The sequence below is a fragment of the Erithacus rubecula genome (genome assembly GCF_903797595.1).
Source record: "Erithacus rubecula genome assembly, chromosome: 11".
NCBI classification, from domain to species: Eukaryota; Metazoa; Chordata; class Aves; order Passeriformes; family Muscicapidae; genus Erithacus; species Erithacus rubecula.
This window is the reverse complement of record NC_136663.1, coordinates 21,104,405-21,392,762: the sequence shown is the minus strand read 5'-3', so window position 1 is coordinate 21,392,762 and position 288,358 is coordinate 21,104,405. Positions and strand designations below refer to the sequence as shown.

The window sequence follows — 288,358 nt, the reverse complement described above, 5'->3', positions numbered from 1 at the left end:
TGGTGTTCTGTCTATTTCTCTCAATTGCTTCAGGAGCTATTACTTGTCCATTAGGGGTGACTGCCCATCCAAAGGGATGAAATCTCCCTTCTAATGCTTCAATTAAATTTTGCACTATATTCTGATTTAATATCTAGCAGGCTCCTTGTGGAAGCATGTGGATGCCTTTTTCTGCAGCCTCTTGGCCAAGTCATTTTCTCATTTTGGCCCTGTTCTGTCTGGTGAGCTCCACAGTGCATAACTGCAACTTCAGCTGGTTTTTGCACTGCTCCCAGTAAATGAAATATTTGTATCCCATGTTTGATTGACATATTGCTAACAAACATCCCCCCTTCCAAATTGCCCCACGGGATGGATGCCCACTGCACCAAAAGCAAATTTAGAATCCATCCAGATGTGGATTTTCTTCCTTTCACTCTATTCCAATTTTCATGTGAGAGCAACCAGTTTGGGTTTCTGTGCTGAAACATCTGACTTATAAAATTTAGATTCAATTATCTGGCTCTGGGTAGCCAGCACATATCCTGACATGTGTTTTCCACTGCAAACAAAGCTGCTTCTGTCTGTACATAGCTCCCAGACTGGGTTCTCTGTCAGGCTGTCTCTTAAATGCAGTAAGTTGGAATAAACTCCTTCCAGAGTTTGTAAAGATCTGGAGTACTTCCCACTTTGGTGGCCAACAGAAACACAGCAGGATCAGCAACAGGGGTGGTTTTGAGGGCAGTGTCATCAAGCTGTTAAAGGCATGCTCTGCTCATCCCTGCTCCCCTGGAACTCCCAAGGCAGTATTTTGTCTCTCATAAGTGAATAATTCAAAAGATCTCCTGCAATCTGAAGCTGGAGTCCTCATTAGTGCTTTCTTAAGTTGTTAGAGCACAGCCTGAGTATGATCAATCCATTTAATAAAATCTTTCTGGGCAGTTTTTAAAAGCCCATATGAACTGGCAGCCCATAATTACCAATCCACCACCCAACCATTCCAAGAAAGACACACAATTCTCTTACAGTTTGTTCTTTGGGATTTGGCAGACAGCTTTTTAATCTTTCTGTGCTCAGTTTCATTTGACCTCAGAGAATTTCAAAACCCAAAAGGTCACAGTTTTCTTCATCACTTGGGCGTTCTTCCTTGATGCCCTGTACCCATTTAATCCCAAATTTAACAATTCAAGGGTTAGGTCTCAGCACTGCTCTTCAGTTTTGGTGGCTATCAAGATATAATCAATCTAGTGTGACTGAGCCCCTTGCAGATTAAAGAACTTCCATTCCTCTAATTCCTTTCCCAGTTGATTCCCAAAAATTGTGAGGCTATTTTTAAATCCTTCTGATAGTACAGTCCAAGTCAGTTGAGTCTTTATTCCTGTCTGTGGCTTTTCCCACTTAAATACAAACCATTCCTGACTGTTACTGCATAGAGGCATGCGGAAAAAAAAAAAAAAAAAAAAGACATATGATCTTTCCATTGAACTTCTTATGCAAAATTTACATTCAAAAACACAATCTCTCAGATCAGAGAGAGCCAGAAATTAAATGCTCTGGTTGAGAAGTGACATATAATCTAATTTGCCCAATTTTCTTGAGCAATTCCTGATGCAACCAGTAGTTAATTGTGGTTTGAGTTTAGCTAAGTGTGTAACATCACATCATCTTGCTGATTTTCACTGCACTGTCCATCTCAAACCTGGTCTAGTTTTCAGAAATTTAATTGGTTGCCTGCACAAGTGATAATCACTGAATTAACTTTATTTTTTTGTGATCAAGGCAAACCTGCACAATCCAGGTCCTCTGCTCTGGAAGTCTTTCTTGTTTTACAGGTGATCATTCCTTCTACTACTGAAAATATTTTCATGAATTTATGTATGTATGTTTATACAAATATAAAATCTCCCCACAGTCAAGCAGTTGTATTAAGCTGACATCCAAGTTTTAAGCATCCTACATCTCAGAAGTAAATTTACTCTGGCGATGTCAGCTTAACTACTTTGGATATTCTATATGTTTTAGACCTCTTTGGCTGCACAATTCTTTTGAGAGAAAACCAACAGCTTTCTTTTAGTCTGAAATAAGTGAGGGAAAAGTAAAGTTTTCTGTCCTTCTGTAAGATTAAGATCGAATTTCCTGCCCAGATCTGGCTTACCATTGTGCCTTTCTACTCAAAATTCAATGTTGTTTATAATAAAGTGATGCCATGAAAGAAAACTGATCCCTTTTAACCATGACTTGCATCTAGATTCATACCCCAAAGTTTTCCTTAACCAGGGGATGGAAGAGGTTGCCTGGAAAATTCTGGTTTCCTCCTGATGATCACTTTACACTGTTTTGAATGCAGCATTTCCTGGCTGCAAAGCTGGAGATGATTGTCTCCAAAATTGCTTGGGGACCTCATCTCTGGTATTTTGCAGCTGATGTTTGAATTTGCATCTGCACTGTACAGCCAATGGTGAAATTCAGAATCCTTCTGGGAAGAAGAGGTTTTGGGGCAAAGAAGGGTTCAAAGCAACTCTGAAGAAAATGTTTCAATTTTCCAAACATTAAAAAGGAAACACAGGAAGATTATCTTATCTTCTTAAACCTGAACTCTGATTTAGCACCAAAGAGCTTAAGATCACTCTTTCAGAATCCCTTCTTCATTAAAGGGTGTATTTGGTATACTTATTATTTTGGTAAATTGTTAATTTCCTTCTCACCCCTTCCTAATCAAAGTCAGCATCCAGTTGAGGAAATAATCAAGAGTTTCTGTAAGTCAGGAATAGTTGGGCCCCTTCTTCTACAGCAACCAGAACTTTTGCTGTATTTTTTGTCACTGTCTTGATACAGAATTTCATATTCTGATGGTATTTTTCTCTATCTATTGCTGTACTTCCATGCCTCAGGTGCACCTAAAAGAAGGAAAAATGAAAACCCTGACAGTGAGGACAGAAGTGTAAGCCTCCAAGAAGTGAATGCCAATGCATTCTGTACAAAATAGTAAATGTGCTTTATTTGGGATTTCAGAAAGGCAGCATGGTGGGGCCATAGCAGGGATTCCACTGGGAGAATTAGAGTTTTATGCCTCACCCAGAATGTTTCCCCAAAGCCATGCAAGTGAGGGTGGAAGGCTGTATGCAGTGGTCCTACTACAAGAAAGAGTTTTGATGTGTTCTACCCCAATGCTTCTTTTTCCAAAGTTTAGATTTCCTACTGTTTTGCTGATGAATGAAGTGATTCATAGGTCTGTGGGGGAAAAAAAAACAAAAAACCACAAAACAGCAAACAACAGTAAAAAAACCTGCTCTCATCTTTTGATTGGTAGATCCATCTTGAAAATTCATTGCTATTGAAACATTAGCTGAAATTACATCACTTTAAAATGAGCAAGTCTTTCTTAAGTAAATGCTTTGCCTGGTTAAGGTTAATTTTCAAAAGGAATTCTCTAGCACTTTTAAAAGAAGCTAAAACTGAGTTTGGTCAATCTATACTTAGCTGCATCTCATCTGGTTTTAAAACATTTGTCTCAGCTAAAGAACATTTTACTGTGCTAACAGATTATATGAGTATTTTAAACCCAGACAGAAACTATTAGGAATAGGAGCCTGATTTCTTATCCCTAATGGGATTTGAATTTCTCAATCACTTGTCTTCAGATTCCAGTTCTATTGGTGAGTAACCTCAGTGAGTATTTCATCTTCCTTTTATAACTCTATATAATGTAAAACACACCTCTTGTTTAATTTTTCTTGGTAAGAACCTTACATGCTTGAAAAGATGTGTAAGGATTTGTTTTTAACCATTTACATGGGAAAGTTCAAGAAAAATACTTAGAAGTAGCATGATAGTGATTTTCAATAATAGATTCATGGGAGATTTTAATACAGCATTCAAAAATGGAAAAACTTGTACTAAAAATAAAGGAAATTGTTGGTAGTTGACATTTATCAATAATCAAGGCACATTTTTACTTGAACTCCTGTCCAAATCAAATGAGCTTCAAAGCCAAATGTTATCTGTGGCAAAAAAAATTCAAACTGATGCTGAAGCAGCTTTGTGGGTGGATGCTGCCTTCTCTGGGCTTTGCCTTACAGAAATCTTGGCCAAATTTTAAGCCTTTTAATAGAGATTGTTTGGAGGTTGGGATGTGGCAGAGCTAAGTTCAGTGCTCCCAAACTGAGTCCCTTTTAAATATAGTTTTAACTGCTCATTAAATATTGGGCAAGGGTGCTTGTACTCAGTATAAATACAATCTAACTTGACTGGCACCTTTATTTGCAACTATTGTATAAGTATTATTTTCTGGCCCAAAAGTAAAAATTAAAAAATGAATTTTTAAAAATATGCAAAAAGCTGACATCTTAAAGAATGGTAAATCTGAAAAATAGGTGAATGGGATTGTTTTGAGCTGTGGAATAGAAAATTAAATATTGGCTACCTTTAATCTGAGAACTGCATCAAAACCTGGTCTGCTCTTGCATCCAATCCACCTCAGCTGCTGCACTCCTGGAATTTCTCAGAGACCAGAATTTTCAAGTTGTCTTATATTCCTTGCATGCCTTTGTTATGTTGGTGAGAAAAGAAAATCATTCTCAAGAAAGGAGAGTTCAGGAGGTTCATTTGCAAGAGTATTAGCTAAGCCTTTGCCAGAGCACAAATTACAAATAACAAATTCTGTTAAACTTGCTTGTATTATAAAATTCATACATTTACTCTAAGTGTAAAAGCAAATGTTTTGTTCAGACAGATGTTTCTATAAGGAAAGCTTTTCTGAAAAACAAGGGATAGAGTGTTTTGGGGGAAAAAAGTCAGCTAAAAAGAGTTCTTAATGCCAGGAATGGGATATTGATTTTTTTTTTTTTCCTGTGTAAAATCATTCCTAATGTGTTTTTTCCAACCACTGACAAGGCTTATTCTAATCACTGTCTGAAGAAAATGAATGAGAGGCTACCAAAAATCTGTATTATGGGAAAAAAAAATTCTTCCTTCAGGGAAGAAAAGGTTTTGATTGTGATTAAAGCTGCTTTTACTGACTGACTGTTCAAGTAGGTGTAATTTCTAATTACTTTAATTATCTCATCAGTATTATAAAGCTGGAGCTACTTTAATCATGTGTATAACTGATAAAATTATTTTTAAGATTCATTATTAAGCTGATAGCCAGAAATACAAAGCTGTATTTCCTAGTTACTGTATTTAGTTATCTTTTTGACATTTAACTTCATTGACTTCATAAAGAACACTGATAACACAAACTTATCAGATGAAGAAGTATTTTGGGGTTTTCTCTTTTTTTATTTTTCCTTAATATTTGTGATTTATGGTGTTTGAAGATCCTAATGAGGCCATTCTTATTTTGCAAACACTGTGATGCCATTCACCCAATGGCTCCTGACCCAAATAAACACTATTTGGCCTTGGACTTTGCAGATATTTGGTTTAATTATTAAAAAAAAGCTGCAGCCATGATCAAACCTTTATATAATTGAGAATAATATTCATACTGAATGTTCTGTAGCAGAACATGGACCATTTATGTGGATAATTAAAGGATTCCTCATGATTAATAACACTTCCATGAAGAGCAGCCAGTTTCTTTTTTTTTTTTTTTTTTTTTTTCCAAATATTTCTTTAAATTATTTTTCATGAATACCTGCATCTTTGAGAGGGAACTCAAATTACTACATAAAGCAAATGCAAATAACTAAATATACACAGTAAAATGATGTTTTGGAATGACCACAAAACTTGAAAAATCAATGCTTCTCTACATTTCTGTAGCCACACTGAAATATCTGTGGCTTCTGGAAACAATCAGATAGAGCCTTATAATCTTAAAAACAGATATAAAAAAAGTATATTCAAAAAATGTGCAAGTGACTGATGGAATAGATATTGGTAGACATCCCTTGTATGATCTTAGAGACTATGGAATTTTTCAACATCATTCTTTCTTATTAATTAAACAGAGGTAGAACCATTCATTGGTTTCTTACCTTTCATCCCTAGAGGTGAAATATCAAGAGATGCAGAATTTTGCTACTGACAGAGTCATGGGCTTTGCACCTGAGTCACCTCTGTAATGCAATATGAATATTAAAGGTTTAGGTGAACCAACATGAAGATGCCAATAAGACCCAAAAAACATTTATTTCTAAGGATTGCAGAGCAGAGCCTTCTGTGCCTTTCTAAATATACATTTTTCTGTATCCTATTATGATACTAGATAACATTTATTCCAGTAAATATAAATACTATGCTTAATAGTGGGCATTCTGCTAACTATAATGTCAGAGAGTTACTCATTTTTTAAATCTGCTAATTTCCTCTTTCTCCTTTGTCACTCTTTTACAACAGAATCCCTCTAACTGTCTGTAGACTGGGTATTTTAGTCAATAAACGTTTTTAGTGAGTTCAATATTTGTTCAATTAAAATGACTGTGGTAGAGAGGCTGTTGAGCTCTGAGAAGTGACTGAAGCCTGTAAAATGAGCAGATAAATGTTTACAAACTCAGAGATGTTGAGAGAACAGCACAATGAGAAGTTTGTTCTGCTGTGCCCTGATGTAAGACATCTCTCCACCCTGCTCCTTTATCAAATGGATAAGGGTTTTCAATCCAGGATTTTTCTGTCATTAACTCTTCCAGAATGACTTCGGGTGTGACAGTTTGTGGTAGTTCAAGCATTAAGTTGTAAAGATATTAATCTGGGTTGCTTTGGGAACCTGCAATATAAACTCTCTCAAATAAGAGTGATCTCTAGAAACAGCAATGGTCTTGGATTTAAGCATGGATTTAAGATTTTAAGCTTGAGTTTAAACTACTGAAGCAACTTTTCCATGTGACAGCAGTGAAACTATTGTTAGGTCCTTTCTGCACAGCATGGTACTTTCAGAAATAACAAGAAATTAAACTAGAATTTCTAGTGTCATAATAATAAGCTTAAACTTAGGAAGATAACTGACTGTATAAAAAACAGTTTAGGAAAATGAATAGCAGAGTTGGAAAATAAAATCTTAATTTTTTTTTTTCCTACTTTCGCTTCTTTTGTTCAGTATGGTGGCATGGTCAAAAATATCCTGTTAAATATTTGGAACCCATAAAGAACAAATACTACTTCATGGAATTCATGCCATGGAATCCTTGAGCTGGCCTGCAACTTAAAAATTTTCTTTGAACCTAATAGATCAGGTATATTCTTTGTCTTTCTGTAAAATCCCCAATGAATTTGGTAAAGTGACCATTAATAGACCAAATTCAGCATTTACCATTAAAATATTGAAGTACAACTAATGTGAAAGCCTTGTGTATCATTCTGAATATTCTTAATAGGATATTTTTCCTCATGGGATCTGCAGTGTGTTTATGAAATAGTTTTATTTGTGAGTCATGAGTTGTTGTTCTGAATTCTCTGTTAAGGTGTTTTTTTTTTTTTTTTTTTTTTTTTTTTCTGAATCTTTGGAACAAAATAGCTGAAGAAAATTACTTCATTTACCAGCAGGAGAAATCAACTCCCCACAAATAACTTGAGAGAACAAAGTCAATTGTGCTAAACTTCTGTAACCAGGATATGGCTAAAAGCTTGCAATTACAATATTTTCCAGACATTATTCTAATTAGTTGTTTCATGTTTAGGTGGAGTGGAAGGTTTCCTACCTGGCTGCTTTACATTTGTACTCCTCAGCTAGTAAAAATGGGGATTTGGACAAGGCTGAGCTCTGCTCTCAACAAATCTCCTTCCTGGTTAGGGAAGGAGTGTCTTTAGGAATTATAAATTAAAGAAGCTGCTGGTGGTTCTTGCAGAATCACTACTCAAAAAAAAAAAAAAGGAAGATTGTTTATAAACATCATGGAATTCTCCCAGTTCCCAAAGAATAAACTTGGTCTAGCTAAGAATCTTTCCTGCTTCTCTTACCATCACCCAACAGAGGAGCTGCCTGAGTCTGGGCAGAAAATGTTATTTTATAGGTAGCTGGGGTGGTGCCACAGACCAGGGAATGTGAGAATAGAAAAGAAAATCACCATGTAACAAACCACTGTACCAATAGTGGTCACACTGTGTTTGAAATAAGGATTTAATTTAAACTTAATGAGTTTTCTGCATGCTGGTTACAACTAAATTGATTGGAAATATATGTTTTGGTTTAACAACTGTGCTGCAGGAGAAACATTTATTACATAGCTGTTGAAGTGGCTGTTTTCTTGATCATTTGATATTTCATGTCCAATAATAAAAATGGATGTAATCTAAATGCAGAATCCATCCTACTTAGGGCTCATAATTAAATGGTTTCCAAAAATGTTTATCATAACTTCCCACTGTGGCTTGTGGCTAATTCAATCAAATGGTAAGATCCTTCTCCTCTCACCTGTGTCTGCAGCAGATAAAATTGTGGAAGGGATATGTTGCTTAATTAACCCTGTAATTCTTACATTTGGGTTAATTAGCATCTAAATTAAGGTTTCTTGTGTATCATATGTTTGGGGCTGTATTCTATTCTACACAATTTATTCCTCTGCAGCCAAGATAGTTCTGCTTGCTTACATGGTTGATTGCTTTCATATGATAGTTTTAATTTTTTCTGCTGCCTCATGGGCACCTCCATGGATACCTGTTAAAAAACACATCACCTGATAAATAAATAACTGACTGAATGAAGAAAATCCTGACTGCCTTGAATATGTGGAAAATGTTGGAATCCTGATTTGGTCACCATACACATTTTGGTGAATGTGACCACATTCAGTTGCAGTTGGTAGGATATAAATGTGTCCAAATATTGTATTAATTTGGATACCTGTTCTGAATATATTCAGCTGTTCAAACTTACTCATGAGGTATCAGTTTATTTAGGATTTACTGACTGGAAAATGGCCAAATTATTCAGGAACATCTGTATTCATAACAGAGATGGCAAGAAATGAAGACAATAAAAAACTAAGCTGCAGCTTTCCCATCATATTGGAGTAGGAAAGCTACAGATTGCATTTTCTTATTCTGAGACCATCATAAAGAGGTAGAGCCTCTGTCCTTCTATATTCATTTAGTGTGAGCTTCCTATCACCCTTCTGATGGACAGTCTGGGGGTGTCCAAGCTAAAATAAAATCGGAGTGAGGTAAAATTGCTTTTTGTGGTTTGAATTTCCAGGAAGGAATTTTGCTCTGAATGAAAACACTACTTTGCAAGGCTCTGCATTGTGGATGTACAGCCCAAGCACCTTAGACTCTGTTGTTAGTGGGATGGCTGCAAAGAATTCTGTTGTTCATTGTAACACAGAAAGTCTCAGCTGATCTAGAGCCAGTCTGGATAAACTTCTTTATTCAAATAACTTGAAAATCAAATGCTCATTACATCCCCAAGGACTGCCTTTAAAAATGGCCAGCCCACACACCTTGCAATCCCTAGCTCTCCATAAATAGATAGGAAAAAGAGTAGGAATTAAAATATTAAGCCTAAGCTGAGAAAGCTGAAGAATGTGTCAGTTGCAGGTCAAACCTAAATGTGATGAACAGTTTCCCTGTAAAGGAAAAACCCTTATCAGGAAGGCTCCTTAAAACATCTTATGAATTATTTCATGAGGAAAACAGCTCTTTTCAGAGCATTCCTCAGAAACAGGAAGGCCAAATATGTGCTGGGTTTGCAGCAATAACCAGGCACAGCCCTGCTTTGCATAAGCAGAATGATTTTATGAGTGTCAGGATTCCATGCACAGAGTCCATGACTAGAACCCTCTTCAGTCAGTCCTTAGGAATTACCAGGAGTGTGCACAGTTCTGAATTCACAAACTTTTAGACTGATTAAATTGTGCTAAGTGTATTGTCATCTTGCCACAGTGATTTTTTTGGCTTGTTCATGCTGTAATAGTGCCAAAAAAAAAAAAAAAATCCCAGACAACCAACACTATAAAAACTTGACTCTGAATCTGAAACAGTGCTGATACGGAGTTAAAATTACTTAATTATTTTATCTGTGAAAAATACACTTTGTTAATGTGTTATTCACTGTGGACACAAATACTCTGGATGACATCAGACCAGTTGAGAAGCAATTTGAGGAAAATGTTTTCTAGGCAACTGCATGCTATTCCCCTTAACAACTAGAATGAAATAAGCCAGCAAATAAATATTCAACACTGGTATTTTATCCACATTTCCTTAACCAATCAAAACCAAGCTGTGAAGCATGGGAAAACTGATATTAGCCTATTGTGCAGGAAATCTGTGCACAGCATGAAAATAGATGTGAATGTGTGCATTTGCACAGTACTGTTACTGAGGTTGACAGAATTGCTTATTACTGCTGAAATTTCCTATTGTGAGCAATTAAAGATAAGGTCTTTGCCAAATGTGACTAAGCTGGATTTTCCATACCTGACAACCTGCTGGGGTCTGTGGGTTTGGTTTCTTTGGAGTTAATGTGGTTTTGAGGGGGTTTTTTTTGTTTGTTTTGTTGTTTTGGGTTTGTTGTTGTTGTTTCTGAGGCTAAAGTTGGTAACCTTGCTGTTCTTGCAACATGGTGCTGAGAAGGGAGGAGAGATCCAAGTAATTTCCTGTTGTGAGCAATTAAAGATAAGGTCTTTGCCAAATGTAACTGAGCTGGATTTTCCATACCTGAGAATCTGCTGTAATCTGTGGGTTTGGTTCATTTGGGGGTTTTGGGGGTTGTTTTGGGTTGGGGATTTTGTTTTGGTTTTGGGGTGTTTTTGTTTTTGTTTTGCTTTGGGTTTTGTTGTTTCTGAGGCTAAAGTTGGTAACCTTGCTGTTCTTGTGACATGATGCTGAGAAGGAGGCAGAGATGAAGGTGGAGAAGGATATAAGAGGAAAGGAGAATTAATTGAGTCGTGTCCAGATGAAGTCATTGATCTCATCCAGACTTGGAGGAGCAAGCTGTGGATCCAAACCACACCAGATCTATCCTGATTTCTGCCACTTAGCTCTGTCTTAGCATCTGTTCAAAGGGTTACAAAGCCACCTGAAACAGAGCTCAGAGCTCCTGCCAGTGTGAGGGGAGTCCCAAATGGTGAACAGCTGGTTAAGATGATGCCCCAGGTTTCACTTCCTTTTCAGAGAGGAAAAGAGTTCAAGGATTGTTACCAGCTGTTGTTACTGGGAGCAGCTGACAGTGGTTTTTCACTGCATATTTTTAGTTTTGCCCTGAATACAGCTTGGATGCAAGAATCAGGCTAAACACCTCTCTCAGCACTTTTCTCATAGCTGTGAATCATAGCACATTGTATTTATTACAGGATGAGAAAACACACATTGTGGGCTCCTGATGCAGAAGTTACTGTGTCAGAGCCTTAGCAGGGATTAATTTCCGTGGTGCCAGTGAACCAGGATCACTGCACAGAACTGCTGGAGTCAGATGAATTATCCCAATTGAAGGGCAGTGGGATGCAGAGAGCACGTTAAATATTTCAGCACAAAGCCAGCTTTTCCACACTGTGCTCCACCACATTTTGGTAGCCAAGGCTGTTGTAAGTTCCCAGCATAATTGGTTCATCTGTCTTATGCACCTGGAAATCAGAGTGTGGTGATAAATGATTCCCTTAAGCAGATTGAACCTACAGTCGATAATGATGAGCCAAAAAAATTATCTTGTGCCTGAAGCTTGAATTAGAAAAGCAGGTTTTTCTGCAGGGGAGCTCCTGTGAGGCTGAACCACAGGCACTGCTACTGTACTTGGTATTGAATGTTTGGAAAGATAAGAAGTATAATGCTTTTTAAGGTTGATTCTAGGCACTGTGGTTTCTAGGAACAGAGGATTTTCTGAAGAGTCAAGGGCAATAACTCAAAGAGGCTAAAAAATGGTGTTAAAATGTTCAACAAACTCTCTCATCCTGCAGTATTTGGTAGCCTTTATGCTTATAATATTATTGCAAAGTTGAAGTAAATATGAAAATTACATTGCATATTATAAAAAGCATGGACCAATACAGTGTTGAAACAGAATAAGACAGCATAGCTGGAATGAAAATGATCACAAAACCTGACACTGTGCAAAGCTTGCCCAGGAGGTAATAAAAAACTGAAATCACTATTACTATGCAGAGTGTTGCCTTATCACATAAAGCAGCAGGTAAAATTGACTGTCAGGCTTTACATATCTTGTTTCCAATACGAGATTGGTCATTCAGACCAGGCAGCATTAAATGATGAGTGAGGATATTCCCTCAGAGCATCAGTTTACACCTAGAACTTTCACAGAGTGTGTAATCAAAGGTGATGTGCCAGGAACTGGCTTATTTTCCAAGAATATCAACAGATCTGGCCAAAGAAAATGCAAGATTGTAAAACATTTGCCACTCGTGTCTCTTTGCTGTGTAATTGCTGTGATTTGCAGTGTGTTCTGCATGTTTGGAGGAATCAGATAAAATCACTGTGATTTGCAGTGTATTCTGCATGTTTGGAGGAATCAGATAAGGTGGTTTAGTGCTGGGGTTTAGGTGTTTAAATATTACCCAAGGAAAGCTTTGATCTACTGAAAATTCTTTTGTGCTGACTTGGTAGCTGTAGATTCCAAGGTGAAGCTAAATATGCCTTTCCCTTGCATTAATTAAGGTATTAATTAAACTGATTCAGTGTCCTCACTCCAGACTGGTAGCTTGGAACACTTGAAAATGTTGGTCAGAGAGGATCCAGCAATGGCAATGAGGTGTTCAGGAATGCCAAAGTATTTCCTAATGGATATCAGCAGGATGGTTTAATCCCTGGGGTTTTGCCTCCTCTTGCTTTTACTCCATTGCTTTCTTGACATAATGGAGAAAAGATGCAGAGATTTTAACAGGACAACATCACTCTCATTTTAAACAGCTGTGGGGGACTCCAAATGATGCAGAACTCATGAACTGGCCAAGCTTTGTTTATCAATCCAGTAACACAAGCTTGATTACTGAAGCTGAAGCCATTATATTGGTATAGATTTGAAAATTACCACTCTTTAAATAATCCCTGTCAAGAAATGAGTGTCAATGGTTTAAATTTTAATTTCAGAACTAAACATTGTTATCTTGCAGTGAGAGTATTGAGAAAATGACAATACTGGTGTTTTGTGAAGGGATTCATGATATGTGTTCTTGACAAAACATAAACAGTCCTATTTACTAGAGAGGTGTTTTTATTTTGTCTTTATACTCAAGGTAGAATAATTTAAAAGCTTTAATATTATTTGGAATAGATGCATATTCCTCTATCTGATAGGAAAACTTCAAAACAAAGGAGATTCCTTGATTTTAATTTTGGCAAGTCAAGTATGTATCATTTGCTCAAAGCCATTTTATTTGCTTGCTTTTCTTATAGACTAGTTAAATTCTGATGATTGTTAAACATTGTAGATATTGAAGATTATTTCTGAAGCTTGTTAAAGCAGTTTAAAATATTCCATATATCTAGGTAATACCAGTAGGCTCTCATTTAATTTAAACTTTAAATGTAAAGTATTCCAATAGGCTTTAATTATAAAAACAAAAGTATTAGAAGTTATCTGCATAAACAAATTGGCTCTTTTTTATTCAAGTTCAGATGACAGGATGTGCTTTTTGGGGTGAGATTCTGGGATGAGCTCTAATGACTGGTACCTAGGAAACACAAATTCTGAATATACTTAAATAAATAGATGCATGACCTGATGTCAAGTTCTGATACAGCTTCACTGCACTACTTAGGTAGCTAAAAGGGATGATAAAACACCCTAACTAGATACATACAGGAACTACCTCTCCAGCAAATCTCTTTACCTAACACTGTGCAAAGTTAGGAGAAGGGGTAAGAAAGGAAGCAGAGTTTCAAAAGGAAGGTGCTGGAAGTATTGCTGGAAATCTGCTTTACCTTGGTAAGAAATTTGGCAGAAATGTTCCAATTTGAAGGGAGACATTTACCAGTCTTAGCTACTTTAGTGTTAAAAGCAATCCTGGGTGGTGCACACAAATCAGAAGTTGGCCTCTGATGAGGACTGGGGCAGTGTCTAGCCCCAGACAGGCTTCATGACAAAAAAAAAAACAAACAAAAAAAAAACCCAAAAAAAAAACCAAACCAAGATGGACAGGGCAGTGAAAGTACACAAAAGTAACTTGTCCCCCACACCATTCAATACTGTACTATACTCACATTCTGAAAAACATCTCCTTTTGCACAAAAAACTTATTTTAGTGTTGTTTTGTTTACCTTAGATGGAGAGGATAATATAAAAGGGATGCCATCCAGTACTTGGAGACAGGAAAGAAATGTAAATCACCTAGTAGGGACTGTCTCACTGCAGCAGTAGGCATTACAAATAGCCAGCCCCATTTTAACTATGGCCTTGTGCTGTCAGATTCATCAGAATTCACCTGTGTCTTAGGTTGCAGTACAGGATGTGACTAAAAGTGTGTATTCTATCACCATCTGTTAAAAACCAGCTGGGGCAATCATCTTTATCTTTTCCACAACCCATCTTCCCTCCAGGAGACATCTCCTGTTCATGGCTATTGAGTTCCTGTGCATGACTGATAAAATTACATCATCCCATGGGAGATGCTCCAGCCAGGGCAGGAGCCAAGCCTTCCCTACCTAGATAAAAACTGAGATTTGTAACACCAAAGCAGCCTTTACCCACTGGTTTCCAGAGGAAAGCCAGACCTTTCTACATCATCCCTGGACCTTCAGAGGAAACTGCACCTTCTCCAGGAGCACTGCTCCAGCTGAACCACATCTGCCACTGCAGGAGGATGCAGCCACCATTGAATGGGACTGTGCCACCACCCTGACTGACTGATGGGTGTCAGCTTGGATTCTGACTCTGGCAGGGTTGGGATTGTTCTTTGTAATACTGCATTTCTATTTTAATTTTCCTAGTAAAGAACTGTTATTCCTAATTCCCATATCTTTGCCTGAGAGCCCCTTACCATCAAAATTATAATAATTTGGAGGGAGGGGGTTTACATTCTCCATTTCAAAGAGAAGCTCCTGCCTTTCTTAGCAGACACCTGTACTCCAAAGCAGGAATCCTGTTAGCAGCATTATGTTCACAGCTATTTTCCACTTGCCCTTTAGCAGCAGCAGAAGAGCCAACACTTAGCCTCATGCTGGTATCACCACAAGATACTTGAGTGAGATGTGGCACATCCCTTGCAGGATTTGCCCTCTGTTGCTTTTTCTGTAGTGGCAGAAGCAGATCTCTGCTCAGAAATGTGTCCAGCCAGCTCTCAGAGTTAAGAGGGATACTAGAAACCATGTCTGAAATACCCTCCTGAATTAGGACATTAAACAACCCTGCCTAGGATGCCTAGGATGCAAAAGGTAAATTTAGGGAACAGTGGTAAAGGCAGCTGGACACCTGTTTGCTTTTGAGGGAAGTTAAAGTGAATTATTTCAGTAGTGTGTTGGTGATGTAGCCAGTTCTGCTGCCCAAACTTCCATCGTGGCACTGAAACAAAATTCAACATATTCTACCTAAACATTTGCAAAATATTATGTACACAGCTAGGCAATACAAAGACAATACATAATTGTCACAGTGTGTTTGGGCTTTTTCTTAACAAGCACAGATATACTTTTAAATGCCAGGTGGGCACTATGTGCAAATACTGCAGTGATACTTCATCCTTATGAGCAATAACAGAGCCAGGGGATAAACTAAGTGAAGTCACAGCATTAAGATTAATTTTATGTATTTATTTTAGAGAATAATGGAATTTTAAGAAAGTGATTAAGTTTCCTACCTACTGAATAGTCTTAGGGGACAGACAACAAAAAATCAAAGTATCAGCTGTTTTGGTATTTGTGCTGGCACAAAGTCCCAATTAATTAGATCTAGTGTTACAGTTATGACTCAATAGCATTCCCTTAAAGGAAATAGTGGAAATGGATTTTAAGACAATTGAGATTTCATTCTTGCAATGGGATATCTAAATGGAAAGCAATGAATTTGAGAGTTAATAAAGAGATATATTAGTATTCTCCATTTGTTCAGGGCCTTTGAACAGAAACACACCAAATCTATTGCACTGTTTACTATATCAGTTTAGCTGCTTAGTTTTCAAAAATATTGCAACAAAACAAATATGGCTGAGCAATTTTCATGTTGTTTGGATTTAACTTGTGTTATCCATTCTTGATTCTGACATACTGCAACAAGTTTGAGTTTCACTCCACCCTCCAAAAAAAAAAAGAAAATAAAAGGGGAAAAAAAAAAAGAAAAGAGCAGTGGGTATTGAACATACTCAGAATTACTGAATGAATAGCCATTACCAGGTGTCTGAGCTTTCTGTAGCTCATTAAGACATTACTTTGTTGTGCTGCTTCAGGGAAATTTTGCATGGCAGTGAATGTCTCCCACAAGGAATGCCTTCCACTTGAGCTCTTTCAGTGTCCCAGTGAAACATTTCCACCATATTTTCCAGCCACCCAGGACCTGAGACCCTTCTGACCATTTTGAAAATGCAGTTGTGTTGTCTCTAGTCACTAAGTAAATAGCTGGAGGGCACAAAGATGATTTTAAACCCTTTTCTGATGCTGCCAGTAGTGGAAGAGAACTGCTCTGCACTGGCCCTTGGTCACTGACCTCAGGCTGCTGGGCTCTGATCTGCCAAAGCCTTGGATGGAGATTTCCTATTTTCCCAAATTTAATAGGGATTACATAGCTTAACTACCCACTAGCTTTGAAATCATTAACTATTTTTTCCAGGATTTAGGTGGTTCTTGAACTATACAAATCAAATAAAGCAAATATTCCTTTCTCCACCTCCTCCAAATCAGCTTGAAGTGTACTGGCATCCACAGTTTAAGAAGCAGGCTACAGCTCTGTCTTGGGATTTGCAAAACACATTTTTGTAGTAAACTGCTGATTGAGAAGAATAATGGATTTTCTCATTTCAATGTCTTCATAGCATTGTGTTTTAAACAATTATTGTTATCCAGGAATGGGCTACAGTAGTTTCCTGGAAGGAGCAGGGAATTCTTGAGCACCACAAGCACAGCCTTTCCCCATGGTGTGAACTCTTGAGTGCATTTTTAAGTGATGAAGTTTTCTGTAATAGTGAAATACCCAAAACCCTTCATTTCTGGAGCTGACAGGGCTGCTGGACACCAATTCAACACAATGTGTTTTGTTTAGATTGTCTGGTTATTGTTATAGATTAATCAAATGGACACAGACTTTCTCCCCATATATTCTTTATTACTATTTCTACAGGATTAGAGTCTTTGGCAGCTTGGCAAATGTTCATTAATGTGTTAAGCATTTTCAGGTAGCAGTCTGGAAAATCTGGCTACCATATATATAGGATACATTTCCACTCTAAGTGGGCACGGGGAATTTCTCAATCACCAACTGAATGGTACAAAAGACACAGATTTGGCACTGGGGTTCTCATTTTGAAATATTTTTGTGAATCCTCATCCAGTGAACAAACTTTAAGGTTTGTGTTAGTTCAAGTTTCTAAATCCAGCTGTCAGTATTTACAGTAACTCAGTAAGAATGATGAACAGTGGTATTTTCTTTCTTGTAAAAACAAAGCTTTCTGAATACATTTAGTCCAATTCTTGTCCAAGAGCCAGATTTGCCCTTAGTGCAAAAGCAAATTAGTCTTGTCATTCTTAGGATTTGATTATTTGAGGTTTTTCTGGTTTTGTAGATTTTTTTGTGTGTGTGTGGTTTTGTGGTTTTGGGGATTCTTTTCTGTCTGTCTCAGTTTACAAGACCATAGAACTGATTCTTTTATCTTATGAATGGCTTTGGTCTCCTAGACTGTTCTAGATCATGCTGTGAGCAGCACTCACAACTCTTTTCTCTGCATCTAAAGTGTAACCTGAAGAAGATTGAAGAGGATTAAAATGTTTTTACCAAGACTTGGAAGGAAGAGAACAGGGCTGCCCTGTTTATCTGAAATCTTCTCTGCTTGGAAAACAAACAAACTAGCGGGTTACACATATTCCTGCTGTAAAATGAAAATATTTTCTGAATTAGATGATTATAAAATGGGTCACCTGGGAGTAATTCAACTGTATATATGCCATCAGAGTATGTACCAAAAATCCCCTGACCAGTTTCTCCTGTTGCTCTAAGTCCTCTAAAAATAATCACTTCCTCCATGAGCTGCAAACCAAGGTTGCAGAAACACTGAACCTGTTTGGCATTTAATTAATAGATAGTCTTAGAATTGCTTAAATAATAACTAAAACCTAAAAGGCTTAAATTTTTATTTGTTCTGCTGAATACAAACCTCTGGAATTTGCTATTTTATTAATAACTTCAGCTTTCACTTATTTCTGCACTATAGTACATAGCCTGGATAGAAATAAACATTCATTTTAACTCCCATCGAGTAATTACTGTTTGAAATTGATAGAGATCTGCCATGTAACCCCAAAATCTGTATTTTTCCTAATTGTTGGCCTAAAATCTCTGACAGAGAAAATGCACTCTACCAAATTGACTGGCCAGCATTAGTGTCTTCTCAAGCTGTGCATACCCTGAAATGCTGCTGCCCCTTGGGACCTGTAACAATATTCTTGGTGTGCTGTGCTCCAATATCCAATTCCTATGGATTTCCAGGCTCTGTGCTGAAGGGCTGAGCAGCAGAGGTCGTGCAGCTGTGACAGGGACAGCAGCCAACCTTCACTCAGTGCTCGTTTATTAACTAATTGTAATTAAACACTGCAAGCTAACCAATTGTTGGAGTGAGCTCCTTTGGTGCTGGCATTTCTCCTCCACAACCAAAGCAAGAAGCTGCTCCTTGCTGATCTCCAGTGAGGGCCACCACTGGAGACATCCTTCATATAACTTTATCTTTAGGACATGAAAAATAAAAATGGCAAACAAGCTTCTAGTTCTTTGCAAATTCCTCATTCTTCTGGAATTGAAGAGAAACACAAATGTAAAGGTGTTGTTTGCACCACTTAATTAGTGGCTTGTCTTCATTTTCTTCTGTCTTCACTCAGAGTCAGGATTAAAAACACAAAGGAGATGAATTTTCTCATGTTTGGGCTTGGTTGTTTATTAAATCTTATCTAAAGAACAGAGAGTTCTGCAGCACCTCTAGCTACCAGCTAAAAGTGAGCAAAATGGAGCTGAATCCAGCTAGTTACAAGGTGTACCGAACTCCTGTGACCCACAGTGCAGCACCAACTGTCTAACCAGAAACTACTCCCTGAAATCATGAAGGAGGAAGAACACAGAAAGAGACAACACCCAAAATCCTCCATCTTGTCCCATACCTATTACTATATTATAAACTCCCCAATTGTAAAACCCTTCACCATGTGAAATTACACACTTCCAATTCACTACACACCCATGTTTCTAAACTCCATCACTCAAATTTGGAAGCTTCTCAAAGGCCTCAAGTCAAAAGCAGTGTTCTCCAGGGGCTGAGGGTCAGAAAGCACAGAAAGCTCAAAACTCCCAAGTTTCTGGGATCCAACACACCATGTTTCTTGATCTGAGATCACATGCCCAACGTGGCAGTTTCTGTATGCAAACACCTTTCTCCATTTTTACTAAACATCAAGAAGTCTCTCTACCTGGCCTGCAAATATAGTTGTTATATTTCAACAACATTCCTAAGTAGAAACCTTGGGAGAGATATAATCAAGAGAAGAACTTACTTTTTGCATCTCTTCATTTGAAACACTTTGGAGAATCTGCTTCCCTTTTCATGGATGCATAAAAGATTTTTGCCCTAACTTCATGAAAATGGTTCAGTGAGGTATATGGTCTTTTGGAAACCATTGAATGCAGACAAAATTAAGATTCAGGAGATTCACTGAGAGAATAATCAGTTTTCTGTGCACATTGTTGTTATTGAATGTAGACTTGCTAACAGATAGGTGAGGACAACAGTTGGCAGAGCAAAAATTTTTTTTCCATGTTTTCTTACAGAGTGCCTGCCTGGTAATTTTGGCTGAATTATTAAGTGATCAGAAACTGGGCACCCAACCTTTAGACACCTTCAAATGAAACATTTCAGCAGCATGGTTCAACTAGCATGTTTTTCCTTCATAATTGATAAATTCAGCTGTCTCTTTACTATCTGTACTTTCCTGTAAAATATGGTTTCCTTTAATTTTCTTTAATTTCCCTGGAGACCATTGTGGACTGCTGTTATGGTCTCAGAGGAAAACAGAGCTAGAATATAGCTCTTGGTGCAAAAAAATACAGCAAGGCTGCTTAATAGCCTACATGAGAGAACCAAGTTTTCTTCTAATCCAAGGGCTGGAGTAGATTGCCTTGGATATAATCCTGAATAAGTGTGTACAGTAAAAGATCTATAAACAGAGACCTGCATCATACTCATTAGTCTTGCTTATGTGCCTGCCTGGTACATCTTCATCATTCTTTAAGATCATGCCTTTAATTCTACATGCCATCAGAAGCAGGTTTTTTTCCTGGTTTAAGGTGTCACCTTTCTTAAGGAACTGTTCACTCTGCAAAAAGAGAAATTTAAATTTACACTTAAATCAGAGCAGTAGGTATTTTTGACCAACAGTTATGTCAGAGTAGCAGGTAGGACTCCCCAAATTCATCACATCCCTGTGGATTTGTGTTCATTTTGAAATGGTTGACAAGAAACAATAAACTGCACTAACTTTTGTGTAATGTAGAGAGCCTACAAATGCAGTGAGTGTGGTAATGGTGTATATTGTGAATTCTTTCAACTTGGTTATGCACATGTTACCAAGAAAGTTTTCTCTTTTTCTCTGGTGACATTTGGGATTTTGGCAGGTACAGGAAAAATAATCAGAACCACAAGGACCTAGTTTATCCAACTGGATTTCTGTTTTGGGGAGCTGTCTGAAGGTTTCACAGAGAGAGGGGCAGTCTAGCAAATAACCTGATGAAGAAGCATCAGGTCCCACAACCATCCCAATGTTTTCTTTCATGATATCCAGCTGTGCTGGAAAACCTTCCTCCATACAAAAAAAAACAAAAAAATAAAAAAAAAAAAAAATAAAATAAAAAGATGCTAGTTATGTTTTCAGAAATTAAAAATGTAGCTTATTTGAGGCAGAGAGAATGAACATTTCTGTGCTGTCTGACTCTTGTTTGGCTCAAAAATATGGCACATTTCTCTAAAGATGGCTGCAGACTAAGAACTAAGATTGCACTGGTTTCTTCTGCACATCAAGCATACAGATATTATCTAAAATAGATTGATGTTCAGCTGTGATGGGAAGCTGTGTGTAAAAACAGTAAGATAACTCATTGCTGAGCTTTTTTCCCTACTGAGATGAACACCCTAAAAAGAGGGGAAGAAAAACCTGGTATTTGGCACTCCAGGTGACCTGGAGCAGGAACCCATTCAGACCCCACCACCAGTGGGATCAAATCTCTGAAATGCAACAGGCAGCTTTGTGTAGGGTCTCAAACATGCTGAATGTGTGCAGGGGGACAGCTTTTAAACCTCTTTTTAAACCTCCTTTCTAAGCCTCTGCTGATTGGAGACCTCAATTGCAGTTGTGGGCTGATTTGGCCACATAAACCAAGTTGTGCATGCAGTCTGCAATCATGTGCACAGCTGTGTTTATCTGACACTTTGCAAATCAGGGTTTTATTTCTAAATAGCATGCTGACAAGAACAAGGTCATGGAAATCTTCCTGCTAGCACTCAGAAATAAATATATATTTTTAGAATGTTACCTTAAGAGCTTGGAAGTTATAATTCCTAACTTCTCACAAAACATGGTGGGGTTTTTTAGTGTTTTAACCTTCACTTAAATATACCCAACCACAAGAGCTCTAAAATATAGAAGGGAAAAACCTCATTTAGTTAATGAACTGGCTTTTAGTAAATAAAAACTTGCCTATCACTCCCCTTATACTTTCAAAGAAAAATGTTCCCAGCAAAATATATGGGATAAACAATGATGTGTCCAATTTGTTGAGGTGGATTTCTATTCCCCTCTGACTTGGCTGGAATGGAAAAGCTGCAATCTACTGAAGCTGAAAACCTTGAACTCTGGATTTCATTCTTAGCAATACAGGACATGTAAGGGTGTCTTAGGCTCTGTTGAGAAGTCAGTTTTTAATTGACTTTTCTGAATGTACTTTGGAATGAAAGACAGACTGTGAATTTTCAGAAGTTGGTTTTAAAAAATGCAGCTCCTCTTGCTGACAGCATCTCAGCAGTGCAGCTGCTGGGTGGCAGGTATCAGCACTTCTGACTGCCTGAAAAATTGGGGGATTCCTGACTGCAAAGTTGCCTCCAAAACTGTTACACACAGGACACACCCGTGAATTTTTCAGGGAACTGGAAAAGCTGTGTTGATGTACCATATGCTAAATACTATAAATAAATTAAATTTATTTATTTTTAAAATAAATTTATTTATTAAATTAATTTATTAATTTAATAAATTAATAAATAAATTAAATGCTTTTTCACAGAATCCCAGAATATTTGGGGATTTGCAAGGCAGGATCACCTAGAGCACCTTGCACAGGAACATATCCAGGTGAGTGTTGGTTGTCTCCAAGGAGGGAGACTCCATGAACACCCTGGGCAGCCTATGGGAATTATTATAAATTATACTAACTGCAGAAGTTGTTTGTAAAGCATCTAGGAAATGCCTAAATATTTATTATTAACTTGTGGTTTTGGGGAGCTTGGCTGGGGAGACCACCCAGAAGAATGAGAACCAGGCAGGCTGATCCTCTGATCAGACCAAAAGCAAGACACTGGATAATCATAACTGCTTTATATGGAACCTAAAAGGAAAAATATGGACTCTTAAAACAAAAACAAATTATCTGTATGGCTCTTGCATTCTTCTCCCTCCCTTTCACATATTAGTCATATTGTAGCTTCATATCTGTGCTATAAAAAGTTCCATTTCTGCTCTTTTAGGTGGTCACATATAGGACAGGGAAGGTCCTTGGGACTGAAGGGGATGAAAACCATATGGAATGGCTGGTTGCCACTTCCACTACATAGCACAATTCCCAACAGAATGAAAGATTACCCAAGCTCAGTGAGTTGCAGAGAAATGAGTTACCAAGCAGGAAGAAAGGAGGTGATTTTATTGAGAAAACACAGCCCATGAATATTCATTTCTTAAAATGGGATTCCATTAGCATGGAGGTATTGAAAATTATGCATTATCTAAAGATTCCAATGTAATAAACAAATCTTTGCATCTGTCTCTCCTAGGCAGCTAACTGTGAAATGTTTTTTCTTCTATCAAGCAGATATTTTTTCACAAAGGACTATCCCAGGTAACTACATTTACCTTATACTTAAGAAAAGGTGAACGTTTGTTTCCTATTTCAATGTACTGTTGTGCTACACATGATTTTTCCAGTCTCTTCCTTTCTCCAAAATACCTTCTCACTGAATTAGAATTAAAGAAAAATGCTAAGGAAAGGTATTTACTGCTTTTAATCACAACTGTAAGTCCCCAGCTCAATCCTGGCTGGGCAGCAGCTGCTTTAGTACATTCCCAAAAAATCAGTGATCACATCATTCAAGAGGCCTTCCTGTGCTGGGAAAGTTTGTGCTGAAATTAAGGTTCTATTCTTTCTCCCAATTCCTGCCCCAGTCAGTAGAACCCAATGAAATTTCAAAGGGTGGAATACTGAGCCAAGTCTGTCTAGGGAGCATTTTATGGAAGTTGCAGCTGGTCTTTGTTGAGAATGTTTTAACCACTATTAAATTTAAAGGATGTAACCCCACAAAGAAAACTTAATACTGCAAGGCCCCATACTTTAAAAGCAGTACCTTTATGCAGCTTCCAGTGTTTGTGTTCAGTGCAAGGAGTTTGCTAAATATTTGAGAAGTTAGAGGATTTGAGAACAAGCTGAAAAATATCCTGAATTAAACTGTTGTTAGGTTCCCCCATGAAATGGGTATACAGATGTTTTAGAGTACTTCTACAGCTCATTTCTGCCTTTGTGTTTGTAGTTTTTTGATGTAGGTTGGAGCCTGAGATGGTGTAACTTACCCTGCTTCAGAACGATGGTCTGAGTACATATAAAATGAACATTTACCTCCATCTGTCCTAGGCTTACAGGAAGAAAAGTATATTAATGATTGCCCTTGCCCTTGTGAGGGGAACTATTTCAGGTTACTTTTTAGAAGCTCAATTTCTCATTCCCTGCAGGCTGAGTGCAGTCTGCCTTTTGATGGGGAATCTTCCCACTTTTTGATAGTGAAGTATGTAGCTCCACAGGTTGCCAACTACTGACAATTAAATTGAATTTTAAAATATCTGTCCCACATGCATATTTTTCAGCTTGATTATATATTTCAACTTAAAATAGTAATACTCTCAGTAACTTCATGAGAGGGCTACTCACTGTGTCAGACTGGATTCCTGTGAGTGAAGTTGGCCCTGAAATGTCAGAGTGGTGCCAAATGGAGAACTGAAACCCCTGGCTTTTGGAAAATATGCTGAGCTATTTCTATGAAGCACAATGATATTGTTTTACACTGAATAAAAACTTTCTGGAAGACAGGAATCCGTTGTGGGACCTCTAGCTCTAAGCTGAGAAAGCTCCTGTGATCTTTGCACCTCTTATTTCCACGTGCTTTGCCAAAGTTTTATTATTGGGATCCATCCTCTCTGCTATTCCCCCTCCCACCCCTTTTGCAGTCACAACAGAGGCCAGGCACAGCAGAGGCTTCTGCAAAGGAGCAGCAGCTCAGCCTTTCTTTGAAGATTTACAGAATCCCACCTCTCCCACTCACAGCAAGCTCCCATCACATAGGGAACACCATGTTGTGTCTGCTGCTGTGGCTGTGGGGTTTAACCCTGTCATGAAGACACTACTGGGAACCAAGAGAGCAGCTCTTTCTCAAGCTGCTCAAGGACAAAAAATTATAACAATGACTAAACACCTGCTGAAGACTTATACTATGTGATATTTTACAAAAAGCATGATTTCAAAGACGTGTTGCCTTCTTGGACCAATGAGCCTTTTCCATTCTGTTTTGCACAAACTACCCTATAAATAATTGTAATATTTCTTTAAATAAAACTCTCTTCTGCTTCTCCATTACACAAGAAATTATGTTGTATTATCATTTCCCCCACTCCTTTAGCCAAAATGCAACATAACCTCTCTGTGTCCTCACACTGACCAAGAGTGAAGGGCCCCACTTCCACTGCTGACCTTAAAAAGGGGAATTCTGACATGCCTGCTTTGTCTGGATAAGAGTTTAGCAATCTCAGGACTACAAAGGAGGCCCTTCAGACTGTGGGGTGTGTGGAAAAAGAGTGGAAAGATCCCCTTTGGTTCAGAGCCCTATTGCCTTCTTGGGAAGGATAGTTAAGTATTTAATAGATAAACATACAACCACCTTAGTCTTGAAAATGCTCAACCCCATTTTAAAAATAATACAATAATAATAATTGAGGAGGCTACGGGGGAAAACAGCAAGAAAAATCCAGTTGTGCTGTTTGAAATCCTGTTAAATGTTATAAGGAAGGTGATTGCTCTTCTGTGCAAACTGAAGCAAAAACATTTTTGAAGTAAAATCATTTTAAGTGTCTTTTACATAGCACAGAAATCCCTATTATGTCACCTGGAAACTTAAAATTCTGTGGTTTGTACCTTCTCTACTTCACAGCTGTGCACTGGACCTGTCAGAACTCTAATTGCAGATACTTAATTAATGTCTGAGCTGCTTTTGGGGGTTAATACACTATAGCAGGAGGCAAAGAAATGTTTGGATCAGGTTTTTGGAAGATTAATGCCCACTGACCACACAGACAGGGTGAACCAGGCTGCTCCAGAGGGCACCTTAGTTGTAGGAACACAGGGAAGTGGTTTTGTGCAAAACTGTTGCTGGAAAACCATATTCCTTTAAGATAGCTATGTCACACTGGGTAAATGCTCCAGAGATTAAATATCTGCAGCCCCTGCTTTGGATGAGGATTCATGCAATTTTCATCCCTCTCCAATGAAGTTTGTGCCTTCTTGCCTGACCCTATATTGCCAACTGTATGAGAAATGCCAGAGTGAACTTTGAAGGCACATAGTTAATAGAAAAGAGGATTACTGTAGTCCACAAAGGCCTTTCTAACATATACTGTAAAAACACAGAAAATATCACAAGCTGCCCTTATTCAATATTAAAAAAAAAAAAAAAAAAAAAAAAAATCAAAGCTTAAATGCTTTGAGTAGCCTGGTCTGTTCCCTTACAGCTAATTAAGAATGCTGAATCTTAGTAAATCAAGTGTTTTTGGCAAACATGTAGAAATACAGGCCAGATATAGCTAAAATATCAGCTACAAGAAAAAAAATAATGTTTTTAAATACCGTTTTCCTCTTATATTTATTCTGCAGCTGTGCCTATATTTAACAGTAATCCAGTGCATCTTGCATATGGTGAATGGTATTTTGATCCAGGATATTTCTGATTTAGAGACCAACAAGCCATCCCAGTGTACCCCCTTGTGATGCTTCCAGCACCTGGATTACACGTGTTGTTTTATGGCAAAGTAATTAACCTTTCAATTGAGAACTATTTGCATTTCTTATGAGGAGCAGCAAGTAGAAAAATACACCTGATAGTTTAATAAGAACTTAATATTTGTGCCTTTCCAAATATGTTTTGAGAAACAAAGTCAGGAAATTCAATGGAACTGAATTACAGGTAAACCACATCTGGCTTTTTCAGAACCTCACACCTTCATACTGCAAAAACACAACAGAAAATATTATACCAAAAAAATAAAACAAAATTCAAAGTCTGTGTCTTTAAAGCAAATGATTTTTAAACAATACCCAAGAAATCCAGGAACTTAGGCATAATTGTCAAGTGAATGTAGCTGCATTTTTGTGTCCATGGTCTCTTGTGTAGCTTTAGAGGCTGAACTACTTATGAGAAACTAATTTGGGGACATATAAAAACAAAGAGGACAATTCAGGGAAGTTCAAAGGAGGAGCCTGAAAGTTTGGGCAGATAATATATGTGTGTTCTGTAATTTCTGTATGAAAGAACAGAAAGGCAAATATCAGAGCATCATTGGGGGAGTTCCCCTAAAAGGGTAGAGGGGAATAAACAATTGGAGCCATGAGCTCAGCAAGAGGAGCAGGAGTTTGAGTAGCCAAAGGTTTAGATGACCAGAGAATCTTCTGCAGAAATTACTTTAGCATTGTCTTCAGCTTTTCCTCTTACTTTCAGAGAAAGGATTTTGTATAAAATTTAAATAAAACACAATAAAGATTGCACAGGTTAGTGGAAGTGAATCATCATGCACAACACTTGGATTGACAAAGAGCTTTTGAAAGGTGTTTCAATTCAGTTTTTCTTCCAGTTCAGCTCACCTGGGGCTCTCCATGCTCTCAAGAACACATTAAAATCCAGGTGACCAGAAGAACCCTGTAAAATTTTCCAGGTTGTTTGTAGTGCAAGCAAAAACAATGAAAAATAAATGACTCACTGAGGCAGATTTTAAAATAATTTGCAAACAATTTGCAAGAAGCATTTGGACAATGTTCTCAGGCCCCTGGTGGGGTTCTGGGGGTTGTCCCATGCCAGGGTAGAATTGGATTAGATGATGCCTTCCAACCTGGGATATTCTGAATTTTCAGGCATTTCCTTATGTCCTACTCATGTCAGTGAATGCACACACGTGTGTGGGGCTGAACCTTGATGGAAAAGCAGAATTGTGATACTGATCACTGTTTATCTCTGTGTCAATAATGACACATCAGCTTAGCCCAGCACATGAGGAATTCAAGTCAGCAAGGGTCCAAAATGGGTTAAAGCATGCTGAACACAAAAATTAAAAAAAAAAAAAAAACAACTATAAAAAATGCCCAATTTTCCTATCTATAAATCCCAGAATATAATAAAAAGTGACTCCCATATGAATTAAAATCAGAAATCCCCATGAAAATCAGACAGATGGGAGAGAAAAGATTATTCCAAACTATCATGGGGAACTGGAAGATGTCTGGGACAGCAGCAATATTTACCAGCTAATTCCTAACTCCATATTCTCTAATAAACCATGAACAGTAGTTTATTACATAAATACAGAAATATATATGCTGCTATAAACCATAGAAGCTGCTGGAACAAGAAATACTGATAAGTAAAACGTATCAGGAAGAAATAAATTAAACTTTAATTCAAATTTCTAGTCTAACATTAACTTTCTTGCTATTAACTTTCTTAGTACTAGGCCTTGTTAAAAAAAAAAAAAATAAAATAACAAAAGGAGAATGTTCTTCAGGAAGATTTCTTGAAGAAGAGCAGTGAAGAGAAGGAATTACATAGGAGTTGGGTACTTGAATTCTTGAATTCTTCTTCCCAAAGCCTCAGGTGCCACAGAGAATTAACAAGAAGTTGCACAATTAATCAAAGTTTGGCTGTTTTGTGCCACCATTTGCCAGTCCCTGCATGACTGCATGTTCTCATCTTGCAGCCAATGCAAAATAATCTCCTATTAAAATATTAAGGCAGTAGGTGCATGAGGGTAATTAAGCACTGTGTGGGTTTATGGGTTTTCTTTTTTTTGATCTAGAACACAGATATTTAAAAAGGAAGGCAGTTTCTTGAGTATTGAGAGGGTTTCTTAGATGCACATTGATTGTCCTTTCCCTTGTAGGACAAAGCTAAACACACCACTCTTCCCATCAAGGTAGGAAAACATCTCAGAAGAACAGCACTTTTCATAATAATGCCCCATAATGGACAGAGTATTTTATTCATCCCTTTCTGCTGGGTATTGAATAATTGTTCTCTGTCTTTTGCAATTTATTATGTTAATACTGCTTAGAAATACTTGGTTTTGTTTTAATTTAATTTATGATTCAAGCAGAAGGGGCATCTTTGTGTTCTGCCATGGGCATCAGTGCCTTAATGTGTATCTAATGCAGGAACTTCTCAAATAACAGGGTTAGAAAATGCATTTATTTGGCTGATGAAATCTGAAGGATGCTGAATATTGTTTTTTGCTGAAAGCTTCTCTTCCAGCAGCTCCTATAGCCCAGGTGCTTGAGAAAATGGCCTGAACTTGTTTTCCTGGTTACTGTCAGAGAACAAGGGAAGGCTTTTAATTAAAAATCCTGTTTTTAATAATGCTAGTGGTCTAAATAAAAAGAGCATCCATGGAGAGTTTTGTTTCTTACAAATTGGGGAAGGGAAAAACAATGCTGCTGATTAAATTAAACACTTTTCTGGCCATAGACAGCACTGATCCTTTTCCCTGCTCTTCTTCAGCCTGTCATTTATTCCGTGTCTGATCAGTGGAAGTGCCAAACACCAGCAGGGATTTGTGGACTGTGAAATGGCTTTTGAAGCCTGAGGATAAGGAAGATACCAGCTTGAGCCTGTTTCCATGATCAGCACCCATGTCAGTGCTGTCCTGTGCTGACTCTTTCCATTTTATGTGCAACTTCCATCTCCTAATAAGAAAGATAATGACAGCAATGCAAGTGTTCTCTCCATCCCTTGTTCAGCACCATTCTTCAGCATGTCATAGATACTTTCTGCTCTGGAGCCAACTTGTCAGCACCCCTCTGCAGCCAGCCAAAGATTTTGGTGCTGGAAATAAGTTTTTATCTGGCACAGTCTAAGCAGGCAGTGCACCACCACTCAAATAAGCAGAATTTAGCACAACCCAGCCCCACAGCATTAGAGCAGTGGTTTAATTTCCCCTTCCAGTGGTACATTTTCACAGTAGGAGCTGTGCCTAAATTACAATTTAACTCAAAGCACTGATTGTGCCAGACACCTTCTGTCTCCTCTGGGCCAGTGAAATCATCCTGGGTTTTGCTCTGAGAGATGCACTTTGCTTTTTCTCAGGTAAAGCACCCAGGCAGACCTCTAACTTTTTGGCAGGAAGGAATGCACAGTAGGTAAAGCTGCTCAGATATCAGTAAGCTGCAATTTTTGGGGGTTTTCTTCCCTCCCGGTACTTTCTGCCCCTGCACAATGGAAAGTGATTTTGGTATAATGCTGTTGTCTTATTTGGCCAGATGCTGGCATTTCCTCATGAGTAAAATCAGTTTTTGTGAGTCCAGGAATCCAAGGGCTTCATCCTGTTTGCTTAGAGAGCTGGAATTATCATGGATCAGTGTGGGATTAGGGAGGAGCATGCAGGCTCCTGGGAATTTGACCACCCTGTTGTTATTAATGGGTGGGACAGGGGTCAAAGACTTGGTTATTTAGAGACAGAGCAACAGAAAATGCCTCACTCACAGTAATTTCTGTGAGAAATTCTGCTTTGGATTTTCTTGGAGCTGTTTCTCATTCTGGAAGACACTTTATTACAACAAAATATGGGTTTTGGGCACATATGTAGCTGAGTGAATCAGAGGTGAGCAACAAGAAAAGTCCAAAGATGGGAAGTCTCAGCTTGTGGAAGTGATGCTGGACAATGCAAGAAACACAATTCTCCATTCCCACAGTCACTCTGCTGGGAAAAAGCAGGATCCTGATCCTGGGGAAGCTGAGACTCAGTCAAATTGGGTGGGTTAAGGAATCTCAAGTCACACAACACACCTACAGAGGAAATAGAAATGTGCTAATTCACAGTTTTAGGTTTTGGGTAGAGAACTTCTTATGTTTTACTCTTGTTTTGACATTAGAAAAACATCTTAACAGAAGGAAAAGCTTCCAGTGAGCTTTATTCTTTATAAGGACCACAGTAGTAGAAAAACCCACCCTGCAGTGCTTATTCTTCTGCCAAAATTTCCTCTGAAATATGGTAAGTTCTTGGAAGAGTGATTCTTTACATGGAGGCTCTGCATGCTAGTGATGTGATTAAGAAGAGTATTTTAGATGGGTGGAATTTGCTAACAAGGCCCAACATGTCAAACTTAAAATCCATTAACATCATCTTTGTATTTCTACCAAATGGCAGATAGAATCCAATTTAGCCACTTTTATGTAATTTTTTTAAGATTCATAAAAACTGGAGTCCTGCCATTATTCATAAACAAGGCTGGAAAAATCAGAGTAAACTGCTGAATACCATCAAATAGTTGGCTCAAATTCCTTTTTTGGAGAATAAACAGCTCCAACTCAACTGTCAGCACTAACTAAAATTCTTCTTTGTTCCTAGCTGAAAACATGAAGTTGATCCATCTGAACTAGTAGTCAGCCTTGTTTCACACAATTTCTCACATCATGGTCTGTACACACCTACTAACAGACAAGCCTGTGTCATTTAATTTTTCTCTGAGGAGGAGTGATGCCAGAACCAGAGTTTAGCAAATTTTCTTGGTTTCTCTGTTTCTCAAATTTTCCTGTTTTTCCAGTGGGAAGTTGAAAATGTGAAGGTGATTTTATTGCATCTGCACTGAATGGGTCACCCTTAAGTACAAATGTGATAAACTGATAAAGATTAAATGGTTTAATTAATTACATTTTGCTAGATTCTGCAGGTGCTGTCTCAGGCACTTCAGATAAGTTCTGATATCATTAAATATTTTCACAGGTTTTATCATTGTGGGATCAGACTGTTTGTACACTTGCTTGGATAGAAATAACATGCTGGGTAGGATTTCTCTTTCCAGGTTTAATCAGGCTTTCCCAAGGTTTTTATAAATTCAATATTGGGGAGTGGAATTGTTGTTTGTGTGCACATTGGCAGGTGACTCTGAGCAATGCTCAGCTGGGATGTGGTGTCCACACTGTGTGCAAGGTAAAATACCCGAAACAAATTAAAATGTCAATAAAGAATGAGCTTCTCCAAAGAACCAACCAGCAGCATGTTAAAGCTAAGTGTTCCAGGGTTACTCAGAGTAGTGCCATTAACAGATCAGTTTTGGGAAGGGGAAAAGGTTTTGTAATAACCCACAGGCAGTGCTGTAACATCCCTTGTGCATTTAATTATTTCCTGTTAACCATCAAGCTGTTTGCTTTTTTGATTCTGCAAAGTGCCTCCAGCATTCCAAAAACAGCTTTGAAGATTTCTCCCTGGCTAATAACCCATTGGTTTAATTAGTACACAGGATAGCTGATGAGATGAGCAAATACCTTCCCAAAGTAGTGATGTGCCAGTTTGGCAGCAATAAAATTGTCACAGTGATTCTCCTCCTCACTATTTACTGTAAATCAGAAAATCTGGAATTTGTTTCTCAACCTAAAGAAAGAGGGGAAAGCAAACAAAAAATAATAATAAGTTATTTTACTACAAGAATCAGGATATTAAAATAGTAATGAAACAAAATATAGTAATTTAGAACTTGATAGAATGTTGATCCTGGCCATATATGACCAATTTACTATCTAAATATCTCCAGAAATCCTGGCCTCAACTTTAAGTGCTCTGGTCATTTTTCATGTCTTGTATTTTCAACAGCCATTTTTTATTTTCCTTCCCTTAAAATGTAATCTTGCACATGCACACCACTGATTGCAACTTAGTTGTGTGGCTTTCAGCACCCCTCCTGCCAACCAACTGCAGAGTAATTAAATCACTTTGCAAACTGCACACATATTGCCTTTGCCTTTGGTGAAATTTCAACATCTTTCATGCCTGGAGGAGAGCTCAACTGCAACATCTGAAGTGTAAACAAAGCAGGATGGGTAACTGTAATTCAGCAGTGTAAATGATTCTTCAGGTATTTGGGCTGCCTCTTAGAAAATGCTCCTGGCAATAAACTTTTCACATGTAGGACACCATATTCCCATGTTAAAATTGCTTTTTTTGTGTTCAATTTGACATTACTTTGCCTCAGAATTGATCTTAGCTGTAGAACATTCCAGATCTCTTACTACTCCACTTAGTGATGAACTGAAGAACTAAGCACAGAGAAGATTTATAGTATCTTTATCAAAAGTGACAGATTTTGATAATACACTTTAAAGTAATATTTGTTAGACATGCAAATATAATTATATAATAAAATATATAGAATAGAATAGAATAGAATAGAATAGAATAGAATAGAATAGAATAGAATAGAATAGAATAGAATAGAATAGAATAGAATAGAATAGAATAGAATAGAATAGAATAGATAAAATATAATATTTATATATATAAATATAATAATGATAACTTTCTGGACAGAGTGTGAATGATAGTATTAGAAGATCAGATAAATGTTATGATGAGGCAAACTTCCCTCCTAGTCCTTTATAAACTCCTGTGCATTTAAATCAGAAAAATCTAATGACTTCTAGTGGTTTAAGAATTCCAATATTTGTTGGTGCAAATTAGGTGTTGCAACTGTGCAGCCTGGAAGAACCAGAGGTGAACATTTTCCTTTGTGCCCTTCTTCTCTGTGCTTCTCTCAGAGGCACTGGCAGCCTTTCTGGTTTTAACCATGCTCATGTGTGAAACTGCAAAATTTCTGCTTGTAGGAAATCACTGGTCTAAGGTAGATTTGCTAGTTTAAGGAATTGATGCAAAAGAGCAATTTTAAAAGGAAAAAAATGCTGTAGTCATGTCACAGCCTCAGTTACTGTAAACTGCACTTTAGGGTGCTCACCACTTTGTCAGATTAAGCCTTTCTTGAGGTACCCTAATCCAGGAGCTGGTTTTTATCACAGTTTTTAACTGCTCTGGAGGATAAAAATGGAATACCAGCACAAAATAGCATCAAGGACATTTTCAACTACTTCCTGAAATTGTTTTGTAAGGCAAACATCCCTTGTCCATGACTTATCTTCAGTCATTGCTCAATTTCTAAAGAGTTTGTGGAGATTTTTACCACTGAGGATCCTGTTTCAGGTGCCTGGAACAGAAATCTCTTTCTGATTCAGGTTTTCTCTGATTCAGGCACTGCATCAGCCTGAAAGAGATTGCCACAGAATCCAACTTATTGGCCACTTGTCCTTCTCTGGATCCTCTGCTCACTGATTCCTCACCTCCCTTCCAACCCAACAGAACATTTGGATATGGGAGGTGAAGTCCCCCTGCCATTCCCTGGGTAGGGATGATAAATCTCCAGATGTTAAAAAAAAGAATAAAATTGTGGCACAGCAGTAACAAAAGAAAAGAGCACACAATGGAATTGCTTGCAAGTCCATAAGCAGGAAAAAAAAATGAGGAATCCCCAAAGGCAAGGGGAAGTTTCCTTGCCTCAGGGTGCCAGGAGCAGCAGCATCAGAGCTGTCAGAGAAAAGCTGGGCAAACCAGGAGATCACTCAGTGTCAGAGGTGGGATTCTGGATTTGACAGCAGAGCAACCAGGAGAATAAGGATGAGCTGATAATGGAGCCACATCAGCAGCACTTGTGGTGCTGGGGGAAGAAAATGACAAAGAGCTGCTGTCAGCACCTCTCCCTGTGCTGATGGGAGGGACTGGGACTCCAGGTTTTATAATGACAGGCTGGGAAATGTTCCAGGCTGGAAATACAACACCATTAAATCACCTTCATGGGACCTGCATATCCAAAAAAATATTTGGAACAGTTTCTGCAAGAAGAAGGAATGCATGAAGCACAGGCCATAAGCAGAATCATGGACTTTCATGTGCAGCTAAATTTTTAATTCCTTTTAAATTCCAGAAACAAACTCACCAACTTTTACAGGTTCTACCTTTAATATTGATCTTACCTGGCCAACAAATACATGAATAATGTAATAAACTCGTTTTAGCATCAGAAAATTTCATTAAAGTGAAGAGAAATCAATTTAAAGGTCTGCAGTTCAGTGCAATACATTCAGCTAAACAAATACAGCAGTGGTGATGCTGTCCCATCAAAATGAAAACTTTCTCCACTGAATATTTTTTAAAGAAATCGTGGCAGTATTTTTATGATTTGAAGAGCCTATATAAAACCCCTAGATTTAAGAGCTGCTTCAACCACAACCTGATATACAGCAAACTCCAGTCCTGAGCAGGGACTCAAATCTTTTTTCTTCTGTTTCTTTTTTTTTTTTTTTTTTTTTTTAATATGGATAAAGCTAGTTCCCACAAAACTATTCTCCCCTATGTGTAAACAACACAACAACAAGATTCATGTTTCAATCTGTAAGATCAGAGCACTCAGAATGAACAAGTTCATTACAAGCCAGGAGTCTATAGGGAAAAATTGATTTACTGATGGATTACAAATAGTTGCTGTCAACGTGTTTTTCATCAGTTTGTGGAAAAATCATTTTGGAATGCAAGGCCACACCCTGTGAATAAATTTTTCTGTAGGCTCAAGACTCCTGTATCTTCTTTATTTTGTTACTCAGACTGGAAGAGGCATGGCTCAACTTGTTAGAGATCTTTATATTCCTTGCCATGGTGATATCTTAATACCATTTAATTGGGAGTTGTATTACATGAGGCACTGTGAGATTTTTGGCAATGTGTCTGTCCAGTGTCCTAGAGGGAAGTGCCAGTATTCATGACTTTATCTTTGAAGCTACATCTTAATTCCAGAAATAACCTTCAGCTAAAGATGTGTCTTATGAGAAAGTGTTGCTGCATGTAGACTAACAAGCAAATATCCCTGAGAGCTGAGTGACAGGAGGAGCTGATGCTGCTGGGAAATGCTCAAGGACAAGGGACAAAACCCCACACTAATTCTTGCATTTAATTTGGAGGTCAGGTGAGTTTGTATAACTTCTGAGCCTTTTGCGTTCTTAAATGTTGAGTTTTGCATGGGACAGGGCAGATGAGATCTTTGGCATATCAATTCCAGGTCTAAAAGAAGTTGGGATGAGGATCAAGACTGATGCAGGATTATTAAATCCACTCCTGGCAGATTACCCAGCTACTGTTGTGCTGCTGCCATGAGACTTGGTCAGAAGAACACTTATTGCTAAGAAGATAATTGCATATTTTGCATAATTATAAAGTAGAGTTAGGTTAAGGATTGTGTTATCATATGACCCTTTCCAACTGTGAATTGTTTCAAGGCTTCTGGTTATAGGTAAGCATCTTGACTTCTTGTATCCATGATATTTTTACTGTACTGATAGTAAAATAGTAAAATATTTTTACTATAGTGATGCTGCCTTTGGCTTTAGTCCTCAAAGTCACCACTGGTGTTTGCTGCAGTTTGAAATCCACACAGTTCTGGATTGTTTGATGGTCTGGAGCAATGACTGAGCTGACTGACTTTGCCTTGTTCTGATGGGCACCACGACTGTCCCAAAAGACAAAACTTTATTATAATGTTATTATTTAAAATTTTATGTATATTATCTCATAATGAGTCACCTCCTGGTGACTCCTGGTTCCATCTCTTTTGGAACAAGACAAGGTGCTTGAATCCCTCCAGTGTGTCTGCCAGCTGAGCTCTGGTGCTCAGAGAAAGTTTTAAGGAAAGAGTAGAAAAAGTTCCATTAAAGATGATGATGTCAGAAGACAGCATGGCTCTGTAGACATAAAATAAGAGAAAAAAGTGACAATTTGTCTTAATGGCAGTTTTACCAGAGAGTGATAAAGGACCTTGCCAAGTTGAGGCATTTGAAAAAAGAAGCTGCTAAGAAGCCAGAAACTCTGCCTTTGAAGTCTCAGCTGCATTTATTTTGGGTGATTTAGATGTCGTGGGTGATACTCTGTAGTAAATTAGAAATAAGGGAATTGCATCTATCTCTTGTGGACTAATGATGTTCCTGGAGAGCTGCCAGAGGCTCCCTGCAGTGATAGGTAAGACCTGGACATGCTGATAATGACAATCTCAAAAGATTAAAATGAAGAAGTGAGTGCCTTCCTACAGGCTATTGGAAGGGAAGGTGGAATTTTCATGAATCTTTCCAAGGTGCCAGAAAGTGCCATACCTGTGGTGTGTTTGTACTAGAACTGAGTCTGAGCTCAGCTTAATGACAAAGCTGCCACTAGTCCAATCTGTAGGTAGGAAGGAAATGTCAGGGAAATGTGAGTATTGTGTGGCCAATGCAATCCAAGAGCAAGATGGGTGAACTCAGAACATTTGCCATAGTTTATTCCCATTCCCTCTTCTCTCAGTGTAGTTATGAAACACCTGCTGTGTTTTCAGTGCCCACAATGGAAAACTTGTCATCTCCAGGTTTTGTGTGCATTATTAGTGTGTCTTGTTTCTCCCTTGGACTCTAATTAAAAATCTGAGCTCACAACTGCAGAGAGCTTTGCTGGTAACAACTCTGTGATTGACAGGAGCTGCACCCCTGTGTGTGCATGGAACAGGAGCTCTCCTGCAGATACCTGAGCATCTCTGCTACCTCCCCCAGCTCCCAAATCCTGGCTGGAGTGGCTGCTGCTTTGACAATGAGATCACCTTTTGTGTTTCTCAGCTTCTGGTGCCTTGCTGGTTCCTCAGTTCAATTTTCAGAAGTTAGTCCTTGTGCTGTTTCCTGAGTTTTATTTCATTTCCTGGGTCTTCTGTTTCCTGCTTTCCAAAGTGGAAATGTGCATTTCTTTATTGGAAGTAACTCATTAAGCTCTTCTGCAAAAGATAGGAGTTGGTGTACAAAGTTTAAAAATGGTGTAATGAGAAGAATTATCTTATTCTGTTTCATGAATGGACTAGGAATATTCTTGTCATTGATGTTTCTGAGCAGCAGCTGTCCTGGGTGTGATGCAGAAGATGCAGGCTGCACCCAGCCCATGGTGGGTGCCAGCACTGCAGGCAGCACAGGAAGGTTCTTTTTTGGCACAGGTCTTCTGTTGACACCTGGAGTTTTGTTAAAGACTGCAGCTCCAGCTAGAGGTGTGTAATTTCATGTTAGGCCAGCCCTGTTAGACTGGCCCAACTTTTTACTACTGACCTGTGGCACTGCAGTGCTGTTACTGATGGGGTAATTAGTCCATTTATAGTAATTAGTTACTTTCCCAAAGTAGAACATTTGCTCAGTCAGTGGATCTGGAAACCCTCTGGCCACTTCCAACCTTCTGTCCTCTATAAATATTTGAGGTATAGTTATCAAAAAGCACCATGGCTTGCCACTGCTGGAAAAGAAAGTTTCTGAGAGTAAGTAAATGAACAACACATAAATTTAAATATAACCCATTTTTTCACCATAGCTTTGTTTCAGAAGGCACATTAAGTTACTGTCAAGGGAATAACACACAGAGATCCAGTTTTATTTAGTTAGATTAATTCCATTTTAGTATTTCCATTAGCCATTTTAAACTTGGCACTGCAAAGTAATAAAATCCTCCAAATATTGACAGATAGAAAAGCAAATGCCACCCAACCATGACAAGCCATTTTTCAGCCAACCTCCTGGAGACAGAAAGGCTGCTATCATAATTTATTTATATATTAATAAGGCACATGATTTTTATCACTGGTTATTCCCTTCTAGCAATTAAGGCAAAGCTGATAAAATCTATGCTAAGTCAACATTTTTTACAACTTCAAAAGATTTGTAGCTAAGAATCTTTCTGGGCTGCACACTGGGAAGAAAAGGATAAAGTTTCTCTCTTGGAGTGTGCCACTGACTCAGCCATGAAGGGAAGAGTCAAAGGTGTTTGTAGCACAAGGACTGGCACTGCAGCCCCCTGTTCCATTGCTGCAGTTTGCAGAATTAAAATATTTAAATATTTAAATATTTAAATATTTATGGGCTTTATACACACTAAGGAAATATTTGTAAATATTGGAAAAGAAGTGTATAAAAGTCACTCCCTGTTTTTCCATGTCTGTCCCTCTTTTGATTCCAGACCAGAACTTAATCTGATGAAAACAAAGCTCCAAGGTGTCCACATCACCTGAGAATTTATTCCCTTTAATTCTAGTGTTCACCCCAGCATCATAATAAGCAGCATTTATTGTGAAGTCTAAGTGATTTCTACTATATAACTGCAAGGAGAAAACTAATCCTTGGAGAAATCAAGACTGGGAAAAGGATCTATTCAGCATAAATGGGGAAAACACAGCTCCTGGTCTTTGGACAGTGGCAATCACTTCTTCAGCAATGTTGGGGAAGTAGCTAATAATCCAAATTTTTTGTGTAAAGTGTGCACAGAGGTTTGCCTCAGTGAGCCACATTTCCTAGAAATACTTGTCATTCTGCTTAATGAGATTACCCAGGCAAAAAACCAAAAATACCTGTGTATTAACAAAATATTTTATAAAATAGATTTTCTGCTTTCTCATTAACCAAAGGACATAAACCCATATATTGGAGAGCCTGTAAAGTTAAGCCTTTGTCCCTTGACAAAAAAATCTTGTGACTCAAATAAGGTGTCTAAATATAAATTAAAATCTTGGGGTAAACCTTGCAGTAGGTTACATTATATATCTGGAAATATATATATATGATATAGATAGATAATTAGATGATATAGATATTGATATTGATAATATATTTTAAACTATAAATATATTAAAATACTATATTTTGCACTATATAAATATGAGTATATATATTTATGTATATAAAGTACTTACAGCTAAGCAAGGCCCCCAGCAGCAGCTGAAAGTGCTTTGGTGTGATAGGGACAAAATTCTTTAATTCTGCCTTCACTACAAGGCCATGAATTTCACAGCAGAACTGAGATACACTACTAAAACCAGTTGTTTTAGCTGAATTTTACAGCTTTTCTTGGTTTTAACCTATTAATTCAGCCTTTCCAGCTACAAATCTTAGTGAAAAAAACAGCAGTTTTGTTAATGGGTTTAGCAATCTTTGGTTTCTTAATGGTTATTATCATTCCTAATTTTAATGAGTTTTTTAGAATTTTGCATTTGATTCTGCTACCCACTGTATTTTTAGTTTTTAATTAATTTTTGGGTGTTAATCTATTTTAAGGTTTGCTGTAAAGGATCCAATGTAGAAAAAGGAAAGAAAAGCATAAGAATGGCACCTCACTGCCTTAGAAACAATTTTTTTTTAGTTCTCTACACTGAATCCTTAAATTATCTCAACAACCATGCTGACTTTGTACACTGAGCTAATGAAACTCTGTTTAACCTGCAAATCTTATAATTGGCAAAACCAGGTTATATTTTCTTAGCTAACACAGAATTTCATTAAACTTCTGTGATTTACTCTTGAGCTCAAGACCTGTAGAGCTGTAAAACACGGTGTGACTTAGGTTCAATAAAACAAAGTGAATGAAGTGTTAATTTGGTAATTGTGTGGTTGATCTGAGCACTGAAAGCCTATAAAGCTAAAGGAAGAGTTTCTGCCACCTGCTTTCATTCTCAAGAGATGGGCCATGCTTTGAAAAGTATTTTCAGCAGGCAGAAATCTAGTTTAATATAGCTGTGTGTAAGAGCAGGGTGCACCTGATCAAAGAGAAATTACCCTTGGTTTTTGTTGGTTTTTGTTTAACATTCTTTCTAAAGGCTCTGACTTGGTTCTGATACAAAGAAAAATGGCAAGAGGGCTTCAGGAATCAGACCATATTCCACCTGTGACTGGGGGAAAGGTGGATGGTGTAGGGATGATAGCATTTCTTCTTTTTTTTTTTTTTATGCCAGTGTCCTCATTAGGATCAGGAGATACACACCAGGTTCAATATCATCTTGTGGTGCTTTTGCTGTGCAGAGAAAGAGTGAGAAAGGTGTACCCAAGAGAACCTGCAACTATTTGGAACCCAGCCATATACACCTTCTGCTGTAAATGAGTTTTTGCCCTCAAAACCAGCCTGGAGGCTGAAAAATGCAGCAGCACCTCTTGTTCCAAGACCTCTGTCTTCTTCCCCCACCCTAATTCCTGCCAGCTGACCAAATTCTTAAATTGTTTTAATAATTGTGAAGCCTGGTCTATCATGTTCTAACACCATGAGCACTCAGCCATAATTACACCACAGTCACCATCAGCCTTGTTTCTCAGTGTTTGGAGTGGCATCTTCTGACTGAACAGCAAGGCTGAACATGGCAAGGTATGTGTTGGCAAACTGGGAAAGCTCTGGTCTCATCATTGCTACAACCCCAAGGGGAATGGATGAATCTCTTCTCTGAGATTGCTGTGATGCTGCTGTTGAAGTGAAAACCATGAGAAATCTGGCAAGACGAATTTAGTTTGTGTTGCTAAGCAATGAAGTCAACCTTCAGGTGACAAATTTAGACTCCTGAATGAGTTTTTTGCCTCACAATATTTTGTGGAGGCTACTAGTGTCTTTTGTAAGGCAGATTACTTGTCCTAAGGCTCCCATCAGTCAGAGAACTGCTCCAAAATCCAGAGTAATAGCTCCATTTTCAGAAGATTGTTAATCCCAGTATGTGATGTCTTCACTGTACTTTTGGCAGAATTGGAATCTGATTTTGCAGCTGCTTTTATACTAATGGATCTCTCCTGCTCCTGAAATTGCATTGACTCTAACATTTATTTGACTGCAATATCTAGAATCATCCCTGTGGACAAGCCTATTGTGACAGACACTTTGCAGACAGAATAAAAGGATTGTTTGGGCTCCCAATGGTTCATTTTGACTCCTATACAATCAAACTGTTTGGAAAGATCCACAGACCCAACTCTGTGGCCATTTTAAACAACTCAAGTAGTTTTAATGCTTCATTGCTGCAAAGGGCTGGAAGGGCTGTGAAAAAGGTGAAGAAAACTCAGGCTGAATAATTTGATCAGGAAATAATTGTTTTTGCATACCCAACAGAAGGCAGTGCTAACACAAATACTTTGTGTAGTTTCCAGCACTTACAGGAGGCTGTGCACTACACAAAAAATTATTTATTTCCTTAGTGATGAGACCCTTGCAAGCCAAGTGCCACCTTACAGAGTATTGTATTAAACTGACTGGCATGAAACTGTATTTGCAGAGCAAGGAAGTGATTTGCTTGTCACATATCCATCTCTTCACCTAGAGGTTTCCTGGTGCACTGAATTGCCCCCAGGGCTGCAACTGTCACCAGGAATTCTAGCTGCAAGTAATTCTGGAAACAAGTGTTTGAGCTTTAAAATCCCAAGAGGCAGCAAAACCTAAGGTTTAGTCATTAGAGCTTCTACCAGCCACTGAGGCACCCAAGCCATCTGTATTATGATATACAGCACAATATCCATGGCCATCAGCTAATGCCTGTGACAAATTTTGTGTCAAAATCGGTCTGAGGCAACGACCAGATTGAGGGCAATGGGGGGAGAAACGAAGAAAACACCAGTTTGATTTAAAAAGGAAACAACCTGGTTCCTTAGGATGCTGCACAAAGAGACCTGAATGAACTGGGAATTATTTCCAGCTCATCTGCACGATGCCTAAGCTGTTCCTGCTGTCATTTTTCACCCCTCTGTGCTAGCCTGAAGTAGGATTTCTTTCCAGGGACACTTCCAGGACCCTGGCAGAGCCAGGCAGGGTGGCAGTCACAGCACACCCCCAGTGCCCACCAGCTGTGTCTGAGATTTGTGCCTGTTCTGGGAGGGTGTGAGTTGAACCCTGACCTTTTTTATTATTGTTGGAAGCTTGTTTACTGGTATTTTCTTGAGAGGTGACACACATCTGTGGCAGATGTTGTTAGGGAACAGTGCTGAGGAGTGTTTTGGAATGTGTGCATATACACATTGAGCCTTTCAGAATGGGGGAAAAATTGTATTTAAATTGTACTTCAAACACATGGAAAATAGCAGGAATGAGTTGGATGTTAGCCAGCCTATTTCCTATTACCAATGTCCACTTTCCAGTCTTCTGCAAGAGGTGAGACACAGGCATAAACACTCCTACTTTTGTTCTTTAAGGCAATTTTTCTCAGGCTTTGCCAGCAAACAAGGTCAGCTTGCTCAGGGTCTTTAACATCTGAATTATGTCAGCAGATAAAATAATTCATAACAGAAATTCTCAAATGAGAAAGCCTTTGTCCAAAGTCTATTCCAATGTGAAGTGTGTGGATTTGGTGTTGGGAACTTGTTGGTTTTCTTTAAAAGCTGCTGGAACAAACAGGAACCCATGGCACTAGTGCAACACTAGAATTTTTAAATCAGCTAAAAATTACTTGACATTTAACTAAAAAAATAGAGCAAAACCATTAGTTCTCTAATTGCTTCCTCAACATGATGTATTTGATATAAAGCTCATTGACATCAGTGTGACTTTCTCATAAAAGATTTGTTTCTGATTGGGTGTTAGAAGTATTTAAGCATAACTAAAATGGAACTAAATGGCAAAAGAAAGTCAGGAAATATATTTATTCTAGTGTTTTATCACTTATAATATGGGATGGAGGTATTAAAAAAAATCAGCACAGCAACTAAAAACAGGAATAAAGAATCAGCCAAAACAGAATTATGAAAGTAGTCCTTTCTGTCATTTCCTTTTTATATTTTGATAGCAAAAATGTTCTGTAGATTCTAATTATAAGGAACAAAAAGGATACTACGGAGTTAGGATATTGCTACAAGTATTGCAAACTTGTAACAAATTTTATTAAACTATTGTGAACCTCATTTTTAAATGTTGAAGGCAGCCAGCAGAGGTAGCACTTAATTTGTTGGCCTCTCTGTGGCCAATGGGAGTTACAGCACATAAGGGCTGAAAAGTAATCCACACCTTTGGACACTTATCTCTCCTTTTCCAAAACAGATTGAGGAGAAATTGCTGTGGTTATAAAAGTTATAAAACCTTTTAGAATTAGTAGATCAATTATTTCATTAGAAAAGCTGAGTGATACTTGTTTGCAATTTGCCTTTTTTTGCCACAAATCTCTAACAACATTCAGTAATCTTCATTGAGATAGAAACATGGGAAAGAAATTTTTGCATAGATGTAATATCTTGTTTCACACTTTGCTTTATTGCAACTGAAGATGTTGTTAAGATGCCAATGACAAATTCCATTGCACAGAGAACTCAGTTTCTGCTCAGTTTCATTAACCTTTTAATACCTTATAAGAAATCCTTTTTGAAGGAGATCAAAGTAGGTGCATCTTGGATTCTCTCTAGTTTCCCTGTGAATATCTGCTGTGCAATCTCATGAGTCACTCCAGGTGCTGTGGTCATTTCTCCTGCTGGGTATTTGTGCTGCTGATTCACACACATTCTTTATGTCTCTATATCTGCACTGTTTCTGGTATTTTTCCTGGCCTATCTCATGTTGAAATGGTCTAGTATTCATCCCAATTTCTACAAAATTCAAGTGTAAGATGGTGAAAAACAAAAATCCTGTTCAATGTACAAACTGTTTGTTCACCAGAGCATTGATTTATGTAGCCTTAAGCTGGTCTGAGGTACTAGTCTATAATTAAATATTCTGTTTTCTTGGTAAGAAGTGCTGCTTGTAATGAATTCCATTTAGAGGCAAACTTTTCAAAACCTAAATTATTTGTAACAGAACTAATTTACACCTTTACTCTGATATTCTACTATCTTTCCTAAGGAGCACCTGAGATGGACACAACCTGAAAATGCATCCACAATAAATTTTGAGCACATGTAGAGCACAGTTATACCACAGGATTTTTCTCTGTGTTGCTTTCCTGTTCATCATGAAGAGTCACAGCTCCAGCTCTGATGCTTTAGTTTGGATGGAATAACTGGATGAAGGAGTGCAAGAATCATTTGCTCATCAAAGGAGACAATATCAGCTTTAGACAGGACAGCAACTGGAGACAAAATTCACCTTCCAACACTGACATGTACTGACATGCTCTGGAAAAGCATTTCCTGGGGTTTTTTTTTTACTTCTTGTGTCATTTCCCCTCACATGAGCTTGAGCTTGATTAAACATGTAGAACTAGCATTAAAAGAACCAAACTCCACTAATTCCTCAGTCTTTAAAAGGGCCAGCTTTTTTTTTTATGTCCAAATCAGTAAAAGCTAAATATTTTGTGGTGAACCTGGATGAAATTAAGCAGCTTTTCCTCATTTCATCACTTTTTTTCAAGCATTATTCTATATGAGTGAATTGCTCATAGTGTTTCAACTGACAAATAGATAAGGGTGTTGATTATTCAAATTATGAAAATTATCTTTACAGCCTGTAGTATAAAATCTCATGATAGTATTTCAAGGCTTTGCTTTAAGGCTGTTTCACTAAAGAGCTGAAGAAAAAAATTTTGAAAACAAAACACAGGCAGACAGGACTTAATTCATGCAGAAGGGTGAATTACTGTCATATCAAAAAATAAATGTAAGTGCTGTGAGATATGTAAATTTACTTTTAATTAGTATCACAAACTGCTGATATAACAAAAATTAGAATAGATGGTGAAGTGAATGATAGGTGTACCTGTGGTGAAAGCTGAGCTTCAAGGTGTGCAGAACAGCCACTGAAAAAAAATTGAAAGAGGCCTTTTTACGGCAGAAAATGATGAAATAAGTGTAATTTTTGTGTATCATATGTTGACTTGGGAATTATTTCGGGAAAGTCCTATAATTTTTCCAAAGGGCATCTTTCACCTAAGGCCTTGTTGTGTTCCTTGGAAAGTTCTTGGAAAAATCTTGGGATGGTTTTAGAAACTCAGAATTTCAAATAAGTGATTTATTTGCCTGACTTTTAAATTATTCTGCATGTAAACTTCAACCTCTTTTCCAAAACTACAAATGCTGGAAATGTACATTTGAAAAAAAAAAAAAAAAAAAAAAAAAAACAAAAACAAACAAACAAAAAAAAAAGTAATGTAATTATGCCCTAACTCCTGGCATCAAGGAATATCTCCCAAATAATTCAAGAATCATTCCAGAACTGGGAAGTTACTGTTAATCTGATTAATTTTCTATCTCTATAATAATAGAAAATCTAGACAAAAATGCTAGGAAGAGTGTGGTATAGACATAGGAAGAGCTTTGTGAGGATTTCTGCTGTTTTGGGCCACAATCCTGATTTGTCAGGCACAGGTGAGTGATGCTCCATGGACAGCTCAGGTGTGATTTTCAATAACATGATTTTCCTCTGTGATGGCAAAAGCCTAAAAAGATCCAGATGCAATTGAAATAATTTTGAAATAGTTATTCACTAAATAGTGAAATCAGTGTAATTTTTTGTTGGGGTTCTGGCTGCCCACAAATCCTTTGTTCTGGGTCAGAGCTTTGTACAGTCTGCAGGCTGTGCACGAGGAGCTGAATGCCTACACTAAATAGATGGGACACCCTGGTAAGTAAAAAACTGAAATTAAACCACAAACAGCAGGTATTGTGTGTTCATCTTAATGGCTGCACATTATCCTGTGAATCTCAAGCTATTTAATCCAGGGAAAAATAACAATAATTCTAAGCAAGCCTGGAAAGAACTTCTAGAAACCAAAGCTTGAACATAGATCAAGCTCTTTGGAGAAACACAAGTGAAGTTTGTGACCTGGTGCTGAAACCACCTGAATACAGTTCAGCTCTTCTGTGTAATCCCTTTGAAAGTCACTTTGAAATCACTGAGCTGGAATACAGCTTATTAGGCTATTAAACCCCTCTTTTCAAGAGGATTAGAACATGCAAACTAGAAATTGTGTTCTAGGCTGGTAACTGGATTTTAGGTAGGTTGTCCAAGTTTTGATTGAAACACAGGGCAAAGAATTGGGACCAGCTTAGAAAGAGACCAAATATATTTCAGAGTGCCTGGAAAGCTCTGAGTGCTAAAGAATAGCTGGAGCCTTGAGAACTTTTAGCTTTATCAAAGGTGGGACAATATGAACATTAATCTGAAAAACTCTCCAGAACTGAAAGTCCCACCCTCTGAATCTCTACTGATTTCCTCTACTTGTCAGAACTTTGGTATTCAAGGCTGTTTCTTCTCTGGAAGAAACAAAACATTTCCACTGCATTAGTCTTCAATCCTGAAGTGAGTAAGGTAAGGTGAAAATCACTATTTATCCCTGCATGATGTAGGTGTATATTTTCTCTCCAGAGCTGAACTTCTACAGGACAATGGAAAACAAAAAAGAAAATTGGTGTTTTGTTTCCAGTCCACTTAACTGTTTTTTCATTTTGATTCCATTTTATGAGCCTACACCCCCTCACACACATGCATGGGCACCATCTCTCTCCTTTTATCCAGCTGTCACCATCCAGTGTTGCAAGACACTGACTTTTGATTGCAGCTGAGGTCTGCTCTCTCAGGTTTACTGTCTTTATTGATATGGTGTCACAGTCAACATAAATTGTCTCTTCTTTTGAGCAGATCCAGCATCAGAGGTTAATTCTGTAAAGAATAATTCCTGTGAATTGGTAAGAGGGCAGCCTGTGCATGACAGGTTCCAGAGGTTTCTGTAAGATGCAGATGAGGTGAATATTCCAGTTTAGATAGTGCCTCATAAATTCTTTTTTAACAAGTATCCCCTTGGGAACTGCAACTCTATTTAGTCTAGTACAGTCTAGTCATCAAGTATGAGATTCTGAAATATAGCAAAAAATTAGCCTAGAAATAATACCTCAAAGTCACATGTGCAAAGTAATAGAAGGTAAACAGATGCAGACTTTGTAGAAATCAGCCTATTATAAAGCCAGGATAAATATCAATCCTTTCTGCAAGTCTTTAATCAAGCACAGCTGGTTTTTTTCCTTTCTTTTTCCCCTCCTTTTTTTTTTTTTTTTAATTACTATTTTCAGTGATACTTTAATATCCTTGAATTGCTATTATGTATCACATAAATCACTGTGTGATTTATGAGATATATAAAATTTTATTAATGGTATTGTAGGGGTTTCCCAATAAATGTAACAGCATGGTGCCTGGAATGAAAAAACAAACCTCATTCACACTCCTGGGGGAGAGTTACCAGTATCTTTAACCATCAGATTGGGCAAAAGTGATGAATTCCTTTATTGAACAGGTGACTTGGGGGTCAAACCAATTAGCAGATAAGCTTTTATTTAAAGGGAGGGTTAAAGGTTCTTGTGAGAGAGAGGATATACAGCTTTTTCTGCCAGTTACTGCAGTCTGTTTGAGAGCAGTCTCATCATTAGGAACTGCCCTGGGGCTGGGCAGTGTGTGCTTCCAGTTCTGCTCCTGGCACCAGAAAAAAGGATTTGTTTCTTCATGGGGCCCCACAAGGCCAGTCACCACAGCCCTAAAAGGGACTGAGTGTCTTCATTTTTGTGCTTTGGGAATGAAATGGTTCATTTCTCCAAGTTCTCCTTTTTCCAAGTTCTCCGTTTTCCAAGGTCTCCAATCAAGTAGTCAGCATCAGAGCAGGTGGAAGACTGGACAAGTGACCTTCCCTAGTGTTCCAGCTGCAAAGGTATGGACACAAGCCCTTTGTGAGTTGAGATGTGGATGAGAACTTCACCTGCAGTCTCCTGTGTGCTTCCAGAATCATCTGACTTCCTCACCAGAGCAGGGCAATGACCTGTTTCCATCAGCAGAAATGCCATTAAGGACCCAGAGCAGGGAAATGTGGAAGCTGCCCCAGAGCTCAGAGTGTGCCCTGGAGCTGACAGTGGGGTCACAAACCTGCAGGGTGGCTCTTGCCAAGTTCAAGGAGCTTTTTTTAGTCCCATTCCCTGCACAGCTCCAGCTTGTGCCAGGACTTTTCACCTGCTGAAGGAACCACTCCTGTCATTCCTACAGCTCCTCTCTTGGCTGATGAGAATAAAGTGAGCAGAGAGAAGAGCCTTGGGATCCATCCAGGGGTGGCTGCTGGTGTGTTCATGAGCCATTTACTGAGGTGAGACTGTTTTCTGATTACTCTGGTATAAATACAAATTATGGTATTGGTTTTTCACAAATATTGTGGTGGATACTCCATATGTGGAGTTGAAATGGTTTTTAAGATAGAGTTTTCTTTAGGAGTGACACAGGCTGATAAAGTGTCTTTGTAGTAAGCGAACTGCCTGCTTGGTTGGATAACACCCAGTAAAGACACCTATTGCTGATACACCAGCTACCAGCACTGACTGTAGAAATTGAAGACCACAGCCCAAATTAAGACTGATAAGAAAAATAAATTAAAACCACAGCCAAAAAACATGTATGCTCTAAAAAGGCAAACTCAAACAGTTCTTGGAATAAGGAAAATAGTTTCTATAAAGTTTGTAAATGTATGATGGGTCTATGAATATGCAACTGATAATTTAAGGGGTGTTTCCAAAACAGCAGGTGTGCTGTTGGCTGAATGCCAAGCACCCAGCCATGATAACCTTTTTGCTCTATTATTTCTCTCTTATTATCTTTTATTAAACAGGAAAATTAACCTCATTTTTCTCAGCTCTAAGCTTGTTTCCCCATCAGGTTTAAATCCCAAAGGCACCAAACCCTGGTGGAGGTGCCAGGGCTCTCTGCTGCCATCTCCTGCCCCTGCCTCTGGATGTCTGGCACCAGCATCAGCCCAGTCCAAGGAACATTCAGCATCCCAGGGAAGGATTTCAGCCACCAGTATCCTCACTCAGGACAAAAACCAACAAAGGTGATTTGATGTTGCTGAGCCTGAAGGGGAATTTAAATTATTTTTCCAATGTGTTCTTAAGTTACTCTGCTGGAAGAGTAATTGCCAGCCACACTTGTAGCTGTGTGTAAAAGCACAAGGAGGTGATGCAGTGGCAGATAAGGGAAATGCTACTGTGTTTCCACAGCCTGGTTCCTATGCCCTGGGCTAAGGGATGCAGCTGAACACACAGAGCACATGGAAAGTGTGGCACTACATGTGAAAAAACAGGCAAAAAAAGGACTTTTCCAAGGGTATTGCAGGGTTGTATAAACATACAATATAAATATTTTGTTATCATATTTACCCAGGTTACCCAGTAATACCCCTACTGTAACTCTGTAAATTGTGTTTATTTACCCTTGAGGGCTGAACCAGCAGCAGAGGTTTGCAGCACTGCTGTGGTTACTGAAGGAGGATATTATGTTTCCTATGTTATTGGGAAAAAAGCCAGAATCTTTGCCATCCCTTCTCCCTCCACACAGAATTTCAAGAGACTTGAGACCTCTCTGTTGTTTACATTGACCAAATTGGTTATATTCAGGAAAAAATTTTGTGTTTCAGCCCCACAGGTGTGGGGCAAGAAGAAAGAGAGCAGATGGGAGAAAAGATCAGACAGTGTACCTGGAAAGGCACCCTGCCCTGAGTTCCTCTTCTCTTTACTGAGTCTGGGTTTAGGATTAGGATTTCTTCCTCTTGGTTACAAAGATACCACAGTTCTTGTTTCCTGGGTGAAGGATACTTTAACAATGGGAACTAGTTGGCTAAAAAAGAGTGAGTGGGGCTAGTACAAAGGACCTATACGGCAATATTTATCCTTTTACCATCTGGGATAATTTATCATTATAAACAACTTTGGTTGGGTGTTTGTGAGTCTTGAGCACAGCTGTTCCTTTTACCCAGGAAGAGCAAATTTGGGAGTTTTGCTGCACTTGAACACACATTTCGCTTCCTTTGTGCCGTTAGTTTGTGACATTGGTCACTGAAGGGGGTCTGGACATAGCATGATGTGGTGAAGTTAACTGGAAGTTCTTTGAGAAGTGTTTTATGCCATCCCAGTTTTAAATCTCAGTTGTAGTGGACAATTGTACTCAAAACGTCCTGTTAGGGCTTAAGCTCTTACTGCCAAACTTGGGACATGGAAATTTTAGGACCTCAAATAACTGCCCTGTAAATCAGGAACACAAAACCAGGGAGAGGAGAGGAGAGGAGAGGAGAGGAGAGGAGAGGAGAGGAGAGGAGAGGAGAGGAGAGGAGAGGAGAGGAGAGGAGGAGGAGAGGAGAGGAGAGGAGAGGAGAGGAGAGGAGGAGGAGAGGAGAGGAGAGGAGAGGAGAGGAGAGGAGAGGAGAGGAGAGGAGAGGAGGGAGAGGAGAGGAGAGGAGAGAGAGGAAGGAGAGGAGAGGAGAGGAGGAGGAGAGGGAGAGGAGAGGAGAGGAGAGGAGAGGAGAGGAGAGGAGAGGAGAGGAGAGGAGAGGAGAGGAGAGGAGAGGAGAGGAGAGGAGAGGAGAGGAGAGGAGAGGAGAGGAGAGGAGAGGAGAGGAGAGGAGAGGAGAGGAGAGGAGAGGAGAGGAGAGGAGGAGAGGAGAGGAGAGGAGAGGAGAGGAGAGGAGAGGAGAGGAGAGGAGAGGAGAGGAGAGGAGAGGAGAGGAGAGGAGAGGAGAGGAGATTTCCAGCATGGAAACTGCTAATAGGTGTTGTGTCTGGACTGTGCTGGAGATACTTGCACCCCAAACTCATCAGTGAACAAAATGGCACCTCAGTCTAAAGTATAAAATATAGGTAACTAATAACTGAGACACAGAAAGCTGCTGATACCTGGAGTGGCTTTAGTAACATGTACCACAACTAATACCTTGTGTTTCTGCTGCAAAGGCCTGAGATTTTTGTAAGCTCAGTTTTCAATGTCTCAAGGATGTTTTTCTCATGATATAAAGTCTCAGAAGAGCATCAGATCTATTCTGGTGAAAGGTCTAAAGAAAAAAACTGATGAGGAGCAGCTGGGGAAGCTGAGGAAGTAGCTTGAAGGTGTTTAGCCTTATTAAAAAGTTGGGAAAACCTTCTCATTCTCTTACCTGAAATGAAGTTGTAGTGAGGGGACAGTCAGTATCTTTTCCCAAGTAAGTGATAAGCCAAGGGGAAACAACTTCAGGGGAAGTTTAGATTGGACATTAGGAAGAATTTCTTCACTGAAAGGGTGGCCAGGCATGGAAACAGGCTGCCCTGGGCAGTGGGGGAGTCAGCATCCCCTGGGGCATTTAAAAGATGTCCAGATTCCCATTGTGGGAATGGTTTGGTGACAGACATGGCACTGCTGGGGTACCTGTTGGACTCAACAATCTGAGAGTTCTTCATCAACCTAAAGAATTCTATGATTCTTTTCAACAGCAATTGAATAGTTTTAAGCAAGTAAAGCCACTCTGAAATTTGCAGAATTAAGCAGGGCAGAAAATGTTGTGTCTGGGAGAAATTCAGCTTAGTGGTGCAAAGAATACAAAGGATTACCTGGTTGTATTTTGAAATTAGTTTCAGGTTCCCCAAAATCACCACATTTTGTCAAGACAAGAAGAAAGAAAAATCACTAGCATGAGAAATGAATAGGATTGATATTTTCTCTCTTCTTTTCTTGCTGTACTGATTGCTGAGGATAGAGCTGGGCTTTTTGATAGAAGCCAACTTTGCATTTGAAGCTCAAGCAAATTTTGCCTAGCTAGTAACTAAATTTAAAGCTCTGTAGGCACATGATTTGGACTTAGAAAATGTTGTACCAGAAAATCTTCCAAACATGTTGTAACACTTGGCAAAGCTTAGAGGGCTAACTGGAAGATAATCCTGTAATATTTAAGAAATTGCATTTTGTTTGTGCTTTTGGATCATTGCTGCTGAGAGGTTTTAGCCCTGAAGATAGATTGGACAATCTAATTTATTCAAGCACTGAACTTGGGGGGTTGGTGGTCACTGGATTATTATGAATCAACCCTGTAAAGAATGTCATCCACAGGAGGTGCATCCCACGTGTGCTGCACCACCTCAGAGAACCTGAAATGAGGATGCAATTAGTACAATTAGGTTTGATGATCATCATGTTTGATAGTCAAGTTCTTCTACTTGCATTTTCTCTCTTCTCACCTTCTTTAGTCACCAGGCTATTGACTTGGAATTTAAACTTGTATTTTTAGCAAAACATAGTCTGTATATGGAGAAGGCAACAATTTTACTCTTGTCTAGTGTAATTTTCTCTCTTATTTTTCACTTTTTCCGTCCTTCCTATTTCTTTTAATTGCAATTTTTTTTCTTGTTGGCACAGAAAATGCCCCCAGTGACTTAAAGAAGCAATTCCAGGTCAAGCCAACCCCTCTGCCAGGACACCAATCAGTGGCATCCTCTGAGTCAGACAACCTTTCAAGGTCTGGGCAGATGTTTTCAAAATTAAATGGAAACTTTCTTTCACAAAAAAAGACACTATTAGAAATGCAGTAGTAGGTACCCTTTAATGCCTGCAGTAATGGACTTACAAATGGAAATTAGGTTTGTGATGATTTATTGACAGAAGAAATAGTGAAATAAAAGCTGGCAAGAGCCTCAGGAAATACTCTGATGTAAAGTATAAAATGGGCACAGTTAGAAGGATATTTACATTTTCTTGGGAAAAAAAAAAAGCCTACTCCAGCATATGTTCAGCCACTTTTTACTGGGAGAATATAGAAGTTTTTCCAAGGGCATTGCATCATTACTGTGATTTCAGCAAAGCTGATGGTGAGTTGCAACTTCCCTTCTCTCAAAAAATAAGATCCAGGGAGCTATTCCCTTACTGAGGCTAGGGCTTTGTACAGAAAGGCCAAGCAGGATTATGAACCTATGCAGGAAAACAGGAAAGAGGTAAAGAAAGATCTGAATGAAAAAATTCCAGCCTTTTCCCCACCTTATTGGTGCCACTGCAACCCCTGGCCAGTGCTGCCAGTTCCCTTTTCCTTTTTGGAGGCATTTGGATGGAGATAACACAAATCTGCAAGTCAGGCTTGTAATGGAGAATCCATTTATCATGAATCACAGTAAAAATGTCCTTCTGTCTCTTTCTTACTTGCCTCCCCTCACTCCTTTTCTCCTTCATTTTCTTTCTCCCTCCAGTCTTAACCTAGCAAGAAGAAAGGTGGGATGTTGAAAGCATCCTTAGCAGCCTTAGTGGGATGTTGAAATAAGCATTTCTAACTAAAGGGATTGTTTCTTTGAAGTGCTGAAACACCAACAGCTCCAGCAAAGCTGCCCTCACACTCTAGGAAATAATTCATCCATGCCCTAGAATTCAAGGCAGAAGGAAAAAGCAGTTCAGTTTCCCTTGACTGCACAGACCAGGGATGAAGACAAGGCTGGCTCCCTGTACATGCTGTCATATGGATTTAGTGCTGATGCACTTCTTGCCCCTCCTCAGTTGTGGGATAAAACATTTGCAAACAGGGCATGATGAGCTAACAGGAATCTTTCCCAATTCTTGTAAAGAAAACCTTTTTTCCTCTCATAAACTTTACAACCCCACTCTAAGGTATCCTATATGAGAACTTGATGGCATCAATTCCTAACAAATTCAGATGCTGGGTAAGGCAGGTCAAGGCAAAAGTAGATGGTACCCTGGTGTTATTTGTACTGCAGCTGAGGCTGCCAGTGACTTTGGATCAGAACTTGAGAAAGATCTCAGAACCATCATCTCTAAGAGGGTTTTTTATTGCTAGTTGCAAGGTCCCCTTCAGCCTCTGAGACTGATACTGCAAGGCTCTGAGTGGGGCTGAGAATTTTCATGGTTTGTGCTGGGAGTCCCACAGAGAAGGTGGTGGATGCTTTTCAGCTTTTGGCTGCTAAAACCATTAGCCTGGATGGAAGGCTTGTTTTTGTTGGGCACCTGCCAAATGTGGCAGCCAAGAGAAGTCAAAGGACACTAAGTCTGGGAATATCTTTAACCACACATCCATCACTGGTCTTTAATTGGATTATTGTTTTTTCATCAAAAAAACCTCTCAGAAATCACCCACCTCTTCCATGCAGTTGTGGTTTCACTTTTGTACTGCAGCAGCATGAGGCTGAATGGTTGGCAGAAACACTGCACTTTGTGGAGATGGAAAGGATGATTTTATATAGGAAAAATGTGTGGGGCACAGTGTGGTCACTTCATTGCTGCAAAATTTGCTGGCTGCGAAGATTCTGCCTGTGGTGGAAGGATTTTCTGTCAGCAGACTTCCCAAATAAATATTCACTGCTTTGGTGGAGGGAACCTTTCCTGTACATCTAGGCATCTGAAAATGGAAGAGCTGTATTGCAAGTGCAGTTCCAGCACAGCTGCTTCCAATTTGGCACTCCTTGGGCAGCACACCATCAGTTTGAGATGCTGTCAGAAAAATTCAGAAGAGTAGATTTGATGGTGCTCTCCTCACTGGAAGTTGCACTGTGCTCTTCTTCCCTTTCACCAGGGTAGGGGATGCTCTGTGTGTGCAGAGTAAAGGAAACTTCCCTGCATGTGCACTTTCCTCTTGCACCACTCCTTTGGTACAGCAGGGGAAGATCCCCCTTCCAGCTCAAGGATCAGTGTTTGAATAGCACAATGGATTGGATTAGGTGCCATGCAACAGCCAGAAACCAAGCTACTCCAAGCAGTATGGAAATGGCAGAGATGTCAAAGCCATCCAAAAGCAAAATTTTGCCTCCAGTCAAGAGGTAAATGCATGACCAGGCATCCAGCCTGATCAGATGCCTCAGGCAGTGTTCCTGCCCACCTGGCAGGCACACCTGCTCCCTGTACAGGAGTAGGGAGCCAAAATGTTGAGACTTTTCCCAAAATGTCATGGCTCAATTGTCTTCTCAGCTGAGGGCAGTGAAGAGTTTCTAAAGCTACAAGTTTCAAGAGCAAAGCAAGGTTTGAAGAGTGTGGTAGACATGGAGTCTTCCCTCTCAAGGCAGTGATGGGCATGCCTGTGCTGTGTTAAATCACTCCAGTAATTCTTCCTAACCTGCCTCTTTTTAAGTTTGCAGAATTGTTTCTGTGCAGCATGAATGAAATACATGGTGACTTTGATCTTTGGCTCAGGGCACAGATGACAAACACTGTGCAGCCCCTCCAAAGCTGTCTGGGGATGAGGCATCACCTGCTCCTCACTTCAGCATCTCATGGATCAGGGGAAGGAACACAGACACCTCCAGCTGTGGGGAGAAAAGTGGAAGAGTGCCAAGTGCATATTCCTGAGCTAGAATTTGCTTATGATATTGCAGTGTCTTTTTGCCTGTCTGTCTGCCCTGATTTATGGAAAGATTTTCAGGCTGCACAGAGCAGCTGCTGCCCAGGAGCAGTATGAATTTATGCTGCAGCTTTGAAAGGTGGAACAGTTCATGAATTTCCACCTCTAGTTAGGCACTGAGAAGAAGTTTAGCAGGACATTTCACACATTCTGTGTCATGTATGGTCAGCTAATGGAGTGACATGATCTGGTGAGCACCTCTCAAGCAAATACAAGAGCTGTTGGAGTGAAGCAAAAGCATGGAGGCAATTTGAATATTTTCCATCTCATATGCTGAATTTGGGACTTGTAGCTAATCATTTAAACTGCAGAGCCTCCCAAGTCCTTGAAAGTCTTTAAGATAAGGAGGAGAGGAAGAATAGGTGGCCATGAAGCATTTATTTTCTTGGCTTCTTACATATTGCCTGCTGCCAATTTTCACTGCTCTGCACACAAAAAGCTATTTGTCTCTTAATGCTAAATCCCTTCCTGGGACTCACACACAGTTCTTCCATGTGTCTGCAGGGATCATGCAGATATACAGAATTGCCATCAAAGAGACTGAGTGCTTTGGAAGGAGAGAGAAGGGGACCAAATGTTTAATGTTGCTGTTCTGTGCTCAGCTATGGAAGCAATCCCAGTATTAGGACAGAAGCAGATCTGCAAATGGAATCTGCAGTTCAGTGCTGTCTGCCCAAGAAAGCTTCAAAATTCAGCAGTGAGGCAATCTCATGGATGAGAACACCCTGAAGAGCTTGAAAACCCAAATCACCTCCATAAGAATGCAAGTACTGATCCACAGTGACTGTCACTGGAGGTTCAAGGCTACTGAACTGGGCCAAGATAATTTTTTTTCATCTATTGATCTAATTTTTCCAATGTGGTATCTTAACAGCAGCCCTTTGTAGTAGGGCTCATCCCATATCTCATAGAGCTGATCCCTTTGACAAACCAAAGGCATTTTCTCAATAATAATACAGGCAGAGTTGTAAACATCATCCAGGAATTCCTTGACACCTGTAGTTTGCTGTCCCTGGGAGGATTTGGGATCATGACTTTTGGTTCTGTTTGCACTAACTGATGTTTTCTATTTGGGTTTCATTGTTCATTTTGTTTTCCATAAAGGAGTTGTATATTCCACTGCTACACACATGAAAAATGACCATATATTAAAGATTACCAATCAGTATGATTTTTGTGAAAATTGAATATTCACAAAGTGAAAGGAGATGTAGATACACCAAAGCAAGTCTTAGTTTCTCATATATTGAGAAGTTCCTTGTAAATGGTTCCCATTTGAAGTCCTCTCTAAGTATTGCTAATAAATAAAATCTAAGAAACAAGCTAAATTTAGAAAAATTGCAGGACACATTTCACATACCCAATCATTCGAAAGGAGAGACATCAGTTTTTGAAACTTATAGCACTCCTTGTTCCCTCACACACTTATGAAAATGTGACCACTTCTGTATTCTGCTGCTGCTCCTCCACCTCCAATAAATATCCAAAGTATGAACATGGAAATCTACCAGCAAATAAGGGTGACAATGTGCTTTTATACAAATCCATCAGAGCTTCACAGGTTCCATATGCTCCATGAAGTCCTTCCTGCAGAGGTGGAAGTTACTTAAAAGCTTCTCCAGGTAGAGCAGCAAACCCAGAATGCTCAAATATTCACTGTGCTCACTTCAGGCTGTGTGTTCAGTTCTGGTTAAAATCCTCCCAACAGACACCATGTCTTAAATTCTGGAATCCAGGATGGGCAGATGGCAGCATGACCAATGGATGTATCACAAATACACATCACACCATTCTGAGAAGTGACCTAAAGGAAAAATCATTTCATTTCAGAAATAATGAAAGCTTGATTTTTCATCTAACTAGCAATGAAAAAGTATCTCATAAGTGTGTTTATTCTAGTTTACTTTTTGACACTTCAGTGACATTTCTGGCAAAAAGTAAATTCTGGATAAACACTAGAACCACACTAATTGAACAGGACCTGCACCGCAATTAAATGAATTTGGAAAAAGGTGCCTGCCTGCCTGAGCTTCCTTTAGAACTAAAAGTTATGATAGTGAGATTTTTCTATTTTTCCCCTATGCTTTTATTCCTAAATATTCACAGTCACCAAACCAATGGACTTGCAATTGAGGAACAAACTGCATGACCCAGGCAGAACACTTCCATACAGGTTTAAACCCAGTTAAACAAACAGGTATTTGTTATAAAGGAAAGAATGTGTCATCTGTTGCCTTTAAATTTGGATATTTTAAATAACCAAGAGAAGTTTTTCATGCCAGTGTTCTGATTGCATTATATTGATTTAGGGGTTTAGGTTACTTATACACTTTAGTTCTAAGTCTAGGTTAGAAGAGAACAAGTGATCTTTTATTTCTGTTCAGTGTTTGGTGGAAGGAGGAATGAAATGTCTCGGTTTAATAGGAGAATACTTTATTTATGGAATGCACTGCAGTACTACCATTACACTTAAGTAGAAATTCGTTATGTGACTGTGTTTTCTTTCAGTCAAAATGGCTTCCATTTTTCTCTGTGATCAGTGGAAAATTTAAATCTTCCAAGGAATAGTCTAATCCACCTAAATTGCAAAAATGTTAATGTTTCCTGTCTCTTCCTTTTCCCACTGTGCCTCTTCCCCCTCATTTTCTGTGAGCTTCCATCCTAAGTTATTGGCTACACCAGGAATGCTGCTTTTTCTTGTCCATGTTCTGTCCCTTTCTTCATGGCTGCATGCCCTGGGAGAATTACAGCAGCATTAGTCCAAAATAATGTTTGCCAACAGTGGCTTGGAGCACTGTAACTTCAACAATCTTGGCCTTTCTTGTCCACATACTGTTTAATATAATTTGAGTTCAATGCTCTCTCACTTTTCTGCAACATAAGGAAAGAAGTGGTTTAGGAAATTTTAGGAATTGTGTTAGTCAAAAGTGGTAAAGGGAATACAGACCCTTGTCTGCATCAGAAAAAATGCTCTGTCTTAAGAACTGTTCAAGTTTACTAAGTGGCAGTTTTATATTTATATCCCTCACAAAGCTTAGGAACGTGGCAGTAAAGAAACAACCAAGGATATCACAAGTCTAAGCTTCACATGCAACAAATGCTTCTTCAGTCAAATAGGAAGAAATGTGTTTCATGACAGCATAAATACTAGTGGTATATAACAAATAAAGTGTTTAGGCTTTAAATCTGTAAGATATAGGATGGTGGTTTTTCCCATAATCAAGGAATAAGCAGTGGACTCTTTAAAACCTTCAGATCCTTGTGTCTAGTGAAGAAGTATGGCAATTTTTTTTTCAATTCTTCTGGACAACAAAGACAGGATTACCCACTTTATTGGCCTTCTGAAGTTGTCCTTTGGTCCTTGACATTATGAGAAGCATCCAGCTCTCCTTGCAAGATGCCTCTAATGAAATAACATGGGAATTTTAGCAAAGGAAGAGGAAGGGTGGTGAGCTGGTTGCTATCAGCTCTTTCATTTTAGGATTTCAGCTGCTTCTCCTCATCCAAGTGGCAGCACTGTAACTTATTTCAGGCAAAGGAAATACCAGTGCCAAATATCCAGGTAATGGCACAGAGCATTTATGGCCCAGTGCTAAGCTGCAGCATCCTCTTGTACCAGATAAGTCTGTGCAGATTTGTGTCTGTTTTGAGGCACAGCTCAGAATAAACCACCTATTTACAAAAGCACCTCAAGCAGGGTTGTAACACTGGGCTGTTTCTCCTTGCCTCTGTTGCTGTCCTGTTAACTTTTAGGAATGAGCAATGTTCCCAAAGGCATGAAATTCCCACACTTTTTTTGAAAAATCCTCATGTGTAATAGGAAAGAAATAAGCTACCAACTTCTGTGAGAAACCTTGGTGGGCTGAATTTTACTCTCCCAATATAATATATGAAGATTCTTAAATAGGGTACTAAATATTCTGATATATACAGTTATATATAGATATATGCACACTTATTCTTATCTATTCTGATATATTTAGTATCTAGAGATGATGAGTCACCCCTGGAATAGTTTGAGTGTTGTATAACTTGCAGATCCAGGATGTGGGGGAGGTAGTGAGCATTGGGAGCATGGTAAAAACATGAAGAGCAAGGGGGGGAATTCAGGAACACAGTGTACAAATGTGTACAGACCCAGACTTTGGTAGTTCTGCTACTCACAGTACAAAAAAAAAAAATGTTATTCCTCCAGGAAAATTTTCCTGTGGCATGCAAAGGAGTACATGCAAACTGTGAGGGGAGCAGCACTAACCATTAGCTCCTGGTGACAGATTTGAAAGCAAAACCTCTTTTATTATTGGACTCTTTTTCAGGTCAGGCAGTTACTGTGAATCCATGGCAACTTTTCCTTCAGACTGTTTCATTAGCATTTAAGTGAGCAACCAAAGGCACCAACTGGAGACTTTATTTTCAGTGCAGCTTCAACAGGACTGTACAAAGGTCATAGGTGGTGAGGGAGTATTTCCTTAAGAAGCCATACCACAGTTTTTTTTCTTATTCCTTTTTAAAACCACTAAACATGGCAGAGCTTCTCACCCTTGAGGAACAGAATGAATAAAGCCTTTTATTTTCACAGTGGAATCAGCAATGATAATTTATTGTCTTGTTCCTGCCTTTGAACAGTCAGTGGCAAAGGAACAAATTCATGCAGGTCACAGCAAGCTAGCTGGCCAAGAAGAAGAGGAAAATCCTGTTCATATTGATTCTCTCCTAATTGCTTTCTAATCAGTTTACATTCCATTTGTAATCAGAGAAGCCAAATCAATATTCAGCTAGGCAGGTGTGCTATGGGGGCAAATATGAAAATAATGCCAGCTTGCAGTGTTGTGACCCCTCTAATCTCACTGCATTAACAGTGCTGAATCTTCAATTTCACAATTGAAGCTTATCACAGCACCCCTCACTGTGAGGATGGTTTTCTATAAACTGACAAGACCTTACCTACCTCAGTAATTCTGATAACATTTCTTCTTCATAATGCTTGCAACGTGTTTTTGGAATAAGCAATTCCTGCTTTACTAATAGGAAAACCAAGAAGTGAGAGAGAAAGGTAAAATTAGTTGCTCATGGCAAAATTGTAACCAAGCTGCAGAATTCCAATGTCCTTGCTGTGCTCAGAATTACAGTATGCTCTTTTTATTATTATTATTATTTTTACATTTATTTATTGATTTTTTCAGGGACAGTTTAAATATTTTTCAGACAATTTACTTTTCCATAAATGTGCTCATCTCAAGAAAAGCTCCTAGAAATCTTTGTTAATATTTTGGTTTTAATTATTTTTATCATAATCTTTATTAATATGTCTTAAGCCGAAACACTTATAATCACAGTATTGATATATGTATATATTCATGATATACAACTTGTAATTCTTTTAGATTTATGATGTGCTAAAATATCCAAATTCTCCTAAGTTTTCCTAGTATAAGTCTGTCCAAAGTCCCAGAATTTATGAGCCCCAGGTGCAAAAATGTGTGTCCTTCAATTGCATTTTTGGTTTAACAAATTCCTGTGTTACATCTTTGGGCCCAGAATCTCTATTATTTCAGGCAGTTTTGATCAGCAGTGTAATATTTACTTGCAAACCTACACCAAAGGGAAGTAAAACTTATCTGATGCATATTTACAACCAATACCATGGCCATGATGTCCAGAAACAACTGGAAGATATTTGGGATAGGAGGCTGACAGTTGTAAACAACTGCATGAACCTACTCAGCCATAGTGTGATTTAATTTCATTTTTCTGCTTAGGCCCTTGGGGCTGGAATTGTTCCCTTTTAAAGTAAAAAATACATGTGTAAAGTAAAAAATACATGTAAAGTAAAAAATACATGAATGTGATGTAATTCAATATTGTATCCTCCGCAGCAAAAAAAAGTGGGAAATTGAGATTATTTCTCAATTTATTTCTGGTATTTTTAAGTTTCAGTTTTTTGACAGGGAAGGGAAGGGAAGGGAAGGGAAGGGAAGGGAAGGGAAGGGAAGGGAAGGGAAGGGAAGGGAAGGGAAGGGAAGGGAAGGGAAGGGAAGGGAAGGGAAGGGAAGGGAAGGGAAGGGAAGGGAAGGGAAGGGAAGGGAAGGGAAGGGAAGGGAAGGGAAGGGAAGGGAAGGGAAGGGAAGGGAAGGGAAGGGAAGGGAAGGGAAGGGAAGGGAAGGGAAGGGAAGGGAAGGGAAGGGAAGGGAAGGGAAGGGAAGGGAAGGGAAGGGAAGGGAAGGGAAGGGAAGGGAAGGGAAGGGAAGGGAAGGGAAGGGAAGGGAAGGCTCTCAGACACTTCTGTCTCCAGGCTCCAGCTTGTGCTGCTGTGCTGCTTTGCTGCTCCTCACTCTCAGTCTCCTGTGAGGGTGGCTCTCCAGGAAATCAATACAGAGAGCTGAGAGTGGTTTGTGCATGACCAAGGAGGAAGAAATCACCAAGACCCTTACCTGGTACCTGGTGCTGTGACCTTCACACTTTTCTGTGTTTTCCTTCCTTCTCCAGCACAAATGTGTCAGTTTTAGAGCACAGGCTTTTTCTTTATAAGCCAGCAAGCACAAGGATGTAATCATCACAACTAAGAAATGAGTTTTGATAGATTGCAGTGCCTTTGAATAGCTGAAGTTAGCACAGGAACAGACTCTTCTCTAAAGAAAATTACAAAACCACAATCTAGTGTGAACTCTGATAAATGTAAAGATAACCTAGCTGTCTGCTTGCTGCAAAGATACAGTTACAAATCAAAAGCATTACCTTTTTAATGAAGCTTTTTCCATGCATTAGGAAAGGCACTTCCCAAAACTCCAGAGCACTCCTATTCAAGATTTATTAAACAACCATGACAAAACCTGTATTTTCTCCTGCATCATACCAAACTAACAAGAATGCCATACTGGCTTCTTTCTTGTCTTCCACCAAACCTTCAACATAAAAAAATATTTTTTTAATTGCCTGCCATTACTCATTAGGTAACTCTTAATCCCAATCACTGAAATGCAGTAACAAAAAAAGTGTAACAAACTACAGTGCTGTGAGCTGCTCCTGGTGACCCAAACATTCACAGGACCACAATAAAGTTCCTCTGTCCATGTAAAACACTTCCAGAACTCTGGCTTATGAAGACAAAAAAGCCTTTAATTGAAACCAAAAATAAGCTGGTGAGGCTGAGTTAGGAGTGAGGAAGAAACCATGGATTATGCATAAGGAAATTCTATGCTTTTAAAACTGCCATTAAATCAACAAAATTCCCATAAATGAAGACTGTTACTCCTTTCTTTATGGCAGCAATAGTTAATATTAGAGGCTGTGCCAGGTGTGAAGGAGAGGTTCATTCCTCAAAAAAAAGAAAAAAAGAAAATAAAAAGAGGTTCTATGTTGTCATTTTAATTTTTCAGCAGGAGTGTCTTTTGCGACAAGGAAATGGGGGAAAAAAAAGCATTGGAGAAAATAGGAGGGAATCCAAAAAATGGCTAATAGCAGCAAGGACATCTCTGTGCATGCCATGTAAAGGGGCTTGGTACAGGTGCACTTCAGGCAGTTAAAGCATGAGGGAAAATTCTAAACTGCTGGAGTTAGGGTGCAGTCTAAAATACAACTGTTTAATGTGTGGGAAAGGTAATTTCTTTATCTGTTTTATGTTGTTGATGTATCTCAGCAGCAGTTGGCAGCATCTCTCTTCAGACACCTAAGTTTACAATATAGTCAAAATAGAAATTGCAGAGCAGTGTGCCTACACTGGATGTCTAGTCAGAGAGACTAAATCTCTCCTACCTAAACTATTTTATTTGAAAATGTTTTTAAAAGATAAATCAAAAAATCAATCAATCAATCAATAACATAAATTATTATTATATATATTTTTAAAAATTCCTCAGATGGGTTTGTGTTATTTTAACAATAGAATAATATAATTTATTCTGGAGGGGACCTTGTGTTCAGCCTTGTGCCCAAAGCAGGGCCAACCTCACAGGTAGAGCTGCTTGTTCAATGTCAGCCCAGTCAGGTTTGCTGTAGCTCCAAGGATGGAGAGTCCACAATCACCAGCCTGCTCCAGTATTTCACTGTACTTATTTCCATTTTTATACAATATCCAGTTGGAAACTTTATCATCAAAAGCTGCACCTCAGTTTTATTCACAGCTGTTGTGATACAGTATAGATATATCAGAGCCTGCTTTAAATGAGCTGGGCTTGGTATCAGAGCAGCTGGTCACAGCAGTGAGGAGCCAAGAAGAGCCTGTAAAAAAACATGGAATGAACAAGGAAGCAAAGGACTGAGTAATCTCTTTATCAGTAGAGCATAATGGGACTAAATGGATAAAATTCAATAACAAGGAATAGTAGGAGAACACTGGGTATTTCAAACACTGTGTTAATAGTCTGTGTTAAGTCACACCTAACTGGCATTTTATTGCCAAGTTTTTTAGTATCTCAAACTGCTGCCTCCCAAATTGCATTAAGTGTGAAATACAAGTCATATTCCATCCATCAAAGCACTGCTAAAAGGCCAGCCTGGAACTGATTGCCTTTCCAAGAGAGCAAGGGCTGGCTGAGGCTGAGCTGCAGCAGTCAGATGTGAGAATGCAGGGAGTGCAGCATGGAGGAGGGAATTTGGGAAATCAACAACACCAAAGCAAGGCTGGAATGTTGTCTGGGCACTGTAACCTGTCTTGGGCTGCAATACAAGATGTGACCAGGGCTGTGTGGTCTATCACCATCTGTTAAAACCAGGTGGGGCAGTGATCCTTGTCTTTCCTACAGCCCATCCTCCCTCCAGGAGATATCTCCTGTTAATGGGCCATTGAGTCCCACTGCATGACTGATAAAATTCCATCATCCCATGGGAGATGCTCCAGCCAGGGGAGGAGCCAAGCCTTTCCTACCCAGATAAAAACTGAGATTTGGAACACCAGAGCAGTCTTTACCCACTGGATTCCAGGGGAAAACCAGAACTTTTCACATCATCCCTGGACCTTCAGAAGAAACTGCACCTTCTCCAGGAGCACTGCTCCAGCTGAACCTGAGAGGCTCCTGCCTTTCTTTACAAACATCTCTCTTTCAAACCAAGACATGACCATAGAGAATTGGAACTGAAAGAATCAGGTACAGATACAGCAAATCCATGTGGAAGGAAGGGATGGAAGGGTTGCATGTTTGTGATAAAGAAATACAATTTGATTAGCAAAAACTCCAAAACTTTGGTGGCACAGGGAAAAAGAGGAGTTTCCATTATTGAAAAAAGAAAGATGAAATGCACTTTTCCAGCAGGACCCTGACTGCTCAAAGCTGGGAATACTGAAGAGCAGGAAGTAGCTGTGTGTAAATAAATGCAAGCACCAAGTCACAAGCAGGAGCACAGATTTAAATAAGTGAATGTGCAAGTGAAGACACCCCCTAAGTCTAAAGCAGAAAAAAGAACTTTTCTCTCTTAAGTAAACTGAAATGATTATTTGAGTGGATAACTGACTGATGTGTTCTCTGTATGTGGTTGATAAGAAATGTGGAATGAAGGGAGGAGGGAATAATCTAGGAATCTTATTCTGATTTTTTTTGTGTGTTATTAATAAATTTCTTCTTGTACCTTTTTAAGTTTTAAGCCTGCATTGTCTTTACTCCTAAATCCTATCTCTAAAGGAAATTAAATATTTAAAATTGGCAAACCCAAGTCACACCATGACAAGTCCCAAAAAACAGCTTAAGAGCTCAGCTTTCTCAACAACACATAATATTTTGAGACAATTCAGTTGACTTCTAGTACCAGCATGACATCTTTGTCTGAGGTCTGTGACAGGAGGACCTATAGCTTTAGTGAAACACAAGGCAGAACATTAAAAGTGAGTAACATATAAAAACATGCTTCAGTGACTCAGACCAGTGTCCAAAATCACATGAGCCTCTGAAAAAATGAGAATATTCAGATATCAACTGATTCATGAGATCAGCTAATTATCAACACGATGCACTGCTTAAAAATTAGTTGTGACACATAATTCTAGATAACAAAAAAAACCCCTGTGGTTTTAAGAGATAGAATTGAAAAGAGTTTAGAACAAGACCAAAGGATGATGAGGTTTTAAGGAGTGAAGCATTATTACTTCTAGAGAAATAATAATAAAAACTCAGTTAATAAATTTGCTGAAGCTATATGATTGAAGCTTTTTTTTTTTTTTTTTTTTTTTGTGGCAGTTGTAGTTACACTGATCTTTAATTTCAGATCGCTTCAGTTTCTTTTTTAGGAAAACAATAAAAGATGGTGTTATGATAATCTTAAGAACTGAAAGGGGACAGAGCCTTCTGCACTTCAAGTTAGACACAGGAAAAATAAGTTTGCCTTCAAGAGCACCAGGTCAGAGTGCATTTGCCTCTAATGGTTTAGCTTAGCATTCTGTAAAGATCAGGGCAATTTATAGAACACTGATCTGTCTTGTAATAGTCTAAATTTCATGTGTGTTCAGTTTAGGTTCTGGCACATTTTGACCAGAGTTAATTCACTTCAAAAGATGCCTGGGACTCCTCTACTGCCTCCATCTTCAGTGAATTACATTGTTGTCAACTCAGAAGACGGGATGAACTCAAATTTGAATGTTTTACATATTTTTACTACAGTAACAGATTTGTCTTTTACAGGGAAACAATAAATACCAATTAACCTTTCCCCTTTTCTCTCCCATTATAGTCTCTGTGTAAGAAGACAAAAGCAAATTTGAGTAGAACACAGTCAGATTTGATATTCAAGTGTCTAAAGCTAAGCCACATTTGTGGATTTTTTCTTCTACATGGTGCAAGGAGCACAGGACTGTGCTTTGTGCAGAACTAGGGCAGGATGGCACAAATTCTGGGATTTGGGAAGTTGTTTGGACTAAATACTGTAGGTAAAGTTCATGGCTCATAAAATTTGCCAAGCTATTAAACTTAAGAGAACAAAGTCCAGTGATTATCAAACATTCAAAGAAGTCATACAGGGGTTGGCAGTAGTTATAGCTTTAGTTCAAATGTTTTTCTGACTATGCTGCTGTCACTGTGATCATTCTTTATGCAAAGTCATAAGGCACTGATAAATAGATCTGTGTGTTCAGGAACTCAGATTTTTGATCTGGGAGATCAAAAGAACTTAGAGAGAGTGGTTGCACACTCTTCTATCAACAACATCACCATGTTCCTGTATCCACATGACTCAAGCTGTAGGTTTGGGGTTTTTTAAAAGCACACAATGCAGTTTACTGCTGAGAATTGTCTTCAGTGTGAATCTACAGCAGGATCTTTTTCATGGTTTAATGTACAGCTATCTCCCTCAGCAGGACTGGGCAAAGGGAAATGTGCTGTAGAGCATCAAAACACTCATTCTGGTCTGGGGAAAGATAAAGTGCCACACAACAGGCAGAATTTGTTCTTCTCACAGAGGTTAATGTCCAGAACCAAGACCCTGTTTCTTCTTCTCTCCAGATTATCTGGAGTGGGAGGACAGTTCTCATTTTTCCTTCCACCCCTTTTCTCCTGCATGCCACAAAAGTTGTCTCCGAATTCTTTTTCCCAGAGACAAATCACTGCACATTTTAGGCTTGTTTTGGGGTTGTAATTCTTAGGGGTGGCCTACACAGAAAGAGGTTTGATAATTTCTACTCTCAGCTTGCCCACATTATCTTTCCTACTGAAGTGCCTGCTCCACTCCAGTGCAGGAAGGCCCAGTTATCTGAAGAGCTCCCAAATCATTGTAAACTATAGCTGACATAATAGGGAAAGCTAAAATCAATGCCAGTTTACCATTCTGTAAGTTCTTACAGCTCAGCTCACACCCTTTAAAATCTCAGGGAGCAGTGAGCCAGCTGAGCATGGAAACCATAAATGTTGTTCCTCCCACTCAGGTGTGGGTGTTCCTTGCACCAGACCCTTGCCCAAAATCAGTCATTTGTGACAAGTAATCCTGAGGAACCTAAGCAGGGAGATAATGAAAGAGTATTTTGCTTTTCCTACTTTGCCCTCCAGAGCATTGTGCAGCTCAGCAGTGCAAGGGCACCAAAGAACAGCAAATCTTCCCTGCCATAAAACCCACCCTGAGCTCAAGCCAGACACCCCAATTCTCAGGCTGCCATTGTGTAGAGGTGGCATTTTTGTGCTGATTTCCAGCAATAGGTGCACTTTTAGCTACTTTTTCTAGAGCTGAGCATCTTTGTCAGAGGTTGTGTTGGCAAAGCCACGAGGCACTGACAGTCCAGGGCTTTCAGCTGCTGTGTTAACAACAACCAGGAAAAGCTGTGGGAACAAAGATTTTCCTTCTCTGCAGATCAGAATATCCAAACAAACTCAGTCTGTATTGTTTCTACAATTTTACAGGTGGAATTTTTTACTCTCTTGGAGTTTTTTAAAGGAATTCTTGCCAGTCCAGTGGCAACAAATGCTAGATAGAGGCTTGACCTTATCAGTTGTTTGCTCCTTGAAGCTGTGTGCTAACCCAATTTTACTTGAGTTTATGCAAAAATCAACACCAAACCTTCTCCAGGATTTATCTCCAGGAATGGTGTGGAATTTTTTCTAGTATATTTGGCTGGGTTGTCTGAAGAACAATAATGAAATGCTCATAGCTTCTTTTGGTTTCTGCTCCACTTGGGACACTCAGATCCTTTTCAGAGGTGGAAGAAAGGGATGCTGTGGTTACCAGCAAGGTTTGTGCATTCCTGCAAGGGATGCCGTGGACTTGTACTGCCTTGTTCTAGCTTTTGTTTCAGTATAACATGCATTTTTCCAACTTCCATTTCTCTATCAGGGACAAAGTTTAAACATCTTCCTTCCTACAACCTTCTTCTCTGAAGAAAATGCCCCCTCTTAACCTAGCAGCAGGAGCAGAGGAAACTGAATTAAAATTCTCCAATGCATTACAATTGCTCAACTTGGCTTTTGCTTTTCAGCAATAATTCTCCTGTTGTTTAATAATGCAAATATCTACATAACTGACCCATCTGTCCTGAAATGATGCATTATTTTAACATTAATGCAAAGCCCCAAATTCTGGGCTCTGTTTCTCACAGCAGAAGTCATGTACTACTCATACAGTGAGGTTCTCCCTCAAAAGAAAGCACTTCCATAATCCCTTCCACAAGCTTACTGCATGACTCTATCAGGGAGTGAATGACCACAGCAAGAATTCCAGAATAGTTCTCTGTATGTAATCAGCTCCCTGTGTGTATTATACTAAAAGAACCTACAATACATTTGAAACAAACTTATTATTCCAAAATAAATAATTTTCATTATAGAACAGTGTCCACCCTGGGAACTATTATAATGCATTTCACAATATTGGGAAGCACAAACTAGAAAGAATAATAGCTTTATTTTAAACAATATCCAGCCTGTGTGAACTCATTTTTCTCAGGCTATTTCCATTGTAAAAATAGTATTAAACAGTCTGTTTCTGTTCAGAGATTCTTATCTTAGTGTTCTCAAAAGCTGCTTTTCAAAAGGTTACCAGCATGACAGATATGTGGATTTGTTTAATATTCTGGCTGGAGAGAGAAATTTTTCTTCCATTTCTTAGACAGTAGAGCTCTCCCTTGAGTTTGTTCTGTGAAACAAACACTCGTGTCTGAGCCAGGGAAAATGATGTCTCACCTCTGTCTTCAGTAAGCAGCCTTGTCATGAAACTTCTCATCAAATCTAGGAAACTGAGATAATCATTATTCTTAAAAACAATGTCCCATGCACCCACCAATTCAGCCTTTTCCATTTTTAACTACAAATATTCCTCTAACAGTTTTCCAAGCAAGAAGAAATCCCAAATTAATACTTTTCAATTAGGAATAGCAGCATTAGAGCCAGGTTTCATCACATTACAGGCACTGATGTGCCACCTGAGGAGGGGGCACAGACAAGGATTTTGCATTCCAGCAGCATGTGGAATTCTGTACCATTGGTACAGACCCATTTCTGTCTGTGACAAAGCCTCAGCAAGGTGCCCTCTGTTATATTTCAATCCTCTCTGCAATGTAAGTAAGCTAGCTAATTGGTGATAAACAAAACTTTGCTAACTTGGAGGGGAAAAAAAGACAAATAAAATGGCTAATTAAAAGAGAAGGCCCCATTGATATTAAAACTTCAGGTGTTTTTAGCTGTGTAATAAAATTCAAACTTCTGAAAGTAAGGGAAAGTTGCTGTCTATACATTCAGGTATTTTTTTTCCTTTTCTGTGATATATATTTTAAGGCAAATAGGTTGCTGGGCTTCCTACAGCAGTGCTCTGTGTTTCTCTGTAGAACATGCAAATTCTGTCAGGGCCAGCTGGTCCTATTTTAGTATCAGTGATAAAGAATTCTTGGAATTCCTACTGTTTCCACTCAGCATCATCCAGTGGTTAGAATGTGGCACAATAAAGAAGGTGACACTGCATCCTCCCAGGGAATGATGTGGAATTCTCTCTTGGAATTCTGGCTGTGAGCAGTTGCTGGCCATAACCTCTCTCTCCCCTGACAGAGCAGAACAAGGCAGAGTTGTTTTGTTTTTGGCTTTTTTTTTTTTTTATTGCAGCAGACATAAATGGAAGTAGGAGCTGGATGAAGTGTAGTGACAGAGAGAAGGAATCAGTTAACTGAAATTGCCACTGCCTAGGAATGAAATGTAGGAAAAAGTCAGCACAATATCAGTGTGACTCTGTTGTTCTTTAACAATAGAGAGTTCTATGCTTACCTGGCTTGTGACATTTGGTGACAGAGTAGTTGGAACTTCTGTGTTTATATTAAAATTAAATAATACATTTTAATGTTTTGGTTTTGTTTTTTAAGTTTAATTCTCTAGTTCTGCTATGTATGGACTAGTAAGCTCAAATTTATTTGTTTTCTCCTCTTATTGTTCTTATGAGTCCTTAATCCCAACTGACTGTAATACCAGTGTACTTCATCTGCACATATTAAGGCAATTTCTAGGACTTTATATCAAAATTGAAGAGGCAGGAAAGTCTGTGCCACCAGCTACTACTGATGCTCAGTGTAGAAATCAAGAAAAAGAATTAAGAGATTCACATACTATGGATAATGCCTTAAGTAGATCAAGCTTAAAATACATAAGCTCTCAGAGCAGAAACTGCTGGGTCTACATTTATTTTCCCTGTGCCCCCATATCAGGCTTAGCTGATGATCCCCTCCTTCATCTGGTGCAATTTTAAGTCACCACAAGGTATTGTTTGGGTCTTATCTCTCTGCCAAGTCACCCTGTGGCAAGGGTCAAAAAGGGGCTGATGTGCCACCTCTGAGAGAACAGCCCAGAAAAGAAGGTGAAATTCAGTGTGGGCAAGCAGCCCAAATGCTCTACAGCCCAAATGCTCTACACAGGCCCCTCTGCTTTCACTGTGATCAAGATTATGTTCCCCTTTTGCAGTAATTATAAATGTGGATTTCATTTCAGTCTTGCCATTTCCACCAGATTCCTTTTCCTTGTGCTCTCAAGTGTTGGTTTGGTGTCGCTGTTTTGATAAGGTGCTGATAATCTCAATGCCTGTGATAAAACCAGCTGTGGAAAATCCCTTGTGCTCACATCATCAGCAGGTCTGGGAGACCCCTGGATGGTGGGTGGGCAGCACTGCAGGAAAATCTTCCCTCCTTTGGTTCTTCTCCTCCTGCACAGAGGCAGCTGCAGTGTCAACTTCTTCCTCTTGCTCTGCCCCTGAAATAATTTTACACTGCTTCAAATATTGCAAAAAAAAAAATGAAGGGGGAAGAGAGAAGAGGGCAGTATTTCCACAGTTTGGGGGTTTTTTTCACTCTAAGGGATTTTTAAACCAGTGGCTTTTATTTGGTGAGAAAGTATTCAAACTTTCACTGGTCAGCTCTACAGCTCCTCTGCTCCACTGCTTGTAGAAGCAACATAATTGAAGGAGCTGATGCTGTCAACAAAAGGCAGAGGCTGTGATTATTCACAGTTTGGCTTTGCCAGCCAATTTCTTTTCTAAAAAGCACATTAAGCATTGCACTTCAAATTCCCTGCAATTTTCAGGTGGTTGACTTCTGTCTAAAAGCCTCCTAAGAACTGAATTGTGCTCATTTCCAGTTTAACTGCACATTTTTAGGCCCAATTGCTATATAGCCAGTTTATTTTATAGCTTTCAGCTTATTCACTTTGTTACATAACTTCTTAATTTGAGGATTAAATAGGGAAGTGATTAGTCCTTTTTTTTTGCATGTAACTCCCTTCTCATGAACTTTAGCTTTTTCTGTTCACTATTTATCAGCAAGGAAGGATGAATGCATGTTCTAAATTTTTTTCCTCCAGAGAATCACAGAGATATGGACAGCCAAAATTTTGTAAGATCTCTATATGCTTTAGAATTAAATTTCCAAACTGGGTTTTTTTACAAAAGGTTATTTTACAAAAAGGTTTAAAAAAATATATAAAGGAAATGATGGTATAAAACATTAAAACACAGTGCATGTGCTAACAGGACATCTACATGTTTATATAAGTCCCAATGGCAAAGAGACAAGGAGCTTCCTCGTGCATTGCAGCATTTGCTGAAGAGCATAAAGATAAAACAATTGCATTTCCAATAATATTTAGATTCATATGTATGATACAAAAAAAAAAAAAAACCAAAAAGGGACAGCCAGCTTAGGCCCAAGCCAGTCTTAAGCTGCAAGTCACTGCAGAAAATTACCAAACTGGTGTACAGAAACTATTCCAGCACCATTTTCTGACTGTAGAGATCCATGTTTGGAGAGAGATAAAAACTTTTCTGCCTGCTTTAAAGGAGGAGTATCTTGGTGTTTCTGAGCACATCACATTGATGGGGCCAAGGATTTGTGCTCTGAAAGGGCTGCACTTGTTCCTTGCTAACAGGCATGTCCCAGTGGACAGCTGCTGCATGAGAGAGACTTGGGGGAAGTGAAATCTTGTAGAAGCCAAGCTCCCTTTACATTTATTTAATACCCATGAACGAATGGGGAATCATGCTAATAATATGCCACTGCCAAATAGGCCTGTCCTTTCCATCAAGCCCAGACAGCATCATCTTGCAGCTGTTGTAGTACAAATAGGAAAAACAAAAAGAGTTTGAATGGGGAACAGCTGGCACCTTGTGCCTTCTCTGTGGACCCACAAACTCCTTCCTTACAAGGATTAATACCTTAGAAAGTGGATATGCTTCAGCTGTAGCCCCAGCTTCCTGCTCAAACTTGCAGGCATTTGTATATTTGAGAGACAGTTAAGGTCTTTCCCACGTCAGGCATTCAGGTCTGGCATCTGCAGTCACTGTGGCTTTGGGAAGCTCCACTGGTGCTTATCACAGGAGGGTCTCAGAGCACTGAGCTGCACGTGAAGGCTTTTGCAGTGGGTCTCTTTCAATCACCTTCCCTTTGCAAGAGGGAAAATACAATTATTAAGTAACTGGCTCTGTCCTACCAGTCATAAGCTGACATCCTACTGAGCCACATGTGTGTAGATCCATGGCATCAGGGTTATATCAGGGTTATATATATCATTATATATCATAAATACACAGTCTGTGAAAACACAATTTCATCTCTGCAGCTGATGAAGTTGCATTTTCCTTTGTTTAGAGCAGCTTCACTGTTTTGGTTTCTAAGACTGCCTTTGGTACTTTTCAAACAGCAGAGCTTCCCCAAAAGCAGTGCAAGAGCCTGAAATCAGGACCAGGTTTGCTGAGTCTAACAGATTTTGGCATCATTCAATACCTGCTTCCTTAATTAAGTGGAGTCATGCTGCACTCAGGGATCACCCTGCTGGCTGTGAGAGCTCTGTGGGGTTGTGACCAACCTACAGCATTGGTAGTGGAGCCACAGAGTATTTAAACTGGAGTTTACAAACTGCTACAGGCTTCCAACAAGGAGTACAAGTACCACAGGAAAATGATGTGTGAGTGCTGCCACTCTGTGCAAATGTGCAGGGCTGGTAGCTGCCTCTGATGCTGCAACAGCAGTGGACAAGCAAAACCAGATTATATCAGAAAAACAAGAGTTCTGCACTTTGCTGTAGGTGTGAATGTCAATAACACAGGTGAAGGGCTACAGTGATTCATGACTCCTCACCATTCACTCAGTGTGTTGTGTACATACATCAGCAAAGCAAATGGGCATCACCTGCCCACTGTTCCTAAAGGAGCTGGGTTATAAACCCAAATAGCTAAATTGGGGTAACAACTGGTTTGTTTCAACCTATTTGAGTTAACAGGGAGTTTATCCTCCAAACACAAAGTGAACACATGCTTTTTTTCTCAATGGTGAGTAGCAAAATTTTATTTCTCAAGGTATTTCTCAGGGTTTGCAAGTGTTTAGAAAGGATTTTTTTGGTAACGTTTTGGTTAACTAAGTTATACTAGCTCACAGGAAACTTCTGTATCTTCTGAGCCAAGAATCCTTTAGACTTCCCTTGCCTAGTACAGCCACTACTTATTAAGCTTTGAGATGAGTATTTGGTTGAGGTTTTGGTGGCAGAGATGGTGTGTGGTTTTCTTTACTACTGTTTTCTCATGGGAGGTTTCCTGTAATAAGCCATAACCTGATGATACCCGAGTTTGTCCTCACCCCAATGCTAATTTACATGTTAATGTTTTATTGGATTAGATTGGAATATTTGAGTAGTTTTTGCATAAATATTTAGGCATCTTATAGCCAGCAGCAAGCAACGATAAAATATTTTTCAATTGCTTGTTCAAAATTTGTGTCTATTGTTATCTTTAAATCTCTGATCCTTGTACCTGACTCCTAGCAAGGTCTTACCATGAATAAATCAGAAGTGCTGGCTTACCTAGCTAGGAAAGCTGAGTGTAGACCAAGTTTAGGTAACTTAGCTAGTAAAAGCCTGACCTCAGTCTGAATTATTTTGTAGTGAGAATTCAAAGTTAGTTCCTTCACAAACACAGGTTAGTGTTGGGGGGTGTACAAAAACACCTTTCAAATGTACCTGAAGGAACTTAGTTGTGTGAAAATCACTGAAAATCGATGCAGCTCATCCTCCAAGATCAACTGGATTCCTACAAAAGTGTCAAACATAATATTTCAGTTTGTTGGTCAGTCTGACAGTTCTGGAGTGGAAAGATGCAAAGGATTAGATGGACACTAAAATGTCAGAGAACTTTTTCAGTGGGCTATGGTGGTGGGGCTATTTGTATTTGTGTAGGGAAAATCTGAAATGCAGTTCCTCTAGCCAACAGGCTAGAGATAAAAATACAACTTCTCCCCCCCCCCCCCTCCAAATGCTTTTTTGCATAAATATTTTGATTTTTGCCATCTTGATGATTGCAGACTGTCAGCCTCACTGCTTCACAGGAAACAGAGCTTTGCTTCTGGAGATAGTCAGACCTAGGGTGTGAATTCCAGATAAAATGCAAGAAAGCCTAGGGAGGTCTGGCCTGAGAGTGGAAGATTCAGCTTGGAATAATGGCTAAATTCATGGTGGAGAGAATAAACAGGCAGGAGGTAACAGGAGGTAGCAGGAAATCTTGCATTTGTAGATTTCTCATCTCTTTACATTGTTGTTTTCAATGCAGGAGCCAGGGAAAGTGTCAGTTTTGTTTTTGTAACTCTACTTGGATCTTCTCCTGCCCAAGAAATGTGCTGATCTAAATTAGCACAGATCTAGACTAGTACCTGATGTTTAATTCCCAGTGCAGTGAAAAACTATTCTGTCATTGTCTTCAGTGGAATTTTGAGTATAAGCAGAGATTGATTTAGGTGTTTGCTTAAGAGATTATTTTAGGTGAGTCACACCTGTGATAACCTTTAAAATACCAGCATTTCAGAGCAGCATATAGAATTATCAGGGGAGGATTCCAAAGCACTCCATAAAAATACGAGCCCAGATCCCAGAGCTTTGGTTTTGCAGTGTCTCTAAGGTAATTGTGTAAGTGTAAATCAGAAGGGTTGAGGCCTTCCCTATGCTTCCAGCATGTTCCTCAACCCCCAATTTCAGATTAAAGTGCTGCAGTAAAGAAAACAGCACATTTTCAACCATAACTCCGTATTTTACTTTGTGGTCCATTTATCTTACATGGATTGAATTTTAGTGTGTTCTTTCACAAACTAACAGGCACTATATTTACCACAAATACAAATCTGTAACAAAATATCTCCATCTGTGTAACTAGTGAAAAGGGCAAAGTATTTTGTAAGTTAAGAGCTCAAAACAATTCATTAACAATTGCCCATGTAACTGGAAATAATTTAATGGCTGATTTGTCCACAGTTCTGGCATTTCTAAGTACTTTCATGTTTATATCTGTAGGCAAAAATATTGCCATCAAAAAATCTGCTGCAATGTATAGTGCAACCATGTATGTAAACATCATGTATATCCCCATATTTCCCAAATTATAATAGAAATTCCAAACCAGAAAATTAGGTTTGTGCTGTGCTTCTCAGTGTAGCTGAACTCTGTGCATAAGAATGACATCATTGTTTCTGGAGTAACTAACCTACATGAGAAGGGGAGAATCAGGAGCAGACTTTTAAGAGGAAAATATCAAACAGAATGAATGGTTTGAACACAACATATGATGCTTTTGGGTGCTATAAACATTTTATTGTTACTTGTTTGGGAAGAACTGCATAACTCACTTGGGCTCCATAACTTGTGAGTAATGCAGCCATCTCAAAATGTAGCAGATTTATCTGTCAGGGTGTTCAAATGAAAATCCAGGATCTCATTTCCTCCATGGCCGTTGTAAATTTGACCCAGTGTTTAACAATGAACCATCGGCATGAATTCCTTTACATTTACATAAGGCATTTGGATTAAAATGTAACCTGATTTGGATTAAAATGTAACCTAAAACCTGGATTTTAAAAAAACGTAGCCTGACAGAATATTTGAGCGCTGAAGCACTAAAATCTAGTTGCAACTTCTATTTTTAAAAAGCACCAGAAATTTAAGGAAACTTTCTCCAACAGCAGTACAACAGGAGAACAGGGCACTTGAGTTAAACTTTTTTTTGCTAGAAATTAACAGTTACCCATATAATTAATTCTGCACAGGCTCGACGCGGTGGCAGCATGACTGCCACTACACTTTATCCTCACTCTTTGGCATGGGGCCGTGTTTCATCCCCGGTTCACAGCCAGAGAGGCACCAAATGGCGCTTCCCAGGGGGTCCCGGGGTGCTTGGTGGCAGTGCCCCCACCTGCCCTTCGGTCCCGGGCTGACAGGGGGGCTGTCCTGCCTGCCCCTCGCTCCGGGGAGGGGATGCTCCGAGCATCCCGGCCGGGCTCTGCAGCATCACCCTCCCCTGCCAAGCGCTGCCCTGCACAGGAGATCGCGGTGAGCCGCCTCCAGGCATTTCGCTGGGAAAGTTTGCCATAACCTCTGCCGATTTTTGCCTCAGCTTCACCTATTATTATTATTATTACAATCGTTCTTCTTGTTGTTGCTATTTACACATTATGTGGCTGATGAGCTTCTTCCAGCTCACAGCCACCATCACCCTCTGTGTGGCCGGAGCATTCTCCTCTTCCATCCTGCTGCCACACCGCATCCAGAGGCTGGCGGTGGCCCACGTGCGGCCGCAGACACACGAGTGAACCCACTCGTATCCCCACGCCAACCTTCTCGTTACTAACAACGAGAGAGCAGGAGCAGGAACCCAGCCCCCGAAAGCAGCGCCGAGCCCCGCTGTTCGGGATTCATTTCAAGGCGGCACATAAAGGAGCTGCTAGAGCCGAGTGATTCGGGGAGGCGCAGCAGTGGGGGCGATTTCGGCGGGGGAGCGGGGCCCGGGCAGCAGAGCCGGGACCGGGCAGTGGAGCCGGGCTCGGGGAGCGGGGCTGGGAGCGGGGCTGGGCTCGGGCAGTGGAGCCGGGATCGGGGAGCGGGGCCCGGAGCGGAGCCCGGAGCGGCGCAGGGCTCGGGGAGCGGTGCTCCGGGAGTGGAGCTCGGGCGGTGCTCGGGGAGCGGGGCTCAGGCTGTGCTCGGGGCTCGGGGAGCGGGGCTCAGGCTGTGCTCGGGGCTCGGTGCTCGGTGTCGGGCGGGGCCGGCGGTGCGAGCGTGGCCGCGGCCGCGGGCGCGGGGCGGCGCGGGCGGCGCTGTGCATGCCGGGCGGGGCGGCGCGGCCAGGAAGCGCTCGCTGCCGGCCCGGCCCCGGCGAGCCCCGCCGAGCCCAGCCCAGCCCAGCCGAGCCCGGGCGCAGCCGGCGGCGGGGGCGGGCACAGCCGCGCCGGTGCCGCGGGGGCTGGGGCACGGCGGAGGCAGCGCCGGAATGGGGGTGGCTTCCTGAAGCGCGGGAGGAGGCTGGTTCTTGCCTTTCGGTGCCTCTCCGCCCCCCTCCTGCCCCTCTCCCTCCCTCTCTCCCCTCTCTCTCTAAGTTTGCCGCTGTGCCGCGGCGCCTCCGGAGCGGGTGGCTGCGGGCTGGCGCTCCCCGCTGCCGGCACTGCCCGGGACGGCGGCGAGCCGAGCGCAGGGCCCGCCGCCGCCGGGGAGGGCTGTGCTCCGGGGAGCAGCGCGGCTGGCGGCTGGCACGGACGCCGGAGCTCCGCCGCCCACCCCCGGCACCGCCGCAGTCTGCCCAGCGCCGGCAGCCCCGGGAGATGGTGACACATGAAGCGTGCGGGAAGGACCATGGTTGAGAGGACCAGCAAGTTCTTGCTGATCGTGGCCGTCTCGGTGTGCTTCATGCTTATCCTGTACCAGTACGTGGGGCCGGGGCTGAGCCTGGGTTCTCCCAGCGGCCGCTCCTACTCGGAGGAGCTGGACCTGTTTCCCACGCCGGACCCGCACTACGTGAAGAAGTATTACTTCCCCGTGCGGGAGCTGGAGCGGGAGCTCGCGTTCGACATGAAGGGCGAGGACGTGATCGTGTTTCTGCACATCCAGAAGACCGGCGGCACCACCTTCGGCCGCCACCTGGTGCAGAACGTGCGGCTGGAGGTGCCGTGCGACTGCCGGCCCGGGCAGAAGAAGTGCACCTGCTACCGGCCCAACCGCAGGGAGACCTGGCTCTTCTCGCGCTTCTCCACGGGCTGGAGCTGCGGGCTGCACGCCGACTGGACCGAGCTCACCAACTGCGTGCCCGGCGTGCTGGACCGCCGGGAGAGCGCCGCAGCCAAGACTCCCCGGTACGTCCCGCTGCTCGGCCGTGTCCCGGCTCTTCGCCTGCCCTGTCCCTCTGCTGTCCCCCTGCCCTCTGCTGCATCCCTGCCCTTTGCCATACCCGTCCCTCTGTCCCTCTCCCCTGTCTGGTCCATGCCATGCCATGCCATGCTGCGGCACGCTGCCGGTGTGTGCTGTGCCTCAACCTGCCCCAGCCTTCCCTCGGGTGGCTCGGCTGTCCTCCCTCCCGTCCTCCAGGCTGTGCCCTGCACCTTCCTGCTGTGAATTTCCTGCTCTTTCCCTCCCACGCACCCGGTACGCTGCACCCTCAAGCCCCTGGTCTAGCAGCCTCCGTGCACCTTCCACCGAGAGCATCTTTGTGCTGCTGACGCTCTCTTTTAGACATTTAGCCTTTACCTCAGACATCACTTGGCACCTTTTAAGAACCCTTTCTGCCCTACCCCTAGTCTCGAGCTTTGTAGCCAGCTTTGCCCAGCCCTGCACGCCTTTTCCTCCAGCTGAGATCGTTCTGCGGTGCAGCCGAGGAGAGGCACACGAGCCCAGCGGTGCTCACGCTTCCCTCCTTGGTTCACTCCCCCCAGTCTGCACGGTTCTTTGCACATTGCAGAAAACACTCCTTCAACACCCTTTTTATGTTCCTTGCTGCTGATCCCGGTGGGAGACCTGAGGTGGACTCTTTTTTGGGAAAGCAGTAGCCTGTGTTCCCGAGTGTCCATTCTATGCGCACCGGGATAGAGGGAGAGCCGTCCTGAACACCCTCGGGGCATCCATGTGGAACACTCCGTGTATTTCTGCCCATCATTTCTCTGCCTTGCTCTCTTCATGAATTACAAGCTTCAGACGAGTTTTCTCTTTGAAGCGCTGTAGTGAAGACAGTGGCATATATTAAGATCTCCAAAAGATTGTATTCTTCTAGGTCAATGTACTGCTGTCTTTTATTTCACGAGACAGTTCTTTTAATTATCACTATTTTTTAACACTATGTGCACTCCTTTGACATATTAGTCGTTCTATTACACTTTGTAATCTGTTTGCCTTCAACTTTCATTCTTTAAGGTGCCCAAGATCTTATGCTAATATTTGCTTATGCCATATCCTTTATTTATACGTTGTTAATATCATACATAATCTCTTTAATGAAAAGTGGATTAAGAAAGTATGTTTGGACGTCATAACTGTGTTTTCCCTATGTTTTTTAAAAGCCATTCCTCGTGATTTTTCTTTCCTTGGAGCTGTGTGTGATTTCTGGGGTTCTTTATTGTTTCTGTCATGCTTGTTGCTGTTTTCAGCCCGTTTCAGTGTTTGTCATCCGAGTATGCTCAGCCTGCTGATGACCCAGCATCGGCAAACTGAAGTGTTTAACTGAAGGGTTGAGGCTTCCCTGTGCTCTCTTATTAATAAGGTGTTTGAGTAAAATATCCAACAATAAGAACCTTGAGTGAAACATCCTCTGCCCATCTAGGCTGCTGCTTTTAGTGAAGTGTTGCTAGGAAAAAATGTGTGTTTTCTGATTTTAAAAAAGAAGGAAAAATTTCCCGTTTCGTGAACCTTGGCACTTGGCTAGCAAACCATTAGTCTTATATAAAGACCTATGTGGGTTTATGAATTGTATATGAGCCTTGTGTGCTTCCCTTGACAATTTTGTATTCAAATTTCTTCAGTATTCAACTTTCTTTTGTTCAGCAGCTGGGTTTTTTTGTACAGGTACCTAAGAAAGAGGCACATCAGGTTGTGAGGTAGCAATTAAATTCCTTACAGCAACTCATAGGAAGTTCAGAATCAGAAGTCTATTGCTTCTTCTCACATGCTTGTAAATAAGATTTTCCTTGCCATTTGTTTTGGAACATCAGGAACTGTACCCTTCTGCATGCTTCTTAGTTGTCTTGGTTTTTGGATGTGCAGGAAAAATCATTAATCCTGTCTCATTCCCTCATGTCTCTGCATATCCTGAAATAGTTGTGCCCAGTGTTGTCTCTTGACTTCCTTTAAATCTAAGTTAGAATTTCTTTTCTGGGAGTTCCAGGACTATGATGTGGAAGCTGGTGATAATCTATGTTTTATCACCTTGGTCTGTTAAACAAAACCCAGAATTTACTGGTCACTGTATCCTGGGGATGATTTTAGCTGCTGACTATTTTAGTAATACTGTCCTAGGATCCAGCTCTGTTGTACTGCAGTCCAGTTCAGATGGCACCTTACCCAAAATGTGTTTTATTTCATGCCTAACAAAAAAGAGACAGGCAATGCTTGTTTAAAATAAAAAATTCATGCATTTCCTTTCTTAAAATGCATGTAGTCTTCTATTATGTCAATTACATTAAGAGCAATAGCACTTTACTTGTCCGTTGTGAGTGTTGGATCTCTTAGTTTGAAACAGGACATCTTTTTAGGTGAGGTATATCCTAGGCAGGATCCTGTTTTATAATGGAACTGAACTATGAATATCTCTCTCAAAGGAAACAGAAAAAGGAGCAGCAAACAACCATTCTGTCAGACTCTGATATTATCCAATCTGGATTTTGGAGGGTGGTCTTCAAATTGAGCTTTTAAAGCTAATGTATTGGCTTCTGCATTTGCTGCTTAGTACAATTTAAAACTTTGCTCTTCCAAATATATGTTTGTCCCCAAAAACAAAACAGCTGACTTGTGATGACAAATAAATCTGCCTTCTAGTGAATGCTGGAAAGCATGAAGGTCACTCAGTATTGCCCACATGCACAAATCATGAGGTTCAAGCTGTTCCCTTTGTAAGGAATGCAGCTCTGCTGCTGCCCAGTGCCCTATTGCTCTGCATTCCATAACCTGGGCATGGGACATAAATTTGCAATGCAATTCAACTTTCTTCATTGTTCAGTTGTTCTGTGTTAGACTCAACGATTAGGAGCCCTGGATTGCCAAAGGCTGCAATTTTTTTTTTCTCTCTTTCTTTCTTTTTTCTGCATTGATGCAGTGTTAGGGATGGGTGTGTTAACTCTAATGGGTCAGCACTCTGCTTCCCACCCCCTCCTGGTGACTTTCCTGTTTTGTATTCAAAAGGCTCCTGGACTTCTTGAAGCAAATGTTATGTTTTATGCACAGCCAGTAAAAGAAAGATTGATTTGTTTGGGGGTTGTAAAACTTGGGACTCCAAGGAACTCTGAAGTTGGCTGTGTTTAAGTCACTTAGCTGCAGCTCTCTTCATGGCTTTAGTAGAGGGCAAATTCCAAGAGCTGGAGAATGGAGTTCTAATTTATTCCTTGTGCTGTTGGGCATAAATAAGACTTTTTTTAAAAAGAAGTAATATCAGGATGCATGCCTAGAGTCACCATGCTGATATTTCAGCAAGCAGAAACTAAGCAGAAACTGTGAACTGCTCCCTCCAATTTGTTTCACTTAAAACTTCAGAAATCAAATCTCTTCAGTTGATTCTGGGGAAAAAAAAAAAAAAAAAAAAAAAAGCCAAACTTATTTCAACTCTCTTAATTGACTTCCAGAATTAGAAAAATCTGTGAACTGACCCACTAGTGACATGTTTGTCAAGGGAGTGAATGGGAATTGGAGGGGTTGGGAGCCCCTGGAGGAAATGTGTTCAGTACCCTTGTGCTGCTGTGCTCCCAAATCAGGAGCTCAGCCCTGGCTGTTCTGAGCTTGTACTTGGAGGACACTTCATGCATGAACTCTAATGTTCTGCAGAAGCAATAAAACAAATATGTTATACCAGAGGAATTCTGTGTGTCTCCCCTCCTCAAAAAACCCCAAATAAACCCCAGACAACCAGGCTTTGTTGCTGTCCTGCTGTTTTCTGCTGCTTCATGAGAACAAGAGCCTTGAGCTGGCATTTTCCTGGAGCTGCATTATTCACCTGGAAAGGACTCAAGGTGCACAGCTCCTTTAAAACTGCATTTCTGGAAGCTCCCTGTTGGCTGGGAGAGCCCATGGAGCTGGGAGAGTGTTGGTTGGGCATTGCTGGCTCCCCCAGCTCTACCTTCTGTTAGGCTGTTGCAAGCCTGTAGATTTTTAATTTTTTAATTTTTTAAAAATTTATTTAAATTTTTTAATTAATTTTTTTAGTTTATTTTTTAAAATTTATTTTGTTTAATGGTCTGCCTCAAGCCACAAGCTTAGCCTTGGCTTTCTGTATGGGTTTCTGTCATAGAAGTTTGGGTTCTGAGTTTATCTGTGGACAAAAATGACAAAAGTATGTGCATGCTTCTGGTTTCAGTATTTTGTTCTCAAGGTTTCATATGTGTAGGAAGAAAAAAAATAATGCACATACTTTTATGTAAGAAATCCATGGCAGGTCAGTAAAACCTGCTGTTATGCAGATCAGTCAGGAATCTCTCTGATTAGCTATTTACAGCTTGTGTTTTGGATTGGGTTTTTTTTAAAAAGAAACAATTAACAGGGCTCAGCAGTTTGTTAGTTTGATTTTTCTGAAGTGTGAACTTTCACAGCTTCTAACTACATATCTGTCCCATTGCAGGGATCTGTTCTTGGTGGGGTTTTTGTTTTATGTGTGCTTAGGAGATGCAGAGACACATTGTCAAGAAACCAACTGTTTGAGAACGAAGAGCTTTACCAAATCGTTTTTATAATATTAGCACTTTTTAAAAGCTTGGGCTTGTCATTCTTTTTGGGTCTGTGTGTGTTGGGGGCTGAGTAATACCTGTCTGCAGGGAGCAGGGGCATTTTTTTTTCCACTCACCAGTTCAACTCAGACTTATTTGAAGTAAAGACCAGTGGAGAAATATCAATATAAAGCTATTTTCAGTAGCCTGGTTCATTTCTCAAACTTCTAGCATGTGGAGTATTTAAAATCCTACTAGTCTGATAAGAAACTTACTGCTCCTACAAAGACAGGCTGATATTTCACAGCCAAACAATTCTAAAGGGCCAGGTAGTTTTGTAGTGAAAATCTTTAAATTTCAGTTACCAAAAGTAGCTGAAAATTGGAACTCTCCAAATAGCTGCCTTAGGTTTGAGGTACTGTATTTATCTAAGTTTAGACTTTTGCCTGGTATGCCAGGTTTGATTACACTTACTGGTTTTTGTTGCTATTGTTGACAAAGCAAAAGGATGTGTGTGTATTTGTACTGACCTGATTTTTCAAAATGAGACATTTGGCTGATTTTCATTAATCTTTAAACAAAAGTTGCATCATAGCATAGTAATTTTGTTTTTCTTGCTTGGAAGTTTGCAAACACTGTGTAGACGTCATATTTTGTCTTTTCCTGGTTATCATTTCCTGCTCTACAAATAAAAGTACAGTTTGGGGAGAAAACCCTTGGATAATCACCTCCTCCTTTTTTTATGTTGTTTTTCTTTTTTTTTCCCCTCATTTGTTTATTCATTTTTTGGTGGGTTTGTTTTTTTTTTTTAACAATTTTGAAATTATTACTTAGAAGAGGAGGCTTAAATTTTGTTAATAACTGAGCTGGTTGATTTGCTAGATACTCCCATTATAAGGACAATCATTAAGAACTAGTCATCTAATAGATGCACCGCTGATGGGTTCCACCATCAGGCAAACATTTTGGGGGTTAATCACTTATCTCTTAGAGTTTGTAGCATTTTCTTGGCCAGAGCAATGCCCAGCCCAGTTTTTAGGGCTCTGCTGGAGTGTCTTGGTTTGTCAGTGTGAGATGGAGAACACTCACAGAGAAATAAAAACCAATAAATAAATAAAAGCCACTGTGCCAGCTTCATTCTGCACCCCAGAGGAAACCTGTGCTGAAGGGAATTTGGGTTTCATTAGTGCTGTGAGGGCTTTAGGTGGAAAACATCTGACATGTGAATTTGATGTTGCCTGATGGAACAGCTGCAGAATTATTACCTGGTGTACCTGAGAAGAGTGTGGTGAGGACTCTTCCCCACAAAAGGTCTTCAGTTGGATATTGGATATTAGAAGGTGATACTAGAATGTGATATCGGATATTAGAATGTGATATGTGATATTAGATATTTGAAGGTGAACTGGATGAGTTCTGGTGTTACCCCTTGAGAAGATTTAATTACAGATGGAGATCCTTGCAGTGCTGCCCTCTCCCTCTGCTCTTCTAGGAAGGAGATCAGCTCTCATTTCCTCACTGATTTGAGGGGTCAGGCTTAATGGGCTTGCCCAGCAGGCAAGCAGAAGCTTTTGGCTGCCTGCTGTAGAAACTGGAGGAGTGTAACCTGGACCTGTGTACTAGAAAGTGATTCAGGACATGCAGGCTGGAGTTATGTAAGAAAACTTCCTGGTGAGTTCATTTTATTGGTGGGACTGGGGTGCCAGAGCCCAGAAAATGAAGATAAAGCTAATTAAGAGAGGATGTGGCTGGGCTGTTCCAGGAACTTTGACCCAGAAGCAAAGAGTGCAATGAGAGAACACACCTGATTTTAAATTTGCTTAGCTCATCAGAAGTATGAAATCCATTTAGAGCCTTCCTACTGTGCATCCTGCTGTCTTTGACAGATTATGGCTTTTGCAAATCTTAGAAAGTGGGAAAGCAGTGTGGACAATTCAGCCAGTCAGAGAACCAAAATCTCTGGTCTATGTCTCTTTATTTTAAACTTCCAATTACGTGTAAGCAACTTTACCAAATTTGTAGCAGTAATGCTTTAAATAGGTAATATTTTGTCAGTGAACACTTGGGGTTGTGCTTGCTTTAGGAAGCCAGAGTGGTATAGTCTAACTCCACAGAACTTTGTTTATGCTTCTATTTCCACAAAGCACTAGAACACAGGAATTTTCTGCTATTGGCTGAAATTGTGCTTTGTCAAGCAAAGATGGAGCTTGGTCTCTAAGTCCTAATACTCACAATTGTGATAGCTGCAAAGTCAAGATTCTTTGATGAAATTTTCCTTGATGTGGACAGAAGGGAATGACACTTAGACATCAGAAGCAAAGACCTGCATTAAACTGAGATGTAGAATAAAGTACAGAAGCTGAAGTAGCCCATTAGAAATTTACTTGTTTTGCCAATGATGGTTGCCCATAAAAGCAAACAAGTGAGTGAAAAACAAACAGAAAAACCCCACCCTCTGCTTTTTCTAAAGGAATTGAAGTGGAACAATGGGGAAAATAAATACAGCCACCAGCACACACTTGAGGTGAGACACAGCTTATGTAATCACTGTTGGATGCAGTTCTGTTCCCCCTTCTATAGCAGAGCACTCTGCAGGAAATGCAGACTGGAGGATCCCTCTGAAGAGTCCTTTGGAGGTGATTGTCACAAAGATTGAGCTCCCCTGGGCTGTGTCAGGGCTGAGATCTGAGGAGGATGCTTCAGACACTGTGTTTGTGCCAGGGAGGAGGAGCTGTTTGCTCCCTGCTGCAGCCTGGCAGCTCCTGAGTGTGGGAAAAGGATTTGCAGGAAAGGTGAAAAACACAATGTGTGCTTAACAGGGTTTAGCTGTTTCTGCATTTATTAAATTGTTTAAATTCTGGCAATGTATCTGAACAGTCTAAACCATAATCTGGATCAAGTGCACCAGCCAAACTGTGTTTAGTTTTACTACTAAAAAGTAGAAAGTGTAGTTTTCCAAAATATATTCTGTTTTTCTACATTTTTAGTTTAAACCATTATTTATAATAAATACACTCAATAAGCCATTTTAAAGTGTTTTCCTGCAGTCTACCAAACTTTCTAAAACTTTTCAACACTACTAAAACTTAAATTAAAAAAAAAAACCCAACTAAATACCAAAATCAAAAAACCCAAAACAAAAAATAAACAGTAATGCTTTAAACTACAACCAGTCATTTTACCTACAACACTCGTACAAAACACGTAAACAAAATAAAAACACCAATCAAAAAATATGTGATCACATAAACAATTGTTTGTATAAGTAAAATTAAAAATAAACAATAAATCATCTCCTACAGAATCATATTAATTTGCTATCCAAAAATCCTTCATTCCCACAGTAAATCTGTGTCATTTCTGTGCTTAGCCTCAGAAGGACAATACACTATTCTGGATGTGTTTCATCCCTACAAACTGCTGAATAAGGCTAAGGATATGAGATATTTTTTATCTCTTTTTCAGTGGTGCATCCACAAAGGGTTAAGAAGCTCCTGTTGTCCACCTTTAGCTGCAACCTGAACTTTTTAGCAGTTTGAATGATATCATTCTCTCACCTGTCTATCTCAAAGCCTCTTAAAATTCATAGGAAATAGCACCTGGTGTTATAATAATTTCAGACCTCAGGTCTGTGCCTTCATCTCAATCTAAAGACTCTTCAGGGGTTTGTCTTAAAGCTGGCTTTGACCATAAATCTCAGATTTTCATATCAGTGTAAAGACTTTCCTGCCCCATGTTTTTTAGAAGCAACTGGTTTCTTCACTCATTGTCACTGCTTGGCTCTGTTTTTCCCTCCCTTCCAGCCTTTTAGTGGTAAATTCTACATTGTAGCTCACCTGTGTTTTTATAAAGGAAATATTTCAGAGTTTCCTGCCAATTTAAACAAGAAAACAGTTATTTGCAATTAACTTTTTATGGTCTAACTCTGTGTTTTATTTCATAACTAATCTCTATCCTATTAAGCAGAGATTCTTTGATTACACCTCACTGCAGATTGAAATACTGTGATCACTTTCATGGAGCTGTTCTACATGGGGGGAAAACCTCAGAGCTTCCTGAGCAGCTTTGCTTTTTTGTTTTTAAAATAGACCAAATTTCCTTTTGCTTGATGTTAATCTGCAAGTACTGACAAGATAATTTGAGATTTTTCTGCCAAATGGCATTGCTAAGAGTTTGAAAATGCATGGTGGCTTTGGACTAATTTCAGATGTATTGAAAGGGACCTTATTTCTGGACATGGGCTAAAGATTTAAAAGTGCTGCTTTTTCCATATATTTGAGTTACTCTGTATTTTAGCCTTAGTTCTTCTGTTAAATATACATACTTACAAGATACCTGATTACAGTAAAATACTCAGCAACTTTTGAAAGATCCTGTGATTTTTGTCACTTTTTTTAATCTTAAACAGCTTAAATAGAAAAGTGGGGTTTGTATTTTTTCCTCTGAACTCTCTCAGAAGATTCAAACATCCAAGCAAATACTGTACAAACAGAATTGACTTTCTTTTGTTTAAACTAACAGCTCTTGCTGCCATGACCCCCTTGCTCTCAGTAAAGATTTTAGCTGGGATACCTGTGACCCTATATCAAAGCATCAGGAAAAAAAATCAATGCCTCTCAGCTAAGGCAAACAGCAGCAGCCTGCTGACTCACCACTTTGCTGACAGGTTTTGCTTTCCTGGTGGAGATGGACAAAATACAGGCAGAGCAGGAGGCACTGGGTAGAACCATAATCAGTAAACCATCCCTTCTGCTAACATGGCTTAAATCACAAAAGGCAGGATTACCTTCTTCTGTTCTCTGCCTCTTTCTCCTCTCTTCTCCTGCCACCTGTGCCTGTTTTCAGAAAGAGAAAAGACAGATGTGCTGTGGGTGGTTGTGCAGGGAAGGAGATTGAGCAGATTTATTCTGGCTGCTGAAGGCAGTACAGCAGGGGTCATTTAGATCAAACCCCCATTAAGGGCAATACTTCATCCGTGCTGTGCTGCTCAGAAAAGAGAGGTACAAATGCACAGGAGCCCTTCCAGGTGAGGAAATGCCTTGGCATTTCTTCCAGGGGGGGCAAAACTGGAACTTCTTGTTCTCAGCACCTGAGTGACGTTTTCCCTCATTATACTCCTCTGGCTGCTGGTGTTGTTTGCACTATATCCAAAATAAATAATCTGAAGGGTTTTTTTCCCCACTGAAGTTTTCCTTGATTTATTTATCTGTATTCACAAGTGTGTTTAAAACTGACACCATCTTTCTGTGTGTTCTTAGCCTGACTCCAGTGGAGCCCTGGCCAAAGGCTGTCCTGTATTTTTAACAACCATATTGTGTTACACATATCATGTCTCTGGCTGCTGCTACCAGTGGCTCTGATTTTGAAATGTAATATTGCACTGAATGCTAATGACTCAGTATTGCCCTTCATCATTAAAGCCATTATTTGGGCCCAGCATTTAATTCTGCTCTTTTTCTTGTACTTTGCAAATAGTAGCTTTTTCCTGAGCAATGTGCTATTTTTTTATAATATCTGAGCAATTTTATTTTCCATTCCCTGAACTGATACTTTTTTCCAGGTTATCATCTTGTACCTTGATTGCTTCAATCTGTGTTTCTGAGCTTGATAAATTAAGTCTTCTTTCCCATCTCTTACTACCTAACCTTTCTCACTCTCCTAAGTGACCAGATTTTTACTGGGAGGGGCTCATTTTGTTCTTGTTTGATTTTTGAGGAGCCCCTTTTCTAATAGGTCAGAAAGTTTTTGCCATAAAAAATGTAACTTTGCCAACACCAGAAACAACTGTTAATCTGAACAGTCAAATTTAATGCATTCAATACATTTAAATATTTTTGGTGAGATACTACTGTTTTCTAAAATTGCTCAGAAAGGGTTGTTTTCATGACTTTGAGTAAATTGGATGAAGCTGACACCTGTTTATGGAGCCAGTCATGCATAGCAAGCACATACCTTGGAGAAGCTCAGAAGTAGCCAATTGCTATTTTCAGCAGTTCCACTTCACAGTTCCCAGTTTTCCACCCTGACTATTCAGAATTCAGTCAGGCTCCAGGCAGACAGCATGCCAGCAGTTTATATGAGCTTCATTTTCTGTTTTTAAGAAAATGTGACACTCCAAATATTGAAATGGTGAAGCAGAAATCACTGAATGATGCATGAGTTGGAATTTTAAAAATAACCCTGTTGTTGACTGTTTCTATTAACACAGGGCTGACTGCAGGTGATGTCCTGTGTGTGACTTGGGTGTGTCAAGAAGGGACTGGAAAACAGCTGCCACAGTTGTATGAGTATGAACACTTTGTTGTTTGGTTGTATGTCATGAGGACAAAAAGGGAGTTTCAGGGAGTTATTCAATGACAGGAGGAGCTGTACTTAACTTTTTGATGTAAAAGGATCATCTGAGGTTTTGGGATACAACAAAAAAAAAGAGATAAGAAGGTAATAAGAAGAAATCATACATAACTTGTGTTGACTAGGATTTTCAGCATTAGATGGTTTGTTAGGTACCAATAAAGCTTTTTTAAAATTTTTAAATAACCATAAAGTCTTTGATCTTATTGAAGACATAGTTTCAATTTCCTGCCTTTCTCTGCACCTAATTTCTTTGCCTTGGGATTTGCTGCCAAAACTGTGTGCAGTTCTTTAAAGAAATAATATTGGACTGCAGCATGCAAAAAGAATACTTGAAAAGTCTGGTGTGAATCAATACAGTTTGTGAGACAGCTAGCTTAGAGAATTTTAAAGACATTTTTCACTTCTAAAACATATTTAAATCTTTTAGCTGCTATCTGCAAAAAATGAATTTTTTAAATATGATTTAGTCAACTCCTCAGAAGGATAATTTGGCAAGTTCTGTGTAACTTTCCAACTTTTTTTCTTAGTGTTATCTGCCTGGAGATGACTGAAGAGGTTGTGGATTTGCTCTCAGCTAGGGCTGAGGTCTCTGAAGGTTTCCCATGCTGTGACATGCTGCAAGGGAGGTCTCAAACATCAGGATTAGTGCCTGGAAATGGATGAACTTGTGCTGGCTGTGATACAGAAGTCGTTCACATTCCTTTGAGTGTTTTGGGAAGCTGATCCTGTGTGATCAGCAGTGTTGGGGGCATAGGTTTTCCTTGGACATCCCTGTCTCAGAAACATTAGTGCAGGTTTTTCTGGACTGTGCTCATGCCAGCAGTTCTTACCTAGGTGTTAACCTGCCTAAGACAGCAGTTCCTGGGAATAAATACTCCTGTTTGGCTGAGATGTTTCTGCAGTGTGTGTAGCAGTGGCTGCTAGAAGGAGTGACACAATTCTGTCTGCAATGGGCTGGTGGAAACAGTTGTGCTTAACGGGATTCCAGAAGCAAACAGGAGCTCATCCATCCCATTCCCATCCCAGCAGCAGCCCCAGCCAGGGTGTGGAAGTTGGGCATTACAAGAGCTGGATTGCTGCCCGCGTTGTGATGTTCTTCAGGGAAGTGAGCAGAGGCTGTTCTTAGCCAGGCTGGCTGTCCCAGCTTGCCCAGGCAGGTTCCACCTTGGTTTGACAATCCCAAAACTGGCTTATGCACATGTTTTGCACAGCCAGCTTTTATGGGGTTCAGCTGTGAGGTGATCCCTGCATGTGAGGGGCTGCTGGGCACTGCTCTGCACAGGTTTTGTGTTCCTCCCAGACAGGTGAGCTCACAAGTGCAGGGCTTGCTCCTCTCTGGTGTCTGCTCACAGTGTGAAGGATGCAGCAGCACCAGCAAACTCATTTGTGACACAGGAAGGGAAGATTCCTGCTCACTGTGAGTTTGTGAATAGCCCAGGTATCCTCTCTGAAAGGCAGCAGAGAGCTCTGCCTGATTTTCATGCTCAAGGAAAGTGCTCCTTGCCATCTGACCTGAAGTATTTTAGCAATAGTTATTCTTTATTGTCTGTTAGGTGGTGTCACCTTGGAGCTCTTTTAAAATATGTTGCCTGCACAAGAAATGGGGAAATGTTTGTATCTCAAATGTTTGCCAGCTTGAAACCACAGGTGAAAAGCAAACCACACCTGTGTGTAAGAGCTGCTGGTCCTGAGGACCAATATTCACAGGGTGTGAATGTGTATATACTGTGTTTCTTCAAATTCCTCTGCAGTGTGACTGGTAATCCACGTGCCATTCTGAGAGGGGGTATTATTTGTCCTTTTTATAAATGCAGAAACACAGGCAAAGGCTCCATTTCTCACCATGGGATGTGCCAGGACACCAAATCTATGAAAATATGTGTTTGCTGAGTGCTCATCCATGTGCTTACACCAGTGGGTTGTGGACAGCATGATGGACTTCTCCTGTCTTGGGGTGTGTTAAGGGGTGAGCTTGCATGGGGCTGTGCAACTGTGAGATTCCTGTTATTCAGTCAGACACTAGGAGTAAAGATCTTCCAAACCAGTTCTCTAAATACCTGGAAACAAATGCAGAAGTCAGTCTTTCTGCTTTCTACAGACTGCTTCCATTTGGAAATAGCTTTCCCCTTAGGCTTTCTGTCAGAAGGATTTCTTGGGGAGAGCAAATCCTTCCTTGTGCTCTAGCTGGTGTTGGAGGGGGACAACTTAACACTTGAGGTGTAGCTGGACTGTGATGCCAATATAAATCACAGCAGGAGGGGTGCAGCTGCAATTTCTGGAATGTGCTGGGTGATCAGCAGTGTGTCCTGGCTGCTGCATGGATGGTGCTTAGCCATGATGAAGCACTGCTTGTCAGGGCATCACTCAGCTGGAAACCTCACAGAAATTGAAGGATGGATTCTTTGAGCATTCTGGAGACGTGGGATGCTTAGTCTGCCAAATACTTCAGGCAGGATGAATTGACTCCTTTCCTAATTAGGATATTTCCTGATTCTTCTGAAGGTCTGAAGTTATTTGGGGGTTGTCATGAAAATCTGTTTTCTGGATTGAAGCCCAGCCAATCCCAAATCTGGAAATAACTGCTCATGAGAGCAAAAAGTACAGTTATATTTGTCAACTCTACTACTGAGGATAAGCAAGATTTAGAGACTCTTGCCTAGTGCAGAAAGGATCTGAGAACAGTTTTCTCTTATGGAAATAAGTAGAATTACTTGCACACCAAGGAATTTATGTGGCATTTTACCCCTTTTCGTGGGAATCTGCACTCCTGTTGGGATGTTTGTGAAATTTAAACTAAACCAAGTTAAAATAGATGCATTAAACTCAATGCTATGTGATCCATAACATGTTGAATTTTTCTGAAAATCATGAATTGTATAGATAGTAACCAGTATTAGCAAATTCCAGAGGTGTCAGTTATAAAGTTCTTGGATGCTTCAGGATTTACTCTGTTGTGCACACTGCTGTAATATTCCTGTTTTGAGAAAAACTCTTTTTCATGTGAAGTGGTCTGTCTGGGGTCAGTGAATGCGAGGGGGAAACCACTGGGCGTTAACAACTTCCCACAGGATAAAGCACAAATTGTCCTTCCTTAAACAAATCCAGCCCTGGGTGTGAGCAGGAACTCAGAATCCTGGTGTACTGCTGCAATTAAGAACACAGGCCTCTTGCTCCAGAAAATAGTTCAGCAGCTGTTCATGGCAGTGAGGGAGCTCACAAGAGGAGCTGGTTACACTGATTCATTCTGGTTATTGGCTTTTCTTCCTCCTGCCTAGTTATAAGGAATTTAACTGTGACTAAAGCTGGGACTATTCTGCATGTCACATAATCCCTTTTTTATTTTCCACTCTGCTTGATGATGCAAGTTGAAACAAAGGGCTGGTTGTTTGAGCTCCCTCTAAGCTCTATAAAAAAGTTCACGTGCTTTTAAGCCATGCTTTTAAATCACACCTCCAAGGCTGTGTGGAAAAGCCACAGGCAAGTTTTGAGCAATGCATTCTTCACTCTGTTCAGCACACAGCTGATGGCATCACTGGAGGGGCAGGAGCAGGATTAGCATGCAGAAGGTTCTTTCAGTGCTCTGCCTGGTTAGGGATGGAGGTGGGACCAGTCAGGTAAGGAGACACCTGGAGCTTTCATCCCCAGTCACAGCATCAATGCTTAATGTACTAAAAGCTCACATTCCCCTGGTCAGTATTTTCATTGCTGCCCTTGGGAGAAGATGTTCTCTCTAAACTGTGACCATCCACATGGCACCAAGCAGACCTCTATTTCTTTTGGAGCCTGACTTGAGCAAAGTAGGATAGAATGAAGTGGAGGAGCTGAGCTATGAAAATGGCCAGGTCATTTGTGATGTTCTAACACTTGCACTGATGGTTTCTGCCTTCTCCAGGGGCCCTCTCTGGCATGCCAGAGTGCTCCTCTGCTCTTTGGGAATAGAAGAGTGCTGGTACAATGGGACATAGGTACAGACCATGTCTCTTGAAGTGCTGCTCTACAGCAGTGTCAAAACTGCCATCCTGACATCATGAATCATCTCACTTGAGTTCTGTGATTCAAGGACTATCCAAACTTACATCCTTGGATGTGCTCCTTGGACACAAGGACCAAAAATGTTCCACTTATTCAGGTTAGAAAAGTTGTTTCAAAGGCACACAACATGGAATGTAGGAGAAATCTGGCCTTTAAAATGAGACTTTTGGACATAGTCACAGTGGCCATCACTTCAGTACCTTGGGCAGGTACTGGGTGTTCCTGTTCTTCCTTTCCTTTTTACTGTCACTCTACAGCTCTGAAGAAGTTTTTATAAAGACAGTGAGTTGTAAGCTAGCCCAGGAGACAGGAGCAATTTTCCCCCAAGTGTTTGAAGGCAGGTAGGCAGAAAGAAACACAGTGTTGGTACCAGAAATAAAAATGGATATGGGCTTTAAATGTGGAGTTCAGCTTTCTCAACGTTTGTATAGTTTTGTAGTTTTGATTCCTCCTATGGCTTTTCAGAGTTCTCTTTCCTTGGGAGAAGGGGTTGTCCCAAGAATGAGCTGTTTGGGGTATGGCTCCATCCTCTCTGCATTAACTCTCCTTTTCACACACAAGGAGCAATTGCAATTTTTCTTTTTTTTTTTTTAAACCTTTTGGTGTCACCATCCCTTACCTCTTTATGTCTGTTCCTCTACATGAGGAAAAAAGGAATTGTAGATGCCAGCACACATTAACTCTCAATCTGAGAAAGATGGAATTCATTCTGAAAGCCACAGAATTAGGTGAACCTGTCATAGGATTCTGAGCCATTTCTGGAAAAAGGCTGGATTTAGTTTCAACACTTTAGTAATGAAATTCAGTCATGAGTAACAGTCTCAGGAGAGGTGCACTGACTAAAGATCTTGGTTTGCAGCTCTCTCCTGAGAGCTCTCGTGGCAGTGGGAGAGCTCAGAGCTGAAATGGGGATAAGGTGTCACATTGGAGATGTTTTGTGTTATTTATCTGACCTGGAGTGGACAAGGAAAGGCTCCTGTCTGACAGAAAGAAAGATTGGGCTGTCCATGCAGACATGTAGCTCAGCAATGTTGGTTTCAGTGGCAACAAGACAGAGTTTTTGGTGCTATTAATCCTTTTCTGGCCTTGGATGGCAACACAGCTTGGGTTTATGTGCTGAATCCTTGCATCTTGCTAGAAAGGGAAGGCATAAAGAGGACCCTGGAAGGTGCCTTAGCTCCCTGGCCAAGAACTTCCATTTGCCTTCAAGCCTTTCCTGCCTTCAGGTTTTCTGGGATGCCTCCAGTGAGAGTGCACAGTTGTTCAGTTGGGCTGGACTAGTCCACATCCAACTTTTGGTTTCCATGAACAGGGGGAGGAGGGAGGTTTAGGTGTTGGGAAGCTTTGTCAGGTACCACACACGTGCCAGAGGCTCTGAAAAAGCAGGATTGGATCAAAGGCTTTGGGGACAAGCATTGCACTGCTTGATCTCTGAGACTTGCTTTGCCCAATTTCTGAGTTTTTCAGCCCTGTGATTTTTATGGCACAGGCAAAAGGTGTAATGTGATCAGGTTCAGCAGCTCCTACACCTCTATACTTAGGCATTAAGCCTAAGAAACAACAAAGGGTCCATCAGACTTCAGGAGTTTGGTTTCCTATAGATTGGAATTTTGACTAAAGGAAGAGATAGTGATACCCTCAATAGCAAGAAGGATTCCTGCTTTTTATTAATTTGAGAAATATAAAAGAATGGAATACAAGAGCATGGTTTATTCTTTTGTTTTGTTTTCCCCTTCCTTCAGAGAACAGATGTTGGAGTTATGCTTGGTCATTCCAGTGCTAAACACTTGCCCTGAGCAGCAGCATCACTAAAAAAAAAAAAAAAAGTAAGAGAATGAGAAGTTGTATGCTGTGCCACAAAGTATTGTATGAACATGGACTTGCATTGAAATGAAGTGGGAAATGCTTTATTAGCAACCTTGTCCAAACAATCTGCAATGGCACAATTTAATTATGTTGGCAAGGAGCTCTGGCAAGGTGCTTGAGCTTCCATCACGTGTCACCAGCAAATCTCTGGGTTTTGCCTATTGCTGTCTCTTGCCCTGCACACTGGTGTTTTAAGAGAACAGTGTTTGCTGAATGGGAGCATGGAGGTGGAAACCAAACATTTTCAACTCCAGTGTCTGCTCTGGCATTCAGCATGCTGCCTTCTCCACAGGGATTTGTGTGTTCTGCAGAGTGCACCACACTGAAATTAAGCATTTGCAACATTAATGATAGTGTCCACTCTTGAGTCCTGTTACCTGTATAGATGTGTGTGTAGTGATATTGTTCTGAAGATTTTCCACATGCTCTCCTGTAAGCCCAGTCCAAACTCCATGCAGAAGGCATCACCAGTGCTGTGAGGATGCTCTTGATCTCCTGCTGGGCTCCCTCCCCATGCCAGCTGTCCTTTGGAGCCCAAGGGCTGAACTGCTTCAGGGCTCTCTCAAATTAAGTTGGCAGCAACCTCGTAATTTCTGACTACTCTCAGTGTCCTGGGTTACAATGTAAAGCTGTGCCCAAAAGTGTGTGTTCTATCACCATCTGCTGAAACCAGGTGGGACAGTGATTCTTATCTCTGTGGAGATATCCTCTGCTAATGGGCCAGCTGTTAAGTATCAGATGGGACAGTGTTCTTTATCTTTCCCACAACCCATCCTTCCTCCAGGGAGATATCTCCTGTTAATGGCCATTGAGTCCCAGTGCATGACTGATAAAATTACATCAGCCCACTGGGAGATGCTCCAGCCAGGGGGCGGGGACCCAAACATTCCTACCTAGATAAAAACTGAGATTTGGAACACCAAGGCAGCCTTTTTCCACTGGATTCCAGAGGACAAGAGCTGCCAGACCTTTCTACAGGATCACTGCTTCAACAAAACCCCTTATCTGGATTGATACCACCACCTGATCTAGCAGGGTGTCAGTTTGTATTCTGACTCTGCCAGTGTTTTTGGTTTTTTTTTCTTTTGTACTACTGCATGTATTTTACTTTTTCTCTTTTTTCCTATTATGTTGCATTCCTGACTTGGAGTCTCTCACTGGTTTTTCTTTCAAACAATTACACTCAATTATAAGCATTTCTGTCTGGTTAACAGGCAATGCAGAGCTGGGATTGAGTTTGGGTAAGGGCCATTTGAACCCTGCCTGCAAACACCACAGATACACCCCAAGCTCAGCAGAAACCACTCATAGAGTTCCTCCCACAGTGTCCAGATCCCTTGGAGTCACAGCTGAGAGCTGAGTCCTTGCTCCTGTCTTCTCTTGAAGGTTGTTTCTCTCTTTACCTGTGCTACCAATGCCATTTTTCAGCACTGCTTTCCTCCTCTCACACATTTCTCTTGCTTCTGGTTGTAACTTCACTCTCAAAAATGTCATTCTGCAAGACTCTTGGGGGGCACCAGGAAGAATAATTCCTGGTTTTTCTCGCTATTTCAGTACCAGTGTTTTTATAATCATTTTGAAAATAACTTTCATTTCATGCAAACTTGGGCAACCAGCATTAGTGGCTGAAGAGCTGCTTCTCTCACAAGTAGTTTCCTGAGATGGAATTTGTGCCAAGCCACTAATTCTTCCAAAGCTGTGCCTAACAAAGTGTTTTATGCCATCCAGCAGTCAGTGCAAGTAGAGAGTAAAAATCTACTATGTTTATTTTTTTTTAGCAATAAAAGTAGGCACATTATATACTATACATACATACAACATATATAAAATAATTTTTAATGGGATATTCATTTTTAAAGGGAAATTAGCAGCTTCCTTATCTTTTGTAGTGTGTTAGAGATGTTCACTGACTGAGGCTCAGATCTGTAATCTTAGAGGGATTAAGTTTGGTCCTGTCTCTTTCTGAAATTTTGCATGTAATATTAAAATTTGGTGTGTTTTATCTTGCTTTCTTAAAAAGTACACAAATCAAAGGTATAAAAAGAAACTGGTAGAGCTAAGAAGTACTATTTTATAATGGTAATAAAGCAAAAATTCCTTGAAAAGAAGCCTATGAGGGACTATTACTTACTGGCCCTTTTTTCAAGATAATAATTGGGAACAGTGGGTTAAAATTCTCTTGAACTTTTCATTTGCTTACTTTTCTGAGCATGCTGAACTATATGCAATTTGGAAACAGATACATTAATAATGTGTTGCAAGGAACAATTTAATTTGTATTTTTCCTACATTTTCCTTGCTGTTCATAGAATATAATTAAATATGCTCTTTAACTGGTGGTGGTGTTTTTCAGCAATATTACTACTGAGAATGGGCTTAGGTTTATGCCACTAAAATTACCCTAAACTCATATTTTTTTCTTGCCTTGAAAAATGTGCTGAGTATCTCAAAGGGCCATGCCCTTAATAATTGAATATTTCAGATAATACATCAGTGGGTTTTTTTCCCCTTCTTTTACCTTGCCTTAATTTCCTCTTCATTTTTGCAATCTGAAGTTGCCATTTCTTATTGTCTGGCATCTTTTGTCATTTAACTTTGCATATGAAAGCATAAATCATTTGTTTTTATGTAGAATGCTCAGAAGGGAACAGGACCAGTGTCTTGCCTGTTTCAATCCCTGCCTAACCCTTGAGGTTTTGGGTGCTCCTCTCAGCAGTGAGTGATGCTAATAGGAAAGATTGGGAGCTCATCTGTGAAATGCCAGGGGAAGGAGCTCACAGGTGATTCTTTTTTGCCTGCTGCATCTTCCCTACAGGCCTTTGTTCTTAAGATATTTGATTTTCTGTAGCAAAAGCTTAAAGGAGGAAAGTGCTTTCTGGCTTTTTTTGTCTGAGTTCCCAGACTGCTGGGGAAGATGGGAAGAAGAGAGGTAGGCATTATTTCTGCTTTATAATTAGGTCAGTGATTTCAGTTTGTACCTAAAGTGTTTGAGCTGTAGCTGAGTCAGTGGTGGATCTGCAAAGGCTAATTTTATTTTACTTTGCTTAATTTTGTTGTCCTGACAGATACATTAGCTGTTAAAAGGAGAAATGCACTTTGAAATGAAGCTGCTGTGCATTTCAGTGATCTTGGCCCTGTATGTCCCCATCAAAGTCTTTATGCTTGACACTGTTGAATATATATTTATTTTTTTTTTAAGTTCTATGTTTTGGGTGGATTCTTCCAGTTCAGTGATGGTCAGTGTAAGGCAGTGAGTACAGACTGTGAACTATGACTGTCCTCCTTTTGGAATAAGAGTCTTGAGAATTAAATATGGAATGAGTTGGGGTAAGAAGTGGAAGATGCCCAGAGAAAGGGGCTGGCAGAGAAAATAGAACCTTTGGAAGCAAGTGCTTTACAGATTACGCCCAAAAATTGGCATTTCTTTCTCTGCCCTTTTACCCTCTGTGCCTGTACTGAAGAGAAGTCACCCAGGAACTCTAAAGCAAAGCATTTTAGAGAAATAGATGAAGAGTGTGTACTGATCTGGTGAGAGCATTTCCATCCATGGTTATTTCACAGGGAGGTGGGGAGGAGCTGGGAGGTGAGAGAAGAGGAAGTTTACAGGGGAGACATTCTTTATTTCCCACTGATTCACCACCTAAAAAAAATGCAAAATGTGAGTGCACAACAGCTGCATTGGGAAGGAAAGGCTCAGTGATTCATTTTGTTTGTTTTAATTGAAGAGTGATTGGAAAAACAACTTATTATTTTATTAAGCCAGTTCAATGTAGTATAGTAAAACCCTTTACAACTACCATCATGTTTCCTCACCCCAGAGGTATAAAATGTGAAACATTGGCAATCACCATTTCATGGATTTTCAGGTTGGTATGTGAAAAATCAGAAGCATTTAACAGTTCTTGTTAAATGTATTTTTGAGCTAAAAGTTTGAAAGTTTGAAGTTTGAGTTGCATTAGCAGTGGTGTGTCCAAGGTGACCAGTGTCACCTCAGGTGTGCAGGGTGGTTTGAGGGTTTTGGGGGTCTCTTTTATTTCATCAGAGCCCATTTCAGAAGCTAAAGGTGGGCAGAGCTTGTTATTTTGTTGGCTGTGTCCTTTTCTATGCTGAAAGCATGTGTAGAGGAAGTGGAAATTCCATGTTTGGTGCTCCTCACTCTTCAGTCCCTGGCTGTTGAATCAGCTTCCTTTCAAAGCCTCTGGTAGCATGAAAATAATATACAATATATTTATTTTATTGTGATATAATTGCTGCTGTTTGGCTGGGTGTTCTAAAGCCATTCTGCTGTAGGTTATTGCTCCACTCTTGTGTGGTTCCTAATTTGTTACATTTTTGAAGTGATTTTATTTTTTTAGTGGATTGCTGGGTTGCTGCATGTAAGGTATGAGCAGCAGTAAATGATGATATATTTGGGGTTGGGACTGAAGTGGGGGATAGAGCTCTGTGTTAGATGTGGATTCTTTATTGAAAAAGGAGCTCTAAAATTAAATCACCTGACAAGAAACACGAAGTTGAAGCAATGTGCAGACAGCTGAAAAGCACAAGAAGATCTTTTCTTTTTGGCAGTTACTTTGAAACAAAATGAAAGAGTTGGTGTGATTTAGTGGCAGGTCAGCACAGAAAATAAGTGTTATTGCAATTGTCAATACCTTTTCAAAGGTGTTGGTGTTTTTCAAAACTCCTGCCTGTGAAGGGCTGGATTTTAGGTGGTTGTATTAGCCTGCCATGAGATCTATTACTGCAGCACAGTAATTTCCAGTTGCTCTTGCAGCAACAGATGTTCTATATAAAGGTTTCAGATTAAATGGGTGGGGGGATAGAATAGTTATATAAATATACTCTGCTTCTGTTCCTGCAGAAAAAAACAAATATAGTGGAGACTCATAAATCAAAGGGAAAGGGAGCATGCCTTGTGTATGTTAAGTCAGTTTTGTGGCCTGAGCTTGTCAGTCAAACATAATGAAATTCATATTTCTGCTGAAATTACTGTTTTCCGCTTCAGAGAGAAACACAGAAGATTTCACGAGTTCATGAAATGCCATGAGTCACAAATATATGGGAATTCTGTGCCTGCAGAAAAATTCACTGAGGCAGTACAAAGTGAAGTTTGTAATATTCTTTTAATGCAAGGAGAATAGCATCATGGAACCTAACCATGGTGCTTTTCTAATGTTTGATGTGCCATGCAGTAATAATCCAGTGAGAGAGAAAAACAGTGGTCATGGCAGGAGATATGTTGTTTTGGCACATGATGATGATAAAAAAGGATTGTTGCCAATTTTGCTGAAAGGAAGGGAAAATTCTTTTTAGTCTCTTTGTTGTCTTGGGGGTGAAAAAGGAAAAGCAGAGCTTGGTGGGATGTGGAGGTGATGAAGCACAGTAAAAATGGTTGAGGCTTCTTACTAAAAACACCTCTTTGTGAAGTTATTAATACTGACAGCTTCTCTAATAAAAAAAAAAGGTTCTGTGATTCCAGAGGTGGTGAAAGATCCCTTTGTTGGCTTAGCCAAACTGCTAACAAAACACTATTGGTGTGTTACTCTTCTTGTTACCTTCAGCAGATGATATTAAGCCAGTTTGTAGACATGAGCTGGTAGACATGCCTGAGCAAGAAAAGACACATTTTTACTGTGTTACTCAGCATTACAGCAGTTTGCCAAGGCTCAGTCAGACTTATATTCATTTTTCATTTGTGCAATTTTCTTTTTGACTGACCAAAAATAGGTGCACATAAGGGTCTTTGTGGCCTTACAATTTCTTATAACAAATGTTGGCACTTAACATAGATGAGGTTCCTCCTTCAGGACCCATTGGAGAGTGAATTCTGGTTTGAGATGTGCATCATCCATTTGATAACCATCACCTTCCTCTGGGCACACAATGGTGTTTTCCAGCTCTGCAGGAGCAGTTACACCCTCACAGAGCTACAGAGAAAATGATAAAATAATAACCAGCCAATAGCCACTCCACTGTTCTTGTGGCCTCCCAAACGTGTGATTTGTGCTCAATAACCATGCCATAGTGAACTCAGATGCCTTAAGTGGATGCCTTAAGTTTTAGCTTTCATATTTTCCAGATTCTGTACTGCATTCTGAACTTCATATAAAGTCTTACAAGTTCTCCTCACAGCTCAGTCACACAAAACAATCTTTTTCCAGCCCCAGAACCAAGAACACTGCTGCAGCTTCAGGCCCAAAAAGTGCAAACAGCAGCAAATTGAGGAGAGAATCTGGGAGGATGGGACTGCAGAACCTGGAGCTGGATTTGGACAATGAACCCCAATGTGTAAATGGACCAAAACCTATAAAAGTGTGAAAAATCATGACCTAGGGTCCATCTTGGGTGTAGCTTTGGCTGGTCTCTGGTACTGCCCAAGGTGAATCCTTTGAAGGCTTTTAATAAATACCCACTTTATTTCTTTAATTCTATCTAGCCTCTGTTCCAGGGAGCCTCTCAAGGCATCATGGTCATGACACCTGGCTCCTGGTTGTTTTCACAGCAGTAAATTCATTGTGTTGCTTAATTGTTGGGATGTGCATGAATTTATTGACAAGCCATATCTCTGGCATAACATGAGCATTATTTTTTAGGTTTATTGTTGCTGTGGCTGTTCTCCCCTGCAAACATCAGGGACCTCATTTCCATGAAGCTGTGCTTTCTCTCTGCCTGCCTCTGTGCTGCTGGAGTGCCTGTGTGACCACACAGGAGCTGCCAGCAGGACTGGAAGGGATTCTTCTCAAAAGTACCCAGCAGCTGCTTTGTCAGTCAGGCAAAACCCATGGCACTTTCCAGGCTGGGGTTGACAGGGATCTGAATCAAAACATGATTTCTCATTTCAGTCTAACTAGTGTTTCTGAAGACTTCAGGTTTTTAAGCCTAGACAGAGAAGAAATTACAACTTTTTTGTAGTTACAGCAAAGCCCAGTGGGCAGTGCTGAAAGCCCCAGCAGATACAGAGTGTTCATTCTCTGTGCTGGGCATGGGGCAGCAGTGCTATAGGGCAGCATCCTGCTTTTGGGAATGAGCACTGGACCCTCAGACCTGTCACCTGCAGGCTGAAGTTGGAGGAAGGGCAGAAGATAACCAGCCTAAGCAGAAAAAAAAAAAAAAAATCACTTTTAATCACAGGGACAGTAAATCAGGGCAAGGGCTAATGGAGTGCTTGCAGGAAGCACAGGTGATTGGGAAAGGTTAGACTTTTCTTTCAAGGTACTTCAGCTGCTCACTGACCCTGCACAAACTAAATTTTTGCAGAGTAGATATGATAAATAGAAAACAGGATTATACAGGAAGAAATCAACATTATGTAGATTTTCTCATGCACCCCTTTAATTGCATTTTCTGTGCTCTGTAATATGTGTGTTTCTCTTAAGCACATATGGTAGCAAAACACTGCACCCTTCTGATAGCACGTACAACAGAGTCATAGAGTGTTCCTCTATTCCTGTTTCTTACCTCATGAGGTTGTTTTTTTTTTTCCATTGATATTTTTTTTCCTTTTTTTTTTTTTAAGCCCTGTATAATATGATGTGGTTCTTTTTATAGAAAAGAAAAACAGTGAAGTTTGAAGAGACACAAGAACATTGTAAAGTAGCTTTTCTGTTCATGTAGATCTTATTTTTGTACTGGGGCCAGCAAGGACAAAACTGGGAAACCTGTGGTTGTATTTCTTTATTTATTGTCTTAGGCACAGCTTTGAGCCTGGAAACACAGCCATGAGGATTTTGTAGCCAACGAATGTATCACAACAATATTTAAATTTCAGAGAATTTTTGTGCTCTCTATGCTTTATCAGTTATTTTAATCACAGATATTTTATCTTCTCTCCTTTGCTTTAATGACCCTTTGTCAAGGCTTACAGTGATCTTTAACTTTCCTTCTTGTACAGTTGTACAAAATTGGCCTATTGCTATAATAGCACCTGGCAATTAAAGGTTTCTAGGACCTCTTTTCTGTTTTTAGTTTTGCAAAGCCTTGGACTTCTGAAACAAATATTTATCTTCATAAATGTCCTTATTGTTAGTATATTTATAATAATCCCTGACTATAGACACCTTTGGCCTGATTTTGAGAAGTTCCCAAGAAGAAGTAGATGCATAGCAAGATTTCAGTTTCTTCATTTTGTTGTAGTGAATTTCCTGAATGTTTTTCTTGGTTTTTCTCTCACTTGCCAGTCTTGCAAAAGGTTTTGGTGACACCACTGCTGTCTTGCATGTCATGGTTCTTGGCATAAGCTTTTTATGTGAGCTTTTTTATACAAATGATACCATGGTAACATTTTTTTAACCTTTCTGATGTGCAAAAATACTGTAACCAAGTTTAATTTTTTTGCAGATTATTTGGTTGTGTCATTTGTTAAACATAACCAGGAGTCTGTGCAGGATCTGCCTTCAAGTTTACATTTTTCAAATTAAGAATTGGTTTGAGATCAATCAGTACCATTGAAGTTTTGCACATTGCGTGTCTCTCCTTTCCAAAAAGTGCTGCCTCCTCTGCCTGTGTCTTATTTCACAGGTGTTTCTATCAAATCTACTGCTAGATTTCTCTGTATCAGGCAATTTCATTCAACATCTTCTGGTCTTGCAACACCCTGAAGTTCTAGGGGTCTTGTAGAGTTAGGGAGAGAATGCAAAGCTCTTTCAATGATGGATGGATGGATGGATGGATGGATGGATGGATGGATGGATGGATGGATGGATGGATGGATGGATGGATGGATGGATGGATGGATGGATGGATGGATGGATGGATGGATGGAATAATGTTCTTTGGACAGTAGGAGATTCCAGGCAGTGTGAGAGCTGCAGGCACTCATCCTGTGTACCAGGTTTGTGTCTCATCCTTGGTCCAGCACAGCTGAGGAGCTCAGGCAGCAAGAGAGATATGCTCTGCTCATCTGTGCAAAAACAGTCTAGGAGAGCCAAAGACAGGTGTAGGTAAGAATGAATTATGGGCTGGGTCAGTGTGGACCCTGCTGAAGGATCAAGGAAAAATTCAACTCTGATCTTCCCCAGGCTGGGGGCTTTTCTCAGAGACAAACAAGAGAAGGAAGAATGAATAACATAAATGAACACCTGTTGTTGATCACAGAGCTGTGTGAGTGTCTCATAATGTTTTGCAGAAAGCATGTTTTCAAAGTGGTGTTACCTTCTTGGGCCAGTGACCCTTTTCTGTTCTGCTTTGCATGATCTATCCTATATAAGTGTGGTGGCCTTTCAATAAACCACTTCTTCTTGCTGCCTTGAGGCAGTCGTGTGTGTAGCTGTATTCAAACAGTGACAGGTCAGCCCTGAAGGCCAAGAGTGAGTCAAGAGCATCTCTGTGAGTCCCTGGAGCTAAAGAGTAAATTGCACCAGGTGACAACATTTTTGGAGAATGGGATCCCAGCCCTGAAAGCATTCCAGCATCTTCTTTAACAGTGTGACTTGCCCTGGGATACAGTCCCTTGGCTGAAGGCTCTGCATTTAACTTTTGGGGAGCTGACCAATGCTGTGGAAGCTTCTTGATTAGCAGATCCAGCATGAGATTATTGGTGAAAACAGAGTTGCTGTTTCAAAGTCCCTTAGGGTTTCTATTCTCATTCTGTTTGCTGGGTTAGTGATCTGCAGGTGATACTTGGATGAAGGACTTTCTTTTCTTCCTGTTCAGTTTGAGGGCTCTGCCTTTCAGCTGCTGGGTGATCAGCTAATGTCCTGCAAAGTGGTGAGCTTTTTTTAAAAAAAAGGGATTGATGCCTTCAACATTAAGAAAAAAATTCCTTTGCATTAGTCCATTTTAACAGCCAAGGCAATTTTCCACATGGTGGCTTTATGGAAATGGGTTGCAGCTCTTGCCAACCATGACCAGAACATTACAGGAAATGTATTTTCATGGAAGATTTGCTGCAATTGCCAACTGGAGGAAAGGAGGGAGGCAGGGGTTTGTTCTGTTAATGGACAACTGCGTGCCCTGGTAGGAATCCCTCCTGTTAAATTAAATTGGTTTGCACTTTCCACTATTGCTTGTTCCATGCTGAGAGAAATAGTGACTGACAAACCATTTCCCCCTGTAAGAACTGATGTGTTGTTGTAGCATGACACCTCATGCTGCAGTGGGGTGTATAACAAACACATTTAGGTGTCTGACTGGGATAATTTAAGTGGTACAAACAATTGGAATATTTCCATGGAGTGGCTTGGTCAGAACCAGAACTAATGGAAATTGGCTTTGCAGCCTTAGTGCTTATAGCTGGTAATATCTTACATGATTCACACAAGTACTGAAAGATATTTTAAGCATGCCTTGTAAGTATGTGGATAGTATTTTTAAATTAAAAATTCAGCATGGAAGTCTGAAGGTTTGGTTGCATTCCACTGCACTATATTTTCTTTTTTTTTTTTTTTTCCATAGATGTTAAAGTTCAATACTTTCCAAGCAGAAGCAGGAATGATATGTGGCTTTATTTATATGTGGAAGTGTTATCCATGCTGGGAATATATGATTGCTGGCAGGAAAAATCACTGCTTGACTGATTCCCCTTTGATAAATATTTGAATTCCAGTAGATCCATTATCAATTCCATATGAGATATTTTCCAGTTCTTCCTGCATACACAGGAGATGAGAATAAAAGAGAAACAGAGGAGAGAGAATAGGTACAACCTCTAAGCTAAACTCCTTGTTTTTGTCAAAGTAGTTTGGAGCTGTGGGACAGGGAGAGCTCTCATATATTCATGTAGGGTCTTATTGGCTTGTGTTCTCATTTAATTTTTCTGCTGCTTGATTTCAGTCCTTTCTTGTAAGGAATTTAGACCTGAGTTCTCTAAGTTTGTGTTGACCCTGGATAGGTAAACTTGTTGAAACAGGGTTTAACAGAAATTTTACTTGAAATCAGCAAATATCATTACAAAGAAGCACGAGGTAGGTTTTGATCTAAAAGAGGAGAGTCATGCCAGACTAGGGTGGGAGTGGTAAGACCATCCAGACAGTAAAAATAGTGTTTGTAAAAATAGTTTTGGACTGGTTGAGGTTTTTATAGTGACATGTGGAATTTTCAGCAGTTGTGTTGGTTTTGCTTTGAATTTACTTTAGAAAGTTTTAGTGCCTACTGTGTGATGTTTGTATTATATCAGTAGGGAAAGAGAAAACAGTGAAGACCAGTTTTATAAGGCTACCCTGCACATACAATAGATGTATTTCTTGCCAATCTGTTATAAAATTTTCATTATTAGTCCTTTAATTTCCCATTCCCAACAAGAAGGGGTTGGTTTAGCTATGTTTGCAGGAAAGCTGGAATAACCAACTGAAGTTCACTCTTTTGAGGAAGAGTAGGTCCTGGATGGATATAGCTGATATAGTTCATGTGGCATATGAAATATTTGAAGTCTGGTTTTAATTTTGATCCCATCAGCAGCATTATAATAACACTGCACAGCTTATCCTGCTGTAGTTGTGCTTTAGTGTGTGTTACACAGAGGGAAAGAGCAGAGTAAATTGGAAAAAAATTGGGATTGGAGCATGGTGGAAAGGCTGGGACCTTAAAGGAGGTGGCACTGTCCTGCTTCCTCTTGGTGGAACTTTGGAAATTCTTCTTTATTTCTTTGTAAAATTTGGTGGTCACAGTGAGAGAACCATAAGGGTGGATGGTCTCCAACCATTTCTCTACTGTCTTGAGTGTGAGATGTGGAAGATGCACATGAAACTTCAGAAGTATTTAATGCAGAGCTGAGGGGAATCAGCTGTGCAGTGCCTTTTTGTGCTGCCCCTGATTGCTGCTGATCTCCTGAACAAAGAAATGTGCCATGAACCACCTCCCCCAAATGTGATACAGCACCAGGGGAAGTGAAGGGGTAGAGGAAACTAAAAACAGACCCATAAGTCCTGTCTGTACAGTAAATACAAACAGAAAATGAAGCTCACTGTATGATTCCAGCTTTTTCTCTTCCTTTTTTAATTTTGTTGGTGGATAGCCATTCTTCCTTAGCCTGAACTTCAGTTCTTATCTGTACTCCTTGGGGGAAATCCTGGAGTTTGATAAAGAAGTCCAATGAAAAATACTTGAATAAAAAAATGAATAAATGATTATTTTTAAAATAAATTTTAAAAAATAGAAAATTATTTGTACAAATCAGCATTTTCCCAGCTGACTGGAGTGGCTTTGTGGTAGATTGTGACATGCCATCTCCTATCCCAAAGATATCATTAAACCAACATACCATTCATGATTTCTTAACACAGAGTATTGTTCAGTATTCACCAGGAGAGGAAGAAATGCAGGCTTTTGAAGAAAATCAAGCTTGCATGTGCCAACTGGCCATTGAAAAAATATGGTTCCTCACATCTGTGCCACATGGTGCTCTTGGAGAACTCTGAAAAGGGGGCTGTGCTGGATGAAGGAAAAAGAGTTCTTTGCTCATTAGTAGATGTGTATGGTGCTCAGAAAAAAGGGGCTTAATGGTTTGTGTGGTGGGTGCTCAGCTTTAAGGAAGGGATTTAAATGGGACACATTGACAGAAACAGAAATGAACAATTTGTGCCAGTGATTTTCCTGGTGTGTGTTAGCAGGTACACAGTGGCAGGGGTGAAAATAGAAATGTTTTTTGGGGGAGGAAACAATATATTTTGCAATGTCTGTTTCAGAAACAAGCATTAGATGTTTGCACCAGAAGTGATGTTAAAAGCTTGATGTTCAGCTCATAAAAGCTGAGAAATGCAGAGTTACAACTTTAATGTGCAAAGCAAAATGGACCCTTAAAATAAAATGTTTTAATTCTGTATCACCTGCTTATCAGTAAGGTGGGTGCACACAGCAGAAGCTGTACAAGTGGGGGTAAATTCCAGGGTCCATCCTTGATTTCTTTGTTCATTTGCAGCATGTTACATGATGGAGCAGTGTGATTTTTGCTTAGGCAGGAAGTTTTCTCTTCAGCACCTGATTATTCCACTGACCTTTCTTGGGTTTTTTTCTCTTTTGTGTGTTTCATAGTTGTGCTGGACTTGTGACTCGAGATTTTCTGTGTTTTGTTGTTGTGGCTTTTTCCTGTGGCCAGTTTTCCCCCTGGGCTGGGTACCTGGCTGTGAGCACTGCATTAACCTGTTCTGGAAGTGCACTGGCTGCTGCAATTCTGTGATGAGTCTTCCTGGCTGGGCTGGAAACAGATTTCCTTGGAAGTGAAAAATAATAGGCTGGAGGCAGTTTTAGACATTGCTTCCTGGTTTTTTTTTTTAGCAATGCTTTGCAAAGAGACTCAAGTTTATAAGAGATTTTTAAAATTGCATTGATTTTTAAAATCCCAGGTGGCTCCTTACCACTTTAATTAATTAGAACTAGCTCCACAAGTGGATGTTTTAGTTGTGAGACAGCCAGACATTATGATCAGTGAGTTTCTGCTTTGAAAAAATTGTGGCCTCAGACACCTGAAGTGGCTGAAAGAAGGAGCAATGCTCCTTGTGCCTTGGACCCTGTGGTGGCATCACCACCACACCTGGCTGCTTCATTTCAAGCATCTCCTTTTGTCACATTATGCAATTGCATTTATTGGGAAGGAGTCTTGCTAAGGGAGGGTCTCAAGATCAGAAAATGTGTGATGGTGATCTTGAGCTGGTGAGCCATAAAAGCCTGGTGTTTTATCAGTGTTGTGTTAGTGCCATTGGTTCTCTTTGCAGGTTACAGAACACCTGTAAGGAAGCAGGGGTCAGATCTTGCAGTCTAAACCAAATCCTTCCCTTATCTTGGGTGTAGGGGAAGGTCCTGGAGGTCACAGTGGAGTGGCACTAGGAAAATGAGAGTCAGCCTCATCACATACTAAATAGAATTGAAGGCACAAAAGAATTCAAACCCTTCATTCCAATCTGAGTCATTGCCTGACCACAGATTGTCTCCTGTTGTTAATGTAAATAGAAAAGTCTGCTTTTATGGAACAGCTGAGTGGAAGCTGGATTTGCACAGGGCTATTTTATAGATGGGTTGGTTTTCTGCTTTCTCTTAACCACTCTGCTTACTGGATGTTTCTATCTGCAGCTGAACAGCTGACACTTCAAAAAAAGAAAATGGATAAGAAAGAGAGGAGAAAAACAGCTATTTCCTGAGCTGCTGTAAATTGATGTCAATACCCCATCGTTAACCAAAGTTCCCCTGAGGGCTGAGCTGAGCAGTCACAGCTGAAGATGGGGCAGAGGGTCCTGTAGCAGCCAAGAGCTCTGCAGCATCACTGGTGGGGTCAGCCAGGGGCTCCCCAAGTACCTCTCAATAAATTCACAGGCAGTAACACTGCCAGGGCTGTCTCCTCTTCCCATTTTCCTAAAGAAATAAGCTTTTATTGTTACCCAGCAAAATACTGTATAACTTTGCTGTGTGCTAATTGTAGAGGCCATTTAAATCTATTTCTTTTGCCCTTGATGTCTGTGTTGCTTGGGTGGGATCTGGGGCAGTGTAGTTCACAGTAAATGAGTTTCATAGATGTCCAACCAGAGCTGGGCACTTCTTCAAAATGGAGTAGGAAGACACCAAGGGATCATTCATTCTCTCTGCAAACAGCAAATGTAATAAAAAGCTTCATTGGGTTTTGTTTTCTTTCCTTCACACAGCAGTGGAATTGCAATTATACTTAGATTTTTTTTTTTTCTCCACTGTTACTAGAAGGAGAAGAAAGCTGTTATTTCAGCATTTACCAATTCATACATGAAAATGAAAATGTTTATTTACTTTTGTTACAGAGGTTGAGTGCATGATCCTACTTGCATTGCACTCCTGTTAATTTCAATGAGAACTGGGTTGTCCTCTGTCCTCCTTTTGAAAACAATAAGTTTGAAACAAATACAGCAGACTTGTTCAAGTTAAGATTTGTGAAGCATAAAATGGTAGGTGTGTGGATTTGATTTAGCCCAGTTGAATTTGTCCCCAGATCAGCTTTGTGGGTGTCCCAGCTGTGTGCTGTGCCTGTTCCCAGGGTGGGGAAGGATGGGAGGATGAGAAGATGAGAGGATGCTCCTGCTGTTTTTTGCAGGTGTGGAGGTGCCCCAGACAGAGCAACCCACCCAGTGTGCCCAAATCTTCCTGCTCTACATGGGTTGGGCAGCTGAGATCTGCCTGTGTGGACACAGAGAGTAAATAATGCATTTTAAACCTGTCTCTGCTTCTTCTGCTGGCAGGCAGGAAGTAGAGCTAATTCTGTTTGAGTTTTACAGTATCTGAGCCAAAGTCTATGTAGTCCCATCTCTTCTTTTTGGGGTACAATCACCAAAATAAAAGTAATCAGTGTGTGTCCTTCTTAAAAAGTCATTATGGGAACACTTGAAACCGAATATGTGTTGAGAAAGGAACAGTTTTTTGTTTTTTTGGTTTTTTTTTTTTTTGTAATTGTTAATGCCTTGCTCAAAGTAGAAAGCTTTTAAGTAACAGCTTTAAAGTGATGAGAAAGGAGTTAAATGTGTCCTTCACCCTACAGCTTTTGCTGCATTTGCCTTCTCTTGGGAATAAAATTGAGCAGAGAACTGGTAATTCCTCAGTGGATTCCACTTTTATTTCTTGTCTTGTATTGATATTTACTAACCCAACCTTCAGTACTTACCTGAGCCTGGGCTATGGGTTAATGCATTTTGTCTCTCCTTATTGTGAGCAGTTTGGTAGCTGTTCATTTTGCCTTCTCCATGCTCACCCTGTGCAGGTAGAAATGCAATTACTGCCTGGCTGTTGCACTTTAGGAGGTGTTGGGAAAGAGCCTGAAGATGATGGTACCAGAATGAGCAGAACTAGTTAATTTTGGGTAGAACTGGTTAATTTTGGGTAGGTTTTTTTTGTTTTGCTTTGTTGAGGTTTATTTTGGTTGTCTGTCATTTCCCCTGCACACCCCCTACACCCAACACTGTGTGCATGTTCTGAAGAAATAGCATCTCACAGAGGGAAAATGTCATTATTGCTGATTTCAGCCTGGATAGCTTATTTGATTGCTAACCAGATGGCAAATCCCTGTCTTAAATAAATAAAGTATCCAGCTAGGATAAACACCATGTAATTTAAACTGGGTTTTGGGGGAAAGGGGAAAGGGGGAATTGGTTAGCAAACATTAAAATTATGCTGTTCCCACTCTTCCTTATCTCTGGTTGCTGTGGGAATCTGAGTGCTGCAATTTCAGATTCCTGCTCAGCTTCTTGGGTTTGGCAGCTTAAGTAGATTTGTACAGCTGCACACAGCCTACAGGATTGGGGTCTTAAAGATTTGCTTCTGAAACTGTGTTTCACATTTTTTAATTAATTATTGAGCTTCTGGTGACTGAACTTCCCTTCCAGTGCTGTAAGGGTTGTCTCAGACACTGTGTTTTATCAACTCTTCTTTTTATTTGATTTTTGTTTTGGCCATGCCTGTCTCACTATGAAGTTCTGCCAGGTTTGATTCTCTCCCTGATCATTTTTCCCCCACCCAGGGGGAGGTGTAAGACAGGAATGTGCATCATCCCATGCAGTCTGAGTCTCAAAAAGTGGAGCCAGAAAATGAGGCAGTGAAATTCTGGCTGCTTGAGTGTATCACCATGAGCTTTCCCCACACTGCAAACTCTTTTGTGCCTGGCTTCAGAATAAAACACACCACAACAAGGTGGACCAAACCTGGGCTGAATCTTTTTTTTTTTTTTCTTTTTTTATTATTTTATCAACCCATCCATTTGTGGCATGCTGCTAGTAATCACTTTCTATTCTGAAGAAGATATGATTTGAGGGATTTGGAATAAACCCTTTTTGACAGGGAGGTTCTTTTGGAAGGTCTTGTTTTTCCAACTGATTTAAAGTGTGATTAAGTGATTTTAAGTGATTTAAAGAAGAGGAGCAGCCCTATGGCCTTCATCTTAAAAAAAAAAAAAAAGAAAGCAAAACCAGTTCTCTAAAGATCTCAGAGTTCCTGAGACATCAGAAAGAAGCCATGACATCTGTCACTGTCACCACAGAGCTGGAGAGATTTCAGGTCCTGGAGGTAATGTTGATGTGGTTTTAAAATATGTGTTGTCCATTTTAGTCCACTGAAATCATGGCACTACCTGTAACCAGTATTGGATTATTTTCTTGATTTGTTTTCTTTTTCTCTCTAATTATGTCCTGACATCACTGTCAGGTGGGATGAGTTAGTACCAGGGTGTGTTAATCTGTGTGATAAGCAATTTCCTCTGTGATAGAGGTGAGACAGCAAAAGCTGCACAATATGAATGAAGGATGAAATACAGATTTTGGGGTTTTTTCTCATCCTGTACCCATATTTTCAGGTGCTGTAGAGTTGGTGTGTCCCAACACCACTAACTCAGCTAATTATTCAAAAGCAGTATAAAGGAGTTAGTGCAAGGCCAGACAAATCCTTGGGTGTGCTCTCTGCTGTTGTTACCACCCAGAAAATCTACAGCCTTTAAAGTTTGCTTTGCCTTTTTCACCTGCACTCAGTTATTTTATATAGCAAAACTGTGCTGGCAGACCCAGCAGTGTCTGTAAAGCCTGGGCTTTGTCACACTTGGCTTTATTTTATATCCAAAGCACTGACACCACGTTGATTGCTGTGTTCCACACTTCAAATTCTGCAATTTTAAGTTGATAAATTGTCTTTTAAAAAACCTTTTTTTGAGGTAAGGTAATTTTTCTGCTAACTGTCATCTTTTTGGTCTTCCACAGAGATTGTGTAGCATGAGAGCCATTTGTTTGTAGTTTAGTATTTAAAATCCTGTGAATTTTTGGCATGTGGAATTTTTCTTTTGGTGCTTTTATTTGTGTTATTTCCAGATTATCTTTGTTAATCTATATATAAATAGTCTATTAGAATGCTTAATCTGTTGTTAAAGAAGACCTGGAAGGATTTACTGTGCTGTAAAAGAATAATTAGCTGGTTTTTTTCTTTGTTACCCTGAATTGAATTTTCACTCCGTGCCACATTGACTTTGAACAGTTTATTGAAATCCAGATTTGAGAAAGTCTGACTCCCACCCAACAGGCTAATCAGTCAATCTCTAATGGACCTGTGATGCTCCACAGCCACCAGCTAATAGATTTTCCATTGCTGTCCCTTCCCTGTTGATCAGATAATCTGTTGCAGTAGCTGAGCTATGGCAGGCACAAATGGCACTTTCAAGACCCTAAAATTCCATTATACAAAGTTTTCATTCATTCTGGCTTCTTAATTTGCCAGTTTCCACCTGCCTGTTTTTTTTTCCCCCATTCCTCTTCTGTTAAAATTGCTGCTTGTTGGATCTGGACATCCTGGGAGGTAGGAGATGGATGGTTCTGCATCTTTTTTTTTTTTTTCTTTTTTTCTTTTTTTTTTTTTTTTTTTTTTTTTTTTTTTTTTTTTTTTTTCTGCTGATCTCCATGGAGCTGCTGTCCCAGAGAAATCAGGACCTGTTTTGTTTTTTTTTTTTTCCCCTTTGTTTTAGCTGTGGAGTGTCAGATTTAAAACAATTCCACCTGCTGCAGCTTTCACAGGGCTCAGGGAATGGTGGGGAGTGGGTGAAGCTTCTCTCTGGGAGGGAGCTGATGTTTGGGGAGCTCTCTAAAAGCCTGTAATCTGCCATGAAATTTATGAATATCAAAATGGACCATCACAGATGGGCATTATTAACAAATGAGTTCATGCCAGCGAAGCGTGAAAGGAAAGTGAAAACTTAGCCAATGATGTTGTTTCTCCCTAAGAATTAGACTCTAAAAATAAGATTTTGAGTTAATCTTGCATAGTGCTGTGGGTCCAGGTGGGAAGAAAGGTTTCCTTTCTTCTGCTAGAACTGCTCTTGGAATTACATCAGTGTGAAAGATAAAGCCAAAGTACTGCTTAGAAAAATAGTTGGACTGTAAAAATCATATCTGGGGTCTGTAGGTCTAATGAGAGCAAGTGAAGATGTTTGGAGTTCTGTCAGTAGCTCTGCAGTGAGCTTTGTTTCTGCACAGAACTTTGAGAGCTGTTTTTTAACCAGGAAAAGTTAGCAGCTCCTCCTTTATTTATACAGAGGCTTAATGGGCCACTAAATTGAATTATTCATCCTCAGGGCAGGGGAAGAAGAGTAATTAGGAAAATAATTGTATTTGTGACTGTGAACTGTGTGTTGTTTTGTGTCTGCACATCCCCACCCACCCTCCTGACCTGAGGATGATAATTTTCAGAAATTTTAGCTCGGTGAATGGTAAATTGTGAGGATGGGGATGGACACACACAGCCCTTCCTTCCCCCCACCGCCCACCTGCAGGGAATGCAGTTCTTCAGAGTAATTGGTGCATGCATAGAAAAATTACTTGTTCTTAGAAACAGCAAATATCTTTAAGGATAATTCCCAAGGAATTTATTTAGAAAAGGAAAAATACCACCTTTTTCTAGAAAAACTCTTGGTTCTAAACTTTCCTTGACTTTAGATTGTTATTTTGGTGCTTTGCTTTAACCCTTGAGCTCTTGCCCAGCTACACTCCATGGATGTGAGGTGTGGTCCTCTACTTCCCTAGCCAGAAGTGTTCCCTGTGTGCTTAAAGACATTTTGGGAAAACAGAGTTCATTATCTTGTGCAGGCATTGTCAGCAGCTTTCTGGAGAGGAACTTAGTCCTACATGTGATTTCAGGCTGCAGTAGAGCAGTGAAGAACTTTGAAGAACTCAGAATGACAGGGGAGCCTTTATCCTCTGGTGTTTGCTGCTAAGAATAATTTCATTATTCTTAACTGTGACTAAGAATTGGGGTTTTTTTAATGTCTAAGATTCCATTCACATTAAAAGAGGAAAAAGAAGAGTTTGTAAATTCATCTGTGCCTCTACCCAACTATTTGGCCACTGATAGCTGAGCCCTTCCCTCTGCCTGTCTGAGATGAACTCCAGCACTTGCACCTGGTAGGCAGTTAAAGGGAAAAAAAAATCAAACCCCTGATTGGATTGCAATTATCTGCACTCTGTCTTGGTGGGAAAGTGGATATATGTGTGGAATAAAAAGGGATTAGTGGTAACACTCTACAGGAAGAGATCATGGAGTTAAAACTCCCTGAGCTGCATGTGAGTCCCTCCAAAGCTCCCCCACCCCTCTGGGGGCCCAGGTGCAATCTGCCCTTCTTGCTTTGAGCTGGGAACAGGTGGAAGTTGGTAATAGTGAGTTCTGAGAGGATAATTCCAGGTTTTGTTGGTGTTGTATGGCCTGGGTTTTGGTAGCCAGGGGGAGATGGAGGTGGCTTCTGTGAGAAGCTGCTGGAAGCTTCCACCAGGTCTGGCAGAGCCAAATTCTGATGGTTCTGAAGATGGACATGCTGCTGCCAAAATTGGGCTAATAGGAGATGTTGGTAGCACCTCTGTCTTAACAGGTTTATGAAGAAATCAAAGAGGAATTGCTGTTGTCAAAATCTATCTGTGGTAAACTTCCGTGAGAAACAAGGTCAAGTGTGGAGGGATTATTCTTGGATCTCATTGGAGATCTCCATATCTAACAGTGAAATGGGAAAGATTTATGTTCTCTAAACCACATTTGTGCCTATGAGGTATTTAAAATAGGTTAGCCAGGCTTTCTGATGGTTGGTCAGAGAGGGGCTGGTGCTCCTGTAGTCCAGCTGAGAAGGGACTGGCTCTGGGGAGCCCTGGGTTTATTTCATTAATGATCTATCCAAACACACCTACTTATTATATGGACTCCTTTGTTTATAAAAGGAAATTATCTATTTAATGAGTAATAGCAAAAGGAAGGGAGAAGGGAGAGAAACCCACTCCTACATCCACTGGGACAGATTTCCTTGCAGAGAAAAGCCTTCTGTTTCCCATAATGAATTCCCCTGCAAATGGAAACATATCTTAAGTGCTCCTGCTGTGCTAGTGTATACATTATGTATATTAACATAATTGTGCACTAGGTGTAGAATATGAGTAGATGCCACTTGGATTTAAATGCACAGGCTTTGCAAAAACGTAGGGGGCAAGTTTGCCATTAAATATGTTAGCTGGAATTTCTTCAGCTTCATTAATTACGTGAAAGACTCCACGATTCCTCAGGAGTACCCTTATCCCTGTGACATTCTTCCTCCTGTTTCTGCTGCCTCTCTCTTTCATGTAATTATTTCTGAAATCTGTTAATGCAGATCTATTTGTGAGCAAGGTGGGAAAACCCAAATAATTTGAAAGGTTTTGTGGCAGCTTTCAGGGAAGAGAGGGTGTCAGGCTGTTTATGGGAACAGTGCCTGCTCATGACAGCAGATTTCCTGATTACTGTAATAGGAAAGGACAGCAGTGCTAAATGGATGGGCAAAAAGAAATCTGAGAGCAGAACACTTCAGACAAATGAAGTGTAGAAAAGGGAGGCCACCTTTCCTAGACACAAGGTCACCAATTCAAACAGGAGTGAAACCACTGCAGGGACTCCTGTACATGATTTGAAAATGCAAAGAGAAAACACCCAATTAATGCATCAGGCTGATGTTGATCAGCAAAATGCACTGTTTGCTTGCAGTCTGCATCTGGTACAGCTCCCTTGGAAAATGCTGAGAGCAAGATCCAAAATCCTTCCAGGAGAAAGAAGGGACAGAGGGATAAAATGAGAAAAGCAGGAGAGGTGGGGCTGGTGTGAACAGCTCCATTTGTATCTGTGCATGATTTATCATCTTTCTAAACCTGTTCCCTTGCATTTCCCTGTTTGCAGGGTACAAACTGTTTCCTTCCCAAGCCTCCCTGTGCAGAAGCCAAATATTGAATATTTCCAAAACGGATTTTTGCATAGCTGGGGAATTCATTTTCAAGGGATGCAATTTGTTTTTTTACTTTTATACTTTATTCTTTCATTTGAATGACTTTGGGAAACTTCATTGTTAGATGGAGTTACACTCACAGTTTTTATCTTAAAATTTGGTGGAGGGACAAGATAAATAGCAAATCCAGGTGTCATCTTTAAATCTGTGCTAAAATGTAGTGTGCTGCTTTTTCCACAGTGATTTTTTTCTTAAGCAGCCACAGTTAGCTGTGGCAATGGAGAGTAAAAAAAGTAACTGAGGAGGAGGAGAATGTGACCACTGTGCACTCACAGGCACTTGGAAACCTCTGGACCACCATTCTTGGTTAAGATTTAACAGGTCTCAAATAACATTTGGTAAATTCTCCTAAGTTTCTATCAATTTCTACAAAAATATTACAGAAAAGCATAGTTTTATTTAGGAGAGAAATAAGATACTGGAAACATTTTTGCATTGAAACTGTGAGAGTTTAACTTTTTTAACTTTAGGCAGAAGAGATGACAATTTGCAAACAAACATCACCATGGAAATGATCAAACAAGCATTTTTCTGCCTGCTTTACCCTTTTCTAAGTATTTATTGCAGTTGCTTTCATTGCACTTAGCTCAGTGTTTGCTGTAACTTAACTTGTGCAGTTCATTGTCCAACAGCAATCATTGCAAACACAACCCAAACATTCTGACTTTCAAAAGGAAAATAAAAATACAATGTCTTTTATAATTAATGCATGCATTTTCTGAATAGTGGAAAAGCATCTGGAAGGCAGCATTCTCTTCTCTTTCCTCAAGAAATTCTTTTGAGTCTAAATTGAGTTAAGTTTTCCAAATACTTTTTTACCCAAAAATCCAGAAGTATTGAAATTATTAAACACTGCAAAAATCTGCTGCAGTTGATCTGTGGGTAGTTGCAAGTATAAAAAATCTTCACCCTTTTCCTGTGTTTTTCTTGTGTCTCTTCACTCTCACTCTTTGTTTCTTTTGGGATTTTTACAAGTATTGTAGGTGCCTTGAGCCAGGATGAGCCTTGGCTTTATGTATGTCCTAACATGTTAGAATGGCAGATTTAGTTTAAAAACTTCTAGGTTCTACTGTAATAGTAATGAAAATCCAAAATAGCAAATAACAACCCCATAAGCACTTCCTAGTTAACTGCAAACAGCTTTTGTTCATAATATATACACCTTCCTTTTTTTCTTGTTTAATTAATTAGAACATGTGGAGTCTAGATAAAAATCCCAGAGCATTCAGGTACAATTGAAAAATAAATTTCAGAAAGAAACACTGTGCACTTGAGTCACTTGAAAGAAACTGGTTAGAAATGCTGTGTTGCTGTCTAGATGGAAAACATGTCAAATATGCATGAAACTCTTGGCCCAGGGGGTGGGGAGGTTGAGAAATGGAATAATGGAATGCTTTTTTTTTTTTTTTACTAGCTAAGAGAGACCATTTGCTTTCAGCCTCACCTCTAATCCTGATAAAAAAGTTTCTTGAACTCAGATGCTTTCCAAAGAGAATTGAAGGGCACATTCTAATTTTATTTCCCAGAGGAAGCTGAAATGACAACGTTCCCTTCATATTCTCAGGGCTGCTTCAGAGCTGGAAAAAAAACAAGAACAAAGCAGAAAAAAAAACCACTCTGTCTGCTCCCTCTGCCCAGGGCTGCTAACAGGGTGTTTTATGAATATTTTTTGTACTTCCTTGCCCTCTGGTAAAGCCACACAGAGCTCAGCACCAGGAATGAACCGTAGGGAGCAAGTTCTGGAGCTGCCACAGAAAACCTGGAAATTGAGGGGAGGAACCACACTGGGGACTCTGCAATTTCCCCTTGCACCTGCAGTCCTGAATCTCTGGAAAATTTTGCCCTAAGTGCTCTTCCAGCCTTTGCTTTCTTAGCTCCTTTAATGTTTTCTTACTTACTGAAATTTAAAAAAAAAAAAAAACAAACGGCATTGCTTTTATAGCTTCTCATTATAAGACTGGAGTTGTGCTGATAAAGAATGAACAAGAATGAGCAAACAGCCATTTAGGGAAGGGAAAGAATGGTGTGAACACCTTTGTTTTGGCTTTTTGGCAAAAAATATCATTAATAATCCAATAATTTATCATGAGCTGTTTCTTAGGGGGCTGTCAAAGACCCAGGCCAAGTGAGTTTGAACAAGCTTGCCTCTAGCTTAAGGACTTTTTACTTTTTTTTTTTTTATATCCACTAGCAGCTGCTTAAGGAAATTGTGCAAACTGGGAAAGGTGAAATGCCACACCTGCTTCTTTACCTAGGTTATCTAGAAAACCTTCCCCATAAAACCCTGGAAAAGCTGAAAACTACTTGGGAAAAGACTGTAATGGTTGTTTTAAGGCAATGTTGAAGGACATCAGACTGTATTCACACAGTGAAGAGGGTTTTTTTGCATATATTATGGTCGTGTGGGGATTTATGTCATTGGAAGTCCTTAGTTCCTTCATTTTGGACCTCCACAATCAGCAGACAAAAGGAGTTTGGGTTGTGAAGGAGGTGGGAGCAGGTTTTCCTTCTCTGCTTTTATACTCTGTCTGCAGGACACACTCCTGATGTCTGCAACACCCCCAGTTCTGTTTGAAATTTATCATTTTCTTATTTTCTGCAGTTAAAAAAATAACAAAAAACAAAAAAAATAACATTGCTTTTATACCTTCTTATAATAAGACTGGAATTGTGCTGATACAGAATGAGCAAACAGCCACTCAGGGAGATGGAAGAATGGTGTGAGCACCTTTTTTTTTGCTTTTTGGCAGTCACTGGATCAGGCTCTGTATCATTCATTACTCAGAGGCAGAGAGCAATGCCTAGTGACTGATCTGTTTTATGTTATATGCAATACTGAAGAGTTGAGGGCTCTCCCATTGTATAAATTACTTGTAATTATTTTTTAGTTCCTCCTAATCTCCTTGTAATTAACAAGGGAGGGAACTTTTCAGTTAACTACTGGTGGGAAAAGGTTAATTCAATTTGCTTAATCATTTATCAGCTAATAAATTGTATTAGGAAATGTCATTACTCTGTCCAGTGTATGCTGGTTGCTAGTTCTGGTATTTGGTTCTTGTCCACTATTCATAACCTGTGAGCCATATTTTTGGGGGTTTTTTTCCAATGGGTTTTATGCCTCTTAGTTAATTTTGTCAGTGTGGTAAATGTGTCCTTTCATACAGCAAGTCCTGTCCCTGTATTATGCATGAATTTTCCTTCTTTTCAAGGCTCCCAGGTCTCCAGGTCCATAAATATTCCATGATTAGAAAGCCCCTTATGTTTCCCCTCTGGACTGGAAGTGGTTTAAAAAGAGGAGAGGTTACAGAAATAAGGGGGTGGGGCAAATGTTGAACAATAATTCAATTTTTTTTTTTTTAATCTAAAAATCTTTGTGACTTTCTCCTTTTCACCTCTACTTACAGCAAGTTTGGGTTACTTTTTACACTGGAGTGGGGCAAGAAAACTATTTTATTGTGTAGTTCCTGATGTTTCAAATGTCCTTGGGACAATTTCAGTGTCAAATATCAGAGAATGGCAGGAGAGATAACAATGGTTTGAAGTCAGTATGTTGCTAATAAGATGTTATTTGTGAAATTAGCCAGTGAGGATGTAATGATACAGAACAGAATGTAGCTGTGGCATGTAGCATCAATAATAATAGGGCTGAAATATTTATGATTTTCTTCTCCATGTAGCAGTTGTAGTTTTAATTGTTCATCTTTCTGCATCCATATGATGTTTCTTTGTCCTCATGTGGTGCAGTTGTTTTTATGAAGTTTTTTGTAACTCTTAACTTCCTATTGCCAGAGCAGCACCTGCTGGCTAGAATTGATAGAAATGTCATCCGAAATTCTTTGCTAATCTTTCTTTCCTATTTATTCAGCCATAACTATTTCCTTCCTTAGGTTTGAAGAGCTGTGCCAATTGGCAATGCAGAGAAATCACCATCAGTATCTTAAAAAGAGTCTAATTTTCCTGCAGGAATTAGAAGCAGGGTGCACAGATGGGGTTAACAGCATTTTTCTACTCTCTTTTCCCTAATACATTAATTTTTGCACCTGGACATGCTACTTCAGTTCCTGTCACAGTTCTCATTGCAAAACAGAGTATCTTTGAGCTCTGTCTCTTAAAATGTGTGAGCCAACTTTCAAAGTGACCCCATGATCTGATATTTCAGTCTGTTCAGTAGCTGGGAGAACACTGGTGCAGCTACTGGGATGGAAAACAATGGCTAAGTCTGTGTAGGGAATTTCTGACCTTGTTGAAACAAGGTCAATATTGTGTTACCAGGGAAATGAATATGAATCCCTTAATACATGATAAGAGAGGGAACAAGACCATGATATGCTTCCCCTGCAGTTCTCCCACTGCACATCTGCTTTTTCATATTCTGAGTCTCTGAGAAAATTAGTTTTAACTTTCAAAGTTATAAATAAATAGAAGGAAATGTGTGGAGCCATCCCATGTCCGGCTGGGATTTACATGAGGCACAGAGTGGACATTTGTGTCGGAATTGGGCCTGCCTGAGGACTTGTGAAATGCTGGTAAAAGAGATTCTTGGAAAGTGAAACATTCTGGTACATGGCAAAGAGAGGAAATGTGTCTGAGGAGCATTTTTACAAGGCTATGAGGTTTTGCTTTAGCAGGTGACCTCTGTTAGAGACTGGGAACCCTCTCTGACAGCCTCAGGCCAAGAAACAAAATCTTAATGGGGGAAAAACATGAATTTGCCCAAGAATCCTGCAGCACTCCCTGAGCTGGCTCAGGCAGTGGGTATTTATTGGGAAGCAGAGAGTCACAAGCTGCATTTCTGAGGAGGTTGCTTACACAGGTTGATGGGGAGTGCAGCAGGGTCTTGCTGGATGCTCTATAAATGGTGAGCTGTGGCACAATCCCTGCAGAATTCCCAGATTCCCAATCACTTCCCACAGCTTGGACAGTGCTGGTGGTCCAAGCCATGGTTTAGATCTGCATTTCCTGCACTTGCCTGTGCTGTTTAAATCATGTGAAGACAAGGTAGTGCTCTATACAGCCATGGTAAACAAATAAATGATCACTAGACCCACAGGAGCTGAATGCTCACAGCTGTAAGTATTGCTCATTGTCTGCATTTTTATATCTTTTGTAGAGTTACAGAAACTACTGGTCTGAAAGAGACTCTTTACATTTAGAAACTCAAACTTCTCACCTTGTGGATTGCTGCTGGCTTCAGCTGTAGGCAACCACATCCTGTTTTCTCATTAGTGTGAAACCTCAGATGTGAAAAATGAACTTTGTGTGTCTCTGCAGTGTGCACATCTCAACACAGCCACCTGCCACCCTCTGCTGTAGAAATGCATTTAGCATTTCATAGCAGAGTTTGGTGATATATTTGAATATCTGAAATAAAAGCAAGCAGGGTGAACAGGTAATTTGTTATGTTCTTCATGCTTGCATTAAAAAAGAGAAGCAAAAACTTCCTCTTTATGCACTTGACATATTTCTGTAGCTTTGTTTGCATATGAGGTGGTTTAACTGTGCAGAAAATCCTGGGAGCTCTGCTGCCTGGTGTTCCTGCTCACTGTCCTTTGGCACCTTCTGTTCCTGCTTCCAAAATAAGCAGGAAGGGCCAGACTGGATTCTCAAAGCACAGTTCTCATCCCTGTCCAACTTCTAATTATTGTGCTACCTCAGCTCCTGAAATACAGGGATTTTTCAGTGCTGGGGGCTGGAAGGAGGAAGAGTATTCTTAGCCAGGAATGTGTAAACCTTTTTCTTCCCTGCTTTAACTGGTGCTGCCCTGACCTCTCATAAACTCGAGGGAATTTCAGGACTGATGTGGAATTAACTCACATTTTTCTTTGAAAGCTTAGTATTTTGAGCTGAGAATAATTTACTGAGCCAACTTCTGCCTGCCAGTGAACGACTATAGTGCAGAAATTAAATGGGGGAAAAGGAGTTGTAGAGAGAATTAATGGGAGAGGAGGGGAGAATTTTAAAACAGTTCTGACACCCCCATTTACTTGGGCAATCCTGTGCCTGGCAGCTGTGTACAAAGCTCAGTCCTGATGTAGGTCTTGTGAAGAGAACAGAACAACCTGACCCCAGTAACCAAACTGTTAATTAAGTTGTCACAGGGGGCTTGTGAGTGGAAGCCCTGGCATTACAGGAGTGGTTTTACTATAATCCTCAGTTGTTCTTTGAGCCATTGCACAAACAGATTGCAGTTTGCAAAGATGTGAGCACGCCTGTGAGAATTCATTTCTCTGTTTGTATAAATCCCAGTTCCACAGCCTGCAGACCATCTGATCAGAGGAGTGCTCACACCTGGGCAGCTCAGGTGTTATTGGAATTTCCTGGTGTCTGCAGGAACAGGTTTTGAGGACAAAGCAGAGATGTGTTGTGAGATCCTGATCTCACCCATCCCATCCCCATGGGAGAGGTGGGCAGGAGCCCAGGGCAGGGTTTGTCCTCCAGGGAATTCTGAGATGGGCATGAGTGTGGAGCAATCCTTTAACATTCACCCCATGTTTCCAATTTTGGCAAAGATATATATATTATATATATATATATATATATTTTTTTTTTTTTTTTTTTAACTTTAGATCCTGGCCCCAGCAGCAGCAGTGTTACTCTGGTTGAGGGAAAGGAGAATAGGAAGTGTCAGTAAGGATTTCACAGTGTATTTGACATGAGGCTCTCTGGTAGGAGAAGAGGGTGAAGAAAAGGGGGAGTCCAAAGGCAACACAACTTGAAGTAGACCCAGACAACATTTTTGTATGGAAATAAGTGGGTTACTTTACTGTGCACCATGAATCAGGTAAAAAAAAATTCCAAGCAAATCTTTAACAAAAAAAAACAAGTCCTTGTGAACCAAAAGGGGTTTTATTCACACACACACACACACATATATATATATATGTTTTAAAATGTCTTGTATCACAGTCTTTTCATAAATTCTTTTTCTTCTGAAGAAGATTCAGAAGATTTGTGAATTTATAGGTATTGGCTTCCCTCTATTTTGGAAAAAAGGTCAGTTGGTTCCATAAGCTGCTGCAATTCCTCATCTCACTTTTTGGGTGAGCTCAAACACTTTGAAGACAACTAGAGAATTTTTCAGTCATTTATATGAGCAGAAACTGAAATTCATAGCTTTATCTATAGTATTTTCTCAAAGAGTCCAAGATAGAGCTGCAGGTGTTGTTGAAGTAAACAACAAATCAGTCAGCTAGTGGTTTCATTTTAATGTGGTTTTTACAGGGAATTTACTTGAGCCAGGTCAGGTAAATGCAGGTTAACAAGCCCTTTCTGTGCCCTGCTCTGTTCTTCCTGGTTGAGCTCAGCTCAGGTGCTGCCAGTTGTGCCAAAAGCTGGAGTGATTTTGCAGCAACCAAGGAGCAGGATGGGACTTGCCAAATTCTTGTGTGCTTGCAGCTGATGCCAGAACTAAAAAAACCCCCCTGTGGCTTTGTCTGCTTTATTGAAAATGTTGCTTTTTATTTTCTCTTCCTTCTTGTCCTGCTTTCTAACAACATTGCACAGTTGCAGCTTCCCAAATACCTGTAGGCTTTTTTAGGTGTGTGCGTGTGACTTAGAGCAGGAGAAAAATAAAACAACTGTGCAGAAATTCTATCCTTTCCCTTTTTTGGGAAAGGCAACCTAGGTGGAATATTTAGCAGTGTTTATGTGGGTGATTTTTAAGCTGCAAGTGGAAGGAACCTACCTAAATTAGTGCTCTGGTCTCCTGTGTGTTTGCCCTTTTTCTATTCCTGGTTTGGCTGCATCCTTTCCCACCGGATCCCTGTCAGGGTCTCACTGCCTGCAGCCTGCACACCCATAAATCACACCCACTGCCCTGAGCACTGGCAGGAAGGATGCTGTCAGGCAGCTGGTGCTGCAGATGAAGGGCTCAGCCTCTCTGGGGATGCTGGGGAGAGCAGGAGAGGCACAGGGGCAGAGCTGCATCTCCACTCAGGAGCTGTTTGTGCCTTCCTTTGTTGAGCCCTGCTCAGGGCTCCCTCGGGTCACACATTTGCACTTGTTTGGAATGAGGCAGGAGAGCCCTTGAGAGGCTGCATTGGCAGGGAATGCACTGGGGGCTTGGGAAAGCAAAGGGGGAACAACTGAAGCTCCTTCAGCACAGCAGATGAAGGTCAGAGGTCTCCTACGACCTTGCACTGCCTTTGAGACCTTTTCAGGGCTGCTGGCTGGGATGATTCCCTGCCTGAGGGATTGCTGGCATCTGCAGGAATTCCAGCAGCAGTTAAACACCTGTGTGTTTGCTGCTGACATTTCATTAGGACGAGTAATGAGCCTGGATATTAAATGTCTGCCTTTTCTGGCTGGTCAGGAAGGGAAAGGGGAGGGAAGCTGTGCTGTGTCTGGGGGCTTCTAAGGGAAATCCTCATTTCACCTAGAGCCAAGCTCTGTCCCCTCACCCTGCTGCTGAGCAGAGCTTGGAGAGCACACCCAGCATCCCTGTGCCCTTCACCTTCGGCCCTGTGGCCAGGAAACTTCTCCCATTTTTACAGCCGTGGCACAGCTCCCCTGTATCCATCTCAGCTCCTTCCTAAGAGGACAAAAAAATTAAATCAAGATTCCCTAGAAAAAATGCCCACACCTGGGAGAAAGTCTGTTCTGTAGCCTCCAGCTGCAGATCATTTCGCTGTGGTGATGATTGGGATATGGGGATGGTGTGCAGGAATTCCTGCAGCTGCCTGGGCTGGGGAAGCATTGCATCCCTCTGACAGCAGCCTGAACATGGGAGCTTCCTCCAGCTAAATTCAGCAAGTGAGACCCCAGGGGGTGAAATGCCTCTGTGCTCATTGCAGTTGTCAGAGAATTGTGTGTGTTTTGAGGTTGCTTGTACCACTGGTACACCTACACCACAAACACACACTTTTTCAAACCTAATAAATGTCAGGCTTAAACAAACAAACAAAACCCCAAGAGTGGGTTAATGAAAATTTATTCTTTGCACAAAGATTTCTCTGCCTACAGCCTGATCCTGCAGCAAACTGCACCTCCAACTCTAAATTATTTTTGCTTGTACAGGGAGAGTGCTCAGACTTATCCTAACAGCACATGAAAGGGCTGGAATGCTGAGAAGGAAGTGGGTGCTGTGTACACCTACAGTGCCTGGAACCAAGGCATAATTTTCCTCTTGGAGTGCTTTTTCACAACAGAGATGGCAGCTGTCATTTTGCTGCTGCTTTGAGCCCTGCTGGAATAAGATCTAGTGACTTGTACTGATGCTCAGAAAAATTGATGTCTCTTTGTTTATGCAGTAACATAAAGATGTGCTGCTTTTACAGACAGTTGGCAAGCTTCTGTGCTGAACAGCTGGGTTTGGGATGGTTTAGACAGCCTGCTGGAAGTGCCTTTGTAAATTTTAGGAGGTGTTAAAATTATACTCCAACAGGCAAAGATGGGTTTCCATAACCATTGCTGTCTTCTGATAAAAGCTTGCTGAAATAAGTGGGCTGAGATATAGATGTGGAGACCTCTAAGTATCCTATTTGTCATTGTTGGCCCAAGGATATGAGAGGTGTCCCTTAAGCTTGTAATGAGCTTAAACAGAGGCATGTTATGTTTCACTCTATCAATATGAATCAAAATGAGTTTACCATGGTGCAGAGAACAGTTAGCTGTTTGTTTGTTGGTTTGTTTTTTTTTTTCCCAGCCCTAGGGAAATGACTGTAAGATTGTTTTATTCCTTTTGTTGCTGAGGCATAGGACATTACCTTCATGAGCAGCATTTTCATTTCTGTCAGTAGCTGGCCTATATATCACTTTGGCATAAAAGTATTGTTTGGAATCTGCAAACCACATGCACCTTACATAACTGTGCTGCTCTGCCACCCAGGCAGGAGTGTGCTCACAGAAAGTCTGAGGGCTGCTAAGCCTTCTTTATAGACACATGAAAGAAGCAGTGGGGTTTTTTCTTATTCCCAGGTGCCCATGTGATGGTTTGGTATTGGTGTCTCTGTGGATTATTCATGGAAGGCTGTGTGTTTCCCTTTTCCCCATAACCTCACCCCACCAGGGCTCTGTTATCAATACTTTCTTTTATTTCTGAATATTTTGCTTTCTTATAGTTTTCCCCCCTTTTAAGATGAAGAATTTCAATTTATTTCCAAGATTTGACATACTATTTGTTCACCTTTTTCACCTTTGCTTGAACATTCCTGTCCCTGCTGCTCTTCTGTCCCTTTGCTGTCCTCCTCCCTTGGCAAAGCTGATAGACATTAGAGCTGATAGAACATTTATTTTTTTACTACAAGTGATAAAACTCCTGGTTCTCCCTCTGGTAAGATCCCAGAGAACTTGTGACTGTCTGGTATTTCTCAAATTCCTAAGCACAAATGAGAGTGCAGCCTGGGAGAACCTGGGGAAGAAGTTGTGTACTGACATTGTAAAGTCTCTTCCCCCTCTCTGAGTTTTAGACTCAGTGCAAGTACCAGGAGATGGAAATTTAGATTTCTACACCCACTTGATCTCTAAACCTTCTGTGCTTCTTTATCTGATTGCCTGTGTCTGAATACAGGTTTCATAACCAAAAGAGTTTGTACTGTGAGGACTGAGGCCAGGGAGGAAAACTCAGACTTTTTTGAAAGGCTCTAGAAATGGAAGACTTTATAAATGTTTTTGTAATCACAGGGAAAAGATTTTTCAGGAGCTTTGTTAATTAAGACCTTTCTTTTGAAGTTAAATAGAAAAAAAGAAAAGCTTTATTTTAATGTAGTTTATAGAGTTGGGGGAAAAAACCAAGCTGGGGTTCAGCTCCTTGCCACCACAAGGAGAGTGAGAGCTGCAAGAAACTGGACAAGCCATCAGTGGGGAAGGCTCGGATTTCTGGAAAAGAGCATGTGTAACACACATCTTTACTTGTCCCTGAGCTGAGATTATCATTTCATGGACAGTGACAAATTCTCTGAAGCAAGGCAGCATTTTGGTTTCTTAAGTGTGTGCTCACTCTGTGCCAAATCAGAGAGATTCTGGGAAGAAAAAATTAAAAACACCCAAACAAAAACAAAAACAAAAAAATAAAAAAACCAAACAAAAAAAAATAAAAAAAGAACAAAACTAAAAAACACGCCCAACCTATTATTTCCCTAATACAAATATACACCTGAAAGGAAGAAAAACACATTACAGGAAAAGGAAAAGTTGGTAAAAACAGTGCAAATATTTTTTTGTTTGTAAAGGAAACATCTCTGTAATGAAGTAACCCTTTCAGAACCATGCTCTGTCCTGCTTCTCAAAAGCAGTGCTGCACTGAATGCAGGTGGGATCCCAAAAAGTGCAGGATGTTGATCTAATTCTGCTGTCACTGAAGTGAGAGCTACTGATTTCAGGAAGAGCAGGTTTATATCCATGCTTGCTTTGTTTGAGGAAAACAAATTAAATTCCAATGCCCCAAAACTGTCTGTTGGTTTCAAAGACTGTATGGAATGGCTGATGTGTCACTTAGTTGTGATGAATCCTTAGATTTTCATCTCAGTTCTGAAAAATGCTATTCAGTGTTTAGTAAAACAAATATTCCAGTATAAAGGTATCACTTTTACTGCCTGAAAGATAACTTGTTTGGAGACATCACTGTTTTTCAGCTCACTAAATAGGGAGCTCCTAAAGTGGAATACTGAATGCTTTTTAAATGTGTAAGGGAAAAAAACTGTAGTTTCATCAATGTCCAATATAAAATCAGCCCACTTCATACAGGAATAGAAAAATCTTTAGTGACAATTAAGAGGAATCAGTCTAATTTCATTCCACACAAACCTTTATATGACTAATCTGGGGGAAAAAAAACCAAACCTCATAGCATTTACCATGTGGTTTTATTTCAATGAAATTCTGGCTTGTTCTAGAGAGCAGTAAGAGCCATCAAGGCTTTTGAAAAACGTGTTTTGAGTGGAACTGGTTTTCATCTTCTTTTCAGCTTGCACCAGGGCTGCTGGGATAAAGTCTCAGCAGGTCCCTCTGCCAGCTGGCCTTGCACTGAGCTGTGCATGTGAGATCCCACCCAGAGCATTTCCCATTCTGCTCTGTTCATCCCTGCCCCTGGAGCTTTTTGGAAAGAAGGGGACACTTAGTAGAAAAGCCAAGTGATGGTATCATTTGAGTCTGAGCTACAAAATTATTTGAGCTGCTTTTCTCTGTCACTCTGTGCCCAAGGCTTTGAACTAAAATCCTGCTTAAATGTTGAAACAAGGAATTCTGCTGTCCTGCCAGAGCCAGCCATGGCCCAGCTATGCAGAAACATTGCCTTTTTATTCATTTTCCATTGGAAATTCCTTGTAGTGGAGGATGCTAACTGGGCTTTGTTCCCTTATTGTGTAGTGGCTGATACCTGATCTGTGTGTGAGAACTCATTTTTCCTCATGGAAGTGGGAATTATGATTTTAAAAACTAAAAAAGGAGAGGGCTTTAAATGGAGTTAAAATCATGTTAATGATTTTTCATGTTAAATGGAGTTAAAATCATTGTGTTAGTTTGTGCTATGCTGTATTAGTCTGATTCTAAGCTAGGGAGAAGTTCACATTGCAGATGTTTAATTCTGCTATCTCTTCATCTTACCAACAGCTTTGTCTCCTTTTTGCTCCCCTGCTGCTCCTGCTGCATCTGTCAGCCTTGGAGAGAGAGCTGGCATGATTTCCCTGGCAGTGCCACACGAGTCCAACCCTAATTCCTTTTACTGTCTGGCTGTGTGTGGGTGTCCCCAGCACCCTGCAGAAGGCAGCCAGAAACAGCTCCTCTTCTTATCTCTGCAGCTCCAATCCTGCAGAAACCCTTGCTTGTGAAGATAAAGGTGCATTTATCCTCATTAGCAGGTCTGGAGCCCTGAACTGGGGCTGAGTTATGTCAGCAGAGCCATGCAGTGACTCAAATGTTATTGCTGATAAAGACCAGGCAGTGCTGAAGGAGCATCTGCACTTTGCCTGTCAGGAAGAGCTGCTAGTGCTCATTTGTAAATTGTTTTCAAATGAGGAAAAATGTGAAGAAAATGCTGTTTTGGCCAGCACAGTGACACAGAAAGATGTTTGCTGGGGATGAGGGAAGGAAGCCCTTCAGACTGGGACTAGAGGGTCATCATTTGTTTGGTTGGTTTTAAACCTCAGGCCCCAGAGGACACAGTCTGTGTCATGCAGAAAGGCAGTTTTGGGAGGGCAGTGCTGTTCCCTGGCCAGTGTGGGGCTGTGGATGGAGCCTGAGGTTTGATTCCTGCCCCTGCCATTGAGAAAGGATGAGCTCAGCCTCACCCATGGCTCCAGTCCTTGTGGTGGTTACATAGAGGAGCCTGCCTGCTTTGGGTTCTGCATCATCTCTCCTTCAAAATTCAAATATTACTGATTAAGCCAAATGTGCAGAGAGTTTATTTAATTGCTTTTGGATTGGTTGGTTGGTTGCACTTTTTTTCCTGATTAATCTCATGGAGTAAGAGAAGCTGTTCTGCTCTCTTCCCTAATCTTTTTTTTCTTTCCCATTTTCTTTTCCTTAGCACCTTTTGTCCTTATGAGCCCCTGCCCTGATTTCTTGCCACATAGAGCCTGGAGAAGATCCAGGTTTCAGCCTTGGCATGCCAGGATATCATTGTCCAGGATCAGATGAACACACTGTCTTCAGTTCTGCTCAGCAATAGCTACAGATAACTCAAACAAGGCAACTTAAACTCCTTCCCCTGAGTAAAGACAAGAAATTTCCTGACCTAGGTGCAGTCCCTGCTGTATTTAGTAATTCTCATTGGATTTTCTCTGCATTTGCTCAGTCTGCCATCAGTGTTCCTGTCCAGGCAGAGCTTTCTGTAGGTGACTGTGTTTCTATAAAGGATTTACTTACTGTTGTTTGTTTTGGATTTTGCTCACACTTCCATCAGTTGCTGCCCCAGCTCTGAGAATAGACAAAATATAAAACTGATGGTTCTCCTCTGCTCACAGAAGGGCTGGAGGAATGCCCTGAGAGGTGGTGGCTATTTTTTAATGAAGGTAAATTAGTTTGATCTAACAGAGAGGTTACAAGGAAGTTTTGTACAAAAGCAATGGCAAGCCTCAAGATTAAATCATAGTAAGCTTTGGCAGGAATCAGAAGACAAAAATTAAAGACTCTGGGAAAGAAGACACTAGGGAACAATGGTATGGTTATTTGTTGTTAGAAATGTCCATCCATGATTTAAGGAAAGAAAGCAGAAACTGAAGTTTGTTGTTCAATGTTTGTAGTCAGGGTTAATAAAGCATATCCTATTATCTGTTGATGTCATTTGCAACAGAAAGCAGGTTGTGAATTACTGCAACTAGGGGAAGTGAGAGCTGACTGCTCTCATACAAATTCTTTGCTAAGAATTCTGTCATGCAATGCAGTGAATAAAGTTATATTGTGTCAAATAAATATAATTGTAACAGGAGCCTCAATAAGTAAAAAAACCCCACCAATGCAAAAGAAAATTTTATTTGAAAATTGCTCATATTCCTGTTCTTATTTTCCATTTCTCCTAAAGCAATTTTTCCCCTGATGATTGTCTGCTCTTGCAATTTGCTCCAGGCTTAACACAGCTAAGACTTAATGGACTCAAATGCAATCAAGTTCCTAAAACTGCTCAACCAAAGTCAGATTTGAAGGGAAAGTCAGGACTCTGTGTGCCCAGGCCCCTGTGTTGAGTCACAAGCAGCTGTGGGTGGGAGGCCTCAGAGAGCCTTGCAGATGGAGCTGTGTTCCATCCATAATTCACCAAGGATTTGGTTTTAATTCTCTTTTTTCATCTGTATGCATCATGCTACAGCTAAACTGACACACAGCAAAAAGGCAGCACTGGAGTAGAAGTATTTTGTTAAACTTTGCTCACTCTAATCCAAGTTGAGTCTGATTTTGTGGGGTATTCTTAGTCCTGTCATCAAGCCAGTGGGAATTGCAACTAATTTTTTCCTTTTGTTTTTCTTTTTTTCATGTTTCCCTGATGTCTTCTGACCTGCACGTGTTTCCTGCTTTGACATGGTTTAGGTAAGTGTGTGTGCTCTAAAGAGTGTTGTTTCTTTGTGGGATTTTTTTTCCTCTCCCCTTCAGTACACAGTGGCATTTGTGACTGTTTGTCCTGCACTGGGACAGCATTTTTTGCTGTCACATCTGTCAAAGATGCAGTTCTTTCATAGGGCACCTTCATATAGTCCAGAGTCCACAGCACTTGCAAGCTCAGTGGGACCTGGAGATTTTCACTTCTCCAAGAATTTCAGTGTTAAAAACAAACAGTGGATCATGAAGCATTCTTTGAAGGGCTACTTGAAAAATCTCACCCTTTTAGGAAATGTATTCATATACTTTTGAAGTGATAAATCCACATCACCATAAATGCAGACAGAAGTCATTTACCTATTGGCAGCAGAGCTGCTGCCATGTGATATTGACTCTAAAACATCATTAGACATAGCCATTCTTTTTAAAATTCAAAATGAAGTGGGTTTTTTTTATATTTTCAGCCCATCTAGACATAGTAACTGTGCTGGCATCTATTGATTGTTAGTATAGCCATGTGACTGAGACAAGTGAGGCACTTTGCATGGCTGGGGAGCTGACTTGTGTCCTTGTAATCTGCTGGTGAGAGAAGCTTTAATTGTCATCACTGTGTGACTTTTTAATGGATTCCTTTTGTTAGAAAAATACAGAATGTAGAGATTCTGATATTTCAGGGCAGCATTTTACTCTTGCATGATGTAATAGAGTAGCTGCTGCCTTCACTGAACCACAGTGGATTTCCACTGATAAAAATGAGGCATAATTTGAATTGCAGAATAAAGATGCATGGATTGTCTCTCCTTCATGAGTATTTATGTGTGAGAAACATGCAGCTATACAAAGTCTGCATGCATAATGTGGGAGCCCATATGCTTGAAAAAAGAGAAAATATAGAGGGCAGCCTACTTGTTAGATTTTCTGTGTAGGTGTCTTGGTTTGGAGGACAGGTGTCTGCCAATAAAGGCAGAAGCTTCTTTTTGAAATGGAGAATGTAAACCCCCTCCCTCCAAATTATTATTATAATTTTGAAATTAAGGGGCTTTCAGGCAAAGATATGGGAATTAGGAATAACAGTTCTTTACTAGGAAAATTAAAATAGAAATGCAGTATTATAAAGAACAAACCCAAAGCCCTGCCAGAGTCAGAATCCAAGCTGACACCCGTCAGTCAGTCAGGGTGTTGGCAGCAGCCCCATTCAATGGTGGCTGCATCCTCCTGCAGTGGCAGATGTGGTTCAGCTGGAGCAGTGCTCCTGGAGAAGGTGCAGTTTCCTCTGAAGGTCCAGGGATGATGTGGAAAGGTCTGGCTTTCCTCTGGAATCCAGTGGAAAAAGGCTGCTCTGATGTCCAAAATCTCAGTTTTTCTCTGGGTAGGAAAGGCTTGGCTCCTCCCTCTGGCTGGAGCATCTCCCATGGGATGATGTAATTTTATCAGTCATGCACTGGGACTCAGTGGCCATTAACAGGAGATATCTCCTGGAGGGAAGATGGGCTGTGGGAAGATAAAGATGATTGCCCAGCTGGTTTAAAGATGGCCCATTAGCAGATAATATGTGCCAGGAGATCAGGGGCACTGCCCCACCTGGGTCAACAGATGGGGACAGAATACACATTGCTGGCCACAGCCTGTATTGCAACCCAAAGACAGCAGGAAGCAGATACTTTGTGGATTTAACATTCAGAGCTTTTTGTGCACAGCAGAGCTAGTTAGTTATCCTGCTAACTTCTGTCAGGCTGCAAGGTGGGGAGACAAGGACTGAAACTGGAAATATTCCCCAGGTGCTGGGCTCCTGAGTGTGAGCATTGTCTCCATGGACAAACCAGTTTAGAATTCCCCTTGCACTGAGTGTGGAGGGGAGGGGGATCCAGCACAGCCCACCCTCTGTCATTTGGCACACCTTGCCCTCTGCATCAAATATCCAGGTCTAGGAGTCATTGCCAGGGAGAAAGATCTGTCACTCCTGTGAACAGGGGAGCTAGGAAGAGCAGAAGCTACTCCAGTTTATTGAAGATACTCCCTTTTAGAAGAACTGGACTAGCACATTGCTGCCTGTCCCTTGTGTGGATCAGTTCTGAGGAGTTGGGCACCAGTCTGGTGAGGGAGGTCATCAAACTCTTTATCCATCATCCACACTGCCCAGTGCACTTGTGCCCCAACCTGTCCTGGACCCTCCTAACCCTGCTTGGGTTGCAGGGACAAAGAGCAGAAATATTTGTGCAGGAGACAGTTCTCAAGGGGGCTGTGCATCATTTGTGCTGTAGCAGTGCTGAAAAGTCTTGATTATTTTAGCTCCTGTGTTGAGCTAGCTTCAAACCATGTAATTAATGACTGCCTCTGTTTAAACTTGTCATCTCATTCAAAGAGGAGACAAGCAGGCAGGGGCTGGCATTAAGGAGGGGAGGTAGCACAAGACCATCCCCTGCCAGCAGCAGCTGGCAGCCCAGTCATTGCAGCTTGTGCTGCTGCTCTCAGGGGCTGCTGATGCATGTTCTATGTAATGGTCCTAAATTTCAGCCAAGGAGCTTCTGCTTATATTAGAAAAGTGGTGAACTTAGGCGGGGTGGGGGAAATGGGAACATTTGCTCAGAGTTTTTAGACTGGGAAAATGTGTAGTTCAATAAAGTTTTACTTGCAGCTGAGTCTTGTCAGGAAGGTCTCTTTAGAGTCTTAAAATACAGTTCTGGTGAACTTAATCAGTTGTGATTTGAATCCATCTCTTATTTTACTCTTAATTTTCACAGGTCAGGGGAAATGTCAAATACTTGCTTAGCACAGAACACCTTTCCAGGGGCTCCAAAATCCATCTTACCTGACAGAATAGAAGCAGGATTATGCTGTTAGTGTGTTACCTTGTCTTTAAAACCTTCTCACTGAATTTCCCCACTGTTGAATGACTCCTCCTGTGGATTATCATGACACTTTACCAAGCTGGTAAGAGATGCAGAGAAAACCAAGATTTCAGGACACGTATTTCCCTTCAACTGCCACAGAGTGTGACAGATACTTTGCTTTGCAATTAGGCAGCATGCTTATGTACTCTAATCTGCAGCAATTTTTGCTCTATTAATAACCTATTAGTAGCCTGGAGCATGTTCCCTATATTCACAAATTATCAAATTTCCCCTCACAAGTTCATATGAACTGAAAAAAAACAAAATATAGCAAAAAGAGTGAAAAAGATTGCTTTCATAGAAAAGGTAAAGTCTAACCTCAAGATCACAAATAATGACTCTTGAAAAATGCAGATGCTGACTGTGACCTGTTTCAGACCTTTTCTCTTCCCACCTGCCTGTGCAGTGAAGCAAAGTGCACACACTCCAGTTTGGGTCACTTGCCCAGTGCCAGCAGCAGTCAGGTAAATCCCAGCCCCAGGCAGCAGTGCTTGTCATCACAGTTTCACTGCAAATCTTATGGTCCTTTGAGCCCAGGAGTTGTTACATACCTTGTCCTGGATTTTAGGAAGAAGAGAGGCAGAGATGATGATGTCTGTGTGCTGATTGCACTGTCATTGTGGGAATTCATCTCTCCTGCCTCTGAGCCTTCCCAGGAATTCTGTCAGTGCTCTGCATCCCTGGGATCCAGGCTGGGGGAGCCAGGGGGGATGCAGGGCTGCTGGCAGTCATGGATGGGCAGATCCATGAGTGTGTGTGCCCATTCAGCTGCCTGGTGATGTGATGGGTGGGCACACAGTGCCTCTCCATGATGAGCTGTCGTGTTTTTCAGCAATCACCACTGATTTTTGTGCTGTGCAAGAGACTCTTAGACTGACAGTCTGGGACTTGAGTGCTCAGGCTGGAGCCTGGTTTGGATGCACAGGAAATTCTGCTTTGCTTGAGGCTGTGTGGTTCCATCAGATCTGCCTGTGGGCAGCAGCTTGGTCCTGGCAGCCCCTGGTCCCTGCATTCTGCTGCTGACAGGCTCCAAGGATGGGTTATTCCACACTCTGGGACACTGCAACAGAATATTGGAGGCTGACACAGATTCCATTAGCATTGCTTGCAGTCTGTTATAAATACATATTGTGGTGTTGGCTTTTCACAAATATTATGGTGGATACTCTATGTATGAAGTTGAAATGGTTTTTAAAGCACAGTTTTCTTTAGGAGTGACACAGGCTGATAAAGTGTCTTTGTAGTAAGTGAACTGCCTGCTTGGTTGGATAACCCCCAGTAAAGACACCTATTGCTGATACACCAGCTATCAGCACTGACTGACTGTAGAAATTGAAGATCCCAGCCCAAATTAAGACTAATATAAAAAAAATAAATTAATACCACAGCCAAAAAACATGTATGCTCTAAAAAGGCAAACTCAAGGAGTAGCCATGTAAAACAGTTCTTGGAATATGGAAAATAGTTTATATAAAGTTTGAAAATGTATGATGGGTCTATGAATATGCAACGGGCTGATGAATTTAAGGGGTGTCTCCAAAACATCAGGTGTGTCTGAATGCCAAGCACCCAGCCATGGTAACCTTTTGCTTTATTATTTATCTCTTATTGTCTTTTATTAAACCTTTTAAAATCTATCAGGAAAATAACCTAGTTTTTCACAGTGTATGGGCTGTTCCTTGGGCAGTGTGACCACAGTGATTTTTGGCAGTGATGCTCCCAGGTCTCTGGAGGATGTGAGCTGCCAGGGAAGGAGTGAGGCTTTCCCTGCAGCCTGTGTTTGGAGACACTCACAGGGGAGGGCTGCAGATCCCCCAGGACCCTTGGAGAGCCCTTGGTGGCTGTGCCTGGGATGCTCACAGCATGGATTGGGCTGAGCTGGGCAGTCCCATGTGAAACATCCAGGGCATACCCAGAGCCCAGCAGAGCTGACTGGCTACAGACAGTGATCAGAGATTGTTTCTTGGAACAGATTCAACTGAAAATTTGACCCAGTGTCTTTTCAGTAGTTATTTCTCTGTTTCAGTATTGATACTTTCTTTTAGTTCTGAATATTTTGCTTTCTTATAGTTTTTTTTTTCCTTTTTAAGATAAAGAATTTCGGTTTATTTTGAAGATTTGAAATACTATTTGTTCAGTAGCTGTTACATCTAGTGCCAGGTTTGTCCTTCCTATATTCCTACCTTTTTTTTTTTTTTTTTTTTCCTGTAGAGAGATGGCCTGAGTGTTTGAGGCAGGTCCAAATGCAAAATCAATAAAAGCTCATTGCTGTACATGTCATGGTATTAGAGCTCAGCCAGTGGAACTCTGCTGGGCCAGGAGCTTCCCTTACCTCCAGCCCCTTATCAGACACTCACCATGCTCTGGGCTTTGCAGCCACAGCAAAAAAGGGAGGAGTGATGCTCTGCTGATCCTAAGCAGCAATAAAATTAACACTGCTCTGTAATTTAGGTGTTTTACCAGCAAGTCACAACACCAATCTTCCTCTTTTCCTTCAGAAAATTAAACAAAACAGACTTTGGAAACCTTTTCCTTAAGGATTTTGCTCATTGTCTATGAGATAAGATACCTAACAAGATTGCTCATTAATTATTATTATTAATGCACATGTATGTTGCCTCTTGACAGTTTCCCAGTACTGAGTGCCTGAGATTTGTGGAATTTTTTCCCTCTCTTTAGCTTTCCAGCTTCTCTTGGAAAAATAATGTAAAAAAGAGACTTCCTTATGTTTTGATTGTTTTTCTCCATTCCTTACGTCTGCAGGCTTTATTTTTGAGTCATTTTTGAGTATAAGATGGATTTTGAAGGTTGTGAACTTTGCAGCTTAGTAGGAAATCCTCTTCTGTAGCCAACAGAGTCATGATTCATTATCTTTCCTGCAGTTCTTTCCAGAAGGGGAAGATAAATACATTGGGTGGGGAAACTGGATCTAGGCAATGAGAATAGGAAGCTTAAAAAAATAAAGCAGACACGTAGTATCAAGATAAAATACTTTGTCTTAATTCATTTCTAATTTCCCAAATATTAGTGGAGTATTTATGTATTCAAAGAGGTGTCTGCATTTGGAGTGTGGGTTTGGACATTTGGGACATTCTCCCCAAGAAATGGGCCAGGAGCAGCAGCTTCAAACCCACACAGTGACCAAGGCACTGCCCAAGCCCAGCATTTCTGATCCCACTGCCCCAGCTCTGTGTGCCCAGAAAATGGTGCATGAAGAATGAATTAGAGAGGAGAAGTTGGATAAATAGGGCAGGGGGATGTGGGTTTGGTTTTTATGGCACCATCTGCCTCTGTGATGTGGAGCCTGAGTGCAAAACCATGGCTGGAGCTCTGCACTGAAGGTTAACAAAGCCTTTAAATGGGGTGGCTAATGGGTCAAACATATCTTCACTTGCTAGGTTAAGACCCACAAGCCATCATTTGTAAGGAGGTGGGGGGTGGATTGGTCACTGGAGAGGAAAGACATTAAATTAAATGTGCTGAAGCAGCCACATGGGACCCCTTAATAGTTTCTGAGTATTTTCTTAATGAAATGTAGCTTAATGCAATCCCACCCTCCCAGCCTGATAAACATCAACTCTGGCCTGCTGAAGGTGCTGTCACTTCTGCTTTTTAAATTATTCTGTGCACTCTCCACTCTCTGCTGCTTTCTTGTCACTTACAGCCCCTGATTTTTGACAGAAACAAGGGAATATGTTAGTGGGAAGCTGGGACTGTCAGGTCTTTCAGTTTTGCTTTTCACCTCGTTGCTTGCTTACAACAAAAAGTAAGATATATTTAAGTGGGGGTTGCACAGAAACCAGTGGTGCATTAAAACCAGGCAGCAGAAGTGTGGAGGGAAACATCTGCAGAATATGAAATATGAATGGGATGTGAGACTCTGGAGGTCATGCTTGAATAGACAGCATTTTACAAGGTGGATCCGTGGGTTCATCTCCTGGTCAGGACTCAGAGACAACATTTGCCTTTTGGGAGCAGTGGGTAGAACTGGGTCAAACACAGGCACCTGCATTTTAAGAGTCATTTTAGGAAAAAACACAGATCTTAAGCGTGGCTTTTTAGCAAGATCAAAGACCACAAACCCTCCTAATAATTTTTATGAGTGTGTGTTAAAACATGGCTAAAGCAACATTGCAAGTGACCATTCCTCATCAGATGAAAAGCTGGAATCTTCTCCAACAGCTCAGACCTGGTTTCCCTTGGGAAAGAGCTTTAGTGGGTTATTCTGAAACTCCACTAGAAGAGTTTGTCCTTCAGCCCTTCTCACTTTCTGTGTCATTTTTCCTGCTTTCTGTTTGGTGAGGAAGGAGCAATCCTCCTCCTCTTCACACCTACAGATGGATTGGACTGGGGTTTCCTGCACACAGCTCATCCCAGGACCTGCATGGATTTGGGGAACACTTATAAGTTAGTTTTAATGCTTCTGAATCTCATGGACATTGTAAAATGTTTTTCTGCAAGTTGGCTCTTTCTGCAGGCATTTGGGTATCACAGAGTGAGCCCTGTTTAACAGCTGAGCAGGCAAGGAGCAGGAGAGAGGCTGTATAATCACCATGCTTTCCTTCTGGCAGCTGAGGTGCAGAATTTAAATGGCTTGTCAAATGTCTGCAGCATTCAGGTAGGAGGTTTTCTTCCTCTCTCTCTAGTTAGTCTTTTCTTCCACTGAATTATAACTTTTGAGGTAAGGATGCTTTTAGTTCTGACCAACAGGTTTTTAGGAATGAGAAGATTTTGACTTTCTCAAAGCTGTTTGGAAAGGAGACAGAGTCTGATAGTGTAGGAGCTGAGCTCAATAGGAATGCAAGGGAAGCTGGTTGGAATTGAGATGCAACAGGAAAAGTGGAGGGGACAAACACAGTCTGAAGTATTTCTCATTATCACATAAGTATGTGTTGAAGAAGGTAAAAAAAAATCTGTTGCCTCAAACTAAATGTGCCTGGAAGTGAATCTAACAGATGTGTCCCACTGCATCAGCCTCCATAGTTCCCCCCATGCCTTCCTGATGTACTTTGATTTTATGTTAATTGTGCATGTGCAAAATGAATGTATTTACCTAGGCAAGTTCCCTTCTGTAGCTAATCCTTACTAACACTAATAAGGATTGTCCAACAAAGCCCCTAACAATAACAGAGAGCATTTGCAAACCTATGGAATGGATGGGGAGGTTTAAAATAACTCCCCTGCCCTGCTGTGTGCTTCAGCCATTGTCTGAGTTGAATTCTGGAGAGAACTGATCAAAACCATCCCTTCACTAAGGGCTCTGCTAATCAACATAATCTGCTTTATGCAACAGCACTGGCAGTCTAATAGATGTGTCTGTAGAAAAGAAAACTCTGATAGTGGAACAGAATTCCCTACCCTAGCTGGCACCTCAGCAGAGAGGTGTGAGAGTGACTTGGTCTGGAATCAAAGGTTTCCTTTCACATCCTGGGGTGGTGGCTCTGTCCAGGCAGGGCCATCCATGGTGGGGATGCTCCAAGCTGGCACCACTCCAGAGTACAACCAGTCTGTGGAGACACAGATGATGCTGTGGTCCAGCAGAATTCCTGTGAATACTTCTCAGAAAGCTAAATGCCACTTGGTTGGATCCCAGAAATCTGGGGGTTTGAGTTTTCTGTGCCTTCTGGCACTGACCCCCTGGAGAACACTGCTTTTGACCTGAAGCCTTGGAGAAAGATTCCAAATTTGAGTGGTGAAGTTAAAAGCACAGGTGTGCAGTTAAATAGAAGTGTAAGTATGGTAAAAGGTTTTGAAATTGAAGTTTTTACAATATAGTAATAGGTATGGGACAAGATGGAAGATTTTGGGTAAATCTTGAGTAGTGTCTCTTTTGGTGTTCATCTTCTTCATGGATTTCAGGCAGTAGTTTCTGGTTGGACAGTTAGTGTCACATTGAGGATCATGAGAAGTTAGTTATTGGGTTAAAAGTATAAATAATATAGATGTTAATTCTTTGTTGGACTGTTTAGCTTTAAGAGACCTTGTTGCAGCTGAATCTGTCTCCATTTTGCTCACTTCTAGCAGGTGGCTTTCTGTACTTTTGATAAGATTTAATAAACAACCAAGCCTGCATGCTAGAAAATTTACTATCTTCATGTATCCTGGATCTGAGTAAAGGCAAAAAAACCTAAACCAAACCACTAATTAGGTGGTGCAAGCTCCCACCGCTGTTACACCACTTGTTGAAAGACTTGGAGTCTACTGCAGTGGAAGAAATGTGTGTCAGTGGCTGGGCACTGTGACACCTCAGTGTGTGTGTGCAGCACACAGGGAGCCTCAGGAGCTGGCAGAGAGGAGCAGAATTGGTTCAGGTTGAAATTGGAATGGCATTCCCAAGGTGGAGCTTCCCCCTGTACTGCTGCTTTCAGGATCTGTCTCTTCTCCCACCTGTGGGAGCCTTTGCTGCAGAATGTGGATTTCCATTCCCCACCATCAGACTCAGCTGTGTCCTGCAAAGATCCATCTCTGAATTTTCCCTCGGGGGAAGCTGATTCTTGGATTGCTGTCCCAGCCAGGGCTGGCTCTAGCTAGGGACATTAATAATAAATAATGTCTCTAGAGGGGCCCCTCAAGCTGGGACCCCTCTGCCTGCTCCTGTTCTGGTAATGGAAAGGTGAAAGGGCAGGGAATTCATCCATTTAAGGATTATCTTAAGGAAGATAATATATCAAGTAATTAAATAACTGCCCCCAGAAGGTTTTCACAGGTAACAAGCGGTGCTGAAAGCTGATTTTTCAGTAAAAATTACAGGCAGGTGACAGCCCTTGAGGTTATGGTGAGGGAAGGATATTGTAATTTTGACCCTAGTGCTGTCATAACTGGGTACATGTGCAAACCCCTTCTTAAACCCTTGAGCTTGTTTTAGAGCTAATCCATTTGTGCTTAATTTACAAACAGCTGGTTGATTTAAAGGGATTTTCGTCCTGGAGTAAACAAGAAGAACATTTACACAGGGAGTAAACTATCATACTGGAAATTCCCTTTGCAATTGTTGTAGCTATTTGTTTGTATTAGATCTTAACTTGCTCAGTGCAGAGCTAATCCTCCTTGATCCTGCAGTGAAGTCATGATCCTGTGTTTGATGTCACCATCTGTTGCCATAGAAGCAACTGTGATGTTGCAAATTAAACCTTGTGACTTCATGGCAAGATAAAAGCACGTCTTCAGCTGCTTGCAGGAGTGATTAGGAATATTTCCATGAAGTGTATGGAAAATATGCCAGTTTATATTTTGTCTAAATACAGTTCTTGTACAGTTTATGAACAGGCAGAGGTTGGGATTATATACTGTGTGAAGGCAGGAGGAAAAGAATGTAGGGCTTCTATCAGATTTGAGCTTTTAAAAGAAGAAAAAATAGAATTTCTGGCGAGTAATTCATCCTTGGCAGGAGCCCTGCTGTTAAAAGGTTAGTATGGTTACAAACAGGATCAAAATAGAAACCGTTTAAAACTCAAAGCACTGTGCAAATATCTCCTGTCTGTAGAGAAAAGCTCTCAGGATCTCACCTGGCTGTGTGTGACATTGAAATTGGCAGTTGAAAGTCATTGTCACATAAATACCCAGTCAAGGGTTACAAAGGCTTGAATGAGAATATGATTTTTTATTTTTTTTTAAGTTGCTTAGGAGGTTAAGCCTTGATTACTTTTAGGTATCTGGCCCAATTTGAGAAAAATTTTCCTTTTTTTTCTTTTTCTTTTTTTTCCCCCTGACTTTCTGCTAAGGGAACTTTCTGCCAAGTCCTGAATTAGGAATTTACTTGTTTTTAATTGGAGCTTTCTCTATCCTGTCACCAGTCATTTTCTTTAAATTTCCTAGCTATTTCTCTCTCAACAACGGACAGCCAGCTTCAGTATCTTTCAGTTCTATAGCTTTGAGCAATGAAGACTAAATATGACTTGAATAATTTCTTTAAGGGAAGGCACTAATTTTGGGTTCTCCTGCTGTGTCTCTCTCCATCTCTGAATATCTCCAAGGGACATGAAAGTAAAAAGTAACATCCAGAGACCCCTAGAAGAATTAGATTCATTTAAATAAAACACATGCTCTGTATCCCTGGGGCAGGCACTTCATTTTGTAGTGTTTCAGACTTTTATGACATGATGATTGATTTTGTAGAGGTGAAGTTGCTTAAGTCATTAGTTAAAAAGCCTGATAAAGCTGCATACAGATATTAAGGTGCTATCAATCATCAGTGTCTCTTTGTTCTCCCCCAGCCCTTTCCCCACGTTTCAGAGGCAGGGAGGGGAGCAGGCAGGAGGAGGCTGTCAGGGTTTTATGGGATCCTGGCTCTCCTGTCAGGGGCTCTGCTGAAGCCAGGTTTGCACCAGATGATGGATGGGGAGCAGCGAGCTCCAGCTGACACTCCTGCTCTGCAGCTGCCCCTGACCCTGCCCAGGCAGCCCTGCTGGAGCCTCCCTGTCCCTGCCCTGTCCCCATTCCCTGTCCTGGCCCCTTTTCCCTTCCCTGTCCCCTTTCTTTGCCCTGTCCCTATTCCCTTCCCTGTCCCCTTTCCCTCTCCCTATTCCCTGCCCTGTCCCCTCTGCCTTCCCCATCCCCTTTTCCCTTCCCTGTCCCCATTCCCTTCCCCTCTGCCTTCCCTGCCCCCTTTCCTTGCCCTTTCCCCATTCCCTGTCCTTTCCCTGTCCCTTTTCCCTTTCCTGTCCCCTTTCCTTGCCCTTTCCCTGCCCTGTCCCTTCCCTGTCCCCATTCCTTTCACTGTCCCTATTCCCTGCCCTTCCCCTTTCCCAGCTCCCACTGTGCAGGTGGGTGACATTCTGCAGTTGGAACCTGGAAGAGTTTCAGGGTAATTGTTTCCTTTTCTCCCTCTCTGTGTCCCTCTGGTGTGTTTTAACTAGTTCTGGGAAATCCCTTCAGGGTATGAATGGCAGCTCAAATCCTGTGGGGAATTTGGAGCTACCCAGTGCACACACAATTGATTCATGCCCTTCATAGTATGGGGTTCTCCCAAATTTTTAAAATTATATCTTTTCCCTGAGTCACTGAGGTATTTTTCCTGATTTCTAGGACTTGATTTCCTTTGCCATTTTTACCACCAGATTGGCCTTTTCATTCTCAATTCCCTTTCCACCATTGCCATTTGCACTTGCAGGCTGAGGGAAATCCTTTATTACAAGCTTTGTGTTGGATTGTGGTTGGGAGAATTGTTCAGGTTATCACCACAAGAACAGAAGGATGTTGTGTGGGTAGGATTTTCCAGCCTGAATAAGCTTGTACCTGATGGTATGACTAAGCAAGGGATAGTGCAAGGTGCAGGTGGTGACAGCTTATGGAAAATTATCCTCAGGTCACAGAGTTGAGAACAGTAAAACTGTGCTGAGTGTCTCCTACATGCATTAAGAATCCTGATTTTCAGCCAGACAGCTTACTCTGGCAATACTACTGTATCTATTAAGTAGACTTCATTTAGAGTGTGGGGGAATATAGATTTTTATTTTTTTCTTCTGAGTTTATGTTGTGATTTTTCTTACTTTTCATAATGTAAGAGCATTCTGACAGTAAGGTCCTTTCTGTATACAAAAGCTACAGAGCAGATATATAAGAATGTTGGAAGGACCTGTCATATTTTTATTTTTTTCTTCTAAAGGCCTTTTCCTAAATCAGCTCCACTGATGTAATATTTTTCTGCCTGGGTTTCATCTGCCTTTTTATTCCTCACAGGTGTAGCAAGGTCTTTCTTCAACTCTTTGAAATATGCTGTCTTTCTTGTCTTGATGCACTGGTACCTTTGGACTTGGTGTTTACTAATCACATATTTGCCTGGGAATGTCTTGCCTGGGAGACACCCCAGCCCAGCTCTGTGTGCAGTTTTCTTTGTGCTCCTAAGAAAAGCAACCATTTGTTATCTGTGTGTAAAGCTGTTGTCCTTCCTCTTCTCCACCCACTGAAACCTCTTCTGTTGAGACAGATTTTCTTCTGGATCTGCACTTTTTGCTTAGGAAACAGAGTTGCCCAACAACACAAGTGAGACTCAGAATTTATTGGATGGTTTGGGCAGGAAGGGACCTTAAAACCCATCCAGTTCCACCCCTGCCATGGGCAGGGACACCTTCCACTATCCCAGGTTGCTCCAAGCCCTGTCCAGCCTGGCCTTGGGCACTGCCAGGGATCCAGGAGCAGCCACAGCTTCTCTGGATACCCTGTGCAGAGCCCCACCACCCTCACAGTGCAGAATTTCTTCCCTATCTTCCTCTTTTCAGCTCCAGAATGAGTTGTAAGATTATTTTCCAGGCACGGAGGCAGAGAAAGGATTAACTTTGTTGCTCAAATGCTATTTTCAAATAGGGAAGTTTTTAGTTTATCAAGCATGAAAGCAAATCTAAAGAAGAGGTGAAAAGTATCTGTTTCTCCTGCTGATGCTTCACAGGTTGCCTGTGCTTTATCTGCTGTTTGTACATCACATAAATCCATTTGCCACATAAGTAGATTGGAGAATGCCAACTTGGATCAGAATACTCCACGAAATTTAAACTCCCTAAGATGGATAATGTTCACTAAAGGTGTAGTAACAAAGCAAATACTTCAAGCTGAAAGTGTTGAGATTTTTTCAAGCTTCTCAAGGAGTTTGTGATCCTCTTGATTTCACCCCCAGTACCCACACACAAACTGGCTGGCTGTGCAGAGCTGTTCAGAAATAAAGCTGATCAGTAGCTTATGGCTAAATAATAATGCCAGTGTTCACTGTGGACAGAGTTGTTTTCCAAGCCATTTTACTTCTGATTTCAGCAAACATGACATTGATTCACAGAGTAGTTTGGATAAATAGTTTTTTTAAAAATAGCCTATTTGAATTATTTTCTCTTCAGAATTGAGAGTGAGTGTCTTACAAGTCAGGTGGTGGTGGTGCACTGTTCTGATAGCATGATTTAAATTTCTAAAGGGAGGAAATGAACAACTGAGAATAATGACCATCAAGGTAATAATGGGGATTCTTGTTCTTACACAAACACCCTTTCAGCTCTGGAGAAAGGAGCCATTTCCCTAACATTTGTGGAAACAAAAAAAAATTGTTCAGTTGAACATTCATGAATAATAATAAGGCATGAATATTGTCTGTAACAGCTGTTGGGTGAGCACTGACATGTAAAGCAGCATTTTGAAGGGTTCACTTCTTTGTTCAAGAGCATGAAGTTTTTGAAAAAATACAGCCATTGAAATCATAAAGCTGTGGTGTCCAGCAGCAAAGACCAAAACTCCTATTTCCTTCATTTCTGCACTGTCTGGGACACCCTGCACACATGCATGGCTTCTGTCAGCAGCACCCAGAGCTCTGCATGCATTGCTGTCAGTGAGGCTCTGAAAGAAAGGAGGAAGCTTTGTCAAGTGTTTGCAGTTCTGGCTGGTGGGTTGGTTCTCAGAGAACAGCTGCCAGCTGCCCAAAATCCTGTGTGAGTGTTGGTAGAAGTGGTGACTGGCTCTGCTTGAAATGCTGGGAAAGCCACGTGGTCAAGAAATGCTTAAGCACCTCTGGGTGGAGTGGAAGGAATGATACGAATCTCTGAATCACCAGTGGTCTTTCCCCTGCTGGATTTTGGTTCAGTTTCTCATGAGTTTCAAAGGAGTGAGTATCACAAGGGCAAACAAATGGGGCTTAGTGCCAGTTTCATCTAAGAGCACCTGGTGTAGGAAAGCTCAGTTTGTTTGCATGTGCATTTCAGTGCCCATCCTCCCTTCAAATGCTGTTTTCTGGATGGCCCAAGTGAGAGCCCAGAGGATGCTCAAGAGCCTCTTGGTCAGGGAAAACAGCAGAACCTGCAGTACAGTACAGACCCCAGCAAACCTGCTTTTGGGTGGCTATTGAGTGGGTTATAAATGCATATTATGGTATGGGCTTTTCACAAATATTAGGGTGGATACTCTATGTGTGGAGTTGAAATGGTTTTTAAAATATAGTTTTCTTTAGGAGTGACACAGGCTGATAAAGTGTCTGTGTAGTAAGTGAACACCCAATAAAGACACCTATTGCTGATACACCAGCTATCAGCACTGACTGACTGTAGAAATTGAAGACCACAGCCGAAATGAAGACTGATAAAAAAATAAATTAATACCACAGCCAAAAAACATGTGTGCTCTAAAAAGCCAAGGCAAGGAGTGGCCATGTAAAACAACTCTTAGAATATGGAAAATAGTTTCTAGAAAAGTTTGAAAATGTATGATTGGTCTATGAATATGCAACGAACTAATAAATTTAAGGGGTGTCTCCAAAACATCAGGTGTACTCTTGGCTGAATGCCAAGCACCTGGACATTATAACATTTTGCCTTATTATTTGTCTTTTATTAAACTTTTAAAAATCTACCAGAAAAGTGAACCTCATTTTTCACAAGTGCATAGCTCAGGCTGCTTTTGGGAAGTGGAGGGAAGCTGAGAACTTGCCAATGGCTTATTTTCTGTTGGACAAGGCAAAAGTGTTTACCTCTTAGAGCCACTGCCTTACTTTCAGAGTAAGGCTGTAGTAATGTGTGTAGGAATAACTTCTCTTGCCAGAATATTTACCCAAAGGATTGGTACAAAACAAATCATTTTGTACAAAGGGAGGCTGATTTCTCCCCTCCACCCCACTATTCATGACATGGTGCAGCTCAAGCTTGTTACCTCCCCATGTAATCTGCTCATTTTCCCTTGTCACAGGCGCTTGCAGCTCTGTATTTACAGCAGAGGATTAGGCTGGCAGCTCTCCAGTAATGCTGGAAACTGCCTCCATGAGCCCTGATTCAGCTGAGGTTGTCAGCACTGATTGATTTTCATGCTTGACAGCCTTTGAAATGCTTTCAGACTGTGATTTCTCACCGGGTCTGATGTGGGGGAGGTATTTTTATTATCATCATTAATAGCAGAAATAGTATTATCTGGATATTTATGCAAGTAGAGATTAGGGACAGACTGGCATGAGCAGTTGGTCAAGCTTTGTGTTGGCAAGGAATAACCTTGTCAGGACTTGCAGAATGGAGCTAGCTCATGGTCTTTCCAAGGTAAATGAAAATTTACCATAAATTTTCATAATTTTACTATTTTTGCCATTGTGGCTTGTTAATAAGCATGCTGGGATTTGAGTTCTCTGGAAAAATCCTCTGGGTTTTGTAACTTTTAAAATTGTGTCTTCTTAGTTGGATATGTCACCAGACAGGAAAAGCAAAAACTCTCCAACATCTTTTCAGTGTTAGGGAATTAAGGCATTGCTTCATTCTGGCCAGGATGTTGTTCTGGCCAGGATGTGCAATAGAAATCATTTAATCCACACATTGCCCAGACTGTGCAGTGAAAATCATTTCACCACACATGGCTCTTTACTGGAATTTTCACGTATTTATACAGACTAAGCCCAAAGAAATGTTCAAGTTCATTGGTCTTAAATTACACAAGTCTCATTATTCATCTCTTCTATTGGCTATTGTTTCCTTCACCTTAGATGTTTATTTAGTCCTCATTCTTCAGGTCTCTTATACATCTTTTCTCAGACCTCGCAAGCCAGGGGATGATGTTTGGGGTTGATGTTCATTAATGTTTATTAATGGTCATTTATCTGCTCTGTTTCCTCTGGCTACTCTCAACCTCTTGATGTTAAGGTCATCAGGCTTTGGCTGGTAAAACAGAGTTTTTTTGAAAGAAACTTCAATTTCTTTCCCCCTGGGCAAACACGAACAAACCCCTGACCAAAGTTAGTTAAAAAAACATTTTAGACGTTGTATCATTCCCAATAGATGGAACAAAATTCCATAGGTTTCAAAGGTGAGTGTTCTAGTGAGGTTTTGGAAGAGCAGTTTTTGAACTGCTTTTGCTAAACAAAGGATTTGCAGGCTAACAAAAACTGCAGAGTGAGTGTTGTTGGAAGGCACAGCATCTTTGTGGTTGTTTTCTGCCTGTGAGCATCACAGAACCACAGAATGGCTTGGGTTGGAATCTTGGAGACCACCTCATTCCCACCCTCCTGCCAGGGACTGGACACCTTCCATCATCACCCATCACATCTTCAGGCTCACAGGTTTTTCATTTGCCTTAGTTTTGTTCAGTTTTCAGAGCCAGCAGGTGTTTATCCCTTTGGATGTCACATCATGTGTCTGTCCAGCTCCTTTTTGCTGATTCCCAGCAATCCCAACAGAGGAGCAGACAGATAAATCTTGTAGAGACTGCAGAACATAAACAACTGTGCTCGATCCTCCAAACCTGCACCTCAACCCTATATTTTCCCCTGCTATGAAAAATAAAAGCCAACACTAATTGAAAGCAGCACAGGAATATCATTGAGGTTTATTTCTAACATATGAAACATCTGTCAGTTTTGTGCTGTGAAGACAACATACCCTAATGCTGTGAAATTAGCTTTTTTACTGTTAAGGATAGAAAAAAAAAAAGCACACACATAAACAAAAGCTAAGCAAAAGGATGTCTGTTAATGGCATTGCTCTGAAAAACAGTCTCATCTTCTTGGGAAATAGATTACTCATGAAAATAGGAAATCACAGTGGCAAGTGAGAGGAAGTTTCAGAGTTGGATCAATCTGCTCATTTTAGTTTGAAGGGATACCCCTATAGGCAGAGAAAAAGGTCTTTTCAAGTTCAGGCCTGAAATATGCTACTGTTCATGCAATGTTTCTTTTTTTCCTACAGTAAAAACATTAAGGAAAAATAATTCCATATGAACATTGTCGTTTAGGGCTGTAGTCTTGAGGATTTACATGTAATGTGTGCCCTGTATCACCCCCTGAGGCACACTAGTGCTAAACCTATGACCTTACTTCAATAGATGTTTCCCAAAGAGCCTGTGGACCAAAAATCCCCTCTGTAAATCACTGTAAATATGTTCCAAAGACCAGCAGCCCCCTCCTGCAAGCTTTTACTGCTGTCTGGGTACTGAACTTGGCAGCAAGATCCTACCCATGGCTCTCTGAAGTGGTGAAAAATCTTTGACAGGCCAAGGTAGGCAGAGTCCTTGGCAGCTACTGACTTCTTTTAAACCAAGGAGATGAGCTGTGGCATGGGATCTCTTCATTTTCCCATGCTGTCAGGAAGCATATTTAGTAAAAATTTGGTGTTTTTATAAGAGATTTCTTATTTGTAGAGAATCACATTTTGGCTGCAGGTAGTTTCTCAATTTATATACTAATAAATATCAAGTGAACTATTCCATCTTCCTCCACATGATGGTTTTGAGTGGCAACCCAGTGGTAGAGCATTATCAGTGTTTGTCTGCCAGGGACCAGTAGAAGCTGCTTTTTGAGATTATATTTCTTTAAAAAAGAAAAGTGCTTGTCTGTAGTGTGACATATGGTTAGAATCTGGCCAGTTCTTCCAAATATTGTCGGTGAAAACACACTTGTCTTCTTTGGGAGTCACAAAGTATTACTTGCAGGAAGTTGGATTGTTCTTTTTCAAAGGTTATATGAAGGGATTCTCATTGTTCTCTATTGGATTTCTCCAGCTCCCTGTGGGACTTAGTCAAGGTGTCTTGGAATTTTTGCACTGGAACAGCCAGTCCCAACTCAGTCAAATGAGGTGGGCCAGGTTCTACTTTTGCACACTGAGAAACTTTCCTATACCAGGTACAAAATTTGGTAAAAATACTGTTTTGACAAATTATGGTCATGTCTGTGAAGGTGTCATACATTTACTGACCTGTGATTCTGTGGGATAGTTCATTTCATGAGAAAGTTCAGAGAAGATGCCTGTTCACTTCTCTGAACTGGATTTTTCTTCTTTGTAGAAGTAGTGCTGCTTAAATAGTCAAATCCTTCCAGTGTCCTCGTATTCTGAGACAGTAAATTGATTATTACTCTTTGTGTCTTTTATTAATTGAAATAAATGCTTCCTTCAAAAAAAAAAAAAAAAACTTCTTAGCACACAATTTTTGTAATAACTTCACACACATAACTAAACCCTTTACCCTGCTTGTGCAATAGATAACAGAGAGGGTTTGGGTGTGGTAAACCCTTCTTAATCTCAGTTGTTCCTGTGACATTTCACATATTTTTCCCTGACCTGTATGACTGTACATGAAAAGGCACGGCCTGCTCTGCTTTGCTGCTGCAGAATCACAGAATCAGTAGGTTGGAAAAGATTGCCAAGATCATCAAGTCCAGCCATTAACCCAGCACTGCCAAGGCCACCTCTAAACCATGTCCCCAAGTGCCTCATCCACACAGCTTTTAAATCCCTCCAGAGATGGTGTGATGGTTTTGAAAGCAAAACTAGTGAGAACTTCAAGTCAGAAATACAATTTAATAGGAAAAAAAGAAAAAATAAAATACATTCCATAGTGCAAATGTAAAACCACTGACAGAGTCAGAATACAACCTGACACCTGCTATTAGGGTGGTGGCAGCAATCCAGATGAAGGGGTTTTGTTGAAGCAGTGATCCTGTAGAAAGGTCTGGTAGTTCTTGTCCTCTGGAAAACAGTGGAAAAAGGCTGCTTTGGTGTTTCAAATATCAGTTTTTATCTGGGTAAGAAAGGCTTGACTCCTCCCCTGGCTGGAGCATCTCCCATGGGATGATGTAATTTTATCAGTCATGCAGTGGGACTCAATGGCCCATTAACAGGAGATATCTCCTGAAAGGAGGATGGGTTGTGGAAGAGATAAAGATCCCTGCCCCACCTGGATTTAAGAGATGGCCCATTAGCAGAGGATATCTCCACAGAGATAAAAATCACTGTCCCACCTGCTTTCAGGAGATGGTGATAGAACACATGGTCACATCTTTACATTGTAACCTAGGACAGATGGGGACTCCACTGCTGTCCTGGGTGGCTGAGCCAGTGCTGGGACAGCCCTCTTGGGGAAGGAATTTTGTACTGTATTGTTGACAGCATTTTTATATAGATTGCAGGTCTTCAGCAAAAATAATTTAGTCCTTCTCATTGGTCTTTTCTAGATGTTTTGGGTTTGTAGATGATAAGATGTCACCAATAATCATCCAGAGGACTGACTTAGTGCAACACTGGTTTTCATTGCTATCACTTTTAGTTGTGTTCACTCTGACTGTGCAAACTGAGCCCAGTGCTGCCCATGATGTTGTCCAGACCTTGTTTCTGGAAGGCTGATCCATCACAGCATAGCTCAGGATGTGTTATGTGCACTCCACAGGTCCTTGTGGGCATCTCAGTGCTTGTCTGCCACTCATGTGGTTTTGAGATGTCAGGCCAGTTTTGTTTAGCCAGCTCTTTTCCTGAAGATCCCTGTTTAATTTTTCAGTTGGAAGGATTTCTGTGTTGGTTGAAAGTAAAGATATGCTGCTGTATTCCCCCACTTCTAAATGCTCAAATGCCAGGCAGAGTGCTGCTGAGTACCATGGGAGTTGTGGCACTTACCAGGAGAATACAGGGCTTGAGCCCAGTATTATTTCTGTGCTGTGGAAAGATCATTCATGGTTTTTTTTCTCTTCTGTTTATGCTTTTCATTGCTTACTTGAGGACAGTATCTTCTCATTTGTAGTTCTGTGCTGTTTTGATGGCCTCATAGCAAAGACTTCATAAACCTTTCACTGAAAATGTAGATAATTTGTCTCTTCTTGTGTTTATTTATCTGCCATACAACTAATACTATTTAAAGTAAAATACTGTGGGTTTAAACCCAAAAAATATGTATGAATTGCAGCTGTAAAACAGAAGCAGATGATGACACACACATTTATATTTTCTTACTGTCTAAAGTCTGTTATATAGTTTGTTAAGATTATCACAAAGATACTCTGTACTTACCAGTCTTAAGTATCATAGGAACAGGAAGCAGGAAACCAAAGAGAGAATTTTATCTTTGGACTCCACCTAAACTCCATTACAAATATCCAAGTGTCAAGGTCAGTTGGACCAACATGAAGAAAAGTGCTTGAAATCTAAGGCTTCAAATGAAAACCAAATGAAATTCAGTTTGTCTGCTTTGTCCCTGTGTGAGGGGCTAATAAAGCATATGTGTGCATTTCTGATTCCTCCAAAGAACAGTTCTGGCAGCAGTTATGCCTATCATTTGTGTTTCCCAGCTTGCTAAAGGGATATAAAGGGGAATAGTGAGAAATAAGCTCCTGTAGTGATCTTCACTGTCAGACCACTCTGTGTTTCAGGGGCAGTGCCAAATCTTTTGCAGGAGAGTTTTCTCCCAGGTGTATCTGCCCAGTCAGGGAGCATGTCCTGAGCTGTGAGCACAGGGGGAGGTAGAGTAGAGTTTGAATTTACCTGGAACCAGATCTGCTGTCTGCTTGCCTTCCTGGAATATCTGTTATTGATTAAATCAGCTCTTACCTTCTGCAGAGAATCCTCTCTAATAAACTTCACAGGTTGCCACAGAGCTCAAATGGTTCTTCATGTAAGGAGTGTCTATCCCATAGTGAACTGAAATTTGGCTAATTTATTCAACAATCAAAAAACTATTTCACCTGCATGGTGAAGGCATTGCAGAATTTCTTTGTGCAGGTTGATGGATCTCCACAGGTTTGGCCTTTTGTCACACAAAAGATGTATTTTTTGGTTTGACTTGGCTTGAGGAACCTGGAAGATGACACTGCTCTGGTTTTGTGGGAAAGAACACGTAGAGCTGGATGTGGTGCATGTACTGCCAGCAGTTTGGTCCTGAATGAGCAGAACAACCACAGTCAACAGCCAGAGTTTACACAAAATAACTCTTGCCAGAGAAATCCTATGGTTTTACTTGCTAATTTAAGAATTAGTGGCTGAGAGGAATGCAGTTTCAAGGCAGACATAGATATACAAGAAGGAGAGTGATTTATGGAGCTGGAACAGGAAATGAAGGAAGATGTGAGCTGGAGAGGATGGGAGGAAGAAGGAAGTGAAACAGCCTGACAATTAAATCAATTAATTTCTTAATAGTTCTCCCACTGGATACATAAAGCCCAACTGATCCAAATAATACTTACTGTACTGTAGGGACAGATGTGTAATGGGAGAGACACAATACAAACTCATTTAGCCTGTTTAACATGTAACCTTGTTTTAGAGTATTTTTTCCCAAAAACCTTTTGCCAGATACTGATCAAAAATTGGGAGCTGTTTTAATTTATTTTTTATCATAGCCTGTTCAATACCAAAACAAGCACCCACTTAACTTGATGGGGGGACAATTTTCACGTTACATTCTGCATTACTCTGTCTGTCCAACTGCAGAAGAACATGAACAACTCAGGATGGTTACCCAGACCAGTAAGGACATTTTTAATCCAGGATGATGCTCTGGTCATGGCCGGAACATGTTTCACTCCTGATTGAATCTTAGAAGGAACTGCTACAAAGCTTACAGAAGGAACAAAACCAGCAGCTGCCTGGCCTATATTTGAACTTTAAAAGTCCAAATCTTAGATTCCCAACAGACTTCAGCCAGGTGCACTGCTCACCTGCCTGAGGGTGCTCTGTGTTACAACATGAACATAGGGCTGCAAGGGCTCTGTGAGAAGTGCATCCCTCTTTGGTTCCTGCCCTTTGAGCACTTGCATTATTGGATAGGCAAGATGGATGTTGTCTTTTAAAAGTCTGGGAGAAACTTGCTGATGTGCCCTTTTCTTCTGAAAATGCAGCTCTTCAGATTCTAAGTAGATAGATATGCTAAACCACACTGCTTCACTGCTCTGCTGCTCTGTTGGGCTTTTTTTGCTTCATGTTTTCCAAAAATCTTTCTGGAAACTTTTCAAAATCATAAGCTTTGTTATATTAGCTTTTGCTACTTATTTTTGTCAGAATAACTAATGTCAGCTGTAACAGTAAGTTAATAATCAAGTGCAAGTTTGAGTTCTGTATGAAAACCATGACTATATAAAGGATGATGTAATGAACTTCTCATAATAAATTGGCATACTACTTTTGGGGTAAAGGTTCATTTCAAATGTCAGGGAGAGGACAAAAAAGATGATCAGAAGCAGAGTATATTAAAGCCACACTTGGATTTAGTTAGAAAAACAAAATTTCATCTTTTAGAACTGCAAAAGAGCTTTTGGCTGCTGTCTTGTTTTGACGACTTAGTCCAGAGGGGTTCTGTTTTGGTTTGGTTTTTTTTTTAAATCACCCATTTCCTATATTCCAAGTAGTTAAATGTTACCTCTTTTCTGAGAGTTAGATGCACTGGTGTTTGTGAGGAGGCTGCAGCATATACTCCATTCCTGCTCTTTGGTCAGGGCACAATAAATGGCCATACTGCAGACTTGGTCACTCTACTTTTAAGCTAATGAATTTTGCAGTGAGTTTTTTTTTTACAACTGAGAAGCAGAGAGATGATGTATTAGATTAGCCTGCCTTCACTCAAATGCCTTTTTTAGGCAACTGGAAGACAATATGTTGAAATAGCAGCAGTGATGAAAGTCTAGGGGTATCATAGTTTCCCAGACAGATGATACCTTTTGTTGTCCTGACTGATCTGCATGGGAAAGCAGGACAAGCTTTTGATGACAGTCATTTAATCAGCTGAAATATCAAAGCTCATTCCCTTATCTGTACATGGTGGAGATCATGTTTTCTAAGATTTTCATGATGATTCAGTAGTTCTTTAAATACTCAATGTGTTTCAATCAGCCAGTGGGAACAAAGAATTACCTTTTCTGCTACAGAAAGGTGAGTGCTGAGAACAGACTCACCAAGTCTGCCTGGGAGATGTCTGAAAGGTTTCTTTGGTGTGTGTTTTTTGAGCATTTCCAGAGGAACTAGTTGAAATTCATACTAGTTGAATTCATATGCTGGGCACTGCAGTGAGGTGCTCATTTTAAGCTGATGAATGAACTCAGTGAGAGCAATGTAATTCTGGGATCATGAACAGGGGAGAGAAATTGCTCCCTCCAGGAAGAGCTCTCCTGCCTGCTCTCAGATGTTTGGCCTTTCTTTTAATGGCAAGCTGCAGGAGCCAGCTGCCAAATGCATTTCCCTGGTGTGGCAAGGGGATGTATGGTGTGTTCCCATCTCAGAAATGCAGTCAGGCTGTATTTTTGTATTATTACAAGAGCTCCCTGCTGCTAGACCTATGGCAAAAAAAGAGGCAGTGTCTCAGGCAGGAATGTTTAGCATTTGATAAAATGATGGCACAATTATCAGCAATTCATAATGTGTCTTTTCTTATTTTCAAATTTAGCTACTCCTAGGAACAAACACTGAATGTTTAAGATCTCTGAAGTGTGTATATATATAAAACATAATATTTGAGCAGTCGTATATTTCACTGCATGCATTCATTTTTTCTTCTAGTTCCTATGTTTGAAGGGCATATAAACACTGGATCCCATAAAGTGCTGTTCAGGCTAAGAAATTGAGTTGACTTACTGTCACTGAGATGAAAACTGCAATAGGAAATTTGTTATTAGCTCAATGCAGGACAGTCTAACTTAGTTCAAATCCCAAAGCTCCTTATCCTTCCCACTAATATTTCAAAGGAACTTGGAGCAGGTCTGTCTCAAATATCTTGTACACCTTCTGCTTGTTAGTGTTTATACCTTCTGCTTGTTAGTGTTTATAGTTTTGTACCTAATTTCCCACCTTAAAACCTGTTTCCCTGGTGCATAAAGCCCTGTACAAACAGCAAAGTGGATAGGCTATAAAAACCAGAAGCTGCTCAATGCACAATACCCAGAATTAACAGGTGTGCAATGAGCCAGTTTCTGTGTAAACTCCTTTTGCAGTCTGACTGGTGCTGCACTGGCTTTGCTGATTCTCAACTAGATCTCTGCATTTTTACTTGATTTACTGAGTAGGGGAAGAATATATGAGTTCTGTCCCTGATCTTTCATTCACAATAATCCAAGGGAGCTGGGGTGACCTTTTTAATAAATGAAAAGACCATAATTCTATCCAAATTAACACATACTTTCATCTACATGCTGTTTCACCAGATGTTGCATTGTTGTGGTTCCCCTTTGTCCTTTCTCCTCAGTGTTATTTTACATCCTCCCCCTCCAAAAAAAATATGTGTAGAATCTGTGTCCATCCCTGCTTGCTTGCCTGTAGTAGGGACAGAAAGGTGGGAATGAAAAACAGAGGCTGGAGAGAACTGCTGAGCTGCTCCCAGCCTGTGCTGACAGTGATGGTCAAGGTAAGGTCCATGCCAAACAAAACCTAAAATGCTCCAGTGAACACTTTTTATCTCACTAAAGTCACTTTGGCCTGGTGAAGTGGATTTTTCCAAAGGGTTTTTCTCAAGATCTTTCTCTCATGATTCTGGCAGGTGAAGCCTTGGAGGGGACTTTATTTAAAGCCTTTGGCTTTGAGACTGAACTGTAACAGGAGCTCTTGTAGCACCTGTGCACATCAGACAGCTTTGAAACAGGGGATCTTAGGGGATGTCAAGAAAAACATCAGGAAAAATATCAGCAACTCTCATCTAGACAGAGCTGCATTTCCTAAATCAAACTAGCATATGCAAAATGGATTGCATCAGATAAAATTCCTTGGGTTAGGATGCCTGAGCCAGACTTACCATAAGCTGATGTAGTGTGATTTCCTGGACAGAATCCATCTTCTCCAGCCTGGTGTCACAGTAGTTCCTCTTCTTCCTCAGTTCTCTTAAATCTTGTACATTCTCTTAAATCTTGTCTCCTTCAAAATGGGCTCTTCCAGTTAAATTGCTTCATTTGATTCCTGGTGTGCAGCTCAGGAAGCTTTCTGCAAATACCATTTGTTTCTTAGTCTTCCAACATGGAAAAGGAGTTTCATAAAGCTTAGAAGAATGAGGCATGTAAAGAGATCACAAAAAAACAGGCAAATCAAATATTCTCTGCATTTCCTATCAGCATTAATCATGCTTAAAGACTTTCCTCATATTGTCACAGCAAGCAGAACTGATATAATTGGATTTTTGTCATACAAGTAGAAGGAAATTAGTTGGAGTAGTTGGGTGAGAGAACCAAAATCAATTCTTTGTAGTCACCTTTGTGGCCAGATGCTGCATTGTTCTGTCTGTGCAGTGCTCTGAGCTGAGCTCCATCCTGGTTCATTGGAGAATTTTGTCCAAGTCAGTCATCTCAGCCAAATATCTAAAAGTTGCATGGGGTAATTCTGGACTCTTTTCTCTCTCTGTGAGAAATGCTCTTTTATATATTTGTTTTGGTTTGCTCATACAGGGAGTGTAATTGCATACTTTGTTTTCTTTTCAGTAAAAAAAAATAAATGTAGAAATAAGAAAGCATTAAAAGGGCACAGTTCTGATGTAAACAAACTTTTAGATTAGGAAACTAATCTAAAAGTCCCAGATTCATTTCATTTTCCAAAAAGTGGACCTACTTTATGGAAAAACTCCCCATTTTGCCTTCCCCTTGCCCTTCTGTTTTGTTATTCTTTTCCCATTTGTTCTATGCTTTCCTGGAATAAGAGTAATAATTTTGATGTCAGCAAAAAAGATATTATTTTCCTTTTTTAATGCTATGAATGACCCTATCTATCACATTCACAGTTTCCATAAAAAAGAATATGGAATTGGAACCAGTTTGTGTTACGGAGTGAGGAGGAAGATTTTCCCTTGGGCAGCTCCTATGCTTTTTCTAAATTTAATTTAATCTTATCAAATTAATTAAGGGCAGTTTCTCTTAAACATGATCTGACACAGCTGCTTAACAGAAAGGCAAGTTAGTTTTGTCAGACTAAAGGAAAGCAAACTGTTCTTTGCTGGCTCTGTGCCATGAAATGAACACCAGTGCTGGCCCGGGTTGTAAGACATGAAAAGGGGGACACTGGACTTTCTGTGCTCAGAAATAAAATTGGTGAGATTTTGTAGGTTTTAGATCCTCAGGGCTATGAAAATGTAGGCTAAGCTGTCAGATATTGCCATTTATTGCCAGGTACAGCAGAGTGTAGGGGACAGTAACTGGTGGGTGGGCAGAGGTGAGTGCTTAGAAATCTCAGTAAAAGAAAAAATGTATTCATCACAAAATTCATCACAAAATGCATCATGGCACTTGGGGCAGACAGAAGCATTAAATATGGCTGGGTTTCAGGATTGCTTTGTAAAATGGAATGTAGGGCACTGCAGTTCAAAGTGTGGATTTTGTGCTTCTGTGCTATGGCATTCTATTCCTCCTTACTTACCAGGGGTAAGGAAAAGGCTTTTCCCCTTACCTTACTTACAGGTAGGGAGCAAAGCAGGAGTAGGACAGCTCTCAGGCTGTTCCATGAAATCATCCTTTAATCTCAGGGTGATTAGCCATGGAGGTTTAAAAGGAAGTTTTAACTGATAGACTCGAGGCAGGATTTTACATTTTAACAGGATTCCATGCCTCTGGAACACCCTCCTGCCCAGGCCTGCCAGAAAATTGTTATCAGATGGATTTGAAGCCTCCTTGCAGTCCCCCCATGGCTGGACAGAGTGTTGTCATCCTGAGCTGGAAGTGATTCCCCCAGTGCTGTTTCTAAATAAGTTTCCAAGGAAGCAAGATTTATGTCAGTGTGCTGTATTTCTGTTGAATCCATGACCAAAGTGTCTGGAGCAGAAAAATCTGGCAAATTCTAACCAAAGAGAAGCAGTCATTTAAAGTGAGGAAAGTCTACAAAGTTTAATGAAAGCAGGTGACAGTGTTAAAACAGAGGCAGTAACCTTAATGGGGTAAAGGCTTGGACATGTTACTATATATAATAAAAAAACCAACACCACATTTAATTAGGAATTTACAGTTTTCAGTTGGAGGAGTAACTTATGATCAGTGCAACTTATGATCAATACAACTTGTGATCAATGAAATAGTGCAAGAAAGTTGAAGTGTGTGAATTATTTTATCAGGAAAAATTAACTGCAGTCTTTTTGTAGCCTTACCATTGGACTCAATAGAAGTCACACCAGAAGGTTAGTCCTAGACTGTCATGGCTTGAACTGTTATTTAATTCATCATTCTCCTTTTTGCTCAGCATTTTTCACCTGCTTTAAAATGTAGAGAAGATAGAAGATTACTGTGGGTTTTCTTATGGAATTATTTGGGTTTTTTACAACTATTCTCAGTTTTAGAAGCAGTATCTGAATTAGCTGTCTCTTTAAAATCATTGTTGATATTTTAAAATCGGGGTGGGATGCTTGCTGGAGAGGGGACAAAGGAAGACACTGGCATCTGCTGCCTGTTAAGTCCATTAATTGAAAAGAAAATACTGGTGGTGCCAGAATGTAAGCCCTGCTTCTAATTAAGCCTAGGGAAGCAATGGGCTGGTTTTAATTGAGAACAGCATCTCCCCTAATGGTGCCAGCAGCTAAAAAACACAAATGGATTCCAAGCATGAAGCACATGCAAGGCAGTGGTGACTCTTTATTTGTAGGGTCAGCCCTGGTGCCACACTTGGAAACCTGCAGCACAGCATAAGACCTGGAGGAATAATTGGGTCCCAGTTAGGAGCAGAGTCATGTAGACTTTCCTAGGTCTGAGAAAAGCTGTTTACAATCCAAATTAGCACTAGTCATTAGTAGTGTCCTTTTAGAGACAGCCAAGGAAGCAAGAATTTCCTGGTGGCTTTGGTGGCAGGGGGAAGAGCTGCCATGCCTTGCTTTGCTCGTGGCAGTGTGGGTCCAATTAGTGTGGTCTTCATAGTGGAAATGTTTTGTGCCTGGGTCACCCACAGGCCCAGGCATCCACTGTCTTCAGTCTCTGGTCCTTTAGTTAGTGCTATTTAGCATCACAGTACAGAAAAACATAATAAAACCCTTCATTCTGCAGTGGTCAGCCATTAGGAGTTCTGTGCTGAAAAGCATCCTGAATGCCTTTTAACCTGCTTTCTGAAGGGAATGAGGTGTGTATGGCTGTATCATCTAATTTCATGCTTGTCACTCCTGTTGTAAAAGCTTTTGAATTCACTAGGCAATTTCAGTGGGAAGTTCAGTGAAAATAGGTGGCCAGGCAAAGCAGAGAGACACACACAAATTAATTCCCTGCTCCAGGGCAGGTTTAGGGTAAGCTCAGCTGCATTATTAGACATTAATGAACCCACATGGGACACACGCCTCTGCTTCTGGAGAAGCTCTGAGCAGAGCTCCTACTTCTGTTAGACATGGGATAATCAAACCCCAAGCCCTGGGAAATCAACCTTTGCAAGTTCCAGTGCTCACCTGCTTTCTTTGATAGATGGATGTTTCCTGATCAGCTCTGGAAAACACCTCTTCCTTTCTCCAGAGCAGGATGGTCATCCTTTCCCCAGCTCTCTGATGAGAATAAAATCATCTTTAAGGTCCCTTCCAACCCAAACTATTTGATGGTTCTTTGACTTAAAATATTTTGTGTAGCTCAGTGTTTAAGTGCTCTTTGAGTTCTAAGTGCTCTTTGAGTTCAGCCTATACTCTGCAGATTAGGGATACTCTCCACAGCCTGGGATGCCTCAGGGTTTCTGTATTTCTCAAGGTCCAGGCTGCAGTGTTCTCTCACCCTTTGACTTCTCCAGCAGTGGCTCTGGAGATTCTGTGGTTTATGTGGTTGTGCTGTTGCAATTTGTGCTTGGGCAATGACCTCTGAGCACAGTTTCAGTTCTTGAAGTAATGTCTTTGACCTTCCAGGCAGAACAGCAGATTGAACTTTATAAACTGACCTGTGCTCATGACTCAGTAATTTTTAACTCTTCTGGGACCTCCACCTGGGAGGCTGGAATTTTAATTGTAGTAAAACTGAACAAGTTTAGGCCACAGTGACATGTCTGAACAAATCTAGGCCTGTATTGTGTGCACTAGCCAAACTATATTTGGCTTCTTTTCTCCATGTTTTTCTGCATATTTTGCTGTTTCTTCACAGGCTTGGCTGTTTTTCTGTATATTTCTTAGTTTAAACCAATGTTTATAACAGGTGCACCAAACTGAGCCATTTTTAAGTGTTTTCCGACAACTCGTTGAGACCCTTCAAAGCCACTAAAACATAAATTGTTCTAAATCAGGAGAGAAAGAGCTGAAAAACAAAATACCAAAATTAAAAAACCCGAAATAAAAGTAGGCAGTGACGTTTTAGACAACCACCAATGATTGCACCTAAAAAACTCTTGAACATAGAAACACCAATCAAGAAATGCATAATGGCATAGACAGTAGTCTTAAAATGTATAACTAAAAAGTAAACCATAAATCAGATTCTGCATAATCGTATTAGTTTGCTGTCCAGAAGTCCTGTTTCTCCTGCATTTAAAGAAACACTACACTTACATAGGGTAGTTGGTGCAAAACAGAATAGAAAAGGCTCATTGGTCCAAAAAGGCAACACCTCATTGAAAACATGCTTTTTGTAAAATATCATCACACAGCTCTCACACACCCTGCAGGTGTTTAATCATTGTTATAATTTCTTGTCCTTGTGCAGCCTGAGAAACCCAAGGCTTCAAGGCAGCTTTTCCCTGTTCCCAGCAGCATCCAGTGACAGAATGGAAGTTACCTGGCGTGTGACACTTGATGGGCTGCCTGCCCCTCAGTGGTCAGACACTGAGCCTGAGGTCAGGACATCTTGGGGCTTTCACAACACTTGTCCCTGCCCTGCTTTTGAGCTTTTGGGCAGCCCCTGTGGCTCAGTTTTCCATTCATCCTTTGTCTCAGCTGCTGGAATTGTGAGCTCTCAAAGGCACTGCCTGTCTCTGTGAGCGTGTCCTACCTGCCTGCACCAAGCTCTGTTTGTAGCCTGGCTGCTGCTGTCACGCACAGTGACAGGCTGGAACTGATGGTTTCTTCTTTTTTTTTTGTTCCTTTTGTTCCTCTTGAGTGAGGTTTGGCCCCATCCCATGTGCCTGAGGGCCCCTAGCACTGTTCCTGGCAGCAGTTGGGACTTCCCTGTGCTCTGTGATTCTGGGTGCAACAACAATCTGGTGGTTTGAAGGGTCATTCTTGAATAAAAACGCTGACATAATTTTTTTTTTTTTTTTTCACTGATGTGGAGAACAGAAATATTCTTAGCAAGCAATTTGGAATTTCTAGTAAAATTGTATTGACGTTAAAAAATAAAACGTGGGGGGAATTGCAAGTTTCTCTAAGAATCCAAGTAATTGGTTAAATAGTTTAAAAATTGAAAATTAAATTCATACCTCCAGTAACACTGAATTTTCATTTCCACTGTTGTTCCCTAAACACACACATTCAGTCTTTACAGGGTGAAAACAAGTGGGGTCAGCAATAGGTGGAGAAACTTTTTCTTACTGATGTTTCTTTAGAAGTGAAAGAAATTTGAAAGTGGCTGAGCAAGTCAGCAGCACTGAGGTGTCTGTATTAATTCTTTCCAAGTTACCTGCCAGGCTTGTTTCTAATTGGTGTTTTCTCCTTCCTGTTTCTTCTCTTTGTCTTTTGGGGGGCTCTCACCTTTGTTGTGGGTTATAAATACATATTATGGTACTGGCTTTTCACAAATATTAGGATGGATACTATATGTGTGGAGTTGAAATGGTTTTTAAAGCACAGTTTTCTTTAGGAGTGACACAGGCTGATAAAGTGTTTTTGTAGTAAGTGAACTGCCTGCTTGGTTGGATAACACCCAATAAAGACACCTATTGCTGATACACCAGCTATCAGCACTGACTGACTGTAGAAATTGAAGACCACAGCCCAAATTAAATCTGATAAGAAAAATACATTTAAACCATGCCAAAAAACATGTATGCTCTAAAAAGGCAAACTCAAGGAGTAGCCATGTAAAACAGTTCCTGGAATATGGAAAATAGTTTATATAAAGTTTGAAAACTTATGATGGGTCTATGAATATGCAACTGATTAATTTAAGGGGTGTCTCCAAAACAGCAGGTGTGCTGTTGGCTGAATGCCAAACACCCAGCCATGATAACCTTTTGTTTTATTATTTGTCTCTTATTGTCTATAATTAAATTTTTTTAAACTTTATCAGGAAAGTGAACCTCATTTTTCACAATGAACTGAAAATGTGCCTCCCTGAATTCAGAGTGTATTGCAGGGAGGGTGAGGCAGCACCTTCCTCACCTGCTCTCCTTTCCCTCCTCTTACCCAGGGCTGAACCACACCCCTGCTCCTTATTCCCCTCTCCAGTGAACTCACCTGAGCCTCCCTGGCTGCAGTGGCTCTTAGCCCATTAAATGAATGCCAAATCTCCCAGGCCTCCACTGGGCTTTTTAATGGAGCCTTCTGAAAGCCAGGGCTTTATTCTGGGGGCTCTGCTGGACAATGGTCTCTCTGGATTCTCCTCCAGGGGACAAGCTTGTCAATCAAATTGTCACAGACAATAATTACCCCCTGCTTTATTTGCTCTGTCTGTCTTCAGAGCAGTCAATTAGAGCCATTGATACAGACAAGCCATTCTCACCGAGTTGGTTTTCAGGCTAATTAAAAGGAACCTGTCAGTGCCTTTGCCTGTAACCCTGGGGCTTCTCTTTGTGCAGGGCAGAGCTGAGGCTCAGCCTCTCCCCTGCACACACAGGCTTGGTTAAGGTGCAGCCTTTCATCCCAGCTTCTCCTGGCTTGTGCTGAGAGGCTGGGATGGAGGGAGGGAGGGAAAGGAGGATTTTCTAGAAAAGACGCTCCTGTCTACCAGGTTTGGTTCAGTGTCTTTAAAATTCATCATGTGGAAGAGAATAGACCACTGAACTTGAGAATCCTTGAAAGAGCTCTGTTGGTAAATAAGTGTTAATTCTCTCTGAGCATAGAGACCTTTACACAGAGAAGTGAGGGCCCTCTTCAAGGATGAAAAACACTGCTGTTCCTGCCAAACTGTTTTGTTCTGCCTTTTTTTTTTCCTCTTAAAATGACTAGAACACGCAAAAAGAGATGCCAGAAATCTCATCATCTTCAGGATACTGCATGTTCTGAAATGTATTCAGGAAAGTAAATACTTTGACATGGCTTTTACTGTGCTGTAAGAAAGAAGCTGCCACGCTCCACAATTTAAGCTCATTTCAACAAATTGGGTCCTCAGCCATAAAATAAACTCTCTGTCCCAGCCTTGAAGGGGGATTCTGCCATGAGTTTAAACCTTCTGAGATCCAGTGTGTGTGATCTGGTTTGGAGAGAGACAGTGGCAAAGATCTTCAGGTCTCTGCTCTTAACAGCACCAAGCTGTGTTGTATAAATCGCCTTTTCTGAATTAATGGATTAATTTTCATCTCTTTTTTTTTTTCTCTTCCATATTTTCACTGTCCTTGGATCTTCTGTTCTTCATCTCTTCATTTATGAACTGAAAAATACAGGTAAGTGTAAAATCTTTGTTTTATAAAAAGGATTAATATGTCTTTCTTCTTTGCCTTTCTCCCCCAGCTATATGCTCTATTATAAGTGACTTTGTGTTGCACAGAGGAGAAATAGTTGTGGTATGACCCCCAATGTTCTATAAATACATGTCCCAAAAAATGAGCCATTTCACAAAAAGAATAGCCAAACCCAAGTTTCCCATTTAACCCAGAAACAGTACAAAGTGAGGCAACACAAAAAGAAAAAGAATATCCAAACCCAAGGTTTTCATTTAACCCAGAAACAGTACAAAGTGAGGCAACACAAGACTCTTGCCAGTGAAATTGCTGTCTTCCCACTCTGTGCCAGTGTTGCAATGAAAAGCACTGGAATTCAGAGCTCTGTATGAGGAAACTCTTTGCTTTCCCTCAGTGAGGCAGATCTCCATAGGAAGTCACAAAATCATTTCACAGTGTAATTCAAAATGGGAGTAGGATTTTAAATGTGTTGAAACCATTCAATACATTTAATCTGTATATCTTTGAGCTCAAAATCTCTCTGTCCACTCCCACAAAGTGTTTGCTCAGCACTTTGCTGTACTGTGTTAAGTCTGTTGAAACACAAAACCTGTTCCAAATCCTTCCCCCAGCTCTCCTCTAATTATCAACTGCAGGGAATACGAAATATTTAATTTCTGGAGTCTTGGAAAACTTCTTTGAAGATGTGTGGGGGAGTCAGAAGGGTTTGTGGATCTGCAGAAGGAGCTTTCAGAGAGGAGCCTGCAGCCTGGAGTGCTGCCCTGAGTTGAGCAGCACAGGACAGCCTCAACCTCTCCCAGCCTCTGTGTGCCCTGAGCTCCCTCCTGGAGCTTTGGAATTGATGATTGCATTACCTGCAGGGTGTTGCAGGTGTCTCCCACACACTGCTCATGCCAGTGCTGCAGTTTATTTTCATAGCAAGTTGTGAGCAGCTGCTGAAAATTCAGTCCTGCTGGCAGCCTGGTGTCCCCTGGCTCTTCCCTCCCCTCCATATCTGTGACTCTGCTGATGCTGAGTAGCTTTTTGTGCTGCTCCACATTCACCATCTTTTTTTTTTTTTAATGGGATTAAATCTTGTTTTCAACGTGTTTGGTTAATGCAGTACTGCATTAATTGCAATTGTAAAAGCAGTCGTGTAAACTGTAGGCTTTAAAAGCTGTGTGTTAGAGCTTTTAAAATTTGAAATGTAGCAAAATGCCATCAATATTGCATGTTCCACAGTATGGAGCTGTAGGTCTGAACTGGATCTGTCCAAGCAGAGTTTGAAGCCATCCAGCTTTGGAAGCTCATGTGCATATCTTGATACAATTCCACAAGTGTATATTGACCTTGAATTGTGTTCATGTGGGATGTTACCCTTTCTGTAAGAAAAAAGAGCCAGCTGTACTGGAGCAGGAGAAAAATCCATCCAGTCTGATAGCTCCAGGATGATTAAAACAGGGCAAGCAAATGTGATACTTCCCCTTAATAGTTCTCCAGCTTCCAATTATTTTTCAGTTTAATGATTTCCTGAGCGTTGCAGAAGTAGGACAAGGAGGGTGAAAATTAAACTTACCAGACAAATGTGAGACAGAATATGTTTCTGACCTAAGTATTTAAACACTGCTTACAGCAATGTATTACTTCCTTCCCCAAGTCCCAGATTCCTTAAAGTTCCCAGCACTGCACTCCCTGTGCTCACCTACCCATGCTGGCTTTCTCCCAGAGGGCAAATAAATACTGTGCACTGCTGTGCAGGTTCCTTTGATGTAGCTCTCTCAAAACCATTTCAGTGTAAGTGATAGTTACCCAGTGAAATTGCAGTTGGTGCTGGAAGATTCAAAGGGGAAGAGGGAGATTTGTCTCCTCCTCCTCCCAGAGGGCTGTGTGAGATATCCTTCCTTTCCTTCTCCATGGTTTTCAAGCTCTTTTCCAGGCTTGCCAGCAAGGAATGCTCTTTCTGGGTTTGTTTAGTTACATAGAACAGTTGGAATCTGTGTCTGTGCCAAAGTCTTTGTAAATGTGAGTGGCTTATGCAGCATTAGAATTAAATCTCTTAGGAGTATCTACCTGCTGTCCTTCCCAGTGCTAAGGGATATTGTGGGCCCTTGAGTTTAATCCTCCAGTGCCAGGCATGTTCTTGAGCACAAATAGCTGGCCTTTACTTTCTTTGCAGAAAAACAATCACTGGTCATCATTTTGAAATGGCTTCTTTCAAAAATAATGTCTGTCCTTTACTGAGAATGTTCAGTTTGGTTGCAGAAAGTGGTATTTTGAAATGTAGCTGGAGACAGGTTACATGCACACGTTGGAGGACTGGTTCTGGATGTATTTTTGTGATATTACAGAAAAACTGGGAAATGAAGCCACTGGATTTGCACTCAAAGGGAGGCTCCTTTCACATGCAGCTTTGCCAGCTGTGTACCAAGTCACAATGGCAAATGGTAGGGTTTTTGTGTTGGGTTTTGGGTTTTTTTCCAAATTCTTCTTGCAAACACAAGACCAGGCTTTGAATACTGTAGTTGAGAGGTGCATCCTTGAAAAGACTGTGTTCAGTAAAGGCTTCTGCAGAGAAATGGTAAAGATAAGACTTATTTAAGTGCAGGAAAGAGAAAGTAGCAGAATTATTATTATTACAGCGGAATCATTATTAATGGTATTATTAATGCCATTATTCTTTTTACAAAATGTGTATTTGTATGCACAGGAATTTGGGAAGGTAGCATGTTTGAAAAAAACAGCACTTGTACTTTTGGTTGATGTCAGAGTAAGAATTCACTGCTGGGGGTTGAATGAGACATGAAGCCAATTTGCCAGCTGTACATGTGGAAGAGTTCCAGACATTTTGTCAACCATTTTTGGCAAACTGTGCCCTTGGGGTATAGTCAACAAATACTTATAAGTTCCATTTAGAAGCAACAGTTCCTATTCACAACAAACTCTTCCATTAAAAAAAAAAATCCAAGAGGGTTCTATTTTTGCCTCACTAGGAATTTACTGACTCTCAAATAGTTTAATGGCCTTGAAATGTTCCCTTTCCTCCTTTTCCTCAGTTCCTGAACACTCCTCTGGTGTTGTGACACACCTCATATTGAGACATGGCAAACCAAAGCAAGCTTTTCCCAACTTAGCAGTGAGAAAGGAGCTGGAGATCCTGAGATAAGCAGAAATCTCATGGTGGACAAAATCAAGTCAGATTTTAGGAGGATGCAAACAGTATATGTGAACCCTGCAGATTTGAGTGAAATTTAGCATAAAAGAACAAAAATGTGTCAAAAGAGTTCTCTACCTCATAAATTCCAGGTTCAAATTTTATTTTTATTTTTTTTTCTGAGCATCCCAGCTTTCCCAGCCTGGTCACCTTGCTGGGGCTCATCCTGCAGTGCCCACAGTGACAGAGCAGTGTCACCAGCTGGGGTTAAAGCCCTGTCAAAGGTACCAACACCTCTTAGAAGTAAAATACTGGCCTTGCTGGTTTGGATACTAAACTCTGATATACTCATGTAACTGTTATGGGGGCTCACATAAATGTTAAATAGTCCTGCAGAGCTAATTTCATAGGAGAATTCAGCCAGAATTTGTGTTTTACTAAACCTGGATATGTCTGAAAGCTCAGCTGAAGGTGGATTTATTCTCAAATGAATTAAGTGTAGTTGGAATTATGTGAAGAGTGAAGAGAAAGCAAATATCCAGCACAGAGAATCCTGGGTTTTCTTGTGTGTGCTTCAAAGTGCCATGTGAATCCCTGCCTTCACTGCAGCTGTGATACAGCTGGATCAGGGGCAAGTCCTCTTGGTGAAAGTTGTTTTGTAGTTGCATTATTTTGCTTTTTTTTTTTTTTTCTTTTTCTTTCTGTTGCTTGTAGTATTCTGAAAATGTCCCTCAGGTTAAGGCATTCCTTCTCAAAGCTGTGTGGGAGGGAGGACTGCCATGGTTCATCAGTCTGGGTGCAAGTCTGAGCTGGAAGGGAATTGACATTCTGTTGTGATAACTGGAAAACAATTCTTGCAATTTCTTTTGATGTATTATCATGTTGTTCAGCCCAATAATACACATGCATCATGTCTAGCAGAAGATGGGTTGTAATAGATGTTTGAGAAATGCAAGCATATAATTAAATATTGTATCATAACATACTCAAGGGGGAATGCAGTTAGCATCATCCCTTAGCATAAATATTTTTCTTCTTTGGAACATTAATTACACAACAGTAACTCTTTCTTAATATGTTTTGGTTTATAGCTTTGCACTCAAAATACCAACATAACTAAAAAGATTTACTTCTGTAAATTGAATTGCCTTATCCTTAACATGAAATTGTCTGAAGATGTATTGGCAGAGTTACTCCTGGTTTTGTTCATGTCTTATGGCATTGTTGCAAGCAGATACAGAGCTATGATTTTGATCACAAGGAGATAAGAATGACTAAACTGGCTTCATGCTGTTGTATCACCTCTGTAGTTACTGTTCCCTGCTTTTATTGTGGCATTTACCCTGACTGCACACAGCAGAAATAAAAGAACTCTTAGGAGGTAGAAGCGTGGGGGCTTTTGAGGCTTGTGCTGATACAGGGTAAAGGCACAAAGAAATGGGATGTTAAGAAGGTGCCTGAAAGTCAGAGCAGGTTTTTTTTGCTTCCCTGGAGACCCCTGTAAGGCCAGGAGTGGGCACAGCCTGTGGAGCAATATGCCTTGCTCCCAGTTTGCTTTGGTCCTTTTATCCTGCTGGTGATGCTGGGAGGAAAACCAGCTGCCAACACATCTGTCCTGGGGGAGTGACCAGTGCCTGTGCATTGCTCAGGTACAGCCTGCAAATGCCAGTCCCAGCCCACTGTGGGACCCTTGGCATGCAGCTGATATCCCATGAGGAAGGACACAGATGTCACAGTTGCTTTATTTAAAGGTATTTCCTTATATAGATAGACAGCCCAAAAGCCAAAATGAGTCTCAGTGAAGCTGAGCCTGCATGATGAAGTTTTGCCACATCTTATCCCATTGTTTCTCATTTCTTCTGAATTAAAAATAGGTGGAGATACAGTTTCACTTCTTTTTCCCCTGTCATTTCTGTTTTGCCACCAAAATGATTTATGGTTTTAATTATATTTTGGAAAGACTTGAGCTGGCCTTGGGCCTGGAGGAACAGAAGATTTTAAGAGAAGAAAGCAAGAACTCTTCAGATTTGCATCAATGAATGGGACCCAGACATTGGTTTGCATACGTGTCTCTCAGAAATGCAGAATTAAATTTTTCCTTCATCCTGTGGGTTTTTTTGTCCTGAAGATAGTTCTGAGCTTGAGAAGTGCTTGGCAGTTCATTGGCTGAAAAAAGGCATTCACATCTGGCATTGTTTAATTCTCTACATCCCTCTTGAGTGCATTTTTGCAAGTTGTTATTTCCCAAGCAAAACCATGGCAATTACTCTGATTGAAACTTTAAAAAAAAAAAATAATAATTTCATTAACTAGACTCAGAAAAGTATTTGTGGCTTTCCCCTCCAAATATCAGTGGCTGACAGCATCATACTGAGAACAGGCTAAACAAATTCAGCTGGGTCCCATGGAAAATTATTACATGAATATAGATAGTTTATTAATACCAACACATGTCCTTCTGCAATATCAGCAGATGGTCCAGTCAGACAAGCAAAAAAAAAAGTAATCCATCTTTCCAAAGATCAAAGAAAAAGAAGAAAATAACAACTCAAAATCTAGAGTTTCTAGTAGATGTATTGGGAATTCAAATGTCCAGAGAGAACAGGTGGGCAATGTAAGAATAAAACAGAGAACTCAGCATCTCACCCTTTTCCACCAGGGTGACTCCCCTGACATCAGCTGAGATAAACTGTGCTAACTTAGAGAAAATAACACCCTAAAATTCTCCTAAGAGACTTAAATAATTCTGATGGTGCACCTGCAGCCCTTGTGTTCCTGCCCTGGAGAGTCTCTGGGGACAAGGCAGGAGGTGAAGGACCCCTCTGCTCCTGGGGTGTTGGAGGGGTGGAAATCTGTCAAAAGCTTTCAGAATGGCCATGCCAAACACTGACCCCTCTCAAAATTCCTGAGTGGAGCTGATTTTACCAATCCACACCTACACCTCATTTTATTTCCCAGCTGCTTGTAAAAATCTCTCTTTTTTTCCTTGTTACAGCCATCACTATCAGGAAAATTGTCCCCAGCTACAGTCCTGCAATTTTCCCAGGCTCTTTCAGCCAGAGGTTGACAGCAATGTCACTGGTTTGTCTTCCTCCAGTCCCAAATACATTTTATTCTCCTTTTCCTCCTTCTCCCTTATAGCATCTTACAAGTATTTTCCTGCCTTGGGGAGTTATTTTGTCTTTCCAACCTAATACAAGTAAGTAATTTGATGAAGAAAGGAACTTGATTAGCAAATATAAACTAGCAAACATTTTTTGTGTTTAAGGATGGTGAAACAGATCTCACTGGGATTCTTAGAAGGAAATGTGACTCTCAGTGCAGCTGAGTCTCTATTACTTAGCTTAATTGCTTTTATAATGTCTGAATCCATAGATAAAGAATGAAAATTATTTTTGAAAAAATTGTAAAGTCACTCAGTGAGTTGCCTTGTTGAATTTTGCTGTATGGTTGTTCTGTAAAGGCTGGTAATTATACATTTTTCAAAATGAAAAAATAAAGATCCAGCACGTCTGGGAACTACAAAAATCTCTTTGGTTCCCATAATGATTCACAGGTGCCATTGAGCAACATGAAAATTAATTGTTGGATTTTCTGATTTTCAGTCTCATTTCTTTCCTGAGAAGTATCTTAATTGGTAAAAAAACATGGGGATCTGAGTTCATATTTTTTTTAAGTTTTTAAGAGAGGTGGAATTTGGTGGTCCTACTCAACAAGGAGTTTTTTGCATCAGAATTTGTCTGGTTTGATCATGGGTACAGAAGCCTTTGCCTGAACCTATTAGACTGTTGTTTTCTTGTAATCTTTCAGTGAATCCTTGACCTCATTGATAAGGTCAAATGCTTTCTTGTGTGAGCCAGTTCAGTTCTTTAAGGAACTCCTGACTTAAGCTTCTTACAGAAATGTTCTGACCAAGCATAAGCTGCATCTGTTTCTCTCAGCATTTACCTGCTGGAGGGCAATAGCAAAGGCAGCTCACGGAATATTTAGTTTGTTTTTTGTTGCAAAGGCTAAATAAAATTGCTTTCATGAAGTATTTGCAGCAGAATTGTAATTAACTCGAGTAACTTTCAGGAAGATGTTGACATTGCTGCTGGCAGCAGGAGGAAGTCCCATGGAAGGTTCTGCATGTCCAACAATATCAAGGAGAAAGTGTGATACAAAATCAGATTAATGGCAAACAGTGTAAGACATCCTGCACAGGGAATTATCTGTAACTTTTAAAGCTGAGTGTGAAATCACAGTTTAATTTCATTTTACATTGTCTGATTTGACATTAATAATACTAATTACAAGGCACCAGCATTCCACAACCTTTATTGCTATCAGGAGGGGACACAACCTAACAGCCAGTTTCATGTATAGTAAGGAAATACAAGTTTCTAGTCACAGGTTTTAATTAATGGGATGAAAATCCACTTAGGTAGGGGGAAAAGTGAACTTGAGAATAAACACTTCACTTTGGGGTTTCTTAGCCATACCCTTAGCCTTATCTTTGAGCTATGCTGGATTGTGAGCTCTGCTTGCAAGTTGCTCTGGCTGTGGGATGTATCTGGTCTTTTGGGGCTTTGTCCTGTGGATTCCATATTTATTGCTGGGACTAAAAGGATTAACAAACTGGGGTTTGAAAATACCACAGCATTTCCCCTGTGGCCATCATAAAAGAGTTGGCAGCCTTGTTTTTAACAATGTGTGCTTGATTGGGGAAGAGTACATGGAATAGCTTCTGGTCCCTTGATTTATTTATTTTTTAATCATACTGGCCTTATCTCAGCAGCCATCTCTGAGAGGGGCTCTGTGCCAGCTTTACAGCCTTGTCAGCTGCATCAATCACACAGCTCATCCCAGGTCACAGCACTCAGCTACTCAGCCAGCATCAAAATGAAGAGCTTCCCACAGCCAGCACACTCACCTTTTGTGGGAGCAGTGGCAGGATTGCCCCAGGGGAGCTGGTGGCAGGGGCTGTGCTCTCTGTGCCCTGCAGCACAGTCCCAGCTGCTGCCAGGGACACAGCCTGGCATTCCTGGGGGGAGATCAGGAGCCACTCCAGTGAAAGAGCAGATTCCTCAATGGATGCTTGAGCTTTTTGCCCAGTTTTCCCTCCCTCTGAAGTCAAACAGTGCATTAAAGGCAGAGGATAAATATGGTGCTGTGGTGGGAGGGAAAATGGTGTATTGATCTGCTTGTAAGCTGCACAGCAAAGTCAAGTTTCTGTGCTAATAACATTGGGAGAAACTGTCTGGAAGGAAGCAAAAGGTACAGTGGGAAGAGCCCTATTATGGAGCAGTAGCTTTAGGGGGTTTGGGGTGCACGCCCCAAAACTGTTGTGATTATTGTGGACTCAGTGCACCTGCTGAGCTGGGAAATCAACACAGGGGTGAGACACTGCTTGGCAATCTTAGGTATTGTAGGCAAGATGTTCAGACTGAAGAGCTGCTGCATGTTAAACACCAGATATCAAATTAACTCCAGTATATAATTCACTCCTTTCCCCACTGCTAAGCTGCAAGTTGTGCAAAGGAAGATATTTCAGAGTGCTTTGTCCTGCTACCTTGTGAAGTTTTTAATAATTTTCCATTAGTCAGCTGGTGCCTACATTACTGTCTAAGGTAGCTGATTGAATTTGCTCCATGATGCTGCACCATGGTTTTCCTGCTGTCACACTGAGACTGGCTAAAGCAAACACACATAAATGCACCAGGAGACTTCCCTGCAGAACCAACCTCCAGTGAAAACCAAAAAAAAAATTAATAAAATAGGCCAGAGGGAGAAGGAGAAATACAGAGCTGGAGAGGGAGTGTGCTTTACATGTAGCAGGTCAATAAAGTGTTTTGGAAAATCAGATTTTCTGACTCCAGCTTCCAGGAAGGCAGTAAACCATTAGAGCTCCTGACTGACTGCTGGGACTTGTATCACACATCTTCATTTTGAGTCCAGCAGGCAGATCTCTGGATTTTTTACAGGTTTTGAAGCAAAGGAGACTGCTGGAACATGCAATTATTTGCTCAAGGTGTCAGACATGCCTGGGTCCTGAAGGACAGTAGTAGATGAAAACTGGCAACCACAGACCTGTTCTGTTAGGTAGAGGAATCTCCCTGGGGTGATGAAACCAGGAAAAGCTGTGTGAGAGTTTGGAATTGTGCCTGTCCTCTCTGCCAACCCCTCTCTCCACTTTGCTGCTCATGTGGCATCTCATGGCTGCTCCAACCAGAAACACTGATGGGTGGTCTTGAGACTTTATTGCAGAAATGGTGGAGGCAGACATGCTTTGGTCTCCTCTCTAGCAGTTAAAAACATTGAGGACAGGATTGCTGAATTTTTATCCACATCTGCTTAGGCAGAAGTTCAGTGGTTCTAGTTCTTCTTGGCCAGGGACACTTCTGGAGCTGGTGTCTGAGACAGCTTTTCTCTTCACAGGATGTTTTCTCTTCAGAATTACAAGTGGTCATAGGTAATATTCTGCAGGAGCACAGGCAGTGCCATATGTGAAGGAAGCTACTGAACTCCTGATAACCTTGCAGTCTGATTTGATTACTCAGTTCACCTTTAGAATAAAGTGTGATTCAGAGATAGGAACTGATCTAGTTTTTCATAAACTGGATTCATTTTTACAGTATTTTCTTGTATCTTTACGAGCTAAACTATCTCTTTTATATCTTTTTCATGTAGGCTCTTTTAAGTTATCACAAGGTGCTGTAGCTGCCCTTCTGTTTTTCTGTTTCTCTAAGCCAAATGTGCTGCTCTGCTGATCCTTCCAATTTCCTAAACACAGTCAAAAATCTAAAATCTAACAGATTTAAATTTTTTGGAGGAATGGAAGCCTCTGTACGTTTTCCCTCCTCCCTCTTCTGCTCCATCTCTGTCTTTTACTCTGCTTTGCCCACTGTTAAGCCCTTTCCCTTTGGATCGCCAGATAGTAAATTCAGCATGAGGAGTGTCTGGGGTGTGCAGAATTCACCCCTCTTGGCATGGGAGGGTCTGTTGGGGTGAGCAGACAGCTCTTGACCCCCTTGCAGCATCCTCCAGGTAGCTGAGAGGGCAGAAGGGATGGAAATTATGCACAGTGAAACTGCAGCACCTTCTCCTGCACAACTCTGAGCCCTTGATGCACTTAGGGAGGGTGTTTATTGTGCCAATGCCCCAGGCAAAATGTTTACCTGTCTTCTCTTCAGGAAGATGCTGATTTCTAAACAAACACTCCAGTCTGCTTTCCCTGTGCTGTGCATCTTACTCCTGCTTTGGCATTTAGGTGTCTACAGGTAGGGAAAGTGATCCTGGGGTAGAGGAAGAGTGATGTGTGGTGGGTACAGCCCTGGGCTGATAGTTCTGAGTAAATGCCTCTTGTTAATAATGTTTTGTGAGAATGACGGGGGGGGAAAATGTAGGGAAGCTTGCATGCAATTTGGGTTGTAAATGATTTGGCTGTGACTCTCAAGTCCTTAAAAGAGTCTGTAAGAACAAGATAAAGAAGGTGCCAGAGGTTTATAAAGTCTTGTTGGATGCACTGCCACTTGGAAATGCAGCATGCCATCTCATTCCTCTCTTGGTGGATACAGCCATGAAGTGGGACCACTCCAAGACTGAAATCATGCATTTTTTATACACGTGCTTTCCTAAGTGTCACTTATTTGGGATGCTGTGTAAAACATTTTGATTTAACTTAATTTCATCTGATTTTTATTGGGATTGTGAAGAGCTGTTAGTTTCTCATTCAAACTGCCACATAGCATTTAAATTCATTAATTGACAATTATCTAACAAGCAACAGGAATAGCTCTCTTGCTGGGCTGAAGCCTGAAAAGCCCATTTGAACCTTTACAAATGCTAGCACATTTAATGAGCTAACAGTGAATTTGAGTTTCTGCAGGTTCAGTGGGAACTCTTCCTAATTGATGGCCAATTGGATTTTTCCCTTCAATCTGGGAGAGGTAATGAGACAGGGACAGTGCTCAGAGCAGTGCACAGAGAGTCTGTCTGCAGAAGTTGTTCCTTCTGTCTCCATCCTGAGACTGAAGACTGCCTCCCATTTCAAAGCTGATATACATTATTTAGAGCTCCTGTAATTTTATTTACAAGGAAATTAGGGGGTTAATATATTGAGTGTCAACTGTAATGCATTCTGTGCCTAAACTACCTTCTTTTAAGGTGGGGAACTGGAAGTATGATTATAATTAGCACTGGCCAAGGCAGCACAGTGGTGTGATTCTGTGCTTGCCCAGATCCTCTCATCTGGAGAGGAGGTTTGATGTCTTGACAGCAGCCCATCCTTACAGGTACTCATGGTTTTGGTTTTAGTTTGTCACTTTGTGTGTCTGAACCCTGAGTACCAATTACATCACACAGCTGCTGAGCATCAGTCAAAGATACAGAGCTCGACCTGAAGGCAGAATTGGCTGAGGTGGTTTGTTTTAAAGGAGCTTTTTCTACCTTGGCAAATTCAGGTTCAAAGTGCTGGGTGAAAGCTGGAGTCACTGCTGAGGTTAACCTGTGATTTGCTAGGAGAGCTACACTGGAAGTGTTTTTTCAAAGGGAAAAGCCACCATACAGATGAAGTGCTCTTGCTGTGGAATCAGCTGCACTGGCAGAGCAGCATTGTGCTGTTTCAGTAACATTTCTCCCTGGAGCAGAGCTCTCACCTGGAATGAGCTTTCCAGCCAAAAGCTGCCAGGATAACCATGCCTGCACAGAGGGGCTTCAGCTGGCACAGCCCCACCTTTCCCACCTTCACACAGGCCAGCAGACACCTGCCACGTGTGCATGGCCTGAATTGAGGCTGAACTGCTTATTCATGCACCCCTCTGGAGGTCCTTGTGACATTGAGTGTAGGATGGCACAGGGCTGTTCACAAACCCCAGCCTCTCAATGTCAGTCTGGCTATTAATCCTTGCTAAACCTATTAATTCCTGCCTCTTAGTGCACTTCCCACCTGCTTCACTCCACAGCACACGTTCTTGTGGACACTGTGAGCACATAGATGTCAGTAGATGAAATTTTCACAAATGTCTGAAGTGAACTTTGTGACTTAGGCTGTTGAGAGCCTTATTTTTTGTAGCTTTTAGCCTCATTTAAGGTCTGCAGTCTTGTATTTATATTGACTGATCACTTGTACAGGTAGGTAATCCTGTAATCCTCATTAGAGTGCAGACAGAATAAAGCCAGATCACTGCTGATGTGAATCACCATCACTCCTTAAATTCTGATGAAACAAACTCATTTACACCACAGTGATGATTTGGTGCTTAATGACTGTGCTCATCATGGGAAAGGTTAGTGTGGGGCATCTGAGCCCCTAAATGCTGTTCAGAGAACTGTCACACTGCCCCATAGCAGAAACTGCAGCCTCAGGCAGCTTTCCCTCTTACAGCTTCAGTGAATGTCATATATTTGTAATACCTAATATGTGTGGACTGTGAAAAACAGGTAATTGCATGTATTTTCGAAGCAGCTGTAACACTGCTGGTAATTTGTTATTCGTTACTTGCTTTTCAGTCAGCTCCAAAGTGTGAGACAGAAAACAGATCATTGTTTTTGCATGTTCTGACAGGGGGTATGCAGACTCTCACACAGGTTCCCTCTTTCACCTCCATAACAGCATAAAATAAATTTCCCCAATTCTCTCAAAGTAGTTATGGATCTTCCCATTTTTTGTCAGGCTTGTTCTGTATGAAAGAAGCATTACAAATGGTTGTATTTTCAGAATAATATCCTTTTGCTCATATCTGTCCTGAATTCAAAGAGGTTTTAGAACTTAAGAATGAGGTCTGTTGAGCAAATCCAGTGCATTTCCAGCAGGGTTTCTCCCGTGCAGCATTGTCAGTGAATCCAGAGAAAGCTGTGCTGTTCTGTGCCAGTGCAGAGTCATTCCCTCTGATCTGCATGTTACATTTTTCATTTGTGTCGAGGAATATGCTGTGCTGGGGTTTTTGGAAATGTGTCATGGGAACTTTGTCAAAACCACAGTGCTGAGGAAGTAGAGAAATCCAGTCTGGGATTTGCTTAGGATTTGTCAGAGTTGCTGGTGCTTTGTATCAGTGTCAGGCAGGCAGCTGGGCAGCAGGAGGGACAAATGACTTAGTTTATTTTCCTACTTGTTAGGAGTGACTTGTTAGCTAAAGTGAATTCTGAGGTTAGGAATGAGCATCTTTTCTGCTCTGCTGTATTCTCCAACTTTGGAATGGACCCTGTAATGTGCAATTAGGAAATCTATTACTATCTGTACTGGGTTACAATGTAAAGATGTGCCCATGTATTATATCACTATCTGCTGAAACCAGGTGGGGCACTGATTGTTATCTCTGTGGGAGATATCCTCTGCTAATGGGTCATCTGTTAAAAACCAGGTGGAGCAGTGTCTTTTATGTTTTTCACAACCCATCCTCCCTCCAGGAGATATCTCCTGTTAATGGGCCATTAACTGCATGACTGATAAAATTACATCATCCCATTGGGAGATGCTCCACCCAGGGGGAGGAGCCAGGCCTTTTTTACCTAGCAAAAAACTGAGATTTGGGACACCAGAGCAGCCCTTAGTCACTAGTTTCCAGAGGACAAGTGCTACCAGACCTTTCTATAGGATCACTGTTTCAACAAAACTCCTTCATCTGATCTGCTACCAGCACCCTAATAGCAGGTGTCAGGTTGTATTCTGACTCTGTCAGTGGTTTTTCTTTTGTACTATTGCATGTATTTTATTTTTCTCTTTTTTTATTCCTATTAAATTGTATTTCTGACTTGGAATCTATCACTGGTTTTGCTTTCAAAACCATTACACTATCCTTAATTCCATGCTCAAGGCAACTGTCACCTAAGAGGTCATGAAATCAGAGGTCTGACCCCACGTGAGAGAGGGAAGATCAGGAGTAGTGCTCAGGTGTTGGCTCTCCAGCATTCAGAATTACATGGATCTGCCATTCAATTAACAGCTCAAATGATTTTCATGCCTTCACAGATTTCTGATGTGAAGAAATAAGGCTTTTTCACATAGCATGGAGCTTTTGCCCTTGAAGGATCTGATGTCTTTGTGCTTGAGCCCTCCCAGTCTCCCTCCATTGACACTGAGGAAAGAAAATCTTCAAAAACAGGACTGGGGCTTTCCTTCATTGCCCTACCCCTGCTTTGCCATGACTTTCAGGAAGACTCTGCATCCTTAATGTGTTTTTCTTCCTGTCCTCTTCCTGCCTTGTCTGTTGAGGAGCCTAGAGCTGAAAGCTCTCTATTCAGCTGTAGGTGCAGTCTGCATACCCTGCTGTGGCACACCTGCCCCAGGTGCAGAGATATCTACAGACTGTCCCAGTGCCTTCCAGCTCCCTGAGGAACTGAGCCCGAAATGCTGGGGATCACTGATGGTTTAGGTCCTTGAACAAGCACAGGTTTGTCCAGTAAAACCTGAGCTCACTGTGAAAGGACACCCTGCCCCCATCAGGGACCACTGGGATGGGCATAATGTATTCCATTTGTGGCAGGGTTTTGTCTGCCTTGGTGCTAGCCTGCTACAAATAAATGCTCATAGCTCCAGACAAATGGAATGCAGGACTTTTCTTCATTAGAACTTGGACCTGCTCTTCAGAGGTGCTGAGCCCAGACAGCAGCTCTCACTAATTCTATGTGTTTGATGTTTTTAAAAATGATTGAACCTTCAATATTCGCTAGCCACCACTGGGGCAAAAAAAAAAAAAAAAAAAAGTAAAGTAAGTTAACAATCCTCAAGAAAATGTACTTTTTCATCTTCCTTACCATTCTGTGCAGCACGAGGTGAGAGAATAAAAGTAGAAGAATTGAATTTTGAAGATGTTTAAATGCATTGATGATGTTAAGGTGTTGGTTTTGTGAGCATTGCCATGCTGTCCCAAGGCACACTGAGGGCTCCATGTGAAATATAAGGGAGAGCTTTTAAACAAATAATGGGTGAAAAAAGCTCCTCCAGCCCAGTTTTTGTTCAGCAGGAGGATGGATGGGAAGGAGAGAGGGGAGGGCCTGTTTCTGAGCTGACTGATGAAAATACAGTCATTCAAATGTGAAGGACTTTTAATTGGGGGAAAGGGAGGCTGAGAGCAGGCAGGGCTGGAACAGGGATGGAGCACAGGGGCAGCTGAGCAAGGGAGTGATAGAATGGCAATTCTTAAAGATGCATTAAACTGCAGGGAGCCTAAAGCAGGCTTAGAGATGAGCCTAAGTAACTGGGACAAAGTCTGCTCAGAAGCCACAGATGGGCTGTGGTTTTCACTGTTATCTGCTTGAACTCTCAAGGGAAGGACAGGTAGAGGAGGGGTGAGGGTAAGGTGCTTTCTCTCCTCCCTCTCCCTGGCATTTGCATGGAGAGAGAATTATTGTTCATCTCCACTTGTAGGGAGATGGAGAGGAGAACCAGAGGGTGGGAGAGAGCAGCAGCTCTGGGCTGCTCAGGGGATCAGACAGCCCTGGATTCTCCCATCCTGCTCCTGCCAGGCAGGCTGTTAATGTGATGTGAAAGCAGTTTTAAAAAGCAGTTTAAAGCCAGGGGCTCTCTCAGCCAGCAGGGTGTCCCAGGCAAGCCAAAGTCCCCAGTGGGTGGCTGCCAGTGGCAGCTCACACTGCTAGGCAGAAATTTATTACTATTAGATTTTCCCCCATTTTTTTTATTAGAGCAGCGAGGAGAAAGTGACAGCTGTATTAGGGGCTGAAATATCTCCAAAGAGATCAGAAGACATCTGCAGGGAGGGCTTCTGACAAAAACCCTTTCCTCTGTGCCTTAGCAGCAGCTTCCAAAATACCACAGCAAAGAAAAGAAGGGAAGGTTTACTGCTTCTGGAGGGCTGAGGCTCCTGCTTTGTCATTTCTCTGTTTCTTGATTCCCATCTAGCCTTTCCCAAAGCAGACATCCTTCCCTTAGCAGCCTGGCAGAATAACTGCTCAGTGCCCTCCTCTGGCACACTCCTCTCCTGCTCTCCTGTCTCATTTCCAAATAATGAAAAGTTAGAGGAAGAAGCTTGTCTGGGAGTCACATCTGAAGCAGGTGCTCCCTCCTGAAGGCAGGTCCTCCCACAACCACTGCTATCAGGCTTGCCAGAAATATTTTTAAGCCGTCAAAATGGCTTTGTACTTTTTAATCTCCCTGCCCCTAACCATCCTTCCCCCCTCACATCCCATCCTGCTCAGCTGTGGAGCTTGGAGGGGAGGAAAAAAATAAATAAAAAGCCAGTGATGGCTTTTATCATTAACCCATTCATCTGCAAATCCCCCTCCCCAAAGAAAATGCACATGCTGATTTGCCTATGCAATCAGCTGCATTCTTCATTTCTATAGCTCCTTTCTCATTAGCCACCTCTCTCAAAGGAGCTCTTCAGGAAATAAAATCGGCTGGAGATTAAACACAAAGAGCCTTCCATGCTAAAATAGTGCCATTTTTGTGAGGGAGGCAGCATTAGCTGGTCTTATCATTCCAGTTTCCCATCTGCTGCCCCTTGGAGATGGGCACTGACAGCAGAGTGGGGCAGTGCCAAGGAGCTGGGGGCACCCTGCCTGTATCACTGGGCTAAATCCTTCATTACCTTAACAGGTTTTACTGCCTGGGACTCTGATTTATTTTTATTTTCTTACCCAGGCTTTGAAACACTCTAGAGATTAACATACAGCCCTGGTTTTTTTGTTGGTTTTTTTTGGTTTTTTGTTTTTTTTTTTTTAAATTGATGTTTCAGAAGGTTTGTTTTAGCTTTTCTCACCTTTCCTGGGAGTGGAGAGAGCTGCAGCAGGAGGAGCAGTGCCTGCTGGGGGTCAGGAACCTGCCACAGGTACTGGGGCTGCCAGGTTTGGCAGCTCTCCTGACTTGTATCCTGCCAGCTTTGGCTAAATAGCTTGTTACAGTGATTGCTGGCAGTACAAATGTGACTTCTGCTTCCCCACCTTTAAAATAACCCAAAAGCTTTTGGGGGATTAAAGAACTAAATTAAATAATAGTAGCTTGAAATTAAAAAAAAAGGTTAATATTACTTTCTAACATAGAAAGTGTATATATATAGAAAGTTTTCTGTATAGAAAATAGAGATATAATACATAGAAGAAGGTGTAACATCATCTGTAGCACCTTTCTGATTACAAATAAGCTGCTGCTGAGCATCAAAAGACATTCAACAAGGAAGCATTTTCATGTTCATTAATCCTGTATGGTGCTGTTTCGAGTATGTTTCTTCATTTTCTGAGTTCCTGTTTTAAATCTGTGCTTATTAAAGCAGTGTTTAAAGCTGTAAATGAAAATTTGTATTATAGGATTTCCCAGCTGGAGGCTTCTGTGTCAGTTACAGCTGGACTGATGCTGAGTGCTTTACTGAGCACAAGCACAAAAGGCCAATTTTCCCATAAGGAGTCAAGAAAGTGGAAGAAATCACTTTTCAGATTCTATCATCTATAAGGAGTAGTATCAAATACTGCCATTTGGTTAAAAAAAAACCAAACAGGTAATTTTGAGTGGTCTCACTTACTGTAAAAAAGATAAGAAATTCCAAAGAGCTTTGCCAGGGGGTTACTGAAAAACATCAGTATTGTTTAACAATTTTGCATTCAAACTCCAAAACAAAACTCAAATGGATGTCATTGTGTGCATGATCAGTATCCAGGGACATCTCATCCTTCCTGATAGTTTGTTTTCTGTTAACTGTCATGACAAGAAGAAATTCTGCACTAGGATTGTTCAGTCTTGTTTATAAATGGAGAACAAATTCCCCATTACAGTAACAGCAGTGCTCCCCAAGGCAAAGTGTTCACACTCCAGAAGGTGCTGGAGTTTCATTGGGAATCTGGCCTGCCTGTCTCTGTGCTTTCTTTAGTTAGGATTTAATAATTGAAAACTCTTAAAAACACCAAAGTTTTCGGTAATTTACAAATCTGAGGTAAAACAACGCTGAAGGTGGATGGAAAAGATAAATATAATAAAATATCTTGGCTTAGTTTAGGTTGCCAATTCTGATATACTCAATTTCTGTTGTGAGATAGGATTAGGAGCAAAAACAAGGCAGGCCTAAAACTTTAAAGGGTATAAAGAAGAAATTTATTAACAACACAGAGAAAATAAGAAATTGAAAATAAGATTTTTAGATCACTCCCTCTTTCCCCCCACCTCCCACATTTCTTAACAACAACATACAGAGACACTTTAGTCAGTCCTTCACTTAAATAATGGTTTCAGTTTATTTTAGGGAGAAGAGTAATTTCTTGTTTGGCTATTGGGATTTTCTCAAGAGAAAACAAGAGCTGGTCTACTGGGCATTTTGCAAGTTTCCTTTTAATAATGAATAAGTCACCTGGCAGGTCTGTGTAATCCCTGTCCTAAGAACAAGCTGGAGCCCATGTGGAAAGTGCCCACCACCTCATTTCTGCTGTTTACAGTGGAACTTGGTGTTCCTGGATTTGGGTAACTCAACAAAAGCACCAGACTGAAAGTGCAGCTTTAAGACAAAAGCAGATGCCTGCCTGTATCAGAGGAAGTTGAAACATCATGTGTTTCAAATATTTGTAAGGGGTGTTGTGTGCATTTCAGTTAATGCAGAACATGATGAAAATACCAATTGAGTTGGAATAGAACAGTGAAAATTGAATGAGGAGGGATACATAGGCAGTGAAGCTGTTCCCTTGTTTATCCCAATGTCCTGGTGCTTCACATATCTTTAAAACCCCTCATTCATTCACTGTTCTCACAAAACCTTGTGGTTCTTGGGCTGCCTTTTGGCTCCTGCTCCCTCACTGCTCTGTTGGGTTTGTTTTGCCCTGGGCTTGTGATGCTGTTTGTGATGATTTCTGAGGTCTCTGGGTGCACTGGGGAGCAGGGGGACAGCACTCATCCAGGATGGAATGATGAAACAGAAAGCTTAGCAACCTGTGTGTGTCAGCAGAATCTTTGTTCAGGAGTGTAAATTCCCAGAGCAAAATAATGAGTATTCTGCTTCCACTTTCCAGCAACTGAATAACCCATGCCTAAGGGTCAGAGCACAACACTGTCCCTGCCCTGCTTTTCTCTGTAATCCTCAAATGCAGGCACAGAAACTCAATCCACACGTGGAGAATATGACAGCAAGGAAGAATGTTTGATTTAGAAAACAGGAGAATAAGGAGAGGAAAGGCAGAGGATCCCAGTGCACACACACAGCCTCACTGCTGGATGATTCACTGCTCATTAAAAAGACACTGAAGAAGAAGTTCTCCATTTTGTAACAAATGGGGGGATCACATGCAGCTCCCCTCCACCTGCCACCCTCCCCTTCAGAGATCAAGGAGTGAGCAAATGCAGAACACAAACCACTTTTGCCTTGGTGAGACAGGAGCTCTAATGCTGCAGGATCAGCTGTAGAGTGAGAATATTACAGCCACAATGATCAAAAGGTTTAAAAGCAAAAAGGATTGTGGGGATGGTTGGTGGTTTTGTTGGACTAATACAGCTGCAAAGAGCTCAGGTGAAGTTGGGGGGATGATCCTGTGATGCTGTTTGTGCTGCACAGACATGAAAAAGTCACTCAGGGGTGTGGGATGGGTCCCTCTGCCTTAAAATACACCTGAGCACACACTCATGGCACCTGCCTGTGTTCTCCCCAGAGCATCACATGGGGCTGGTTCTGCTCCAGGAGGGATGTAATCACAAGGGGAGAGAGGGGCAAAACCAAAAAAATAATGCACATGAACTGACTTGACACAAATTAACCATGGATATCACTGGTTCAGTATGTTTTAGTTGGTCCTTCTGTGTAATAAACACCATTTTTAAAGCAAGCTTCACCTTTGTTTTAACATCATCCAAGAGAGATAATGATTGTGATTGTTGACAAGGGTAGGAAGGAGGAGAAGCAGGGAATTGCCACAAGGATTTCTATAAATAGAACTTTGCTGTAGCAGTGCTTTTAGTGTAGAGTGTTCTTGCAGACAGGCTTGTAATGAAGAGGGAGCAGATTTATTGTGCAGGACTGTCAGGCTTGCTCTGAAAGATTTGTTGATGCTGTGCCAGTATGTTCAGTTTAATTCTGTTCTTCTGTCTAAGAATTCCCTCTCTATGCTTTTTGCATAGGATTTTCTTTATTTTGTTCTCTAGTCTGAACAAAGAAACAAAATATTCTGTTTTTATAGAGTTTTGATTGTTCCTATTATTTTAATTATTTATGTTGTTTATTTTTGATTATTTATTTATAGAGTTTTTGATTATTTATATTTTTAAATGTTTCATTATATAATGTAGCTAAGACAGGAATTGTGTGTAATTTCAGTCATTTCTGAGAGATTTCTTTTCATCTCCTTCCCCACAAACACTCATTTATAATTTCTATGGATATGTTCTTTCCCTGGGAGGCAGCTGGACAATGCTCTTTGCTGCCAGAGTCAGTGGAAATGTTCATGCAAGTCAACCTCATTGGCTTTTGGCACTCACTCAAAATCAGATATCAAACAGAAGCAGAGAATTTAATTTTATTTGGCTTTCCTAAATTGTATCTGCATCAATCCCTGAATCTTTCTGAATTGAACGATCATGTTTTAATGTTCTTTTGTCAGAAAGAACTCAAGCCTAGACATACTCATGCTCCTTTCCTTTCCTTTCCTTTCCTTTCCTTTCCTTTCCTTTCCTTTCCTTTCCTTTCCTTTCCTTTCCTTTCCTTTCCTTTCCTTTCCTTTCCTTTCCTTTCCTTTCCTTTCCTTTCTTTTCCTTTCCTTTCTTTTCCTTTCCTTTCCTTTCCTTCCTTTCCTTTCCTTTCCTTTCCTTTCCTTTCCCTTTCCTTTCCCTTCCTTTCCCTTTCCCTTTCCCTTTCCCTTTCCCTTTCCCTTCCCTTCCCTTTCCCTTTCCCTTTCCCTTTCCCTTTCCCTTTCCCTTTCCCTTTCCCTTTCCCTTTCCCTTTCCCTTTCCCTTTCCCTTTCCCTTTCCCTTTCCCTTTCCCTTTCCTTGCTGTCACCTGACAGATTCATCCCAGAATCATCCCTGAGGATCAACTCCTTTCCCCATTTTAATCACAAAATGGTTCATTACTGTGTCCACTCTGTTAGTGGCAATTGGTGAGGCCATTTGTGTTCAGGAGAGTTTCCAATCACAAGCTGTCTCAAGTCACCAGGCATATCAAGAAAATTAGAAATCAGGATGGATGGCAGCTGTTCAAATATTCCTTGAAAAGATGTTATTTTATGGCTCAACTATAAATCTCCCAAACATCATGTTGAGGAGATGGAGATATCCTGCACTGGATGGCTGGAAATTGCAGGTAACTGTTGCTGCCTTTCCTTTAGTGGAAGAAAAACCTGATAGAATGGGCAGGTTTGGTGGTGCTGGTGATTCTTCATGGCCAGGCTCTCTTGGGTTGCTGAGAGTAATAAGAAAATGGATGCACTACCCTTTTTAGGAAAATATTTTTATAAGTTTAGGAGTAGCAACTTAATTTTTTTTTTTTTTTTCATCTAGCTTGTTTCTAAATGCAAAAGCCTGAAGAGAAGTGAGTGGCTGCAGTGCTGGCTGCATTGTGGTGGGAGGAGGCAGTTGTGTGCTGGGATATAGGGAAGAAATCCAAAGCTCATGAAGCTTCCCTCCTCCCTCCTGCTGGCACACACCAGAGAGGGGCCCATTGTTACAAGAGCTGTGATCAGAGCAGACAAGCCACAGTGGCATGTTTAACCCACAGGAACTGCATGGATTGATCACAGCAGCTCTGTGGAAGAGGAGCTGCTGGGTGAACACATGGGGAACACCTAAAAGGAGGCTGCTGGCTGGAACTGGAAATGGATTTGGATTTTGTAGGGCTCATTACAGTTCCTCAAGCCTATGGTAAGATAAATATAATTGTATTTGACAGATCATCAGAAGGGACAGGGGCTGCTCCTTGCCCTAATGTTGACTTGCCTTGACAGTGCAGTGGCCCAGAACATCTGACCTGTAATCTCCAGAATTACAGCACTAAGTGGGATCAAATCCAGTCCAACCTTCTCAAGGCTGCTCCAGGAGTGTCTCAGGAGAGGACAGTCTGTCTGTCCTTGAGTGTCCACTGCAGGAAGATGCTGACAGCAGCACTGTGTAGTGCTCTGCAGTTAGAAACTCCTTTAGTCAGAGCTCTAAGCACTTCTGACTTTGAGAGACTTTGACTTTTCTACTGCAGTCTGTCAAAAACAAAGGGTGGGTGTATGTAAATAGAAAATATAGTTATAACAGCATTTTTGCCTGCCTTTTGGGGGCTCTAGTAGGAGACTTTTAAAATAAAATCATCTTCGACCTGCTGGAAGGAGGGATGAGGTGCCTTAATCCAGGTAAGCTTCCTTTTTCAGGTTGTGTATTGCAGCTGAGGCAAAGAGCACTCCTTTTTCTCAGAGCTTTCAGTGCTCTGCAAGAGGCAGCATTAGAGCTGCCATCTACACTACAGCAGGTCCATTATCACAGCTATATTTCCTCTCCTTCATCTTTTTTTAGGAATACCATCTGTTTAGTCATTAGCCCCATCAGCTCTCATTAATTGAGTCATGTCTCATTTAGGTTTCTCTATTAGCTTCTCATTGTTCCCCAGACAAGGCTTTTTTTCCATATGCCTTGCTTCCTGTTGAGCTGTGTCCAAAGTCAGGTGTCAGCTGGAGAGCAAGGATGGCATCCAAACCCAGGCTGTCTTTCAAACCCTCATGCCAAATTGCCAGCCTGTTTCTTCAGGGCACCAAGTGCCAGCTTGTCTGTGCTGGCCCAGCTTTGGGGAATAAGGAGCAGCCCTGAGTAAAGAGAGAAAGCCTTCTGTCTCCTTTCCCCTTTGATTTCTCTGCTTTTCATCATCTCTGCTACAGCTAAGAGGGTTTTTTTTCCTTCCTTCCCAATGGCACAGTGGGTGCATCTAAGTATCAAAACCCTGATGCAGAGCAGATATTAAGAACAAATCACCTAGAAGGAAATGATGGGTTGCATTTCAATTAGCACACTCAGGCTACACAGAATTAGTCCTGTCACAGAACTTTATCAAGAAAGCCTTGAGAAAAGCAAGGAGGAAAAAGGAGCCCTCCTGTGTAGTTGGATTTCAGTGCTGGAGGGCTGAGGGTTTGTTCTAAAATCTTCTGTTTAACTCAGTTGTTCCAGGCTTATGGTTTTTTACCATTAGATTTATTGAGCTTGCTGATTTTTATTGTTTGAAGGGTAGAAGGATTAGTTACAGCAAAGCCCTTTGAATGATTCCTTATCTTTAAAAGAGCCCAGCTGGAGTGGGAGAATGTGTTAGAAACTACCCAGTTCACTGTGGAATGGATTATTGTTGAGACTGCAAAATGTAGGTGTGAGTTTGCAAAAGATGTCAGAGAACATGATTTAGGAAGGTTTTAAAGTAATCAAGGCCTCTTAGAGAGATGTACAAAGAAATAAATTAGAAAAAATTGTGAGATTATGGTTTGGGGTTTTTTTAATGACTTGCCTAGCTTGTATGCTCTGGGACTTTCAGACCATGTACAATCCATCCCTAAACATTTTAAGAACTTTGCCAAAAGAGCAAGAACAGAACTGAAGCTGCTGAAAGAAAAGTGTTGATTTTTGCAGACATTTAGATGAAGACCTGTTATGTCTGTGATGCTTTCCCAACCTTCTTAGCTATCAGATAATTAAACATCATCAATAAATTCCTCTCCTGCTCCCATCATTCCCATGTACATCCACTTTCATTTTCATTTTGCTGCAATCAGGTCCCTGCAGTTCCTTCCTGGGGCTTCTCTTTAATTTCTCCATCAAATGCAGGACACAACTTCCTCCAAAGTTGTCAAATGTGCCAAATCTCCTAAAAACAGTGTCATGGTGAACCTCCCTCAGTGGGCAGAAATCTAGAAAATTCTTGACTCTGGAACAAAATTACTGAGTTACCTGTGCCCTTTAATTTCACCTTCCCTCCCAGAAATGCAGGGTTTGCTTTGACCTGTTTTACCATGCATTTGAAGCCAAAGCTGGAGGAAGATTTGCTAAGATTTAAGAGGACATAACTCCTTGGCCATCTGTTCTATCTGTACAGCCTTGGGGCCTGGTGAGTGCATGGCAGGGCTGGACAAGTTATTTCTCCTTTCTGCATGACTATTTGTGTTTTCCACTGCCATCTCTTTTATATTGCTGATCTAATTAAACTCTTCTTAATCATAACTACCACAATCTGTGCATTGCATATATTTTATAGCCTGTCTTGTCTTTCTCCAGCCCTTTTGATTCCAAGGGAAAATAAAATACTGAAAGACAATTTTCTTCCACCAGAAATTGTGTATATTAGCCACATATGAAAAAATGTATGGTTTACTAGCTCCCTGTAACAGATTGAATATTTTATTATAAAGACATAAAAAAATAAGTTTCATCATTCAAATGGCTTGAACTGTAAAATAAGAATGAAAAAGTTGAAGTTTGTAGAATAAAGCATAATTGCCTCAAAATGGAGAATTAAAAGGAAGAAAAAAAGAAAAAGCTGGTAGCCAGTTCTTTCTTAAATGCTGTGACTGGGATGTTTCATTTCTTTATTCACTCCTTTTCTTATCCTTGCAAAGACTAAACAAAATACTCTTTCTAAACTAAGGAGTGGCAAGATAAAGCTTCAAAGGTATTGATTTCTTTATAGGGGAAGCTTGAGCTGGTTCCTAGCAAGCCATCAACTTCAGACTTAATGGTAAATATGGATTCTGGCTCACCAAGGTGCCAAGATGTCCATAAACTCTCCATATCTGCTTGTCATTTTGCAAATCAGAGGAATGCATTAAAGGGATGGAAACACTGGGGGCAAGTGGAGCAGCACCTGTGGTTATTGTGGCTGGGAGCAGGAAAGAGCTGAGTGATCCCCAGCCCTTTCAGGGAGGTCCCTGCCATGCTGGGATGTGCAGTGATCAGGGTTTGTGTCACCAGCTCGTTTAACCCTTTCATAGACCACAGGAACAGAGCTGGTGAGGTTGGGGAAGGTTGGAAGGTTCTTTCCCAGGCTGAAGCACAGGGACAAACAGGGTTATCCCAGAGCCAACAAGCTTGTGCTCCTTAGGAGGTTTCAAATCAGCTTGTCACAGTGAGCCAAATACTGACATTTTTCTGATTATCATCTGAGTGAGAGAATGAGTGGGGATAGTTGTTTGCCTGTAAGTATCATTTCTAGGAGCTGAGAGGCTTAGTGGATTAATCTTGCTTCTGGGATGTGGATCAGGCTGAAGTGCAGGGCAGGATGATTATTAAGACTGAAATTCTCTGTCAATTTACTGGCAGAGATAGTTTCTCTGCATCAGGGTGATGGTGGCACAAGTGTCTCATCTCAGAGGCAGCACAGGGAAGGCATATCTGAGCTGAGCCTGGGAACAGCAGCAGCTTTCTGCAGGGGAGGGAGACTGGGTTTGCCACACTGCATTTCTGGGAGTCTTTGTGCTGTAAGAATTGCTGTCTTTTTCCTGCAGTTTTTTTGTGAGAGCTGTGAGCATTGCAGTGAGCAGCTCTCCTCAGTGCCCTGCTCCTGCTGTTGTTTTGGAGGTGTTCCTTTGCTTTTCCCAGACCAGAAGGTTTTTTTCTGTCCCATTCAGAGTCAGAGTGGTGGCTGCACTCAAGCTGTGCTGGATGCTGCCTTGGTGCCATGCAGTTTCCAGCAAGGAGTTCTGCTTTGGAGGCTTCCTTCTTTCCCAGTCATTGCCTCCAGCTCCTCCTTCCCACTGAGGAACAATGGTTTGGTGTGGAGCATTCCTTGTACATCCCTAATGTCACAAATGCAGAGAGCACATGATTCCATGACTCTTTTCTTTTTCTTTTTTTTTCTTTTTTGCTGCCAGTGCTGCACAGGAGCCCAGGGAGCAGAAGACTCTCCCTGTGCCACATCAGAAAGACAAAAGTATTTTTGGTCTGTCAGACTTTCTGTTGTAAGTTCAGCAGCTGCAGCTGGAGGCTGGAATGAAGGGACTCAAGGAGCCAAGAGCAGTCACTGCTATATTCTTGTAGTGATTTTTCAGTCTGAAGCCTGGTAAAAATAGAAGACAGGTAAAACTGGTACCTCTTTTGTTCTGTAGCATTTAAACAGCTCCCTTTTGATTGTGTTTATTTTGTATTGTAGTATATATTCATTTAGTTTTGAAGTTAGTGGTATGTTGCTCATATTTAGAAATGAGCCTGTATCTGAAATACTCTTCAGAAATATGAATTTGCACTGGGCTCTGCAGTAGGAAGAGTGGCAGGTTCCAGCTTTGATAGCCACAGGAGCTTGTAGGCAGGTGTGTTAGCAGCCTGAGGCAGAAAATAGCTTTGTGGATGCAAGTTTTTATCATTTTATTTGTGTTAAAGGTAGCCCTAGGAAGTAGTTTCTGGAAAGATCTCCAAATGGTGCCTGTCTGAGCATGCTTGTCTTCTCTCTTAGGGTGTTTTGTACTCAGGCTTCTCCTTTGAGCCAGGCTGGGTTTAGATGTTGAAGCACATGGTCAATTGATTCCAAATGTCTGGAGAAATTTCTTTCCTGCTTGCATGCTTTATTTTCGTGCAAGTTTTGTTTTTAAAAGGTTGAAAAAAAATAACAACAGCCCTGTTGCTGGCCATTCTCTTAATCTGCAGTTCATTTTTTTTTTCCATTGGGCATTGTGGGAAAGAGATGTGTGTGCCTGACCTTGGATCAGTCCTTCCTACAAAGCTTTCGAGTCAGGAGGTTTAATCCTCCTTTTCATGCCTCACCTCTGCACAATCAGGGCCAACCTTTGAGCAGAGCATAATTGTGCAGAGTGGTGGGCTGGGCAGATGGCAGGGGAAATGCACTGAGGTATTCTGGTGCTTCTGGGGAACACCCCCAGCAGTTAAAAGATGATTGTTATAATTTGAGCCATGCCTTCAGAGCTTAGAAGGGACACTGGCTGGGTATGTGTCCATGCCTCAAGGCTTTCCTTTTAAAAGACACTTTTTGTAAAGTCTCTGGCATCAGAGCTTGGAAATGGCCAGATGGCACTGAAAGGGTCAAGTCAGCAGCTCTAGGGCATCCTGCTCAGGCTGTGGCTTGTGTTTCTGTGTGAGCTGACAGGTTTTTAATCCAAAATACTTTTGTTTTAATGTCTCATTAAATACTGGAGGCACGTGCAGAGTCACCTGAGGGAGGAACTCTCAGGAAAGCTCATCCCTCTGCCAGAGCTGTGTGCCTCATTCCCCATCACCCCTCTGCTGCCCCCAGCACAAGGAGACTGCAGAGCTCACACCCTGCTCAGGGACAGCCTCATCCCTGCCAACCCAGCTGCAGGCAGATCACAAAATACACTTTAATAGGCAGTGCTGGCAATGGGAGCCAGCTCCTCAGCTACTGCTCACTCAGGTGTGTTACCTGTTTCCATGCAGAAAAAGCCAACTGCAAGCCAGGGATGAGGATGCAGATCAAAGTGCAAGGATCCTGCCTGCTCATGCCCTTGAACAGAATTCACTGCCCCACTGTAAATTTTGATTAAGCCCTCCTGAGGCAAAGAGTTGTTGAAACATATATCAGTGTGCTGTAACCTGACAGTCCCCTGAGGGCAAAGTGTTGTACCTGAAGCACAGCATGATTAAAATATTAGGCTGACACATGTGTAATACCTGAAAAGTTTTCTGCCACAGCCATTAAAGCCCCTTAACACTGTTCTTTGGAATGTGGCCACAAGCCATAAAAGTGTCTGAGCAGACAAGAGGGTTGGTAGTGTCATAAATAACAGTAGCACAGCTCTCCAAACAGGCAGGGAGAAAAGGGGATAAGGAGCAGAACAGGATGACACAGTGAGATTTATTAACTTTAGCAGATGTAAGATTTAGGATTGAAAATTTTCTGACAAAAAGCAAGCAAAATACTGTAAGTTCTCCTGAAGTAAAAAAGGGTGGACTCTGATTAGTGCTTGATATGTCAGTAGCTGACATTTATTTTTAGCTGAAAGCATTGTAAAAGACACAAAAAAGTGAGCTGTGCTGGTTTCGTTTGCTTTAGTTTGGTACACCATAGTGTCACTGCCTCATCTACAGTGTGTGCTAGGCAGAGGAAATTCAGATTCCAGGAACAGTCACTTCAGTGGAAGTTAGTGTTTTTTCCTGTGTGATGAAGGAGATGCAATGAAGCATTGCCATTTTCATTAGAAGTTTCCAGGAAAAAGCCTTGTCCCAGACTATTGCCTTTGCACAGAAATCACTTTGTGAGCAGCAGAACTGATGAGCCACAGTTTCTTTGAGAGTTTGGCCTGTGGATTGATTTTTTCAGTGTGGCAAGGCTTGGAAAAGTGATCTTTCCCAAGAGCTGAGATGAAATCATCAGCTCTCCTGCTCTGGGCACTCTCTGTGCTGCACCTGGGGCTGTGGCCATCTTCCCACGGTAGATCCTTCATGGCTGCTTCAGTTTGCAGGGCTGTAAATAGCCATCCACAGACACAGAGAGGTTTGGACTTTGTGCTTATTCTTGTTTATTCAGTGTGTTCTCAATCTCTCTGTATCTTCCTGTGCTCTGTTGCACATATGGATGCAGCTTGGAGACCAATATCTCACTGACAGAGTCAGCTTGCACTAATTTAATCCATTTATATAAAGCAATGTGACAGGATAGTTCATGAAATCCCTTGCCCCAATACTGCTACTTCACATCCTTGAAACTACTCTGACTGCCCTGAATGGTATGAAAAATAATGTTGACATTTAGCAACTTTTTTTTTTTCTCTTCTGCACACAGGGATGGAGCCAGAACCAATCCAGAGAGATTTTAGCAATGCCAGTAAAGGTCCTAGACCCTTTAGTAGGTTGTGGGATGCTTTATAAGGAAGTCACTTTTCTACATTATAAATTAAAACCTTTAGGAGAAGTAGGTCAGAGAGAGTTGGAAGTGGTCACAAGAGAGAAGTTTTAGAAATGGTGAACTCTTCTAAATAAACTGGTTTAAACACAAGGTGCACAATCACGGGGGTGAACTAAGCCACAGAACCTCACCAGCAGGCTAAAGGGAGGTCTGGTCCTCCAGAGGACAAGGTGATAACAGTGGAATGTCCCTTTGTTGCACTTCATGCAGCACTACTTCAGTCTTTCACATGGCAAGAGAGGATGTTTCTCTGATACAGAAATCTTTTGGGGGAAGGCAGTTCTCTCTATTACAGCTGCAACTGTAATAATGAGACTCTTTCTGCCTAAGTAGCTTATTTCCTTAAACTTGGGTTTTAGTTATTTGTAACAGGCAAACCAATGGTTAATGTCACTTCAGTTTTGAGAACTTCAGCATTTTTGCTCTTAAGTTTTCCTTTCTCTGAAAAGTTTATGTATACTTGATGCAGAGTTCCAAATACATTATTAATGATTCCATTGCTGTATTTTCTGCACAGATAATTCTGTTCTTCTTTGAAATATTCGCTTTCGCTGTGCCTGGCTCCTTGCGGTTCCCTTGGCTCCCGTCAAGGTGCAGCTTGAGAGGCTGAATTGCAGGAGTGCAGTGCCGGATTAAAGTGCACACCATTTTGGAGTTTGTAGATTTGAAACACCAGCAGACAAAGGCCAGGGGACAAAGAGAAGGAAGGCTGGGCTTTGGGGAGATTAGGAACTTTTTTGCATGGCAGCGCTGATGAAAGGCGCCTCCCGCATCCCCGATTGGGAGGGGCGGCAAACAAAGCCGAGCTTTTAGCTCTGTCTGCGGTGGAAACAGGACATCAGAAGCTGCATGTAAAATAACCAAACCGATACACAATTGCAAACTCGGATAATCTCTTTAGGCTGCTTTGCCCCAGCTCCCCGAGTCCCCATTGAGAGGCTCAGAAAGCGCCCCCGGAGCTGTGCTGCGGGAAACTCGCTGCTCCTGACTTCCAGCCTGCATCGCTTTTTTTGTTTCCATTCTTCTCTCCCCATGCCTCCCGCCTTTGCCTCTTTCTCTATTTTTGTCCATGCAAACATTATAAAAGGCCTAAAAGTGGATAAGTGTCTGCTTCTAGTGTATTTAAGAGGGAGTACCATGCAGAGAATCCCCCAAGACAGCTGCTTTGGTTCCAGGCCAAGCAGGCATTAGTGCTACAGGGATTTAATTATCATATATTAATATACAAACACGGAATGTTTGATTCATTTATCTGCCAAAACTGACTTTCACTTTGTTCAAAATTACTATTCTTCGCATTTTTACACACTTTCACCTAAGAATCTCAGTGTGCTGTGTGAGGACAGGGACCTTTAGAAAGCCTCGGCTATATTTTTAAAACTTGGGGAACAGACTGGTTGGTGTATGCACAGTGTACAGCTGTGAGCTTGGGACACAGTTCTGGGCTATGGAATTACATTGCTGCGTGAGAACAGCAAGGGAGGCTCTGCTGGTATGCAGAAACAGCATCTTTTAATTTCAAGAGATACTAAACTGTCATCAGAGAAACAGTTAATGGAATGTCCTCATTCTTAATTGCAGATTTCCTCTTGGATTTATTACATTATTTGGGTGCTTCCCTAGCATGCACTCAGAGAGTTCCTGCCTCTGTTTTCTCCTCTCTGTTATCTAATTATGAAAATTGATTTTAATGCAGCAACTTGACCCTCGGTGTATTTAGTGGAACAGTTTCTTACTCCCAGTACAAACTACCAGTGACCAGTTCTCTGAACTAAAAGTAGTTAGAAGAATCCTTGTTTTCTGCTGAGAATTTGTGTGATTTTATTCCATACAACAGCAGTGTGTCAGACCTGACCCAGCCCCAGGGTGTATTACAGGCCCATGGATCTGTTCATATCAAGTGCTCTGCTGTCACCTCAACACGTGGCTCATTCCCTGGGCTGTCAGCAGCCTCTCTACAGCGCTGCCCTAAAGCCATGAAGGGGCAAGAAGGGGAAGGTTCCCTCAAGCCCTCCCTCCTCAAGAACTGTTCCTCTGCTGCACCATTTCCACACAGATCCTTAGGGAAAACTGAAGTTTACAACCACAGATTGAAAATAATTTATTGGGGCAATGTGTGGGTGAGGTGGGCTGCCCCCCTTCCAGCAGGGCTAGTAACCACCTCCTTCTTCTTTTTCTTCTTTTTCTTCTTCTTCTCTTCCTCTTCCTTCTCCTTCCTTCTTCTCCTTCCTCCTTTCCTTCCTCTCCTCCTTCCTCTCCTCTCCTCTCCTCTTCCCTCTCCTTCTCCTCCTTCTTCTTCTCCTCCTTCTTCTTCTGGGAAAGAGATTGTGTGGGCATTCAGCAATAGCTGACCCTTCTCAAACTTCCTTATGTGAAGTTTGTGTCAAACTTCAAAAGTGTGTTTGCTGTCAGCCGTGCCTGTATTTGAGCAAGAGTGACTTTTTGGAAGGTTTTGGTGTTTGCAAAACCCAGCTTCAGCATAAGGGAAGTTCCATCTCCTGAATGCTGTATTTTTGCAGTGCTGGGGGAACAAAAGCCAAAGTAGTTGAGAATTCAGCACTGTGTTTTTCCCAGCTCCCACTGGGAGGAAAACAGTTGTCCACACAGTATCTTCTAGGGGGTCATGGTTGCAAATGGATGGCATTATTATGGGATTCTTTTCATTAAAAGCCAAAAGGATGGGATCTCTCCCCATCACCACCCCAAAGCTCTGCTTTCCCTAAAGAAAACCCAAGACCCCAGGCAAGTCAATTAAGCATTGTATAGACCTGTCACACAGATAAGAAAGGGACTCTTTGGCCACAGTGGGGCCAGAAGAGGGGAATGGATTCCAGAAAGTCTCTTGAGCAGATAATAAATAGCCTTTATCTGGGAGGTGTGTCTGTGTGTGTTTTTTGAGGAGATGAGATGTCAGCCTCCCAGACTCGCCTTCTTTGTTGGGCAGACATTGGCTTTAATTAAAAACCTCCAAGGGAATGTTAATTGGCCTGGGTTGAGGGTGGGAATCATGACTTCATCCTGCCTCTCTGTCCAAGCCCATGCACTCACACATGCAGGAACACACATGCTTTCTTTACAGCACAGAGCTGGTTCCTGGCCAGGCTCCCCTTCCCCACTGTGCCTATTTGCGTGTCAGGGACTGGGAAAGCAGCAACAAATTCATGTGGGGCTTTGATTCCTCCTTCCTGAGAAGGGAGGGGAAGATCTGCCAGCTCCCTGTGAGAGCCCTGTGCAGCTCCAACTCTGCTGGCCAGGGCAGCAGCTGGTTTCCCCAGGATATGTGTGGCACTGTATAAAGTGGAGCTGGACACACTTGGCTAATGAACATTCCTTGGCTTTGTACCTTTGGGCATTATTTTTCCACTGTTTTTTGTTGGTTTGGTTTTTTTTAATTAGCTCATTTTGTCCCATAGTTCAGAGTGAAAAGCCTCAAGTGGGCTTGCAGAGACATGACAGGGTTGTCTGTCCCATAAGAGCTTTGCTAAGTTTTCATTCTTTTCAGCATTTCCAAGGTGAGTAAAAACAGCTTTACCCATCTTATGGGCTGGATCTACACATCACCACAGCATAGACTAACCTGTCCCCATCTCTGGTTTTTCTTTCCTGTTGTTACTCAGGCAGTTTCCTGGGAGTTTCCTTTGGAAACAGAAGTGGTTGATGGTCCTGCTGTCTGAAGTCTTGGACTAATGTCAATCACAGCTTCAGTCCTGTGCTTTTTTCTATCCAAGCTGTCATCTTGCTAGTACCCGTTATCCTTGTGACTAAAGCTTTTCCTAAAGCTGTTTAATGTCCAAATAGTGTGATTTTTTTCCCCTCTGTGTCTCAAATGCTATCTATTGTGACAGTTTGTAGAAATGAACTCCAAAATACAGATAATAACTGAAATGGGAAAAAAAAAATACAGCTCCTCCCAAACTCACTGTCATCTGCTTCTAACAAAAGATGTGGTTTTCTTTCCTTGCCATAAGTGTAGATCCAGAGGAGTAAAAAGTGAAGCAATGAGTTGATCCCTCCCCATGCAACTCCCTGCCCTGTTGTGCCTTTGGTTACACTCAGGAGCAAATGAAAGGGTGAAAACTTCCAAACACACACAGGGGCTGTACCTATGCATATGTGAGCATAATTTGCAAATAATTTTATCTATCATTTTCCAGAGTTTGAAGGTGCTTAAGCACAGGGATATATATTCCTACTAATTCACTCTAAATCAGAGCTAATGTGCAACTCCAGACCATCACAGCTCAGTACTGAACTTGAGCTTTTTATATTGTTAGCAGAGAGAGAGGCTTCTGTTTGATGTGCTTTTATCACCTCCCAGGGGAGTTTTTCTCTCCTTTGACTGGCCAGGGAGGCTGTACCTGTAGTCCCAGCACAGATAATTAGAATAAATGTCAAAATTTGGATGCTGTAAAACAGCAGCACCTGTGTTCCAAGGGCTAAGGTCTTTGCAAAGCCAAGGAGAAAAATGAAGCCTGTTCATTTCCCCAGAATTATGTTTAAAAGGGCTGAAAACATGTCAGGCTCTTGGGGGAGGTAACACAGCTGCCTTGTATTGCAGTGTCTTTTAAAAGTGACCTTTTCAAAGGATGTTCTTGTGCTCGTGGCTTGTACCCATTCTTGCTCCTAGGTATTCAAGCATGAGTGTGATTTTACTTGATAATGGAAAGAGTGGAGCTATTGAATTGCTGACAAGGACATCCCTTCTCAAAAATTGCTCATTAACTGTTGGAATTTTAAACTAAATACTAGAGCTCTTAAGGAGCCTAAATTGAAATGTCTTCTCTGTTACACAGCTTTCATTCTCTTGATTCACATGATGTGGTAATTTTTGGCATTAGCACGACCTTTCAAAGCAAGCAAGGCATAAATCTGTATTATACATAAGAAGCAAGGGGAAAAAGTTAGCAAAATAAGAAAATCTGAGAACTCTGTAGCATTTAAGCTTTGTTTATTTATCCTACAAAGCACAATGCAAGATTCCTTCATGTTATTGACTGGAAACCCTTTCAGTTCCTGGAAGAGTTGCAGGTTTGAGCCTCCAGCAGTGTAGCAGATTGCACAGATGTGCAATTCCTCAGCTGATTGCTGCTGAGTGCCTCACTGCCAAATCTCCTCTTTGTGGGCCACCTTTTATCCCACCCCTTATTTTAGTTCTGCATTAGTCACTGCTAGCACCTGGTGTAAATCATAAAACAAGGAGAAGTGTCAGCATACTTAATTTTCACAAAACACTGGAATTAAACGTCCACGTGGCTATGGCTAACACTGCTCATGACAAATCCATTTTATTTGGCACAGGTTTATAGCCAGTTCTCTTTTAGTTCTCTTTTAGATCTGCAATAAACAGTGCAGTGATAATGCAGCAGAGATGGGCTGGGCTAACACCAGAGGAGTTCCCAACTTTCTGTTTGCAGGAGAACTTCAAAATCTGTGATGTCTTTCACCTTCATCTGGAATGTTTCATGTGAAACATTCAGGTTCTTTTACAAAATTTGGGAAAAAATGGTAAATCCTTTAAGTGGGCACAACAACCATTAAAACCATTTTTCAGTCTGACCAACAGATTAATTAGGAAAAGAAAAAACACTGTGAGAAGCTGGAGTTGGGACCACTTTCCTGGGAAAATCAGTGACCCCAGTCTCAGAGTCAGTCCCATGCATGCTGAAGTCAAGCAGGTGGCTCAAAATCAGCTTTTGCAGGATGAGACACTTGGATTCTGGTTATTTCTCAAGTTGCATTTGTCAGGATATTCTAGTGCAGAAGCAGCACTGAAGGCAAGTTAAAGGACATTTTTAAAGTATAAAACATAGGAGGTCTGCATAAATGTAATTTTGAAAGCTAATTACCTCAAAAACCACAAACTACTGCTTTGTCTTCTCTATCTTTTTGTTGTAGAACTGCCTTAGAAATTGCTGGTTTTCTTGTTTTTTGGACTACAAGGTCAACATAAGCATTTCTTTCCACAAACCTCACAAATCACTTCAGTCAATCAGCAAATTGGGCTTGCTGATGCACAGTTAATGAAATGGGCCAGGGTGCTAATCTCTCACCCAATAAAAACCTGAGATCAGCTCCTGCCTTGTAAATCACATTGCTGGAGTGTTGGTGGTTTTTTCCTAGAAGTGGGAAGGAGGGATGTCTGGGGTGAGGAGAGCAGGGAAGATTTGCTGAAGTTTTTGGGGCTGTGCTGACAGATGCTCACAGGGAAGGTTTGCAGGCATCCTGACTGAAGTCAGCTTGGTGGTCTAAAATTCTTATTTGCAGCTGTGGAGGAGTTGCTGAGTGTTCATGTGGCAGGACAAAGCAAATCTGTCTGTAAAATGGATCTTTCAGCCTATGGGATGTATCAGCAGGAGTAGGGAGGAACACTTGTGGAGTGCAGGTGGTCTGCCTGGAGAAATGTACTCACAGAGAGTGCAGATGGCCAGGAATCATGCTAGGTGATAGGCAATTTATCATCTATTTATGCTTTTTGAAGTGTATTTTTGTAAAATACAGGAGTTAGCAGAAGATGATCCTAATGAATCCAGTCTGCGATTTTCTCCCTCTGTTCCTTTTAGGAGAGCCCATCAAACACCAATAATTCTAATCTTTTACAAGTACCTAATGGCTCCCTGCCAGGAAAGGTTTTAAGAAATAAATAGGAGCTCTTAATGCAGTGAATTTCAGTTTTGCTTAATCTGTGCAAATTGATGAATTAAATCCCGTTGCATCTCAAACCCACTTTGGTGATTTGCACGGTGATTATTTCAGTTTTCATAAATTTTCCCCAGTCGTTTCCTGTCATTTCTCAAGAGCAGACATCTAATCTGTGCAGAAATGTGCTTGAGCAGTGTGTGCTGTTTGTCTGTATTCAGCTCTTGCATGGCTAATATATGTGATATATGCAAGCTAATGTATGGAGATGCTCAGCTGGCCCCCATGAATGTGCTGCACTGTCTGTGTGTGCATCCTCTGCAAAGAGCAGAGGCAGATTTCAAGCTGCAATCACTGTGATTCAACAAGCAGCAGCTAGCTTTGCCTGCCCTGTGTCTGTAGAAGTGGAGGCTGGTTGTTACGTGTGAATCCTGTAGAATGTATTTAGCAAACTGCATTTTCTGTGTAAGATGCAAGGCTGTGTAGTATAGTCCAGCTGCTGGCACGCTGAAGTGACAGCTGAACAGATGAGGCAAGAAAGATTCTTCTGTGCTCTCTGTTCCTGTTCCTTGGAGTGCTCTAATGAAGTTTAAATGCCTGCTCTGCTCAGGCATTAATTGAAAAGAGTCCCTTAAAATGCAGCTCCTTTGCATTCTGGGGCCTTGACACAGAAGTTTTGTCACTTAGGTCTGTCCCTCTTATGCAGCCTCTCAGTATGGCTTGAGCTGCAAAATATTCCTTTATCTTAGAGCTGGTCCTGTCCTCATTTTGGCACAAAGGGGAATATTCCTGATAGGTGTGATGCTTTGGAATGCACAGGTTCCAGTGTACCATGGCAGTGGGTTATGTGTTCTGTGTCAGAAGTTCTAATAACTCATTTGTGTCATTAGGAAAGTTTTGCTAGTCTGAGGTGGAGTCTCTCTGCTGCAAAAATAGCAGCTCTAAGTACAGGCTATGGAATTATTGTTATCCTTAGCCTTAATGCTTTTCCATTTTCTTTCTCATCTGCTATTTTTGTGCTTCTCTGGAATGGCATTGTAGAAGAAATGCATGTATGTTGTGCAGATAAATGGTTATAGATAATTGAGCTAGAGATGCACATCATGTGTGTGTTTCTGTCTGTGTGCCCATGCACTTTACATATTCATAGGAATTAGGAAGTTCATTAATCACACTTTTATGGCAAGGACAGCATTCTGAGGAGCTAATGGTATAGCTGCAAGGATGAATGAAAAGCCAGAGACAGGATCAGAACCCACTCTCTCTGCTTTCATCAGAATTCCAGAAGATCAGCCTAGGAAGGACAGGAGGTCTGCTCCATTCTGATGCCCTCAGGAAGGATTCATTCAAAACAAACTGCTCATGACAGACCTTCAGCTAACTTCTTCTTAAAGCCCCTGACACTGGGGGCTCCCAGGCTCCTGCCAGTGGTCACTCTGGCTGCTGGCTGGACATTTGCTCACAGCAGACTGTCCTGTCACTGGGTCTTGCCTTTCCCTGCACAGGATTGCACAGCAGAAATGCAGGATGGGTGGATGACTGCCTTTGGTGTGTGGGAGTTATACAGACCCTTTCTACACTGTGCTACTCTATGCTGTGCCATTTCTGAGCTTTCTCTGTTCAACACAGTCTCTTGGGTGTCTATTTAAGGATTCTGAGCCTGTTTCTCAATCTAGAAAAGGGACTGTAATACTGTACCAGGTCAAGAGTGGTCTTGCTGTAAATTCTGCATTTTCTTGGTAAATACTTAGAATGTGATTGTCCATATATTTTGGTTGGAAAAACCATGTGTAAGCAAGGTACAGCTGAATTGTAAGGAGGAGAGACACAGTTTTTCTGACTCTGAAAACCCCAAAACCTAGTAGTAAGGAGGCTGTAGTTTCATATTATGTTTTTGGAGTTCTCTTCTGGTTAGCAACTAACCCATTATTTTCTTAATGTATAAAATGAGGCCAAAAAATAGCGTGATCCCACAAGGCTGGAGGATGTGAAGATCAAATTAGGGCATGGTTTGAAAATCTAATTATTGGTGGCTTCAGGGGCCAGCAGCTCCTTTGCTGCCCTCTCTGCCTGCCACAGCTGCTGGCTGCAGGGCTGCATGCCCTGGGCTGGGAGAGCAGGGCTCCCTTCCTTGCTGGATTATTTTTAACTAGTCTCAGCTGCTTGATCAAGCCCAAGTTTCATCCCTGGGAAGCAGTTGCTCTGACACTGCTGGAGTGAATGCTTTGGGGGGGGAGGAGAGCTGTGCAGGGCTGGGATGGATGGCAGGAGCTGCTTCAGTTGACCTTGCTGCCAAAATTAATGTGGATCATTCTTGCACTGGCATGCAGCACAGCAGAGAAGTGCTAGTGCTCCCTCTTCACCATTCAGACTCATGATGGAGAAAATAAGTTTCCCCTTTAGAAGTGCAGAAACCCTTTTGAGAACATCAGCTGAGCTGTTGCAGTGATGAGGATGCATGTAGGTCAAAGTGGTTGTTAATTCTCCTGTCCTCATTCCTCTGCCTCTGTGCCCACCAAGTTGTCAGGGTTTGTTTTTTAACAGAGGTATCTGTTGCCTAGGCACTGGATTAGGGGTGCCCCAGTTTCTGGCAGGCCCTGATCAATCTCTAGGTAGGAAGATGTGTGGAGGCTGAATGTGGGGCTGTGACCTTGGCAGGAGAGTGTGGCTGTTCATTATCTGAGTCTCTCTCCCCACGTGTGTAATCCTAGAGTTTGAGTATTTTCCACAGCAGAGATTCCAGCTGGCCTTTGATGTCACCTCAAAAATATTTACAGAGGACAAGCCAACTCTTTTATACAGTGAGTGTTGCATGTACTCAGAATCAAAGTGTAAATTATATCTTTCTAAATCCGTGCACCTACTCTTGAGTATCAGAGCTGCTCTTGAAATACATACTGCTAGTGGAGCTCTTTATTGCCATTATGAAGGAGCTAAATGTCAATTTAGAGTGAGATCTTGGTAAGCCTTATATATGAGAGGGCTTTTTCCACCTGTGATGTCCTTGCCAGTGTTTATAGTACCACAGTATCCAGCAATTACACTGGCTGATTGGAGTCTAGCCATTATTCATTTGCAATGCTGAGTGCTGTCACACCAGTTGGTGAATATTCCTGGGAAGGAGAATATTATGTACAGGAACATTTTAAACTGGACTTCTCAATTTGCAAAAAAGAAATGCAGTTACTGTAGCATAGTTAACTATGACTAAGTCAACTATACCTTTCCACTGCAAATCTTTGCAGTATTTTAAAGCTCACCCTTCCCCATGGCTGCAACCCACCAGTCCAAGGCAAAGATGAAAGGAGGTACAAAAATGTGATTTTGGCAGTCTTGGTGAAGAATTTTGTGTGTGTGTGTGTATGAGATCCATCAGAGTGTTGTGCATCCACCACGTGCTGTGTATTCCCAGCAAAGCATGAAACCTGTGGAGTGGGCATGAGTGCTTACATCTCACAGGCAATTATGTAATGTGGCTTTTGAGCTGGGAGCTCTTGGGCTTTTATTGGGACAGGCTGAATTCCCACTCCCATCTTGGTTTTGGAGATGAAAGCTTGTACCCCCACAAGTCAGGGGTGAGCAGGAGCCCCAGAGGAATGAGCTCCTGTGCAGGTCTGTGTGCTTGCAGAACTGTGCAGGATAAATGCATTTTACAACTACAGGGAACATTCTCTCCCACTTTCTCTTATGATTTTTATCTGGATTCATAATTAGCACAGCTTTAACTCGATAGCAGAGTGGATTTTCTTGTGGCTGAAACAGCACTCTCTCCTCCTGTCAGCACATCCTGACTGCAAGCTATTGCTTAGTTTCATCTCAGAGATTTCCCCAGTTTAGCTGCTTAAAAGCACTTCTTAGGAGGCTGCAGGATTTCACAGAGCCATTTGTCTGGCATTTCTCAAACAGTTTGCTTCCTGTTGATAGTAAACTGATGTAAAAATGCCAGACTTGTAATAAATTGTGTCCACTCCTGCACTGCAGCTCTAGATTTGCTCAAAAAGTCACTGGAGCTGTGCACCAAGTACATATTTTTTCTTACTCTTTATTATTTTACAGAGCAAAGGGCAAAGCCAGGCTGAAGGTCAGTTTACTTCTTCCTGCAGAAGGATGGTGTGTCCTTTTTGTGTTTGCCAGTGTTTAGTTAAGGGATAAACAGACAAGAGAACTGGCTTGCCCCAGAGCACTGTGGAGCTGACCCAAAGGCATTCAGATCCTGCAAAACTGTTTTGGCAAGGATTTGGCCAGCAGGGACTGAAGCAGAGGCACACTCCTCCTGCTGGCATTTGCCTGGGACATAAACATGGGCAGTAATAAACCTGCCACAAAGAAAGGTCCGTGTGCAAGTGCACAGTGCTGGAAAATGCAGAAGTGACACAGATGGGCATAGATCAGAACTGCTCCTGACTTCTTGGGCCAGCAAGACAGAAAAAATTGGCCTCAGAGAGCAGGCAGCACAGCCAGTCCTGAAGGTGAGGGAGGGAATGATGCTCCTCATATAAAAGTTTATCTCCACCCATAACAGTTTCCTATAAATTTAACAGATAGGGATGCAAAGAGAAGGAGAATATAGAATTAAAGCAGGGCTGTTCTAAGGGTATATAATCACAGGTCCTTCCATGAAGGAGAGAGGATGGAATATCAGTAGTGAATAGACAGGTGAATAATTAGGCCCTTCTGGCAAAGTTTTGGTCACTAGAATTGTGCACCTTGAGTATTCACAGGAACTGTGAGGTGGAAGCTGCCCATTAAGCCAGGAGTAACATAAAGCACACTGATGAAGGAATCAGCTGCTCTGGGGACAGAAACTTCTTTCTGACAAGTTCCAAAATGCTCTTGCTGTGCTGTGCTGTGTGCTAAGATGAGATATTCCTCAAACAGAAACACCTGGGTGTGGGGGAAGCCATGCAGGGTTTGCCAAGCAGTAAAATATCCCACAGGGACATGGCTGCACTGCTGCATTCCCTTTTTCCTGGGGAAATAACATATATTGCAGTGGTGGGAGATAAAATTAGCCCTCAGTCACAGGCCTGGCAAGCATCTACATGTATGGTAAGCATTCTGTGTTGAGGGTAAATAGTGAAGCCATTTAAATGCTCTTTTCTTGGTAATGATTTAATACCAGAAGGTGCTGCCAGCATTGCAGTCTGGCAAGTCCCAAATTTTGCTGTGGATGTTCCTTATGGCAGGTGTGTAGGATACCTGCCCCTAACACCCTCCCAGCCTCCAAGAGTAGTTTTAGTCCTTCTTTTTACCCCTTGTGTCTTCAGAGGGGGGAAAAAACTACTTGTTGTAGATTCTTGTGCAGTCCTCCCTTATTTACAAAAAGAATATTGGAGCCATACCAATTTTTTCATGGAAATGAGACAGGAAGGCTTTGAATTTTGCACACTGGCTGGGCTAAAAGGGCAGCAACATGATGCATTTTAATTTTGAGTTTCTTTTAACAAAAAAATATCAAGTAAGCAAGATAAAAGGATGCCAGGGCTACTTCTGAAACTTGCAAGATAGTTAAAAGCAAATAAATTAAACCATTTCATTAAAAATGAACTCAGGAATTTTTTGAAGCTCAACTTTTGTTCTGCAAACTCAGCACATTCATTAACCTCCCAGTGAAGACTGCTGAACAGCTGGATCCAATTTTTGGAAAGATAATCATAAAGAAATTAGATTAATGGTCTGCAAGTGAAGCAGTTGGTGATCAGCTCTTTCATATGTAGCATGTTGTTAGCTGGTTTCCATGTGAAGATGGTTCCTGCAGTCCCAAAAGGAGTGAGGCTGTGCCTTGATGGCTCAGATATCACCCAGCAAGACACAGATAATCAAGATTGCTGCTGTCTCCCTTTTCTCCTTTCCTATCTCCCTGTTCTGGACACATGAACTCCATGGAATATTTGCAGATTTGCTGCAAGGGAATCACTGCCCTTCCAGCATCAAAGACAGGACATTTCTGACATAGCACTTGATGCAAAAAGGCAGCAAGTGAAGATGAAGTGATTTATTGTAATACAGAGAGGTAAATGTAAAGGATGGCCTGTCCCTCCAAAAGCACAGCCACAAATGAAGTCCCATTTAGTTATGGCTTTGCTCTCCCTTGATTTTCCTGATCAAGCTCCAAGTTCTGCAGTAGCTGAACTGGCCCAAGGCAGGGCAGATCCAGAACCCATCAGGCTGTGCTGTCACCACACTCATTTTTCACTTGCTTTCACTTCTCCACAAGAAAAGCTGCAAATTTCCTTGTGTTCTCTCTGTCAGTGCCAGCCACCTTTGTGGAAACCCAAAAACCTGTGTGACCCCAGCTCCCAGAGCATGTCCTTCCAACAGGCTGCTCCAGCAGGGATATTCCTGCACTATTTCCACTGCTGCCCTCACTTCCCTGAGTCTCCAAATATTCCATCCTCACTGAGAAGTGATTGGCTCTGCTTGCATGCAGCAGCTTCATCCAAAGGAAACAAATAACTGGCTTGAAAGCAAATGTGGAGCTGACTTGGGAGTTTACTCCCATTAGAACAACCTGGCAAACCTTAAAGCTTGATTTTCCTGACTAGGTGACCAGAAGCAGTTTGCAGTGTGATTCCCAGCCAGTTTACCAAATGCCTTTTTTTTTTTTTTTTAAAGTCCATCATCACCAGCATTCACTCATCTTTCTGTGTTCTGCCATCCCCAGAATGATACACTAGTTCTCACCCACTGACATTCTCTTTTTTTGTTGTGTCCCCCACTGGTGCCATTCCAGGAGATCCCTCATTTTAAAGGAAATGTGGAACAGAATAGGCTGTGTCTGACTTCTGTCATGCTGGAAGCCAGCCAGATCTCTGAAAGTGTTGGTCTTTTTCTTTATGGCCTGAAAGGAGTATTTGAATTAAGTGACAGAGCTAGGTAAAGGGGCAGAAGGGTTTTTTTTGTTTCCCTTTTCACTCAGACTTTCAGTACATGCTTAAAATGTGACATTCTTGTCTGGTATTTTCAGTTTAGACAGAAAGTGGTTGTTTCTGGGGTTGAAAAACTGAATTCCAGAAAGAAATAATGCTTCTGGCAGAGCAGCCTGCATTCCAGGGCATGATTTCCTCTGGTAGCCAGTCCAAGTGAGTCAATACTGGCTGATAGGACCATGACTGCATGTATTTCTCATTATTTTTCATCAAAGCTTGCCAGAAAATTCATGTTTTGGTGCCAACAGATCACTCTTCCTTTCCATATATTTTTACTGTCATCATTCCCTAACCCCAAAAGTGTCTCTAAGGAAAAGAAAAAGATGTAATGCAGCACATTCTTCTCTCTCTGCCCACTGCAGAGGGACAGAAAGTGGAAGGAAGACCTAAAGCAAGAAAATAGGAAGTTCTTCAGGAATGTGGGTTTGGGAGTCCCTTGCAGGATCAATATGTTCTGGTGCATGAGAAAACATGATTCTAAATGAGGTCATAAAGCTTTTTTTTTTTTTTTTGGGTAGCTTTGACTTCTTTTTTCTGTTATTTCTGTGGACAATTTCTGTGTCCTCTGTCTCTAAAAATTATTTATCTTTCTGCATGAACCAGTTAGTGATGAAACTGCCAAAAAATTGACCCCATAAGGGTTTTTCTGAGATTCCACCTGGGTGTTTTTCATTTCATCAGGGATCATTGCTGATCACATTGTCAGGACACACCCCAAACTTTGCTTTGTAGCCTCAACAGGCCAATCTATTCCCTGTCTTTTGGATTTATCTGAAATCTTCAGCACACAGATTTTTCATTCTGAGGAAACTCTTGCTTTCTTTATGGAAAAGAGAAAAAGCCCTGGGAGTGTAGATTGAGGCTGGGTTGGAGCTCTGGAAATGGGCAAGTGTTTCAGCACTGGCAGCTGAGCTGACTAAAGAAAGAATGTGAAGAAACTCTGTGCAGGTCACAGCTCTGTCACCTTGTTCTGACAGAGTGTTTCTTCTGTCTCCTTTCTTTTTCTGTGAATAAAACAGCTGTGAGTGATCCATGAACCAAAATTACATTCACAAGTATTTTACAAATGAAGGATGGGAGATAAAGATATAAATATAAAAATGTGTTATACCTATATATCTATATAAATATATATCTATATGTGTATATATGTATATATGTATGTATATATAATATCTATATAAATATATATATGTATAATATATATAAAAATACATAAAATTAAAATATAGAAAGGTATATATTTGTTTCATTATTGACTACACTGAATTCACCTGTAAGAAGTAGTGCTTATATCATTCTGTAGAGGAGACTTACACTGAATTTCAGCAAACTGAGTTGGATTAGTCAAAACACACACAAAAATCAGCAACTAGTATGTGTGTTTATAGCAGCATTTCTAATTGGAGGATTTTTAAACAGAACCAACCACTGTAGGGTTTTTCCTTATATCTCAGCTGCTGAAATTGCACTTTCACCTTGGACTTTCACCCTTATGGAGTGAAAGTCCATAAATTTTTTTTTTTTTTTTTTTTAATTTGGGCCTTTCTGTGCACAGTTGTGTGCAGGTGTGTCTGTAGGTGGAGGCTCCTGACTCATTCCACACTTGGCCTGGCCCTGTTGTGCATGAATGTGCAAGAAGAACACAGTGGGGGAATCTGATCTGCTTAAATCCTCAATGAAATTGATACAGCTGAGTAATCTGAGAGGAAAAGCTCCAGACCCTGCTCATGCACTGCTGGTATGGATAGACCCATCCAGCTGGTCAGATTTTATCTATTCCCTGATCTGTTCAATTAAGAGGTTTTGAGAGCTAAGTGACAAAGCTCCTTAATCCCAAATCTGTTACCAGCAGCAGTGCTCTCATCACCTGCACTGAGAGCTCAGCTCTCAGCAGGGCAGGCAATGTGGGGGATGCTCTTCTGCCCCTCTCCCCTCCAGCTGCACACTGTTTGCTCTGCCTTTGGTAGGTTCCTGTCCTCTAAATAGGGTTTCAGAGGCAGGGCCATAGAAGGGGGCTGATGCATTTGGGAATCATGGAGCTGCAAGTGTTTAAGAATGTTAGAACCCAGAAATCTGGGATTTTTGAGTTTTCTGTGGTTTCTAACACTGACCCCCTGGAGAACTCTGCTTTTGACCTGAGGTCTTGGAGAAGCTTCCAGATTTGAGTGATGGAGTTAGAGTGATGGGTGTGCAGTTAAAATAGAGGGGTGTGATTTCATATGGTGAAGGGTTTTGAATTTGGGGTTTTTGGAATATAGTAATAGGTATGGGATGAGATGGAAGTTCTTGGGAATTGACTCTTTCTGTCTTCTTCCTTCTTTATGATTTCAGGTAGTAGTTTTTAGTTTGACAGTTAGACCTACACTGCAGGTCACAGGAGTTTGATTATTGGGTCACAAGTATAAATAATATGGGTGTTAATTCTCTATTGGACTGTTTAGCTTTAAAACACCTTGTAACTAGCTGGATTCAGCTCCATTTTGCTCACTTTTAGCTGGTAGCTAGAGGTGCTGCAGAACTCTCTGTACTTTAGATAAAATTTAATAAACAACCAAGCCCAAACACAAGAAAATTCATCTCCTTTGTGTTTTAACCCTGACTAAGGACAGAAGAAAATTAAGACAAGCCACTAATTAGATGGTTCAGCTAACCCATTTACAAGTGGTACCCCCTGTAAGGACCAAGCTCATGACCTTCAGTCTCATAAGAAGACAGACTCCCAAAAAGAAAGCTACATGCCACCCTGCAGACCCAGGCAACCTGGACAGTGTTTAAAAACCAGCCTTACTTCTCCCCCATTTTCTCCCTAACATTTCCCCTTAGCAAAAAAAGACCAAGTTGCATCAAGTGATTGTTTTGATTTAGATGGCACCCTGGATGGACAAGGTGCTTGCTTTACAAGGTATGTAAACACCAATTTCAGCTGCTGCCAGCCTAGGGAGGTGCTTGAGATGTGACAAGCTCTGCTAGCCCAGAGGATGTGCTGCAGAATTATTCCAGGAAGGGAAAGGAGGATAGCTGGGAAGTAGCTGAGTGCTGCCTGCCAGAAATTAATCCCTTGAGTGGTGCTCACTGCAGGAGCTTAAGCTTGCAGGTGAAAAGAACAAAAGCAGGTGGATGCCAGCTTCTTTTTCTCTCACTCAGGTGGGATGCAGAAGGGTTTGGCCTGACTCTCAGTGATGGTGCTGAACCCAGAAGAACATTACACAGCTCTCTTTGAAGAGAGCTCAGTATTTTCAAAACGAAGTTTCTTGCTCTACATCGTGTTGGCAAAGCCACATCAATCCCACCAGCTCCAGCCTCAAATTCTTGTCAGAAACCTACTTATTTATTTTAGCTTTTCTTGAAAATGTGTTTTATGGCAGAGCTCCCTGTGGTGGTGGCTGTTGTCAGAGCCCTGACAAAAGGCAAAGGTCAGACACTGCAGTGAGTTTTGTGTTTGATCTTTGCTGCACTGGTGCTACCTTGGGCTGAAAGCTGCAGAATTCTCTTAAAGACAATGTCTGTCTTTCTGTTTCTCAGAATACAAGGGCTTTGTAGTGTCAAGTTTGCTATGTGTAGATTGCTTCAGCATTCATTTATATAATGATGTATATATAATTCATTTATATAATGGTGTGCTCTAATGAAACACCAAAACTCCATGAGATCCCAAGTGAACAGTGCCAGAATCAGTGCACACAAAGCTCAAACTGAGCATTAGCCCTTTTTTTTTTCCATTTATTTATCATCATTCTGGAACTAATTTGGAAGGTAATGATTTAATACTGTCAGAAAGAATACAGAAGGGGAGGAAAGTCCTCCCTTAATTGTGTTTTGACATTTTTTGACACCAGCGATTCTTTTGAAGGAAAGAGGAAAAAAGAAACAAAACAAAATCTGTTCAGTCAAGATTTTTCTGCTTTTTGTTTTCTTTGGCTGAGAAAAATGAGGTTGCAGTGAAGCTGGTGCTGCAGAACCAAAGCTTGCCTCACAAGCAGTAGTTTTTTAGAACTGTTTTCATCTAAAGGCAATTTTACAGAAATTTATAAAATGAGAGTTCACTTTGTAAGTGATATAGCTTTGCACTGTCTCAGTGACTTCAAGGATTTACTAAGGTTTGTTTAATACATGAGTCTGTCTAAAACAGCAGGATGTCAGTTCTGTGCCCAGGATAAATAACTTGTCACTGGAATAGCACAGTTTGTGGGGCTAAAACCCTGCCTGGAAGAGGCTGCTGGAGAGGAACTGCACCAAAACTCACATGGCATCATCAGCATGGAAGGCTTGTTATGGAGTTGTCTCTTTTATTAGCATATAAGACAGGTTCCATCAATACTTTCTGGCCAAACTGTGACAATAAGATCCCCAATTGGTGACAAATTTATCAAGTGTGTGTGGTCTCCCATGCTTTACAAGCATTCCCTGGAGTTTAACAGTGACAGGAGACATGGAAGGCCAACACCTAAAGCAGGATTCATTTTTAAATACCCCTTTCTCGGTCTTTCTGTTGTTCCTTTTTTAATTTTGAAATGAAAATAGAGCATTTCCAACCATTTTTTTATAGTTAAGTACCAAACCTTAGGACTGATACTGTATTCATGCCCTGCAACAGAGGAAATCATGTTTTGCTAGCATGAGACAAAAAGTGACAGAAACTGTTAAATCCCAAATCTTTATGAGGAAAACAGTTTGTTCTTCTTCCTGCTGCCCTGCTGGAGTTGGTGCAAGGATCCAAAGCCACAATCTCTCCTCTCTCTGCATCAGTAGAGCTCCTTACAGGGAAGCATTACAGAAACTCTGAGTCTGCCACAGGGTCTCTTGGTAGATCCACTACAAAGCCCATTCTCATCTCCCTGCAGCCTAAAAGGCTCTCATCACTGATTTCTCTCCTACAGATGTTCAGGATATTTTTTTTTCACCTGCCTGCTAAGCTTTAGCACTACTTCTTTGTTGGGTTTGACAGGTAAATGAGAGCACGAGCATCCAAAGTGGTTTTTTATTAATTACAATTTTCAAAAGATCAGTAAAACCTGAAATCTCCCAAGAGACTTAGGGCTTTTCCCTAGGGTTAGCCTCAAATGAAAAGGCCATTACTGTTTGAATATTTTTAAAATATGTTCTAGATGTCTTTTAAAATTTTGGTTGAAAGTTAAGTGTACAAGTTGTCTTGAAGGGCCTTTCTGATCAGTTGTCAGGAAAGTAAGTTCAAAGGAATGAGTGACTGAATTTGAGCAAAATTAAAGACTTGTGGGATTTCCCACAAGTGGGCTCTGAAAGGAATCTGAACTCCTCCTCACCTGGTACTTGTGGGATGTGGTTATGGAAGCAACTCACAAAAGGATGTTACAGACAGCACTGCTTCTGTGCTGTGCATGGCAAACAACATCTGGAGTCAAGCATCATTCCAAAGGGGAACGAGGAGAAAAGCACAGAGTTTTGTAATCAGCTGTCAGTAGTTTTCTGAACCCCAGGAAATGCAGTCACACCCCCCTTGTCTATGGCAAGGCACCCCAATGCAGACAGTCAAAATGAACATTTTGAAACATGAACTTGCCAGTGAATCACATCATATGAATGAAGTTATTCAAACACATGGCTGTTCACAGAGCACTGTCTGCATCTGTAAACTCCTGAGGTTCCAAATGTCCACAAAATGAAATGCTTAAATTATTCAAGTGGCTTGAATTTGTCCCAATGACTGAGTTAAGAGTCCCTCATCTGAAGAACTGGATTAATATGCAACATGACACCATTTCTTAATAATTTTGTGGTCGCTTAAAACAAAAGCATAAAGTACAGACAGTACACTCTCAAGTCATTGTTTTGCTCTGGTTAAGGCAGAACTTTAAAGCTGTATCCTGTATTATTGTCATGAAACATACTGAGAGCTCTGTCACTCATGGGAAAACTTATTTGTTGTTTGTTTTTTGGGAGTTGCTTTGTTGTTGTTTTTTTTCAGTGGCAGGCATTCCATTTCCTTTATGTTTAAGAATTTAACCAGGTACATCCCTGGCACCTTGCTGGCAGTCCCACCAATCTTGCTCCTTGCTGAATACAAACAGTGCTTTGGTGCATTGAGGATGGAGGGGTGTTCCAGGAAAAGGGGCTGGGGTACCAAAATCAAGCAGGGAGCTCCTCTTGCTTTACTCTCCTGTTCAGACCTTAAAAACAGTTTGCCATTTGTAAGATTCCAGCAATTACAGTCCTGGGAGAGAGACAGAACTCTGGCTTGTTCAGCTGGCGTGCCAGGGCACATGGGAGCAGTTCTGTCCTGCAGGCACATTCTTGAGCATTCCTGCCCAAAGCCAAGACCCAGGATCCATCCTGCTGTAATTTCCAGCACCACTCTTTGATGCTCTGACTCCAGCCCTGAAGGAGATGCCTCATGGAGCAATCCAGCCTTTGTAAGCTGGCACACAGCAGCTTAGGAAGTTGTTCAGTTCTGCTTCCGTGCATGTCTTCACAAAAATTAGGGACTGCAAAAGGCATTGTGACTCAGAGCTGTATTAACAGCCAGATGTAGGAACTTTAAAGAAAGGAATTCTGCAGATTGATCACAGCAATGCTATTACCATCAGTGGTGTGTAAAGTGTCGACTGCAGCTGTGTTGAATTATTCATTGTTTCATAAATACAGTCAGGCTTCCAAGGGCAAGGTTTTTAAGATCTGTTTGAAAAGTGAAATGAAAGCCCCTGTAATTAAAAATCATTATTAAACTTCATTTATTTAACTTCAACTGTTTCCTATGTGATTATTATTAAAGTTGTTATATTTATTGATTTTCCTACTCCCTTCCCTTTCTCTGCTAGCTAATGAGAAAAAAGTGGTTTTGAATTAAGCAAATAATTTTGCTCTCCCTAGACAATTGTTCTGTGCTCTCATGTTGACCTCTGGAAAGAGATTTAGTGGGTGATGCTCTTATTTTTGCTGATAGGAGACACTGTGCCCATCAGCACGAGATAAAAGGAAATAAATTAAAAGGAAAACTGAGTTTTGATGTGCTTGCATCTTAGCCCCTTAAAACTGTCTGGAGCTTTGGAATGACTGGAATCTGCCCTGGGCTCAGCAGGGAGTGAAGTGCAGCAGACAGAGAGCAATGCTTTCTTGTTTAAGAGCAAGCACTGGAGACAGAGTGCATGTCCAATTCCATACAAACCACATTATCTTCAGCTCATCTCCAGTAACAGAACATATTTCCATCAGTACCATGCCATTTGAGATAAAATAAAGTTACAAATCCCTTTGATACCTCAGCAGTCTTTATGGCCATGCTGCAGTGCTCTTGGGATCAAGGCTGGGGTATAAATAGCTGTGCTGGCTTGTGTGGCAGCACCACAGGAACAGTGATGATGCTTAAAATACAGCCTGAACTGAGCTCCATCATGGCAAGGATTATTGTTTCCTACTCCTTTACTGGTAGGGGGTGATCCAGGCAGCAGCAGGGATTCATTGAGAGCAGCATGCCTGTCCCAAGGGCTCCTGGCTCCCCAGCCTCTGCTGGCCATGGTCACAAAGGTGACCATTGCTGGCACTGGAGCTGGACATGGATGTGCATCCACCCCCTTCCTGGGCATCTTTAATTACAGTTCTCTCAGGCTTCAGCATTTCTGCCTGCCTTTTGGAATTATTGGTCCTTGCCAGTGTCTCAAGGATCCTGCAGGGTGTTTTTGTGGATGATGTATCAAGGCTCCTCTGACCCTGCAGTTGGAGATGCTCTGAAATGTCAAGGTGTTCTCACTTAGGTTGTTGCCTTTATAAGCATCCATGTTCACAGAGCTCATTTAGTGCTTGGCCTGGGAATAAGGACTAGTAATTCCATTTTGCCTTTATGTGTAATCTTTCAGTAGTACAGTGTTTCCCACAGTTGGAAGCAAAACTGGAGAGACACAAAACAGTACATATTCACCAGAAAATGGGATCTTTTTGTGGAGTTAGTTGTGTAGGGCTCTTGTGCTGTTGATTCTGTAGTGCAGCCTCAATATTGTACCTTCAGATCTTTGAGAGAGTGAATTTCCTTGATTCCTGTGCTCCATTCCAGGCTCCACAGAAGAGGAGATGTGTCCCAGAGTTCATTCCAGCTTTTCATGGGGAAGCTGAGCCACAGGGCTCTGCTGAGACAGAAGGAAAGATAAATAATCTTGTGAAATAATTTTGTGAAAGAAGTTCTTACAAAACTCCCCATCCCTTTCAGACACCAGCCCAGAGAGAAGAAACCACCTGGGGACAGATCTCAGTGAGAGGGAGGAGCTCTCAGGCCAACTCTCTGCTCAAACTCCAGACCCTTTGGGTTCTCCTGCCTTGCTCTGGCAGTTGCTGTGGGTTTTTTGAACCCCTTTCCTCCATTCTCACTGCATCCTTGTCAAAGATTGAATTCTCTGAGTGAATCCAGTACGTGGATGAGTGTCAAGGCAATTACAGACAGCCTGTGAAGGTTTTGGGGTGAAAGTCAGACACAGTTCATGTTCCCACTTACTTCTGTGACCCTGTGAGATGTATGTCTCATTTCTCGTGCCCTTGCTCATTTCTCATTTATCTTTGCTCAGTGGTTACTGAGGGGTGAGATCATAACTGGAATTCATTTGGAGCTCTGTTCTCTCCGCCCTGTTGGGTCCTTCAGCACAGTGACTTTATCCAAGATTTCATTTCCTCCTGTCTTTTTTCATAAACAGAAAAAAGGTGGATGGAAGAATGCTCTGGCAGAAATGCTTTGGCAGAAGGCCCTGGTTTTCCTCCCAGCCTCACACAGAGTGAGAGTGAGCATCATCTCTGAAACCCTGCTGCTTCCCACACGTGTGGGATGACCAGGGAGTGCGTGCCTGCCCGCAGCCACCATGGCACACACATTTGCAGCACATTTACACTTGTTTTCTCTATTTGTCTGTAATATTTTTTTCTTACATTGGTTGTTGGATGCTGCTGGGAGCCAGGGAAAAAGCAGCTTTGAAGCCTTGGGTTTCTCAGGCTGCACAAAGACAAGAAATTACAACAATGATTAAACACCTGCAGGGTGTGTGAGAGCTGTGTGAGTGTCTCATGATGTTTTGCAGAAAGCGTGTTTTCAATGAGGTGTTGCCTTCTTGGACCAATGACTCTTTTCTATCCTGTTTCATACCAACTACCCTATATATGTGTAGTGTTTCTTTAAATAAAGTTCTCTTTTACTTCTCCATTACACAAGAAATATGTTGCATTATCCTTTCCAGCACTCCTATAGCCTAAAATGCAGCACCTTAATTTCTCTGGAAGAGTAACTCTTTAGTTGTGTCCTACTTAGGGTCAAGCATTGCAGCTCAAGTAGAAAAAATAGAAACACTGGAAGTTTTTTTAATATTCAAGCCAGCTTGATTTTGCTTTCCCAGAAAAGATTCCTTGTAGAATTTTTTAAAAAAGCTTCTAATTGCTATCAATGGAAAAAAATATAAAAATAATTCAAACTTGCCATGCCAAATTCATTACATTTATATGCAGGCATTGTGGGGTGGACACAGGGGTTGTGAGAAAGAATATCCCATTTGCTTGGGTTTTTTCCTTTATTCACAGACATTCATGTCAAATCTTTTAGCACAGTGTTGGTGCACTGATGATGAGGCAGTTAAAGGACTTGAGCTTGTTTCCTGCTTGCTTCCTTTAGTACTACTGGAAACCTTTCAGCCTGATGAATTCCCCAGGAAATTCACAGATTTTCTGGCTTTAGAAGGTCTTTGCTTCTTTTCTTGCAAGTAATCCTTCCCCTCCCTTTTCTGTGCCTTCATTGCACCAAACTTGTGTTGTTTGATGGATTTTTGCTTTAGTGTTAACAGGTCTCCAAAGCCTTTTCCACAGTTTATGCTGGAATCAGGCTGTGATAGAGGGAAGAGGGGCTGGGTGTTGTAGCTGTGCCTTGGGCTCTGGGATAACTGGGCAATGCAGTGCCCTGCACTGGAACCACTGGGAGCTGGAGCTCTGCCAAGGGCTGAGTGCTGCTGAGTGTGTGCAGACACATCTACTGATGGACACCCTTCCTTTTCCCCCTCTCTCTGCACCCAGGACTTCTGCTGGAATGGTGTGTGGCTGTGTTAAATTCCACAGTGCAGAAAATACCTTCCTGTTACTCCTTTGATGACATGTCAGTGTCATGAAGGAATGCTGGTAAAAGATCATTTGCATAAATCTTTGAAATATTTATCCACTGACAAAGGCATTTTTTGTCACCCTGTTTCATTTGCCCCATTGTTTCTACCTTATCAGAGAAAGCAAACTAAATGGAATTAAAATGTCTTTTTTTTTTTTTTTTTTTTTTTTTTTTTTGAGCTGGTGTGCTCACAGTGAAATACAAATCTAACTGTGTATTTTCTCTCTTTCTTTTCCTTTTCCCATTTGACCTGGATTTGTCTTTTGGTGGCTTTGATATCTCTCTGTGATCCTGTCTGCTTCATCACTTTAAAGGTAAGATTATTATTTCCTCAGTCAGTATTATACATGTGTCAGAGGTACAGAAATAAAACTTGAAAGCCCTTTGGAGAGGAGGTTGGTGAGGAGGCCATTTGGAGTGCAGGAACTCCAATTAAGAAGAACATTTTTTATTTTGTCTTCACTACCCACTGTCTGCAAGGAGGGATGCTCCCAACAGAGGAGGCTGGGTTTTCCTGGGCAGCCTTTTTATCTTTTTATGCCTTTTCAGTTCCTCCTGTTCCTCCAGAGCCAGGACACTTAGGAAAAAAAATGTTTTGCAGGAGAAATTTAGAAATGTGCAGATGTTGGGAGGCAGGACCATGTATTTTCTGGCAATTTCTGAGCACAGAGTTCCACTGAAGGCAAGCAACAGAAATTGCAGTAAGAAATTTTACTTTAATGAGCACTTTTATATATAACCAGCAAGTGGCAAATAGTGAAGTCCTGATGCTTCCCAGCTTGTGCAGAGACATCCTGGTCTATGACAGAGCTGGAAAAGACCATTATTTTTCCAAAGTTTATACTTCCCCACTTCCCAGAAGAGCATGCTGCTGTGTCTGGGTCGTCTCCTCAGCCCTGCAAAGGTTTGGCTGTGTTCCAGAGCCTGACTGACAGAGGGTTGGACCCAGCAGCCTTGTGCCTCTCTCTGCAATGTTCATTTACATAGTGACAGTGGAGTCACAGAAGATTCAATGAATTTAATTAGTAGGAACTGGAAAATGTGTGTACTCATTATGTAAAACATGTAAATTTAACCCTTGAAATGGAATTTTTAGTGACTCACCACTGTGGCTGGCTGCCAGCGCCAGAGGCAGAATGACAGAAACTGAAAGTGTGTCACAAGAAATTAAATTAACTATATGAAGGTTCCTGGGTTTTGTTGGGGAGATGGTTGTTCAAGCACAGTAGAGACTAAAAACCTGTTAGGAATATTGGGGTTTCTTCACTAAAATGGGTTTTGAGGTGGAATATGTTTTTATAAGAAAGCTAATTGATAGAAGAGCAGAAAAGTGTGGTAGGAGTAGAGGAATCATATGCTGGATCTTTACCAAAGTGTGTGCACAGAATAAAAGGCCATAATCAACATCACACCATGGTGGCTACTGTAGGTATGCTCAAGGCTCTGATGAGTGTTGCAGTGCCAAAAAATGGCTGTGAGGAAAGTTTTTACTTACCCAGCCACTGCAAATGTTAATTCCCAGACCCTCAGACAAGTTACATGTGGCTGGATTATCTCTGTGGGATGCCTTGGCTCCATTGCAGAGGATATGGAACAAAGAATTTCCTGGGGAGCTTTGGACTATTGTTGTCAGTGAGAAGGGAAGGGACCTAACCCTGGGACTGACACTTGCAGATGCCCTCCAGGAGTGGGTGTGCATTGCTGCAGCTCTCAGGACACTGCACAAAAAACGGTTTGTAGGGTCTCCCTGAACTATTGCCACTGCTGAAAAGCAAAAGGAAGGTCTGTGAATATTACACCTGTCACATGGTAAATCACCCTCAAAGGCTCTGGTTTTTCTGTGCTGTCCTGGGCTCAGCATGAGGGTGAAGCAGGATGGGAGCACAAAGGGCTGTCCTGCAGTCTCACTCCCCAGGCTCCCTGTGCCCTGTGTCTGGTCCTGCCCAGCTTTCCCACTCAGCAAGTCCCTGTCTGAGAGTGAGGCACAGCCTAACCACCCCTGGCAGCTGCTCTCAGAGGGTGTTTGTGTTTTCATCTGCTCGTGGTGTGTTTTAAAGAGGAAGAGTGTGATCAGGGAACCATGCTCGCCACCAGTGGGAAGCAGGGCCAGTTGTCATGAATTCTTTTCTGTCCTTGAGGGTGGCCTCAGTTTATTTATTAATTTACTCCAAATTCCTCATTTTTCACTGTTTGTTTCCAAGCTGCTGCTCTGAAGTTTTCCTGTGCTGTCCAGGGACCATTTGATGTCATGCATCACTCTGCTTTGAAGGCTCTTGCTTACCTTACAATTCTCTCCAGGAGCATGCTGGCTTCCAGGAAGGGCTGTGTGCTCCAAGACCTGCAGAGAACAGCCTTTCCTGAGCCCATTTCCAAATGTCACCATCCAGGGGTTTCCTGTGTGTACTCCAGGAAAGAATCCTGTACATTTTTCTCAGAAGCAGGCTGTCAGTGTAGAGGTGAGACCCAAGGCAGAGCTGGACTCCCACCTCCAGCCAAGCCCACTTCACTGAGGAGGGGAGCACAGCTTACAGAGCAGGTGTGACATACTGAAACAAAAGTGCTGAGAGCAGGAATTGTTTTTATTCAGAAACCAACTGCACTCTGATTTGTGTTGCTGGCATAGCTGCCCAAACCCCCAGCTCTTTGTACCTGCCTGTTTGACCTAGCAGCTCAAGGTGAGTGTCATTGGATGCTGATGGGAGCCAGCCTTGAGGCCTTAGGTTTCTTAGACTGCTCAAGGACAAGAAATTATAACAATGATTATGCATCTGTAGGGCATGTGAGAGCTGTGTGAGTGTCTCATGATATTTTGCAGAAAGCATGTTTTCAAAGAGGTGTTGCTTTCTTGGACCAATGAGTCTTTTCTGTTTTGTTCAAACTACCCTGTATAAGTGCAGTGTTTCTTTAAATAAAGCTCTTTCTCTCTTTTGCTTCTCCATTGCACAAGGAACTATGTTGCATTATCCTTTTCTCCGCTCACCTATAGCCTGAAATGCAGCAGGTGAGCTGGGCTCTTAGCCAGGAATGACACAAGTAAGATTTTTCTGTATTGTGGTGCTGCTTTATTTTCCCAGGTTTTCAGCCTGACAGCCTGAGGCAGTTATTAGACAAGGATGCTTGATTAGATCAGAGTCCAAGATTATTCCGGTCTGGGGTTACAAGCGCTGCTGTTTGCAACAGTGGTTTGAAGGATTTAACTTCTTAATATCCCCAGCTACCTAGGGAGAGAGCTGTACTTGTTGTGGAAATGCTTGCTCATGCAGAACTCTATGTGATTTTATGTCTGTGATTTACACCATGCTTCAGAGGGAGTGGAGAAGGTCATCAAGGAAAGTTTAACTAACTGGTACAGAGAAAAGGTTGTGAGGCGGTTCTTAAAACATTTTTGATATCTAGAAAAAGTTCTGCTCCTCTTCCAAAGACTATCCCAGTGCTCCAGCACAGTTATGCAGGCCACACACACTCTCTCTGTGATTTCTGTGATTGCCATCCTCTGCTGCAAATTTTGCAATCTTCTGCCCAGGAGCTTTCCTGACTTTCTTTGTCTTGGTTTGTCATTGCTGCCAAATGTGGCAGAGCAGTGACATGCTTGGTCCCTTCCTCTCTTAACCCTTGTGCAAAGGGTGTCTGTGGGAGCTGGGGAGTTCTGTCTGTAAACCATCAAGGCTTCTCCAGAGCAGCAGTCTGCTCTAGCATGCAAGGATTTAAGGTGCCTGGGTTTGATTCTGAGCCTGCCTTGGCCAAGATGACACATTGGAAAGTGAACTCAAACTGTGTAAAAAGGACCACAACTGACAGCAGTGGAGATCAGGGACAAGGAAAATAATTTCATCAGCATTTTCATTGTCTTGAACACTGTAGGCCTGACAGTTGTCATCTTCTTCAATATTATTGGGCTTGCACTTCATGTGGGAAAGAAAAAATAGCCAAAGAGAAAAACACATTTAGGAAAAAAAGGGTGAAAACGTCTCAGGCAGAGAAAACAGTGACGGGGAGAGAAAGGGGACTTGGTTTATGTCACGGCACTGCCAGAGCAGTCCACACTTGGAGGGAGAATGGGCACACTCATTTGTGTCACAGAGCTTTGAAAAGAGCATTTGTTTGTGGAGTGAAAGTCCTCTCTAAAAGTGAGAGTGCAATTATCTTTATGAGACCGTAGCTTGGGGGACAGCTGCATGCTGACCTTCCCTCCTCCCAGGCAGCCAAATTAAAATCATCAAAGCTGATCATGGCAAAGACCTGGGGGCTGCTGCACTTCCTGACCTGGAGCTGTGCCCCAGGTTTCCTCTGCTGCACCTCCCAGTCACTCAGGTGGGCACTGGGCACATCTGCCCTCCATGGGTTTTGGGGAAACTGCTGTTCCTCGTGTTTGCCCTCTGGACTGGCAAGTAAATGATTTACATAGTCAACTAAGCATTAACTGCTTCCCCACACTGGTTTTTTCTAGTTTGGTTTATAAGCAAGTGACTTCAAAAATAAAGTCCCCACACTTGCCATCTTGCAAGAATTTTGTAGCCAAGGACTTCTTGGTTTCAGAATTTTGGCTCATTTTTCCAGTCCTCCTTACAAACATAGCTCTTGCTAAAATAGGAGCTGCCACTGCTAGTCAGCAAAGTCCTGCATTCATCCAGTTCCTGACACACATTAGGGGCTGCTAGATGATAATGAGGTTTTGTTCATTACCCTCCTCCATCTGATTAGAATTCCTGATCCAGAAGCCAAACGCTGCAACATCTCATTTTCAGTCCTGAGCAATTTCAGGTCCTTGTTTCTCTGCATAGCAGAATGTGAAATGTGTCCAGAATATCCCTGTCAGTATTTCCATCATTATGGTTGCTTCATTTATACTCTTTTTGAGAAGGTCAATCTGTTTGCTGAGATGGGATCAGTTTATTAACACTTTTTATACCCAAACAGCAGCGTGACACTTATCCTAACAACATCTGAAGGGGGCCAGGGGATAACAGTGGGGTTTGGTGCCCTGATTCTCCTCTTGAGAGGTACTGCAGGTACACCACAAGTATCCACCCAGGAACTGTGACTTCACCCCTGCAGCTCTGAGTGCAGCATTCACTCACCCTCTTCAGCTCTGGTACCCACAGCTGGAGAAGGCAGAAAATAAACAGGGCAGGACTCCTTGGGAAATTATGTGAAAGAAAAAGACTGGAAACCAGGCCTCCAGAAGCTTACAGAGCACAATTTGTTGGGTTCAACCCAAAGTCTAAAGTGCCATTGATTTGCAGTCTGGAAAGAGAGCAGCAGGCTGGCAGTAGACTAATAGACTAAAGACAGATGAAGCTGGACAAACATGGGCTGAAGAGTGTAGAAAACTCACTGGATTGTGCTAGGTTGAGCACTGGTCACAATTGTTCAGTTGAAATAAGATAATTTCAATAATACATGCTGAACTCAAGGAAAAGCAAATTTGCAGATACTCAATGGCCCCTGTAATTCAGAAATCAAAGTTTTGGTAATCTTTTGTGGTTTTACTTACTGTGCATGGCAGTGAGATGGACAGGTTCCTGGTTTCACAGTGGTTTGGTCAGAAAATGAAAATCAGTATGTCACTTGATACTGAAGAGATATCTCATCTCCCCTTGTTTTCCATGGCAGAAGGATCTTTTTGCTTTGGTGAGTGAGTCTTCTTTCCTGCCACACACATTGTATGAAAATATAAACCCAGATCTTTTCATTAGAGCTGCACACAAGCTGCTGGTGTTTGCTTGGTTTAGCAGTCAGGATGGTTTGAGAATTTACTGATTTAATGTCAGTGAGCTCTCAGAGAGAAAAGTAAACTAGTTGCAATGGTAAACATTAGCATTGAAGTATCAGTAGACTAGTTAACATAAGAAAATTGTCTAAATCTTGATAGCTCCTCATTTATCTGATGAAAGAAGTGATGGGGCAGCTGATCATTTCGGCAGATGCAGGTCTTGGCAAGGAGATGAAAAGGCAAGCAAATGACTCACTGTTCTGGAACCCCAGAGGTGCAGAACTTCAGCACAGGCTTGAGTCGTCTTGATTCACCACGACTCCTGGTGTTCACCCTTGTAACCAGCAGAAAGTGCTTCTGGAATCCCAACAGGAAGGTGAAAGGGCACAGAACTGACAGGGAAAGAAAATCTAGGAATTACACAGTGGCAGCATTTTGAGAAGCAGACAAGTCATTTGGGAGATCAAGCTGATGGGAATAACATTTTTCTCATAGATGGTTTTATGGTGCTGCCATCTTTCTATTCAAAAAACTGCCTTTTGTTCCACCTGGTGTAACATCCACCTCCTTCAAAAACTGGAAAACTGGCACAAAGGAGGGTATTGAAACCCCCAAGCAGTCCCTCAGTTTATCAGTGCAAAGGCTGGGAGATACTGCTGCATTATCTGAGCCAAAAAGTACTTAGTAGAGCGTTACATCAGTAATCTAAGGCTGTGCTTAATGTGCACCATATCAAGGGTTAAATGAACTGGAAAGCTCATAGAAAAAAGCTCATACAGTGCAGGTTTTGTTTATACTGAAATGTTCCCATATGTTTCAGTTAATGCAGAACATAATTGGGTCTGCCTTGGGATGGAGATATTTTTCTTACACAATTTATCCATTAACCATGTGTGTGGGAGAGTCCACTTCACCAGAAATAGCTTCCTTTCCATTTTAGCCAAAAACCCACAGTGCAAATCTCCTCCCTTCTCTCTCCTCCTTGTCACACTCATCCTCCTCTCCAAACTGTTCTGCCTTGCTGCAGAGAAATAACCTTGTGGAACAGTTTCAAACATGAGGTAAAGTAGGTTTGCCCTAAATTAGCTTTCAGTTAATGTATTTCCTGGCTCAATTTGCAGAGCAGCTCACAGAGTAAATGGACATTCCTAAATTAGAAAATCATACATATAAAAGTTTTCTTGTGTTTTTGTGTGCATATTGTTTCAAGGTCAGGATTTCTGGTTTTGATTTTAGTACCTCAAAGTAACAGGAAAGAATAGTGCTTGACATTAATTACATCCTTCTGCCTTGCTTTATTATTATTTGGATAAACAAGCTACTGATTTGAGGGAGAGAAAAGTCTAGAAGGTGTTTGAGGTCTTTATTTCCTTTTCCTTTGGTAAACTTCCAGTAATTTAGCTTGTCTAATTTGCTGCTGGAAACCTGCTTCTGGGAGTGCTCACATCTGAGAGAGAACAAAATTAGCGAGCTGCAAGGAGAATTTCCGTAATGAGACGAGAAGCAGGGAAAATTTGGCTTTGTTTGATTGTGTGAGAGAATGTGAACAAGGAGCAGAAGGAATATTGACTGTCTGAAAGCAGGAGAGTGAGCAGTGAATGGGGTGGGAAGCTCAGAGGTGTCTGTGGTGTGGTCAGGGTGGAGTTTCAGGCATACAAATGTTTTATTGTCACCAAATGACCCATTTCAGCAATTGTCTCCATGACATTTTGAGCCACTGGGTTATCAGTTAATGAAGACTCAAGAAAAAGCCCCTGTCAGATTTGGAGGGCTGGAATCCTACCTTAGAAAGCAGTGGCCCTAGAAAAGGCTCTCCAAGCTCCTCCTTGTGCTCATGCACAGATGTCCTGGGTTACAATGTAAAGTTGTGCCCAAAAGTGTGTATTCTATCACCATCTGCTGAAACCAGGTGGGGCAGTGATCCTTATCTCTGTGGAGATAGCCTCTGCTAATGGGCCACATGTTAAAAACCAGGTGGGGCAGTATTCTTTATGTTTTCCACAACCCATCCTTCCTCCAGGAGATATCTCCTGTTAATGGCCATTGAGTCCCACTGTATGACTGATAAAATTACATCATCCCATGGGAGATGGTCCACCCAGGGGGAGGAGCCAAACATTTCCTACCTAGATAAAAACTGTGATTTGGAACACCAAAGCAGCCCTTACCCACTGATTTCCAGAAGACAAGAACTACCAGACCCTTCTACAGGATCACTGCTTCAACAAAACCCCTTCATCTGGTCTGCTACCACCACCCTAACTAGTGGGGTACCACGTTGTATTCTGACTCTGCCAGTGGTTTTTCTTTTGTACTACTGCATGTATTTTATTTTTCTCTTTTTTTCCTATTAAATTGTATTTCTGACTTGGAGTCTCTCACTGGTTTTGATTTCAAAACCATTATAACAGGTAAATAGGTGTTTTGGCTGAGCTGTTTATGGAGCAGCTCAGTCACTTTAGCTGACATGTAGAAATAACCTAGTCTAATGAGCTTCATGGTTTTGAAAAGCTTCCTTTTGTTCTGCCCTAACTTTCCAGGTGCCTGTTCTCAGTTCTGTGTCTTACTCATAGTTAGCATTTGCTTATCTTTTAAAACATTTATCATGAGATACATCTGCAAGTCAGCAGGCATGGCAGTGAGCACACTCTGAGAGTGAATTTATCACTAAATTGGTGCTTTTCATAGCTCTGTTTCAAAGGGTCAGAGACCACAGAGAGCTCTGCTACTGCTGGGGGGGGGGGGAGCTTCTGACTGAGGATCTCTGCATTTTTGTTTGTAGCTATTTAATGTTCCTTTTCTTTCTAATTAACACAATTCCCCCCTGCCTAGCAGTCCCAGTTGCTTAAGTTTTTCCTTGCCATTGGGTAGTCTGGTCCACTGCACCCATGTGCTTACAGCCCCTTAGGGTCATCCCGAATTCATACCATAGGAGAGAAATTGCCAGCTGAGAGAGAGAGAACTGTAATGTGCTGGAGGCAGAGTGATAAATGAGTTTCTAGAAGGAGGGAGTGAGAGGATATTAGTTTTTAACAGCTTTTAGAAGTCTCAAAATAGAGCAGAACTGGGCCACAACTAACAGCAATCGAGACTGCTCACTGATGAACAGAGGCATCACTGTTGGGAGGGAAGGAGCTTTGGCAGGGGACTCTTCCCACAGCTTTCCTGGAGTTACTGGAGTGAATGACTTGAAGCTGGAAGGATCCTGGGCTCCCCTGCCAGAGTACTTGGAGTTAAGCAGAATGAGGTCAGCTTAATGTGGTGGATATTTTTCAGCCAATCCAGTGGTTTTCCAGGGGCCTGAGTCAAATTTTCTGAATGCATGACTCTGGCAATTCATAAATTTTTTTGCCTTCAAAACCATCAGCCACAAACAGTGTAAAACCCACTTTGCATGTACATGTGGACAGGTGGGAATCACAGCCAGAAATTGCCACAGGAATGGATTGACAGGCTGGTGTTTCCATGGGAGAGCACAGACTGAGCTGAGAGAAGTTTCTGCTAAGCTGTTTTCTACCTGTTAGCTTCTTGGTGAATTAGCAAGGGAAAAGTTTGGGTTTCTTGGTGCTGCTGAACAGCTGGGAGACCACAGTGCTTCTGCCAAAGGCAATGAGATCAGCAGAGTCCCAGGTGACAAACTGGACACAGAAGGTTGACATTGTGATAATGGCAAATAAGACATAATTCTAGGAAGGAAACAGTGTTTGGCTCCCTAAACAAGGCTTGAAAAATTTAAATTATTTTATTTAAATTGTCCTTCCAAAGGATGTTTGACACCCCTTCTGTCCAAGGGGTGAGATATGTGTGTTTTGTGGCAGTTCCTTATACCCTGATCCCTTTGTCCTGCTAACAAGGTTTCTGCCTGGAGCAGCCCACAGCTCTCCTCCAGCCCACTGAAAACACAGCACAGGGTGGCTGAGGAACCTCTGAACGAGCTGTTTATCCCACCTGGATAAGAGCTCCTGGATCTGATGGTGCAGACATAGCCTAAGGGAACTGCTGGGGATACAGAAAGCAAAGTAACTCCAGCTGGTTTTCAAAGGATTTCTTTGAATCTGGATTGGAAAGGCAAGATCAACTGTCATAATTGTAGGATCAATTGTTATAATGTGTAGTGGTGAAATCATTTTTATCTGCCCCTCTTCCACAGTTTTTACTGATTTTCTTCTTTTTCTCTTCTCTTGTCACTGCTGCTCCCCAGCACGGGTCACCAGCAGGCTGCATTTCCTCACAGGCTTCTCCCCACATGTTTCCTCATGTGTCCTCCTCCCCTGGCAGTTGTCACTCTTTCCTAAGAGAACTCACACACAGAATTTGCTTTGTCTTCAAGGAAAGCACTTGGCAGGAAGGCAGGTGAAGTCTGATCCAAAATCCCTAAGAGTGAACGCAGATCTTTCCTCTGAGTTCAGTGAGCTTTGGATTGTGCCCTAATGGAATGAAAACTTGGCAGAGGAATGGGCAGAATAGCTGTGATTTAAGGCAGGGAAAAAGATTTCAGCAAACCAGTGGTGGCTGGAAAAGCTTGAGCTGAGTGCAAGAGGCCAAGCACAGGAAGGAACAGAGAGGTCAGCACTGGTGCCCAGAAAAACACTGGTAATGACAGTGGCTCTCTGTCAGAGTTACGGGCATGTTAAATTAAAAGTGACAATTAAAAGTGAAAATTGACCTCTGAGGCATTCAGCTTTCAGCCTGCACCAAGGCTGGGTGTGTTTGTAATTCACCTGTGGTCATGGGAATCGTTTGAAAAATTCATCGTCGCAGTTCCTCACTTTGGAGTCAATGCAGCTTTTAGACCTGTGAAAACCTTACCCACAGAAAGAAAAAGGTTAGATTTAAGTAAATACAGTTTTAAAAATAATGCTTTTGGATGATGATGTATGTAGCTAACATCACCCAAATATTCACCCCAAAGAGAACCAATCCTGTCATTTGCAGCCTCACCTATCCCCTCCTTTTAGAATTAAAAGTTTTTAATTGCCCCTCTTCAAAAGGGAAGCCCTTTGTTTCACCAGCAGGTTGACCTGATGATGTACTCAAGGCAGATATGTCTTAAGTAATTTTGCTAATTTAATCTAAAAAATCTAATCAAATTTAAACAACAAATGTAATCACAATTCATCTCAAGCTCTTCCTTTCTTGTTTTCCTTCCTTGTCCTCCCTATCCTGTCTGGATCATTCTGAGTTTTTCTCCCAGAACATTTTGCTACTCCTAAAGGCTTAGACAGAAGAGAGTTTGTGGTTAAAGAAAATCCAGTGTATTCACTGGGGATAGATGAAAGCTTATATGGAGCTATCAGTTGTCAAGGATAATCAGTAACATTCCTGTGAGGGGAAAGGGTAGCAAAAGGCCCTGAAGATCCTTTGGGTTAAAAAAATGGGAATGTGATTCATAAATCTGCAATCCACACATTCTGGGCTTGTGGAGCAGAATGAAGGCTTCTCCCAAAAATACAGCAATAAGGAGAATTTTTCTTTGCATTTGAAACACAGTGTAATATGTATGATGCATAAATAACAAGAAAAAAATGGAGTTCTTCTGAGTCAGAACAAAGATTTGAGACTTGGGAGATAGAAACACATCCAGAAGCACATGAATGGAGTTGAATTACTAGAAACAGTTTTAGAATTTAAAGTTGAGTTTGAGTTTTTTTCCATTTTCCATGATTTCCCCTATTTTTCCCACTATTTTCTTGCTTTTGGTTAGAGTTACACTTCCTTTGATTAATCCTGTCCCCTCTGTGCTTGTTCACCACAGGGATGTGATCAGTCTTGGAGGAGGGGGATTCTCCAGCCCCTCAGGAGCTCTCCCCTCCATGCTGTGCCATACTCCCAGGCTAGCATTCAAAAAGAACATTCTGAAGCTCAGATTTTGATTCCTGAGTCATCCTTGGGTTTCAGGTTTTTTCCAAGGCAGGTCAAGAATCCCTTGAGAAGGAAGGGTCATTATCCAGAGCTTTGCAGGATGGAGGAGACCAAAAGCAGGCTTAGCACCTGGAGGGAGACTTGAGAGAAGGACAGACCTGTCAGATGCAGCCATAAACAGAAATTCCCAGTTTTGTCTTTAATTAAGCCTCTTCCTGTCCCATTAGAGGGAAATGGCAGTAACAGAGAGGAAGTAAATCAGTGCCTCTGCTGTTAATTTAGTGTCCTTCTGGGACAGGCAGAGAATATCCCTGTGCATGGTTTGATGACATCCCATGAGGAGGTTCTGCCTCTTCACAGCATCTCTGGAAATGCCCTGAACCTCATCAGAGACCCTGGAGCATCCCCTGAGCAGAGGGACCAGGACTTGAGAGGACAGGAGCTGGGAGAAGGACCTGCTCAGCCCCAGCTGGTACCTGCTGCTAAACATCTATCAAGAAATGATGGAAAAAACCATGCAGCATCTGTTCCCCAGAGGAGAGCTGTGCTTGTGAGCCACAGCATGCAGGGGCTGAAATCTTTTGGTTTAAACATATGTTGCAAGAAATGAGCAAAACCTAAAGTAAACAGTTTACATAGAGGTAGAGCATCTGCTGATTGCTGCTTCACACAGGCAGAATGAGGCTCTATTTGAAAATGGCCTCATTTTGCCCTTGGTGTCTTTTTTATATAGTGGAATAAGTGATGCCTCGACAGGCAGAAAGCTCCATTACTTATGTTTCCACTGTGCATTTTCTTTCCCAAACAATGTCTGCTGCCCCAAGAGCCTAATTATCACCTAAGAGATGTTAACAGCCAGATCATTGGAACTTTGGAAAGGTTTTGATCAAATACAAGCAAGATGTAGTTTGTATTTTGGTGCCCTGTATTCCAGGAGCAGCTGGTCTCCTGGGGTAGGAAAGTGTGGACTAAGTTAATGAATTTAAATATTCTTCTGTTAGATCTTTTAATCATGAATGTAATTGCATCTGGTAGTCTTTTTAATTTTTAAATATAGAGGATGTGATTGGATTTCTTCTTCCTTTTCTTTTTTTTCTTTCAATCATTTTCAAATCTGTCACTACTGTTCCTCCCTTTGCAGAATTCTCCAGAAGGAACACCCTGTCTTCCCAGAGTGAACATTGTGAATCTTCACTGTATTCATTATTTCACTATTAATTTTCTGCATTAGCAGTCCCCCTTTCTGTCCTTCTCCATGGCTGCTCTGTTGTGTCTGGCACAAGGAGCAGACACATGCAGTGACAGGTACACCAAGCTGAGCATGGAGTGGGAGGAATTTACCTCTGGTACATCCCTTCATGCCAGCTCTTTAAGCTGTCTCTAGGCTGACTGGAATAACAGGATGCACAAGCATCAGCCCAGCTTTCAGAAAGACAAACAAGGGAAGTTTGAATCCCAATATTTGTGTCCCACTGGTGACTGAGTGTGTTTCTAGTGTTTGAGCTAACTGATAATAAAAAACATCACCAGGTGAAATGGAGCAGACAAAGGAAGCAGTGCTGGCAGCTCTGTGGTGCTGAAAGCTTTCCAGATCTCTTGCTTTTGCACACATCCTGTCTTTAGGATGGAAAAAAAATACACCAAGCTGAGATCCCCCAGAGTATTGAAGGGAACGGGTTGCAATGGCCCTGCTACCTTCCAGCTCCCATTGGCAAAATACTCAAAGAAAAGATAAATTATTATGTGAAGAGACAGGCAGGGGACTGAATGACTCAAAGCTGTAGGATATGGAGCCTCATATAACAAGATCACCAGCTCTCATTCACCCCAGGTTGGTGGTGTCTAAAAGCCTCTCCAAGCTCAGCAGTTTGCCAGAGTTCCTAAAAGAGCTAATGGCCCCAGCCCAGCAGATCCCAGTGGGCAGAGAACTTAGCACAGCATGCTCCAGGGATGTGGATTGCCACACACTTACTGCAAAATTTGCCAAGCACAAGAAAGTTTCTCTCTGTGATAATTGTTTTTACAGGGAGGCTAAGCAATGCCTGCACTCAGACTGTGGTTATGTCAGTGGAGCTGTGCTGATAAACCCTTTTTGGGAAGGAACTCACACTGGCAAGGATTCTCTGCTCCATAATTTAACTCATTTCCCCAGAGAGAATAAGCCATACCCACAACATAGATATTGCTACCCACAACTTTTTTTTTATTTGCTAGCATTGCTATTTAGCTGGTAATGTTCTTTTATTATTTACTCCTCACAGTGGAGCTATGCCAGCAAAACTCTTCCATGTAATCTTGTTGCTACTGGGCTAAGAGAGCAGGCAAAAGGATGTAGCAACAATACTTCCTTCATGCAGAAGAGAAGCAAAAAGCCCTTTATTAAAGAATCAAACTGCACTTTCATAGAGTAGATGGTGGTAATAAGGATAGAAGTGATTTCTGCAAGAAAGGTGACACCCCTGGTAAAGATGCTTTCACCAAAACATCACATCTCACACATCCAGCAGGTGCTTAATCATTGTTATAATTCTTTCTCTCATATTCTCCTTGAGCAGCTTGAGAAAATCCAAACCTGCTTTTTCCCTGGCTTTCACCAGAATCCCACATAACCTAAGCTTATGAGGGACAGATTTTTTAAAGGTGGTGTTTCTCAGTCAAGCCTGAAGCAGAGACTTAAGCAAAAGGTTCAGTAGGTGCAGAATTGCAATCTTCCAAAGCAAAAAGCCCAAGTGTTCCAGTGCCACACCACTGCTGTGAGCAGGGAGTAGCTGTGACACTGCAAATGTAAATGCAAAAGCAGCACCTGGGGCAGGTGCTGTCAGGGGCTCTGGAGGGAGGCTGTGTGAGCAGAGGGCTGCCCCAGGAGGATGCTCCTGTGCCAGCAGAGGATGCAGGTGGTACCCAGGCGACTGCACACACTCCTCTCCCTCTGTGGAGAGGGAAACAGCCCCAGTCACCAATTCCTGGCAGCTGAATGAGACTTGTGGCTCGCCTCCTGGCAAATCCCAGCAGGAGAATGGGAAATGCTGGCGGGAGGAGCTGTCCCTCCCTGCCAGAGCCATTCCATGGCAACCCGGTGCCATCTAGTGGGAGCAGCACAGCCAGGGTCCCCCTGTGCTCAGACACCAGGGCATCCCCAGGCTGCAGCAGCAGCAGGGATAATCCCACTGGGCACTGCCTGCCGCCTTTCTTTGGGCTTTCCCACGTAGAAAGCAGCACTTTGGGAGATGCCAGCATGTGCTTTTAATCACATAATTAAACTTAACTGCAGTGTTCCAGCTGGAGCACCTCTGGGGTCCTTCACCTGGAAGGTCAGGGAAAGATGTTAGCCTGTATTTTTTTTTTTAAGTCTTTAAGGATCTATTTATTAAAAATCAGATTTTTAAAATCATGTTCAACACGTTGCTAATTTTCTGGTGCTCCTGCTAACTACAGGGCAAGGAATTCTGTGAATCCATTAATCACCCTTAGAAGAGCCCAAGGTCTGTCAGGGTAAAACATCCCTTCTTCCCAGTGCAGGGGTGTTGTCTCTGTGAAATACCCACCTGATATTTCACAACTCTCTCAGCCTCACGTTGCACAGGTCTAAGAAATCACCCAGCAGAGAAATCCTGAGGCTGGTGAGGGTTTGTAGACTCAAATGTCCATCTGAAGCCCCACACCATGAGGCTGGTTTGTGCTCCCTTTGAGTGCAGCTGAGGGGAAACAAGAGGATTCCTGCTAAGAGAAACAGCCTTGCTGTTGCTTGGACCTCTCTCAGCAGTGCCAGGGGCTGGTCACTGTCAGAGACAGGATGCTGGCTGGCCAGGACAGAGCAGTGATGGATTTGGAGCAGCCCTTTCCAGCACTGCTCAGTTAATGAATTTTGCAGCCTTTGTTAGCTTCCTCAGCATGGTGATTCACTGAGAGAAATTGTTTCTGTGAGCTGGGCCATCACTCTGACAGTTCCTGTTGGGTATGTCTGTGTGCCTGCTTTAAATGAGCAGTGGCTGCTGAGGCTGGCAGGGACAAAACACTCACTTTGTACTCTGCATGTTGCATATTCTCCTTTTCTTTAGGAAGCAGTTTTAACAAAAGTGTTAATTGCAGCCAGCTAATGCTGCACTGTTGTCAGGCTCAAGCAAAAGCAGTTGAAACTGAGATCAATAATTGGTGAAAAATGAATAATGATGGCCATGGTGCTGTGGGGCAGGGCTGTGCTGGTTACAGAGAACATAATGAGCATCCCTCTCTCCATGGGGCTGAGCCCCTCCTGCCCAGCCCAGCTCTGGGGTGATTTTCAGAGCTAAATCCCAGCATTTGTTTCCTTGGGGCTGGCTGGAGGCAGTGCCACATGCAGAATACACTGCAGCCTGGGCTTGCTGCTGGCAAGGCTTGGGCTCAGCTGCTGCTCACTGCACACCCTCTGATGGGTTTGTGGCATACAGCTTTTAGTAAAGTCTTGATTTCCCAGGAAATGATGTGTTTCAGAGAGAAGCCAGGCAGCTTGTTACTGCTGCCAGCTGGCAGGGGGGTGGCTGTGTGCATATAGATATTTGGTGTTTAATAATTGAAACTGGATGTATCAAGGTTGGCAGCATGTCTTTCAGCTTTAAAGACAGGCTATTGTTAGAGGAAAATGGGATGTTTTCTTGTGCCCAAGACAAATTTTTCCTCCCCAGCTAATCTTGATGTCTGCAGCTGCTGTGTCAATATCTCCTCCTGAAAGGCAGGGAATGAACTTGTGAACATCTGTAACAGCTACATTAAGTGGGGTGGTTTATATCAGAATTATGGACGATGATGGCTGGGTTACTAAGCTGTAAATCAATCAAAGCTTTTTGATGATATTCTAGATCATGAGAAAGAGGCTCATGCAGGAGGAGACAGTGATTTATTGCACCAACTGCCAACACATTCAGCCCCAGTCATTTTTATTTATCATTAACTTTGAAAAAGATTTCAACCCTTCATTAAAGCCCATTTAAAAAATATGTAATAATGATAAAGTTTTGCTGTAATGAAAATTGGCACTCTTGAACTGTGATTTCTAGGGATAGGAAAGTGAGGAACAAGGAACTTAAGATGCACAAACTTCACACTAAATTAGTTGAACAATTGCCTTTGTTTAATTGTCTTTTATGAGCAAATGAAGGGAGCTTTTTCCTTTTCATCCTTAAATCTGTTCCTTTGAAAGCATCTCACACTATCTGTAGTTTGGAAAGATGGATTTTGAATGCTTAGCAAGTCATCCACTTCCAAGGCATTAGCAACACAGACAGGATTTATTTCAATCTCTGCATATGATTCTTTGATCTGGGCCTTGCTTAAGTGCATTCCAGTGCAATTAATTAGGAAAACAGTGTAAGACAGTGGCAACTCCAAGTGATCTTAAATGTAAAAGTGACTGATTAGTAGCTCTGCTTTCTTGAGGATTATCTTCTGCTGCTTAGCAGCATCTGCTATTCCTGAGCAAGGGAGAGTCAGTGTTGACTTGTATGTTCAGGACATGGCAGTCCAGTTTAGAAATCCTCTGCATCTCCATTCTTTTTGCAGAATATTCCTGCTCAGATCAATAAAAGTGGCTGCCCATCAGTTTTTGATTGGAACAGGATTGATCAATGAGCAACTCAGGGATGCTGTGCTGCAGCTGCCTGACACAAATGTTGTCTCCCTTTGCCAAGGAATTCACTCGTCCTGCATAAGCAATCAATATCTGCTCCTCTGCCAACTCTTGCTCCTTTATTCTTCCTCTGTAGGTTCTTTATAACTTAATCTTCTACAAGGAGCCATATTTCCTGTCTATCATGCTGTTACATCCTCCTTGAATCTTTTTTGAATCTTACAGCCAGTGGAGCTCCTGTCATTCACAAGAGAAGCTGACTTGCAGTTCCAAAGAAAATGCAAATTCTAGCCTATCTGCTTTATTTACAGCTGTTCCAAATAAATATTTTTCATATTGCATAGTTACTTCAGCCTTGTCTTTGCTCTGTATCAACTTGCTTCTGGTTTTCTATTTTCTGTTCAGCAATACCCCAGTCATTCTTTCTTCTGTGTCCTGAAGTGTGCAGGCATCAGATGCAGAAATAATGTTTTATTAAACTATTCACTTGTTTTATTCATTGCATCCATCTTGACACCTGGGGAAGCTAAATCCCTGGCATTTTCTCTCTTCCCAGAACAAAGCATGAAGCTGCACAGATTTCTGTGTAGAACCAGTGCAGCTCAACCCCAGTGACATAGCAGAAAGCTCCCTGACTTGGCAGCCTGCACTGGAGTGTGTTAGGGAGCAGCACTTATTCCCTGGAGCTGGAATGAGACCCCAAATGCTTTCCACTTATCTGGTGGTGGGGTGAAAACTGCATCCTATGCTGCATGTCCAGTGGACATTGATATCTGACACAGAGGTGAAAATTCAGTGTCTCATTGCAAATGTGTCATTACACTTCAGGGATTGATTTGTTACTTGCTTAGCTGTAATGTGGCCACACAGAGGAAGATACTGAAAAAAAAAAATATATTGAATCCTTCTAGCAAATATTTTATAGTAAATATGGGTATAATGTGTTACTGACTTCTCTGTGTTTTGTAATGCCACAATCAATGTAACTGAAAGTCTCTGTGACAGAAGCAGTGAGTAGAGTGAACATTTTTCTTACAGAATGGCCATGTTTTTCCCTCCTGAAAATTCCTACCTTGCTGACAGCAGGGGCAATAACAGAAGCAAAGGAATGCAAAGAGTCAGGCCAGGTTGCAGTGCACCTTTCTGCCATCTGCTCCCTGCCAGCACTGATGCCATCCCCCTGGCACTGAGCCTTCCCTCTGCCATCTGCCAGCATCCCAGCCTGCTATCGATTACTGAGGGCACTCAGGAGCCACAACAGCCCTCCCAAAACCAGCCAAGGTCCTAAATCACAGGGGTTTGATTTGCAGCATGCTGTCATTTTTGGTGCCTCCCTTCAGCAGAGGACAGCAGTCAACACTTCCTTAGCTCCTCATATGAGGAAAGTTATGATGGCAGAAAGAAAGCCCTTGTTTATAAATGGTGCAAGTAACATAAGCTTTTAATGGGTCCTGGAGGAGCCCAAGGCTCCAGAGGTCTCTGGAATGCCTTTCTCTCCACCCCCATGTGCTCCCCTCACCCTGACCCCCATGGTTTTTTTTCCAAGCCTTTGTCCAATTTTCATCATATCTGTCATTTTGAAAAATGAGCTGGCGGCTCACTCCTGAGGTTCATAACGTGCCATGTATCTTTTTTTTAGATTAACTTGTTTGCAAAGACACAGTTCAACAGGAAATTCTGGTGCTTACACAGCAGTACAATTTTTGTGAAAAGCAGAGATGTTATTAAAACTCATTATCTGTTTCTATTCTGCTAATTTGATATAAAAAAAGTTGTGAGACACGAGGGTGATAGGACCACACTTGATTCCTGGGTAAAAGCCTGTTAGTGATTGCCAAATCTGAGCTGGGGCTGAGTGTGTGACAGTGTAGTGTGAACCCAGTGAGCACCAGCATTGCACAGCACTGAGATCTGAGGTAAAAGTGCACCTCATTTCATTTATGGGGATAAATGGGGATGATGGTCCTGAAAGTGCCCATTTCTGATGGTTTCAGGGAAATGAATGCCCAGCTGTAGCTACCTTGATATGCTCCATTTGATTGCTGACATAAAAAGCTCCTTTGTATTACCATGCACACCAATCAGGATGGAGCAGCTTGTATCATCCTGCCACTCCCAACAGGGGTGTCAGGGCTCCATTTGTGACAAGCCAGGTCTCACCCCCTGCCCTTGGGGCTCCATTTGTGACAAGCCAGGTCTCAGCCCCTGCCCTTGGGGCTGGCTCACATCCTTTGTGCCTCCCCTCCAGCCCTGCTGCCTTTGCCACTTGTGCTGGTTTTGCATGGAAGGTATTTAGGAAGAGGATATATTCTGGGTTTTTTGTACACCAGTGTATTCCAGGAGGAGTATCTGTGTTGCAGGAACATGTACACAATACAATTCCAACTCCTGCTCTGCAGACCTGCCCTTTCTTTGTAGGTCAGCTTTAAATAGAGACACCTCACACTGTGCTGCAGCCACACAGCATCACTGCTCCTCCAGATCCCAGAATTGCTTCAGGGCTGGCTCTGCATTGTCCCATGGTGAAATCAGCCCCCAGGATGACTCCAGGGTGAGGATCTGGAGGGTGAGCAGAGCCTGTGTGAGGGTTGGCTGTTGTTACAAATTTCCAAATCTCCTCTCTTCTGATACAGCCAAGTCCCAAGAGCAGAGACCATCAGGCAAAACAAACACAATTATGCAAAACAAACCTGGTTCCCAAATTGAGTGCTGCCACCCCCTCCTTTGCTGGCAAAGAAAATCACTGCTGTAGGTGTTGACCCAGCCTGAGAGCTGGAGGATTGGGTTTGCTATTATTTCTTGGCTTTTGGGGGTTTTGTGTTGCAATCTTTATTTAAACATAGGTTTGTTTTGTTTGCTTGTTTGGGGTTTTCTTTCTGTTTCTATGACTTTTAAAGGACTGAAGAGTTTATTGTGTGTGAAATGCAGGAAGGGTCTAAATGAACAACAGATGAGAGGAAATAGACTGAGGAAAATTAGGGGCTATTTGCTACCAAAGGAAGTAATCATTGTACATATATTAAATTCCAATCTCTAACTGAGATTGTGCTTGTTATGCAGGAAATCTGACTGTAGAGGAAAACAGGGAAATATGTGGAGTCTTTGCAAGGTTGGGCTTTAGAAGTGCTAAGTATGGGTTTGGTAAATAATCCAGGAGGCAGCTTTTCCTGAGGCTGGAGAGTCACCCAGAGTTTCCCATCATAGCAGAAAGTTATTCCCTGTGCAGAAGGGGGAAACTGCTCTTCATACACCTGCTATTTGTGGGTAACATCTAGCATGACTCTCTAATGACAATATAAATTCTTTATGAACTTTCATCTGCCACATTCTCAGCTTATCCATCATTAAAGACACCTGACTCACCTAAACTTGTTACTCACCTGTAAGTCCTTGCTGGGCCTGTTCCTCAGGGATGCACTGCTCATTTTCAGTGGAGATAACCCTGCTCTGGCAATGCCCTTCAGTGTTCCAGCCCAGTGAGGGTTTAGGTGAGCACATGGGGGTGCTGAGTGCTCTGGTTCTGTTTCCCTGGCTCCCTGCAGACAAACAGCAGGTGCTGGGTGCATTTCACTGCTGGGAGGCAAAATCAGTGGTGGTTTCAGTGATAAACTACTTACAGTGAGAGCCAGCATAAATGGACCCTCACCAGGGGTTTGTGGAGTGCACAGTGCATGGGCTTGATTTACAAGGATGCCTTAAATCAACCACAAATTTGACATTACTGCATCTTTAAACAAAGCACAGTGTTCCTCATTATTGCAATATGGCAGACTCCCCTGCTCAGTTAATTCAGCAAAGATATGGAATGATTTTTTAATTTTTTAATTTTTTTTTTTAGCAGTAGAAGAATTGTAGCCTGGGGGAATGTTGCTTTGACAGATTGGGGTTATGTGGCTGAAGCTGACCTATGCAGCTTTCTTCCTCTTCCCCCTCCTGGCAGGCAGATGAAGCATTTGTGATTGCAAGGGGCTGTATTTTGTTCTTTATCTGATGGAAGGCCACCACAGTAGTCAAAAAGGACTTGTTACATATTTTGCTTTACCTGGGAGGAATGCTTGAAAGTTCAGTAAGTAACCTGTAAAAATTAAAAATTTAAAATATAAAAAAAATAAATGGCCATGTGGGAGGAGGCATTTAAGCACAGGAAAGAATAGGGAATTGCACAGTCAAATAAGCAGTTCTTGGCAGAATTCAGAGACCAGCAGCAGTAAGAAAGGTGCACTGGCATGTAGAAAAGAGTTGAAATGAACTGAAGAGAAATGATCGCATCATATTTAGAATCAGTCACTTTATCAGAATTATCTTGACTGGTTATTAGCAAAAGAGAAGGAATTGAGTTTTTAGAGGAAGGAGGGTTTCATTTCCCCTTCATTAGCTGAGGAACCTGCTGACAGGAATTAAGACAGAATATTGCTAAATGGCAGCTCAGGCATGCAAGAAAGGGTTATTTTTAACCCTGAACTGCTCACTGACTGCATGTGCAGCATGCCTCTGCTTTAAAAAACCCCAAAACTCTGCTGGCAGGACTGAGGCTGCTTTGTGCTGCTGTGTGAGAATGGGGAGCAGAGGTCTGGGTGGGATCCTGTGGGGCAGTGGTGCCTCTGAGCCTGTGTCATGAAAATATGCCAGCAGTTAACCATTGTCCTCTGACCTCAATCCATGCTGGAGCAGGGGCTTTGCATAATCACACAAGGAGAGGGCTCCTGCTCCTAAAGATGTTGTGTTTTGAATTTCCAAAACAGACAAAGGAGACATTGTCAGCCCTTCACACAGGGGAAAGGAGGCAGGGTGAGAGGGATTTGTCTGGGGCAAGCAGGCTAATTTTGACAGAATGGGCACTTGAGGTGAAGTTTCCTGAATGCATTTGTGTGTTATGACCACAAGATTGGCCTTCCTTTCTAATACTGGATTTTGTTTCTTCCTGAAACTTCAGTTCAGGTACAGGGTTGTTGATCAAAACCATTCTTTTATTCTGTTCTGTTTAATAAATGTGCTATGGAATCCTTCCTTGGATGCAGCTCTGCAAATTCCTCAGAGAGCTTCAGGTGGATTTTCATGCTGGGGCTGCCAGGAGCAGTAATGCAAGAAAAGGCAGAGGTGTGACTTTGTCACAGCTTCATGGGGGAAGAAAATAAGTGGGAAGAAAAATCTTACTAATTCCAATGTCTATTTGTCTTGCTCAAGCTTGTTAAGTGCAGAAAGGCCAGTGAGATGTGACACTGCATGACCAAACTGGAGCTGCTTGGGGTTTTTATGAGGCAGTATTGAGTGGAACCATCTGGGCTAGGAGAAGACCACACTTCTAAAATGAGCCTTGAGGAACACTAAAATTGAGTGGCTGTCTGGGATACCATGCTGAATGAAGGGCACTCACAGCTGCATGGGGTTTATGGGTTTATTTTATCTCTGATGACAAAAAAAAATTAAAAAAATTTACTAGTCACGTGGTTCCTCATGAATTTCAAGCCACTGTTGACAAGTGGCATTGCCTGTGTTCTCACAGCTGTCTGACTGCTAATGGATGATGCTTTACAGTTACCTGATTTTTCTCTAAACTTAAAGAACAAGAAACTTCAGTATCTTAAGTGCCTTGGGTGAACATTTGCACAATCATCCCTCTAATATCCAAGTGTCTCACCTCTGTGGCTCCTGAGGTTTCAGTCTCTTGGAAGGTGTACTGCTCACTTGCCTGAGAGCTGAGGGAATCTGCTCCTTGGAAACCAACACCTGTCTAGAAATCTAAATACAAATGTGGGAACATAACTTTCACTATGGCAGTGCTGCATCTCAAGCAGTTAAAACTGTTTTGCTTTAAAGTCTCTGTTTGTTTGTTAGGGTTGTTTTATTTTATTTTATTTTATTTTATTTTATTTTATTTTACTTTATTTTATTTTATTTTATTTTATTTTATTTTATTTTATTTTATTTTATTTTATTTTATTTTATTTTATTTTATTTTATTTTATGACTGGGGCAACTTCCTTAAGTACTTCCAGAGGCCTGGCTCCAGTTTCCAAAGATAAATCTGATTTCTGTGTTAGAAGACAAGTTCTTTCCTTCAAGCACTTTCCTGTGTGACAGACTTGAAAAAGGCAAATTGGATTCAGTACAGTTTCAATAATTGTAACTTTCCTGTGCTGTCTATTCATTGAGATGAATCTTTGAGAAAGATCTCCTGTGATAAATTATTTACCAGGGTATTACCTCAATTAAGGTATTAGCTCTCATAGTGCAGGTGTGAAGAAAGAAGTACTTGCTCCTTTAACTTTTTCCAATCCATGTCCTATTCAATGTTTCTGTGTGATATTTATTAATCTGATTTACTAACAGTCTCCTGAAGTTTAAGCAGAGAAAGATCAGCTGGACTCAGGCTTGCAGGAGTCAGGTTCATGCCAGCTCTGACACTTCTATTTGACTTTATGCACATCATTTAACATTTGTGGCTCTCCTGTCTGCCAAATTCAGATACTAATTCCTCCCTTTTTTCCCTGTCCATACTTGTGTAGGTGGCATGTTTGGACAGGAATCAGCTCCTCCTTTGTGGATACCTCACACACAAATGAGAAACAACCTTCTGGTTGCCACAAAATAATAAATGGCTTTGACCTGCTCAGTGAAAAATGCAACCTTTGGATTACACTGGTGAAAATAAAAAGTCCACTGCAGTTCACAAGTCAAAAACTGCTGATAGTGTTTAGTATCAATGTCTGTCATGGAACATCTGGCATTCATCACTGCTTTCCTTTTCCTTCCACTGCTGTATTTTATCCCATCTATTGGAGCTCAGTCTCTATAAATTAAGGCTGTCTCTCAGTCAGGGTAGTGGGATCACTGCAGGCTGCAAGGTGAAGGAAGGAGAAAGATGTAGACTGAAAGAAAGTGTCTGCTCCCCTTTTTCCCCCCTCTCCCTGTGCACAGACAGTACTGGACAGCATTACTAGACAGCAAGATACTCCTGCTATTGAAAAGAGATGGAATAGTTTCCAAAAATAACAAATGTCTGTACCAGCCCTAGTTATGAAGGCAGAAAGCAGGAGAGGAATTGGAGCTGGAGTTGATACCCGTTGACATTGTTGGAAAAACCAAAATTGACTGCTTTGGAACAGCCCTTCAGCAAGTTTATAATGAATTAGGAAAGCAAACATTACTTAATATGAGACTTCCTGGGCAATGGCTTTGATGTATTATTTTAGAATTAAATTGCTCTTACTGCAGAAATTTAAGTCACTACTAGCAAGAATAGTACTGCAGATACTGGGAAAACACAGGTCTGTTAAAATTAGCCAAAACAGAATACTTTTACTATTTTTTTCCTTAAAAACCTGTTCACTGCCATCTCAGTGGCCATTCCATTCAGTGTTGTTGTGCAGTGCAATGAGCCCTAGCAGCATTCTGGAGGTGCATTTCTGATGGGGAGGTGAATCCTCCACCTGCATGTGTGTGTTCCCTGCCAAAGCCAGGTGCTTCCATGTGTGCCCAGGGTCACACAGCCCCATGCCCTGCAAGCACATGCCAGCTTTAGGAGCTAGAGGAGGTATTTCCTCCTTCTGGAAGAACAGAGACACCTCAGTCCCACGCTGCTGGCTTAGGCAAGAAAAAGCCCATTTCCCTCATTGCCATCTCTTCAATCCCAAAACTTTATGGGCTGAAGACAGAGGGTCTCTGTTAAAGACAGCTGTCATGTTTTCAGTTCTAAGGACAGCTTGTATTGTTGGGGAGCTCATTATACTCATTATATAGAACAGCAAGGATGCCCCATGTCATTATGTGTGCTCTTCCTGGTTGTCTCGCTTTTTCCCTTCTGTTTAGTCTTGTGTCAAAAGTGTGTCTGAAGTTTGTTTGATTTAATACCAGGTTGACTGAAATGGGAATAAACTATTGCTGGTATTTCTGGTTGTCAGCTCAGCCTTTTCTTCCTGCAAATATTGCATTCCTGATTTCCCATTGTGTTTCATTTATGTTCCTGTGGTTTTATCCTGCTGCTCACTGCGTTCTCCCAGGTTTCAGCTTGGATCAAGCAGGCAGTGGGTGTCCTGGTCAGCATCTGCATGCAGTTCAAGTGATGGGCTCAGCTCACAGAGGGGCTCTGGGCTGTCCTGGAGAGCAGGTCCTGGCTGGCACAGCAGGCACACAGTGCTTGGTGGGGAAGGCCAGGCAGTGCCAGCAGCCACAGCTGCTCTCTGAAGTCAATAAACAGGCTCAGTCCTGGTCATTTGTTCTGACTTTGTAGCGTGTTGCTGGGAATGGACATCCTGCTGAAGGTGCTGCTACTTGGCAAGGCTAAAATGAGAAAGAGAAACACAGATCTAATGTTGCACAAACTGCTTTGCACGAGGTGTTGCAAGAAAAAATTAACCCACAAGTACAGTGGGATGGATGATGTAATGTTGATTTGCTCTCAGGTTCTCGCTGTCTGCAGTAGATCTCTGCTTGCCAAGCACCTGTCCCGTTCCTAGCAGGCCATTTATTCTGTTTTCTCTTCTTGTTGTAGGAAATTTTACTACATCACGCTGCTGAGAGACCCCGTGTCCCGTTACCTCAGCGAGTGGCGCCACGTGCAGCGAGGGGCCACGTGGAAAACCTCCCTGCACATGTGTGATGGCAGGACACCCACCCCCGAGGAGCTGCCCTCCTGCTACGAGGGCACGGACTGGTCGGGCTGCACGCTGCAGGAGTTCATGGACTGCCCCTACAACCTGGCCAACAACCGCCAGGTGAGGATGCTGGCAGACCTGAGCCTGGTGGGCTGCTACAACATGTCCTTCATCCCCGAGAACAAGCGAGCGCAGATCCTGCTGGAGAGCGCCAAAAAAAACCTCAAGGACATGGCCTTCTTCGGCCTGACAGAGTTCCAGAGAAAGACTCAGTACCTGTTTGAGAGGACTTTCAACCTCAAGTTCATCCGGCCCTTCATGCAGTACAACAGCACGCGGGCGGGCGGGGTGGAGGTGGACAACGACACCATCCGCAGGATCGAGGAGCTCAACGAGCTGGACATGCAGCTCTATGACTATGCAAAGGACCTGTTCCAGCAGCGCTACCAGTACAAGAGGCAGCTGGAGAGGATGGAGCAGAGGATCAAGAACCGGGAGGAGAGGCTCCTGCACCGCTCCAACGAAGCGCTTCCCAAGGAAGAGACCGACGAGCAGGGGCGTTTGCCCACTGAGGACTACATGAGCCATATCATAGAGAAGTGGTAGCCCAGGCAGACTTTTGGATGGATGATCTCCTAGGGGTTTCCATATGAGAGAGAGTGGAAGTAAAATGGAGAAACGGCGGAAGATATTTTATTTAAAAAGCAGTCTGTAAAACAGAAGATGGGTTGCTTCCTTAAGCGTAGGGTCTTTTTACTGTTTCTTACAAGACCGATGAGATTCTTAAAAAAAGAGAAAAAAAAAAAAGAAAAATAAATGCGTAAAAATAAAAAATGGTCAGCATTCTAATGCAGAGATAAAAAATGCACAAATGCAGTTACCCCACTCGTAAGGCCAAATACATTATCCTCATGATTTTAACTCAAATGGCAGAAGTAGGATTTTTTAAAAATCTGTTTATCCCCTGAGCGCAATGATCTAAAGATACGTAATTGAAAAAAACAAGGAAATCGAGGTTTTCTTTTATGGGGGAGGTGGGATGGGAATTGCATTGTTTGTCAGTAGCTGATAATGGTGGCTAAGCTGAGGATGGGCCATCCTGCCAGGCTGGGGTCTGAGCACACAGGCAGTCACAGCATTTCTGCTGGCAGCCACTGACTGAAAGTAGAGCACCACTAAAAAAAGGGAAGAAGAAGAAGAAAAAACCACTCAGAGGATGAGAAACATTAAAGGAAATTGACTGTGGCCTGGGAAATGCATCACATATACATACACAGCTTCATCACAAAAATGATAAAGAATTCATATACAAAAATCCCAGATTTGTTGCCCAGACAAGTCCCAAAACAAGTTAAAAGCCAACCATAGACTCAAACCAGCATTCTTATGTTATCCTGTCAGCTTACACCACTACCACTCAAGCCACCATCAGTACATGAAAACCCTATCCTACATACTACAAAAAAAAAAAGGATGAAAAATTAAAATACTCCTTCATGAATCTGCACAAAACTCTGACCCTGTAAATGATAAGGGGGTGACAAGGGGGTGATTTTGTTTTGTTTGTTGCTATGTGAAATACTGACCCAGAATAAGCATACAGACCTACTCTAGCTGTATTATTTCAGTTATTTTTACTTGCTTTTATCAAGAGGTAATGGGCATCAGCCAGCTTCCAGTGAAGTCACTAGAAGTGATTTAAGTGGGAACAGGATGGGGCTCTCTTCCAGAGCTGTGAAAATTTCTGACTATGGGTCTGAATTAATTATGAGACAGTGCACATTGTCTTTTGGCAGGGTGCCTGTTCTGCAGCCCTTACTTTAAATGAGCAAGCTGTGTTCATAAAACTGGAAAGGGGATTCATGGATAGTGTTTTTTTAGTCTCAGACCACTCTCAAAGCAGAACTCTTTCAATGCTGTTTTTTAGGGCCTCATGTAAGTTTAATCCTCCAGTGTGGGGACAGTCTAACCAGGTTCTGCTTACTGACTTTTGAGTCATGGAACAACAATGACTTCTCTAATTCCTCTTCCCACTTGTCAAATTAAAATATGGCTTATTTTTTTGCTGTTGCAAGCACTTCTTTGTTTGGCTGGAAGCATGGAAATGAAGTAGTTTTTGCCTGGTTCATGTCTCACTCCATTATTACTCAGCCTGTAAGACCTGAACCAGCTATTGTTTAGGGTAAACTCTGAACCAAATGGAATATGATTTGATTTTCAAAGGCCACGTTAGCTGCAAATCAAATATGGCATTGAAATCACTGGAGGAGAGGCAGAGAGCTGATGCACTCAATTTTAGCATTTCATTTTTACAGCATCCCTTTCCCATCACACAAATCCACTGATGTGCTGCTTGGTTTGTATTTTAATACTTTCTCTGCCTCTGTGCTCTGTTTCAGGCAGTTTCAAGTTCAGACTGAGTTTGACTCAGACAAAGGAGGGGCTTCTTATTTCTCCTGTGCACACCTTGAGGGATACACCTTGCTTTTGGAGACTTTCTTCTCCTGAAGAGTAAAGACAGCTGAAAACTTGATAAAATACAAAGAGCATTTAGGGCCCAAATACAATTCTGTTACAGCCTTGAGCCAGAGTCCACCAGAGTCAGAGGATGTCCTTCCTGCTGGTTTCAGGGGATTTTGCAGACACTGGCCTGTCTGCAGGCACAGCAGGACATTGTCACCCACACATCTGGCTGGCACCAAGATGTGCTGGGGGTGGCTTGTCTTTAAGGCCATAAGCATTTCCTCCTGGATGAAAATTGGGGAGCAAAATGAAGCAGTGTTTGGTGGTAGGCTTGGGGACAGAGGAGGTATTACAAGTCCACTTGCTCATCTCTAAATTCCAAGACTGGGAGAAGCTGTGTCTGCTAGCTGCCTGCACTTTTACATTTTGCTGTAACTAAAGAAAACATTTCTATTTTTAAAATGCAACTTTGCAGGCTGTTTACCCACAAAACCAGCACAGATATGAAATATCTGTGATATGAAGATATGAAAAGCAGCTGTTGTGCATGCACAGTTTCCACCTTTCCCCAGAAGCTTTCCAGGGTGTGTCCTGTGTCGTGGATCCATAACACCCAGGTGGTTCCTGCAGCTGATCCCTGTTCCTGGCACTGCTGGGGCTGTGTGTGATCAGCCTGAGCTGTTCTGTGTTATGAATGTTAATGGATCTGTCTAAATCAGAAGCAGCCTCTGACCTTAGAAGCATGTCAGTAGAAGAACCTTGTTCCAACAGTTTATTTGTAATGTGTTGCAGTAACAAGCAGAAAGAAATGAAATTATATTGAAAATTGTCATTGGTTAACAGTTTTGTTTCAACCACAAAAGGAGGGCTGACCCCACTTAGTACTGAGGCAGAAGTTTCTAGATTTAAATCCTGCACCCAGCAAATGCCTCAGCTCTTCCACCTCTACACTGGGAGTAACAAATTGATGGACTCTAAAAGGGTATTCCAAGGTATGAAAAGTATAGGGCACTTTGAAACAGATTCTGAGTGATGGAAATGAACAGAATCACCCAAAAGCCATTCCTCACCCTGGCTGCTGTGCTGGTCTGCTTCTGGCTGTAAGCCATGTGTTAATTTATTTTAAGTGCTGTGTACCAGAACATGAGTTTCTGGACATGCCTGGCACTATTTTCTTCCTTAGTGGCTGCAAGGGAACTTTTTTAACATAATGTGAATGTAGTTTTTTGTGATTTATATGTACCACACTTTGAAGTGGTCCTATTTCTTTTCTTTTTAGGACTGATATTTTGATGCTACAGTAACATGAAAAGCGTGTGTGTAGTTTTAAAATGAATGGAGAGCAAAAGCTTTAAGGCACTCTGGCAGAAGTAGTGGCCAGATAGTAGATTCTTGTTCAATATCTGCTCCTTTCTTCCAAAATGTTTTTCCTGTGACTTCCAGACACACCAAGACCTTCTCCAGTGCATGAAGTGTTTCTTCAGGGAGTCTGTGCACCATGATTCAAGTCAGGCAGTGCAGGCAGGTGCAAGACTGGATTTGTCTCTTAGGGACTTTGTCAATTTGCTTTTAGTCGCCTGAACAGTGTAAACATCACTGCTTGGTGGGTGTTGTTGCTGAAGAAAACATTTTCTTGCTGGTTTGTCTCATCCTAGTTAGCTCTGTTGAAGGAGTTTGCCTCATTCAAAGTTTTCCAGACAGTCAGGTGCCACCTTGTGCCCTGTGCAGGTCACAAAATGCAGGATTGACTGGTAAGGTTGCCAGCCCAGGCTGTCACAGGGTTCAAAGTCATAAACAAGCAAATAAAAAAAAGTCAACAAAGGATCAGTGTGAATTTCTGGCTTGTCTGAATTTCTCCCTTTATGCCCAACATTTTGGAATAAATGAGGAGCACTTCAGTTGATCTTTTGCACCCCCACAGTCCCTTACTTGCTTACGAATGTGAGATGACAATGGAAGCAGCATAATAAATATCCCAATAAGGTTTTGAATTTTTTCTCCCAGGGTTGTCCTGTCCTAGAGCAAAAAAGAGCAGTGCAGTTGCTGGGAGTGTGACCAAGGCAGAAGGACTCCTCAGTGGCAGTACAATTTGGAATTTTTCCCTCTGAGCCAATCAAGTCCCTTCACAGAGAGCAGTGAGTGGCTGCAGAGGTGATGATAACCTCACAGCACAGGGCCTGAGCCAGGTTCATATCTTGGGGTTAAAAGCTTCTCTAGTGTCTTACTGGTTCAGAGTTATCCAGACCCTCTCCTATCCCACAGACTTTTCCAGTCATCACAATAAAGGAGTAGCACTACAGGAATTCATCACCCAAACTGTGCTTTGTATTTTTTCCCAGAGCTAGAGCTTGGCATGCAGCTGACACTGCCTGCAATCTCTTTATATTCTTGTTCTCACTTTCACTAATATTAGCAGCTCATGTTCCAGAGGCAGAAATGAACATGGGATTCCCTGCCTGATCAGGAGCATTCCAAGCCCTTATAGCACAGCTCAGGTGAACCAGGTCACAGAGTCCCAGCAATCCACAGCTGTTTGTTTTACCCCATCCACAAGAATTCTGCCAAGGTGAAGGCAGCCCTGATAAGCACGTGGGTGTTAAAGACTGTGTTGTCCCAGCTCTGTAATTCTTAGCCATACAAGCTAAAAAAAAACAAGATTTGCAAATAAGTCTGTCTCCTCAGAGCCCCACAATTCTCCCTCCCTGTTCAATTCCCCCAGGTGTCAATTCTGGAGACTGGATTGAGAGAGTTGTACTATAATGAATAATTTTATATTCAAAAGGTTTACTAAGCATGATTTGTTTTGTACATATTGGAATATGATTTAACTTATTTTTATTGCCCCTTTTAATCTTTTTTTTTCCATAAGGAGAAGACAAAAATCCCCATCCTCTCTCAGTGTGAAGTTCCTGTGTGTTTTTGTGTAGTCTGCCAGTCAAACACGCCCCAGGCAGAGGATTTCTCACCATCCCTGCAGCTATCAGATTTTGTTTTTCATTGTCATTTCTATTCATCTGGGACTTTAAATAAATTGTCTCTTCTTTCTTCTGTGCCACACAGTCTGCACAAAGAAGGGAAAGGGCAATGCAGGCAGGATTTTCTTTTTCTTTCTCTCCCCTTTCTTGTGTGCTTTACTTCCCAAGGAACTCAGTTCCTCCAGGAGTTGTGTGACTGAGGGTAAAAAATAACACCTGTCCCCCCACCTGCCTTCCATCCTCCATAATGTAGATCAAATGGATTCAGCATCTCTGAAAGTGATTGTGGCTGGACTCATTCCATTGGGCTGAATGTGTATGGTTTGCACTTTCCCCCCCACTTCAGGAACTTAAAAACAACAAAAATAAAAGGCAACTGTTTAACTTGAGCCAAGTAACACTTAAAGCTTTATATATTTATTTATAGCATCTTACAGAAAGTGTTAAAAGGTTTTTTCTTCCACAAGAAAAATAAAATTTTAAAAAAATCATCTAATTGTTTTTGTCTAGATCAAGGATGAATGTTAGCAGATGAAATAAACCCTAAAATTGAGCAGCTGTTGTGCGTGTTGTCCTTGCATTGGCCTTTGGATGCTGTTCCAGTGTAATATGTCTTGGCTGTTTATTACAGAGAGATAAAGCTGCCAGTGCAGTTGATGGAGAATATTTGTTTTCTGCTACAAAAACAGACTCCTGGACAAGAAATACTCAAGCAGAAACTGCAGTCTGTTCATTCCTATTGATACACTTGAGCCAACATTGCAAGAAGTCCTTAAATCTCATGGAACCCATCATCTTCTTAAAATTACCTTTGATACTGTACAGACTCCTTAGCTTGGGGGTTTTTTTCAGAGTCACTGCAATGAACACATTTGCAGGCAATAGATAGAGGTTGTTGCACAAAATATTATGGAAAAATTAACCGATATTTTTGTTTGTTTCATGTTCAGATATATTTTGTTGTGTGAAAATGTTCTGCAGTTCCTGAACTGAGCCATGTGCCTGTTTTGTGCAGTGGCTGTAAGCCAGGGGTTAAAGAATGGTGATTGTCTGGTTTGAAAGACAGATGTCTGCTGAGAAAGGCAGGAGCTTCTCTTGAAATGGACAATGTAAATCCCCCTCCCTACAAATTATTATAATTTTGAAATTAAGGGGCTCTCAGGCAAAGATATGGGAATTAGGAATAACAGTTCTTTGCTAAGAAAAATTAAAATAGAAATAGAGTATTACAAAGAACAATCCCAAAACCCTGCCAGAGTCAGAATCCAAGCTGACACCCGTCAGTCAGTCAGGGTGGTGGCAGCAGCCCCATTCAATGGTGGCTGCATCCTCCTGCAGTGGCAGATGTGGTTCAGCTGGAGCAGTGCTCCTGGAGAAGGTGCAGTTTCCTCTGAAGGTCCAGGGATGATGTGGAAAGGTCTGGTTTTCCTCTGGAATCCAGTGGAAAAGACTGCTTTGGTGTTACAAATCTCAGTTTTTCTCTGGGTAGGAAAGGCTTGGCTGCTCCTCCTGGCTGGAGCATCTCCCAAGGGATGATGTAATTTTATCAGTCATGCAGTGGGACTCAATGGCCCATTAACAGAAGATATATCCTGGAAAAATGATGGGTTGTGGAAAAGATAAAGAGCACTGCCCTACCGGGTTTCAACAGATGGTGATGGAATACACAGCCCTGGTCACATCCTGCATTGCAACCTGCATTGACAGTGATACAAGTGTGAGGCACTAATGCAAGTGTGGTGAGTAACAAAGCTGTGATTTTACTAAAGCATCACTACAGTTCACACCTGGAGGGCAGGAGGGGTCGTGCAGGTGCTGCTGGAAGACTCAGGTAAGTGATGTGTGAGGGGAACACCTGTGAGCCCAAGGGGCTCAAGGGGCCCAAGCCCTGAGGGGATGGACAGACACCTGTGGCTGTGCTGCTGCCACTGCCAGGAGAGGAATTTCTCTGGCAGAGTGGCAGCCAAGGTGCAGGCACAGCTCATCCTGCTGTGGGGAGCCCTGCTGTTCCTGTTTCAAAGCACTGCTTCTCTCCTTGACCTTCCCAACAGCCAGGAGAGTGCTCTGCCACAAGAAATCTGGGCAGGTAAAATGTTTTAATTTGCACGTGGTTTTTTCCTACACCACCTTTAAAGTGGTTCTTGCTCTCCATGCTAGGAACCTCCATAAAAAGGAGGAGAGGAAGGAAAAAGGAGGATAGCTAAGCCAGCAGGGGAAGGGAGGCTTCTACTATTGCAGAGGGGGAAAGGAGCAGAATGGATGCTTGAAAGAGGGTTAAAAGAAGCAGAGAAATTACTGAGGGAATACCCTCCAGAGTGTGGGGTTTGTTGTTTGTTTTTTTTCTTGGTTACACTGATGACTACTCACTTTCTTTATTGTGTCCAAAATGTTCCTGTCTCTGTCCTATCTGGTGATTTTACACCATCCAGAGGTGCCTCTGGGGAATGTGCTGCCTCAGGTCAGTGGGGAGTGCCCTCCTTGGCATCCTGCTGTTCCCTGGCTCTTGTGTGCCCCAGGTGACAGCCTGCTCTTCCTCAATGGAAAAGCTGCACCAGAGGAGGTGGTGCTGGGATCTTGTCACAGGTTGTGTTTTGTTTCTCTGGCTCACAAGCTCCCACAGAGCTGCTTTAACTCTTTAATAACCCCCTTCTTGCCAGTGTCTAGAGGACAAGGAAAAGCAAAGCAAATCTGCTTTTACACTGTTAGGCCAAAGCTTTTCCACATTGCTCTGTGGGTCCTTGTAATGCTGAACTTCCTTGGTGTCACAGAGCAGACAGAGGGATGTAGGTCCTTGCATTGTTAAATTTGTAGAGTCCCAAGCCTTGCAGTTTGTAACATTTCATGATGCAGTACTTCAGTGGCACTTTAGAGCAGGGATGTAAACAAACTTATACACAGATAAAGCAAAATTGTGGGCTTTCTGCAGCTGGAAATGTTCATGGCTGATTTGGGCACATCAGCTCCCCTCTGTTCAGGGGGAACCAAGGCATGTTCATACATAAAAGAATATATTGTGGACTTAACAGTAAAGCAGTTTGATTTTTATTATAGCAGTTATTTCATAAGCTTCACATAAAGGGGGTGCAGTCAATGACTTATTCATTAATTGAGCAGTATTTAATAGATCATTGCTATGTATCTCTTAAAGCAATCAGAAGTTCGAGGGGGGAAAGTTTCTCTAGCAAGGTCCTGTCTGCTTTAATTGATCTGGGGAGTGAATGGATTGGAAAGGAAACCATGCATGCCCATATTTTGCAAACATCTACAAGCCTAAAAGGAGTAAGTCTCTATTTATTGGCCAGACCACACTGTAACACAGGCAGGAGCTTTGGGCTTAGAAATTCTTTGTCTAGCATGAATTTGCTCACTGGGCTCTCTCTGGTGATGCTTTTCTCATTGGCTTTTTTTACTCCTGAGTGCTTTCATGTCCCTGCCTTACTCTGGCCCACTCCTGTTCCTGCTTCACAGAAAGTTTGTCCCCAGGGATGGAGGGAATGCAGTATCTCAGTCAGGATTCTTGTGACCTTTGTACAAGGAGCTGCTTTTCAAACAACATCCAGCTAATAGCATGAGGGAAAAGCTGGATACCTATCCTCTAGGAGCTGGGAGTGCATGAGAGGGAGCAGTGCTTTGCAAATGTTTAATGAACTAGATCTTACTGATATATTTATTTTGTTCTTCCTCACCAATATATTCTATCAGATATGGTCGTGGAATCCAGATGTTTGTGCAATGGATGAGTAATAGTGATAAATAATAAGCATTTCATTCAAGTGGCTTTAATATATTCTGGTTATTACTGGATTCCATTTAAAAGTTCCTTATTGACTTAAACCAAATGTTATACCCAGTTGTGCTGTAAATGGTAAAGAAATTCCACATGGCCTAATCTAGTTAATTCAGGCTGGATACCTGATCCTGAAATGAATGTGGTAATCAATCAGTCATCAGTTTTCTGGCACAGGCAGTGACAACACACATAAATCATACAGCCTCTGTGAGATGGTAAATAACTTTCCTGTAGAGTCCTTTCCCTGGGATTGGATTATTAGTGCCAGACATTGTTTTCTGAGCAAGATTGGTGAACGAGATCTCACAGCCAAACTGGTGAATGCTCAGATGTCTTGCATACTACAGCAGCTCCCATCAGGACTGGCTTATGCTCATCATGTGTTCTTTTCTTTCCTTAATATCAAATATTTTGATGCTAAGTGAGAATTTATAAACTGGAGCCAATTAGCCACAACTTCATCTAGGCCTTTAAATTTTACTGGGTTAGTGAATGATTATTCCTTTTGTGTTACTGGAAATGCTAAAGCCATGCTGCAGCTGGAGTTAATTGATGGAGGCTTTGCTCTCTGGCTGGAGAACCTGGGTCTTGGAAAACTGGAGAGGTGTGCAGCATATTTCTCTTTTTTTATTTTTTTGTTTTCTCCCTGTTTGGGAATCTCATTAGCTGTCTTGCATTTTTGGTTGTGGGGTTTTGTTTTGTTTTGTTTTATTATCCTGTGCATCTTTGTGAAAACCATTTGTTTCATCATCCTTCCTCATTCTTTGTAAAGGTGGCCTGCAGGTCTGGGCTGGCCAAAGCCCACAGGAGCTGGCAGTGGAAGGATGTGAGGCAGTTTTTTCTTGGATAGGAAGGTGGTAGATGGAAAGTGATTTGTTCCTTACAACCTCTATCATTCATTTCTTAGGGAGTCCAGAACAGCCTTTTGTGCATTAAAAGCTCTTAGGTGTGTTTCTCACCCTCCAAATTCTGTTTTTGAGTTGTCTGTGGTGTTTTCCCCTCAAGCTTTCTTCTCCTACTGATGTTCAATTTCTTTTTTACCAGCACAGATACCTCATGGGAATAACTTTGCCTGGAAGCTGTCTGATGCTTTCTGCACTTCCACATATTCACTTACATACTGCCATCAGTAATTAAGGCACAATTTTCTGTGGCTGAAATGATGCTGAAATGTTTGGAAAAATGAAGGTGAGTGTTGGAGAAGATGAGCATAAGGGGGTAAAGACAAATGAGCTGGTAGTCACCAAGCTGTGTCTCACTTTTTAAGGGTAGGATGGAACCCAAGTGCTGGCAGAGAGATGCTCCAGGATAAAATAAATAGAAACTTGATTATCAGCCCTTCTCTCCTCTCCCTTACTCTGTGTTGAGCTCTCTGCCACCTTGATAACCACAGGCATGTCTGACTCATCCAGGCACCTCCTATTTGAATGTTGAGCATGACCCAAATTATTCTTCCTGTCATATTTAAGGTCCTTCATATTGTTAAGTGGTGGTGAGTAGTAAAAAAGAATTGCACAGAAATGTGCTTAAAACACCAACCTATGAGGTCAGTGTGTTTTTTCATTTGTTTTAGAACTCTGTTCAGTTTCCCCTTGCTACAGAGCTTTACTCTTAAACAAAAAGCCACAAAAACACTTCCCTTGTCTGGGGTTTGATACATAATAAATGCTGCCTCACCTCTGGGCTCTGGCATCATCTGGTTTGAATGGGAAAATAAGATAGGAGCTTCTCACTGTCAGCGCTGTAAGGACCTGCAGTCTCATCAAGAATAAATAAAAGCTGCCTCTTGTCAGATTTACATTTAGTCCCCCAAAAAAAGTAAATGTTACCAACTTCAAAAAGTTTTCCTGAAAGTATTTTTGGAACTGGCCTATTTGGGGCATGTAAAAATACAGAATTGCTCTTTAACATTATTGCCATCCTGTTTAAATGCCCAGTTAGCCTTTCATACTCTCCCAATCTACAGAGCAGGCAGTGAGCCATGATTTTTAGGGGACAATAATTTGATGACACTGATGGGGCTCTCAAACTCCATTAGGGTGCATGAATCACAAGTTAATTAGTCATTCTTCCTAATATAGTGAAGTTCTATCTTTAATCCTACAATTTCTGTCTCCTGTCAGATTTATTATTATCTCCAGATGGACTATTCTGCCTCTTCCCTCAATGTACAGCCCCAACAGCACGAGTTTAAATTGTAAAGCTGCAGAAAAATAGATTGCTTCCACATTTTTTGTTGGAGAATTCAAGCCCATGTGCAGGTGTGGATTGTTTGTGGCTGCTGACAGAAGGTGTGGGGTGCCAGACCTGGTTTGCTTTTTAATTGCAAATGGAGAACTGAGATTGGCCATGAACCTGTTCTACATAAAATTTGCAGCTACCAGCATGTCCAACACAGTGTACTCAACAGCACATTGTCCTGCTGCAAGTTATCTGCTTATTTTGGGATTTTATTAAAGCACAGATTATTGCAAATTATTGCTTCCCTGCTCCCTTCAAAGTTCGTGTTTTGTTGCCTTTCAGTCAAATTTATCAGCTCCTTTTAATTACCCCCTGCTGTACTGTTTGAGATTTGGCACAGCACACAGTACTGAAGGAATTTCCAGCCCAGATTGACTCTCCTGGAAAATGTTCATACAGAAATTGGGGAGATAAGTGAATATTCTGAAAAGCAGAGTGAGCCTCTCTTGTGGGAGAGCAAGGGAGTCAGGGTTTAAGGAAGGATTAGACAGTTCCTGCTTTCAAAGGTGAAACAGCAGAGTAGGAACTACTTCCATACACAGCAGTGAGCAAGTGCTGGTGTGTTTTGTGGAATATATAATTATATAATTATGGCTCATTGCCTGCTCTGTAGATCAGGTAATCCATAATGTGGAATGAGCTTGAGAACATTTCCACCAGCTTCATGTGAGGCTGTTCCTGCTGAAGGCTCACAAATGTAATTCTGGAGGGCTGAGGAAGTATCAGTGTCTGTCTAGACTTGAAAACACAGGGGCTTGTGTTCAGCCCTCAAAGCATTCTGTTCAGCTCTGAGCAGGCTTAAAAAGGACAAGAGGGATAAACAATTACTCATCTTCTCTGTTCAGAAGTGTGCTGGTGAGTAGGAAAATTATCTGCTCTGGTTCAAACTCCAAGGAGTAAACTCCTTTCCAGGTCAGGGAATTTCCCACAGGAGGAGTTTGTAGATTGCTGCTCTGAGAGACAGCATGGTAAATTCTGTGTTTTCTGAGGCCAGGGAGAGGTGATGTACTTTGCTGCAGGACTCTGAATTCTTTCACTTTTTCAGAAATCTTGAGGAAACATGCATGTTTGTCATGGAAGACCACAGCCAACTTTTATCTTGTGCTCCTCTCAAAGAAAGAGAAAAATCACCCAGGAATGAGGATTGAGATGAAAACACTTTTGGGTTGTAATGAGTATTTCTTGGTTGTGAATTCTGAAGGGGCTTGGAGCAGGTGTAAGAACCTTTCCCAGAGTGACATGTCATGGATAAAGCACCACAGTCCTGACAGGAGTGCCAGAGGGAATCATGCACAGTTAGCTGCTGGATGTGAGCATGCATGGCTGCCTCCCTGCCCTGCAGCCCCAGAGGCAGAAAAACAACTCTGCTCTGAAAACAAAGGGAGGGGGAAGAAGGAAAAGAGTGTTTAAAGGTAGCTGGAGTAAGTGACCTGTCTGGAAGGCTGTCTGCCCATCCATGAGCTGCTGAGCAACTGTGACACTGCTCCTGTGATGCCTTTTCCATGCCAGACAAAATCAAGGGTATAAAAAGCAGATATATTTATTGAAGACCCTTCAGGTACATTTTGGGTAAATAAAGGTCCCCAAAGGTTATACCCAAAATTTATGACAGGTCTTGGGCTTTCATACTTTTATAAATTTGGTCCATTTGCACATTGGGGGTTAATCTAATTACAGCATCAGCTAATGTGCACAGGGCACTGCAGAATGAGGTGATGTCCTCCACAGCTCTCTTGGAATAGCTGCTGTCTCTGCACACCACATGAACATTGTCAGCTCTCACAAACTGTTTTAGGAAACTCTCCTTGCCCATTTGTGTAATTCTCAGTTCTGCCCTCCTAACCAGTCTGAGACAAGCATTTATGTTCCCTAGAATTTCGGGTCATGATCCAAAAGCTGTTTACATTTTCAGGAATGGTTTCACTCTGTGCAAAACCTGCCTGTCCATACCTCTGGATGGAACAGGGCAGTTCACAGACATTCCTTCCTAGGCTGCCAAGAGCAGCTGTTTGAGCACCACCCAAGGCAGGGGATGCAGATCTTCAGGATGTTCCATATTCCAGGCTAGGTTTGAAAACTTCCCTCTGATGTTGAATTTTTCTGCCACTGGAGCCAAACCCCATATTGAGATTATGGCACTTGCAAGAAATTTGCCAATCTTTGATGGGTGGGAAGAGTCTGGAATTAGCAAATCCTCTCTTAGCTGGAGTCTGGGGTTTTCTCTGGTGCCCACAATTTCCTCAGCTGCTGATGCCCACAGGAGCCTGACCAGACATGTGGCTTTGGACTTCCTGCACCATATTGATAATAGAGGTGCCAGTGTAACAGAGACAAGCTCAAACTGCAGCCAGTTTTCAGGGAATTTACTGTGCATCTTTTATTCTGGATATTCTCTACTGATTTTGGATATGAATGCAAGCAGAGCCACTGTTTGGCTACTGCCTTTGGTATGGAAAGGAACAGGCTTGTGTTGAGTGACTCTGTGAATCTTGAAGTCTGTGGAGTTCTCACCAGGCTGGGGTGTCAGAATAACCAGGGCAGGGTGTTTTGATGTCAGCACAGCTGCTGATGTGGAACTGCTGGGTGAACTACCCTGACTGAGCCTCAGCACTGCTCCTTGCAGGATTGGACTTCTTAAAATGTGCACCTTCATGGGTGAGGTTGTTGCTTTAAATGTGACTTAGATTGAAAAACATAAAAACAAGATCACTGCTGACAGAGTTGCAGGGATCCCAGAGGTGCAATGATTGTATTGAAGACTGTGGCTAATCCAGCTGTGCTCAGATCAGGCTGCAGCTCCTGTTGCTGTTTGTCCAGAGAGGATTGCAGGAGCTGGTATCCCTACAGCTCAGAGAGGTTTGGATGCAGTTTTCTAATCTGCTGTCTTGGTATGAAGGACAGATATCTGCTAAGAAAAGCAGGAGCCTCTCTCAAAATGGAAAATGTAAACCCCCTCCCCACAAATTATTATAATTTTGAAATTAAGGGGCTCTCAGGCAAAGATATGGGAATAGGAATAACTTCTTTACTAGGAAAAATAAAATAAAAACACAGTAATACAAAACAACAAAGGACTGACAGAGTCAGAATCCAAGCTGACACCCGTCAGTCAGTCAGGGTGGTGGCAGCAGCCCCATTCAATGGTGGCTGCATCCTCCTGCAGTGGCAGATGTGGTTCAGCTGGAGCAGTGCTCCTGGAGAAGGTGCAGTTTTTCTCCAAAGGTCCAGTGGTGATGTAGAAGGGTCTGGTTTTCCTCTGGAATCCAGTGGAAAGGCTGCCCTGGTGTTCCAAATCTCAGTTTTTATCTAGGCAGGAAAGGCTTGGCTCCTCCCCTGGCTGGAGCATCTCCCATGGGATGATGTAATTTTATCAGTCATGCAGTGGAACTCAATGGGCCATTAACAGGAGATATCTCCTAGAGGGAGGATGGGCTGTGGAAAGATAAAGAACACTGCCCCACCTGGTTTTAAGAGATGGTGATAAAATACATACTTTTAGTTACATCCTGCTTTTCCAGCTAAGACACCATCTGCTCTGCCTTAACAGAGGGATTCAAACCTCCAAGCCAGACAGGCTTTGCCTGAAGTGTTTTAACTGAGCATCTTTCTGCTGGTTGGACTGTAGGAAAAATCACCACAGGATGGAAGGGTTCAAGGAGGTCAGGGTGTCCCTGTGCCTGCAGGGTGAGGTCCAGGCTGGCAGATGTGAATTGGGCTTTCTATTTGCTATGTTACAACTGAACACATTCTCCATTTATGGCACATAGACCATGTCTATGCATTAAAGACACATATGCACAGGCTTTACACATAATGTTGAATATCCAAATCTTGGCCAGCACTGCTGAGTGAAAGTGAGAATTCGTGGTCACTGGTCAATGTGAGAGTTGACCTCTGTGATGAAATCTCTTCCTGTGCATGGCCTCTACAATAAACAGGCCTCCTGGTGACAGCGGGGTTGATGGTATCTTCACTAATTTAGGACAAAAGTGATTTTTCCACTTGTTGCTGATGAGCTGTGAAGTTCAGCTTCAGCCAAGAGGTGTGAAATTATTACCTTGAAACTGCTGATTAGACTGAGCTCTGTTTTTTGCTACAGGCTCTGTAACAGAGAAAATGGACACCTGTTCTGGGTCTGCTCTCAGGAGATGCTTGAAAAGCTGATGTCTGGTGAGGCAGCACTCAGCTCCTTGCAGATAACTGATGGTTACCTCAGTCAAAATTGTTTTTCTATTGACCTTAAAGCAGGGTCAGGACCCTGGATTTCTGTTAAGTTACTTTGCTTTGCTTTTGAACTGTCTAAATAAATATTGTTTCTGCACACTGATGCAGCTGTGTCATAACTGTTAATTTGAAGTTTGTTGGCAGTCTGATGTTGGTGTTACCATTTGCTCCCTTCCTTGTTAATTAACTCAGAGTTCAGTGACAACTTAGGAGTCTTTCTGCATTTCCTATCAGAAAGTTGATGCAGCTCTGGATTGTGATCATGCTTATCATACTTTGCTGTACTATATTCAAATGTGTTTAAAGAATGGGTGGGGACTATTAAGTAAACACTCAGAATGTTAATATATTGCATGACACCAGAGGAATACTTATAAAGGGAGTTTTTGTGGGCTGCTTATTTACAGCTCCAATGGAAGTACCAGTTGTTAATGCAGTGACTTGGATCAGACATCAGAAAGTTCATTTGTATTCTCACTAGCAACTACAGGATTGCTTCAGTTAATTCCTTGCTTTTACTTTAAAGGTTTGCTTCTACATTGCATCGAATTTTATGTAATTTTCAGCAGCTGTGAAAAATGAGCTTAGTCCCATCTCTGCCCTTGCACTAAAGACAGGCTTTTTTATTTGTTTTTGTTTGCTTTTTCTTTTTTAATTCATGTGCTCCTACTATTTTTTTACATAGTGATGATGTGGCCTTGGAATCAGCACATTTGGAAGGTTGGACTGGCAAAAACAACCCCACCAAAAAAAACCCCAAAAATATATATATCCAAACATTTATTCTCATCAGACCAGCTTGCTGAACTTATTTCCTTTCCAGGTGTGTAGTTAATGCAATGGGTGAAAGAAATGGGGCTGGGACAAGCTCTCCCTGGGACTATGCTTGAAGTAGATGCAGCTCAGATTGTACCTGTGTTATTCCATTCTGCAGTTTAGTCACAGTGAGATGCTCAAAAAGGATTGGTTTGTATTTTACTACTTTGCTAATAACAGTAAAAAACCTTAGCACAGTGCAGGGTTTGTAGTTTTTTTATGGTTTTTTGTTTTGTTTTAAAATCTAAATTTTGTCTCCTAAAGCTAGAATGCCTCTATTTTGTGTTCTAGTTCTATATTGATCTTTTTTGGTTCTGGACACATAAGTATGGTCACTGGTTGCTTTACCTGAATGGGAATGGGATTCTCCATATTGGCTTTACCTTTTCCTCTAAAAGTGCTGAGGAGTCCTGAGCTCAGGAGTTCACTCTGTGCAGTTGTGGGTCACTCACCAGCACAACTCTGGGCTGTGTTTTGGGCTGGTTCTTTTCCCCCCAGATATCACAGTGAAGCTGGGTGGTGATGTGTGGGGCAAGGCTTTGGATGAATGGCTCTTCTTGCACTTCAGGGAACCTCTTCTGCCCCAGGAAACTGCATTTCAGGTGCAGGAGTGTAATGGGTGGTGTCTGCACCACTTAATTAGTGGCTTGTCTGCAGTTTCTTCTGTCTTTACTCAGTCAGGATTAAAAACACAAATGAGATTAATTTTCTAATGTTCAGGATTGGTTGTTTATTAAATCTCATCTAATATACAGAGAGTTCTGCAGCACCTCTAGCTACCAGCTAAAAGTGAGCAAAATGGAGCTGAATCCAGCTAGTTACAAGTTATGCTAAACAGTCCAATAGAGAATTAACACCTATATTATTTATACTTTTGACCCAATAACCAAAGTCCTGTGACCCACAGTGAGGGATTTTCTATCCAGCCAAAACCTACTCCCTGAAATCATGAAGAAGAGGGAAGAAGAGAGAAAGAGACAATACCCAAAATCCTCCATCTTGTCCCATGCCTATTACTATATTATAAACACCCCAAGTTCCAAACCCTTCACTATGTGAAATTACACACCTCTATTCTAACTACACACCAGTGATTTTGACTCCATCACTCAAATTTGGAAGCTTCTCCAAGGCCTTAGGTCAAAAGCAGTGTTCTCCAGGGGGTCAGTGCCAGAAAGCACAGAAAGCTCAAAAATTTCAGATTTCTGGGATCCAAAACACGAGGAGATGAAAGCTGGTGGATTTTATGGTTTGTGTGGGTGTAATTTTTTTTTTTTTTTTTTTTTTTTTTTTTTTTTTTTTTTTTTTTTTTTTTTTTTTTTTTTTTTTGGTGACAAACTCAAACAGTTGCAAATGTTCTTGCAAGTTGTGGATCCAAGAGGCTGTTTGAAGGACAGAGGAGGTGTTTTGTGTGCCTAGCCAAAGCCCTGGTGCCTCTGCTCATCCCTCCTGGCAGCTGTCTGGGCTGAAACCAACAACTGAGTGCTTCCATGTCTGCTTTTTCTCCAGAATTCAGCTCAAAGTGTTATTGCTATTTTATAGGTTGAACCAGTCTGTGTGTACTGGTCTTAGCCACCATTCAGAAAAAGCCCCAAGGACAATAAATTCAAGATGTTCACAGGGCCATAGATACAACAAAATCCAGTTGGTGTGACTGTGGATATATTATTTATTGCTATGCATTATTAATGACCTTGTAACACACCAGTGACAGCAAATCAGAGCCAAAAGGGAATAAAAAAGGACATAAATAGTTGAAATAAATAATGTATCTGCTTTCAGGTCATGAGTCCATCATTTCAGCAATAGTGGGTTTCTTTGGTAAGTTTTTCTATCTTTATAGTTCAGTACTGCTTGTTTTTATTTGATCACTTGCCTTCTGCTGCTAGGTTAGTTAGAGAAGGCTGTGTGCTGCTTTTATAATTAGATGATGAATTAATTCTTTCCCTTCCTTCTGGTTGTGTTTTGGATTTCAATTACTGGAGTAGCCTGGCTACTGATTTCAGTAATTCTTCAATTACTTACCTGTGGTTCCCCTGTGACACTGAGAGCATGCAGAGCCCTTATTTTTTTATTTTTTTTGTTTGGAGTGAGTCTGACACCTCTGAACTCTTGCTGGAGAAAGCTTAGGGGACAGCTTGAGAAACCACTACCCTCTTTTTCATGGGCACACCTGGGTGAGCAATGGTGGGATGAGTATTCTGTGTCTGGGAAAAGCATTTTGAGTTGCAGATTCCTGCAGTGTTCCAGGCATGTGGCTCCTTGTCCCCTCCCTCTGCACCTCAGGGAGATGTTAATCCAACCAGAGGGAAGTTTGGGGCTGAGTTTGAATTGGATGATCATGGCATGGAAAGGTTGTATCTCAGATTCATCTCTGTGCTGGGCTCAGATATGCAGGAGGTAAGAAAAGGACGTGAAACAAATATTACTTTGAAGTGCTGATTATCTGTGGCTGCTGTAGGATAGTGACTGGTGGGTTATTGTTTAAAGCAATTAATTTCTTCCTCCAGGTCCTGGCAGCAGATGAATTTCTCAGATTCTCTGGTCCAGGTGCACTGCTCAGTGCTCTGGGCAACACTGATTTCCAGCAGCAGCTTCTCTCTTGTTCTGTGCTGCACAGACATGAAAACTTTACAGCCCAAATGAAGGAGTGCGCAAACGAACTGGACAGCATTTAGGTGGTTGCAAGGCTGGTTTCCTGCAGTAAGAGCTTTTTAATATCTCATTCCTTGATACCTTCATGCCTAACATTCCTGGCCTTTGCTGAGGAGCTTTTAAAATCAACTTCCAGATGTTAAAATATTCAGTTTGTGCTTGATGGCACTGACTGTCTTCAGATCACATTTCTGCTTTTCGAATTCAGTTCTTGCTTTGATCAGCAGCACAGAGTGATCAGGTACATTATTATTCCTTGGATATGAGCTGGCAAGAGATTTTTCATGCATCAGCTCTGGTGGAGGAAAAACAGCCAAGGCAGGAACTGTGACAATAGGGAAGAGGATTGCATCTTGCTCCCCAGTGGAGTTGTCCAAAAGAAGTAAGCAGAAAGGCTTGGAAACTCAGGCAAAAATGTGGAAATTCAGTGCTACAAAGACAGAGCAAATCTTCAGCTCTCTGTGCCCCTCTGATGATAACAGGTACTTTTGGGATTCAATCACTGCCTGCTCTCAGCTGCTTTGCAAACACAGAACAAGGGGGACACACATTCACAAAACTTACTGTGTATCCAGTGCTCACCCTTTAAAGAAACCAAACTAACTTGTTCTATCAGTGAACAGAATAAAAATCTGGAAAGTACATATTGGATTTTGACTCTTATGTTAGTTTTTAGGTGTTAGTGTTCTGCAGGCAGAAGTGTTTCTCTGAGTGGGATGTGAGACAAGAGCTTCTCTTGGAAATAGGATCTTCCTGTAAGAAGGTCAGTCTGCTGCCCTTACATCTGAGTCCTTTCTGCCAGAAAAGGAGGAGGCAGAGAGATTATTCTTGAACAGTGCAGGTGTTTAGGAATGACCTTCTACAAAATTTTTTGCCCACTGTTGTGGAAGAGCTTGTGATAGTTGATTGGATACAAGGTTGAGGACCAAATAAACCTCAACACAGTGCAAAGGTCTCTGTGTTGGCTCATGATTTACACCAGAAAGTTTGTGGTAACTGAAATAAGTTTCACTTTATTTTATTATTAGTAAACAACCAATCACCAAAGCAGCCAAGCAAAGAAAAACCCAGCCACAATAGGTCCTGAATTTGATCTGTTTGGCTGCTCCTTTTCCTGGAAGCACTGAGATCTTTTCAAGGTAACTACATTTAAATTTAATTGAAAAGCTTTGTAATGCCATGGCAGCAGCTCTAGTGAGTGATCAGTACTACACAGAGCTGGTACTCACTGCTTGTGTTAATGTGAGTGCAGCAGTGAGGCATGTTTGTTTTCTTTTTTTGTTTTGCTTTTTTTTTCCATGGAAGGCCACAGTAGAGCACATGGGAAAAAAGTCTTTCCCACTTTGAAAATTACAGGAAGGGGTCAGCAGGCACTTTTGGATTTTCAAAGCAGTGCAAGTGCTCCATCTACAGCTCAGAACATCTCCTGAGATCGTTGTGCAGTACACTCAGAATCTTTTTCTTCAGATCTTAATGAAAGTACCACACTGCTAAAAACCCCCTTAGTGAGCCCATCAGTGTGATGCAGAGTGGCCAGCTGCCAACAGAAAATTGTGTCACCTACTAAAAGTTCACCTATTTCATTAAAGAACCTGTCTGGTTTATTCAGTGAGAAAGGGGTGGTGGTGAGATTTGAGCAGCTTCCCAGCAGCAGGGTGGGAGAGTGAAAACCCAACTCATTTCATGTGATTTGGATTCATTTGGGGATGAGATTCTGTAAAAGTGGCTGTGGCATCAAGGTACTGGCCTTGGGGACTCAGGTAAGACCTTTCAATCCAGCAGTTAGTGATGTTGGAACATATAACCACAAAATTCAGGGCAAAAGCAGCCACTAATTTATTTTTGAGGCTTTTTTGAAAGACCCCAGAGGAATGGCGTGTGAAAACAGAGCAGTGTGTTCTTACAGAGATCTGAACAGATCAGCAACAGCAAATTTTCCCAGGAAAATCCCACCAACGTGGCTCCATTCAGAGCTAGAGACAAAATTCCTGGGGCAGGAGCAAAATTCACTCAGCTGCAAACTGGCCTTGGTGGCTGCCAGCAGAGATAAAGCCTTATTTCCCCAAGAGAGAAAAACACAATCTTGAACACATCTTAAATGCAGTTCAATTTAAGGACAAGCAGCAGAACATTTGGGAAAATGTTCCTAGCTGATCAAGCTTTATTAGGTGAAGATGACAAAATATGGATATGTAATAGGTATGTGTGTGCTATATGTAGAAATCTTTAAAGTATCACCTATAATGGGATATCAATAGATGTTGAGTTGCTGATATTTTAAGATTTTTCTAAAGGGACAACTCAATAGCTGGCATTTAGAAGGTCTGAAGGAATTGCTGGAGGAGTCACTGATCCAATGAAGTTAGTTTTTGATAAACTCTGGAAGATAAGGCACGTGTTCCAGAGTAGCTCAGCAAAGAACTGCTTGTCCAAATATGAATTTGAAACTTGAGGGGAATCTCCTGGGACATCAGGAGTGCCTTGAGAGCTAAAATTACTCCTGAGGGTTTTTTTTATGGGACATAATTCTTGTCAAACCAGTGTAACTTTGAGGAATTATAGGTTTGGGATAATAGCAGCACTGAGTGCAGACATAAACAGTTCACAATAATTTTGTTGCTTGTACCTTGATGCTCCAAAATAATGTTACTGTATTGCTGGGGCACGTGTTAACAGAATTAAAACTCAATTAACAAAGTTTTTTTCAGTGGGTTGGGTGGAAGAATTCCTGGAGCTTGATGGTATAAAAGGCAAATACTTAGAAGATGAGGGTGGATATACAGAAATACACATGCACATAAACATGTTCTCTTGATGTAGTATTGATGAAATTGAATGTATCCAGTTCTGGTGCCAAGTTTTCATTTTATTTATTAAAAAACCCCAAAAATTAAAAAAAAATAAAATTCAGCCAAGCAAAGAAGACAATATCAGGAAAACAGTCTAAAGGCTAATAGTCTAAAGGGAAATATTTTGATGTCTGGAAGTACCTTCTGCATATTATTGTAGTAAATAAACACCTACATAGGGGGAAGAGGTTAAAGAATAAGAGTCTAAGAGCTGAAACCAGCTCTTTCCAGCAGAGGAAGGAGATCTATGCGTGGTAGAAACTTTCCCCAGGAAAGAGGAAGCAAAAAAAGAAAAAAGCACATCTTTAGTGCTGAAAATTAAGGAAACAAAGCAGGTTCTCTGTTCTGTTGTATCTTTCAGGAGGAAACCCAAAGCTGTACACTGGCTTTTTTCTGCTGAGGACAGGTGAGAAATGCAGCAGCCTTAGGAGAGAGCACTGAGCACTCAGGAGGTGACCCTGCTGTGCCATTGTCAGGTGTATTGCAGAGTTCTTTGTTCCAGCTCTTCACACTGAAGAAATGCTCTTCTCATTCCTCACCAATCTCCAAGCTGGCTAATAAGGAACAAATGCAGTGCATTCCAAGAATAAGGCAATCTTTCTCAGCAGTGTTTTAACACAAATTCAGTCAGAAGTGATTTTCCCAGTGTCCCAATTAGGGAATGCTGCTCAATCACCTGGGTTCCAAGGAGCATCCAGCAGCCAGCTGCAGTCAGAAAGGGAGATTGGGGACAGGTTTTTATTTCAAGTTAGTAAAGATCCATGTGTTGACTCAAAACAGGTGGAGTGCATAATCCATAAGCAGCACTCATGATTGGGTAAATACAGTTATGTGCCAAAGAGGAGGTGGGTAGAGAAAATGGAGAGGAAATTCCTCGTGGGTAGCTTTGGATGTTGGGATATTTACACTGTCACTGTTAGCCAAGGTGCAAGCATGAAGTGTAAACCCAGTGTCAGGATGAATTTCTCTGTGGTGACTTGCCAGGCTGCTCTGGGGGAGTGGCAGCACTTGGGAAGGTAAATTCCTTGAGGAACATTGTGCTTTGTGTCCCACTGGCCATTGCTGAGTTAGGGATGACAGACTGCAGTCTTGGTTCCAGAGGGTACAGGTTTCACTCCTTTCCTGTGGTGCACTTCTGCAGAGATTGCAAATCAGGCTGCACTTGTTGGACAGGGTACCTGAAGATTTCTTCTGGACAGCTACAGCTGCTGAGATGTGTGGCAGAGGCACTGTGCAGCTGTGAGAGGAATTCCAGGATAGCTCAGGGCTGATTCTGGTTCCATTTGCAGGTCTGCACTGGCAGTCTGGGCACCTTCACTCACCACCAAGCAGTGCTGGGAGGGCTCACCTGGCAAGCTGGGCAGAGCCTGCAGAGAACTTCCAGCCAGCATGGATCCAGGGGCTCCCTTGTGTGCAGGCTGCAGGTGTTTGCTGGGGACAGGAGGAAATGCAGTGGCCTGGATTCTGCAGGCAGTGCTGGCTGGTTAGCACAGCACAGAGCTGGCTGCAGCAGGAGCCCCTGGGGCTGGCACAGGAAGGGCTCTTGCACCCAGAGCACAGCTGGGAGTGCTCATCTGTGCTGTGTGCTAAGCTCAGGGATGCTTTTGTATGCACAGGAACTGCCAGGTGTGCCTTGGATGGGCCAAAGCTGCAATTTGGGAGCAGGAGCCCTTCAGGATTAGCACAGTGTGCATGCCAGACTGGTGTGGGCTATCCCTGGCCCTCTGGCTAAGCCCTAAAACAGTTGTTGTCTGACTCTGAAGTGCATTTTAGTGACTTTTAATCTTAAATCAGTGCAAGTATTCATTTTCTCTATATGCCCATACAGCTAAATGAAAGAGAAATCTTAGTCTTATTTCTTTGCTATTTGCTTTTTAGTAAGGCAGTGAAATCTTCCTTTTAAAATATATGGAAAGAGGCAGCAAGAGCAGCTCATGGATAGGTGATTTATTTACTTGTGAAGTGCTGCCTGCCCTCATATGGCTTTGTATCTTCCCCATGGTGTACAGCAAACCAGCAAGGAATGGGGCAGTTTGCCCATCAAAGAAAGCTGTGGTATTCAGGTTAATACAATTTTTTATAAATTTTGTAAAAAAAAAAAAGATCCAAAACTACTTTTTGCACCCCCTCTCCCCCAATCCTCCATGAGAATTTTTCTCATTTATGCAGCTCTTTTGGGGTGGAGGATGACCAGTTCTTCAGCATCATGTATGTACAGCTACAAGTTTAAAAAGCAAAAGGTGGGGGAGTGCAAAATGCTGTTGAGGAGGTCACAGGCATATGGTGTGTATTTACTCTTTCTGGCTGCTTCATTTTCCCCTTTTAGTTCTCTCCTAGGATTTTCCAAATCTGTGCAAGTTCCAAGAGTCAACTGTAAGAAGGCAACTGCATGTCTGTAGCATCCAGTTGGGCTTCCTGTGTCAAGCTGTTCAGTTTATAGCTCTTTGATTAAGGAAGATGCTCTGATGAAGAGGCTTTGAGAGTCCCACAGGAGCCTGGAATTCATTCCCAACTCTGAAAGAACTTCAGACACTCTGTACTTGCAAGTATTTCTGCAGGATCACTTTCTGAGTGCTTACTGTGAAGTATCAGTGTAAAACCAAATCAAATGAAGAAATGACAAAAGCTGACATAGAAACATTCTTTTTTAGTAGTAGGTAGAGTTCCAAAAAAAGACCTAAAAGGTACATTTATATAAAATATTCCTATTGTTTAACAGGCATGCCTCAGTTTAGGGGTTACTCAAATACCATGATTAACAAGACTGGCTGGGATGAAGAACTCCTCCTTTTCCCTTCTAGCTTTTCAACAGGATCCCAACACCTGCACACAAGAAATGAAAAATGTACTCCAAGGAACACTAGTAAAACCTCAGTTATCTGCCCCAAAGCAACTGACAGGAGAGACATGGGTAAAGAACAGAAGAGGTTTTATTATATTGGATCTTGTTGTTAGCACTCTTCTGGGAAAGTCACTGTGATCTCAGTAACATTCAGAACACCCCATACCTTGGGTCACTTGGGATCAGTGCCACACACAGTTATGGAATATTCTTGAATGGATTACAGAAGATTTGGGTAAAACCAAGTCATAATTTAAAAAATGTTTTGGTTCCTAAGACTGGTACTGGGTATTTACTGCTTTATACGTCCCTTTCATTTTCTTTATAAACCCATATAGCTAAATGGAAGTGAAATCTCAGTCTTATTTCTTTGCTATTTGCTTTTTAGTAAGGCAATGAAATCTTCCTTTTAAAATAAAAGTACCAAGCATTTCTCAAGTGTAAACTGTTCACACCAAGAGGCCAAGCTGCTTGTAGCCAGAGATGGGAACAATGTCATCACTGTGTCCCAGAAGTGGCCTTCCTAGTCTGAGGGATCCAAAACTACACTGTGACCTCTGCAATCCCCATTTTCTAATTATCATCATTCTTACAAATTATAGGACCAGGTCCTCAGTGATATGAGCAGCAGCAGCTCTATTTCATTAGGCATCTCACTCTGAGATGCTTTCTAGATGGGGGTGACAAACTATTTGCCTTTGAAGGCCATTTGTCTTTCACTGAGCATCTAGGAGCAAACACATGCACAGATCCAGAAAAAGTGATTATTCTCTTTTTGACTGTCATTTTTGGGTGGAAGTAAATAGTGGCTTCTCAGGAAAAATTGAATGGTTCACATTCAGAATGACCAGTACCAAATGCATTTTGGATTGTACTTGAGAACAGCTACAGGACTCTTAGGACTACTGCAAAGGGACAGAATCTCACAATATGTTTCTGGTTTCTTTCTGTATCAATTATGAGTTAGATGACCTTTATTTCTTTATAAAAACTGAAGAGCATGGCATCTGTAGAGGCAACAAAAATATCCTCCATAGCTAGCCAGATCTTATAATTGAAAAAAAAAAAAAAAGGATGTAGTGTGGGTGTTCAACTACATACATTAACTATCAAAATGAAGGAGCATATTTTAAAAAAATTGTAACTGACATTTAATTTAGAAGTATTTTCTTATTCAACAAAGCATTGTAAATATGCTGAATTTAAGAGGTTTATTCTCAGTCTTGTAGTTCCTAATACAATTTGGGGGGAAAAAAAAAGCCAAATATGATCCTAGAGAGGAAAGGGCCTTTTTTCACAGAAAGCTGCTCTTGTTCTTGGCTGGAGAGCTGCTTTTTCTCTTAAGTTGAAATACTAGTACTGATGTCTTCTCTCAGATTCCTCCAAAACATAACAGGATTTATAACACAGCAATTCCAGAGAATACCTCAAGTCAGGATTATTGGTCAAAGGTCTTACAGCACAAAACATTCACTTGTATAAAAACACGGGAGGCACAAAAAACCAAAAAAGTTTGGATTTCTCAAGCTGCACAGGGGACTATATTTTGTACTAGAAATCTCCTTTTAGTTCTTACATTTTAACACTTCAACTCCTCAGTGTTACAGAGAGCAGGCTATTAACCCTTCAGAATGAGGGAACTGAGTTTGAGGGTTTTCTTTAATTGGTATGTTCATAGTAAAGAACTATGGCAGCAGCATCTTTAAAAATGAAGACATGAATATGAATAATAAAACTAGCCCAGGGTAATTGATCCTTGCAAGAAGAGACCTTCTTGTCAGTGCACAGAAAGAAAGCAAATGCAAGGGAAATATCCAGAAACCCCAAAATCCAATTAGGACTGTAACATGTGCAAGGAAAATGGATGATCAGAGGACTGAGTGGGAACTAAAGCTTAAGACCCAAGAACTCTGAAGTTTTTATTGATGTGACAACATCTCTGTTCAAAGAAAAATAAAGTTAATGGAATTTACATGATGATAAACTTCCAAGGTTCCACAGATTTTTCATAAACAAAAAAAAAAAAAAAACATTCATGAATCAGTGAACCACAGCAAGAGGAAGGCCCTACCAGTTTTGCAGACTGATTTACACTTGGAGCAGGAGGAAGGGAGGGCACTTTGATGGTTCAAGTCATATAGGCTAGGATGAACTCAGCTGCCAAATTCTGTGTTCTGCTCACTCTGTAAGCTTAGGCATTTGCATTTGGACAGGCATTTAAATAGATTGTGGTAGCTTTATATTAAGCCAAACCATCAAAAGTTGGGCAAGAAACGAAGACAGGAAATAGAAAATCAAAACAATGCTGGTTTTGTTACAAAATCAAGGGCAGATTGAACAAATCCAAGAATTATTTTCAATTGTTTGAAAACCTGAAGATGAAACAGTGTCCCAAATTCAAGGCATAATTTAGAGCTTTATAATGTTACCTGGAAAAATTATGTCCATCAGATGAGGTTAGGATGTATGTCTGCAATTCCCAGACACTCAAGCTAGATCTGAGGCTAAACTGGAGCTTCATCAGTGGTGGAGGCAGCAACAGCTGAAGGAACAGGCTGTGACTCTTCTGGTGGATTGTGAAGTTTTTTTTCTGAAACACTAAATTCCATCATGGGGCCTTTCATCTCCACCACAGGTGCAAAACACCAGTAATGCTAATTCCAGCAATCCAGATCCTATTTCATATGCAGAAATTAACCCAAAGGCAAGTAATAGAAATGCATACATCATTCCCATTCAATTATTCAGCAGTTTTGCAGACACACTGGAGAAAAACTAGCTTTCAATATAAAAATTGTCTATGAAAGAGTCTAACTTGAATTTGTCTCCATGGATCATAATTCCACATGTGTTGCTGGATCTGTGGAAGAGGAGAGAAAAATGAGCACTCAGTTTGAGCTGCCTTAATTGGCAGGTTTGAAAACCACTGTAGCCTCCCAAGACTTGCTCTTTGCAAGGCACAATTCTCATCCTCAGCATGTAGCAGCACTTCTTTAAGGGTTAAGATAAGGCCAAGCTCATAAAATTTCAGGAACAGTGAGGGCCTTGTACAGAACTGGAAGAAATCTGTTCTGTGGCTTTCAGAATTAGGTTAAATTACACCAAACTTGCTCAGCAAGGTCCTTCCATCCCATTACACCCCCTGATGATTTAATTCAGCCCTCATTCCCTCATTCACCCCTGTGCATGGTACAAGCTCACAGTCAGGAAGACACAGCACAGGACCAGCAGGCACAGAGAAACTCACAGAAGTACAGAAACAAAGATTACCATGTGTGTGTTGTCCTGGCATCTCAGCTGGTGTTCCCATTTCTTTTTCCTTCTGGAAATTACTCTGGAGCAGTTTGATTTCTTGATCATAGTCCTGCCATTCTGGAACTATCCTCATGGCTGCTTGCAGCTTGGGCTCTTTGGTCATTGGGTTGTTACACTGCAAACAGAACAGACAGGCTACAAAAGGTTTCTGCACTCAACAGGGGTGTGCTTTCCTCTGCAGGGATCAGTCTGTTGGTGGTGAACACTTCAGCTAGAGAACACTGCAAAGTCTCTTTTCAAATTATTAACAATGCCATTGCTCCAGGTAAGAGAATAAATACAGAAGCTACTGGAAAACACTCAAGTGCTGAAAATGTGCAAGTACCAATACAGGCTGAGGGAGGGAAGTGCTTCTAAAACTGGTTGCTGTATTTTAATGTGATGTAAGAGTGAGGGAATCATCCTGCACTCACCAGATCAATGGTTTTTGCTCTCTTCTTTGAGGCATCATCACACCATGTTTCACACCACAGCCACTCCTGAGGGAGGGATTTAATTGGTACTTGGTGGATCATGTTGTTTGGCAAATCCTGTTGTGCAGAGTAAGAGTCAGTAGCTGTTTCCACAGGGTGCAGAAGAGGAGAAGCAACTCCCCTCCCAAATCAACAGTATTGTGAGGATTAACTTTTGTAAGGATTTTCTCTCTTCCCAATGCAAATATAAAGTAATGAATCAACACTTCACCCCATTCCAAACAAAGTCCTTTGGAAAAACCCCAAGTCCAAACCTGACACCATAGATCAGTAAAACAATACCTGATTGTTTTAAAATAAAACACACCTGATCAAGGTTGGACAGACTGTTTGGATCCTGACTCAGACCCTGATACTGTCCTCTGAGTCGATCTCCAGCTGCTATTTTTCTGAACTTCTTCAGATCCACAACATACAGAGCACTACATGGAGAAGAAGCAATTAGTAATGACATTTCACTGGGGGGTGACACTGCAGCCCCACTAGACCCCTGAGACACAATGCCCTAAAACAATCTCAGAGTGGCAGCATGTTAGATGATGGAAAGAAAGCAGGAAAGGCAGGAAAGCAGTTCTAACAAGGTCATGGCATGTATGAAAAAGAATTTTCAACAAATCTGTCTTAGCTTTGCTGTCATGCAGTCCCTGTTCCAACATTTGTTAACAAAGGAAGATGTCTGTTAGTTAACACTTCAATTTTTCATCTGTAAAAGCTGTAGCATACTGAAAATAACTTCAATATCCCTTCCAAGGGACCACAGGCCATGGAACCTTAACAAAAATTTTACCCCTCTATTTTAGAAAAAAAAAAAAAAAAAAAAAAAAAAGAAAGAATTCTTCAGTACCTGATGTGATATTTCCTTCCAGCTAAATGGCTTGCCCAGTATCCTGATTTCCAGAACCTGTAGCCATCCATTTCCCTCCTGCTGTCACAGAATGGAGTGTATCCATAAGGAGCACCATCTAGATTGAAATCCCTCAGCTCTTTCAGATCTGTACGGACAATCTGAAGGGAAAGGACATTTTATTTGCCATGGGTTATTTTCAAATGCTGTACAGGATTTAATTCAAACTCAGCAAACAGATAAAGGAAGAATTACCTGATGTATGTGGCAATCTTTTGCATTATGTGTATGTAGTACAAAAATACAGCACAAAGGGTGGTGTCTCCCCTGCCCTTAGAGCAGGAGCAAATAAAATAGAGCTTCAAATAAGCTGATGGGGGATGGTTTGACAGCTGAAGTGCAAATCTGTTCTTAATAAGCAGCAAGAATTCTCACTATACATGAACTCTACTGTGATTCTTGGTATCCCCACCCCTTCAGTGTTTGCAGACCCTCCAGGGATGAAAGCTTTTTAATGTCTTTTTGACAAAGATGTGGCACTGGCACCACTTTAAAAATACCACTCTGATGGGAAAAAAATGCCTTGATATCTCTCACAAACAAAGAAACAAACTGCCTAAAATGACAGCAGTGTAGCAGGAAATCTCTCCTAACTGATCCTTCAGCTGAAGTTTGGCCTGGCATGGAATCACCCTGTACATATGCCAAAACCCCCAAGGCATATGCTGATAATCTGTACTTCATTTCACATGTATTTTTGAGAGTGGTTTTGGCAGTTCTCACTGTGCACATTTCCTGCACTTTGCACCCATTGAGGAGTGAGCACACACAAAGCCTTCCAGTCCTGTTTGCCTTGCAGCAGGACATGGCCTTGTGCTCAAGGGATTTGCCTTCTGCTCCTCTGAAAGCCACTCAGATGTGGCCAAATTAAAAGGCAGGGCAGGGTGGTTGGTGACTTAGGAAAATAGTGTCTGTGGTAAGTGATCTGTGGGCTGGGAAAACAGATTGAACTGGGAAAATGGAAGGGTGAAGTGAGAATCTATTTGGCAAACTAGCTGGAATCACAGTGAGTGAATGAGGAACCAGATAACAGCAAAAGACAGGCCAACAAAACCAATCTTGTGGAAACAGGCACAAAAACCAGCCCTCAGGGAAGCATGCAATAATTACAGAATCAACCTCCAGTCATGCCTATGAAGGGCTCAAACTTGCAACCCTTCCAACAATACCGAAATTGTATTCAAGAACTTATTAAAAAAAAATAAAAAAAAAAAATCAAATTACTCCAGCCTGTGTGAAATAACTCCAGCCTTAGTGTTACCTGATCAGCATCCACAAAAAGGATTTTATCAACAGCTAAAGGGAAGAGCACATCTAGAAAGAGGATCTTGTAACCCCAGATGATGCGCTGTTTCTCTGTCTGCTGGTGCAGCCAGCGTGGCCATTTATACTGGACAAGCTCATACTGGAAATTGTACTTCTTGGCCATGTATGGGATGAACTCCTGCAGAGGGAGGGGAAAAAAGTAGTTTATTTCAGTTCTTTGTTCCTCTGCAGGAAAAAGAAAAGCTTATTACAAGAGACAGACTTCAGTCTAAGGCATGGAACATCAGAAAATGAAATACCAGAAAGAAAATTAGTTTCATTTTTAATTCTTACAAAACACTCAGCCCCAAGCTGAACAATCAATATAAATTGTAAAGCCAACTATCCTGAGACAATTCAATCTTTCAGCATTTTTGTCTACACAGTTCCTTATGAGCCATTTTATAATGATTCACAGATGAGTTTAAAAGAATGCATTATTCAAATCATAAAAGTTTACAGGTGAGACAATTATTTAGGGGTGCAAAATGACAGAAGAGCACTGGAAGAATTTTTTTACTACAACAACTTGGCCTGCTGTCACATCAGCTGACATTCTCATCTGTGAGGATTTCTCCAGCTTTGGGTGAGTACAGGTTAAGCCAAGTGATGCTGGTGCAGCATTGGGAAGGGAGTGGGAAGCAGCTTTCATTTCCCCCACCACCAAATAAATATCTAATTAGTAACAAACCTTGAATGTAGGTGATAAGTAGTTCTTCAGAAACCAAAACTTTAAAGGAGTCTTGGTGTGTTTCAGCACAGACAACATCATTATGCTATCAAAAAAAAAAAAAAAAGCAGTTACAGGAACAAGTGGCACCCATGGAATATGGGCTGTGTAATAGATTACAAATTGCTGGGCTACATGATTAAACTATTTGCAGCTATGTCTCAGATAATTGAACTTCATGCATAAACAAAAAGTGGGTAGCTTCAGACTATTGTAAATTGCTTAATTTTATCTGTAAAATTACTAAACCCCCAAAATCTCTATATTTTTATCCAACCTGTTAGCTTTCAGTCTTTTGAGAACAACAGAAATTCAGATTCTTTCCAAAGCAACTGTTAATTTTTCTGTAACTTCTTAACAATACATTGGTTATATTGTAGTGAGAAAATTTAGGACAGCAACACACCATCTATTAAACTACATCTATTTTTAACTCATGAATGCTATGCAGTCAAAAGCTCCTATGACACAATAGATGCAGTTTCTACTGGATTTCTGAAGCATTGAAAAAGTGGGGGTTTTTATACTCCTGCAAATTGTAACCTTTTTCCTTGTGCAAGGACATTGCCATTTGGGACACTGGGATCATAAATTCTCAACTAACCGTAGGAATCTCTCATATAGGTGTCCTGAAGCCACAGAGAATATATTTAGTACATCATCTTTATCCTGTTTCACATCTTCATTCTTTTGTCCTCCTGTGAATCCCCTGAAAGGAAAAATATAGCTGTGTGAAGGACAAGGTAGGAAGGAACAGCTCTATAGGAAAGGCTGCAAATACAGAAAATGGCTACATTTTTGCTTTAATACAGTTGGTCTGTGGGCTTTTGGTGTCATTCTCTGCTGCCCAGAGCACCATCCCCAAGGCAGAGTGCTGTGCAGGAGCTCAGACATGAACACCTTTTCATTGAGAGAGCACTGGCTGAAGTGCAGCTCCTGTGAAGGAACAATGTTCTCAGGCTCCCAAGTACCAAGGGGGTAAGAGAAGGTAAAACCAGGTGCAAAGCAGGAGCCCAGATTTCTAGAAACAGAAGAGTCAGTGAATGACAGCCCTAAATTCAAGCAGTCCTCACAGACAGCTGTGCAATTTCAAAGACATCATGGTATTGCCAAATAGTTCTCCTGTTTCAAGAGATTTGCAGGTTATCACTGAATTACTTTTACCATTTGAGAGATTCCCAGAATCCAGATTCATTCTCATTGGTGCCATCACTTAGTAAATCTTCATTCATCATATCAAACTTTTTCTGAACCTGTGAAGCATAACACAGCTTTAGTGAGTTGGAAGCACATATTGAGCAAATCTTGTCAGGAGTGTTATCCTGAAATCTGTTTTTACCTACTTGAATTACACCCCATGAGCTGACAGGTAACCTAAGATGTCTGGGAAAACAGGTCAGTAATGAAGGGACTTTCCAAACAGATTCCAAAGGAGTTTTTAGACACCAAAGGCATCTTAGTCTGGATGGTTAAAATGCTTTTCAAAGAGATGCTTAATAAGCAACCTTGACAATGGAGACTGGTGGAATTGGTGTGTTGATTTTTTTTGTTTTTTGAGGGGTGGGGGGTGTTGGTTTCTTTGAAGGTTTTTCTTTGCCAGTCTCTAAGTGATTAACTGGCCACTGAGACTCCAAAGTAGATAAACAGACAAGACAGTGAATGGGGAGCACATCCCAAAATTAGTCCAATTAGCACAAATAAATGGTGTCAGGAGGTTCTGTTATAGCCATCACTTATCTATCAGTCATTCTCCTTAAACTTCTCAGCTTTGGCATTACCTGATATGCAACCCTAAGAGACAGCAGATTAATAGTTTGCCTTTTTTTTCCTTTTTTTTTTTTTCAAATGTATTCTCACCTAGACTGTGTCAGAGTGACAGAAAATGTACTGCCAAATGAATACAATTTATCTGTGACAGATAAAATGTTGGCTCAAAGGACATACTGAATATTTATTACTAGACATATATAGGGCATACAAAATTGCTTTTTCTTGAAGTTATAAGCAGTCAGGAAAATGTGAATATTATTGTATCTCAGGGACATACACAAGAAACAGGACTTACTATCATTCTGTCCTGTATTAAAATCCCAAATCAAGTATACAGATGATGCTCTCTACTCCTGATACTGTGAGGGGAGCTCTGTGCAGACTGCCTCAAGTGCATGCCCATGGGAAGGGAGCTTCAGACCTTAATTCAAGTTTCTCCCCCATTGTTGGTCAAACAGACTTCTTTCAAAGCACTTCTGGTTTTTAAACTCACCTTCACTTTAATAATTTTGCTCTTGAAGTTATTGAGAACAACAATAACTTCATTAGCTTCAGGTGGAGAGTCTGTGCCATCGTGGCTGAAAACAGAGCAAGATACTGACTTTTACTATAAAGCAGAAATATGTTCTTTATTCCTTCTGTTCATTTTTATACATGTATTAAGCCTCAGCACTGCAAAACAGGTATGAGACATGACAAAGAGACAGATACATCTATCTGAACACACTTAATGGCGTTTTAAATTAATTAATTTCACCTTGCATAACTTATATTCAGGATGAAATGTTTAATTTGCTGTTCAGCCAAGGGAACCATCAGATTCACCTGTTACAATGACTACTTATCAGAAGTTTTACAAGAAATAGACTGAAGTATTTCTTATCCTGACCTACCTGTAGATTCTGTAAATATCTTCAGATCTGCCTTTTCTCAGTCTTAGAGTCCATGCACCAGGATTGGCTTTTAATTGGAAGTAGCCCTGTAAAATGAAAAGAATATTTGGCAGTTTCTAGAAAATGCAAATGCAGAAAAATTACCTTTAAAGTTATGTGTTTTGACTCACTGTTTTATATCTAAAATGCTATTTGCAAGCCTATTGATTAACATAACCTTATGGCTTTAAACCCAGAGAAAAGCCCCAGAAATTATTTCATTCAACACTGCTGGGTTTTCTCTAAGAGACAGAAACTTGAAAAAGTCTGGCATTATTTTGTAGATCCAAGTCTTCATTGTCCTGATGGGAACAGTGCAAACCCAAAGTCTCTTCCTGCAAAAGGTTGTCTTCATGAAGGAGTGAGGGGATTTCAAAACACTAATTTGTAATTATACAACAAAATTTGAAGGAATTCTGAACCTCTACAGATGGTAATTCACCTACAGCAGAAGCAATAACATAATTTATATGTTGCAGGATCTCTCTTCTACAGAACTTTAAAAATTACAATGTGAAATTCAAATATTGTGTTCAAGTCTTTTTAAGCTTCAGATTCCAGACGTATTTTTCTCTGTGATGGAAATTATTACACCTATAGAAGATACATGCAGCTGTAGAGATACTTTAGTGTCCCATTCAGTTCTGTACTGTGGCTTCAAATGCTTGCAGCTCCTATGTGAGCCAGACTGCTTTAAAAAGAAAATTTAACTTTTTTTTTTAATTTTTGTATAGCTAATTAGAAAAAGGACACTTGAGTTTTTCTCCCCAACATAAACACACCATGTGATCATATGCAAAATAAGGGACATCCTTTTTTCTATAGCAAGAAATACTACATCATTCTAGGATATACTCTGGCTAAGAAAAGGCACAAACTGAAAATGAGTGAGAATTCTAAAATAAATATTTAGCACCAGTGAATATTTTTCCTGGTTTTTATTTCAATTCATTTAAATAAATGTAATACCTTAAAAAATGTAAATATTAAAAAAACAACAAAAAAAAAAAAAAACACGGGAGGCAATTTACTTCTGGTTTTCACTAACATTACATATCAAGAAAACATTCCAGTATCTAACTTCCTCTGCCATCATTTCAGTCCATCACCTCTTTCCTGGCCCAGTGTGGACACTGAGAGCAGACACATCCCTTATGCAGTGACACTACAAAAGTAGCTGCAGGAAACAATCATGCACTTGGATTTCCAGCACCTTTCCTTAACTAAATAAATAAATCAAATTCTTTCACACTTTCTTTATTTTCTACAATGTCAGCTATTCTTGCTGACTCTCTCCATTTATGCCATAGATCTTCTGAAGAAATGGACCCCAAAAACAAGACAGGCTGATGTTGACAGCACCAGGGTGGATGGCCTAAGGAGGATCCTTTCTCAGGAAAACAATTGTCTGAGCTTCCCTGGAAAGGGAATATTGGCAGCATTTAAAGAGATTCCAGAATACCTCAACCAGCTGAAGGGAAATGAGCACATCTTGAAAGAGAGTGTGAAGCTTCAGACATCAGTGTGAGGAATGATGTGGCTCTGATGCATTTGCAGCTGTGGAGTGCAAGTCACACCACAAACCCAGAGTCCTGAGCTAGAAAATCCTCAGTGTGGATGGCAGTGGCTGTGCTGCTGCCAGCTCCACTGGAACACTCACCAAGTTGGCCATAACAATGGTATCCACGATGACAGGGCTGGCTGAAGTCCCCAGTGTGAACTGGAGCCCCCGAGGTGGCTGCCCAGTTGTAATGTCATAGCAGTGTCCCTCCAGCAGCAGGTACTCCAGTTCATACTCTGCAGCAACAACACTGTCCACCTGAAAGGAGCAGATACTGCTGACTGCAGCACTAGCTCTAAAGTGCCAGCTTTTAGTCATTCAGTTACTCTCTAGTAATTAAAAACTAATTTTACCAGAGTAATTTTATTATTAGACAAATACCTAGAGAACCTCAAAGAGCTCAGCCCCTTCAAGTGACAAACCTCACACAAATACTGCTAAGAGTGGCCCAGACCAAAAGAATTTAAATCTCAACATATGCTAGGATAAGAAAAGGAGAGGATTGTTGCTCTATTCCACAATTCATTTTTTTTTAACATTTACTGGAGAATGGAGTTGGTATCTCATAAAAACATGTTATTAGATCCAGAATTTTGTCTGCAAATCTGTTTAAAGCTGGTCTCACCTAGTATTAGCCTTCTGAAATAAATATTTCGTTTTGCTCTGTGTTACTCTTACAGTGCACTAGGGTACTGTCAGGAAACACCCATTCATTTTTTTCTACACTGAACAAAGGTGCCAAGGAAAGAGAAGAGGAAAAATAACCAGGAAAAAAAAAACCCCACAACCCCAAAAGACTTGGGTCCCTACCAGGCCAAATTCAGATGTAGCCTGAGGACAGTACATAAGCACAATGTTAGTCTAATCCCACAAAGCATCTCCTCTCATTGCACATCCAAAATGACAGTTTAATTGCTACAGCACCAACAGACTGCACATTGGGAACTGGAAATGGTGCACCTGCAAAAGTAAAGCTGCTGCTTATTTGGAAGCTCAGGAATGCACTTTGAATGCCTGAAGCATTTAATCCCCCTCTCTCTCTGGCTTTCAATTAATCTAAGGGGCAGACATGGAAATCAGAGGCTTGAGAAGTTATATCAATGCTTCATTTATGGCTTTACAGTTAGGGTAAAAGATGAAAAGTAAGAAACTCCTAAACCAAAACCCAAACCACACCCAATTCCCTAGATTTCCAAATAACTAGTACAGGATTAGCAATTCCAGATATACCACAATATCATGTCATATTCCCAAACAATATCAGGGAGATGCAGAAGATGGGGCTAATAATATAGTGATCAGTGAGAAGGGGACTCACATTTGTGATACCCACAAGGCTGTAAAGACTGTCACTTTTCCCAAGGCCTGTTTGTAAAGGCTTTGACAGTCTCACTACACATAACATGTGTGATGCCTTTACAATAAGGTAAATAAATATGGGGTTTTCCCTATTTCTCCCTCTGTAGTGGAGCAGCACTACCCAGATCCACAGTCCAAGAGTCTGACTCAAGGTCTGTTCAAGCAGCAGCAAGCTCCTGAACCTACAGCAGCTGAGTGGATTTCTGCTGCATTGATACTCCACATCCTTCTGTGGACCACAGGAGTGTTTGCCAGTTAACAAGAACTGTGAAACTAGCTAAAACCAGCTTGGTGGCTTCTAGGAGCAAGGGAAAAGACTTTCTTCAAGCCTGTGGTAGTCTGAACCTCTGGGTCAGGCATCCATGAGTAATTGAGAACAGCAATCTTACTTATTGTTATACTGATATATCAATAACAATATTGCTTATTGAGGGGAGTTTGTGCTTCCTCTCTAGAAAACATTTAGAGGTCTGCAAATGCAGTAATATCCACAGCTCTATATTTATTGGCAATTTAAAATTCTGCATTTCTTTCCATCAAAAAAACAAGCCCTGGAAAAACACTACCATTTAAATGCAGCAGGAACATGATGATTTCTCTTACCTCCTCTAAGAAGATATTGTCAAGGTCATACGGGGTTCTAACAGACTCCACCATCCAACTCTCAGGAGTATTTAAATTCAGAGTGAACAGTGGAGACTGGGGCATATCTAAAAACTTGGCAATTGGTCCTGGAGCAAAGTTATTCTCTGCTGTGAAAGAAATCTCTGGCTCCAGAACATAGCGGTAAAAGCTGAAATTTCAGAAAGAAAATGTCAGAACACCTATCAGCCAAAATTTGCTAATATTTCACTCTCATTGAATTTGCAGATGGCATCAGCTTTCCCTGACCTCTAATGTCTCCAAGCCTTTGTCCAAAACAATGCAGGTTGTGTTAACCTTAGGGCAGGTCAGAGTTTCTATCTTGAAGGACCAAAATAGACTGTGCAAGACTCAACCACTAATACGAGTAAGTTATTTAATTTTATATAAATACAAAAAAAATTTAAAAGCAACTAACTTGTAAAACAGCAGAATTACTTCCTGCCATCCACAAATTCCCAGATTCTCTATGGGAAATGATGCTACTATATGAATGAGCTCAAAGCAGTTACTTCCTATAGTAGAGTTGATCATGCTTCTGTGCTTACACATCCCAACAGGTTTCTCTCTCTCTGCCTCCCCTGTATCATGGAAGTGCTTACCTCTTCAGTGGCATGTCAGAAAGCTTAGACTGGCAGTTCATAAACACTCTCAGGTTCATATTTATCAACTGGTTCAAAACCTAAAGTAATGAGAGAGAGACATTCCTTAAAATGTGAATGAGGAGAGCTGACCACTGTTTTATAGACAGGACCTCAGGCTGGATGTTATCTGCTCTTTCCCAATCCTCCCTCCTTGTGATTTCCTTTAACAACCCCCTCCCCCTTTTTAATTACACACAGTTACCTGCTCCTCATATTTCAGGCAATCTTTTTGGCATGCTGAGACCTTCCACAAGAACAGAGTCACTGCAGGCTGAGCTGTTCAAATAGTGAAACTAAAAGCTCTCTGGACAGTACCTGAGAATGATCTTGCTAGTGTGTAGTGCAGCCTAATAAATATTTCCACTGATAAATGCATTGTGAAACTCAGACACTCTATTAGAAAGCTAGTGGTCACCACACAGTCAAAGAGGAAGGTCCCAAAATGATGGGATTTGAAGTTGCTCATAACCCTGCTACATACCAAAAGTAACGGAGCAAGTCTTTGAGCATCTCTGGTCACGGGATCAACAACAGCCACAACATCAAAGTATGTCTCCCCCTCTTTTGGTCTCAGTTTAACTGCACTAAACAGAAGAAAATACAATTTTAAAATATGTGGATAAACACTTGAAATGCATTACTACCTACTGCCACCCATCTCATCCTGAACTGAAATTATTTATTAAATGCTGTGCATCTTCAGAAACTAAATAGAGAAAAAAGTAGATAGCTAAAGAGAAAAAAATAACTTCTGGAATCTTTCTGAGAACTGTTGGGGACTTTCCTACTGCTACTTAGATTGTTATCTTGTTTCTTTTTAATTAAATGCAACGTAGAACAACACAGAAGTTAAAAGACACAGAAAAGCATTGTTCAGCAATTCTATACCTGTATCGTTCTTCAAAAAAATGATACTCAATCCTTGCCTCTCCTTTTGGCTGGGCAGAAAGAAGAGCATCCACTTTCATTACCAAGTCACTTGCCCTGAAAAGAAGAAAAAGGCTTGCAGATATCCAAAAAATGCCTGTACTGATCACATTTCTGCCAGGCAGCAGTAATGTGAGAAAGCAAACAGAAGCCAGATACCCAAACACTTCTGCTACCTCTCTACACAGGCTCTGAAGAAATAAACATATTTAAGGGGTTATCCACCAGTAATTTAAACTGGTTGCAGCCTTATTATTGAGTATACCAAAGGATTTAACTCTAACAAATATAGAACAGCTGGATTTTAGGGGTCAACCATGTTATAGCAACTGCATTCCTGATCTTCACCAGTCACTCAGACCTGAAAGCCATTCAGATCAAACCCTTGTTTCAGTGCTCTTCCTATTTTACACTGCACTCTGAGCACTAGGAAGCAATCCTGTAAGTGAAGAAACTTTTGAGAGGGGTCCTAGCATAAAAGATAATTACTTTTGAGCACTTCTTCCTTTTTAGTATTTCTGAAAATTTTCAGTCTGGTATTTTAAGAATACATTCAATCTTAGAAGTGTAAAACCTCCTGAAAGTTCAATGAAAATTGATTTGTACATCCCACCTTTGCCAAGAAGCAAAACTGTAACCTACAGGTCTGTCAGCTTTTCCTGAATTGTCTCAGAGATTTATAGTGACAGCTGTTTGAATTGTTCCTACCAAACTCACAAGCCTGGTGAACTCCACTAACTTCTACAGATATCTCCAATGCAGCAGATAATTCCAAAACTTTTTGAGAAACCTTGGCATCATTCAAATAAATGAAAAGAAACCCCAAACCCATTGTTCTGTCCAGAACTAGCCTATGTTCAAATTATGCTCTCTTCCACCACCCCAACACCAGTGGATGCAGAAGTGCTTGGAACACAGTTAAAACCTGTTGTGCTGTGATCCAGAATCACACAACATTTCTGCAGAACAGACCTCATGTTTAACTTATTTGACCAGCCTTAACAGTCAAGCAGCATCACATAAAAATGTGATGGAAAGTATGGTAAGAACTATTTCCACAGCTACATGCTCCAACACAAGCACACCTACAGGGGACTCCTGCTCTTTTGAATTTCAACATGACTTTCTTTTGAGTAGTTCACCTCTGCTTTGTGCAGTGACTCTCTAGAATTATGACTTCCCTTTCCTTATCTCTGTCTCTTTTCCTAGTGTTTCTCTTTGAAGTTAAAAGCAGTTTATAGGATTCCTGTAGTACTGACAGGGGAATATATTACCAAAATAATTTTTATGTTGATAGGCCAAGCAGCACTTAAATTAATTGCAAATCAGATTCAGAAATTCATATTATCAAGAGTCCCAGCACTCCTCTGTAAGCCTCCTTATATTTACTTACAGATCTTCTTCAAATCCCAGCTGCTGGATCTGAGATTTGATTTTCTGTCCTGATGTCTTTAGTATGATATTTTCAAGGAGATGAAAATCATCCTGATTGAACATCTCTCCATCCTCTAATGGGCCAATAATCTACCAAAGAAAAGCAGAATCAGCATTATTATGTAAAGGCTACCCTGAAACAAAATTCAAAGAGGTATTAAACAAATGCTCCAGCCCAGTCTCAGTGGAAGCCAACCATTTAAGCTGGTATTAATGTCAGTGGCAGCAGAGTTGAACAGGTAAATTCAGCTATTTAGAGCCAAGAGTCCCAGACTAAGGCATAAAATACACACTTCAAATTTTCACTGGGTCAGGCACATTAAATTATATATGAAGTACCACATCTGGAAGGGGCAGCAGAATACCAAGGTCAATAACCCAAATCTCCTTGCTGTAGCCTTCAGAAGCCTAAAAGCTACCTAGATCAAGTCTTGTTATTTTGCTAATGAGAAAAATAGAACAGAATAACTCATCACCTGAGATTTTTAACCCACTGAAATATCCAGCAACCATTAGGACCTGCATGAGTTTTTCCTAACTAGAAAATGATGACAAAAGAAAAGCCAACGTTGTACACAGCTGTGTTTCATTATTTGCAGTGAAATACTATTGTAACATCATCTGCCTCATTTCAGATAAACTATAATAAAAACAGATGGTAGAAGAGACCAAGGCACCTTGGTCAGGGCAAAATACAGCAGCATTTTGCTCAGTAAACTGAAGCAGAATAATCTTATAAATTTATCATCTCCTTCTACCCTGGACTCAATTCACTGTCAGCATGAAAGCAACTTTGTAATTGTATTGGTACCAACAACTGCACCCAGTAAAAAGATCACACAGGTGTGAATAAATCAAACTGGAAGCAGTCCTAAAGACTGCTGAAACCTCAACCAGGCTGACTGACACTCCTATGTCTGATCCCCAGACTCTGCTGCTCAAATCTGCTTCTTTCTCATATGTGGAATGTCTCTTTCAGGGTTGATCATCTCACCCGTCCATTGCTGATCACAGCCCTCTGCCCCTTCTTCAGCTTCAGAACATCTCTGCAATAAACAGCATGGGACAGAACAAAATCCATCTTGGGGGATTCAAAGGCTTCTTTGAAAATATTGGTATCCATACCCTAAAAGAAAAGAATACCTGACATTGGAATAGGAAGAAAACTAGACCTCTGCACACTTCCTAAAAGACACCTTTTTGTTTCCATTCAAGAACATCCTCATATGTTGCTAAAACTGATCCCTGTCCCCCTTTTCTTTGTGGTCATAAACCTAGTTCTTGCTTGTCACCATCAAGCATTATCCCAACTTCTGCTGTGAAGGGCCACAGCTACTTAGACCAGTTCCAATCTTCCTCCCTAACTTTTTTAAATCTACTTGGAGAAATGCACTTGTATTTTTTTCCCAGCTTTTACAAAATTATTATTCTCTTAACCACCCAAGAAACAGCTGACTCACTTTAATAGATCCCTGCAACCATGTTCCTTTTGCCTTTTCTAAGTGACAAAGCTTTGATGTGTATGAGGATTTACTTGATGTTTAGATGGACTGTTATGCTTAGGTAAGCCCTTCAGAGATTAAAAAAAAACTAACTAGCAAACCCAACAGTGTTACTTTTCTCTTTTACTGCATCTTTTGCATATGAATATATTACACTATAAACTTCATTTGAGGAACAAGCAAAGCACCCTCCCCATGAAAACACCACAGACATGCCTACCCCAACAGCAAATTCCAAGATGTCAGCTCCTGCCTCCAGTGCCTTCACAGTTTCTTCTTTTGCCATCTTGGTGATGAAGTTCTTGGCATTATTTGAGGTTTGTGTCTGCAAAGCTGCCCATATGGCTTTAGCCACAATGGTATTCTGGCTGTTGGGCTCTTCACTAGGATTATTAATCATGCTAATTCGAATGTTATTGCTGGATTTCTGTGTTTAACAAAACAGGTTATGGGAAAGTTTAAAATTTCAGATATAATAAATATGTAACAAACACTGTAGCAAAAGATTCACATTTCTTAACCAGAATTCCAGATTCCAAATTAGATTAATAGCAGCACAAGGTTAAAATGATGAATTAACTAATTTAACATCAAGCATTTAACTTGTGTATAGGCACCACTGTGACAGCAATCTTACAGATAACCCTGTGTTACCTAAGAAATCCAGGACCATGGCCACCACTCAGTCTGGCAAACCAGTGATTTAGCTGTAAGCTGTGCATTTTTATGTTTCAGTTATCCTCCCAGAACCAATGGGACAGAGCAGAGAGCAATGCTTACTTTTATCTCCAAACCAAACCACAGATATTTCAGTTTAACACCATGGGTTTAAAAGAACATTTATTGTATTCTGTCCTAGCTTTGTACAATAATACAAAAAGCAGTGTTCCAGTCCCTACAAAAAAGATGAGGCTGGAAATTAGAGACCCTGCAGGGAGAACCAGTCTCTCCAGGTCATACCACAGGAAGATGCACAAACTGTGTTTTACAAGCCTCTACCAAGTGCTTTATTAGCACTGCCAACTCCAATGAAAATGTCACCTACCTGATGTTTAATGGCATCATACAACAACTGCCTTCCAGAAGGTTTATCAAAATCACCAACAATCCAAAAAGTAACTGGTCTAACAAAGGAATCATCTGCAATTGTAACAAAAAAATTAAAGGAGAAATTTGAGGGTGAAGGGAAGGAAAGCTTCTTTTTTTCCTCATTTGGAGGTAAACTATGACACACATGCAAAGACTTCAAAAAAAGTAAAATTCCATAGAAAAGCAGTGGATGAACCTAAGCTATGAAGCCTGGCAAGACAAAATTAATAGCATTGGTATATTAGTCTTTATTAGGTCACTCAGAAAACCCATGTGGGACAGCATGCATTGCTCTTTCTAGGCTGGATTCTTTCAGTATTTTTGTTTGTTTGCTACCTTTTAATTTACAAATTATAAAGAAACATAAAAAACTTGCAGATTCCAACTGGGTTGGAATCTATCAGACATATCATTTCTTTGTATTGAAGCTGTTAGTTTACAAAATCAGTTTTGTATAAAGATCAAAGTGCTGGAGCAAACATGCATTTCAACAGTTCCCTTCACTGCCAGCTGATTCTAAAGCCAGTGTTATAAAGGAACCAGAAAATTCCAAGAACAATATAAGAAATGCCAAAGCATGAGTTACCATAGATCTCCTTGGAAGACATTCCTGGTCAAAGAGCAGAAAGGAAAGGGGAAAAGGAGAGATGCATTAATAAACTGATGGTAATCCCAATGTGTATCAAGAAGCTGCAGCACTCTACTGGGCATAACTGAATCACTACAGTTCAGATCCAACAGTAACAAGTTTGTGCTAATTTTATTGCACTTAGCTTTGACTTTTTCTTCCCCTCAAGCAGATGGATGCTTGATTTTCATGTTACAGTATTAGTTATAATACATATTACCATTTACTGTGAGTGATATAATTCTGAAGACTGTTTACAAACACTGCCATGTCATTGTGCTGTTACTTTCCCTCTTTAAAATCTGACACAGCATGGCAGAGCTGTATCAGTGCTGGTGCTGAGCCAGCAACAAATATAACTTCTCTATTACTTTAGCAAATAAATTGTGGTACAGCATTACTGTAATCAGATAGGAGTTATTAAATATCTTAAGTGGTAGAAGAGGCAGAGACCAAAAAATGTCAAGCCATGGAACTGCAAATAAATGCACTTTCCAACAAGCATGCCAAGGTGTGGATTTCATTAATGCTCTGCACAAGAAACTTGTTCAAATCCAACTGACTGAATGTGAATGAAGAGCAGGCACAAGACAGGAAAAGCAAAGGGAACATTTCAGGAAGTGCACATGGATGGCAGTGACTGGAGACAGGACCATGGAAACTTAGGTCACTCTAGTAAAAATGAGAAAGGAACAGGAGGATTTGGGTCCAATGACAGCAGTTTATTGCTGGAATCTAACCAAACTGGATAAAGGAAACATCTGATGATGTCTGGTTATGCCTGATTAAGCTCTGTATCATGTCTGTGGATGCATTTCCTACACTTGAGAGGTACAGCCAAGTTTTAACACTTTTATGTACAATACTGTGATAATACTGCCATTGAAAAAGCAGTAAAAACAGCACTGACCATGTCAAGTGATGTCTTATAAAATGGGCAGTTAGAATTCTCTTCTGAATCCATGTAACTTTTAGCAATTTTGAATTATGAGACAGAGAATTAAAACCCCTTTTATATTTTTCTAGTCATTTGCTCACACTGCTGCATTTCTGGGGGTCACCTGCAGTACAGCAAAAGCAGTTTGTGTGAGACTTCATTATTCAGTAAGAGGTTGAATTGGGCTTAAAGAGGGGAACATTCTTGTTACATGCAGATGTCATGTCTCATTAAAAAAAAAAGAACCCTTTAACAGACTATACCACTAACCACAGGTCTGACAAGGCTCAGTGTGTGTGTGAAGAACTAC

At 41.3% G+C, this 288,358-nt stretch overlaps 2 protein-coding genes across 4 annotated transcripts in view; one reads left to right on the top strand and one right to left on the bottom strand.

The window, feature by feature from the left end:
- Positions 1-77,365: 77,365 nt before the first annotated feature.
- HS6ST1 (heparan sulfate 6-O-sulfotransferase 1) lies at positions 77,366-243,745 on the top strand. The gene is made up of 2 exons (XM_079314782.1): positions 77,366-78,314; positions 242,939-243,745. Exons 1-2 carry the CDS (start codon positions 77,797-77,799, stop codon positions 243,645-243,647), a joined length of 1,227 nt encoding a protein of 408 aa, XP_079170908.1. The 5' UTR covers positions 77,366-77,796; the 3' UTR covers positions 243,648-243,745.
- A 21,305-nt stretch (positions 243,746-265,050) lies between these two features.
- Positions 265,051-288,358, bottom strand: part of UGGT1 (UDP-glucose glycoprotein glucosyltransferase 1) — a 42,797-nt gene continuing 19,489 nt past the window's right edge. The window contains exons 21-41 of one of the 3 annotated variants that reach the window (XM_079314774.1): positions 287,070-287,093; positions 286,440-286,534; positions 285,615-285,821; positions 284,887-285,018; positions 283,852-283,982; positions 282,420-282,515; positions 282,013-282,115; positions 281,490-281,569; positions 280,849-281,038; positions 278,986-279,144; positions 277,287-277,372; positions 276,887-276,971; positions 275,788-275,876; positions 275,228-275,332; positions 274,585-274,669; positions 273,850-274,032; positions 272,529-272,689; positions 271,992-272,106; positions 271,625-271,741; positions 271,167-271,326; positions 265,051-270,756 (exon numbers count right to left, since the gene is read on the bottom strand). In XM_079314774.1, the coding sequence (XP_079170900.1) occupies positions 270,731-270,756; positions 271,167-271,326; positions 271,625-271,741; positions 271,992-272,106; positions 272,529-272,689; positions 273,850-274,032; positions 274,585-274,669; positions 275,228-275,332; positions 275,788-275,876; positions 276,887-276,971; positions 277,287-277,372; positions 278,986-279,144; positions 280,849-281,038; positions 281,490-281,569; positions 282,013-282,115; positions 282,420-282,515; positions 283,852-283,982; positions 284,887-285,018; positions 285,615-285,821; positions 286,440-286,534; positions 287,070-287,093 (2,429 nt within the window). In that variant the 3' untranslated portion in view covers positions 265,051-270,730. The remainder of the gene's footprint in view (positions 270,757-271,166; positions 271,327-271,624; positions 271,742-271,991; positions 272,107-272,528; positions 272,690-273,849; positions 274,033-274,584; positions 274,670-275,227; positions 275,333-275,787; positions 275,877-276,886; positions 276,972-277,286; positions 277,373-278,985; positions 279,145-280,848; positions 281,039-281,489; positions 281,570-282,012; positions 282,116-282,419; positions 282,516-283,851; positions 283,983-284,886; positions 285,019-285,614; positions 285,822-286,439; positions 286,535-287,069; positions 287,094-288,358) is intronic. The other 2 variants (XM_079314775.1, XM_079314776.1) reach the window with 2 other exon arrangements.

Coding starts and splice junctions, on each gene's coding strand:
- HS6ST1 (XM_079314782.1), top strand. CDS start 77,797: ATGAAGCGTGCGGGAAGGACCATGGTTGAGAGGACCAGCAAGTTCTTG. Junction 78,315..242,938: donor GCCGCAGCCAAGACTCCCCG/GTACGTCCCGCT, acceptor TTCTTGTTGTAG/GAAATTTTACTACATCACGC.